The sequence below is a fragment of the Crotalus tigris genome, unplaced genomic scaffold (assembly GCF_016545835.1).
Source record: "Crotalus tigris isolate CLP2741 ecotype Arizona unplaced genomic scaffold, ASM1654583v1 scf7180000017639.5415321, whole genome shotgun sequence".
NCBI classification, from domain to species: domain Eukaryota; kingdom Metazoa; phylum Chordata; class Lepidosauria; order Squamata; family Viperidae; genus Crotalus; species Crotalus tigris.
This window is the reverse complement of record NW_024096532.1, coordinates 1-248,285: the sequence shown is the minus strand read 5'-3', so window position 1 is coordinate 248,285 and position 248,285 is coordinate 1. Positions and strand designations below refer to the sequence as shown.

The 248,285-nt window shown below is 42.1% G+C and overlaps 17 protein-coding genes across 33 annotated transcripts; 13 read left to right on the top strand and 4 right to left on the bottom strand.

Moving 5' to 3' along the window:
• Window positions 1-8,799: 8,799 nt before the first annotated feature.
• On the top strand, window positions 8,800-36,540 carry LOC120304422 (sacsin-like). Of its 4 annotated transcripts, none has more exons than XM_039334936.1 (8): window positions 8,800-8,919; window positions 9,720-9,750; window positions 11,248-11,335; window positions 12,852-12,963; window positions 17,333-17,479; window positions 18,402-19,857; window positions 20,655-20,743; window positions 25,390-36,540. In XM_039334936.1, the coding sequence occupies exons 2-8, from the start codon at window positions 9,728-9,730 to the stop codon at window positions 36,135-36,137; spliced, it is 12,663 nt and encodes a 4,220-aa protein (XP_039190870.1). In that variant the 5' UTR covers window positions 8,800-8,919; window positions 9,720-9,727; the 3' UTR covers window positions 36,138-36,540. The 4 variants fall into 4 exon arrangements, with proteins under 4 accessions (XP_039190870.1, XP_039190871.1, XP_039190872.1 ...); XM_039334937.1 differs by having other exon boundaries at window positions 8,805-8,923; XM_039334938.1 differs by having other exon boundaries at window positions 8,849-8,915.
• An 18,346-nt stretch (window positions 36,541-54,886) lies between these two features.
• FIZ1 (FLT3 interacting zinc finger 1) lies at window positions 54,887-61,326 on the top strand. Of its 3 annotated transcripts, none has more exons than XM_039334932.1 (2): window positions 54,887-55,023; window positions 57,446-61,326. In XM_039334932.1, exon 2 carries the CDS (start codon window positions 57,461-57,463, stop codon window positions 58,913-58,915), a length of 1,455 nt encoding a protein of 484 aa, XP_039190866.1. In that variant the 5' UTR covers window positions 54,887-55,023; window positions 57,446-57,460; the 3' UTR covers window positions 58,916-61,326. The 3 variants fall into 3 exon arrangements, with proteins under 3 accessions (XP_039190866.1, XP_039190869.1, XP_039190867.1); XM_039334935.1 differs by having other exon boundaries at window positions 54,895-55,006; XM_039334933.1 differs by having other exon boundaries at window positions 54,957-55,023; window positions 56,877-61,326.
• Window positions 61,327-68,612: 7,286 nt separating this feature from the next.
• Window positions 68,613-69,117, top strand: LOC120304419 (histone H4). Its single transcript, XM_039334930.1, has one exon. The coding sequence runs from the start codon at window positions 68,681-68,683 to the stop codon at window positions 68,990-68,992; it is 312 nt and encodes a 103-aa protein (XP_039190864.1). The 5' UTR covers window positions 68,613-68,680; the 3' UTR covers window positions 68,993-69,117.
• A 4,946-nt stretch (window positions 69,118-74,063) lies between these two features.
• On the top strand, window positions 74,064-75,915 carry LOC120304415 (histone H1.10-like). The gene has a single exon (XM_039334925.1). The coding sequence runs from the start codon at window positions 74,137-74,139 to the stop codon at window positions 74,788-74,790; it is 654 nt and encodes a 217-aa protein (XP_039190859.1). The 5' UTR covers window positions 74,064-74,136; the 3' UTR covers window positions 74,791-75,915.
• Window positions 75,916-76,162: 247 nt separating this feature from the next.
• Window positions 76,163-77,720, top strand: LOC120304420 (histone H4). The gene has a single exon (XM_039334931.1). The coding sequence runs from the start codon at window positions 76,282-76,284 to the stop codon at window positions 76,591-76,593; it is 312 nt and encodes a 103-aa protein (XP_039190865.1). The 5' UTR covers window positions 76,163-76,281; the 3' UTR covers window positions 76,594-77,720.
• Window positions 77,721-80,037: 2,317 nt separating this feature from the next.
• On the top strand, window positions 80,038-80,496 carry LOC120304418 (histone H4). The gene has a single exon (XM_039334929.1). The coding sequence runs from the start codon at window positions 80,062-80,064 to the stop codon at window positions 80,371-80,373; it is 312 nt and encodes a 103-aa protein (XP_039190863.1). The 5' UTR covers window positions 80,038-80,061; the 3' UTR covers window positions 80,374-80,496.
• Window positions 80,497-82,151: 1,655 nt separating this feature from the next.
• Window positions 82,152-83,476, top strand: LOC120304417 (histone H3). The gene has a single exon (XM_039334928.1). It carries the CDS (start codon window positions 83,037-83,039, stop codon window positions 83,445-83,447), a length of 411 nt encoding a protein of 136 aa, XP_039190862.1. The 5' UTR covers window positions 82,152-83,036; the 3' UTR covers window positions 83,448-83,476.
• Window positions 83,477-84,110: 634 nt separating this feature from the next.
• Window positions 84,111-84,862, bottom strand: LOC120304416 (histone H1-like). The gene has a single exon (XM_039334927.1). The coding sequence runs from the start codon at window positions 84,781-84,783 to the stop codon at window positions 84,139-84,141; it is 645 nt and encodes a 214-aa protein (XP_039190861.1). The 5' UTR covers window positions 84,784-84,862; the 3' UTR covers window positions 84,111-84,138.
• A 28,932-nt stretch (window positions 84,863-113,794) lies between these two features.
• On the top strand, window positions 113,795-114,805 carry LOC120304390 (urotensin-2 receptor-like). Its single transcript, XM_039334888.1, has one exon. The coding sequence runs from the start codon at window positions 113,795-113,797 to the stop codon at window positions 114,803-114,805; it is 1,011 nt and encodes a 336-aa protein (XP_039190822.1).
• A 13,248-nt stretch (window positions 114,806-128,053) lies between these two features.
• TBRG1 (transforming growth factor beta regulator 1) lies at window positions 128,054-133,004 on the top strand. 2 transcript variants are annotated; one of them, XM_039334924.1, is made up of 2 exons: window positions 128,054-128,238; window positions 129,845-133,004. In XM_039334924.1, the coding sequence occupies exon 2, from the start codon at window positions 129,888-129,890 to the stop codon at window positions 130,908-130,910; it is 1,023 nt and encodes a 340-aa protein (XP_039190858.1). In that variant the 5' UTR covers window positions 128,054-128,238; window positions 129,845-129,887; the 3' UTR covers window positions 130,911-133,004. The 2 variants fall into 2 exon arrangements, with proteins under 2 accessions (XP_039190858.1, XP_039190857.1); XM_039334923.1 differs by lacking the exon at window positions 128,054-128,238 and adding an exon at window positions 128,245-128,484.
• Window positions 133,005-134,137: 1,133 nt separating this feature from the next.
• LOC120304413 (translational activator of cytochrome c oxidase 1) lies at window positions 134,138-143,066 on the bottom strand. Of its 4 annotated transcripts, XM_039334922.1 has the most exons (7): window positions 142,911-143,066; window positions 140,523-140,760; window positions 139,517-139,623; window positions 138,090-138,220; window positions 137,114-137,291; window positions 135,187-135,233; window positions 134,138-135,071 (listed from the first exon to the last, which is right to left on the bottom strand). In XM_039334922.1, the coding sequence occupies exons 2-7, from the start codon at window positions 140,737-140,739 to the stop codon at window positions 134,945-134,947; spliced, it is 807 nt and encodes a 268-aa protein (XP_039190856.1). In that variant the 5' UTR covers window positions 140,740-140,760; window positions 142,911-143,066; the 3' UTR covers window positions 134,138-134,944. The 4 variants fall into 4 exon arrangements, with proteins under 4 accessions (XP_039190856.1, XP_039190853.1, XP_039190855.1 ...); XM_039334919.1 differs by lacking the exon at window positions 135,187-135,233; XM_039334921.1 differs by lacking the exons at window positions 135,187-135,233; window positions 142,911-143,066 and adding an exon at window positions 142,585-142,738.
• A 9,006-nt stretch (window positions 143,067-152,072) lies between these two features.
• LOC120304410 (zinc finger and SCAN domain-containing protein 21-like) lies at window positions 152,073-162,117 on the top strand. Of its 2 annotated transcripts, XR_005555715.1 has the most exons (5): window positions 152,073-152,988; window positions 157,020-157,146; window positions 158,619-158,720; window positions 159,483-161,020; window positions 161,458-162,117. XR_005555715.1 is itself a non-coding variant. In XM_039334910.1 (4 exons), the coding sequence occupies exons 1-4, from the start codon at window positions 152,101-152,103 to the stop codon at window positions 160,811-160,813; spliced, it is 2,448 nt and encodes an 815-aa protein (XP_039190844.1). In that variant the 5' UTR covers window positions 152,073-152,100; the 3' UTR covers window positions 160,814-161,975. The 2 variants fall into 2 exon arrangements, 1 of the variants encoding a protein (XP_039190844.1); XM_039334910.1 differs by having other exon boundaries at window positions 159,483-161,975.
• Window positions 162,118-165,126: 3,009 nt separating this feature from the next.
• LOC120304411 (zinc finger and SCAN domain-containing protein 31-like) lies at window positions 165,127-178,274 on the top strand. 5 transcript variants are annotated; one of them, XM_039334915.1, is made up of 7 exons: window positions 165,143-165,268; window positions 165,720-165,874; window positions 167,191-168,127; window positions 169,435-169,555; window positions 173,918-174,223; window positions 174,308-174,392; window positions 176,649-178,274. In XM_039334915.1, the coding sequence occupies exons 3-7, from the start codon at window positions 167,315-167,317 to the stop codon at window positions 176,662-176,664; spliced, it is 1,341 nt and encodes a 446-aa protein (XP_039190849.1). In that variant the 5' UTR covers window positions 165,143-165,268; window positions 165,720-165,874; window positions 167,191-167,314; the 3' UTR covers window positions 176,665-178,274. The 5 variants fall into 5 exon arrangements, with proteins under 5 accessions (XP_039190847.1, XP_039190845.1, XP_039190849.1 ...); XM_039334911.1 differs by having other exon boundaries at window positions 165,142-165,268; window positions 173,918-174,392; XM_039334913.1 differs by lacking the exon at window positions 165,720-165,874 and having other exon boundaries at window positions 165,127-165,268; window positions 173,918-174,392.
• Window positions 177,736-182,534, bottom strand: LOC120304412 (structure-specific endonuclease subunit slx1-like). Of its 2 annotated transcripts, none has more exons than XM_039334918.1 (7): window positions 182,449-182,534; window positions 181,653-181,859; window positions 181,030-181,081; window positions 180,042-180,371; window positions 179,483-179,616; window positions 179,135-179,222; window positions 177,736-178,858 (listed from the first exon to the last, which is right to left on the bottom strand). In XM_039334918.1, the coding sequence occupies exons 2-7, from the start codon at window positions 181,823-181,825 to the stop codon at window positions 178,829-178,831; spliced, it is 807 nt and encodes a 268-aa protein (XP_039190852.1). In that variant the 5' UTR covers window positions 181,826-181,859; window positions 182,449-182,534; the 3' UTR covers window positions 177,736-178,828. The 2 variants fall into 2 exon arrangements, with proteins under 2 accessions (XP_039190852.1, XP_039190851.1); XM_039334917.1 differs by lacking the exon at window positions 182,449-182,534 and adding an exon at window positions 182,216-182,414.
• A 976-nt stretch (window positions 182,535-183,510) lies between these two features.
• BOLA2B (bolA family member 2B) lies at window positions 183,511-188,567 on the top strand. Its single transcript, XM_039334909.1, has 3 exons — window positions 183,511-183,662; window positions 184,804-184,901; window positions 188,280-188,567. Exons 1-3 carry the CDS (start codon window positions 183,588-183,590, stop codon window positions 188,380-188,382), a joined length of 276 nt encoding a protein of 91 aa, XP_039190843.1. The 5' UTR covers window positions 183,511-183,587; the 3' UTR covers window positions 188,383-188,567.
• A 1,218-nt stretch (window positions 188,568-189,785) lies between these two features.
• Window positions 189,786-212,014, bottom strand: CORO1A (coronin 1A). Of its 2 annotated transcripts, none has more exons than XM_039334907.1 (11): window positions 211,942-212,014; window positions 208,956-209,158; window positions 205,764-205,886; window positions 204,785-204,914; window positions 204,406-204,590; window positions 202,486-202,605; window positions 200,979-201,083; window positions 200,701-200,846; window positions 200,337-200,394; window positions 192,970-193,185; window positions 189,786-192,386 (listed from the first exon to the last, which is right to left on the bottom strand). In XM_039334907.1, exons 2-11 carry the CDS (start codon window positions 209,151-209,153, stop codon window positions 192,282-192,284), a joined length of 1,386 nt encoding a protein of 461 aa, XP_039190841.1. In that variant the 5' UTR covers window positions 209,154-209,158; window positions 211,942-212,014; the 3' UTR covers window positions 189,786-192,281. The 2 variants fall into 2 exon arrangements, with proteins under 2 accessions (XP_039190841.1, XP_039190840.1); XM_039334906.1 differs by lacking the exon at window positions 211,942-212,014 and adding an exon at window positions 210,283-210,411.
• Window positions 212,015-218,213: 6,199 nt separating this feature from the next.
• Window positions 218,214-228,483, top strand: LOC120304407 (mitogen-activated protein kinase 1-like). Its single transcript, XM_039334905.1, has 9 exons — window positions 218,214-218,471; window positions 220,065-220,247; window positions 220,834-221,023; window positions 221,153-221,269; window positions 221,836-221,950; window positions 222,160-222,291; window positions 225,540-225,649; window positions 225,890-226,021; window positions 226,818-228,483. Exons 1-8 carry the CDS (start codon window positions 218,308-218,310, stop codon window positions 226,007-226,009), a joined length of 1,131 nt encoding a protein of 376 aa, XP_039190839.1. The 5' UTR covers window positions 218,214-218,307; the 3' UTR covers window positions 226,010-226,021; window positions 226,818-228,483.
• Window positions 228,484-248,285: the final 19,802 nt, after the last annotated feature.

The following is a 248,285-nucleotide window of genomic DNA, read 5'->3' as shown; positions in this document are numbered from 1 at the left end:
TCTCGTGACTAAATGAATATGTGCCATCAAGTTGGTGTTGATTCTTCATGTCAAAATAAATTTTCCCCATGATCTGTCCCTCATCTGGTACTTCAGGTTTTCCAGTGGCTTTTCAACCTTTTCATCCATAGTACCACTTTTAGAATATGGCCAACATTCAAGTACCACCAGTCACCCAGCAAGGTGTCAAAAGCTTGATGACAAAAAAAAATGAAAAAAATGATAAAGTACAGATAGTCCTCAACTTACAACAGTTTGCTTGGTGACTGTTCAAAGTTACAACAGCGCTGGAAAAAGTGACTTATGACCATTTTTCACACTTATGACAAATTGCAGCATCCCCAGAGTCATGTGATTTACATTTGGATGCTTGGCAACAGATTCGTATTTATGATGGTCACATTGTTCCAGGGTCATGTGATCACCTTTTGCAACCTTGTGACAAGCAAAGTTAGTGGGGAAAACAGATTCACTGAACAACCACGTTACTAATTTAATCTCTCTTTCTTTCTTTCTCTCCCTTTCTTTCCCTCTCTCCCTTTCTTTCTCCCACCCTATCTCTTTCTCTCTCCCTTTCTCTCCCGGTCTCCCTTTTTCTCTCTCCCTGTCTCCCTTTCTCTCTCCCTCTTTCTCTTTCTCTCTCCCTCTCCCTCCTTCTTTTTCTCTCTCTCTCCCTCTTTCTTCCTCTCCTCTTTCTCTCTCTCCCTCTCTCTAGTTCTCTTTCCCTCTTTCTCTCCCTCTCTCTATTTCTCTCTCCCTGTCAAATATCCTTAAAATCCTTAAAAGTTATGTTGGGTGGGCCCGACATTTGCGGGCAGGCAGGACCCTGCCCACTGAGCCGCCACCTTCCCATCACCCTCCACACCAGTCGGCTCCATCGCCAGACCTCCCAGCTGAGGGGTACAGGTCCGGGGGTCACCAGCTGATGGGTGCAGGAGTTCTGTGCTGAGGCAGTCTCCCCTTCGTCCTCCACACCGGCCAAAGCGTTGCCTGATGTTCCAGCTGACGGGCGCAGGTCCGGGGGTTGCCAGCTGACGGGCGCAGGAGTTCGGCGCTGTGGCGGCCTACCCTTCACCCTCCGCACCGACCAAAGCGTTGCCTGACATTCCAGCTGACGGGCACAGGTTTGGGGGTCGCCAGCTGATGTGCTGCTTCTTCAGCTGGAGCAGTTGCCAGGACTTGCATGGTTGCCGGCTGCGGGGAGCGTGTCAGCGGCCCTCGGCCATGCAAGCCCTGGCAACTGCTCCAGCCGAAGAAGCAGGCGGCTGGGAGGCCGCCGCAGCGCCAAACTCCTGCACCTATCAGCTGGTGACCCCTGGACCTGCACCCGTCAGCTGGAACGTCAGGCAATGCTTTGACTGGTGCAGAGGGCGAAAGGGAGGCCACAGCAGCTCAGAACTCCTGCGCCCGTCAGTTGGTGACCTCTGGACCTGCGCCCATCAGCTGGGATGTTTGGTGACGGAGCCGGCTGGCATGGAGGGCAATGGGGAGGCGGCGGCTCGGCAGGCGGGGTCCTGCCTGCCTGCAAATGTCAGGCCCACCCACCCCATCTGTAAAAGAAAAAATCTTCCGGCCAAGAATAACACCAGCAGTTCTGTGCCAGGGAGGCTTGAGACACGTAGGCACGGGACGCGGAGCAGCGTGGTGCCGTGGGAGGTGGCAGGACAGGAGGGAGGGGTTATCTACATCCTGCCAGCCGAATTCTGGAAGCCCGCCTGAATGAAGAATTTTAGGGGCTGTTGGAAGCGAGATAGAATGAGGACTGTATTAAGACCATAGAGATGGCTGCGTAAGGAGAGTGGAAGGGAGGCAAATTCGGGGTGGAGCAGAAAACACGGGGAGGGAAGGCATTAGGAAATAAGCACCAAGGTACATGGTGCCTTGAAAGGGATTCCCAAGTGTTCCGCAATTGTTTTTCCTCTCTCCTCTTCACGAGAAAAACTTTTGCGGCGTAAATCTGAAACCAGGTGTTCCTGTGAGGTGGTGCAGGAGGTTCTTGGGAGAGGTGTGGACAAGCTGGCATTTCCTCTCTCCCAATCCCCTTCCTCTTCTTCACTCCCTTCCCCAGCCTGCCTGCGATCTGAACTTGCGACTCTGTGGCTTTTCCTTGCCTAGCCTAGCCAAGTTTTCTTCCACCCACCCCATTCCTGGGAGCGCCTAGGAGGTAAGGCAGAAACACATGAATTGGGACTGTGGTGCCCTTGGGAAGCTGATCATGCTTTGAACCTTAGGAGAGGAGGAGGAGTCCCTTCCTCCTTCCCTCCCTCTCTTCCTATCAAGGTCCGGCAGGCTCATCATGAACGGGCCACACCCAGCCAATGGGCCACACCCACCCAACACCCGACGATGCATAAGTGGGTTTTGGGTTTCAGTTTGGGCACTCAGTCTCTAAAAGGTTTGCCATCACTGATCTATGTATAACACCTACCTGAGTCTTTTAAGTATACATCCTGTGTAGACATGACCACCAATGCTGAAGAGGAAAATATCTGCAGGCTCAGAAAAAACTCAAGGTTTGCAGATGTACCAAAAATTGATAAGGGAAAAGCAAACTCAACGAAGTGGGGCACTCAAAAGTAACCCATTGACCACTGAGAATTCTAAGTGGCTGCAATGCCTGTGGGCATGGTTATTTTTTTGCCGATGAAGGTGTTACCTAGTTGAATAATAATGAAACATCTGCAAGAAAACAACCAAGCTCAGAGAGCACCAAGGACCCCTCACAGTTCAACCCTGAGCTACAGACACTCTAATGAAAACAATACTATGAAACTTGGGTTGATGTCATTGAAAGGTTCTTCACACCTTCCCTGGTGTGTCCTAAGACACACCTAAGATTGCCGGGGCCATGGCCACTGAGTGGGAGTGGCTATGGTAGTCATGGCAGCATGGGTGGGTGTGGCAGGGTGGGCGTGGCCACCTCCATGTTGCTCCTGGGGAGGGATGCCTGTGGGTGCCGGACAGGATTGGAGGAGATCCAGGGTTCTCTGGCTGGTGGGGCAGTGAGTAAGAGGCTCGTCCTGCAGGGTGAGGTGAGGTAAGGGAGGGGGCAGGGCAAGGGTGCTATTGCCATGGGGCAAGGCTAGGCAAGGCAGGAGCTGGTTGCAGACAAAGGGGGGCTCCAGTGAGGAGGAGGTGGAAGAGGGTTTAAGCAAGCTTAAACTACAGCTGCAATCCAAAGATGACTGGGCCCGTAGTTCCGGGTCCAAACCAGAGCGCCCACTTGCAAGCACCTAGGTGCCCATGGCTGTCAGGCTGAAGACGCCACCCGATCAGGGTGCAATCTGTCAAGTTTAGTTATTAGTTTAGTTATTAGTCTGCAACCCCAGCAGAGTTCAGTTGGGCTCTTCCCAGTGGAAGTACATGGTGTCATGTGGTGTGCAAGAAGAAAGTCAGCTAATCTGTGATGCCAGTCACCGTAAGGCAGTTTCTTGAGGGCATCCTTGGTGATGTGCACCATACGTTCAGCCATACCGTTGGTGGAGGGGTGGAAAGGAGCCAAAGTCGCATGACGGATCATGTTAGCCTGAAGGAAAGCCTGGAACTCAGAAGAAGTGAATTGAGGACCATTATCTGAAACCAGAACATCTGGAAGGCCATGTGCTGCAAAAATGCCTCTCAGCACCCGGATTGTCCTGGCAGTAGTAGTGGAGGAAACAGGAACAACCTCTAGCCACCTTGAATGGCTATCAACAAGGACCAAGAAGAATTGCCCCTGAAAGGGCCCAGCGTAATCTATATGCACTCTGGACCAAGGTGATTGGGTTTCCTCCCACCTATGCACAGGGGCCTAAGGCATTTCTGGCTGTGAGTGCTGGCACAAGTGACACCCATGCACCTGAGCCTCTATAGCCTTGTTGAGCCCAGGCCACCACAGATGGCTATGCACAAGCACTTTCATCCTGACAATGTCAGGATGACCCTCATGTAGAGAGACCAAGATTCTCGGTCTCAAGGAGGCAGGGATAACTACCTTGCTGCCCCACAACAGGCAACCCTTAAAGATGTATAACTCATGCTTCTTAAGCCAGAAGCTCTGGAATTCAGTACCTGGACTTCTGTCAGGCCATCCAGACAAAAAGCATGACAGCACAAGTGTAAGTGTGAGATCTGTGGCAGTTTCAGCGGGTACATCCCTGGCATTGAGGGGAGATTCAGGGAACTCCTGAATGGAGAGAATATTGATGGCAGGAGCAGGGTCTGCTTCTACCAGCTTCAGAGGTAGTCTGCTTAGGCCATCAGTGTAGCCCATTTCCTTACCAGGTTTGTGAATTAATGAATAATCATATGATGACAAAAAATGGACCACCTCAGCATTCTAGGGGAAATAATATGAGAGGTTTGTTTGTTGGTTGTAAACAACCCCAGCAGAGGCTTATGGTCTGTGTAGACCGTGAAATGTTGGCCATATAAAAAATTATGGAATTTCTTAATTCCATCTACTAGCCAATGCTTCCCTGTCTATTTGAGCATAATTACGCTCAGCAGAAGATAGAGTCCTGGAGTAATATGCTACAGGAACTGGGTTCCATCAGCTCTCCCACCCCATAAGGGGATGCATCGCAGGCAATGCAGACAGGCAACTGCTCATTGAAATGTGCAAGCACAGCATTAGACGTGAGCAAAGCCTTGACCTCATTGAAGCTCTTTTTGTGCACCTTTGTCCACTGCCTGCTTGTCTAAAAGCCTATGTAAAGGTTCAGCTACTGCAGCTTTGTGGGGAAGAAATGCATTGTAAAAATTTAAGAGACCCAGAAAAGCCTGCAGCTCACTTTTAGACTTGGGGCTAGGAGCCTGCTGTATAGCCTTCAATTTAGATTCAGCAGGATGAATACCTTCAGCATCTATCCTGAATCCCAAGAAGTCAGTAGAAGTGACTCCTATCTTACATTTGTCTTTTTTTAGTTTTAGGCGTGCTCTTCAGAAACGAAGCAAAACAGCCCTTAACGTCTCTGCTAAATTCTGAGTAGATTCTCCAGTAATAAGGACATCATCAAAATAGGGACAAACTCCAGGGATACCCCTAAGTGTACTCTCCATGACACTTTGGAATATGCCAGGGGCTACATTTACCCCAAATTGCAGTCTCTTAACCTTGAATGCACCCCTATGCGTTACAATGGTCTGTGCTTCAGCAGCTGTTTCATCAACAGGTAACTGTTGATATGCCTGTGCCAGTTCGAGCTTTGCAAAAACTTGCCCCCCCCCCCCGAGAGAGGCCAAAATGTGGCTGCAACTGGCACTGGGTACGCGTGCTGTTGCAGCGCCTTGTTTAATGTGCATTTGTAGTCTGCACATATGCGTATGTCCCCATTAGCCTTGAGAGGTGTGACTATCGGGGTTTCCCATGGACTAGAATCCACAGGCTCTAAAATGCCTTGCTGGATCAATTTATCCAACTCAACATCGATTTTACCCTTTAGTGCAAAAGGTACTCTCCTAGCTTTAACCCTAATGGATGGGATGGTGGGGTCAAGCCTCAATGAAACTGAAGGCCCCTTGTAGAACCCAAGCCGTGGACTAAACACATCTGCAAACTCCTCGCAGACTTCTGCTAGGCCCAACGTTTGCAAATATTGCAGCCCAGTAACCTGGATTCCCAAGGCCTCAAACCAATTGAGTCCTATAAGACTCGTTCGTTCACCCCCAATAACCAACACATCCAATGGATCTTCAAAATCCTTGTGCTGCACTCTAAGGGTGGCCTCCCCCTTTACACACACCTTGATGTAAACTTGATGACCCCCCCAAAAGGAAAAAAGTGATAAAGTATAATAGTCCTCACCTTACAACAATTCACTTAATGACTATTTGACACACCCACCCCTCGCTGCTGCCACAAGGCTGGGCAGCCGGTGAGTATGAATGCTGCTGCTTCATTTGGGCTGCTGAGGCCAACAGTCAGCTGAGACAGCTTCAGACACCAGGCCGCCCCCCATCAACATTGCCACAGCCCCAAGAGGCTGGGCAGCCAGTGAGTGTGCGAATGCTGCCTCGTTGGGGCCTGCTGAGGCCAGTGGCCAGCTGAGGCAGCTTCAGACACCACCGCCGCCTTAAAGCAGCACGAGGCAAGGCACCCCCACCCCCATTAATGGCTGCCGCCTTCTTCTTAAAGCAGCACAAGCCAAGGCAAGGCAAGCCCCCACCGCCATTAATAGCTGCCACCTTAAAGCAGCATGAGGCAAGGCACTACCCCTCACCGCTGGCCGCCCTTACCGCTGCTTCTGCAATCACACACGAGGCCAAGATGATGTGCCTTGCCTGCACCCTCTGTGGCTATTACCGCTGCTTCTGCGATTGGACGAGGCCGAGGTGGTTTGCCCGCACCCTGCGCCCTCTGCAGCCATTGCCGCTGCTTCTGCGATCGTACGAGGCTGAGGCAGGCCGAGGCAAGATACCCCCCCCCCACTGCCAGCTGCCCTTAACACTCTGCTGCTGTTGCTCGCTCACTCACAGTCCACTCCGACTCATCCTCACTGGCTTGCTATTGGCAGCAAACGCTGCTCCCGCCAAAAGTTCCTCCTTTTATAGCCTTGCACTTATTCCCAGACTCCACATGTGCTAAGAGTGTGAGGAGAGGAGGAGGGAGCAGCTTGGCCCAGCAATGTCATGCGTGCCAACAGAGACGGCTCTGCATGTCACCTGTGGCAAGCGTGCCATAGGTTCGCCACCACAGTCCTAAGAGGTACACCTTACTGTTTAGAAAAACCCTGTTCTGAATATTCAGATATCAAACTTCAATACAAGGTCCACAACTTACAGTCAATTGGGTCCAGAATTTCTGTTGCTAAGTGTGGAGGTTAAACAAGTCATGCCAATTTTATAATATTTTTCATCATGATTATTAAATGAATCACTGCAGTTGTTAAGGGAATCATGCAGGCATTAAGAGAATCCAGCTTCCCCTTTGACTTTGTTTGTCAGAATCTGGCTGGGAAGGTCACATATGGTGATCACGTGGCCCCAGGATGCTGCAGCCATCATAAATACATGCTGGTTGCCAAGTGCCAAATTTTGATCATGTGACAATGGGGAAGCCGCAATAGTTGTAAATGTGAGGACTGGTTTTAAGTCACTTTTTTCAGTGCTGTTTTAACTTTGAACGATTGCTAGCTAAATGGATGCTTGTAGGTCAAGGACTATCTATCCTGTAGTTCCAAAGTGCATGGGAAGACATTACTTTAACTTAGGACAGACATGAAGAGCTCTGTCGAACCCTACCCTTGCTTCCTTCTAGGTGAGGATGTTATGCCCCCCCCAGATTTAATTCCCAGAATCCCCCTCCATTGGCCCAGCTGCTGGAGCTCCTAGGATCCAGAGCTCTGGAACCCTTCAACTTTTCTTTCCTGCAATCCAATCAGCCTTACCGAATCCTAGCAATAGCACTTAGACCAGGGGTGTCAAACTGCCAGCTGGCAAGCCGGATGCGTCATGCCAAAACCGCTTCCACCCCATTGCTGACAATGGAAAAAAAGTCATATGTCGCAACACGTAACGTTGATGTTGTGAATTTGACACCCGTGACTTAGACTTATGTACCACTTCACACAGTTTTACAGCCCTCTCTAAGCAGTTTACAGAATCGGCATATTGTCTCCATCCTCCCTTCACCAACCTCTGAAGGATGGAAGACTGAGTCAACCTTGAGCCAGTAAGGAATGAACTGCCTTTCAGAATAAATTATTTTATTTTTATTTATTAAATTTGTTTGCCACCCATCTTGCTGCAGTGCGATTCTTTCCATCTTTTCTAAAAGTTTTACTTTAGCATGTTGTTGTGTGAATGCAGCATGTAGTCTCTCCCAGGGCCATTCCCCATCTCATGCCCGCCAATCAAGATGTTTCAGCGATAGACAGATCTGGCTTTGGGGTCTGGTCAAGATAAAACTGAACACGCATGTGTTAGAAGTAAAGTCTTCATCCTGGTTCATCCAAGCCGGGAATAAATAAGCAAACATGGTGACTGCTTTGGGAAGAAGGTTACAGTTTATTGCAGAAAGATGGTTCTTCAGGAAAGTGCAGAGGAGAGAGAAGGGCAGAGAAGGAGAGATTGAGCACATGGGCAGTAGGTTTTATACCCCCCCTAGCCTTTTGTTTGGAATAGTTTCCTGTTCCTGTAGCATGAACCTTGAGGCTGTTTCTGAGTGTTTGTCTAGGTCTTGATATCTGTGGTTTAATTCTATTATCATATCCTGCTTCCCAGGTGATGGGGCTGACTCCTAGAGTTTGGGTGGGGTATGCAGATCTTCTCTTTTGTCTTCTTGATTGCTCTGGCTTCAACTTTCTGATGGTTTTACATTTGCATTTGTATGGGCCTAGCTCTTGCTTGGGGCAGAGAGATAGATTTGGGGCCAGGTTTGGTTTTAAAAAGTCCTTTTGAGGAAAAATATATTTTTCTGCCCTTTTTAATATTTCTTCTCTGGGCTAACTTTCATCAGGACGCTTTCATTAGGACGCTTCTGTATGGGCGAGGTTTCCCCAGCAGAAAGTCTTCTCCTAAATAGGACTGCACTTTGGGGCTTGTAATGCGTTAGGTATACTTACTTAGGAGTAACTCCCACTTAACTCCCTGAACTTTACACCTTGAGTAAAGAAGTCGTGGGCATTCCGCTCAAGCAGAAGTCCAGTCCTCCGCACTTTCCCCTGAATAAAACAAGACTTCGCTCCAGTTTTTACAGCTCTTGGCATCTGTGACCGCCTCGCTCTTGTTTCTGTTTCCATTCTCTTCCACCGCCAGAATCACTTTCGGTTTCCATTTCCTGGCAGGAACGCAGCAAGTTATTAAACAGCGTGCAGACGTCGCCGCTGACGGCACTCTGCTGATTGGGCGGAGGGGGCGTCGAGCAGCAGCTAGGATCTTTTCCTCTGGAGAAGCCACGGAGTATCGCTGAATTGACTGCCTAAAGACCGGGAGTGGTGTGTAGGTATTGATGGGGACCAGCGTGCCTGGTTTTTTTTGGGGGGGGGGGAGGTAAAGAGAAAAGGGGCTAGAACGGTTCAAGAAAGCAGGGCAGGATCTGAGCCAGCCGATAGGATCCCATCTCCCCATTAGTTCAATCCGAGAATACGATCCTAGCCCTGGATCGTGCGACCGGAATAGTTTGGGGAGTATCGCTTCGGGCAGAAACTGGGCACAGGTCTTTATGGGTTCTTTTAATTTCTATAAGGCAATCGCTTAAAAAAAAGCAAATTAAAAAAAACCCCAACAATAAATAGCCTTGCTACAGCGAAACGAAGAGGATCCGTATATCAGTAATTGCAGTGCCTCCGTTCGATGTTTCATTATTTGCCTGGATCTGAAAAATCCACTTTGAGAGAGGAGGGATGGGATTGTAACTGACGAGAATCTCCTGCGCTGGAGCAGAAATTGGCCGGCTGGATCACGTGCCTAATTGCGAATGAATTGATTCCAGATGGTGTGTCTTAAGTTTCGTTTTTGATGAATAAATGTTAGCGGGTTGATGGCCTTAAAACCTTAAAACAAATGTTAGCGGGTTGATGGCCTTGAAAGACAGTTTAGATTTCAGACAGTAATGGATTCCTCCTCTCAAATCGTTTCCAACTTTCCTAAAAATTGACATATTCCAGGTTTGCAGGGTGGCAATGGATCAAGTTCTCTTGGATTCATCCTAGAATTAATTTGCACTCAGTTCAAATCAATTGGTGTGATTATGTTACACCTGTATTTCATTTTTATATACTTTCTTCTTATTCCTGCAGGTTGAAGAATGTCTCAAAAGGAGAAAAAAAAGTAAGGATTTGTGTGTGTGTGTTTGTGTGCAGAGAGAAGGCAGAAGGATTATGGCTGGGGATTGTGAAAATGGCAATGCCACATACATGAGAGCAGGTGTAATGGTTGAAACATTGAACTACAATAGAGTGTGTTTACATCTATGCACAGGTTGTGCATGTGTAGGCGTGCATAGAGTTGCATATAACTTTCCAAGAGAAACATGAATGTGACATTATATTCCCATATAGGAGATTTTGGGTGATGTACATGCATACACACTTGGGGAGGAAGGCTTCAGATCCCAGCCTATCCTCAGCACAAGAACTAAGCTGGGATAGTGAAATAGTTGGATTAGGAGCAAGGAGAGAGAGGCAGGTTCTAATCTGCCTCAGTTTATTAGGTAAATCTGGGGCAGATATAATAATGTAATATTCAAAGCACTTTTTTTCAGAGTGTCTTCAGCTATAGTAGCTAATATTACCTTCCATCCAATTAAATATTATAATTTGGCAATATTTTTTGAGGGCCACTGGAGGCCAAGACTGAATTGTCCCACTGATCATAGCGCCATTTGATCAATTTATTTATTAAATTTAGAGATGCTCATCTCACTCTTAACCCCTTTGTTCTAGCCTTGGAATCGTCTTTTGAGGACAGGCTGAGAGAGAAATGGTGACGGGCTAAATGTGGCCAGAATACGATAATGGCTTAATGTGTTGTATGAATACAACCATATAAACCAGAGCTGACTAGTAAATGTATGTGGTAAACCTTGCCTGCTGTGCAATGAAGAAAACTGTTTATTAACAGAGTCAATAATTTAAAATTTAAATCTATGGGTAATTTCTGGGCAAAGTTTTAATCACGAATTATCTTGGCTGGCTCATATAATTTTATGGGGTATTATATTTGTACAGGTAGTCTTCAACCTAAGGACTACAATTGGGACCAGAATGTTTATTACTGTGGAAGGCAGTTGTTAAATGAGTCATACCCAATTTTATGACCTTTTTTTTGGCCAGAGTTGTTAAGCAAATCACTGCAGTTGTTAAGTGATCATGCCTCCACTGAGAAAATCCCGCTTCCCCTTTTGACTTTGCTTATTGGAGGCTGGATGGGAAAGCTGCAAATAGCAATATTATGACCCTGGGATGCTTTAACCACTGTAAATACATGTTTGTTGCAAGTGCCTGAATTATTATCATATGGCAGTAGAGATCCTGCAAGGCGTGTAAGTGCAAGGATGGGTCCTAAGTCACTTTTTACAATGATGTTGTAACTTTGAATGATTGCTAAATGAATGGCTGTAAATCAAGAACTGCGTGTATTATTCCCTTTTCTTTGGCCACGCCCCTGGCACCCGGTGATGTATAAGTGGTTGGGGGTCACCACAACATGGGGAACTGTATTACTGTGTTAGATGGATTAACTACACAATGTATCTGAATAGGCATTGCTGGAAGGTGGCTATTAGAAGGTCCTTATGCCCTGTACTGAAGTTTGTCTGTCTTTCAGGAAGGGCTTTCGGCAGAAACCGCCTCCCATCCTCAAGTATTTGCAGGGTATCCTTCGCAAATACCCAGATGGAGGGCAGATATTAAAGGTGGGTTAGTAAGAGCTTTAAACACTGGATTTTTTTGTCTTTGGAAATATTGACACAATAGTAGACTCTAGCTGCTTTGTTCGTTCATTCATTCATTGATTCATAATCACATTTATATAGCTGCTTATCACATTACATTTTGTTGCAAGGAACATGGTTCCTAATTTTAGAATATTCCACATTTTATCAGCAATATCTAAGGAGCGGTTTTGTTTTCTACTTGAAATAAAAGTAAGAAAAATATCCTACAGATATATACATGCATACACATGCTGTATGTATGTATGTATATATACGTCTATATATATGTGTGTGTGTATATATATACACACATACACACATATACATACATATATATATATATATATACACACACACACATACACATACTATAAAAAAATCACAGCACTTTTTATTTGTTTAAAGTTTAAAAAAAGGTATATGAACATAAGTAATTAGTCAGCTTGATGGTAATTTAGGTAATCTGGATAATTTGGAACCTACTGCTGAGTAAATATATAATTAATCTCTTTTAATCTATGTATTATTTCAACTTACCTTATAAAATTATTTGGAAACTATTGAGGGAATGATTAGAGTTAAAATATACATGAAAAAGGGGTGTGCGGACTCTTGAAAATTATATATTCAGTTTACACCAGGAATTCTGGGATTTTAGAACTGTTGTGCTATTCATGCTAAAGGAAATGTTGACAATTACAGTTCCCACCCTCATGTAGAACAACAGTTTAGGGAAATCAGGTGTTTTGGGGATGGAAACCATTTGTATTAGATATATTTTCATATACCTATTTCATTTAGTCATAAAATAATGTATAGGTAGACCCCACCTAATGCCTTCCTCATTCCTTAGAAGTGCTGAACAATAACTTTACAACTAATGACCACTTTTACAATCTTTGTAGCATTTTCATTCACATGATCGCTATTGTAGTCAGTATGCATTATGCTGTGCCTGACCTGTTTTTCTCCTTCCCCCATTGAGAATTGGAGAGGAAGGGATTATAAGAGAGTAAGCACACACACAAAGAATACATGGGGCTGTTTGTGTATCCCTGAGCACCATTGCTTTTAGTGCGTATTCACTATTCTGTCCCTGTTTACTCTCTTGCAATCCCTTCCTATCCAATGAATGTAAATATAAACATTAATTCTTTTGTTGTTACTCATCCCAGCAATAGATGAGCATTCCAAAGAATAAGGAAGTGAGGAAAAGGAAAGCACAGAACGGTCCTGCACATTTAGTCTCTTGTGTTTATCTCAGTGAGGAACTCTTGTGGATTGAAACTGAAGGAGATGGAGAGATGAGGACTAAAACCTTGGAAAGGAAGTCCCAGGAAATCCCAAGTCCTTTGGCAAAGAGTCAGGGAGGGGTATCTAGCACTTCCTCTCAGATGAGTTTTACAGGATGGTGTATTCATAAAGGCACAGCTTAATGTTTACTAGCTTCATTGTCTACCTGAATCTGCCTCTGATTTTCTGCCTCTTCTCAAAGGAGCTGATCCAAAATGCAGATGACGCAGTTGCTGAAGAGGTGATTTTACTCTACGATGAACGGAGTTTTGGAACACAAAGTCTTTTCTCCGATGGACTGGCAAGCACCCAAGGTATTGAGCAGAACATGTGGAGGACTAAAAGCTGTTCACCTTCACCCAGAAATAATTCCAGCTGTCAATTGAGGGGTCCTGATGGTGGAGATCTGTGTTGTGTGCCTTGGGGTGCAAAATCCTGACACACAGGCCTATGATCCATACTGAACTGATAGAAGGAAAATTGGATATATTATAGCACAAGAAGATTGCATTATTATGGGGTTTAAGGAATATTTTTCCATTTCTTTTACTTGTACATTGGACAACAGGGCCCCTGCACTTTCCAGGCAGCCAAGCCTGTTATCCCATTTAATTTGATGCTATCCTCCCTTCTTAGAAATAAAGAAATTACATTTTTAAAAGCCTCGTATTTTAGAGACAGTCCTCGACTAATTTGAGCCCAAAATGTCTATCGCTAAGTGAGAGAGTTGTTAAATGAATTTTGCCCCATTTTACAGCTTTTCTTGCCACAACTGAATCACTGCAGTTGTTAAGTTAGTAACAAGGTTGTGAATTGATTCTGGTCTCTCCGTTGACTTTGTTTGTCAAAAGGTCGCAAGAGATGATCACATGACCTGCACATCACATCATATGACACTGCAACCGTCATAAATATGAAACAGTTGCCAAACATCTGAATTTTGATCACGTGACCATGGGGATGCTGCAATGATTATAAGTCTGAAAAATGGTCATAGGTCACTTTTTTCAGTGCTGTCGTAACTTTGGAACAAAAGGTTGTAAGCCGAGGACTACCTGTATGAATTCTCACAAGAGAATGTGGAAAATGAAACTGGATTTTGGGGGTTATTTCTATCGGGTTCCTCGTGGTCATCCTAATTTAAGATGTCTATATGTACAGAAATCATCCCTCCGTCCCCACATCATCCTTTGAGTTCGTCTTTATTGGACAAGTCTCTCTTTTTTGTTTTTCCAGAAGTCATTTGCCATTGATTCCTTAACTACCTGGCTGTACCAGTGTTATGTTTAGCCTACATCCAAATAACGTGGGTGATGCTTAGATCAAACACACGTTCAGCTTGTAAAATCAATCTCATTTTATCAATCTTCGTTTACCAATGGCTGCTCTTCAGTTGGCTGAAAGGTAGTTTTTTGCTTTGGGCCTCTCCACCTGTGGCCTTGCGGCCAATCAAGATATTTCCATGTTGCTTTTGGCAGACAGGCATTTTTTTATTTCCCAAATGCTGAGACATTAGTTTTGTGATATGCATCACAGGGACAAGGGAATTTGGGGCATAGATTGTTTTTCCATTAGCAAGAACTCTTTCTCCACTCTGTCCTCTTGTGGCTGGCTTCCTAAGTGGCCTTGCCAGTAAATCTTTTTAGAACACAGCCACGTGGCATCAAGGAAAGAGTGTTTCCCCAGCGCAGGAGCTGGCAGAAAAGAACGATGATGTAAAGTGATGATGATATTTGCAACCCATATTCTGCCCATGCAGTGAATCCAAATAGGGGGTTCTGTCCTTAAATGCAGAAAGGGAAGGGTGGGGGGGGAATGCCTCATTTGGTATGCAGTTCCTGGCTACAGAAGACTGTTTCCAGGAAGCTGGTGAGATTAGAGGTCTGCCAGCAAGAATCATTCTTGGGTTACTTCTCATGCTGCTTTTGGTCAGTTTCCAATTCCCACGGTGTCATCACTTCCTGGGATCAGAAAAATGGCCACAAAAGAGCCATTCCCCCTTCTGGGGAGGAAAAAAAGGAGGAAGCAGGGGATCCTGGTGCCAGTTCTTCCAGCACCAAAAAGACCACCTCCCCACACCCAGTATAGAGATTGGTAAATTGAGGGGTGGGGAACGATGGCTCTTTTTACTTGTGGACTTCAATTCCCAGAATTCCTCAGCCAGCTATGCTATGCTGGCTCAGGAATTCTGGAAGTCAAAGTCCAAAAGTCATAAAGGGGCCATCATTCCCCACCTCTGCTGTAATGGAATGCATGGGTGACCCTGGGAGAAGAGGAGAGAGTCTGCCTAGGAAACAATCGGATAAGAGGGGCAGAAGCCTTCAGTTGCTTTAAGAGTTGCAGGAAGAAACTGAGGATGGACCTGACAGTTAAAATGGATCAAGCAGTTAAAAGTGGTGGGTGGGAAGATTGTACTTTTCAGACCTCTGTTAGTGTAGCCCTACAGTGAAGTAGTTCATCTAGTCCTGTTTCCTGTCTGGTTTTACCTGGGAGCGTTGGCAGTAGTTGAAGAGCTGCTGTTTCCTTTCCCAGGCAGATTGCAGGTCTGCAGTAGGTAGCCCCACAAAATAGCTGCCCATAGCTTCAGCAGCAGGACTCCAGAACTACTGGTATATGAGAATGACCTTGGGAGAGGGAAAGAAGAGATGTTGCCTAGGACATGATCAGATAAAAGAGGGTATAGTCCAGAGCTGCATAAGGAGCGGAGAAAGAGACTCAGAAGAGCCTCTCCCCTAAGGCTACAAAAGAGACAGCAGGAGACTTGTATTTTCAAAGTAGCAGGATTCTGTTAACGTACCTTTACAATAAACTAGGCTTAGCTCATCTGGTCATGTTTCCTGTCTAGCCCACTTGAGAATGTTGACAAGAAAGGGTTTTTGGAGGCTAATTGTATCTCTGAGTTAACTAGTTGGGTCCACAATTCAGGTTTTGATGCAAGTAGTCTTCATTTAACATCCACTCTTTCAGCAACTCTTCAAATTTACAGTGATGCTGAATGAGTGGTATTGAATGACCAGAAAAGATTGCAAACCTTGAGAAAAGGGGGAATGTGAGAAAGAAAGTCAAAATAACCATGCCTTGATGTTGTTTATTATAAGGTGGGACAGAGAGAAACTTGGATAAACTTTCAAGAGTCTGACTCTAGTCTATCTTACTATAATTATTTATTCCTAAAATCCCAACCTTGTCGTTTTTTTATTTGCCCTGCCTTGAAGGGCTAATAAGATACCACCAGGCTACAAAATTGGTTTTTTTCATTATTTCAGCTATGAGTGGGAATTTACAGACAGGAAGAATTATGTATGCATGCACACTTCTATGCTGTCCATCTTTCCTAGAAGCAACTCTAGGTGGCTTACAATCATAAAAATGATAAAACATAGAAACAATAAATATTAACACTCAAATTAATTTAAAATTGACAAGTTGGGAAGGAAGGGAGCAAGATGTGTATGGGGAGGAGATGGGGTTCTCTTTGTCCATTAACCATTTCCAGAATCAGCCCCCATCAGGGCCCAAGCCAGTTGGCAGAGCCAGGTCTTCAGGCCCTTCAGAAAGCCAAAAGCCCGGGATAGATCTCACCTTGGGAGGGGGCACAGTGTTCCATGGGACAGAAGCCATGGCAGAAAAGGCTTTTCCTCTGGACCCCACCAGCCAGAAATCCTTGACCAACAGGGTCTGTAGCATGCTGCTCCTGTTGGGGTGGGTGGCTGGGTCAACCCCATTGGGGTGAGAGAGTTCCTCAGATAGCCTGTACCCATTCCATGCAGGGCTTTCAAGGTAAGAATCAGCACCTTGAATTGGACCTGGAATTAACCTGGCAACTAGTGCAGCTTAAGGAACAGTGGTGCGACATGGGCCACTTTAGGGACTCCACATACTATCCGCGTGACTGCATTCAGTGCCAGCTGTAGCTTCCAAGTACTCTTCAAGGGTAGCCCCCCATAAAGCACATTGCAATAGTCAATGTTTTGTTGGCACTAGGAAGCATTCTCTTCAGAGATCAACCGCAACTTTTGCAAAATGGTCAAACAGCACAGCCGGAAAGCATGGGTGTGTGCAGCAGTAATTAGAGGGAGGTTTCTTACTCCAGAAGCTGCTGTTGTTCAGGGGTGGAGCCTTGACTGAATGACAGTTTTTGTTCTCCTGCGATTGGTTGGAGGTAATACTGACTGGCCTATTGGAATTCTCTGCAGACTCCCAATATTTAGAGGTTGGTGGAAATAAAGAAGAGGAGTGCATGGGGTAAAGAGACTGGAAAGTGGCAAAAGTGGACTGGGAGAGTGGAGTGGAATGGAATGGAATAGAATAGAATAGAATAGAATAGAATAGAATAGAATAGAATAGAATAGAATAGAATAGAATAGAATAGAATAGAATAGGACTTTATTGTCACTTATCAGCATACGTTAAAATAAAATTTTGTTGCATTCAGCTCTCAAAGGATAACTACTTCCAATATACACCGCATAAACATGACAAAAATTATGCTTATACCACATACACACACATATATGATACAGAGAAACAACACAGTCTAGTTCAGATGTATACATATACATGGCAAGAAAAAATAGATGTCCTTTGCAGGTGGAATACTACAAGGAATAAACTCTCTTTTACGACCCTGTAATCCCTTGTGTTAAAAAAGGAATATATGTAGTCCATCTTTTTCTTTCTTAGGACCTGCACTTCTGGCTTACAATAATGGCATTTTCTCTGAGGATGACTGGGAGGGGATCAAAAGTCCCGGCATCAGTCATAAGGAAGATGATCCATCTACTGTTGGTAGATTCGGCTTAGGCTTCAATTCTGTCTACCATATTACTGGTGAGTAGTTCTGCACATCTTGATTCAGGAGAGAGCAAATTTGAAACCGACATACATTTCTGAAAACATTTCTCGCGCATAATTTTTCCCTTTACCGCCACTAACAAAATTCTGAAGTGTTTCAAGAAAATGGAGTTCTGTGCTTTGTATATATGAAATCCAGCAAGACACATTCCTGGTATTTTAGATAAGAGAGGAGTTGCTTTTTTGTCAAAAGTATCCACATTGCCTTAAGTTAAAACCAAACAAATCACACTGTGCCGCCTGATTTATCAACCATGGCTTATCATTTATTGATTTGCACAAATCCAGCCAATTGTAGCATACTGTGAATGTAATAAGTGTGGTTTAGCACAATAAGGTTTGTATAGGTCACTAAGCCTTGATGTGATTTGCGAGGTTTGATTTAGCCCATAGGAATGGCTGCTAGAACCTAATGTGATATGTGAACATCCAATAAAGTGAAGACACTCTGGAACATTGTTGCTTAACCTCGACAATTTTAACGTGTGTATTTCAATTCACAGAATTATGGGAGTTGAAGTCCACATATCTTAAAATTGGAAAGGAAACGTTGTAGGGTGAAATTCAGCTCTGCTGAGTGCATTTGCTTTTTGCTTAGCAACAATCCAATGCTGGTTGCCCTTTGCCATTCCCTGCCATTTTCAACTTTGTTTTACACAATATTGTCCCTCTGCAATCACTTGGCTGTTCTGGGGATACATTGCCTGGTTATCTGGTCTACAACATTAATATTTCCTGGTGGTCCAAATATTAATCAGGTACAACACTGTTAAGATCCAAGATAAAATAAGGCAGTGGCTACTATTGGCTAATACGGGCTGAAATAAGAGGAGGAAAGTAATTGACATAGGAATGCTCATCGCATGTTTGTGAAACTAAATTTCTTCTCATCCTTCAGATTTTCCATCAATTCTCTCTGGTGAATTTTTGGGAGTGCTGGACACACAGCAAATAGCACTTGAGGAAGGAGGTCAGCTGTGGAATATAGAGGAATGGGAGGAGGCATCTGATCAATTCCAACCATTCTGGGCAACACTGGAATCCCTTGGTAAACCCTGCCCAGCAGTCAAGGGCCACTTCCCTGGCACCCTCTTTCGTTTTCCTATTCGGCAGAGCCCCTCCAAGATCTCAGACAACATCTACAGTGCACAACGGGTACAGGAACTGCTGCGCTCATTCTTAAATGATGCCCCCATTAGCTTGCTGTTTCTCAGGAACATCCAGAAAGTGACCCTGGGCATTGTTGGGTCCAGTGGTGCCATTTGTGAGCTGCTAAAAGCTGATGTCTCAGCTCGTCCATATTGTGAGTCAAATGCCATTCAGGACGTTCAAAAACCAATCAAAGCATCTCTGAACCAGGGTAGAAACAGAAGTATCTCAGAAATATTTGCTGATTACAGTCTTGGCGCCACACTGGAGACCAATGGCTGCATCAAAACACTTGCTTTACAAGGTAGTGGGGTTGCTAAAGCCACCAGCTGTGAGTGGCTCATATTGTCAGCAGAAGTAAAAAAAAATGCTCTCCCGAGATTGTGGGACCTGGCTGAAAAGGTGAGATCCACACCAGCATTATCCTTGGCCTACTGTTTGCAGGACAGATGCACCGGCCGCCTTAGCTGTGTCTTGCCTCTCCCAGCCACTGAGGAAAACGTCACTGGATTGCCACTGCACATCAGTGCTCCCTTTCAACTCACTGATGACAGGAGGCATGTGCAGTGGTCTGAGGAGGGGTCCCAGGCACAGGGGGCTGAGGGCCGTTGGAACCACTTACTTATGGAGGAGGTACTGCCTGTTGCTTATAGTCAAATGGTGGTGCTGGCCTCCTCCTGTCCTGGTGACCCATATGGGGCATGGCCAGACCCAACTCATAGCCAACAACTCCGGTACAAGCCTCTAGTAACTGAAATATGCCAGAGATTAAGGAACATGAAACTCTTGGTGAGGGTTGGAGAGGGGGACCCTCGCTTGCTCCATCCTTCTGAAGCCATCCTTTTGCCAAAGCCAGTCTTGGATAAGCCCATAGGCCCAGTGCTGGAGAAGGCCCTCCTTTTGGCAGGATCACCGCTGGTAGCAGCCCCTCCTCATGTGCGTCAAGCCTTGGTATTGGGTGCAAAAGATGGGACAGTAGTGCAGGAGGCCACAGCCAAGTTTGTGGGAGGGGCACTGCAACGTGCTGCCAACATCTGGAATTGGCTCACAGAGTCTGAGAAAAAGTTGTTATTGGAATATTTGGTTGAAGATGGGTGTTACCTGGAACTGAAGGATCTGCCCCTACTTCCAACAGCCAATGGGCACTATACCTGCTTTGGAGATGCTGGAGAGACCGTATTTATTGAGAATCCTGACTTTCCCAGGTGAGCAGCCTCCCCTCATTCCCTCCCCAAAATAGTCTAATTTTGTCTTCCCTTTCTTCCTCTTTCAGCATACTGTACCTCCTGATTTGATTATCTGAATTTAGTCAGGCTTGAACATTTGTTAAGGTAGAAATTCAAAATGCTTTAACTATAAAGGGAAGCAGAACTTTACTGATTTGTTCCAGAACCGCTGAAGGTCAGCGTCAAGAGATGCATTTAGAGATGTCACACTCTAAATCTTGGACTGAACATAACTTTATTTCCTAAGACATCTTATGTACTAGGCAAAGAAAATTAAATGGAAAGCTGCATCACTTTTTATGTATTTTGCCAGATAGACCTGGTACCATACTAAAAAAGTAAGAATGGTTGTTGACTTGTAGAAAATGTTTGTTTGTTTCGAAAAAGATGGAAGAAATTGTTCAGGGTAACAGACATCACCAAGCAGATGGCAGTGAGTGTGTGAAGGATTAAGCTTGCCAGTTTGCTAAATAAACCAGATTGACTTAATATTTGATGGGCCTGTGTAGTATTTACAACCTTAAAAGATACAGAGTAAGATCTTTTTTATTGACCTGGCATATAAGACAACTTTCTAAGGCATGCAAATCGGCTCCGAAGTCGGGGGTCGTCTTATACGCCGAGTCGTTTTATATGTCAGAAATTATGGTAGTTTCCCATGTATAAAATGACTTTCTGAGCATGCAAATCGGCTCCGAAGTCGGGGGTCATCTTATATGTCGAGTCGTCTAATACGCCGGAAAATACGGTATTAATCCTTTCTCTTGGTTTTGCAGAATTCTTTTGCCTGGTTTGGCCAACCAATTTCTTCCCAAAGATCTAACTCCTGTGTTGCTGAACCATTTGCAAGCAATTGCCAAAAAAAGTAAGCTGTTATCTTTCCCTTATGTGAGCCCCTCAGGCAAGGGAGGGTAATGGGCTGTGAGAATAACCTTGAGGAACAGAAAGAAGAGCCACAACTAAAATAACAGTAGTGTTGTCTTCGGTTGTGGCTCTCCTTCATGTGTATGTTCAAAGTAATTGTTCCATCCCATTAGAGTGGCTGGAAGCAGCCTTATCCAGTTGACTACAATTTCCACCACCTCTGTGGGATATTGGTTGCAGAGGATGGAGTTAATTGGATCTGCCTGAAGGACAATATGAGTGGGTCTTAGCATGTCCATGTAGACACGTAGCAGCCAGCTGCTTTCTGAGAACAAACCGCCCTAGAAGAAGGACAGTGAGCTTTTCCACACTGCAATTGCTACTCAGCATAGGATACACCTGATTTACTCGTGCAGTTAAACGCAGGAAGTCATTCTCCTCCTTTCTGGTTTTATTTTTTTATATATAAATATTTTATTAATTTTCTATTTTTACAATGGACAACATGTTGACTGGGTCCATTGGTAATTCAGTGGTACATTTTTAACTTCTTCAGACTAGATCTTCTTCCGGTAATAGACATTTTCCCACTAAGCAAATACAATTCTTGTTAATAAATATACAGTTGAATATCAGCATCTATTACATTTTTCTAATAATATCAATAATATCAGTTTAAAATATTTTTTCTAACCAAAACATATATTAATTGCATTTTCACTCAATATCCATTTATTCAGTCAGTATCCTATTTTCAATTTTTTTTCAGTTTTAATTTCCCATCCACGTTCAAAATATCTGAATGATTTATAATTTCAAAGCAAATTATATTTGGGTAACCAAAAGCTTCCCATATTCAAACTTCTTAGCATTTTCTTATTTCCCTTTTCATGCCTAGATATGATATTCTGATTACAAATCTTATCTATTTATAATGATACTTCTATTTCTAGCAATCTATTCTATTCAAACATCTAATTGATAATATGATATCCCCTCTAATAGGTCAAAGCTTCTGTTTTCTTCAGTCTTACTCTAGCTTTCTTCCTTTGCCAACTACCTTTCCAATTTAGTATATTTGAATCATCAAATAATTCTTCCTCTATTTTTGTGTATATAGTTTGGAATAAGAAAAACAATTTAATTAAAGTATTTTTGGAAGAACTTACTAGCCCATTGATATTTATTAAACAGCCTCCCTCTTCCAATTCCCCACCGTTCTGCTAATGGCTCTCCTTCCTTATCCTCAAGTATGCTCTGAAATCTTGGTTGGCAAAATGTATTTTCCATTTCCGATATTATCGTTATGTCTTCTAATTTTTCATTTGTCTGGGTCTGTCCATTACTTTCTTCCTTTAGAACTTCCATATTTGGGTCACCTTCCTCTACTTTTCCTTCTATTTTCTGGGTTGCTAGTTTCTTCTCTGTAGTTATTTTCTGAGTTTATAGATTTAAATTAAAAAATTGTTCTTTTATCTCTTTTGTGTTATTTTTAATCTCATCACGAGCTAAGGCAATTGTTTTTTGTATTGATTTCAACATGGAGAGAATTTCTATGATTCATCAATATTTTCTGGGTGGTATGTTAAACTGAGGCTTCTGGAGACAGATGTTAAGAGATCAAGCCCGACTGCTCTTTAGAAGGCCAGATCCTGAAGTTGAAACTCAAATACTTTGGCCATCTAATGAGAAGGAAAGATTCACTGGAGAAGGGCGTAATGCTGGGAAAGATTGAGGGCAATAGAAGAAAGGGATGATAGAGAATAAGGTGGTTGGATGGAATCACTGAAACAGTAGGCGTGAGCTTAAATGGGCTCCAGAAGATGGTAGAGGACAGGAAGGGCTGGAGGAACATTATCCATGGGGGTCGTGATGGGTCGGACACGACTTCGCAATCAACAACAACAACAAATAGAACATCCATTTTATTTTTTGTAAGTGGCTTTTATAGAGGTCTGTTTAAGGATTTAGAAAGTTTCAGTTAATTATCATTGGAGCTCCAGATTATCCAGCCAACTTGTCAGTTCATTCTTAAACCTCCCCTAAGCAAATATAAGTAAAATTCAAATTTTTCTGTCCAGTGAGAAATATATCTTTCTGTCCATGGAGAAGAAGGAACCATTAAAGGTTGTTTATGAATCAAGATTTATAATCCAAAATGTTCCATCATATCAGACAATAGTGTACATTTCTTCTACAGGTAAATAGTTCCACAATATAGTTATGAGAGTCAGTATTTGTATTCAAAGTTCAGACAGGCCAGTTTTAGAATAGTTTATCATCTCTGCCACACAGATAAGCAGCCCTAAAGTCTTTTTCCTTTTCTCAGGTGCAATCTTCAAAAGTGAAATCTTCCAAGGCCAGTCAGAGTCTTATCTAAGTCTGAGCTTCAAGCCAGGTTTCTTTTAGGTATAAAAAGTTGTAATGCCATAATTCACTACTAGATGTCATTGATGCCATATTGCAAACTTTTCAGGTCTCTCTCTCTCTCTCTCTCTCTCTCTATTTTTTTTAAGTTCTTAAAACCACTTTTAGTCCCCAAATTTCATCCCTAACTAATTAATTCACCGCTTTTGGGCAGTTTTTTTCAGGAAGAGGTCTTAAAATCATAAAGAGAGGATCAGGTCTCACCCAGTTTCATCCACGTTGCTGTAATGTTACTTGTTGTTGCTTGTTTCCTTTGGTTGTCAGCAGCTTCTGACTGGCTATGCGAATGTAGCCAGTCTTTCCCATACCGGTTTGGAGGGCTTCTTAGGATCAAACGGAAGGCTGCCACTCTCCTGCAATCAGTGAGGGTCCCCTCCTTGCTCATTGCCTCCTCAGGGCTACTTTTGACCCTTTTCAGAGTCCCCAACAGGGCAAAATCGAATGCGGAAGATGGAGCCCCATCTTCCTGCGGCCGTTCTGCTGCAATGTCAAACCAGAAGTCCCTTTCTGATTTTAATTTGTGGTTTTGTAAAGCAAAGGATAGGAGGAGGATTCGTCTACTCAGGATTTAGGATTTTCTTCCAATAGAAAACAAAGGGCAAATGCAACTTTCTCCAAAAGGAAGTCAAAGACTCTTTCTAGATACTTGTAGAGTGAGCTACACATTTTGATTTCTGGCCACAAAAGTGCCTTCAGATGACATTTGAGTATGTGGGACTGTCAGAACTGTTTTGGATCAGGCCTAGAGTGCATGTAATAGACCTACTTGCTGCAAAGTCTGAAAAGTAACCTTTCCAATCAGAAACGTGGCTTGAACCTAAATCTCCTTGCTTCTAGACTAACATTCCATTAGCCTTTAGCACAGACCAAAAATACTTCTGGAGTTAAGGATGGAGTTAATTGAATATATCTGAAGGACAATATGATTGGGTCTTAGCATGTCCATGTAGACACATAGCAGCTAGCTGCTCTCTGAGAACAGACTATACCTAGAACAGACATGTCAAACTCGTGACGTCACGCAACGTATCGGGATGGTTTTGGCAATGGGGTGGGCGCAGCTTCTGAATGACATGTCTGGCCCGCAGGCCGGCAGTTTGACACTCCTGCCCTAGAAGAAGGATAGTGAGCTTTTCCATATTGCAATTGCTAATCAGGTAGGATACACCTGACTTACTGGTGCAGTTAAAAGGGGAAAGTCGTTCTCCTTTTTGGTTTTAATTTATGGTTCTGTAAAGCAAAGGGTAGGAGGAGGATTCGTCTTCTCGAGATTCAGGATTTTCTTCCAATAGAAAACAAAGAGCAAATGCAATTTTCTCCCGAAGGAAGTCAAAAACTTTTTTTGTAAGTTATAGAGTAAACAAGACGTTTTGACTTCTGGCCACAAAAGTGCCTTCAGAGGTCATTTGAGTATGTAAGACTATCTGATCTGATTTGGATCAGGCACAGAGTGCATGTAATAGAGCTACTCACTGCAAAGTCTGAAAAGTAACCTTTCCAACCAGAATCGTGGCTTGAACCTAAGTCTCCTTGCTTCTAGACTAACATTCCAATAGTGCGTCAGCATTCTCTTGTTAGAATCATCAAATGCAATTAGCTGGAAAATTAGTATGGTACCTCTGGAAGAGAATATTTGTAGCTCAGGGTTGGGGGCCTTAGTGCTGAGGGGTTCTTGGTGCACTGATGAAGTTACCTAGTTGGGTAATGGAATGTCTGCAAGAAAACAATCATGTTCAGAGATCTCCAAGGACCCCACAACAGCATGATCTCAAACCATTCAGAGACGTTTGCGATATAGCCTTTAGCACAGATCAAAAATATTTCTGTAAATCTTTAGCTCCAACAGAGATGTCGCAAAGGTGCTTTTTCAAAAGGCAACTGAACTTTGTTTTCTCTTTGAGGAATATATTTTGCTACTCATCCAAGAAGCTTCATCAGTTCTGATTGGATGGTGGGGGGAATGGAAGGATTAGTTCTGAAGAGAGACTATCCAGTCAGAACTAACTCTTAAGGTCAGAACTGGTCTTTTTATCCCCCCACCCTCCAGTCAGAACCGATGAAGCTTCTTGGATGAGAAGCAAAACTTTTTCCTCAAAGAGAAAATGAAGTGTAGTTGCCTTTTGAAAAAGGACCTTATGACTGAGAATCTCCAAAGACATTCCTCCAACAGAGATGCACAAACATTGGTACTTGATCCTTGTGTCTTTCCTGTCTCTCTAGGGTTATTCAAAAATCTGGTCTCCTTGAATCAAGCCATCATTGAGAAGAATCTTCCCAGAGCTCTCCCGAGAGGTTGGGTCAGCAGCAAATCTGTTCCTGTTATTTGGAGCCCCAGTGCATATCCTGGCGAACCTCCCCTTGAGTGGATTTCTGCTTTCTGGACTTTCCTGGCACACCATGCCTCTTCCCTGGAACCCTTTGAGGGATGCCCGATAATACCACTGACGCCTCTGTATAATTCTCTCAATGGCATTCAGTTGGCTCGACTTTTGCCCCAACCCACCCTCATATTCCAAAGGCATAATGGGCACTGTTTGCCAGACGCAGTGGCTAAAATTTTGGAAGTGTTGGGCTGCACCGTGATCCAGAAGTGGGACTCCAGTTGGTCCCACCACCAACTAAAAGAATATGTTCTAGAACCCACACCTAGCAATGTCCTGCAAGTTTTTGTCCATCTGGGAGTAGCAAATGTAACAAACCACCTGACATTTTTGTCCACCTGCCAGATTGAAAGCTTGAGTGCTTTTCTCTCTACAGCTGTCTCATTCTCTCAAAAAGATATCGGAGTCCTCACTAAATTGCCACTCTTCTTCAAGATGCCTTCTCTTCTTCCACCTTCCAAGGCAGCCTTGGTATCAGCCCAGGATTATTTGGCTTTAGAAAAGACCTTGGTTCCACCAGTGCCTACAAATCTCTTGACTCCAGAGCCTGTGCTCTTGTGTCGCAATGAAGCTGAACGATGCTTGCTCTTCAAAATCCGCAGAAAGCTTCTGGGGACGCCGGATCTGTGCTTGCTGTGTGTCCGAGCAATGAAGAAGGGGTCCTATGCCAATCGGACTGAGGATGCCAAGCAATTCATGTTGTGGTTATTGCGCAATGGAGATACACTTTTTAGCCAGAGCCAAGAATTACAAGCTTTGTGCCATGATCTTCCATTTGTGGATTGCGGATCAACAGAATTGCTTCGTCCCTGTCATCTCTACGATCCAGAGAACAGCACATTGCTGGCTTTATTAAGACCGAGCCATTTTCCCAAAGGGCCCTTTCAGGAGCAAGCAATGTTGCGAATCCTTCGTACGCTGGGTCTGAAATCAGATCTTAGTGCTGTCTCTCCAGCAGATGCAATAACTGCTGCAAGGGAAGTGGCTGTAAGTGAAATGGCAACTGCCAAGGCCAAATCCCAGGCCCTTATCCGGGTTTGCAATGAGAGTCCCCTACTGTCACGTTTATCTCCTGAGATGCTGAAGCAGCTGAGGTCCTTGCCTTGGGTTCCTGCCATCAATTCCTCTAAGCTTGGGCCAGCTGGAGTCTTCCTAGCACCTGAATCAATTCGTTCAGAGAGGTATGCAGGTCTTGTAGGACAGGTCATGGGACTGACAAATGCTTTTTGGGCCCACGCTGCAGAAGAATTGGGCCTGGAACGCTTACCTCCTCCAGAAAAGGTGATGGAAAACTTAGCTGACCTGGTACAAGCCTATTGCCCTAAAGAGACACCCCTGTTAACTGCAAAGTTGCGTAGCATCTATCAACACATGCAACAGCATCTCTTCGATTTCCCGCATCCACCCACGTACACTTCAGTGTGGAATGGGAAGGGCTTCTCGTGGCCAAAAGACGTGGTACTGTCCTTTCCTAATGATTTGGACTTTGCACTCCTAATGCCACGAGTTCCTCCGGATTTCCAAGACTATAGGCAGCTTTTTGCAAAATGGGGTGTCCAGCAGTCACCCAGCGAGAAAGATGTAGACCAGGCTCTTCGTAAGCTGGCAGAACAAATCAATGCCAGACCAAAAGGGGGTACACAGGCTGAACTACTCCTCTTCATAGCTGTCTTGGACTGGCTTAGCAATCAAGGTCACCATGGGGAAGAGGAAATGCTTATACCGGTGCAGATCGTAGGTTTGGTTGGTTTTGCTCTTCGCCCTGCCAGTTCAGCACTGTATTGTGACATGGATCGTGCCCATCTTGCTGATTTGGGTGGAGACCTACCCATTTTGGTGCATGAAGCGGTTTCTTCTGCCACAGCTGCTTTCTTTGGGGTGGAGATGATGAGTACCAAGTTGTCAGGCTTAGAACTGTTTGAGGCTTGGGGGCCTTCAGAGCCTGTCACTCTCCGGATCCGTAACATCCTTCGGGAGTACAGCCAGGATGCTGATGTGTTTCAGGAACTGCTGCAGAATGCCGAGGATGCCGGTGCTCAGACTTGCCGCTTCTTAATAGACCTCCGGCAGCATGACACTACTAAAGGACTTCTGGATCCTGGCATGGCTACTTGCCAAGGCCCAGCCCTTTGGGCCCAGAATGATGCACTGTTTACTGAGGCAGATTTCTCCAACATTACCCAACTAGGTGCAGCCACCAAGGAGCACCAGGAGGACAAGATTGGTCGCTTTGGCCTAGGTTTCTGCACTGTCTACCATATGACTGATGTGCCTTTCCTTCTCAGTGGTCACACTGTCCTCATCTTTGATCCCAATATCACCCATCTCCAAAAACATATCCGTGGTTCAGTCCGACCGGGCATCCGTTTAAATTTGACCTCCACAGTTGCTGCTTCATTTCCAGAGCAATTTTGGCCTTTCAGAGGGATCTTTGGATGTCGAATTGGAGAGAAATACCAAGGCACTCTGATCCGTTTGCCTTTCCGCACTGAACAGGAGGCCAAAGAATCTCAGATATGCCCTGAGCCATTTGGACCCAGCCGGATCAAAGGACTAGAAACTGGTTTCCAGGAGATGTCCCAGTACCTGCTGATTTTCTTGCATAATGTGCAGGAGGTATCACTCTCCTGCCTTGCACAGGGTTTCAGTTCTCCAGAGGTTGTGCAGCCACTGGCAACAGTAAGCCGAGAAGTACTGAATGAGATGGGCTTTGCCCTTATACGATTAAGAACAACTTGGCAATCAGCTGTGAATATTCACCATTTTCTGCTTCATGCATGTTCAGCTGATGGAGAAGCTGAGGAACTATTCAGAAAGGGAAGAAAAAGGGGTATCCATTTCTTGCCTCCTTCTGCTAGGGTAGCCTTACCACTCCGCCCTAGTACCACCATTGGACGATGGCTCCCGGATATACGTGGTTTTAAAGGCCGTGTCTTCTGTTTCTTACCTCTTCCCATTGAATCGGGTCTCCCACTGCATCTCACAGCTCCCTTCGCCGTGCTTAGTAATCGCAAAGGACTCTGGGATACCACAGAAAAGGGCCAGTGGAATATAGCACTGCTACGAGATTCAGTGACAGCTGCATGGCTTGGGGCACTAACTCAGCTCCGAGACATGTACAAACAAGAACTGCTGGAGGACTACGAGTATTATGATTTTTGGCCTGATATATACAGTACCAAATATCCTTTCACTGAAGCAGCCAAAGCCTTCTATCAAGCGCTAATCAATGGAGTAAACGGGGAGCAGCCAGTTCTCTTCTCTGATGGACAAAAATGGCGCCCACTTAATCATGCTTGCATTTTGGATGATGATATCATTTGCGAGACGCAACTGAGTTCTATAGCAGTGAGAGCCTTCTCGTTACTCTTACCAGAACCACAGATTGCAGTTTCTCTTCCAGAGAAAGTTAAATTGAGCTTTAAAACCTGGACCCCAAGAAACAGCTCAGTGCTAAACACTTATAATTGGGCACGGTTCCTTCAGGAGCTTGCTTTACCCAATCTTGCTAAGCTTGTAGTGCCTGATCGTAATGCCCTGATTCTTCGTGCCCTAGATATGAATGATGCCGGGGTGAATGAGTGCCTGAAAGCCCTGCCTTGCATTCCTGCTACTCCAGATGAAACGCTGAAAACCATTAAAGAACTTGTACACCCAGAGGGCCATGTTGCACCTCTTTACTGTCCTAAAGATGGCTGCTTTCCTATGGGTGAAGAATTTCTGAAGCCAGAGAGGCTGTTGCGCTTGGAACATCTTGGCATGACCAAAGATTGGGTGGCAATGGAAGAACTGATAAATCGAGCCCGAACTGTGGAGGCTTTGTGGCATCAGAACCCCGACAAAGCATGCCAGAGAGTCTGCTGTATCTTGGACCTCCTTGATGGCCATCTCCAGGGAAGTTCCAGAAATACTACACAGGTTTTGTTTAGGGATATTCCCTTTTTACCGGCAGTGCTTCCTGGGAATATGCGTAAAATCTGCTGCCCCAGTGAGATTTACTACCACAAGCTGAATTCCTTAGTACATTTGATTGAACCAATCCTGGACAAGGAAGCCCTTGGGGGAAACTCCAAGCTCTCTAAGGAGATAATGGAATTCGTAGGAGTGAAATGCAAACCATCTGTAACTACAGTGCTAAAGCAACTGGAGACAGCATCCTTTTGTTCCAATGCCCTCTCCAAAAAAATGTTGGCTAAGATGGCCCAAGATTGCTATGCTTTTCTCAATGATGTAGTCCAGAACAATGAAAGTAGGGTAGAGGTAGCACAAAAGGCACAGACATTCCCTTTCATCCTGGTCAGTGTTGGCTTTGTGCCGGTATGTAAAGTGTCTCACAATCTGGCTTTCGACGCTATTCCATATCTCTTCAAATTGCCTGAGGAGTACTGGCAACAAAAGAATCTGTGGAAGTGTATCGGTCTACGTGATGTATTTACCTTGGATGATTATGCTTCTGTTCTGGAAACCTTGGCTGAGGATGCAGCTGGACAGCCACTTTCTGTAGAAAAACTGGAAATTGTACTTAGGTTGATCACTGCAGGACTTGCTGGAGTTTTGCCAGAAAATCAACAACTGGATTCTTATTTGTCCCAGAAAATGTTTTTCCCAGACCAGGACAAAGTCCTACGACAATTGCCTAAGCTGCTGTTTGATGATACTCCATGGCTCCCACGTGAGAGTGGAACACCGTTTTGCCATAGTATGATTCCACGGGAAATTGCTGTGCGCTGCGGCATATCGACCAAAAAGCACCGTATACTGTCCAAGCAACGGATTCAGAAATTTTCTCTCTGGGGCACAGATTTTGGAGCTAAGGAGGACTCGTGTACCCGCCTGTCTAACATCCTTCGGGAGTATTCCTCTTCACAGGATGTGCTGAAAGAGCTGCTGCAGAACGCTGACGATGCTGGTGCGAGTGTCATCCATTTCCTTTGGGATCGCCGCCAGCATCCAACAGAGCGTGTTTTCAGTGATGACTGGAAGTCTCTTCAAGGTCCAGCCCTCTGCATCTATAACAACCGGACCTTCCAATTGAGCGATATTGAGGGGATCCAGCGCTTAGGCCATGGTGGCAAAAGAGGAAGGCGGGATGCTACAGGAAAATATGGTCTGGGATTCAACACTGTTTACAATTTGACAGATTGCCCTGCATTTGTCACAGGGGATAGAACACTATGTGTCTTTGACCCCACGTTGCGTTATCTCCCAGAGTCTGATGAGGTTTCACCTGGCGCAAAGTACAATCTCACAAAAGGTTTCAGAGAGGCCTTTTTGAATGTTTATGACACCTTTTTGCCTGATGTGTTTGAGTTGGAACAGGGCACACTTTTCCGGTTACCCTTGCGTACTTCTGCAGGGGCGGCCTTCTCTCCTATTTGTCAGAAATCTGTGTCTGAGATAGATATGGAGAATATGTTGGAAGCTCTTAAAGAAGACGCAGAATGTCTCATGATGTTCCTCAATCACATTCGCACTGTAATTTTCTCTGTTATGGGTGAGGAAGACAGGAAACCCAAAGAGTTATTGCGGGTTGAAATTGAAGGAGGGGAGCCTGGAAGGCTCGAGTACCAGAAACATCTGCAGCAGAGAGCTGCAGCAGGAGGCCTGGAGATGAGCAAACCAGTAACCGTCTTCTACAAAATGAAGATCAGCACTAATCTCTTGCGTGATCCCAGCATCTGGTGGGTTGGAAGGCAAATTGGAATGGACAGCCCAGAGACCATAGAGGGCATGCTACTGCCATATGGTGGTGTAGCTGTTTGTCTTAATAGACAAGTGTGTGGAAGGGCTTTCTGCACATTGCCCCTGCCAGGAAGGACAGGCCTTCCAATCCATATCAATGGGAACTTTGATGTGGATTCAGCTCGGCGTGACTTGAGGAAAGATAGCAGTGAAGGGGATGTCAATTCAACCTGGAATAGGTTACTCATGCAATACCTGCTGGCCCCTTTATACGGCCAGTTACTTAAAAACCTGTGCCAGACACTGGGGAGTGAACCATTGAAATTCAACACACTGAAGGCATGTCATGATTACCTTGCTTGGAAGTATTTGCAATATTTCCCAATTGTGACGAAAGATGTATCTCCTGTTTGGCAGCAGTTAGTGATTCATCTGTATAAACTGATGCATGAAGACCAGGTTCCATTGTTGCCAGTTTATCAGAAAAATGTTAATTACAAAAATGCCCGTAGAATTGAAACAATAAGTGTGTGTTGGAGTGCACCCAAAGAAGAGGATTCCACCAGAGGCCCCTATTTCCTGAAGAATACAATAGAGGATAAAATTCTTGAGTGCACTCTTCAGGAGCTGGGTATGAGCTTGGTCCCTGCCTTTGAACAACTACAAGAGATACATGACCAATTTGTTATGGCGGAAATTGATGTACTGACTCTCGATTCTCCTTCCCTCTGTCATTTTTTGAAGAGTGTGCTCAACTTCTTACCATGCTCACTAAATCAAACTCCTGTAAAGAATAGTTCCAATTGCTTTGCTCTCCTAACCTTCTCTCTCAGTGGACTGTGCTCTGATGATGTGAATTGCATGAAAGGACTTCCATTACTGTTGACCAATGATAATGTGCTGAGATGTTTCAACCAACAAGAACCTGTTTATCAGAAGAGCAGTGCTTCTGAGCTTTTCCCACATCGTCAGCATTGTTTTTTTGCCTTTGCAGATTACAATCTAAATCAGCTTCTATTAGAAATGGAATTCCTGAAGAAGTTTACTTTAGATGAATCTGTGGCTTACATACAAGAGATGTTGACACTGGATAGCTGGGGTAACGATAGCAAACGCCAGAAGAGTTGGTTAGGGGAAGTGTGGAAGTTCTTTGAAAGTCAAATCTGTGTGACACAGAATAAGGAAAAAAGGAACGAGCTATTTGCAAAGCTCATTTCCCTCTTCAAAGGATGCACTCTGCTCCCTGTCTATGGTTCCAGTATGTTGATTCCTCTTGAATCCCTTGGTACGTTGATACCTAATAACTTAAGCCCAGTTTGTGAAATTCTTCATAAGCTGGGCTTTGCCAAATTAGATAAGTCCCTGTTGCCTCCAGAGTTGACTGTATACTGCATCAGTCCAGAGCTAGTGAAGATTGAAGACCCTATAGTAGTACTGGAGCAACTGTTTACCCACAGTAGCCTCTGCTGGAATAAACTCGATTCATTTGATTATGATTTACTCTTGAGATTTCTCTGTAAGGATCTGGAAAAGTTAAATAATCAAGCATTATTAGCAAAACTGAAAGCTTTGCCCATCTTTGAGACATATCAAGAAAAATATGTATCACTAGTTTCATATGATAAGGTCTATCGTCTGGTATCCAAAAATCCAAAGCTCTGTGAGAACTTTTTGGAACTTTATGAATTGGATGGAAGGACTGTTTTACTCAAGGACACCAGTTGGAATCAAAAGTTGAGCAAGTGCTTTGGTATTGGAGAAATGAATGATTTGCAACAGTTTATGCTACTTTTACCTCAGATACCCACTCTTCCTGAGGCCAAAGTACTGGAAGCCTTGAAGTTTCTCTTCATCATCATGTCACACTATGATGAAGAGTATGAGACCCAGAAAGCAGTTGTGGTGTCAACATTCAAGTCCTTTGCCTTCATTCGGGATGAGGAGAATGTGCTGCGTCTTGTATCATACTTCTATCAAGATGATACAGTTTTTCAAGAGTTGGGATTGAGCTCTCGATTTGTACCAGAGAAATTCTATGGTTCAATGCGTCCAATCAAAAAGTGGGAAGTGAACATGTTTTTATTGGATGTGGGTTTGCAGGAGGTGATTTCTGAGGAAGATTTTTTGAAATGTGCTATCCAGGTTGAACGAGAGGCATTCAGCAGCGGTTCCACGTCTGAAAATGTTCGAGGAAAAAGTAAAGCACTCTTGAAATATCTATTTTCCAGAGCAAAAGATGAACTGTCTAATTCCTTCCTGGCAAAATTGTCCAAGATCCATTTCCTTGTACCACGTCTCCTCCCTGATAAACTGTGTAGCCTTCATTTGCCATATGCCCCTTGCAGATCTCCAGTGGCACCCCAAGGTTCTTTGTACTGTTCAAAAAATGTTGCACTCTTTTGGACCTCAGCAGTTGCTTTCTCTTTTAATGACTATGTTGGAGAAGAAGGTAGGGATGTTTTCAAAAAACTTGGAGTGATATGCACAGTACCTACTGAAGTGGTCTTGAAAAATTTGAGCAATGTCTGTCAAGTAACCTGTAATACACTAGAAAATAAGGAAACTCGGGCAGAAGTTCTAAAATGCATGTACAAATTCCTGTCAGAACAGGAAGAAATAGATGTGAATTCCCTTAAAGGCCTTCCTGTGATACTGACAGATGATAATGAAGTAGCTACGGCAGAAAATGTGGTGGTCCATTTGCAGAACTCAAATGACTTTCGGCCATACCTGTACATGCTGCCATCCAAGTTAGGGGTATATATAGATGTCTTTGAAAAGTTCGGAGTGCAAACTGAGCCAACCATCTATCATTATGCCAGTGTTCTGGCCAGGATCCAAGAAGAGACTACAGAACGGACGAAACTGCAGGCCAATCTTACTAAAGCAGTGCTCAGGGCCACTCAGTTTCTCTTCCATCTGTTGGAAGAAGCAAAGGAGCCAGTGGATTTCTCAAAGCTGCAAGAACTTTATCTCCCTTGCATTGATGGGAAGCTATATCCATCAAACACTTTAGTATTTAGTTTCTACCAATCTGGCCAAGAACCCCTTGCTTTGAAAAACACACTTCGCTTTCTGGTTGATCTCTCTGAATGTTCCATATCAGCGGACAAGTATAGGCAGTGGAAACTTCTGCGCTTGCTACCTGAAAATCTGCGCCCCAAGTATTTCAATAACATTGTTGAAGAACAACTAGAAGAGACCTCTCTGAAACTGTGCATGTATCGGGAATACTGTGAGTTTCAGAACAGTCTCAAAGAACTTCTGGTTTCTCTTGATTTCCAGAATGCGCTGATTGCGCTACTGAAATGGCAGAGTAAAACGGAAGAGATAGAAGACATAAATGACGGACTCTTCTCTCCAGATCAGCTAGAAGTGGTGTGCTGTGAAAAGCTCTGCATTGTAATGGTCTACAACCTGCAACTTTTAGGGGAAACTGAACGTGTCAAGACAGTGCATGTTGCAACAACACCAGATGGCAAGACAAAGATTTACCTTACTCACCAGGAAAGCATGAGTCGGCAAGAGGGAATACATATTTTCTCAACTCTAGCCATTGAAATTAATAAGCTTTTGGGAGAAAGACTTCAGCCAGAAGCTATGGGGATCCTCATGGAAATTCTAGCTTGCGAAAGACCTAAAGATACTGCTAAAGTCCTAGAGAAACGCAGAGTGCCCCTATATCAGCAAGGAAACCTAAATGCTTATGACCTTCCTCCTCCAGGAGAAGATATCCCTGAGGAATGGTATGACAGTCTGGATATGAGCATTCTGCATACCTTTATGAAAGGAGATTATGTGGGCTATCTGGCTTCTTCCCAGCCCAAGGAGCATTACCTGTATGCTGTTGTCCTTGAAGTACTTGAGTCACAGAAGAATGGTGCTGGTCAAATACACAGATATCGTATTGACTTGGGAGGAGGTCGGCAAGAAGAAGTGACTGCTTATGACTTGTACCATTTCAAGAGAAATAAGCCAGTCTCCGATTCAAATAAAATGATAGTGCTGGCCGCAGTTTCTGCTTATGCTGCCCAAGTAGTAAGACCAGATATTAATGAGTATTGGCATCACCGGCCACTGAGCGAGGTGAAGAAAGAGATAGATGCGTGCCTAGATCAAGTTTGGAGACTTTCAGAAGAGGAGAAGAAGAAAGCCCTTAGAAGATTATATCTATGTTACCACCCAGATAAAAATCTTGGCCAGGAAGATTCTGCTAATGAACTCTTCAAATATCTTAAAGAAAAGATCAAGGAGATGGAGAAGGGAATGAGGTCAAATGGCTCCTGTGGAGGATCCAAAAGTAGCAATTCCTATCACAGAAACTTCTCAGACTGTTGGAGTGAATGGGATCAGCAAGCTCATCAGCATCAACAGAGGCACTATGAATTTACCAGAAGTGGTGGTGGTGGAGGAGGAAGAGGAGGAGGAGGAGGCAGTTATGATTTCTGGTCATACCATCGATGTGGACCAAACTCTTCAAAATCACAACCAAATCACTGTTTCCTGGAGGCAAAGCGTTGGCTCCGGCAAGCAGAATGTGATCTGCACGTAGCAGCCAGCATTGCTGGAAATGGCAGCACTGAATGGCTGCTATATATGACTTTCCGGGCTATGGAGAAGACTCTGACAGCAGTTGAGTACAACCAGGGAGGTGGCTTTGAGAGGAATCTCTCTCTTGCAAAGCTGGCTGATAAGGCAGCATCTTATGGATGTGAGCTGGCTAAACTTCCTGAGCAGATAGATGTGCTCAGGGAACATGGTGTGGATGACAAGATAACACAGTATCCCAAATATCATACTTTACCCACCATTCCTAATGAGGCCTTTTCTGCCTGCAAAGAGCAGGATGTGCTATTGTCAGCTTGGGAGATCTTAAACATGGTAAAGAGATGGCTTGGCCTCTAAACAACCTCCCATCCAATAAATATTAGAAGCTGGGAGAGACTATTGTATATATAATGCAGCAGTACCTGTAAAGACAATCTTGCAGATAGTTCTAAAATGAGAAATGTTGTTCTCTAGGAAAAAAAGTAGCCTCACAGAACCTGTATTCTTTATAGATGATAAAATAATAGGGTGCCTGTGAAAACAGTATGCATATTCTTTAATATGGACATTCCATTTTTTTTGTCTTTTGATAAGTTGCTTTAATAAACTTGGCTTTTTTAATAACCTGAATACCCAATAACTACTGTAAAAGTGTTTTTCCCAATGGAGGTGCTTACTAAAATTGTCGTGACTAAATGAGTATGTGCCATCAAGTTGGTGTTGATTCTTCATGTCAAAATAAATTTTTTCCCATAATCTGTCCCTTATCTGGTCCTTCAAGTTTTTCAGTGGCGCACCAGTGGCGCACCACTGCCACTGGTTGCTGCTGATTGTTCAATGGTTATAAGTTGAGGAGTCGCTATAGTGTAATGTCTTATATTTTGGTTCGCTATTTACAGGGAATGTGTGTACTGTACATATTTTTATATACATACAGAAAGGTCATCTGTAGTTTATTGCACATCTTGACTTAGCTACAGACACAGTGTAACATTTTTATTTCAGGATCGAATCTCATGCATGAGAGTGTCAACCATTTTGGATCAACTAACAGTGAAAAGGTGTTTGGACCAATTGGAGATTACTCTAATTTTGCAATTGGGATTTTGAGAGGTGAATAAAAATACAGAATTCAGGTTTCTGATTTCTAGTGAAGATAGCAATTAGTACTGTAATTTGTAGTTGTACAAATTATTTAGTATATAGTTAACTAGTGCAGTACAATGAAGATTGGTGTTAAGGAATCCTAGATTGGACTATAACCAATTCCACATCGTTAGAATAAAACAGGCTATTTAGTGAAAGTCACAATAAATAATTACAGCTGTCCAAAGTTACTTTTTTATTTATTTTTTCCCATCTATTATCTTACTTTAATCCTATTGTCTAATCTACTTACCCCTCAACCCCCCTCCCTCCCACTCCCCAGAACACCCATCCACCCCCCACTTCCCAGAGCTTGGCACAGGGTTTTCAAACATATTAAACAAAATCTACTTAACTTTAACTAATACAAACTGAATCTAACTAAACCTATCCAACTATACAAATAACAAAATCAATAACTTACTTTAACTCAGATACAAAATAAATTTAAACAACAAATTCAAACAAATTAAAAAATTTAAGCCAAAAATTATTCATAATCAACTATAAAAATCAAATACAAAGCAAATTAAACAATTCCAAATTTAAACCAAAAATTATTCATAATCAAAACGATACTTTTAATCATATCTACTCTAATCATAATTTATCCATTAAATCCCATATTCTTCATATAATTTATCCACCTTCTCCACACCGAGATGTATATTTCTTTTAAACAATATAAACTTGGCTCTTAACTCTTTCCCCCCAGACCCAAGTAAATTTATTAATCATAAATTTAACCTTTTCTCCTAAATCAAAACCTATCAACTTCTTATACACTTTTAATATATCATAATATATTGTAATTATCTTTATACGTTTATTAAAAATTATAATAAATACTCCAAATATTAAATCACTAAATTAAAACCTATCAAGTCTTCTCCCAAACAGAGATCATAATTTTAAACTTTTAAACTTTTTCCCCTAAATAACAAAGATTTAACAAAACTCTTTATAATTCCCCCCCCCCAAAAAAGCTAGCTAGCTGGCTGATATTCCAACTTCTATTGTCTAGCGCGTAGAAAATGGCGGAGAACCTGCTGTTCCTTTATTTTACTTCTGAAAGCTGCACGAGTCATACTCAATTTCTTTAATGAATCTTCTGTTAAGGAGGACTGCTGCAAAAGTTCAACCTGCATATCTTCTTCAATCGGTTGCTCTTCCAACTTTTCTTCTGATGTCTCAGCTGTGGGTAATGAAGAGCCGCCTTTATTTTGCTTCTGAAAGCTACACGAGTCATACTTAATTTCTTTAATGCAGTGGTTCTCAACCTGTGGGTCGGGACCCCATTTGGGGTCGAACGACCATTTCACGGGGGTCGCCAAACAAGGCTGTCCGCCATTTTTCCCTTTTCTTTGGCCACGCCCCTGGCACCCGGTGATAAGTGGTTGGGGGTCACCACAACATGGGGAACTGTATTATGGGGTTGCGGCATTAGAAAGGTTGAGAACCACTGCTTTAATGAATCTTCTGTCAAGAAAGATTGTTGCAGAGTTTTAACCTGCATATCTTCTTCAATCTGTTGCTCTTCCAACTTTTCTTCTAATATCTCAGCTGTGGGTAATGAAGAGCCCGCCTTCAAAACAAAAGTGTAAAAATCTTTCGCTTTTGAAACTGTATCAAGTCTATAATGTATCCCCGCATAATTCACCACTATTCCAACCGGCATTTCCCATCTGAACCGGACCTGTCGCCTCTTAAGCTCATCAGCCAGAAAAACAAAATGCTTTCTTACTTTAAGAATTCTTGAAGGTAATTCTTTCAAAAGTATAACATCCTGAGCTGCAATTTGAAATCTCTGCTTATAAAAGGCTTGTAAAATTTTATTACGAAGTGATCTACTATAAAAATAAATAACCACATTTCGTGGCAGATTCCTCTGCCTCGCAACTTTTGAATTAACCCTAAAAACTTTTTCCGTCTCTCTCAATATTTCTTCAGGCTCAGATTCCAAAATAAAAGCTATGTCCTTTACGACCACTTGTCTCAAATCCTCTTGAATGTTTTCCTGCATTCCCCTTATTCTTAAAGCAAACTCCATACTTCTGTATTGTAACATAGTAATTTCACCCTGAATTATTTCCACCTTATTTTCTGTTTTATCAATTCGATCTTCCAATTTTTCAGAACTTTCTACAGCAACATCAGTACGCTGGTCCAGACGATCTATATGATCAACAAACTTCTGAAACACAGATGCTATATTTTCTCTCAGTTTCCTAAATTTATTTTCAATAATTTCACCTATCTCTTTTTCAATCTGTCGTATGCTATCTTCCAAAGCGTCCTGTAAGTCTTTAGATAAAACTGCTGGTGAAGCTGAAAAAAGTGGTGGAAATTTAGACTTGAGTTGCTGGCTATCTGCATTACCGAAGAGGAGATCGAGGCTTTAGAAACAAAAGCTCCGAGATGCTTTGAAGCCATCTTGTCACTTATATAAAAAAGAAAAAACTCTTAAAATCTTATAAAACCTTCAACAATTAGCAGAGAGAGAGAGAGAGAGAGAGAGAGAGAGAGAGAGAGAGAGAGAAAAGGAGGGGAAAAAAGACAAAAGCCCCCTATATTAAAAAAAAAGAAAAGAAAATTCTTATATCTTGTAAAAGCTGTTACATTGTTTCAAATTAAAATTCCGGTCCTTTCACTCTTAAAATCAATATCTCAGTGCCATTTTTCACCCCTCTCAAATAAGAAGAGAGAGAAGATGAAATCTTTTCCAGAGTTGAAGTCTCAGAATAATCACCAATATAAGCTCCCTGGTCAGCTCTGTCTGCTTTAAATTTTACTCACAAGTTCATTTTGAAAGCAGATGTGAAAGTAGCATCTAGCTTTGCTCTAAAAAAAAATTAGAGCAAAGGCATCCTGGAATGTGGAGAACACCTCAGACTCCGTGGGAGCTCTCACCCTCCGACCTCCAAAGAAAAAAACTTTGGGGTCTCTCAGGGAGCTCTACCACTATCCGAGGGAAGCTCACCTCCTCCCCTTCGCCCGGGGAGAGAGATTCCAAGCCGCGAGATGGCTGTTGCTCGCTGTCTCAGCTGGCTTTGACACATTCCAGGGCGGACGGCTGAAAAAAGCTGCCATCGGCACCGCCGTCACCACAGGAAGCCGTCCAAAGTTACTTTGAGGTAAGATGGGTGGCCTATAAAATTCATAAATAAATAAAAAACAAATCTGCAGGGCTATATATTAGAGCTGTTATTCTGCACTGATAATAGAGGTTGCCTGAGTTTTAGCCTAGATCACAGGTCGGCAACTTATGGTTCTGGAGCTGCATGTGGCTCTTTGAGCCTTCCCATGCAGCTCCCAGCCTCTGCCATTTGCAGATAGAGACAGAGAGAGGCACTTGCGCTTCCTCTCTCCCTCTCTCTCTCTGTCTCTCTCTCTCTCTCTCTCTCTCTCTCTGTGTGTGTAAAAAAGTGGATTCATGGTGGATTCATGAAAAGCTTATTAGGCGGGGCTCCTCCCTTTGCTGCATCTAAGCAGGAAGCGGAGAGAGCTAGCTAGCCAGCTATGCTGACTCAGGAATTCTGGGAGTTGAAGTCCATCAGTCATAAAAGAGCCAAGGTTGCCTACCCCTGAGCTTGTTGGAGAACAGCTTGAAGCCAGCTTGTCAGGTGAGCAGAAGGGGGGAAAGAGGGAGAGGACAGAGAGAGACTCTTTTGACCTCTAAAATGAAGATAACACTGCATATATCCTTTTTTTATCTTTATATACATACATACGTCCTTGATAGCTGCAAAAATGCGAATCCCGGGCATATTTGTTCAATAACACAACCTTCGATCTCCGGAAGAGGTATAAACCAATTGTTTATTGCTAAAAAGATATTTAAAAACAAAAAAACTATTTACAACTAGCCACACGTTGACTGGTTCTGGTTCTGCCTCATTCGATTTCAAGGGAGCAGAAGCCATCGCCCAGGATACCTCCAGAGGAGGATGCCTGCTGAAGGAGGCCTGGCTCTCCAACATGGATTCAATCAATTGATGCATAGAATTGCCCCCGGCATACCAGACATTAAAAATACATGAGCAAGTCAGGATGCGGATGGCGCTTACCAGAGGCAGAACCAGAACCGGGGAAGGCAGCCATCGCATGGCTAGGCAAAGAAAGGATTTGGAGGGAATAGGGACAATGGGGATGGATGGTGAAATATTGGAACCACAGATGGATGGATGGGGTGAAAAGGAGGGAGGAAGTGAGCATGGGGAATGGTCGATGTTGCTGGACCCAGGCGCGTGGTCTAGGGTGACAACTGAGAGAGGGGGAGGGCAAGTGGGGGCACACCTCTGATGGCAACATCAGGAAGGATAGGGGCAACAAGGAGGAGAAGGGATGAATCTGGGGGTGGGTTAGCGAGCATACCAGCTGACCACGGACACACGGGGTGGGGTGGTAGGATGTGTCAAGAGGAATTGGAAGCAACAGGGTTGGTAAGGATGGAGCATGGAAAGCTGGAGGTGCATTCGGATCAGTGTCAGCAGGGGGGAAGTGACAATGAGGGGGCATTGGGAATGCTGGACCTGACGGTACGATCCAAAATGCGTAGGACAGGGATACCAAAAAAGATAGGATTAGCCAAGAGGGGGAAGGAGGGGGAAAGGGGTGAAAAAGGGGGTGAGGTTGAACTTAAAGAGGAGCCGGCGGATAGTCCAACTGATCGTAGGCAGACGGGGCAGAGAGACGGGATACGATCATGCACACGCACAGCCAGGTGTGAAAGGAAATTGGGGGAGATAAGGCTAACAAGGACGAGAGGGACTGAGCCCAGGAGCAAGCTGACAGGCATCCCCACCGGTTGTGGGCAGACAGAGCAGAAGGATGAAGCACAATGGAGCGTGCGCACACCCGGGGGTGGAGGGAAATCGGAGAAAAAAAGACTGACAGGAATGGATGATGGAAGGCACGAACAGCATGTAGACCAGCGGTTCTCAACCTTTGGGTCGCGACCCCATTTGGGGTCGAACGACCATTTTACGGGGGTCGCCAAACAACGCGATCCGCCATTTTTTCCCTCGGGGTGCCGCCGCGCATGCACACTGCGCATGGGGGTGCCACCGCACATGGGGCAGCCCTGCGCATGCGCGCTGCGCATGGGGTGCCCCACGTGCATGCGCGCTGCACATGGGGTGCCCCGCGTGCATGCGCGCTGCGCATGGGGGTGCCCCCCGCATGCGCACCACGCATGGGGGGGTGGCCCCCCGCATGCATGCCGTGCGTGGGGGTGCCCCCTGCGCATGCGCACCGCACATGGGGGTGGCCCCGCGCATGCGCGGCACGTCCTTATGACCAGGGTCGCCATATAAAAAGGTTGAGAACCACTGATGTAGAGCAACGGGCTAGAAAGGAAGGGAGCGCTGATGGCAAGCCTTTTGGAACACTGGATCTGAATGCACAGCCTGGAATGAGGAAGAGGGAGCGGTTAGAGAGCACACCGGCAGCAATGGTGCTGGGAAGGAGGAAATTGACAAGGATGAGAGAAGGGAAAGGTATGGAATTGGAGTGCAAAAAAGAGAAGACGGGACAACCAAGGCAATTAAGATTAGCCAGGAAGAATGGCCCTATCACACAGACAATGAGTAAGCAGTTAGGCCAGCAAGGTGTATAAAAAGAATCTCCCCACCCCCTAAGCTTTACTCTGAGGATGCTGGCAGGGGACCAGCGAAAGCTAAGTTGTTTCTTTTAACATTGTAATTAGTTGTTTTTATTGTTTTTAAATATCTTTTTAGCAATAAACAACTGGTTTATATCGTGTATGTGTGTGTGTGTGTGTGTGTGTGTGTGTGTCTGTGTGTGTGTGTATACATATATATTTGTTTTCTGAGGTTTTTGCGGGTGTTTGTATGTAGGTCTTTGGTTATTCGGGTTTTCTCCCACGTAAAATCAGAAGTGTCTTGGTGACGTTTCGACGAAGTCTCATTCGTCATCTTCAGGCATTGCTTCTAGGAGCACGAAGCTGAAAGCACCAGCCTGAAGATGACAAACAAGAGTTCGTCGAAACGTCGCCAAGACACTTCCAATTTTACGTGGAAGAAAACCCAAATAACCAAAGACATACATACATCTCCCACCTAAGATGTTAAGAAGGAAACCCGTTATTGATACAAATGAATGCATACAAGCCCTCCATCGGTTTCAACGCCAGACGGTTAAAGCCCTTATTAACGACCAGCACAGGCGTGTAGAAAATTTGAAAAAAATGGGCTCTTGAACTTCAAAGATGTTGTAACTCGACTTTATCAGAACACCACTTCCAAGCACTGAGTCATCACATCCAAATGATAGCTAGAAAAACGAACCAAGAAACAACAGCACACTTCCAATGTAAGATGGATGCTATACATAAATCCCAATATAGTAATTTTATCAACAGAGTGGTTTGTAACCTCTCTTCCAAACTTCTGACCAACCCACAACTCACCCTACTACAACGTGATACTAATCATAACCTTATGGATGTCTACCCTTTAGATTTTGTATCTGCACTGGAACCTGCTATGCATCATATGGGGACAGATGAAGACACCAGAAATTCCATTAGACAACAGATCACAGGGCTACTTACTCACCACAGGTACCATTACACCCTATCTAGAGAAGAAACTGAAGCTCTTACACAGCTTAAAAGAGATAATACTATTGTCATACTTCCCGCAGACAAAGGTAGGGTGACTGTCATTATGGATAGAACAATGTATACAGCTAAAGCACTTGAACTCTTGAATCATAAGTTGGCCTATAGAGTAATTAAAAAAGACCCCTCAATAACGCTCAAAAATAAAATCAACAAACTGCTAGACAACTTTAAGCATTGTAAGAAGATCGGAGATGACACCCTAAAGAGGATACGTCCCTGTGACACGGCCCTTGCCCGTTTTTACGGTCTATCAAAGATCCACAAGGAAGGTACCCCCCTTCACCCTATTATATCATTCAGGGGCACCCCCATCTCAGGACTAGCTAAATGGCTTAGTACCCGCATCAACCACCTCGTAGATGGCAATAACACCATGGTCAGATCTGCAGAAGAATTTTTAACTAGAATTAAGACCCTTAGGGTGGAGGATGATGAGATGATGGTGTCGTTCGACGTCACCTCTCTCTTCACCTCCATTCCCCAGGACTTAGCCATCTCTGTCCTGAAAGAATGTTTGACATCTATGGGATAAGGTCATCACCAAGATTCTCTTCAGACGGAAGACATCGTGAAATTGATAGAAATATGTCTCCAGACTTATTTCACATTCCAAGGTACCATCTATGAACAGATAAAAGGAACCCCGATGGGCTCCCCCATCTCCAGTATTATTGCTGAGGTAGTCCTTCAACAGCTTGAACATAAGGCTATGACTTTATACCAACCCAAATTTTGGGTTCGATACGTGGACGATACATTTGCTATTGTCAAAAGACAACATGTAATTACATTTATGGGAATATTAAATTCCATCTACTCTGACATAAAGTTTACTGTAGAGGAAGAAAGACATAATTCTCTTGCCTTCTTAGATGTTTCCATCCACCGTCAACCAGATGGATACCTACATACGAAGGTATTCCGTAAACCAACCCACACGGATAGAATCCTCCATTACCAGAGTAATCATCCATAAAATCAGCTGCATTAAAACGTTAAACGCGTTGACTCCCACTGCAGCACGGATGAATATAAGAAAGAAGAGAGGAGACACCTCTTCCGTATGTGCATATATAATGGTTATCCATTAAAATTTATCAAACGACATTGTATAACTTTCCAGCACCAGACCATCCAACGAAGAAGGGATTCCCCCCTACAAAAAACATGCATCTCCCTCCCATACATAAGTAACATCTCAGAGGCCACAGACAGACTATTAGCACCCCATGGTATAGAAGTGGCTCACAAACCTAACCAAATCCTAGGATCTAAAATTATGCGTCCAAAGGACCCCCTAGCTACCATGGAGAAATCTGCTATTGTTTATAAGATCAACTGCAAAAACTGTGGGAGAAACGGCCAAACGTTTGAAAACTCGCCTCCACGAACACAAACTGGCCATAAAATGAGGCGAATCACACTCACAACTTTGGATGCATATGGCACAACAAGGCCATCAGTTTGACTTCGATAACACCCTTATCGTAGCCAGTGATGCCATGAAGGGAGGTCGGCTGCTAAAAGAAGCCTGGTTCTCAAATAACAACTCAATCAATCGTCACATTGACTTGCACCCAGCGCAACAAGCGCTACGAAAATGGAATTCAAACCATCATCCTTTATATCACAAAACTTACAATCAACATCCACAACATTCTAAACCAGGAGCTACACCTCCTCCCTACCAGGAACGGTCTGATATAGACTACCCAGACACCTCTCAACAACATCAAGGGGAACCCACAACCCCTTTGATTGGAGAAAACAACAATAATGACATTGGAGTGCTTAAGAAATTTGAGGATAAAACCACTAAATTTAGCACTACCCATAATAATAAAGGTGAATATCTCATACAGAGAGGGGAGAAAAAACATGTGATGACGACCCATTCGCTTGATGAAAGGGAAAGTTACACGAGCGGGGAGTCTGCCCAAATACCATCAGACTTTTACTCACAGAAACGGGGGGGATTTAACTTGAATATTGACCTACGAGGGAAGATGAGCATGGAGGACACCATGACGGAGGAGGATGATTCAAACACTGAAAAATACCATATCCAGTTGATGCTTGTACATGTGAGCGAAGATAAATACGGGAGCACGCAGCAGAGAAAAGATGTTAAATTGCAGCCGATGAAGCCCCGCCTCCATGGTAGGATACACAATGACATCGAACTAAATCCCCCGCTGCAACGAGAGCCAGTGCTGCCAGGAGAGGGCGGAACATAGTGTTAACAATACCCCCTGAGATCGACGGTGGAGATGTGAACAAAAGTGCTCGAGAGAACGACGGAAGAAATCTTTACTCCGATTCCCCCTCCCTCCTATCAGCTGTTCAGCGGGGAACGCTAGCACGGTCTAGGAGCCACGCGCAGACGTCTATGGAACCCGTTTAAACCACCTTATTAGAAACGATCTCTCAGCCCTGAAGATGTTGGGGAGTTTTCCCAACGAAAGCTTGGCAACCTTTTAATATAGTAAAATACTTTAATTAAAGTATTTTAACTTTAAACTCTCCTGGTGAACGCGCTTTATTCATTCTATTTATATACATAAACATATACATATACATATACATATATATATACACATATACAAATACAAATACATACATACATACATACATATACATACACACATATACATGTGTGTATGTGTATGTATGTGTGTGTGTGTGTGTGTATATATATATATATATATATATATATATATATATATATATATATATATATACATATATATGTATGTTTTCTGAGGTTTTCACGGGTGTTTGTATGTAGGTCTTTGGTTGTTCGGGTTTTCTCCCACGTAAAATTGGAAGTGTCTTGGCGACGTTTCGACGAAGTCCCATTCGTCATCTTCAGGCTGGTGCTTTCAGCTTCGTGCTTTGAGCAGCAATGTGTGGTCTTAGCTGTTTATTCCTTTTAACTGCCAGTGGGGTATGAACTGATTGGGTGGGAGCTTGGCTGTGTTCTGATTGGGTGGAGGTGTGTTCTGAATGGTTAGGGGCTTGGCTGTGCTCTGATTGGCTGGGGGAGTGTTCTGGTTGGTTGTGCTCAGGTTAGTCTGAGTTGCAGAGGGGTTTAAGATTTTGGGCTGCCTTGCTATTTTCTGGCTTCGCGTTCGTGGTCGTGTCTCCTCTTCATTGAGGGTGTCAGTTTGCTTCATGTATGGATTGGAGGGGTTTAAAGTGGCTAATGATGCAGCTGTGGTCTGGCTTCTGGTTTGTGGTCGTGCCTCATAGTCAGTGTGGCTTTGGGTTTGTTTTTGGCGTGGATGTTTGGTGGTGACATCCTGTGTGGTTTTTGTGAGTGTGGGTCTGGTATCATTTTTTGTGTTAGGGAGTCGTTTGTCAATGAGGGCGGGTTTCCAAATGGCTGGTAGGCGGGAGGTATCATCTCGCTTGTTCATGCTGTGTGGGCGTTTTTCTATCTCGATGGCTTCTCTGATTATTCTGTTATTAAAATGTTCACTTTTGGCAATGGTTCTGGTATTTTTAAAGTCACTTTCATGTCCTGTGGCTTTAAGGTGTTGGACCAGGGAAGATGTTGGTTCCTCTTTTTTGACTGAGTTCTTATGTTCTTCAATGCGTGCACTTATTCTTCTGTGGGTTTGTCCAATGTATGTGGTGGGACAAGTGGTGCATGGGATTTCGTATACTCCTTGATTTTCTAATTCAATTTTATCTTTGGGGTTTCTAAGGATGGTGGATATTTTTCTGTTTGTGCAGAATGCTGTTTTGATGTTGTGTTTATGGAGGATCTTACTGATTCTGTCTGTGGTACCTTTTATGTATGGGAGGAGGGCTTTGCCGTTTTCTTGTTCTTTGTCTTGGATTTTAGTGGGGGTTTCTTTTTGGATTAGGTTTGTAATCTTATTTCTATGGAATCCATTGGATGTTAGTACATTGGTGATAGTGTGTAGTTCGGGTTTTAGGTGTTGTTCGTCAGCTAAGCGTTTTGTTCTGGAGATGAGTGTCTTGGCTACAGAGTTGATCTGTGCTGGGTGGTGGTGTGAGAGAGCGTGCAGATAGCGGTTTGTGTGTGTTTTCTTCTGGTAGATGGTGTGTCCTAGGGAGCCATTGGATTTCTTGTAGACTAAGACATCCAGGGAAGGGAAGTTGGTTGTTAGTTTCTGTTTCCATGGTAAACTGTATTTTGGGGTGTAGGCTGTTGAGGTGTGTGAGGAAGTTGTCCAGTTTTTCTTTCCCATGTGGCCAGATTATGAAGGTGTCGTCTACATATCTGAGCCAGAATTTGGGTTTTGGCAATGGTTCTGGTATTTTTAAAGTCAATTTCATGTCCTGTGGCTTTAAGGTGTTGGACCAGGGAAGATGTTGGTTCCTCTTTTTTGACTGAGTTCTTATGTTCTTCAATGCGTGCACTTATCCTTCTGTTGGTTTGTCCAATGTATGTGGTGGGGCAAGTGGTGCATAGGATTTCGTATACTCCTTGATTTTCAAATTCAATTTTATCTTTAGGGTTTCTTAGGATGGTGGATATTTTTCTGTTTGTGCAGAATGCTGTCTTAATGTTGTATTTGTGGAGGATCTTACTGATTCTGTCTGTGGTGCCTTTTATGTAAGGGAGGACGGCTTTGACAGCTATCCAAAACAAATATAATCCCCCCAAACACATCCTAGATCTGACCAACCACTGCCTATCCAACACATACTTCATCTATAACGGACACAAATACAAATAAACCAAAATAATGATGCAGACCACAGCTGCATCATTAGTCACTTTAAACCTTCCAATCCATACATGAAGCAAACTGACACCCACCATGAAGATGAGGCACGACCACAAACGTGAAGCCAAACAATAGCAATGCAGCTCACCATCTCACATCCCCATGCAACTCAGACTAACCTGAGCACAACAAAGCCCCCACCCAAGGAGAACACTCCCCCAACCAATCAGATCACAGCCAACCCCCCATCCAATCAAAGCACAGCCAACCCCCCATCCAATCAGAGCACAGTCAAGCTCCTAACCAATCACAACACACCTCCATCCAATCAGAACACAGTGAAGCTCTCATCCAATCAGCTCATACCCCCACTGACAGTTAAAAGGAAGAAACAGCTACGATCACACATTGCTCCTAGAAGCACGAAGCCGAAAACACCAGCCTGAAGATGACGAATGAGATTTCGTCGAAACATCGCCAAGACACTTCCAATTTGACGCGGGAGAAAACCCGAATAACCAAAGACCTACATACAAACACCCGCGAAAACTTCAGAAAATACACACACACACACACACAGACACACACACACATATACATATACCTATAATAAAGGCAAAAAAGGATATATGCAGTGTTATCTTCATTTTAGATATCAAAAGGGTTTTGCGGCTCCCAGTGTTTTGTTTTCAGTGAGAAATGGGTCCAAGTGGCTCTTTGAGTTTTTTGGATTGCCTACCTCTGGCCTAGATGCACACCTGGAACAAGTATTTTTGATATGCTTGTCCAGCTATCAGTACTTCACATTGCCAAGGGTGCAAATGGTTGTTAAGCAGCCTTCCCTCACCACAAGTGTTGTCTGCTAACTGGTGCAACAGAAACTTTTGGAATTGTTTTAGGGTACTGTGTTCATGCTATTGACACAACATCCTTTAATAGATGGCAGCAACAGGTTCAGAGTTGCATATTGCACTGCTTTGCATGCTTTAGGGAATTGTATTTTCTAGTCATGTTACTGTGAGGTCCCAAGGTTTCTACTTGCTCTGGGAAAGTATGTGTTCCGGAACTCAAATGTTCTAGATGTCCAACAAGGAAGGGATTCTGTAATCTTATCTTTGCCCACTAAATGAGCAAGTTGGAGTGCCAGAGGAAGGAAGGGGTTCTGAAGCAAGTTGTAAAACTAATCTAGTTCTGTGATAGTCACCCCTGGCAACTGTCTCAATTCACATCAACATAGAGCCATATGCACATATTTTCTTAAAAAAATAAAGGACAAATGTGTAAAGGGACAAATATGAAGGAGATTCATAAGGATTTAAAAGGTAATTGTTTATAACTTTGCTTTACAAAGGAAAATTCAAGAGCAAAGCAAAAAAAAAAACCCTTACAAAAATGCATATTTCAGCTTTATGAAATAAAGGACACATGGTCACTGTAACATGCTGAAATGCCCTGTCAGAAGGTGTATCTAATGATCATAAATTTTCACCATTCTCTTCAAATTTCAAGAATTCTGCCAGTGATCTGTCTCAAAGGTTGATTTAGCAGTCATTGAAAATAAATAGGAACTTTACTTTTATACCAGTAAAGCAATCAATTAAAAATCACTCCTACCTGATCATATATGTTTTTACACTGAGGGAAGTTAGCCCAGAGAAGGAAATATTAAAAAGGGCAGAAAAATATATTTTTCCTCGAAAGGACTTTTTAAAACCAAACCTGGCCCCAAATCTATCTCTCTGCCCCAAGCAAGAGCTAGGCCCATACAAATGCAAATGTAAAACCATCAGAAAGTTGAAGCCAGAGCAATCAAGAAGACAAAAGAAAAGATCTGCACACCCCACCCAAACTCTAGGAATCAGCCCTATCACCTGGGAAGCAGGATATGATAATAGAATTAAGCCACAGATATCAAGACCTAGACAAACACTCAGAAACAGCCTCAAGGTTCATGCCACAGGAACAGGAAACTTCCAAACAAAAGGCTAGGGGGGGGGGGTATAAAACCTACTGCCCATGTGCTCAATCTCTCTCTTCTTTTCTCCTCTGTACTTTCCTGAAGACCATCTTTCTGCAATAAACTGTAACCTTCTTCCCAAAGCAGTCACCATGTTTGCTTATTTATTCCCGGCTTGGATGAACCAGGATGAAGACTTTACTTCTATCAATTTGGCACCCCAGATGGGACTCCAAGCTAACCTCTCCAATGGACTGAGACTGGTAAGCCCCATCTTGCTGGCAGCAGACCCCCTTGTGTCTGTGGATGGGTTTCCCAGGCCTTGCCCATGTGGAACTAGGGTAGTAAAGGGAGTTTTGAGAGTTTGAGCTCAAGGGCTGCTTTGGAAAGAAGGTGAAGGTGAGTACCTCTAAATTTTAAGTTTAAAGTCCAGGGGAACAAAGAAAGTGTGTGTATTTCTGTTTGGGTGAGTCAGAAGACTTTTTTTTCCCCAATCAGTTGGATTTTGCTGCTTCTGGTCTTTCCTAGCCGCAGAAAGGATCTGTTTAATTGGCAGAACCTGGACAGCATGGGGGTTGGCCAGAGCACAGAACCTTTTGTTAGGGAAAAGGGAGAGACTGTGTGAAAATGAAATGGAATGAGTGAATGAAAGAATTGGATTTGGGCAACTAGCTGGTAAGGCCCTGTAAGCAAAGCAAAGTTAGGAAATTAAGCCTCAAGAAGGGAGCGGCCACTTACCTCCGAGAGCAAGTGGAGGTGCCCACGGACATTAGAGGCGTCCGTAAACAGTGGTGTGAAGCCGGCCGGTCGAAGAGTAGCCCGTACCTTCTAACGAGGAAACCGGAAGTGTCTCTGCAGACCCCTTTTTGGTCTGAAAACGTGGCAGGATCCCTCAGAGGAGCTGTCCCACGAACTCTGTGAGGGATCCAGAGTGCTCCATGAGTCCCATTTTTACCGGACTCACAAAGAATCGTGGTGGAAGAAAGAAGTCTCAAAAGGAGGCTTTGACTGTGTAGTGCTCTTTAGCGTCAAGGGGAAATCCCATCATATAAGAATGGGAGATTCCAATTCAAGGGCTGAGGTAGGTTTCCCAGTTGAAAGCTTGCTCATAGCCTGGGACAGGAATCAGCTTCCTGTCCAGGCCGGAATGGAAAAGAGGTAGGTAAAGAAACTATATGAAAAAAAAAATAGACTTTGCTTAGGGCCTTGCTGGGAAACCAATTTGGCTAAATAAAGGTACTTAAAAGGGAAAATAAGAAATAGTGATTCTCTCTCTCTCTCTCTCTCTCTCTCTCTCTCTCTCTCTCTCTTTCTCTATGCAACCACGTGGTATGTTTAAAATATGTGCCTTCCCTAACTTGAGTTATCTGAAATTTATGGTGGGAATGACTAGGATGTGTAAAACTAAGACTTCTGTTCTCTTGTCTTTGTGTATATATGTTTGTCAGTCTGTGCATGAGAGGTAAATGTGACTGTTAACTGTTTCAAATCCAAAGGAAAAAGAATTTTAAAGTCTGCTAGAAATTCTGCTTAAAATAAGCCACAAAAAGGAAATACCTCACTCTGTTTGTCTGGCCAACAAACAGAGTGAAGAAAAAAAAATGTGTTTGTTTGTTTGTTTTCCTCTTTCTCTCTGTGTACTCTCAAGAACAGCCTTAAGTTACCAGGAGGGATTGTTTTAAGTTTATCTGTTGGAAAAGTTTCACTTGCATTTACTGTATGTGTTTTATCTATCCTTTTCCTGAAAAATGTGTGTCTATCTACAAGAGCCTTTTGAAACTCAAGTCTGCTTGTGTGGGGAAATAATTTTTTAAAGTTACTTTTCTTATCCTATCACTTACTGGTGAAACTACTATGAAGCTTTCTGAAACATAAGCATTTTCCAATCTCGAAAATAATGTTATCTATTTTAGAATAAATGTTAAAGGCAGATTCTCCTGCCCTTGGCAAGTTGCACATATTAAAATATTAGGCTTTTAAAATTTGGAGTTTTCAGCATTCTCAAACTGTCTGCAAGCTACCCCCCTTCCAATTTTTTTTCCTGCCCTTTGTTCTCCATACCTTTTGTCTGCCTCTCCTGGGAGAGTCCACCCAGAAATGGGGGGGGGGGGGAGAGACCTTGTTCTTGTATCTTTCAGCCCTGAAACCCTCTCCCAAGCCTTTGGAAGCAGAACACACAGACCCAGATGCTGCCTCCATCCATTTGAGCCATGGAATTGAGTTTTGAATCCAGCCATCCACTAAAAAGCCACCATGCAATCTAAGTTGAACATCTTCCCAAGTCCTACCATTTCCCCAGATGCCTGTGAGAGCTGTAGAAGGAAGGATTCTTGCTGCCATATGAAGCCTCAGAAGAGAAAATTAAGACTGTGGGGGGAGGGTGGAAACTCATTGTAAACTTTTCTTTCTTGCCCCATTTGTATTGTAACAAGCCAGTTGAATGTATTAATGGAGAGATGGCATTTAGGAATAGGTGGCAGAACAAGTACTGAACACCTTGGACTTCTATCTGGTGGGAGGGAAAATTTATCCAGAATGTTTGTGTTGACTATTTTGTAAAAGTGCACACACACACACCATTCAGAATCATACTTGAGTCTATCCCCTCCACCTACCTTTAGTAAAGTTCCTCAGGCTGATTTTTGCTCTATTGCACCAAAGCTTGGGATCAACTTCCAACAGATAACAAGGGGGAGGGAACTAGGCCCCCTCAGGTGATTTGCAATTTATATGCCCTGACTAAGGAAGCAACAGGAAAAATCCCAAACTTCAGCCCTGAATATCTTGCACTGGTGAGCCCAGATTGGGATTTCTAGAGCTCAGTATGTGCAATTTAAAGACAATTTAATAGCCTGGCATACTGGCTAACCTCAATTGAGCATTACAAACCTGGATGCACTGAATTAAGAGCTAAGGCAGGAAACAACCCTTGAAATTGGGCAGCCAGTGGTCATGTATTAAGGAAAACCATGGCTGTGAAGAATTTTGGGAGGTATACAAACCTGACTGAAAGTTAAAGGTGATATCCAACATTTGAAAATGATTGGCACAGAATATTGGACACTATAAATTTCTTTTCCACCTAACAAAATTTTGCCCTGCCTTTTAGAACTTTATGGGTGCAAGCTCCCCTTTTGGGAGCCACTAAAGGGATCTTTTTCTGCTGCCTCCATTAATGTCTTATTATTATTATTATTTTGCTTAACAGTTTAAAAGCTTGCCTACCAAGTCTCCCTGACCAGATCAATTTTAATGTTGTGCCAATAAGTGTGTCATAAATTTACACACTTAAGGCACAAAGCGGGGATTGAGGGAAGTTAGCCCAGAGAAGGAAATAGTAAAAAGGGCAGAAAAATATATTTTTCCTCGAAAGGACTTTTTAAAACCAAACCTGGCCCCAAATCTATCTCTCTGCTCCAAGCAAGAGCTAGGCCCATACAAATGCAGATGTAAAACCATCAGAAAGTTGAAGCCAGAGCAATCAAGAAGACAAAAGAGAAGATCTGCATACCCCACCCAAACTCTAGGAATCAGCCCCATCACCTGGGAAGCAGGATATGATAATAGAATTAAGCCACAGATATCAAGACCGAGACAAACACTCAGAAACAGCCTCAAGGTTCATGCCACAGGAACAGGAAACTTCCAAACAAAAGGCTAGGGGGGGGTATAAAACCTACTGCCCATGTGCTCAATCTCTCTCTTCTTTTCTCCTCTGTACTTTCCTGAAGACCATCTTTATGCAATAAACTGTAACCTTCTTCCCAAAGCAGTCACCATGTTTGCTTATTTATTCCTGGCTTGGATGAACCAGGATGAAGACTTTACTTCTAACAACACCCACACCATTTCAGGCTCCCATTTAATTTTCACATAGCATGGCTCCTTTGTCCTTTACACCTGTGTCACAGAGTGCAATATCAGATAGCATAACATAAGCTGAGGATAAACATTTGAAAAAAAAAAAAGTCCATCACCTAATACTTCTATAGGCCTCTATATTCCATTCTCTCATTGGAATACAGGAGATTTCTACTTTTTTTGCTTGCAGAAAATATATTTTTCTAATTAACATACAGTAAGAGAAGCATCCCTTCTCTCACCTCCCCCTCTACATCAGTAAAAATTAGGGTTATGAAAAATTGGCGCCTCCTTAAATCCCACAATCGGCCCTGTAACCTTCTTTGCCCACACCAAACATGGCAGCTCAAGCATTCTTATTACTATAGGGGAGGAGCCTGTCCTAACAACGACAAAGAGGATGCCTCCCCGTGTTGCTTGTTGCCCAAAGAAGGCATAGTGGCTTTTCCGACTTTTTGAATGCCAGTACTAAACATGGAACCTCACATTCTTTTCCGGTCCTTGCCATCCAAATCACAACCGTTTTCTCGGAGTTATGGCCACTGCAGCTCTTTATTGCCTCCCCAAGCTAGGCCCACCTTTCCTCTGCCGTCGCATTAGTAACCAGGGTTTTGCGTCCTGAAGAAGTAGCCCGAATCAAAAATGGCGTCGCAACGAACCCTCCATTCACCTGCCCACAAGTAACATCCCGCTTCTGCACCTCCCTCTTCTTCTTGCCCACAGAAAAGATGGGGGCGGAGCGGGGGTGGAGCATCCTGTTAACTTCCATCGGGGTTGGATGGAGGGTGGGGGGAGCGACTGTCGCCAGAGGTCAACGCTTCCTCACGGCGACCCCTTGACTAGTTTCTCGGGGGGGGGGGAGACGTTCGCCTCCCTGTCGCCGTCCGTCGAAGGATCTGCCCTTCACTAAAATGTAGGCGCCGATAAGTTGTGAGTACTGTAGACGTTGGCAACGGGGGGGGGGGGGATTGAACGGACAGATCCCACGCCTCTAGTTAGCCTATCGGGCAGGGGGCGAATAGCAAGGGGAAGGGGAAGGCAGGCGCCTGGGTTGCTGGGGGGGGGGGAGGAGTTAGGGAGAGAGTTTACAGACTCATAACGCCTCGAGCCCGGATTCCGGGTTCCCCAAAAGTGCCTGTGCGAGAGACTACGATCCCTGCAAGCTACTTCTATTCCCAAAGCACTGTAGGGAACAGCAAGGAGATCCTGGTTTATAGAAACTGGGTTAAGATCCATCAATATCTCCTCCCCACCCCCAATTCTGTTCCGAGTCTAAACAAAAGTTGGACTTCAACCGGCTGGGAAATCCAGAGCTGGCCAGGTTAGCTGGAGGTTAGTCGAACGGCAGCCCAGGAGATCTGGAGGGCTTTTAATGGGGACAGGGATGGTCCAAAAACTCTTTTCGGCATTTTCAGCTTAGACGAAGGACTCGGAGGGTCCTTTTGTTTGGAGTCAATAAGAAAAGGGGATGAATTTCTTTGGATAGAGGTATGGGTGGTCACGATCCCGGAAGTTGGTTTGTATTTTTTAAAAAAGATTTTTATCTTGCCCATACAATTCAAGGTGAGGAATGTACCTAAACAGTCTTCCTCCACCTGTTTTCCTCATAACAACAACCTTGTGAGGTGGCTTGGGCTGAGAGACAGGAGGGAACTGGCCCAAAGTAACCCAGCTAGTTTTTCATGTTTCTCCTGGTTTCTAGGCCATCATTGGTTTAAAACTAGCTCAATCTCCCCCCCCCCCCCCGTTAATGACAAAAAAAGCATTCACCAGAGTTTCTCAGCCTTGGCAGCTTGAAGATGTGTGGACTTCAAATCCCAGACATGGGGATTTAGTGGAGTTGAAGTTCACACAGGCAAGAATTTCTGGGAGTTGAAGTCCACACATCTTACTAAGGTTGAGAGCCATTGGCATAAGCATAAGCAGCAACGGTGAAGTGCCAAAGTTCCAAAGGGAGACTGAGAATTTGAATTCTCAAAAAAAAAAAAGGCATAAATGGTCTGACTTTGTTCTTTTCTCAAATATTTTTTCTATTGCTTCAGCTTGGAAAAGGAGCAGATTGCCACCTCAACAGGCTGCTAAAGAAAGAATGTTTAGGCAAAATTAATACTTCGTGTGCATATTTATTTAGATGCTATTCAAAATTTTTGTCCCCTTTCAGTTATTTTTCCCCTCCTTCAATTTACATAACTGGAAGACAGCAAAGATTGCACTTCATACATTATTCTCTTTTTTCTTGTGCATCTGTTAGAGAAGATTGTGGTTGGTGTAAAGGTGAATATCCTGAATAGGAAATAGGACTTCAGGCTTCAACTTTTGAAAGAAAAAGAGCTGCTTGGTATAAGATGAGAAACAGTTAGCTGAATAGCATAAGAACCTCTGGGCACTTTCAGGGATTTGCTTCCTGCTTCAGTCTCGTAAGAACAAATCTGAACAATGTTGTGGGTGCCCAAAAGACTAGAACCCTTAATTCCATTCAAGAAAGTGAGGAATTGAAACCTGATAACCTTTTCTCCTATATCACATCTCTCTATTGTCCTGCTTCTGTAGAATATACCAAGAATTTCCTGAATCAACTCATCTACCATAGTCAGGAACAAATAAATCCTGGAGATTTCCTACATCTATGTTTAATACTATCTGCTAGTGCAGGAAATCTAATGGCATTGACAAGAATTGAGATGTTTCCAAAAACTGTTGATTTGTTTCCATTGTTTGAAAATAAAAGCATTAACTTCTGCCTTAACCTTAATTAAACCATCCTGAATTATTACACATTGCAGCATGAGAAGGAACTCTCGGATTAACCCAACAATTCCATATGCAGAGCTTTCTACAATATTTTCCTGGGCTTTTCAATGAATTCCCTGAAGTTGTTTTTTATGCAGATACTTTTAAAAAGTTGTTTAATGGTCCGGAAGACCAATTGTTTTAATTATGATGACTTTAGAAAGGATGCCTTACAGCCTGTAAAGCACCACTGGCCATCATAAAATCCTCCCCCCCCCCAGATCACATGGCAACATTTCCAATCTTGGCAACTGGTTCACATTTAAAATTGGCTGCAATGTCCTGAAGTCATGCAACTGTGATTTGCAGCAGTTTCTGGCAAAAAAAAATCACATTTGTGAGAATGGATTAACAACCACTACAAAATCAGTAAAAAAAGCTTCAGTCCCACAGATGTGTTGACTTATGACAGGAATGACTTACAACCAAAATTTTGTTCCCAATTGCGATAATAGGTCGAGGGCTACCTGTACACTGGGAAGAGGGGGCTGTCCTTATTGGGGATTTGAACTCAACAGCCTGAGAACCCTTCAGCTCTAATTCTCTTCTTACTGCTCTCTAGAAGTACATTGGGTAGATGGAGAGCCATGGTGAAGCATGGCCAGAGGGCCAACATTCCCAGGAAGCTCCAGGAGGTGTTCGGATGGCCCCTGGAACTGAGGAAGAATGCGCCGTTCTCTACTCAGATACTGAGGACGACCCCTCACTCTTGATGGTCAATGGCGCAGGCCCCCGAGCCCCCTTCCATTGCTCTGAATGTGACAAGAGCTTCCGCTATCGTTCGGACCTGCGCCGCCATTTTGCCCGACACACTGAACTGAAGCCTTTCCAGTGCCCTCACTGTGTCAAGAGCTTCAAGCATTCTTTCAACTTGGTGAACCACATCCGGAGCCACACGGGGGAGCGCCCCTACCGCTGCACCATGTGCCCCAAAGGCTTCCGGGACTCCACGGGACTTCTTCACCACCAGGTGGTCCACACTGGGGAGAAGCCATACTGCTGTCATATCTGTGAGCTCCGTTTCTCCTCCCGCAGCAGTTTGGGCCGCCACCTCAAGCGCCAGCACCGGGCATCACCTGCCACCACAGCCCCTCAAGCGCCTACCCCGCGCTGCCTGGCCTGTGGCAAAGAGCAGAGTCCCTTGGGACACCTATGTGCTGCCGGCCGAGGCCGGGCTGCCCCTTTCGGTTGTGGGGCCTGCGGGCGGCACTTCCAGTTAGCCTCTGAACTTCGCCGCCATTGGCTGGCTCATACTGACATCAAACCCTTTAAATGTCCGGACTGTGAGAGAGACTTCAATGCTGCATCCCTCTTGGAACGCCATAAACTCACTCATGCCAAGGACAGGCCCCTACCATGCCAGCTTTGCTCCAAGAAAGCTCAGAAGAGGGATGGGAGGATGCTGGAACTGAAGGGTGTGGAAGAGCAGCTGAAAGGAGGTGAGCAGCAGGAGGAGGAGACTCAGCGGCACAGCAGAGGCTGTCCATCCTGCCACTCTCCTGAAACTCGCCCCCCGGACACACTGTACCAGTGCGAGTGTGGAACATTTTTTGCCAACAGCAACACCCTCACCGCTCATCTGACTGCCCATGGAGGCGAGCCCTCTTTCACCTGTGGCATATGTGGCCAGCCCTTCGTGAACTTGCAGGCCTTGGAGGAGCACCAGCTGAGCCACGCTGTGTCCACAGCACCACTACAAGGCCCAGGCAGCGAGCTAGAACGCCACCTGTTGCCCCAGCTGGATCTCCGGACAGTCCCCACTCAGCCTGGCAAGAAACTCTACAAGTGCAGCGAATGTGAGAAATTCTTCCGCAGTCCCCGAGATCTGGACCGCCACGTCTTGGTACACACCGGTGAGAAACCCTATCAGTGCACTGAATGTGGCAAGTTCTTCCGGCATGAATGTTACCTGAAAAGGCACCGTCTGTTGCACAGCGGTGAGCGTCCTTTCAAGTGCACTGTCTGCCACAAGGGGTTCATCACCCTGAGCAACCTTTCCCGCCATCTCAAGCTGCACCGAGGGATTGACTAGGAGGGCTGTCCTGCTCTCCTAAGAATAATTTCCCCCAGCACTGCATTCTTCTACCTCCATCCCACAGTGGAAGCCACAGATGTTCCCGTTTTGGAGGTAGACTTCTGCCTGATGTTCCCGAACTCTGCCTGCCCTCACCCTCCTTCCTGGTTCAGTACTTTAGGGCAAGGACTTGAAAGGATTAAAATATATATTATTATTATTATTATTATTTACCAATGTTCCACTACTGTTAATAGAATACATTGCACATGCTTGGCAAATTATAAGGTTTCAGTGTGTCGGGTAGACAGGAATATCTCCCTGCCTATTGACCTGATCGGTTCCAGAAAGTTCTTGATTTCAGAACAGGAATATTCAGAGCCATGCAAAGAAGTTATGACAGGAAAAACCCCTTGGTTTAAGTGTCTTAACGTCTGAAGGTGCTTCTATGTGGGTGAGCTTAACCAGTGCTGAAAATACTTTGGCCAATAATCCTGGAGAGCTTCGGGGCAGAGCCATTTTCTCTCTCTCCAGAGAATGAGGAAACTTTGCTGGATATTTAAAGAGGCAGAGTACTACTTCACCCTTCAGTATTTCCCAATCACTTTAGTCTTGTACTAAAAGGCAGCACAACTGGCCAAAAAGATAAATATGCACAAATCTAACTTGCATCATTCTTTAGTTTGTGTAGTTTTCTTACTTTTTCCTTTTGCCATTCTGTTCTTGAATTGGTAGGACTACAGTTAGATGTACTTCCTGTCCCTCAAAGTAGAGAAATCTTATGTCCCTCATAATAACCATTATCCCCAAGGTTAAATAAGGGTAACATGTTTGTGACATAACTGTACACATTGTAATTTATTGGGAATCTCCAAAAAAGTTCAACTTGATTTAGAGGAGCCCGCTAATAGAAGATTTGAGAACCTTTACTTCACGGTATATATGCTACAAAAGGGATATTAAGTATTGAAAAATAATTCACACCACTGATTTAAAAAAAATCACAAAACTTAACAGCCTCTCTCTTCCACCCTCCCCTCCAAATGTTAACTTTTTATATTTATTTTATTTATCTCCTTTTTCCTACAGCTCCCACCAGCATTTCTAGCACATACTGCCCAAATTTTCTTCCCAACAATAGTTTTATGAGGGAATTTGGGGTTGCTTGAGGAGGGTGAATTGTGTTTCCTATTTTTAATCTTGCAATATAACTTGTTTTCTCCCATTTATCAGCCAGAAGAATGTTCATTTGGGTCACCTCTGCTATTCCTTTCTCAAAACTGTGTAAAGGCCAAACAGATGCTTTTGCTTTGGTGTGAAGTTTCAGGGCAGAGAAACTTGGTATTTAATAGAAGACAATGTTTAACAAAATAATTTAAAGAGTATTTGTCATTTTAATGGTAATATTGAGGAGCTGGTATATTTCTCCTTCATGGTTGGCTATAAGAAGGGTGAAATTTTGAGTTGGCCTAGGCTTATGTATAATTTCCAAATGATATTTAAAACTGCTAAAGTTTTAAGATCTCTTGGGAGCAAGGAAAGCTCACATTTACTTCTTAATACTTAAATAGGCAACAGAGAACAAACTAAAAAGCAAGGTGTATTATCTAAACCAGGGATGTATAGCCTGGGTAACTTTTAAAATATTTGGACTTCAATTCTGAGAATTCCCCAGCTAGCATGGCTGATTGGGAATTCTGGGAATTGAAGTCCACACATTTTAAAGTTGCCGAGGTTGGACACCCTGCTCTAAAACAAGAAATTAGAACATAGTGAAGAGTTGTATGTTCTTATACCCTACATGAAAACCTAACCCTGGGTTGGCTTTGCTCTAGTCTATACTCTTTTGCCTGTCTGCTGCCATTCATAAGACTTCCTGGCTGGGCAAACTAATTTCTCCATTCCCTACAAATTCTAGATTCTGATGGAGTATCCCTTACCCATCCCAATATGGAGTTGTTTTCTGACCAACAATTGAGTCTTCTGGGTTTTTTTTCCTCTTTTTAAAGTCCTTGTTAGGTCCTTGGACATCTAATAAACTTATGTACCTGACCAAATTCCAGTTCCTTATCTTCTGTGGACTGTAAGCCTTGTACCTGGGCATTTCTGTATTATGTTTTATTGAAAGAATAATTGCACATGTGGGTATTTGCTTATGTTTTGGAAACAAAGCCTGTCCAGTTTGTCTGGCCAAGGGGCCTACTTTACCTGTCCTCTGCTTGAAGGCTTATCTACTTCAACCTTGTTTTCAAGATAATTAACCATTTGTGTGCACGTGTGAGAGGAAAATATATATCCATCAGTAGTACCTGGGCAGTAGAAGAAGCCAGCACCTAGGTTAGTTGGTTGAAATATTTTCCAATATGGCAGGGAGTATTGTATTTCTGCTAATTTACCATTATATTAAACCTGCATCATATATCTATGGATTAACATTTGCAGTTTTTATGTAACTACCTTTTTTCTCTCTCTTGATGTTTAAATATCATTCTGGGCATAAGGCTCAAGTGACAGCATGTTTATACACAGCATTGAACTCACCTTGTGTTTGAATGATCTGCGAGATTACCTTAAACTCTAGCCATGGTCTAGAATACACCCTTGAACAGAGAGAGTGAGTCGCCCAAGATAACCTAGCAGGTTTTGTGCCCAAAGCAGGACTAGAACACATAATCACTTGTTTTCTAGCCTGATGCCTTAATCGCTACACCAAACTGGCTCTCCCAGTCCCGACGTACAGGGTGAGAAAATAGAGTTAAAACCATAACAGAAAAATATTTCAGAAACATTGCTAGTAAAAACAGGTTGGAGCACCAGTTTGGCACCAAGTTTGAAACCAGGACACTGTGAATCATAGTCCCACCTCAGGCACAATGTCATGGTTCCGATAGATGAGACCAGTTAAAAGAACTTCAAGGCAAGAAAGTTTCCTTAAAGAACATTTATTTGGTTACATAGTATCAGCAGGAACAAAGGTGAACCCAAGACAAATCCCTTCTCAGGTTACAATGTTGCAAAATTGAACTTCCCACGCCAGCAAGATGTCATAAATCACATTCTCCAATTAATAAGTTGCAAGGACTTTCTAATAGAAATCCCAGCCCGCCAAAATGCAATCAGCAATGACCTTGGTTCCCACAGAACAATGTATTGTTTTGACTAAGTTAAAAACACCCTCCTCCCAATTATGTGGCAACCAAAAATGAAGGGAAAATGGCTTCAGCCAAATTCGTTTGCAGTGTTGACACACAAAGCAAAGCAGGGCAACCTCGGGCCAAGTCACATGCTCATAGCCTGAATGAGAAGGAGGCAAGGGCAAGCCACTTCCAAAAATCTTGCCAAGAGTATGGTTGGGACTAGTGTAGTTCAGGCAGTTGCCAGGAATCAACAATGATGTGAAGACACCTAACAATCCAGTTTGACAGAGCGGCAGAGACTACTAACTCTCTCTAGGTCTGGACCAGTATTTCTCAGCCACAACCTTAAGAAATATGAATTTAATGCGGACTGGGGAATTTTAGGATTTGTAGTCCACATGTCTTAAAGGTTGAGAAACACTGGCCTGGACTCTTCTCTCTTATAAGGCTCCCATGATAATATGAAGCTACTGGATATGTTGTGACAAGGAAGAAGCAATAGAAGAGTCGCCTTTGGAGAGATGCATATGTCAACAGCTGCGTTTTTTTTGCTGGCTCAGGAATTCTGGGAGTTGAAGTCCATCGGTTGTAGAGTTAGATAAGATAACCTTTATTGTCATTTTTTTTTTTACTGTGGGCACAACAGCACACATCAAAAATGAAATTTAGTTGCCCGCTCTCAAAGTGAAACACATACATGACATACACCTAAACATACTATGTACAACATATGTACAGACCCACACCCCTACATATACATAACAAATACATATTAAATACTGCCCATCTTGAATATATAACGGAAGGAGGAAACTTGAGAGTTCACAAGATTAACACTGTATGGAATGAAACTATGGCTGAATCTGGATGTTCTGCTACAGATACCACAAAGCCTCCTCCCAGAAGGTAACAAGGAAAACTGGCTATAGTTTGCCACCTCTGGTCTAGAGGAGTAATACCTTCATCTCATTTATTACACAACTTTTGCATATAAAAGGGAGGGGAACAAGCCAAAGATTCACAAAATTCATTCAAGGTAGTCCTCAACACACAGCCATTCATTTAGTGAACATTTGAAGTACCACAGCACTGGAAAAAGTGACTTGTGACTGTTTTTCACACTTACAACCGTTGCAGCTTCCCTATGGTTGCATGATTACAAAATCAGGTACTTGGCCGTTGGTTGCAGTATCCCGGGGTCATGTGATCACCTTTTGTGACCTTCGGACAATCCCAGTCAATGAGGAAGCTAGATTGATTTAGCAATCATGTTACTGACATAATAACTACAGTGATTCACTTAACAACTATGGCAGGAAAGGTTGTAAAATAGGGAGAACTCACTTAACATCTTGCTTAGCAACCGAAATTTTGGGCTCAACTGTGGTCCTAAGTCCAGCCTTGTGTGATGTGTAGCTATGCACAGGCATAAATTGAATGCTTATCAATTAAAAGCAAATTAGCAACTGTTCAAAGTTACAATGGCTCTGAAAAACAGCTCACAACTGGTCCTCGCATTTAAAATCAACACAGCATCCCCCTGGACACATGATCAAAATTCAGGCACTTAGTAACTGGTGTATATTTACAACAATTGCAGTGTCATGTGATCACCGTTTGTAACTTTCCCAGCTGGCTTCCAACAAAAAATCAATGGGGGAAGCTGGATTCACTTACTGATGGCATAAGTAACCACTGCTATGATTTGCTTAACTGTGGCAAAAAAGGTCATAAAATTGGGCACAACTCACTTAAGAACCATCTTGCTTAGCAACAAAAATTCTGGTCCCAGAATGGTGCTCATAAGTCGAGGACTACCTGTATCAGGATTCCCAGCCTGAAAGTGCATTGGTGGGAATTTTAATTCCAACACACCACCAGGCTGGAAAAAGATTTACTAAACATCCCCAATTGATAGTAGCTGAAGTCTGATGCATTCATAGCATTAGGTCAACAATTTTGGAGGAAATGTCTCTTTGGAACATTTTCACCAGAAAATAGCAGCTTTCAGATCTGCTGCAGTGTTTATGATTTGTAAAAGTTGTTATCTTGCTGGTGCAGTCTCTTAAGAGGGGGGGGGGGAATTTGCCATCTCTGGTTTGACATCGACAATATCAAAAATTGAATGCAGCGCTATCTATGCCTAACAAATGTGTTGCTCCATTCCTCTGTTTCTTCTCTTTTCTAACTGGAATTGACAATGAACAAAAGTAAAGCAATAATGCAAAGTCTACTAAAAGGCCATTAATAATAATAATAATAATAATAATGTTGGAAGGGACCTTGGAGGTCATCTAGTCCAACCCCCTGCTCAGACAGGAAACCCTATACCATTTCAGACAAATAGCTATCCAGTCTCTTCTTAAAAACTTCCAGTGTTGGAGCATTCACCACTTCTGGAGGCAGGTTGTTCCACTGGTTAATTTAAAAAAACCAAGCTAGTGACTGTGACAACACAATTACAGCCTGTTCTTTTTTTTTACATGACATATATACATGGCATGGATAATAATGCAGTTGTGGCTGCCATCTTAATTTTTCACTTCCTGCGTTGACCCTACATGTTAGGATTGTTGGAAGGTTAGGAACGCTCCATCTTGGGCTAGAGATTAGATTTTGAAGGAGAAAGTAAACTTTTCAATCATTTTAGCTGCTTCCGGTAATATAGCTCTGCACACACAACAAAATACTATGGGTGCATTCATACAGTCCACAAGGCTAAAAACTTGTTTGTGACCTAATGAGTTGTGAAGACACAGCTGATGGCATATTTGATTAAGCTAACCTTGACTTGGTATGTTCTGAAGATTGTATTGATGTGGTTTGAAGCTTCCCCCCATAGCAACAGTAACTATGGCGCCCACAAATGCTGTGTGCCTGATCTCACAGCTGGACCAAACTTCACCTTGGTTACAAGCATAATCTCTCTGGAAGTTTACAGCATATACACATTAGAAAAACATAAGTAACTGAAAGAGGCAGAAAAAGAATCTCCTGCATTACACTCTTCTGTCTATCATGGTGCTCTTAGATACAAAGAGGTTCTTTTAGCATGCTAAGTCGTTGCACCTTTTGATCTGCACCATTTGCTGTGGGAACAGCTACTATAGTTTGTAAATTATGATTTTCGGCTTCATATGTATGAAGCTGAACCACTTATGGCTCAATCAGTAAACTGCAATTCGGTAAAACCAATCAATACTCAAAGTCATTCTGTAACACTTTTGACTCTCCCAAAAATAAATCTCAGTTTGATTTCTCTCTTTGTGTGTGCCTTCAAGACAATGTTTTGACTCCTGATGATTGCCTAGACAAGTCTCTACAGTTTTATTGGCCACATTTCAAAAGGGGGTTGTCCTTGCCTACTTCCTAGGGCTGAAAGAAAGTGACTGGCCCAAGGTCATCCTGCTGGCTTCATGGCTAAGGCAGGTCTAGAGCTCACGGATTCTTGGTGTCTAACCTGGTATTTGTAGTGTATTTATCATCTCGCCTTCTCTTCTGGGAGATAAGCTGTACAGGCCATTTTAGATAATCTCCTATCTTGATTTCAGCAAGATAGAGAAAGCCAGGTTGGCCCTGTGTTGTCCTAGAAACCAGGAGACCACGAGTTCTAGTCCCTCCTTAGGCATTTAAAATCAACACAGCATCCCCCTGGACACGTGATCAAAATTCAGGCACTTAGTAACTGGTGTATATTTACAATAATTGCAGTGTCCTGGAGTCATGTGATCACCATTTGTAATTTTCCCAACTCACTGCACAGGGTTGTTTTTGTTAGGAAGATAAGGAATATCTATGTTTGCTGCCTTTGCTGTATATATATAAAAAAAAATCTAAAAGGAAAAAGTGGGTCTTCACAAACGCTCTATGGTCATAAGATAATTTTCTTCTTTATTAAATATATTCATAGCTTTAGTCCCTTAATGAATTAAAATGCCAAAGATTTGCTACTATAGTCACTGCCTTGAGTCACTGCTCACCATGGTCATAACTTCTGGCGGTCGTAAAATGGATCAGTCATGTGACCTTTTTTGATGTAGTTAAGTGAATCACCCAATTGTTAAGCAAATCCACAGTTGTTGAGTGAACACTAAAGTCAATAAGCGAACCAATAGCTTGCTATGAGTGGGGTTTTGCCGAAAACTTGGAAATATATGCGGGCTTTCAGCAAAACCATCCTAAAACACAGTCATATGATGGCAGGATGGTGCAAATGGCTGTAAATCCAGTTGCTGAATGTACAAAGTGCAGTCATGTGATCACTGGGGGGGGGGAGGAACCATCAGAATTTCAAATCTGGGTTGTAAACATTTGTCCAGGCAGGTCCATTGGAACTTAGATAGTTGTCAAGAACAACCTGTATTCTGTTCCTAACCTGTCCCATGTGTTGAAAGGAACACTGATGTAGAAATTTTTGCTAGTTATGTCTACAGCAGAAAGCGAATTCTGAAATCGGGGGTGATTCTGGCTGTATTCTTGTGTAGAGACACAAACACTCCAGGCAGCAGATGCAGAAAGTGGTCAGTCTGCGCCCTCCCTTTCCCATCCATCTGTTCATACGTAACCCGGACTAGGATTTTGCACATACGCGCTGTGTTTTTGGACTCCTCATTTCTTCCTCTAAGCATCTTCTGTTGATATGCAGGAAGTGGGACATGCATTAAACCACCCAATTATTGAAATTGCCACCCAGGATTTGTCTTATATTGACCATCTGACCAAGTGTGGGTTGTAATAAGCAATTCCTGGTAAGGACTCAGCTGCAACATTTTCTGCCTGTTTCTGGAAATCTCAGGTCCTGAATTTGGAAACTTTACCAGCCGTTCATCTACATCCTCAGATCAGCCTGATAATTCCATTTGGGGTTGTCGTCTCCATTTAAAGTCCTGCAGGAGACACAAGGGCAAAATGGGGAATGACAGAAATCAGAGGGATGCGAGATTGGATGAGATAGCTTTTAATATGGAGCTGTCAGCTCCAAGGTGTGGTGTTTCTCAGAAGCTCTTAGCACCTTCACAGAGAAAAGTCAAGGACCTCTGATTCCATAATTAATTGTTTTGAATGACAATGTTCAAACAGCGTCTGAAACTGAGTGCATTAACCCTTCCCCCCCCCTTTTAAAATTTCCTATTAGTTTTCTTTTGGGACAATAATTCTATGTAATTCCCAAAGTGCTGCCATGCAATTAAAATCTAAAAATAAGGAGGATTTGGGGAGTTTTTAACCTCTAGGTCCTGAAGAAGATTCATCTGGACTACCAGATACAGCAAATCTCAATTTCAAAAGTTTTTGCTGATTTATCCTTGAAGAAAAAGGATTTTTGTTTTCTTCTGCATTAGAACTTTCCAATGTTTCTCTCCCCCCCCCCCCGGTTCTATCTGGTTATGAAGATTGTTTTTCCCCCAAGGCTGTTGCCTGATTTGTGATATGTTCACATTTCTCTCACAATTTGGCACAGCACTGGCTAATCTCTGATGAACCCGTTTTATTGATTGATTAGATTTGTATCCAGCCTTTATTACTTCATACAGTAGGTAACTCAAGAGGGTGAACATGCACAATACTCACAAATGAAGGTAAATATACGTGTCCCAGGATAATATTGCAGGATCTAACCTGGGTCAGTCCCCAGGACCAGAGGTTTAATTTTCTGGGCTTTCAGACTTGTGCTGGAGCAGGGAACCTCTCTTTGCCAGAATGTGTGCTTTGGGCTATTCTATTTTATTCTATTTTATACTGAACCTCTGGTCCTGGTGACCGATCTGGATTGGATCTTACATACGTAATGCTCCCTCCTATTATTCCCATAACAATAGACCTGTGAGAGGCGTTGGACTGAGAGTGAACGACTGGCCCAAAATCATCCAGCTGGCTGTCATGCCTACAGTGCGACTGCAACTCACTGGATATTACTGGGCATTGTTTGCGAGCAAGCTTTCAGGACAGAGATGAGCTGGAGACCCTTAAATGTTTCACAAATCAACAGTGCATTGGAGAAAGCAAAGCAATACCAATGTGGCATATGCCTCAAATGTTTTTCGGGGATTCCACCTAGTGGAAGTGACTCTGGTATCCAGTAAACCTTGTCAATTCTTGCATTAATGAGTTCTCATGTCGGAGCAGAGATAAAGATAGCAAAAGAATTAAATATTTCAAAGAGGTTTGATCTTAGTTCTAATGAAACCAGGATGTAAGGCACAAATATGTTTCATGCAAGACTGCCTGGACTTATAATAATCTCCATTAAGAAAAATCCTAAGTAATATTGTATGACACCTTAAAATGTCAACGCATCTATTCTGTTTAAACGCCTATATGTCAGTTGGATAAAATTCTATCCAATCTTCTATCCATTCCTATTTAGGAATCATTCTTTGGACTCGTGGAAAGTAGTAACCAGATGGGATAGACTAGAATATATTTAGGTTTCTCTGATTGGACACTTTCCAATGAGATGTGATTGGACAACTTTGACATCCTTTGGATCGATTGGTGAAGACGACCAGGCGATTTTACAGGTTGGCGGGGCGGAGTAGGAGCAGACTAGTCTCTTTCGGAGTTCTCACTCTGGTCCGACACTAGACTATATTAAGTTCCTGGCAGAGCGTCTCTTTGTTGTTACCGACGTGGTGGTTTCGTTGTTAGGATGTCTGGCCGTGGCAAAGGAGGAAAAGGCTTAGGGAAGGGAGGCGCTAAGAGGCACCGTAAGGTCCTTCGAGACAACATTCAGGGCATCACGAAGCCCGCCATTCGCCGCTTGGCTCGCCGTGGGGGAGTGAAGCGTATCTCCGGGCTCATCTATGAAGAGACTCGAGGCGTCTTGAAGGTCTTCTTGGAGAATGTTATCCGGGATGCTGTTACCTATACTGAACATGCCAAGAGAAAGACGGTGACGGCCATGGACGTAGTTTATGCTTTGAAACGCCAAGGCCGCACCTTGTATGGTTTTGGTGGTTAGAAAGCTACATTTCCACTGCTGACAAAGGAACCCAAAGGCCCTTTTCAGGGCCACCCACGCAGTCAATTTAAAGAGCTGTTTTCATTTGGCAAAAAAAGACCCCTAATTAATGTAACTACTATAAATTTATTCTGATCGACAACGTTAGTAAATAATAACTAACTGAGCAAATGAAACTGGTTTATTTCGTATTTAGTCCTTAACGTTTGTCAAAATAGGCTTATTAAGGTTTTATCATTTTTAAAAATATATTTTCAAGGCTTTTATTGCATGCTCTTCTGTCTTTCAGGAAAGACTGATTTAGTTATCTCAAGGCGTGAAATGGGGAAATGGGGAAACTTGCCATCTTTATCACGTTTATCGGGGGACAAAAGAAAGGGAAAATGTAAGTTAATTACGCGTCTACAAAGAGTCAGTACTGCAAATTCAAATCTTGTTAACTGAATCATAGATTATGTGAGAAATTTGCCACAAGATGGCAGCAGAGGACAAGGATTACCGATTTTTCTCCCCCCCCCCCCCAAAAGCCCTCATGAAAAGATCTGTGATCTTATGGAAAGCCCTCATAATAATATGAAAAGACTAAAATATACTCCACAACTGATCGAATGCTTGATAGTGAAGAAACTCTGATCTCTAGGTACATTTCCATCCTTCCGAGATCAGTAAAATGAGGACCCAGATTGTTGGGGGCATATGCTGTCTCTAACTTACTTGGAGATATATGAGTCTAAGTGCTATTGCTATCACTGTATTAGAATATCTTCAGGGAATAGTTATAGCTTGGAATAATAAGTATTCAGGTAAAAATGCTCTTTTATATCCTTAATTGCCATCAGTGATTGAGTTTTCCATTTGCTTATGGTATTCTGCCTTTTTGAAGCTAACCACCAGGATTTGGCACAAGGGAAAAAATAATAAATTTGCCTATTTCAAAGAACTTTTTCTCTTCGAGGGGAAAAAAGGTGAGAGCAGGAAAAATAAAGCAACAGACTGCTTATTTCTCTCAAAAGTAGTTTCAGAGGGGTAGTAGGGTTCTTCACACAAGCTGTTAATAGTGGAGTTTACTTATCTCATTAAAGCACTAAGATATCTTGTTGATTCAAAGGCTGCAGCATAACATCTATAGTCAAGATAAGATCCTTGATTCAGAAACATCAAATAAAAAGGCAGTAACTGAGGCAGGAGGGTCCCTTGTCCTCAAAATGGGTTCCATTGCTGAAATGGTCCTGCTTCTAGACATGAACATTTAAATGTAGGTGGTGTCTGTTATTGTTATCTTTTAGATAATAATGCAGATGATTTAAGCTTAAATGTTTAGAAAAGGCTTTGGAGAAGAAAAACTGCTATCAACAACACTTCTAGCTTAGCACATCCAATTGCACCACTGTTGGCTTTGAAACAACCCAAAAGTGGAGACGAGCTCTGTCCAAAGTTTTTTTTATTATTATTAACACAAATGTTCTCCAAATTGGCAAAATAATATAGGTAGTCTTCGACTTACAACCATTTGTTTAATGACCATTTGCAGTGATGGCACTGAAAAAAGTGACATGCCAAATTTTCACACTTGTGATACTTGGCAACTAGTATGTATGATAGTTGCAGTGTCCCAAGGTCATGTGATCACCTTTTGTGACCTAAGAAGCAAAATCAATGGGGAAGCCAGAATCACTTAACAACCATGTTACTAATTTACTTACAGTGTTACATTTAACAATTGTGGCATGAAAAGTTATAAAAATGGGGACAAAGTCACTTAACAACTGTCTTGCTTAGCAAGATAAATTTTAGGCTCAATTGTGGTTGTAAGTTGAGGGGTAACTGTAATTGATAACCAATACAGAAAAATATTTGTAGCTCGGGGTCGAAATGAAGGGTCCTTGGTGGATTTAAGCTTGGTTATTTATTTTCTTGCAGATGTTTCATTATCCAAACTAGGTAACATCCTCGTGACTAGCCATATGCATAAAGAGTGAAATTGGTGAATATGTGAATACATATATGTACACAAAGCATGAGGACACAATGAGAGACAAAGAGGGTTGGGAAACTGAGGACAAAATCATGTGCGGAACCCCAAAGAGAAATCAAACCGAAAGAAAAAGTCCCATCTGAACTGAGATCCATTGCTATTAAAATTTGTGCAGATCAATGCATTGATCATTTAGACCAGCACTGAAAAAGACAGAGTCCCCTTTCTACATGGGTCTATTTCCCCCCCCCCATGTTTCTTATAGTGATGTGGGCTTAAATCACATGTTTTATAATGTACAAGCAGTCAGAAATATGATTAGGTGCCCCCTTTTGAATGGCAAATATGAGCATTTGGCATTCACTCAACTGGAATCCTGTGATATTTCAATAGATTTATATTAGGATGATGTGACCTAATATCAGCTAAAGCTCCAGAAATAAAGGAAAGAAGAAAAGTTGTATAATGAGAATGTGCTTGGCTCAATTATTTAGAAATATTTCATGACACTCATGCATCCTTCATATTTGTTTTGGATTTTAGAATTGGACTTTGTTTGGGACAAACAAAACAGTTTGGAACACCAGTATGGAACAATTTGGAATGTGTTCAAACAAGGGCACCAGGAAAGATTAGGAGACAAGGAAGTAGATCCTTTAAGGAGAGGTCAATTGGATGGGGTTTATATACCATTTTAAAAGGACAATAATGATGAAGGATGGGATATAACATTTCCAAGCAATTAGAGAGTCACAGGCAGAATTTGTTCTTCATAATTTCAGAGGGTAGAATGAAGAATAAGCAAGGAGGTTCAATTCATGGCATAAATGATCAATTACTATCCTAATATTCTATTATTCTATTTTTAGTGACTGGATATCATATTACTGCTACTATACTTTTCTGGAAAAGTGACATACTGAAAGGACTGTGTTGTAGGCTGGAGATAGATGATGTCCTATCCTATTATAACTGATTTGGTAATTAAAAGTATGGATTGCTTCTTTGACTCTGATGTCCACAGATATTTAAGTTCCTCCTCCGTTTCTATAGTTTTATTAATATGTTTGACTGGATCTCTTCTCCATGTATCCAAGAGTTCATATTATCATATCTGATCTGGGGATCAGATAGCAGTAAGTTTGCCTCTGAAAGTCACCTGCTGACAGACTAGTGAGAGACTGAGAGACTTGTGTACAGGTAGTTCTCGACTTAAGATCATAACCGAGCCCAACATTTCTGTTGCTAAGCAAGACAGTTATTAAGTGAATTTCCCCCCAGTTTACAGCCTTTCTTGCCTCAGTTTCAGGTGAATTACTGCAGCTGTTCAGTTAGTAAAATGGTTGTTAAGCTTCCCCGTTGACTTTGCTTGTCCCCACATGACCCTGGGGCACTGCAGCCATCACAAATACGAGTCAGTGGCCAAGCATCTGAATTTTGGTCACGTGACCCTTTGGATGCTGCAAAGGTTGTATGTGTGAAAAACGGTCATAAGTCACTTTTTTCCATGAATAAATGTTGTAAGTCAAGGACTGCCTGCACTTGATTGGCCACTGTGAGAACAGACAGCAGGACCAGATGGGCCACTGCTTATGGATGTCCTTAGGGTAATTATTGGAGGTGATGGATACACATTCCAAAGATTTCCAGGGTAAGAACTCTGATAGACTTGGTTCCACTTTCAATTACTCCCAACTTCCATTGTTATCAAACCTACTCAACTGAAAGGCAATCTTGAATGCATATTACACATGCCATGCAGTTTCATTCCCCAGTAGCAATATAAAACGAAACCAGAACTGTTGTACAATGGAGGAATTTTAAAAGACAGGATTAAAATACACATCAGTGAAATACTTCCTATCTGTCAGAGTTAAACCAAATGGAACGGACATATCCTTGTATTGACAGGAAACAGAGAAATCATTTTAAAAATACTATCAGTGGTTAGAAAGCTAGCAGCTTGATTGCTGGAAATAACTTCTGGAAAGAATAAAAGTTCACTGTAAGTTGAAAGAGTTTTACAGAAAAGTACCATCGCTCCCAAGTGCAACTGCATTTCTATTATTCTTTTATTATTTTCTAGCATTAGGGACCGATATCTGCTACTATACTATGTTTCTGAAGAGTGATAGTCAATTACTTTGAATAGAATACATAGACGGCGTGTTTATTAAACACCAGTGATAGCTTTCTCCATTTTATGCCATTGGAATTTTATAGGAATCAATATACATTTATCCAGGGGCCATCCACAATATATTCTTCCTGTCATTGTTCATTCCACCGAATTTTGGATTTAAAGTGAGGATTTTTTCAGTAAACAACAGCAGGGAGAATGGGAAATGCAGGAAAGGGGCTCTTTAAAAACCTTAAACCTTTTGAAGCCACTCCTTGTCACAAACAATGCTTGATGGCGTCTGACAGACGAGCAAACTTCTGCGGCCGGCCCGAGGAACCGGACATTCAGGGCGATGGACCCTTCAAAGAAAGAAGGCAAAACCGCCCTTTTCCTTCCTTGAAAGAATAAAAGTAAAAGTCCCAAATCGGAGGAGTTTCCCCAGCGAAGGAGCCTCACTGCGACTCCAGAGTGAATGAATGAATGTGTTACTTGGGATCATTCAAGCGGCTTTTCCAGCCAAACGCCCGTCCGGGGAGAGGGACGTTCCTCCCCACGCCGGCCCGGAGTCCCCCGAGAGCGGCCTGGCCCCCTTCCCCAGCCCCGCACTCCAAAGACAAGGCTTGAATTTACACGAAAACACCAAACATTTCCTCGCCGGAGATGCGCGCAGCCGAGAGCCGCTCCGCTTCGGCCCGGTTTTCTCCCGCCCGCCGCCTCGCCTGGGCCGGCGCCGCCACCGCCCGAAAGGCCTGCTCCCCCCGCCCCGCTTCCACCGGCCCCGGGCGCTCCCCGCCACCCAGGCGCGACTCGGGGGACGCTTTTGGGGCACCCAAGAAACACAAAGTTGCAGCCGCCGCAGCCGCGTCTGGCTGGCGGAGAGCGGCGCCCGCGAACGCACCACTCGGGGCGCAGCTCCGCCCCTATAAATAGCAGGCAGCTCCTTTGCCTCACTTCAGACTCTACTTTTCGGCTCCCGGAGACTCTGTGCCCGCCCGCCAGCCCGCCAGCCCGCCAGACGCAAGGAAGCCGAGAGGCCCCGAGGAGACCATGTCCGAGACGGCGCCCGAAGCCCCCGCGGCCGCTGCGCCGGCAGCCAAGGCGCCAGCAGCCAAGAAGGCCAAGAAACCCGCGGTCGCCGCCAAGCCGCGCAAGGCTGCCGGGCCCAGCGTCACCGAGCTGCTGACCAAGGCGGTGGCCGCCTCGAAGGAGCGCAACGGGGTGTCCCTGGCGGCGCTCAAGAAGGCCCTGGCGGCGGCCGGCTACGACGTAGAGAAGAACAACAGCCGCATCAAGCTGGGGCTGAAGAGCCTGGTGGGCAAAGGCACGCTGGTGCAGACCAAGGGCACGGGCGCCTCGGGCTCCTTCAAGCTCAACAAGAAGCAGCAGGAAGGCAAGGACAAGGCGCCGGTCAAGAAGAAGCCGGCTGTCAAGAGCAAGAAACCCGCCGCCAAGAAGCCGGCCGCCGCCAAGAAGGCGCTCAAGAAGCCCGCCGCCAAGAAGAGCCCCAAGAAGGCCGTCAAGAAGCCGGCCGCGGGGGCCAAGAAGGCGGCCAAGAGCCCCAAGAAGGCCAAGCCCGCCAAACCCAAAAAGGCGCTTAAAAGCCCTGCCAAAACCAAGGCGGTGAAGGCCAAGGCCGCCAAACCCAAGACTCCCAAAGCGAAGGTGGCCAAGCCCAAGAAGGGGGCGGCCAAGAAGAAGTGAAGCAGCTTCTGTGACTCTTTCGATCCCAAAGGCTCTTTTAAGAGCCACCCACTTTCTTTTGAAAAGGGCTGACCTCATGTGAGTCCTGGCACTCGCTGTGCTTAAGCCAATCCCCGTTTCAATGGGGGAACACTTTGAAGTCTGAAGCGCCTGCTTGAAGCTTCCACAAAGACCTCCTGGGAAGGTCGTAGGGACTTCCCAAGTCACTTTCTGGGTGGGGTTTCTGGATATTGAAGCAAAAGTGAATGGGTGGGGAATCTTCCCTCTGGCTTCTTATCTTGCGATCAACAATAGCAGCTGACTTCCCTAAGTGTTATGTAGGAATTCACCAACGGCTCCTTGTTCGCTAAATGTTGGACAGGGAATGCGCAAATAAAATGCTTGGTGAATTTTAGGTAGCGCCATATTCTCCCGCAAAACCAGAGGGAAAGCGCTGCCTTTCGTTCTTATCGCGACTATTATTGCCCGGATATTCCTCCCTAATATATCTTGTTTTATATATTCCCTCACGATAGCGGAGGAAGGAGGAAAAAGAATGTCCAGAAAAGGACTAAAATGAATGAATGCAGATATGCAGAATTATTGCAACCTTTGCAATTCCTGAAAATTGCTGATTGGTTGAGAAAGCTATGGTTCATTTAAAAAAAAATAACCTGGGCTTCACAGAGATTAGGTGGTGACTTCATTTTTAACCAATCAGGGCTAACGCAGGCACTTCGCACAGTTATGATCTAATTGGATTTCTGCTTTCCTTGCTATTTAGTTACGATGTAACGAAGGCATGTGAAAGTGATCGGTGTTGCTGTTACGGTGTATCCCAATTTTCGGGAAACATGAGACAATGTTATCCAAAATGGCGCAATCATGTCTAAGAGAAACCATTTGAGGCTTCCTTAAGTCTAGGAAGAAAAACATGCATAGTAAACATTACCAAAGAACTGTTTCATAAGAAAAAAAAAAGTTAACCAAGGATGCTTGAGGCACCGTTGGCCATCATGCCGAAATCATATGTTGGAATCGAGTATTGAAAGCGAAAAGAAATATACTAAATAAATATTTCTGTGAACATACTTTTAGAAATTTCTTTGATAAACGGCTTTGTTACATTTCACAAATCACAATTCCCAATTTCCCGAGGTGCATTCAATTTCAAAACGTTTTTGTAACTTTTTTTAAAAAAAGTTCTACACCCGCTTGTCTATTAAGTTACAGTGTTTTGTAAGCATAAAAAGAAAAGTTGCGACTTTGTAGCATGTTTCTTTGTAAACGAAGAACCTGATTGGTCACATTCCATTTCTTGGTTGATTTATTGGTGGAAAAGCCCGCCTCTTAGAATTCTTATACTTAAGGGAGGAGGGGCCGAAAGTGGTGTACGCCTCTCTTACAAGTTCTCACTCAGGTCGGGTAAAGTGCTATATAAACGTTGCTCTTACAGTCGCTCATCACATTTTTCTCCGTTTCGCTCAGACGATTTTGCTGGTCGTTTTTGTCATGTCTGGTCGTGGAAAAGGCGGGAAGGGTCTCGGGAAAGGAGGCGCCAAGAGGCACCGGAAAGTGCTCCGCGATAACATCCAAGGCATCACCAAACCTGCTATACGCCGCCTGGCTCGCCGTGGAGGTGTGAAACGTATTTCGGGCTTGATTTACGAAGAGACTCGCGGTGTACTGAAGGTCTTCTTGGAGAACGTTATTCGAGATGCTGTGACCTACACCGAGCACGCGAAGCGAAAGACTGTAACTGCTATGGATGTTGTTTATGCCTTGAAACGCCAAGGTCGTACTCTGTACGGTTTTGGTGGATAAAGTTTATAGAATTCATCTTTATTTGTTGATCTAAAAGGCCCTTATCAGGGCCACCCACACATTCCTAAAAAGAGCTGTGTTCGCTTGTGAATACAAGTGTAAATGTTGAATGTGTTCGCGTGTGGGGTTTACATTGTATGTAAAAGTACTGGAAGGAAAACTAGGAGAAGAGAAGTCTGGTGTTGGGAAACTCCTTCATTGTAATCTTTAAAAAATTGATACAAGCTCTTTGAAAGAAAGTGGCACCATGTGAAACTGTTAAAATGTAAATGTTTGGTCCATTCATGTATCTCGTTTAAGAAAACAAAATAGCTCCTTTAAAAATTGACCCGTTTCCAGGAAACTGTAACAACAAAAAGCTTTATCAAAGCTCCCTGCTGGCCTACAACTCTGAAAAGAAACATGAATTGGGGGGTGGCTGTTTATGCTGGTTCTCATTTCACACCGTCTTTTCAATAGCCTCTTCCCCCCCCCCCCCTTATTTCTGACATTGAAAGTAATTGCTCTCATATTTTCTAACCGGTAGTATTATCTCTTGTCCTACTCACCCCCCCTCCCCTTTACACTGCTAATAGAGGAAAAGTGGAAGGATCTATTGAACACGTTGGGGTGTTCTGCCAATCACAATGCAGCCTGGGATGTTTCAATTCATGGCAAAATGGTGACACATGAAGGCTCACAATTTCTATTGTTCTTTCTCCCACTTCTTGATTATGAATCCCAAGGTTAAGCTTGATGGGAAACCTGTCTAAAGTGGCCAAAAGGTTTTATAAATGAGCATATTCACCTCACCTATCAACTCGGTTTGATTACGTATAATTTACCCAATCTATATAAATAAAAATGTAAATATTTGTTTGTTCAAAATCTTAAATCTCTGAAAGTTCTTCACCGATTGCTTTGAAATTTTGACACAATGTTGCATTCGAATATGCATGTGTTTTTATATACCTATATTATATAGATGTCACACCTGTGACAGGTAAAAACATGCTTTTTTGAAAAACAGCGCCATCTGTTCGATGTAAAAGCAATACACGCTACAATTTCAGACAATATATCTGCACAGACAATGGAACAACAAAAAATATTGTATACCCACAAGCATTGTGAAATTAAACATATTACAAACATGCACTTTCTCTTTTCTTTCTTTTCCATTTTATCAGACTGAGCCACAGCAATGCATGGCTGGGTACAGCTAGTAAATTATAATTTTATGAGCTGGTACAATATGCTTTTAGTTAACTGAGTTTTCATAATTAAAACATCTGTGATGCAGATCCTATGTGTAGGCTAATAATGGTAGTCAAATTTACAAAAAATACATTTTAGCCTAGCAACTCCAGAATCATGTGCAACTCATTTTTGGTTAATAAGGTAAATTAAACCTGGTTACTTTGTGCAAAAAGTTTTAAATAACTTGGTAATTAAGCAACTTAAACTGCTCCACATAGAATTCTAGTTTATGCTTTTATAGAATCCTGGAACGCCAGTAAAACTTTTCAGAAATTATACCCAAATGAAGCAAAGCATGACTGAGAAGGAAAGCTTATATGCATACTCAGTCCCATACTCAGGAGCTCAGCAGAACCAGGCTTTGTTAGAATTTGAATTGGATACCACCAGGTAATTCCAGAACTGTAGAGACCAAAGGCTAGATTGGGAAGTTGAAAACATGTCTCGGAAGATGGAAAACCATATTCATCCTGCAAAGAATTTTTTTTTTTAATTCTCCCTCTCCCTTTTTATTTTGGAAATACAGGTAGTCCTCGACTTACAACCATTCATTTAGTGACCATTTGAAGTTACAATGGCACTGAAAAAAGTGACCAGTTTTCACATTTATGACCGTTGGAGCATCCCCATGGTCACATGATCAGAACTTGGATGCTTGGCAACTGGTTCCTATTTATGATGGTTGCAGTGCCCCTGGGTCACATGATCCCCTTTTTTTTGACCTTCTGACAAGCAAAGTTAATGGGGAAGCCAGATTCACTTAACCTTTCTACAAACTTAACAACTGTGGCAAGAAAGCTCATAAAATGGTCACTTGACAACTGTCTCGCTTAGCAACAGAAATTCTGGATTCAACTGTAGTCATGTCAAGGACTATCTGTGACTCAAGGCGGTGAGTATGCATAACACTCCTTCCTCCTCCTGTTTTCTCCACAATAACAAACCTGTGAGGTGGGTTGCATTGAGAGGGTGTGAAAGGCCCAAAGTCACCCAGCTGGTTTTCATGTCTAAGGCAGGACTAGAAGTCACAGCCTCCTACACCAAACTATATTCATGATTTAAGTATATCTTTCTCTTTCTATTAAACAGAATTCACTTCTGTATTAGTATAGGTGTCAAACAAATTTCTCAAAGTAGTAAGCTTGAGTTTCTTAAGGAATAAGTGAAGAATTATGAGTCCAAGAGACAGTTGATTAGTACAGAAATAGATGCCTTTTAAATTAAAACTCTCCCAGGCAGGACCCTTGCTTTGGGTGTAGAACAGAGGTGTTTGCTGGGTGTGATCTGAACAGTCATGATATCAGTCAAAGCAAATGAAATTGAAGCTTAGCCTATTTTTGTATGTGTATTGCCATCTTGATTTCTTTTACTACATCCTTTTATTGTGATTGGAACTCATGGAGGATGAAATCCAAAGTATCTTAAGGAAAGCAAATAGCCCACCTCTTTGATCAATCCTGGGTCAATCTTGGAAGATTTTTAAAAGGAAAAAAAAAATCCATTCAATATTCTAAAAATGGATATCACTTTCAATGCATTTGTAGGATGAAAGTTGCAAAAGATGATTACCAGTAATATTATTTTTCTTGCTCCCTTTCAATCATATCTCCAGAGAAAATGAGGGGAAGCAAAGGAGAAAACCTCTTCTAAACTACATAAAAGGGAACTTAGTTGCAAGAATGAAGCAATGCATACAAGGCATTTGCTTTCTTTGCTTTCTTTTCACCCTTGCCTTACATTCTTGGAATTGTCTCACAAAAAAGCTGGAAAATAAATGCCTTTCTGAAACAGTCAGGAAAAAAATATTTCAATAGACATTTTAAAACGTTGTTTCCAGTAGATTTAAAAACAAACAAACAATTATCCCTTTATTCAGTTTTAAATTTTATAACTGAAATTTATGTTCAATAGATAAATTATGAGAGGCTTGAGACCATGTACATACCGCAGTTAAATTAGACTCGCCACATAATTATTTAAAAAAAATGAGCGCCAAAATCGTGCATAGCTTTGAATTATATTTACTGTATTCTGATTGGGCAGTTTAATTCCGGATTAGTCATTCATTGGACAAAGGAACAATAAAGTTCGGGTTTTTTTTTTTTTAAAAAAAAATCTTTCTCGCTGTTTTCATTCTGGTCGGACTCTACGCAATATAAGCTGAGAGATTCGCGCGCTGAACAGTATTTCTTTTCTTGTAAGGGAGGTCCTCGGTGCTCGGAGAAAAACATGTCTGGACGTGGAAAAGGCGGAAAAGGGCTCGGAAAAGGGGGCGCAAAGAGACATCGGAAGGTGCTCCGCGATAACATCCAAGGCATTACCAAGCCTGCTATTCGTCGTTTGGCTCGCCGTGGGGGAGTAAAGCGTATTTCTGGCTTGATTTATGAAGAAACTCGGGGCGTACTGAAGGTGTTTCTGGAAAACGTTATTCGTGATGCCGTGACCTACACCGAGCATGCAAAACGGAAGACCGTGACTGCGATGGACGTCGTTTATGCCCTGAAACGCCAAGGTCGCACTCTCTATGGCTTCGGAGGCTAAAAAGTTGAATTAACAGCACAAAACTCAAAGGCCCTTTTCAGGGCCACCAAATCTTTCAGAAAAAGAGTTTGAGTTGCTTGCTGATTTTGTAACCAGAATTTTGGTATAAACATTTAAATCTTATACAGTGGTGTGAGTGTGCTTGCTACCAATTTTCAGGAACTCTATGCCTGCAGGTATTTAAGCTTTCCGAAATAGGCTACTTTTTTTTCCCCTCAATATACTTGTGAGAAACTAATGCCCCAGGTCACTCTGCTGCTTGAGGGCAAGGTTCATGATTTCTACCTTTGTACCCTGGAGTTTCAATCCATATCAAATAGGCTCCTTACTATTGCTAACATGAAAATATTCATGGCATTGCAGCATTTTAATTCTAAGAACAAATTGTACATTGTACATTTGTGAAGTAACAAGACAAGCTATGATGTCAAGTGATATTTTGAAAAAGAATATTTCTAACTAGTATAACAGTCATATTCAAACATTCTGTTGAATTCAATGGCAATTAGTCTAGAATAAAACTGCAGCCTTAATTTAGTGAGTCTAATTTGGAAAATGTTTAAAAAGTCAATACTGTCTCTTAAAGCTGAACAGTAACAATTCAAAGGATTTCTTTGCATTTTGTTAATGTAAGTGGATTGAATAGTTTGGATTTTTCCTTCACTGGATAAATGATGAAAACAGGAAAAAAAAAGTAGTCCCAGTCTTTAAAATGTGTGTTGGTGGACTTACATTATAAATGGATGCCAGTTCTGCTCCAGAACCAAGTAAGGAATCCTCTTGAGAATTATAGAGTTTTTGTTATGGCTTTTTACTATCCCATTTTGATGAGTTTGGGAGAATATTAAAGCTTGTTTAAGCTTTTCTCTTACTGTAATTTGATTGGTATAGGGCTCATACTTCTCTCCAGGACTAGATTCACCTTTAATCTCTTATTTTTATCTGCTTGCTTTGGACTGTTTTTGCAGGAAGGATTTAATAGTTAATTCTTTTAGTGCATTGTTTAAACCCTCACTGCAAATAACCTCTTGCTTTCTAAAGAGTCATTCTGGTAATAACATTTAAATCTACTATATAAATTGCTAATCCTTCCTCCACATAGTAGAAAAGGCAAAAATCTAACCATCTTTCTCCAATCTCCATCAGCAAATCTACAAGAATTGGAAGTGAAATTGAAATCCAACATATCCAAAGGAACTAGACTGGGGAAATTGTGCATGTGCTTGTACATAAAATGTTTTCTAATTTATATTTGTAAACTGTTAAATATCCCTATTTTCAATCTGGGCCAAAATTAGCCATGGAGTATTCAGGAACAATGCATCTTTTGCTGACATTTGCTGAGTACAAAGAAAGGAAGATTCCTAAATAGTTTACCAATTCCGATTAGAAAATCAGTTGTGATTAGGAAATCAGACACGGCAATTTGGAGATGTGCTGCAATTAATAAACCTCTAATTCAGTGGTTCTCAACCTGTGGGTCGGGACCCCATTTGGGGTCGAACGACCATTTCACGGGGGTCGCCAAACAACGCAGTCCACCATTTTTTTCCCCCTTTTCCTTAGCTGTGCTACTCCCTTTTATTCTATTGGCTTTTGAAAGCCAATAGAATAGACTCTCTTGAATAGAGTCTAATTCTATTGGCTTTCAAAAGCCAATAGGAATTGTCCAGGCTGTCTCTGCCGTGCTGAGCCCACCAAAAGTCCCATTCTGCAAATGGTGCTGCACCAGTTGAGTAGTCCTCGACTTATGACCGGTTGAGTAGTCCTCGACTTACGATCGGTTGGGGGTCACAGCATTAAAAAGGTTGAGAATCACTCCTCTAATTTGACCCACTTCCCATATTTTTGAATACAATCTATATGGGGAAAAGAAATGTCACATTTTAAGAAAATGGCATTAGATTGCAGTCTTAGTAGAAAGAAATTTGAATAAAACTTTGTGTTACTGTGCTTAGGATTTCACAATAGAAAGCAGAGAATACAGAATAATAGGAGCCTTGGATTTCAATCCCCTGCTTGAGCAGGAGACTTTTCCAGACATATGACTGTCCAATCTCTTCTTAAAAACCTCCAGTGATGGAGCACTCACAATTTCTGAAAGTCATTCCTCTGATTAATTGTTCTCACTGCAGGAAATTTTTCCTTAGTTCTAGGCTGGATCTCTTTTTGATAAGTTCCCATCTGTTACTTATTCTGGATATAGTATTCCAAATATAGTCTTACCAAAGCTTTACTAATACTCAGTTTGTTCCATTACTGCTAATAAATTACTGAATGGAATAAATTCTAATGGCTGCAATTACATTTTTTTTTTTTTTTTTGTAAAATACTGGACAGACTACAAGATTTATTATCTCTAATATATTGCATGGATGGAGAATTCATCTCTTAGTATCGATAAACGCGGGCGAGGGGGAGACAGGATGCTTCGAATCAATTAAAATCACAGAATAGCGATTGGCTGCGGTAGGAGGAAAAGAGACCAATCAGAGTTGTGCTGTTATTGTCCAATCACGGCAGAGCCCGGGAAATTCAAACAGGGTTAACGACTTCACTCTCAGCCAATAAGACGAAGGGACGCTGCCTATAAATACCCACCAGCTCGGCCGCCAAATTCATTCACCTGAATTCTTAGCGAGTGAGTTTTCCTTGTTTGAAGGATGGCCAGAACCAAGCAGACGGCTCGGAAATCCACCGGTGGCAAAGCGCCAAGGAAGCAGCTTGCTACTAAAGCAGCTCGCAAAAGCGCTCCCGCCACCGGAGGCGTGAAAAAACCTCACCGTTACCGTCCTGGCACTGTGGCTCTCCGGGAGATCCGGCGCTACCAAAAGTCCACCGAGCTGTTGATTCGTAAACTCCCTTTTCAGCGCTTGGTGCGTGAAATTGCTCAGGACTTCAAGACCGACCTGCGTTTCCAGAGCTCGGCCGTGATGGCCCTTCAGGAGGCGAGCGAGGCTTATTTGGTGGGTCTATTTGAAGATACTAATCTCTGTGCCATCCACGCCAAGCGAGTCACCATCATGCCCAAAGACATCCAGTTGGCTCGCCGTATCCGCGGCGAGAGAGCTTAAATTGTTCGCCTGACTCGGAGGAGACTTCGCTTTATACCCCAAAGGCTCTTTTAAGAGCCACCTACGTTTTCACTTTAAAAGAGCCTGGTCATGTATACTATTTCGACTCCTGGCATCCATTTATATGTAAAGTCCCTGCAGCTATTACCGCCGTATCGGGAGCACCGAAGCACTTTAGGATAGAGTCAATTGACCGGTGACGTTATACCGGTAGCATGGCGGACGCCCATGTCCCAGTTATCCACTCGCGATCGCCCGCTTCCAATTGCTGTGTCGGCTGCACCGTCACGGGAGCTCACCGTCCCACGGGTCTAATATGAACGAGTGCCGATCGCCAGCCCAGTTTACCAACCTTGTGGGGCCACCATGTTTAGCGGTTTACTAATTGCTTCTTTCCTAAGTGACTGCCTTCTGAAGGTTGGGCAAACTCAACACGTCTACTTCGTCTTAAATTCACTACACTTGTGACGCTCTCTCATTGCCCCCGCCCTCAGGGAACTTTCTGGGGGACGCTTAGGAGAGGGAAAGCCTGAAAAGTAAAGCGCTGTATATACGGTTATGCGAGGGAGGTGCTTGTCTGAGATTTAGCATGTCACTTTTTCCGGGGTCTCAAATGAGGTCAGCCTTTTTCAAAAGAAAAAGTGGGTGGCTCTTAAAAGAGCCTTTGGAGTCGGAAGTCAAAGAAGCGCCTTTACTTCTTCTTGGCTGCCCCCTTCTTGGGCTTGGCCACCTTCGCTTTGGGAGTCTTGGGTTTGGCGGCCTTGGCCTTCACCGCCTTGGTTTTGGCAGGGCTTTTAAGCGCCTTTTTGGGTTTGGCGGGCTTGGCCTTCTTGGCCGCCTTCTTGGCCCCCGCGGCCGGCTTCTTGACGGCCTTCTTGGGGCTCTTCTTGGCGGCGGGCTTCTTGAGCGCCTTCTTGGCGGCGGCCGGCTTCTTGGCGGCGGGTTTCTTGCTCTTGACAGCCGGCTTCTTCTTGACCGGCGCCTTGTCCTTGCCTTCCTGCTGCTTCTTGTTGAGCTTGAAGGAGCCCGAGGCGCCCGTGCCCTTGGTCTGCACCAGCGTGCCTTTGCCCACCAGGCTCTTCAGCCCCAGCTTGATGCGGCTGTTGTTCTTCTCTACGTCGTAGCCGGCCGCCGCCAGGGCCTTCTTGAGCGCCGCCAGGGACACCCCGTTGCGCTCCTTCGAGGCGGCCACCGCCTTGGTCAGCAGCTCGGTGACGCTGGGCCCGGCAGCCTTGCGCGGCTTGGCGGCGACCGCGGGTTTCTTGGCCTTCTTGGCTGCTGGCGCCTTGGCTGCCGGCGCAGCGGCCGCGGGGGCTTCGGGCGCCGTCTCGGACATGGTCTCCTCGGGGCCTCTCGGCTTCCTTGCGTCTGGCGGGCTGGCGGGCTGGCGGGCGGGCACAGAGTCTCCGGGAGCCGAAAAGTAGAGTCTGAAGTGAGGCAAAGGAGCTGCCTGCTATTTATAGGGGCGGAGCTGCGCCCCGATTGGTGCGTTCGCGGGCGCCGCTCTCCGCCAGCCAGACGCGGCTGCGGCGGCTGCAACTTTGTGTTTCTTGGGTGCCCCAAAAGCGTCCCCCGAGTCGCGCCTGGGTGGCGGGGAGCGCCCGGGGCCGGTGGAAGCGGGGCGGGGGGAGCAGGCCTTTCGGGCGGTGGCGGCGCCGGCCCAGGCGAGGCGGCGGGCGGGAGAAAACCGGGCCGAAGCGGAGCGGCTCTCGGCTGCGCGCATCTCCGGCGAGGAAATGTTTGGTGTTTTCGTGTAAATTCAAGCCTTGTCTTTGGAGTGCGGGGCTGGGGAAGGGGGCCAGGCCGCTCTCGGGGGACTCCGGGCCGGCGTGGGGAGGAACGTCCCTCTCCCCGGACGGGCGTTTGGCTGGAAAAGCCGCTTGAATGATCCCAAGTAACACATTCATTCATTCACTCTGGAGTCGCAGTGAGGCTCCTTCGCTGGGGAAACTCCTCCGATTTGGGACTTTTACTTTTATTCTTTCAAAGAAGGAAAAAGGCGGTTTTGCCTTCTTTCTTTGACAGGGTCCATCGCTCTGAATGTCCGGTTCCTCGGGCCGGCCGCAGAAGTTTGCTCGTCTGTCAGACGCCATCAAGCATTGTTTGTGACAAGGAGTGGCTTCAAAAGGTTTAAGGTTTTTAAAGAGCCCCTTTCCTGCATTTCCCATTCTCCCTGCTGTTGTTTACTGAAAAAATCCTCACTTTAAATCCAAAATTCGGTGGAATGAACAATGACAGGAAGAATATATTGTGGATGGCCCCTGGATAAATGTATATTGATTCCTATAAAATTCCAATGGCATAAAATGGAGAAAGCTATCACTGGTGTTTAATAAACACGCCGTCTATGTATTCTATTCAAAGTAATTGACTATCACTCTTCAGAAACATAGTATAGTAGCAGATATCGGTCCCTAATGCTAGAAAATAATAAAAGAATAATAGAAATGCAGTTGCACTTGGGAGCGATGGTACTTTTCTGTAAAACTCTTTCAACTTACAGTGAACTTTTATTCTTTCCAGAAGTTATTTCCAGCAATCAAGCTGCTAGCTTTCTAACCACTGATAGTATTTTTAAAATGATTTCTCTGTTTCCTGTCAATACAAGGATATGTCCGTTCCATTTGGTTTAACTCTGACAGATAGGAAGTATTTCACTGATGTGTATTTTAATCCTGTCTTTTAAAATTCCTCCATTGTATAACAGTTCTGGTTTCGTTTTATATTGCTACTGGGGAATGAAACTGCATGGCATGTGTAATATGCATTCAAGATTGCCTTTCAGTTGAGTAGGTTTGATAACAATGGAAGTTGGGAGTAATTGAAAGTGGAACCAAGTCTATCAGAGTTCTTACCCTGGAAATCTTTGGAATGTGTATCCATCACCTCCAATAATTACCCTAAGGACATCCATAAGCAGTGGCCCATCTGGTCCTGCTGTCTGTTCTCACAGTGGCCAATCACGTGCAGGCAGTCCTTGACTTACAACATTTATTCATGGAAAAAAGTGACTTATGACCGTTTTTCACACATACAACCTTTGCAGCATCCAAAGGGTCACGTGACCAAAATTCAGATGCTTGGCCACTGACTCGTATTTGTGATGGCTGCAGTGCCCCAGGGTCATGTGGGGACAAGCAAAGTCAACGGGGAAGCTTAACAACCATTTTACTAACTGAACAGCTGCAGTAATTCACCTGAAACTGAGGCAAGAAAGGCTGTAAACTGGGGGGAAATTCACTTAATAACTGTCTTGCTTAGCAACAGAAATGTTGGGCTCGGTTATGATCTTAAGTCGAGAACTACCTGTACACAAGTCTCTCAGTCTCTCACTAGTCTGTCAGCAGGTGACTTTCAGAGGCAAACTTACTGCTATCTGATCCCCAGATCAGATATGATAATATGAACTCTTGGATACATGGAGAAGAGATCCAGTCAAACATATTAATAAAACTATAGAAACGGAGGAGGAACTTAAATATCTGTGGACATCAGAGTCAAAAAATCAATCCATACTTTTAATTATCAAATCAGTTATAATATCCCCCTCTCCCAACAGAGGGGGAAGGATAGGACATCATCTATTTCCAGCCTACAACACAGTCATTTCAGCAGTTCCAAGAAGGCTCCACACCCATTTGCACCACTCAGGTGACCCTTAGGACAGAGGTAAACCTCTAAGTGGCCTCAATGACTCTCTAAAAGAATACAAATGACCAGCTGTCTGCAAGGAGTATAAATCCTTCCATTCCCCACCATCCAGTCAGATTTGAAGAAGCTTCTAGGATGAGAAGTGGAACATCTTCAAAGAAAAAACAAAGTCCAGTTGCCTCTTGAAAAAGCACCTTTGGGATAGCCATGACCTGGATGACTGAAAATCTCCATAGGCAACATCCTGTCTAATACAGGTAGTCCTTGATGTACAACAATTTAGTAACCATTCAAAGTTACAAGACCACTGAAAAAAGTGGCTTATGACCATTTTTCACACCTATGACCCTTGCAGCATCCCCATGGTCATGTGATCAAAATTCAGATGCTTGGCAACTGACTCATCTTGGGGGTCCTGGGCTCATGGCATCTCCTTTTGTGACCTCAAGACAAGCAAAGTCAATGTGGAAGCCACATTTACTTAACAACCATATATTACTAAATTAACAACTGTAGTCATTCTCTTAATAATTGTGGCAAGAAAAGTCATAAAACAGGGCAAAGCTCACTTCACAAATGTCTCATTTAGCAACAGAAATTTTGGGTTTGCAAGTCAAGGACTACAGTTCACTTAGTGACCATACAAAGTTGCAGTGGCACTGAAAAAGTGACTTATGACCGTTTTCACACTTATGACCCTTGCAGCATCCCCATGGTCGTGTGATCAAAATTCAGAGGCTTGGCAACTGGTTCATACTTAGGACTGTTGCTGTGTCCCAGGATCATGTGATCTCCTTTTGTAACCTTTTGACAAGGAAAATCAAGGGGAAGCCAGGTTTCACTTAACAACCATATTAGTAACCTATCAATGGCAATGATTCACTTAACAATTGTGGTAAGAAAGGTTGTAAAATGGGGCAAAGCTCACTTAATTAACAACAGAAATTTTGGGCTCAATTGTGGTCGTAAGTCGAGGACTACCTGTACCTGTATTTCCTTTTGTTGCGCCAAGCAAAGCTACCTGCCTTCCTCTCTTCCAATTGTTGAAGGAAAACTCTTCATCAGGGTCCAGTCCAAGCTGAGAATAAACAACATGGCGACTGCTTTAGAAAGAAGGTTGCAGTTTATTGAAGAGGAGAGCCAGACAGAAAGATGGCTCTGGAAGAAAAGAGTGAGCACATGTATTAGAGAGTGGGTTTTATACCCTCTTGGGCTTTTGTTTAGAGTTGCTTCCAGTTCCTGTTTGAGGCTGTGTCATGTCATGTCACTTTGACCTGAGTCTGAGTGTGCCCCTTTGGCATCTGTGGGTTAATCCTATTATGTCCTGTCCTAGAATTTGGGTGTGGTATGTAGATTTTAGGTGTCTTTGTCTTCCTAAGCTTCTAGCTGGAGGGCTCCTACCTTCCTGAATGAATTATTACATCTGCATTTCTACAGAGCTGGTTTCTGCTTGGGGGAGAGAGACTTGGGGCTATTAAGAAAATTGGGCATGCTTTTCTGCCTCTTTAAGATCCTTTGAGAAAATATAATATTCTGCCCTTTTAATATTTCCTTTGGGGGGGCTGACTTCCCACATTATGTAGATCTTTGACTTTTAGCCTCGCATAATGGAGACTAATTCAGAAAGGATGCCATACAGGATGTGTCCCAAACCTTTGTCTACATTATTGTTGTTTAAATTCAGCCAATGCTGTTTGCATTTCAACTACAAAGATTTAAATTTGATTTCAACAAAACAGCTGTTCTTTAAAAATGCAACTTTGCACCTCATAAATACCAAGCTGCAAATGAGACTGTTCCGGTTAGTTAGGCAGAATGCAAACTATGATACCTAGATTAAACGTATTTCCCATTACAGTGGTATCTTGGCACTCATTGTCAATTGGTTTCAGGAGACGTGATGAATATCATAAAATTTTCCCCACAAGGAATAATGTAGTGAGTCACAAGGCAGCCAACACTGACAAGTTCTAGCTGGTGTGTTGAGTACCAAACAAACAATGAGTACCGGGACAAAATGTTCACCTCAAAATTCAATTAGTTTCAAAGCAGTGGAGTACCAAGGTACCACTGTATAACAATGGAGTACAGTACTGTACAAGTACCGGTAGTTCTTGACTTACAGCTGAGTGCCTAGTGACAGTTCAAAGTTACAACCTATCTACAAATGGAAAGTTATGAACTGGTTCTGAAGTTATGCTGGTCATTTCCCCACATTGTCACTTGGCTGCTCTTTGGAGACTCAGCAACATGGCCACATTTACTGCTATTTGCAGTATCCCACATTTTACAATGTTTTTGCGAAAAACTGGCACTTACTACCAGTTTTTAGCAGAAATGCACCCATAGCAAACCACGTTCACTTAATAAGTGTGGCATTCGCTTAACCTTGTGGTTTACTTGACTCTAATGTTTGTTTTTTGACCTCATTTGCTTAATAATCATTGCAAAAGGTCGTAAAATTTGGTCAGTTGTGTGATCAAACCTCTTTACAACCATCACATGACTGTAATAGGTAGGCTCCGTTATGCTCATCTCAAGGATTAACTCAAAATCACCTGGAGAAAATCCATCTTATCTCTCAACCCATCTTATTTTACAGGATTGTTGCAGAGACTATAAATAGAGACCTCCACCAAGAATACTTTTCTCTTAGTTAAGGAAAACCAAGAAAATATTGTTATTGGTTCTACTGCTGTAAATGAAGTTACGGGATTCAGTTAGAGATATCAACCCATAAGATACTTCAGTTTCTCTCCATGACAACTGCAGATATACCATTCCTTTATAACTGCCCATCCCTTCTGAAAGCAACTCAGAATGAAGGATCAAAAGAACTTTAATATCATTCCTGAAATGCACGCAATATCATAGGGAATGAGTTCACAGCTTAACTTTCAAACATGTTTATTTGTATGTTTGACAGGAAGAGAAACAGTTGGGGATGTCAGGCTGATTTATCTTCCTTTTCTTGCTTAGATGCAAAGGATAGATTTATTTGCTGACTTTTTGGTAGCTCTCTTCTTGGTGCAAACTATATATGTAGCATACCAGCTTGACTTGAGCTCCCAACAGCACTAGCCAGCATGGGAAAAGATAGTGAATTGTGAGAATTGTAGTTCAGTCCATTTAAATAGCTCTAGGATGCTTATCTGACATATTATATTATATACATTATATTAGTGTAGTGTGGTGTAGTGTAGTGTAGTATTAAAATTTTATGTATTATTAGAGTTGAGGGCCTGAGGAGGGACCACACTGAGACCGCAGTAACTGAATCATTTTAGGTCTAGAACTGCATCCTGGTACATTCATGGGTGCTATTTAATGAAAGCCAGAAACATTTTCTGGCAGCAAATAAAATCCCCCCTTGGAAAGTGTCTCCTGTCCATTTATCTATTTTACTTACGTATTTCTAAAGAAATGAAAAAAATAGTACATTTTTTTTCTCCTTAGTTTCTTAACTTTACAAAATGCGTTTCTTCCTCTTCTTCCTCTTCTCATATAAGGAATATAAAGTTTCAGGGAGTCAAGAAAAATACAAGTTGATGTCGTCCCCAGAAGCCTATGTGGATATGGAGTCACCCAGAAGTTTTCAGTGTGTTATGCTTAGCGAAGTAATGTTAATGTGGGCACAGCCAGAGAACCAGTCATTTAGTAACTATTCAAAGTTACAATGGATCCCCCAAAGGTACTTACTACCTAGTTCTGAAGTTCCAATAGCCATACAGCCCAGTCACATGATCACATTTTGGGTGCTTGGCAATCAACTCACATTTATGGCTGTTTGCATGGTCCTGCCATGTATGACCCGCGGCAGTTGTTTTATGACTGTGGTGTTCACTTAATGGCTGCTGCGTTCTCATAAGGACTGCAGAGTTTGCTTAATAATCATGGCATTTGCTTAACAACCACCACAAAAAAAGGCATAAAATTTGGTCAGTCATTTGGATTCACTTGATGAACTTCGCCACTTACAACTGTAAAAGGCAGGCTCTATTACAGTCATAAGTCAAGAACTACCTCCGTTAGTTTCTGAATGTGTCCTATATTTTGTATTACATTGTGTTACCTGTCTTGAATTTACCTGTCATAAATCAAGAAGGATGCATTCATGTTATGTAACCAAAAAATTGCACATCAGCCCCAACTTAGCAGGAAACTAGTCAATTTCCCATCCATTGCCAAGACTCAAGAGTAAGGAGGGAATAAAAAAGGAGAAAAATATAAAGAAGTAAGGAGACTGGTGTAGACTTGCCAAATGTTTTGTGGATTAGGGCAGAGGTCTCCAACCTTTTGGGCATCAGGGACTGGTTCTGTGGAGAGAGGTTTTTCCACGGACTGGAAGGTGCGTGGTTTTGTGTGCTGCCTGCATCTCGTGGATGGGGCTTTGCTTGTTTGTGCAGACTGGTTGCTGGCATGCTGTGGCCCAGTACTGGTCCACAGACCTGGGATTGGGGACCTCTGGATTAGGGGAAATGAGAAATTAGATTAGGGGGTAAATAATTCTTCAAGATCCATTTCAGTTACATACCTGTTGGCATTCACTGTGCCTACTTTTAATTGGTGTTTCTAATATTCTGCCACACTTGAGAATGGCAAAGAAGGAAAAAATAGCTACGACTGTACAGGGAGTTCTCTACTTACAACCATTCATTTAATGACTGTTCAAAGTTACAACAACAGTGAAAAAAGAGATTTATGACCATTTTTCACACTTATGACTATTGCAGCCTTCCCAAGGTCAGGTGATCAAAGTTTAGGTCAGGGTAGGCAACCTTGGCTCTTTTATGACTTGTGGACTTCAACTCCCAGAATTCCTGAGCCGGCATGGCTCAGCTTGGAAACCTCTCCCTTTTCCCTCAGCATGGCTGGCTCAGGAATTCTGGGAGTTGAAGTCCATGAGTCATAAAAGAGCCAAGGTTGCCTACCCCTGGTTTAGGTACTTGGCAACTGACATGTAGCTATGACAGTTGCAGTGTTCTGGGGTCATGTGATCCCCTTCAACCTTCTGACAAGCAAAGTCAATGGAGAAGCAAGATTCACTTAACAACCGTATTACTGCCTGAATAACTGCAATGATTCACTTAATAACAGTGACAAGAAAGGTCATAAAATGGGGCAAAACCTACTTAACAACTTAAGTGAGCAATTCTTGCTTAGCAACAAGATTTTGGGCTCAGCTGCAGTTGCAATTCGAGGACTACCTGTATAAGCAAGGACATGAGTTGACTTTAGTGCTCACATCATTTATGAGCTCATTTAATTTCTCCCATAAACGAATAGTTGTCATTCACCTCCATAAAGAACTAAAACCTTCTTGCAAATCACTAAGGAAAGACAGAAAATGGCTTTTACCTCTGATTTGATTCTATGTAATCCTTTCTTTAAAAGAGTTTGATGTGGGTGATGGTGGGATTTCACATAATATTGATCAAACCACTAGGTGGCAGAAAGAAACAAATATTTAATACTGACATCCACCATCTGATAAAGAATCTCTCTCTCTCTCTCTCTCTCTCTCTCTCTCTCTCTCTCTCTCTCTCTCTCTCTCTCTCTCTGGGCGGGGGTGTTTTTTCCTCCTCTTTCTCAAGGCGTTTCCTTCTATTCATTTACAGAAGACTAGCATGGCAGAGATTTAAAACCAAAGCATGTCCCAAAACTGTCCAGGAAAGAGGTTGCTGTTCTCTCTTCACCAAAGTGAGGATTGAAAATGTCTTTCTTTCTTTCTTTCTTTCTTTCTTTCTTTCTTTCTTTCTTTCTTTCTTTCTTTCTTTCTTTCTTTCTTTCTTTCTTTCTCTGTCTCTCTTTCTTTCTTCCTTTCTGCCTCTTCTTCTGCCTCCTCTTCCTCCTCCTCAACAGACACTGGTGTGTGTGGAAACCACCCTATTTCCACATCTCAGAAGGACACATGGATATCATAGGCAGAAGCTGGCGTTGCCTTTGGAGTGGCAGCAGAGATGAGACACTGGAGAGCAGACTGGAGTGGGCTCCAGAAGGTTTCCACAGACTGTTGAAAGTACACAGGACTGTGAATCGGGATATGTATCATATCCCAGCAGATTTGAACCAAATGCACCCAGGTCAAGTAAGTTCTCCTTGGCAATGGGTTCAAAAAATTCATCAGGCTCTGACATGAGAGACTCAAGGGAGAGACACCAACCAGGACTCGGGTCTGGGGCTGCAAAAGCTTCTGCTATGCCTGAAAAAGAGCCAGGAGGAGTCTGGACTGGCTGGGATGATGGGGGCTTCAGAGGGGTCTTTTCCTGGGATACCTTAGGCAATGCCAGAGCTTCTTGAGAAAGGATGGAGGAGGCCAAGCTGTGAGTAGCAGCCTCAATGTCAGAAAAGCTTCTGGAGTGGGATGGAAAGGAGAGGAAAAAAGCTGTGAATGGCAGTTACCTGTAGAACAAAGTGTTACATTTCGTTACAACTTAACAAACTTCTGAATTTTCCTATTAGTCTCTGCTTACCCTTCACAGTTGATAACACTGCTGTATTTCACCAAGACAAAAAAAAAAGTTGTAAAAATCAAGTGTAACTCACTTAACAACTGGCTTGCATAGCAACAGGAATTAAATTGTGGTCATAAGTTACCTCTATATGTGAAGTGCATCATCACTAAGTACTTGTAAAAGTAAGAGGAATCAAGTGCAGACCACATGATGCTCTGAAGCCTCATTTCATTGCTTCCACAACTCCAGGTTTATGCCATTCGCATCCACTCACCACCCCACCCACTCCCACTTTCATTGGTGCACTTCATGGCCACTTTTTCCATAACATAAGAACAAATACAGGACCATTCGTCCTCCTGTTTCTTTGTGCTGAAATCAGATTTCACCTTTCCTGCCTTAAAAAAAATGAATTCCCTGCAAAGCAAAAAAAAAAAAAAAAAAAGTCCTTGTGTGTCTCCCCTCCAAAACCTAATTAAAAACATAAAGCCTGATATAAAGAGGAATCCTGCTGCAGCTGCCTTCCCCATCCTGAAATCTTCCAGAGGTAATAATAATAATAAATAAATAAATAAATAAAGTAGGAAGGGACCTTGGAGGTCATCTAGTCCAACCCCCTGCTCAGGCAGGAAACCCTACACTATTTCGGACAAATGGCTGTCCAGTCTCTTCTTAAAAACTTCCAGTGTTGGAACATTCACTACTTCTGGAGGCAGGTTGTTCCACTGGTTAATTGTTCTAACTGTCAGAAAGTTTCTCCTTAGTTCTAGGTTGCTTCTCTCCTTGATTAGTTTCCATCTGTTGCTTCTTATCCTGCCTTCAGGTGCCTTGGAGAATAGTTTGACTCCCTCTTCTTTGTGGCAGCCCCTGAGATATTGGAACACTGCTATCATGTCCCCCCTCGTCCTTCTCTTCATTAACTAGACATACCCAATTCCAGCAACCATTCCTTATATCAGTGGTTCTCAACCTTTCTAATGCTGCGACCCCATAATACAGTTCCCCGTGTTGTGGTGACCCTAACCACTTATACATCATCGGGTGCCAGGGGCATGGCCAAAGAAAAGGGGGGGAAAATGGCGGACAGCCTTGTTTGGTGACCCCCGTGAAATGTTCGACCCCAAATTGGGTCCCGACCCACAGGTTGAGAACCACTGCCTTATATGCTTTAGCCTCCAGAGTCCCCTAATCATCTTTGTTGCTCTTCTCTGTACTCTTTCTAGAGTCTCAACGTCTTTTTTACATCACGGTGACCAATACTGGATGCAGCATTCCAAGTGTGGCCTTACCAAGGCATTGTAAAGTGGTATTAACACTTCACGTGATCTTGATTCTGTCCCTCTGTTAATGCAGCCTAGCACTGTGCTGAAGTTAAATGCATGGCTAGAACTTCCAGAAGTCTATGTGGGTTGGGAATTCTTGAAGCTAAGGACCCAACAAATCTGAAAGCATCAGTTGGGAGATGCTGTAATATTACATCCCTAAATCACCTGGGTGACAACCTTCTTCTACCAATAAGCTGGGATAAACATGGACCTAGAAGGTCCCAGTTCATTTTAGGATGGTGGCTTAGAACAGGTCTGGTTACTCCAGAGCAGGGGTCTTCAAATTTGGCCCTTTTATGACTTGTGGACTTCAGCTCCCAGAATTCCTCAGCCAAAGTGCACAAGTCATAAAAGGGCCAAGTTTGAAGACCCCTGCTGCAGAGGTAGGGAGGCTGAAAACATTCCAACAATACCTGCATATTTGGTTTTGGAGGAACCGCCGAAGATTCACTTTCCGCTTAGTAGGTCGGCTCTTATAAGGCTTCTGCAAAGCATGCATCATATGGGATGTTGCAGCGGACACAAAGTTGCATAGATCGCTCCCACCTTCAGCAGGAGCCAGGGGCTGTGGCGGAGGTGCCAAAATTGGGTAGTTGTGATGAAACATTCTCTGTCTCCGTATGAGTGAGGTTCAGTTCCAACTGCAGAGCAGAGATGTCATGGCCGATTAATTATACACCAAGATGACTGACCTGTGGTTTCCCTGATCACCCCTGGATCCCTTTTTAAAAACTGGTGTCATATCAATAATCCTTCTAATTTCCTGTACTAAGCCTGATTTGAATAACAGGTGAGAATCTCTTGTTAAATGTTGAACAGTTTTACATTCAGCTAAGAACTTTTTAAAAGTTCACTATCAGGAGCCAGTGACTTTGCACAAGGTGTCTCTTAAGAGCATTGAGACCCCCAGAAAAAGAATGGTGAACCAAGAAAAAGCAGAGCTGACAACCACAGAAAACAAAGAGTCAATGACTAGACTGGCCCTTTTGAACCTGTCTGGACAAAGGAGAGGGGTAGAGATCACCCACAAGTGCTCCACACATTTGCTCCTTGTGGGAACATTGCAAGACAGCAGTCTCCAGCAGGTTTTAAACAGGGTGAGAGAAGGGAATAGTTATCTTACTCAAAGGATGGTCCACACCTTTGAAAGGACACTAAGTCTGCATATTTCCGTTTCTAATCACTTTTAGAAATAGCTTGTTAGCTACCTTTTAGCCATTACAAACCTTTGGATTGACAAATTTGAAAGTACTGGGTCTTTTTGCATTCAATCCTGAATGAAATAAAATTTTAATTATAAGCTTAAGAATTAAGAACTACAACCTTTAAAAAATAATAATAAATAAACATCAAAAGATGGATTAAAACTTTAATTTTAGAATTCCAGATAAATTTGGAATATGATTGTGGAATTAATTAGAAAGAATCTTCCTTTGGGAAAATAGTTTTGTTTTAAATTTAAAAAAATAAGATTTTAAAAATTGGATTCTAGAGGGAACTAAATATTTCAATTAAAGGAGAAGAACACATAAACTTGACTGACAGTTACAGAGTGACACAAAATATTCTAACACTGGAATTATTGAAGGATGCTTTTGAGAAATGAAGTCAGAAGTTAATATTAACAATGTCAGTAGCAATATCTGCTTCTATGGAAAATTGTCTAAAATATGTTATGGAAGAGGAACAAGTTTTACTTGATAAAAGAGACTGAGTTGAAAGTGAATTTACATATGACAGGCTTCATGATTGACATGGAAAAGAATATTACACTAGACATACAAAAGAAACTGATGTTTAGATCAGATGGGTGATAGGATCAAATTCTATGGAAGAAGTGAGTCTTCCATTTTTTCCTGGTATGTTACATTTTAAAAAGGTTATATAGACAGAAAGGAAAACATGCTTTCAATCCCACCTACCTGTTCTTTGATGAGGTAAGAAGGCAGATTCACAGTAAAGGCACCAATATACGCTAATCTTCAGCCAGTCATTTCTGTGTCTGTTCATTTTTCCATTCCATTCATTTTTCTTTATCCCGTGCTGCTCCTATGAGTCCTTTTTCATAATGTCATCTACCCTTTTTGGAGGGCTGCCTGAAATTGGTACCCAGCACAGAATAAAAGATGATAATGAAGCTTAGAAATGCCACTCCTTTCTTCTCCTCCTCCCTCTGAAGAACACCAACACTGTTTAAAAAAACTAACAAAACAGCACCAGGAGGTTTGGTTGTTAGCTAAAGGGGGGATAATGGGGCCCATCTATTCCATAAATGGTGTTGGCTCTATTGCAGGAAAGGATAGTCCTAATTTAACTTCAAGAATCAACATTTCAACAAAGTGTCTTAAAAGCTTTTGTAACTCAATAGACTTTGCTAAGATATCTAGAAAGAGTAGCTTAGAACTTCTAGAAGGATCACAGGAATCCCACTCTCCATCTCAGCTTCTCTAGAAGCTGAGATATCTCTATATTAGCAATATCTCTATAGTCTTCTCTCCCTACAGACCTTATCTAAAACTGTAGATAAGCTTTTGTAGAGCTCTATCCACACAGACCTCATTCAACTTAATGGGCTTACTTTTACATAGACCCATGTAGAATGGTGGTATAAAATCATTTTTGACTCAGTTCCCTCACTTTATTCCTAATGATGTCCAGTTCTCTTCTTTTCCAGCAAAAATAAGTGGTGATACAAACGTATCCTTGTTAATTTCTTCCTGCAAGGTGATGATTAAAGGCAGTTTTCCAGGTATGGGGGGGGGGGGAATTAGCAGCTATAAGTCATGTCTGCCTGCTGTTTGTTCTACACCTTTATATCTATTTATTTCATGCATCGTCACCCCATTCGCTAACAGCATTTGCAGACTCTTTTTGGAGGCATAGGTTAAATCTATAAGTAATTATTTTCTGCAATACTGGCCAAATTACTGTTGCTTTCATTTCCTCTCCCCACTCTTTCACTTATTCTCTCCTGATGTTTTGTAGTCCCTCGATTGAAACCCTTAGCAGAAGCTTCCTCATTAGCACATATTTGTCACTGGGATGTGGCTGTTATTGCTACTTGCACCCATTTCCGATGTCCTTCCCTTCACAGGCTACTGAACATTCAAAACACCATGGAGATACCAGCCACAGGGGAGAATTTTGCTAGCACAAAAGGAAGCAACACCCTTGTTGGCCTTCTTCCTTCATCTAACATTTTGAACAAATGTCCTGCATTATAAAGGCAATTATAAAGTAATTGCTCATCACTATTGACATTAAACTCAGGCCCTCTGCTTCCAGAAAGAAAGATAGGAGGACAGAATGAGAAATAATTGATGAGTCAATGCAAAGGTTTAACCAATATTGCTATCTCTTTTCCAACTTCCTTTGTTCAACAATCCAGCTCATTATCAGCCAATATGAAGGGCTAAGTCACCTGCTTGCCTGTTAAGGACTACAATGCAGAATAATAAGTAAAGGGGGTACAGTTGATGTCAGGTCTGCTGTTTGAGGAGAAAACTCTCAGGGACAATGGTGTGTGTGGGGAGGAGGACTGAAACAAAGATGTCATAAAAGCAAAACAGAAACAAACTACTACAAAAATAATAATATTCTTATCTCAATGTTCCTCTTTCTGGTAGCTGATATCTTGGGAAAGAGAGTATTAATTGGGAAAACAGGATAAGTCTAGACCAGGAGTAGGCAATCTTGGCTCTTTTATGACTCGTGGACTTCAACTCCCAGAATTCCTGATCCAGCATAACTGGGAATTCTGGGAGTTGACGTCCACGAGTCATAAAAGAGCCAAGGTTGCCTACTCCTGATCTAGTCTAAATAATCGTCAGCCCTTTGAATTGCTTTTAACATAAAGTCTTTTTTTGGATAGAAATCACTGTACTTCCCATGTTATGTTATGATGTGTATGGTATTCACTGTTATTGTTGATATTTATATTTATTTGGATCTCAACACTGATCAGTAGTTTTTACAGTAGTATAGTATACATATGTATTCTTTGTACATTTAAATTTCCTTCCTTTCCTTTCCTTTCCTTTCTTCCTTCCTTCCATTTTTGAGTTAGAAAATTATATTGTATGCTCAACAATGGAAAAATAATGAAATTCCCACAATGGAGAAGTAGATTGTGAAAATGTCAGAATTTGCAGAAATGGTAAAACTGAACAAACAGCTTTTAAAAAAAGACTGGAACCCTAATATGGTCTTTTTGCAGAAAGAAGAAAAATGAATAAATGATTTGTGAATTTAAAGGTTATGAAAGGTATGGATTAAAGGATGGACTGAGGGGATTTGTAAAATATTTAAGAGAGAGGAAGGACAGTGACTATCTCTTGAAAAGAAGTTCAAAAATCATTTATATATTTCTTAACTTTAGTTTTCTTTTGCTTTTTTCTCCTTCCTTCCTTCAAAATTCTTAATAAATATAAATTTAAAAAATCTTTCTTTTTTTTTACATATGATGTCTGTCTGAAGAATATTGTAGGAAGAGAGCCACATTGGGCTATAGTAACAAAAAAAAATCATTCTGATGGTACCTTTTCTGAGAACATTAAAACATTAAAAATATAGCTTTCAGAGTTCTTTCGATGTTTGGCCATCAAATAGTTTCCCTGATAAGTTTGAGCTAGGCTGGACAGCTATAATTACAGCAATAATAATGTAACTGCTATAATTGAAGTCAAAATATTGTATGGCTCTTATTCCTCATGCTGGAGAACACTACAAACAAGGAAGTCACAAGATTGCAATTAAAAAGCTTTCTCACTTTGGAATTAACTATGCATAATTGTTCTGGAAATTGACTGTTAGAAGTAAGTCTGGATCCTGGGACAGGAAGAATCAGACATTCAGCCACTGTTTTGTCCTCCCCCCCCCCCAAAGTAGAATCAAAAGGCTTTTTCCAGACCTCCAGGCCTCACTTCAAACTTCTTCTCACACAAGGATGGCAAAACAAATTCTGTGTATGGACAAAGAACACTCTCATGTCCACAGGTGAATGTGAGAGGCCAAGCCTTGCATGGAGAAAGAGGCTGGCCAAGATATTTTTGCTCATAATTTCTTCACCAGCCATTCTGGCTTCCGTGTCAGCTTTCTACCGTGCAGAGGAAAGGAGTCACCTAGAGTGAGCATTGTTATGCCCAGAAAAAAATGTTCAGGGTTACAGGTAGTTCTCAACTTACATTCACAGTTGGGATTGGAACCTCTGTCACTAAGCAAGATGATTGTTAAATCAAATGAATTGTCACTGATTTTATGATTTTGTGACATTTAGGCAAGAAAAACCAAATGCACAGTTATAGTATAGGTCAGTGGTGGCGAACCTATGGCGTGGGTGCCAGAGAGCCCTCTCTGTGGGCACGCGCACTGTTGCCCCAGTCCTAGGCCTTCAGCTGGGTTTTATAAAACTTTTTTTAGGCCTCCACCACCGTGTGCAAAAAAAAAAAAAGGTTCAGTCAATTTCCTCGCGGGGAAAAAAAAGGTCTTGCAAAGTTGGAATTGATTGATTGAACTTTTTAGTCCCACCCAGTCTGCCGTTACCACTGTGGCCACACCCACCCAATGCACCACACCCATCCAATGCGCCACACCCACCCAATGCGCCACACCCACCCGGCACTCGACGATACATAAGTGGGTTTTGGGTTGCAGTTTGGGCACTTAGTCTCTAAAGGTTCGCCATCACTGGTATAGGTGGTAACTTGCTCAATAGTAGCAACTGTGAGAGGGATCTCGGAGTCCTAGTGGACAACCACTTAAATATGAGCCAGCAGTGTGCTGCAGCTGCCAAAAAGGCCAACACAGTGCTGGGCTGCATTAACAGAGGGATAGAGTCAAGATCACGTGAAGTATTAATACCACTCTACAATGCCTTGATAAGGCCACACTTGGAATACTGCATCCACTTTTGGTCACCACAATGTAAGAAAGATGTTGAGACTCTAGAAAGTGCAGAGAAGAGCAACAAAGATGATCAGGGGACTTGAGGCTAAAACATATAAAGAATGGTTGCTGGAATTGGATATGTCTACTTTAATGAAGAGAAGGACCAGGGGTGACATGATAGCAGTGCTCCAATATCTCAGGGATTGCCACAAAGAAGACGGGAGGGGGGGGAGGGTCAACCTATTCTCCAAAGCATCTGAAGGCAGGACAAGAAGGAATGGATGGAAACTAATCAAGGAGAGAAGCAACCCAGAACTAAGGAGAAATTTCCTGACAGTTAGAACAATTAATCAGTGGAACAACCTGCCTCCAGAAGTTGTGAATGCTCCAACTCTAGAAGTTTTTAAGAAGAGACTGGATAGCCATTTGTCTGAAATGGTATAGGCCCAGGGTTTTCTGCCTGAGCAGGGGGTTGGACTAGAAGACCACCAAGGTCCCTTCCAATTCTGTTATTGTTATTGTTAAGTAAATCATGTGGTCATTAAGTGCATCTAGCTTCTCCCATTGACTCCCTGTCAGAAGCTGACTGGAAGGTCATAAATGAGGATCAAATGACCCTGTGAAACCCTGCAAACAGCTATAAATACATCCTGCTTGCCAAGCACCTGAATTTTGGTTATGTGACCACAGGGATGCTGCGACAAGTCATAAGTGTGAGGACCAGTTAAAAGTTACTTTTTTCAGTACCTTTGAATGGTCATTAAACAAATGATTATAAATCAAGGACTACCTATATTTTATTTTGCATACATTCCTGTCCGTCCAGATTGAAATGTCTTGTGTTTTCAACCAGAAAGCCAGACTGGCATGAAAGTGCTCACATGCTCACTCAAGACATTTCATGGGATATGCTCAGAGGCTGGGCAGCCAATTCTCTGAGATAACGTGATATGGATTTTGAACTATGCAGGAGTTGGACTCTATGATCCCTTCCAACTCTGTGGTTGTATGGAGGCCTAGACCAAACTTCATATGCTGTTTTTAACTAACTGAGTCTCTTCATCCTCCAATTTTTTATTTATTTATGGATTTATGTGTTTGTTTATCAAATTTAGGTCCTTCCAATCTCACTTTCAGTGAAGGGTAAAACACAAATAGCTTATTCTGGATAGTATAGGAATGACACCAGGTATTTCATATTAAGCATGCTAATAAGAACTAATACAAATCGTAATTTATATTAAAGCTTCACTGAAACAGACAAGATATCATGAAAGAAGAAAAAAAAATCTCTTTGGGACAGGCTCGGCTCAAAACCGAGGTTCTTTTATTCTTCTTGAGAGAGCCAAATTCAGTATTTGTTAGTGGAACTGTGGGCTTTCTGACCCACATCTGCTGTAGTGCTGCTGCTGTTCCCTCTCCGTTTATTTTTCTGCAAGACATTGGCGCGGGTGTACAAATTAGGCACAGTGGGTGGGAGACCCTTGCTATCTTCAGGCTGGGATTTGGGATAACAGCCAAGGGAGACATGAGTGGTTTCCCCCAAATCATATTCTCTTGTCCTCCCATCTCCAGCTGGCGTCTGGCTACCAGGTGAAAGCCATTGGGGAGGAGGGAAACAGAGAAAGAAAGGAAAGAAAAAGAAAGAAAGAAAGAAAGAAAGAAAGAAAGAAAGAGGGAGGGAGGGAGGGAGGGAGGGAGGGAGGGAGGAAGGAAGGAAGGAAGGAAGGAAGGAAGGAAGGAAGGAAGGAAGGAAGGAAGGAAGGAAGGAAGGAAAAAGAGAGAAAGAGAGAGAACTGGTCACTGCCATATTTCCAATATCCCGCTTGCAAGCTGTGTGAGGTAGAAATAGAGGCCTGACATTTGATCTCAAGAAGCCACACCTTCATGGAACAGTTGGTAAACCTTAGATTTAGAGCATCCATGGTGTCTGAGTTCAAGAAGAATTTATTCTGGATTCTTTTGGTTTATGTGACTTGCTGGCCAGAAGAACTGGTGAAGAACCCTTTTCTGGCCTCCACATGGAACCAGAATGGAGCAAACTGCAGCTCAAATATGGCCTCCTTGGCATCATTCCTGAAACCTCTCGTGTTCATTCTGCTAGAATTTAGCGGCAAACTGTTGTTTTTCAGAATTGCAACTTTCGTTGCAATGAACATAGGGGGCAAATCAAAAGCCTTAAAATCCCTTCACGGGTAGTCCTCAACAAAATCATGATCACAGGGCTGCCATCTTGACTTTCAAACACATAAACATACAAACACACACACACATATCACTGTGGACACCCCTTGTAACTGGGAGCCTGTCCAGCATCCTCATGCAACTTATTTCCCACCTTTCAGTGTGATGAAAATATTCTCTGTTTGAGAAAGTTAAAGTAAAGGTTTTTAAAAAAAATCTGCATGCTAGCTTCTTCTCCACTTCAAGCGGTAACAGGTTTGGGCCAGTCTTGTTCCTTCTGATAGTGCAGGAGATCTCCCTTTGGCAACCTCTAAGGGACAATTTAAAGTTCTGGGGATCTCAAGAGAGCCACATAACAACACCACATAGTTGCCACACAAAGAGCAAGCTTTATTTCCAGGTCATCCACAACTAAGGATAAAAATGAAGGGTTGTTGTACAGTATTGAAGAGGACAACCAACACAGTTGAGAGAGTGTTTTGCCAAAAGTCAGTGCAATGAACAAGTGGCCAGACAATTAGTGTTATGTCCCGAGCCTTGCAAACGGCTCGGGCGTTTGCAGGCAGTCCCGGGCAGGTGCAAAGCTGCCCGGGACCAGACAGGCTGTCGCCAGCGCCGTGCGCATGCGCGGGTGCTGGCGCGGGAAAAGTAACCCATTTACCCGGGAGTTGCCTATATAAGAGGCTGCGAGGCGTTTGGGCGAGGCTGAAGCCATCTTCCTGTAAGCTGAACGCTGAATAAATGAAACTGAGAACTCCAGCTGCTTCTCGTGTCTGTTTTCCCGCCACGGACTCAACACTGGCGACGAGGATGGGATGCCTTGCACTACCTGGAAAGGAAGAAGTGTAAGCTTACCCAAGGAGTCCTGAGCGGCGAAAGAGGAACGGCGTCGACTCGGCAGCTGCCCGCCAATCCGGTGCGCATTCGGGGGTAGGCTGGCTGATAGACCCGTCTCCTGAAGATCCGAAGATGGCGAAAATCGGAAGGCTTTCGGAATTCGACGTCTCACATCCAGAGCGGTGGGAGTCCTACGTATCCAGAATGGAGAACTACTTCAAGGCAAACCAAGTGAGGGAAGATAGCTTGAAGGCGGCCACCCTGCTTTGCGTTTGCGGCCAAGACGCCTTCGAAATCGCAGAAAACCTTGCAGCACCTGTCCCAGTAGAGTCTGTAAGCTACGCAGACCTGAAGAAGCTGCTGAAGGAGCACTTCAACCCCAAGGTGTCCGTTATCTCATGGCGCCACATCTTCGAACAGAGGGATCAACGGTCCGGTGAGTCAGCCAAGGAATACATCGCCGCGTTACGGAAGGCCGCCAAGCCCTGCGAGTTCAAGGACCTCGAGGAACGACTGAGGGACCGATTCGTGTGCGGGTTAAGGCATCGCGAGCTACAACAGAGACTTTTCGCAAAGGAAGAATTATCCTTCCAAGACGCCTTAAGGGAAGTCACCGCAGAAGAAGCAGCAGGCGGCACCATCAAAAACATGCGGCCGATCAGAAACAGTGCAGAGGGTGCGTCCGTGCACCAGGAAGACGTCCGATGAAACTCCGAGGAGGATCCGGACGAGGAAGTCGACCGTCTACACCCCGCAAGGGAAGAGAACCAGAAGGGAAGCTCTTCGGCTCCGCTCAAGTGCATCGGCTGTGGAGGTCGCCACAGGAGAACCGACTGCAAGTTCCGCTCCGCTACCTGCCGGGCATGCGGTAAACAAGGGCACATTGCAGCTATGTGCCTGGGCCGACGAAAGGCACAACCCCAAGAAGAACGCCTGAAGGGTACCAGATTCCCCAGCCAGAATAGGGTAGGTTTTTGCGCTTCGCGAAGAAGCATCTGTAGAACAGGCACACACAAGCCCATGAAGAAAAAGCTGTCACTCAACGTGAAGCTACAAGGGGTTCCATTATCTATGGAACTAGACACAGGGTCTGCCCTGTCCATCATTTCATTGCATACATTTAGGAAGATTTGTTCCAGAAGTGGGTCTAAGGCCAAGTTAAGGCCTTCTGATATTGTATTAACAGATTTTCAGAACTCAAGAGTGTGTGTTAAGGGGGAGGCCACCCTTAACGTGCAATACAAGAGTTTTGAAGGTCCACTAGACTTATTAGTAGTAGGGGGTGAACAAACGAGTCTCATAGGACTCGATTGGTTTGAGGCCCTGGGGATACACGTCACAGGACTCAATAGCTTACAAAACTCGACCTACAGGAAGTCTGCAAAGAATTTGCAGATGTTTTCAGCCCCCAGCTGGGCACATTCAAAGGACCACCTGTGTCCTTAAAGCTAGACCCCACTGTCACTCCCATTAGGATTAAAGCAAGAAGGGTCCCTTTTGCTTTAAAAAGTAAGATTGACACTGAATTAGACAAACTAATCCAACAGGGAATCCTAGAACCTGTTGATTCCAGCCCGTGGGAGACCCCCATTGTCACGCCTCTAAAGGCAAATGGGGACATTCGCATTTGTGCTGATTACAAATGCACACTCAATAAGGCATTGCAGCAACATGCCTATCCTGTTCCTGTGGTCAGTCACATCCTGGCCTCTCTCAAGGGGGGGCGTGTTTTTGCAAAGCTTGACCTAGCTCAAGCATATCAACAGCTGCCTGTTGATGATGATGCTGCATAGCTCAGACCATTGTGACCCACAGGGGAGCCTTTAAGGTAAAAAGGCTACAGTTTGGAGTGAATGTCGCTCCTGGGATTTTCCAAAGCGTATGGAAAACACACTACGAGGTATACCAGGGGTCTGCCCCTACTTTGACGATGTCTTGATTGCAGGAGACTCCACACACATTCTAGCTGAAAGGCTTAGGGCTGTCCTGTTAAGATTCAGGAAATCAGGCCTCAAGCTCAGAAAAGACAAATGCAAGATTGGGGTGCCTTCTACTGAATTTCTGGGATTCAAAATTGATGCTGCTGGGATTCATCCTGCTGAATCCAAACTAACTGCTATTTTAGAAGCACCCAGGCCAAAGTCTAAGGCCGAACTTCAGGCCTTCCTAGGCCTCCTGAATTTCTACAATTCTTTTCTTCCACATAAAGCTAGTGTAGCTGAGCCTCTTCACAGGCTACTAGACAAACAGGCTGTGTGGCTGTGGTCACAAGCGCATGAGGCTTGCTTTAAAGAAGTCAAGGCCTTGCTCACTTCTAACAGTGTTCTTGCACATTTCAACGAGTCTCTCCCTGTGTGCATCGCTTGTGATGCGTCCCCCTACGGGGTTGGAGCTGTCCTGAGTCACCTCAGGTCTGATGGAACTCAGGTTCCTATTGCATACTACTCCAGAACACTGTCTTCTGCCGAGCGCAACTACGCTCAGTAGACAGGGAGGCTCTGGCTGTTGTTGCTGGAATTAAAAAATTCCACGATTTTCTATATGGCAGGCATTTCACGGTCTTCACTGACCATAAGCCTCTGCTGGGATTGTTTACCACACGTAAGCAGACTCCCACATCATTTCCCCTAGAATGCTTAGGTGGTCTATTTTCTTGTCTGCATATGATTTTTCATTACTCCACAAGCCTGGGAAAGAAATGGGCCATGCTGATGGCCTCAGTAGATTGCCTCTGCCAGTAGTAGAAGCTGACCCGCGCCAGCTGTCAACATTCTATCAATCCAAGCCTTGCCCGAGCTCCCTCTTAGTGCCAGGGATGTTACCGCTCCTGGTCCTTCCGGGTGGCCTGAGCACTGCCCTAGTCCTGAGTTTCAGAGTTTCTGGTCCAAAAGAAACGAACTGTCCCTTTCTCAGGGTTGTCTGCTTTGGGGAAACAGAGTTGTCATTCCCACCTCAATGAGGACTAGGGTCTTAGAATCCCTCCACGAGGGTCATCCTGGCATTGTTCGTATGAAGGCTCTTGCACGCAGCCACTTGTGGTGGCCTGCTTTAGATAAAGATATTGAGGCTAAGGTGCATGCATGCCACCTGTGCCAACGATCTCGCCCAGAGATGCCCCAAGCTCCCGTGCATAGATGGGAGGAAACACAGTCCCCATGGTCTAGGGTGCACATTGACTACGCTGGCCCTTTCAGGGCCAGTTCTTCTTGGTCCTTGTTGACAGCCATTCAAAATGGCTTGAGGTTGTGCCTGTCTCATCCACCACCACTGCAAAGACTATTCAGGTACTGAGGGGGATTTTTGCTGCACACGGGCTGCCAGATGTCATTGTGTCCGACAACGGCCCTCAATTCACCTCCTCCGAATTCCAGCTTTCTTACAGGCAAACCTGATTCGTCATGCCACGTCTGCGCCTTTTCACCCGTCCACCAACGGTATGGCTGAACGCATGGTGCGCATCGCAAAGGACGCCTTGAAGAGACTCACCTACGGGGACTGGCATCACAGGTTGGCTGACTTTCTCCTTTCTTATCGCACCACACCGTCCACTTCTACAGGGAGAAGTCCAGCTGAACTTCGTTGGGGCGCCAACTTACTACTAGACTTGACCGGTTGCATCCGGACAGACTGCCTTCATCTACCTCACATCCTAGGGCACCTAGACAACTACTTGTGGGTGCCCGGTTTGGGCTCGCAATTACGGGCCTGGTCATACATGGGTCCCCGCTTCTGTGTCCAGGATCACAGGTCCTCTCTCCTACGAGGTTGCCCTGGACAACGGTCGTGTCCTGCGTCGGCACATCGACCAACTTCGCTCTAGGCGAGACTTTTCTGCTGAGACTCCTGGGTCTTTTCCAGGGGGGGAGGGGGACCCTTTGGAGCAAAGGGAAGGGCAAGAGCTACTGCCCATCTCCACTGAGGGAGCCACAAACGGCTCGTCCCAAGGTTCTGCAATTGCTCCGAAAAGAAAGTCATGGAGCTTACCCACACAACAGGCACTCACGCCTACTCCAGCCAGGGAGTCACCCCGGGGGCATACTCACTTTCCACACACATCACACAGCACTCCAGCAACGGAGGATACCCGGGGGCATCCCAACAAATCATTCCCCGCAAGAGAGCTGGCACACAATTCCCAAGGTTGGCCTGACCTTACCCCAAATCCTACAGGGGGTCAAACATACACAGAGCTAGTCGAGGAACCAAGTCCCGACTACAACACCCCTAGCACAAATCAGGGGAAACCTGAGTTTTGGGAGAGTACAGAAACCCACACGAGCCCAAACACAGAATGGGGTTCAGGGAATAGACAGCCTCCTGACAGGTCTTGGACTGACCTAGGGGGTTCTACAGAGACGCCCAGCAGTGGCTATCACTTCAAGGGGCCTGAGGGTCTACAGCTAGGTCGGACAACCAGGTCACAAAGCAACAGAAGCCCTGGCCTGACGAGCCCGGTGGGCAAGCAAGCAGGCCAGGCATCGGGGCACAGTCCTTGGAAGACACCAGGGCACAATAGAGAGAACAGGCTCACGCCTCCCTCCAGTCAGGGGACTTATGCCAGTAACCCAGAGCTAAGAAGGTCACAGAGAGCAAAGAAATCTCCTAAGTATCTAGAAGATTACATAACATTGCTGGCAAGGCAAAAGCCAGTAATCAGTGGGAGCACTGGGGAGCAAAATGTCATATAAAATAAATGTTGTATGTTGGTAGTAGTTTTAGCCCGGGGGAAAGGGGTGTTATGTCCCGAGCCTTGCAAACGGCTCGGGCGTTTGCAGGCAGTCCCGGGCAGGTGCAAAGCTGCCCGGGACCAGACAGGCTGTCGCCAGCGCCGTGCGCATGCGCGGGTGCTGGCGCGGGAAAAGTAACCCATTTACCCGGGAGTTGCCTATATAAGAGGCTGCGAGGTGTTTGGGCGAGGCTGAAGCCATCTTCCTGTAAGCTGAACGCTGAATAAATGAAACTGAGAACTCCAGCTGCTTCTCGTGTCTGTTTTCCCGCCACGGACTCAACAATTAGGGTTTGTTTTTTTTTATCTAGAGACAATAAACACTCCAATAAATACGATTTACAACCACAACTGAGTCCAATTGTTGAGTTTTGCCCCATTTTGCAACCTTTCTTGCCACAGTTGTTTAAGTGAATTGCTGCAGTAGTTAAATTAGTAAAATGGTTGTTAACTGAATCTGGCTTTCCCATTGACTTTGCTTGCAGGAAGTCACAAAAGGTGATCACGTGACCCTGGGACACTGCAACCGTCACAAATACATGCCAGTTGCGTAAATTTTGATCATGTGACCATGGGGATGCTACAATGATCACAGGTGTGAAAAACAGTCACAAGTCACTTTTTTTCAGTGGTGTTGTAACTTTGAACAGTCAATAGATGAATGATTGTAAGTTGAGAACTATCTGTGAAGGGATTTTAAGCTTTATTATTATTTAATAAGGTCAGCAGAGGTACCCCAAAAGTGGCCAATTTCCACACTTTCTAGTAGTAGTAGTAGTAGTAACAATAACAACAAGTTGGAAAGGACCTTGGAGGTCTTCTAGTCCAACCCCAAGCTCAGGCTAGGAATCAGGGGTAGGCAACCTTGGCTCTTTTATGACTCGTGGACTTCAACTCCCAGAATTCCTAAGCCAGCATGGCTCAGCTTGGAAACCTCTCCCTTTCCCCTCAGCATGGCTGGCTCAGGAATTCTGGGAGTTGAAGTCCACGAGTCAAAAAAGAGCTAAGGTTACCTACCCCTGATCTAGATACCAAGCTTGCCACTCAGCCCCATGGCTTCTCACTAAGTGAAATCAACAAGGGAACAAAAAGACCAAAACATCTCCTGACCAGCAATTAAGACCCAGCTGAGCATAGATTAACACCAAGATTAACATCAGATCTACAATCAAGAAGTAAACGCCACCCCAATCAAGGGACTGCCAAATAAGCTAACAGTAAACAGCCCAACCAAAGACACCAAGACCATTCCCATCAACACTGACAGGGCAAGCCACCAGAATATAAATTAATAGCAAACCCCGTTTCCTATTGGCACCGATGGTGTTACTCAGTGTGAATAATGAAACGTTTGCCAGAAAACAATCAAGGTCAGAGAGCACCAAGGACCTCTCAAAGAGAAATCTGGTTTCTATGGAAACCTGGAAACTCGGAGCTCCTCATTTTCAGAAGCTGACTGAGGAAGAAAGCACTTTGCATGTGCTCAGATTCATTGTGCTCAGATTCATTGCTCCTTATTCAACCTTTGTAAGTTGAGACCCAGGACTTCTTGCCTGAAGCCCAATCATTGTTTTTGGGGTCTTGCTCTGTGCCTGGTCTCAATGTTTAGAGTCCTTTCCCTCTCCAAGAAAACCCTCTGCCTTGGAGGGTCACCACAAGGTTAAACAAACCCAGCAGCACCACACAAATTTGCTTTGGGCAAGCCCTGGCTTGCCGGCATAGATTTTTTTCTGCCTTCTGGCTCACTAGATCCACTCAGCTCGAATCAGCAAAACCCTCTTTCTAACCCAATCCAGGGATTAATGAAATGGTGGAAGAGATGGAGAAACTGGTTCTGGAGGTGAGAGAGAAGAATAGAGTTCTAAAAGCAAAAAGGACTGAGACCATCCCTGAAATGACCAAAAAAGCAAGCCTAGCAAAAACAGAGTTCACAAAACAGCAACACACAATGGGAGAGTGGCTTAATGCATTGGATGACAGATTCCAACTGCCATCCCCAGATCTTTCAGAAGGATCTGAAAATCTGCTTATTCAATAAACAGATGGCAGTGACTATGAACAGAAGGCTAAGAACAGTAATAGGTCTGTTTTGCTGTAAATCTTATTAGTAAAGCCAGGTGGGCGGCAGGTTTAGAATCTTTTAATTGTACAGCATTATGTTCACTCCAATTTTCAATATATTCCACTTGATTTTATTTTCTTTGTATAATTTTAACTGCTGTCAGATTCTTAATGGTTAATTTTGTAAAATTGTGATTGGAGCGTGCCCTCGTGGAGAGTGTGTTAAAAATACAAGTTTTATTTGTTGATTTGGCCGCTAGATGTCTGCTTCTGAATAGCAAGTTCACACACACCCACACCAACAAAACACACTAGTGGTAAAGCACATACGCATTCAAACACCCAACAGGAATAATATGTGCGTGAAATTCTGAGACACCTAGCTGAAAACATACTGCTGGCAAACATTTCACATCTGCACAGCATTTCACTCACAGCCAAGAAACTGCCCTCTCTCTTACAAGCACTGCTTTGTCAGATACATACAGGCATAAAGTAAATGCAGCTTGTGCCTTTCTTCTGCTCCTGTGTAGCTACACAAAATATTCTAGAAATGGAAGGACCGATTTAAGTGTAATCTTCTGCTCAGTGCAGGTAGCCCAATTAAAGTACAGGTAGCCCTCGATTTACAGTCACAATGGAGCCCAAAGTTTCAGTGGCTAAGAAAGGCAGTTTTGCTCCCCATTTTTATGAACTTTTTTGTCACAGTTGTTAAGGTAATTACTGGATTTGTAAAGTAAATCACATGATCATTAAGCAAATCTGGCTTCCCCCATTGCTTGTTGGAAACTGGCTGGGAAGATTACAAATGATGATCAGATGGCCCTGGGACAGTGCAACTGTCATAAATACATGCCACCTGCCAAGCACCCAAATTTTGATCATGTGACCATGGGGATGCTGAAATAGTCATTAAGTGTGAAAACCGATCATAAGTCACTTTTTTCAGTGCCATTGTAACTTCAAAAGGTCACTAAATGAATTGTTGTAAGTTGAGGACTACCTGTATCTCTTGCAGATGACTGCCCAACCTCTGGTTATGAACATCCTCAGTGAAAATTAACTTACCAACTAACTAGTAAATTGTACTGCTGATTAACAGCTATTCCTTTTAGGAGTCCCCACCACCAGCAACAACATCCAACCAGAATGTACCTTCCTGTAATTGGACATTTGTTCTCCATTTGATAATAACAGACCACTGTTTTTGATCTTCTACAAGGCATCCCTTTGGATGCTTGAAAGGTATTATGATAATCGTATCAGCCATAGCCTAAACCAATTTTTTTTGAAGCCTAAATAAATCCAGTTCTTTCAATATTTCCTTAGGACTTATTTTCCAACCTCCCTTCCCTTTTTTGCACCAGTTTTAGTTTCATTAAATCTTTTTTAAAACGAGATGCCCTGAACAAGACATAGAGCTTTTGATGCAAAATAAAGAATAATTATTACTTTCATTATTATCTTCCAAAATTTAGAAATGTATGTTATGCATGTATTAATTTATTTTGAATTGATATATTCTCCTTTCTTTTTATTGTTTTGAACTGATATATTCTCCTTTTTTTATGGAGCGTTCAAGGCAGCTTACAACTATAATTTGACTGATCCTGCCTAAAATCCATTTTCTTTTCTGGAACCCTATCACAGTTATATTTCACAATTCTTTTTATATATACTGTTCCCAAGTCATATGTCTCTTATGCTATCTCCCTGTGTTTGATTTCTTTTTGCTAATGAAGAACTTTCTTTGTAATTTCATTTTGCTATTTTCAGTCAAAATCCCCTTAAATATAGGTGCCCATCTTTGAGACTATTAACTGCACCACCTCATTTTGTATAATGTGTAAATATGATAAAAATATCTTCTACCAGCTTGATCCAAACCATTAATGAAAATGTTGTAGTAAAATTTTTTAACACATATACTTGTTGATAGTCATAAAAAGTAACATATAATATGCTTAATTCTGTGTACAAATCATCTGTTCATTATTTAACATTGAACAGTGAGTGTGGCACCCATATCACAAAAATTGTGTACTGTTGTAGATATTACCCAATGTGGCGGGGTTTACACAACATACTAAGCTTAGATATGGTGGACAGTTTGTAGTTAAATTTGGTTGACTTGACAGTTTGATTAAAACTAGGAAAGTTTGATGAATATTAAATCTGACATGTGCAAATGATTTAATGGCGGGACTATGATTAAAGGGAATAGACATGAAAACAAAATCCATAGCAAGGATATGGAAGGGCTGTTTGTTGCCATCACCTTATTCTAGTTTAGGAAACAGATGGATGAAAAGGCATGGGTCATTTTCATTTCACTCCTTTTCATCTAAGGTCTGTATTTCTGTGTCTGCATTTGTGAGTTTCTTTTGTCCATTGATCAATACAGTCCCCTTCTGTCTTTCTATCTCTTGGTTATTTTTTCTTTCTCGTGGTTGGCATCATTCCATGGAAAGTTGTATAATTATGCCAGCAGGGAGTTGGACCCTGTGTGTATGTCTGTTTGGGGTGGCGGAGGTGGGGAAAATTTTGTCTGTCTCCATCTCCAAACCAATCAGACCCCTAAATGTCATCCCAGCACCCGCCCCTTAGCCCCCGTTGCTGACCTGCTGTCAAAATCCCACCTCAGGGTTGAAATAAACAGGCTCCTCAAAATAGACAGGAGCTGCACCAAGGTTCGACCCCAACATACCAATATTAGCAGGGTGCGAAGAATGTGAGAGAAGAGAATTTGCAAACCCAGACAGATACACACAGCTCCTCTTCACACACAGGAGACCTTGCGCCATCACCAACACTGAGAGTATAGAGGAAGAGAAGAAGGGAAGGCAGATCGGAAGAAAAAGCTTCTTCATGTCTAGATTCAAAGCAGTGACCATTTGCCTCAGATACAAGAGAGATGGGGGGAAGTGACCCTCCCAAAAATATCCTTTACAACCTCAAACCAATTTTTTTTAATATAGCAGTAAGATGGAGCAAAAAGAGGAATGGGAAGAATCAAAAGGAAAACAGATAGACTTATAGATGGAGCAGTAGACCAAACAGTAGGGAGACAAAGAGGTGATATGATATAGACTTTGATATTCCACTTAACTGATAAGTAGAAATAGAGATTGATGGACATCTAGTACGCTTTCCTTGATTTATCTCCTGAGGACTAGAATGTTAAAAAATTCTTCCAAACAGCTTACCTTGGACCATTTCCTCATGATGACGTCATCAACAAACTTTTCTTCGTGGCTACTGCTAGGCAATGGCTCCTCATTGGAAGGACATGAATCAGCAGCAGTCCTGGGAGTTGTCTTGAGTCTGATGTGTGTTACTGGGGTGGCCGGCAACCTCTATGCCCTGGCAGTCGTGCGGGCCTCAGCCTCAGCCTCCTCTCTGCATGTCCACCTAATTAACTTAGCTTTGGCTGATCTTTTGTATCTCTTAACGGCCCCCTTCATTGTTCACAATGGGCTGGCGAAGGACTGGACTTTTGGGGAGGCTGGTTGCCGGATTCTGCTCAGCCTAGACCTCCTCACTATGCATGCCAGCATCTTCTTGCTGACTCTGATGAGCTGTGAGCGCTACACTGCTGTGGTGCACCCATTCCAGGCTGCCAGCCGTGCACGGCGATGCAGCCGACCACTGGCCATTGCTGTTTGGCTCCTGTCCTTTGCTCTGGCTCTCCCCATGATGGTCATGATCCACCAGGAGGAACGTACAATGGGGAATGGAGCTGGGGTGCGTCGCCTCTGCTCCCCCACCTGGAGTGAGGAGCAATACAAAGTCTACCTGAGCATCCTTTTTGGCACCAGCATAGTGGCACCTGGGATAGTAATTGGGTCACTCTACTGGCGCCTGGCAAGAAGCTATTGGCTGTCACAGACTCGTGGAGGTTTGGGACGCTCCCCTAAGAACCGTGTCTTCCTCCTCATCCTTGTGATTGTCTTGGCCTTTTGGGCCTGTTATTTGCCCTTTTGGATCTGGCAACTCCTTCCCCTTTATTGTCCATCGGCAGTCCACCTGCCCATCCACACGGAGATCTCTGTCAATCATCTGGTGACCTGCTTGACCTACGGCAACAGCTGCATCAACCCTTTCCTCTACACTCTGCTCACACGCAACTACCGTGAATACCTACGTAGACACCAACGAGGGGCTTCCTGGGGCTTTCTGCCATGCCTCCAGAGCAGAAATGGGTCTCAGAGGGAAGGGGCTACAGGCACCTGAGATACAGGTAAGCAAGGAGGGATACTGGAGGAAGGTCAAGATAGTCTTACTCGTAGCTGGTATGAGCTCAGAGAGTCAGGACTTATAACTACTAATGTAATTTTTCAGATGTTTGGGATCACAACCTGACCATCCTCACAACGCATCTGGAAGTGAAGAGAAGGGCCCAGCTAGCATGCCCATTAGGCTGATCAATAGAAATGCTAATTGTCAAGTGGATTAGAACAAGGCTGCAACCAATTCTTTATAATAGAAACCATATTAATTGCAACATTAACAATTGGCATTTATGCCAGGTTTTCCCCTTATTCCAGACACTTTCCAAATCAACTTAGTGATTTTTTCCCCTGGGGAAAATAATTCTTGCTATGTAAAAGGTAACTAGGAAGAGATCTTCTGGCCTCTCTTTATCCATGCTGCTTAGTAAATTTCTCCTCTGCCTCCACTCTAGAGATTTATCCCAACTGAACTACGGTAACTGTCCTGCCTCCATAGTCTCTGGATCAGAAAAGATCCACCACTATCAAAGTCAATGTTGAAAGGGAGTCATGGTTGTAAGACATCAGGTTATAGAAAATAGGAGTCAAATTCACAATAAAAAGAGGATGGATAATTAATTAGTATTCAGTTGTAGCATTTGCATCCCATCCATATGTTAAAACTGTCCAGTTCAATTGAAAACCATTTAATTCCTTAATTGCCGTAAGTTTCTTTTTTTTTCAAGCCCACAATTAGATCACAGATTGCAAAATAATGGGGATTTTTTTTAATTAAAAAAGGGATCATAACCAAACTTACAGTTTACCACACAAAGATGCTGCCAGTTTTATTTTAAAAATTCTTTCTGCAATAATAAAATAAAATAAGGTAATGTAAAGTGATTTCTAAAATGAATTCAGAGAATATGCCCTGGTTTATGGAAGTGATAGGAAATCTGTCAATATTACTACCTAGAAATACGTTTAGCAGTTTTCTAAGATGTATGTGCAATATATACATGATTTTTTAATCATTGTGAAATTGTGTAATTATGATTAGAAAATTTTAATAAGATTAGAAAATTTTAATAGTGTGTATTTGAATACACACAGAAAAATATTTTAACAATATTGTGCATCACAAAATTACAAATTCCATGTCTGATATTTTTCAAGGGTTTATATCACACATTCACTTCTGAGGACAATTTTTTTTCTTAGTTACAAATAGAAAAAGTTGATTGTCTACTAATTTTGAATTTCTCAAAATCAAAGTTTTTGGCTGCTCTAACAAATTCAAAATAATGAATATGTGTTGTAATGAATATATCTTTTTACAATAGTGCATTAATATAACATCAAATTCCTCTTATTATCATAATTAATTTCATTATGAGTGTCACACAATTGTCTTTTTCATTAGGAAGTCTTTAAAATGCTGAAAATATCAATTTGGAAAAGAAACTAAAATTGTGCATTTTATCTGAAATGCTTGCTAAGTTCTTGTTTTAAATATCCGAAGTCTGTACAATTTCAGCTTCCAACAAATTTGTTCATATAAATAAGCAATCCAAGTCCTAAATTGTTGCTGACAAGAAAATATGAGTTTTCTTTTGAACTTTCAAAGATTTATATTGAGATAGGTGCACCCCAGGAAAAAAAATCCCACTTTTAATTTGTTATTTTCAGTAATAATACATTAATGTCAGACTCTAATCCTACCCTCACTTACATGGAAAACAATCCTACTGAATTTATATAGGACTTACATCTGCGTTAGAATATAATGTGTTGTGATTTAAGATGAGAGTAAGCCTGTTGACATTATTGAGCAAATTTAAAAACATTTCTTTCCATTTTTTTCCACTGGTTAAATCATTTTCTAGATTAGTTAATATAATATGGTGCTAAGATATGCTAAGATCAAGCACTCATTGCCCAAGTTATATATTTACTCATTAAAAGCATTTGTTCACTTTAGTAATCTTTTTTTCTTAAAATTAGATAGATGGTAGATAGACGATAGCTAGATATTTAAAAGAAAGAAAGAAAGAAAGAAAGAAAGAAAGAAAGAAAGAAAGAAAGAAAGAAAGAAAGAAAGAAATAGGAGGGAAGGAGGGAGGGAGGGAGGGAGGGAAGGAGGGAAGGAAGGAAGGAAGGAAGGAAGGAAGGAAGGAAGGAAGGAAGGAAGGAAGGAAGGAAGGAAGGAAGGAGAGACAGAAATAGAGATAAGACAATTTGGAGTTGCAGACAAATAGGAACATATTTAATATTATTATTTTTACTTTTAAAATGTATTATAATGTGGTATGCCAATTAATAAATGACATAATTTGTACTTAAAATTCCTTTCCCCTGCAGCTAAATTGTTCCTATTTTGAGCTCAATATACTGTAGCAGCAGGATTGGATTCTGTATTCATGTTTGGTGCTGTTTAAATGAGCTAAAATGTGAACTTGAATCTATGCTAACGGTAATTACAATCCAGCAGAATTTAAAAACAGGATTTATTTTGTTCTGAATGTAAAATATACAGGGAATGCTGAAGACATTGTAATGCATAAAATGATGGAACAAGACAAGAAATTTCATGACTGAAGTAAAAGATGAGCATAAATTTATGAAAAGCGTAGTACGACTTTCATATCCGGGTTTCAAAGTGACTTAGCGTGATTTGGAACTAGCAGGGCAGAATTTCAAATTGGGAAAATGAATTCTATATTGTCTTCAGTCCCAATTCTTGTCTTTTATAACTAATGCTGCTGTTTTTCACCTTAATTTCACTTTAATGAGATTTCATGTCTTTTGTATCTTTAAGGATTGCTTCGTCTGAGCTTTCTCCTGTCCTATATCTTCTTAATCCATGCTCGATGAAAAAAAGACATACTTTTTAATGAAAATGTAGCACAAGGTTCTTTGTTAAATATTTCCTGGCTAAGGCAAAAGCTGAACATCTGTAGCCACTTATAGAGACTTATCACCTGATCTAAAATAGAATTTTCAGGTGTTTATGTACACCAGTTTTGTACGCATTGGAAGAACAAAAAATTGAAGGTTTTCCTCATCACTTTTGGTGCAAGCTGATGGACAATTTTAGACTTTTGTACAAGGTAAACAATACTTAACTTGGGTGCAGATCAACCCCCTATTTCAGTGAAGTCCATCCTGGGCTCTTAAATCTTCAACGGGAGACGTTTTCTTCAATGGCTGCTGGAAATATTTCTAATCTCAACATCAATTTCTGCTTTTTCTTGGGCACATCCTAAACTATGAAGCAACTTACACTAGAGTAGTGGCTGGGCTCCACTCTGCTGATGTTTAGGAGGGGGTGATTTTTTTTTTAAAGAAAAGCTGCTTTTTACCAGTTTGTTAGATTGTATTTTATTGTAATGAAATGTTTGTAAGCTGTCCGGAGCAACTAAATGGAATGTGTGACAAATCAATGTTGAAATAAATCGACTAAATACAGATAGTCCTTGACTTACACCAATTTGTTTAGTCACTGTCCAAAGTTACAAAGGCACTGAAAAATGGACTTACGGACGTTTTTCACAGTTACAACTTTTGCAGCATCCCCATGGCCATGTGATCAAAATTCAGTTGCTTGGCAACTGATTCCTATTTATGACCGTTGATGTGTCCCAAAGTCATGTAATCCCCTTTTGCGTCCTACTCACAAGCAAAGTCAAATGGGGAAGCTAGATTCACTTAACAACTTTGGCAAAAAAAAGGTCACAAAATGGGGGGAGAGAAATCACTTAACAAATGTCTCCCTTAACAACAGAAATTTTGGGCTCAATTGTGGTTGTATGTTGAGGACTACTTGTAATTTCTCAACTTAGAAGGATTGTTTCTTATTTCTCTCTCTCTCTCTTCTAAGCAGCCATTTAGTGCACACTTAATGCTGGTTTCAATTACTTTTTAATTTTTATTGTGGGGGTGGATAATAGATTTATTTCAGGCTGGACAATTCACAACTCTACCAAATGTCAGTACAGAATGCATCTCCTGGAATTTCCCAGCATCGCACTGCCAAGTAACATGGCATGATTTTCCTCTAGCTTCCCGTGAAAGAGCAGGTATAATGAGTTAAGCCCGTTAACAACAGGCCAATTAATGTTTAATGTTTATATGGTTCCTAAAAATAAAGTCTCCTTCACACTGAGTTTAGCTTCTGGAAACTTCATGGAATTGCCCATTTAATTTTCTTCTCTCTCATATAATAATCTTTCAGTATAGTAATACAGAAGTGGTTCACCGCTGCATTCCAGCAGGATGTTTTTTTGACTTCCCAACTTAGACGAAAATCTTAGTGGTTTTGGTGTTTTTCCATCCAGGTGTAACAAAGTCTGGAGAAAACCACAAGGGGGTTTAAAAAGTCAAGAAGACAGTTACATTCCCAAGATCAAAGCCAGTGGTTCTTTAGAAAAGGTTGCAAATGGGTGATCACTTGACCCTGGGAGACTGCAAGCGCCATAAATAACATGCTGGTTGCCAAGCCCCCAATTTTGATTCCATGACTGTGGGGGTTCTGTGATGGTCGCAAATCCAAGGACTGGTTATAACTCACTTTTAGCCATGCCACTTTAACTACAAACAGTCATTAAACAAATGGTTTTGAGTTGAGGTCTATCTATATCTGAAACTAATAATGCATATTTTTTTTAATCCTTGTAATGTAGCAGAGATATCACCCTGCCAACAAAAGTATATATAGTCAAGGCCATGGTTTTCCCAGTTGCAATGTATGGCTGTGAAAGTTGGATCATAAGTCCCCTGGACTGCAAGGCGATCAAACCGGTCAGTCCTAGAGGAGATCAACCCTGACTGCTCTTTAGAAGGCCAGATCCTGAAGTTGAAACTCAAGTACTTTGGCCACCTAATGAGAAGGAACGACTCATTGGAGAAGAGCCTAATGCTGGGAAAGATTGAGGGCAATAGAAGAAGGGGACAACAAAGAATGAGGTGGGTGGATAGAGTCACTGAAGTAGTAGGCGTGAGCTTAAATGGACTCCAGAAGATGGTAGAGGACAGGAAGGCCTGGAGGAACATTGTCCATGGGGTTGCGATGGGTCAGACACAACTTTGGAACTAACAACAACAACAAACTATCATATAGGTTTCCTTAAGAATCTGGCAAAATGGTCATTTAATGAAGGGTCTGAGACCCTGAGTTCAGCATTTTTTTAAATCTTCCATAACATTCTGGAAAGAAGAAATTCTTATTTAGGCCGTTTCTTCTCTACTAGCTTATAGCATCTCTCTGGCATCTAAAGCCTGCCCACTTGCTATTTTGGAGCAATAATAGATGACTCTAGAAGAGAGCAAACATTTCTATTTGAGAAATCATTTCATTAGCTTTGGGACTGCTGTAGTTCTCTGTTCTGGAAATAATTATTCTGAAGAATTGAAAATTGATTACGATTTTCGTATTTTAAAACCACCTTTATAAATACCCATTAAACTCCTAATTCCACTCCTCTGGCTTGCATTGATTCGTATTGCACTGTATTGATTTTCTTGTTACTGCATCTTTCTAATTCTTCCTTTGTCACAATTCTTTTTTTAAAGAATAAGAAAAAATGATACTTAGGCTTTCAGACATTTTGCTGAAGTGGATTTTGAATCACCCTTCAGGCCATCAGTGGAATAAATTTTTGCTGGTTTAAATTCGCACTGCTACAGCAAAGAGCCTAAGAACAGATTTTTTTGATTTTTTTTAATATTATTGTTGTGGTTCGTTTGAAATCTTTCTGGAATAAGATCTTGCATCCCTCTGCACATACCATTTTCCTGGAATTTGCAGCAATGCAAAGTGATGGATGGATGTTTCAACTTGAATTTCCCGTCAAAAAAAGTAAAAATACTTGGAAAGCAAGCAAATCTCTACCTAGAAACCACAACATTTTTTCCCCATACAGTCATTTTTAAGTTTCAGAACTCTGAAGCTGTAGAGTTCCATCTTTGTAGCAGTTGGCCAAGGAGCAAATTCTTATTTCTAGGAGAAAAAGGTCTGGTTAATACTATTGTATTTATATATATATATATATATATTAAAATACAAGTATGATTGTATTTTATCTATGGTATTTATTTTAAATTATCTATGGTTACCAAAAAAAGCCTATTTCTTCTATTATTTTCTATTTTAATATTTTCTAATGATCAAAATTACAAATCAAAAGTTTATTTTTTCCTGCTTCTATAAGTCTATAAAGAGTTTCCAGTCAGCCATAAATGTAAATGTTTTTTCTCCTAATCAAAGAAGTCAATTTAGTCATCTGTGTAAGTTCTAACATCTTCATCCACCCTTCCTCCATTGCGAGTAATGCCAGGTTTTTCACTTTTGAGCATATAATAATCTCACTGTAGTTACCATATATAAAAACAAAGTTCTCTGACTTTTTCCCAGCTGTTTTATCCATTAATCCCAAAAGAAAAATCTCTAGTTTCAAATGTAGATTAGTCTTTAACATCTTCTGAATTAGTGGTCTAGTTCATTACCTTACATTTTGTTATGTACAGTCCATCAACAAGATGCACTTTTTAACAATAATTAAAAGGTATTCCTAGATAGGCCTGGTCTGTTTATTTGACTAAGTACAAATTTATACTAAAACACTTTGGCTGAAAACAAAAATAATATATAAAAAATAATTAAAAGTTATTTTTCCCTTTATGCATTTTGAAAAAATTTTAAATCTTTTTTTATTAAGCTTTTTGCTGAACATTCTTGAATTTTTAAATCCTGAAGGTCCCTCTTTTTTTTTAACTTGAGAAGGTTCAAACCTTCAGCAGATAAGACCTGTTGCAATTCACTTGCCCCTCTCTTGAGTTATCCTGCATTGAATTTTCACATGGCGAATTGTCCATTGATGAGTTGGCTCAGGCAAATTGTCCTAGACTCTTCTAGACCCCTGACAGCTCAAATACCAAGACAGCTGCAAAAATTTTTCAGCTTCTGCAGTTTACTAACAAAGAGCTTCTGTCCAGACTGCATATGGGTTATCTTGTGATCTCCCTTTCATCCATGGAGATTATGCCAGCCTGCCAGCCAGTGTTCTTGACTGCAATGTCTCTCCACTCCTTTGGACAGCATCATCCTGCCATAATTCCACACCAAAGTTCCATTACTAGCTTTAAGGACCTTCTAAATGAGAGCTTTTATAACTGAACCTTCGAATAGATTATATCTCTAAAATATTCAAAATTTAAGAACACCGAGAAGGCTAACACTAAGATCATATGATCCTAATTGCTCTGGAGTTCATCTTAAGGATCATAAGATGATTCTGGAAAATTTGAAGAAGCAAAATGATATGAGTTGGCCAAGAAACTGCCAATGCACTCTTGCCTCTTTGTTGACATGTCTGAAAATGTCTCTTTAATCTCCACCCTACTAGCAGGAGTTTTGATGGTGAGAGTTCTGAAATTGGAGCTTTCCAGGAAAAATAAATCTGTTTCCACCTCAAAGACAAATGGCTTCTTTCACAGAGTCAGAGCACAGGAAAGGCCATCAAAGTTGTCCAACATCCTGCTAATTAGTCCTCTTTTTCAGCATCTCTGATAAGTGACAGTCCAGTCCCTACCAAAAGAGACAGTTCCTCTATGGAATAATTCTGCCCTAAGGGTGTTCTTCCTGATGTTTAATCTATACCCTTTCCTGTAATTTAAAATCATTAGCCTAGATTTGATCCTCTAGGGAAAAACAGGGCAAATTTTTGCCACCAACCATGTGACAATGAGGGGCATCCATGGCAAAAGGATAAAGAAAAAGTGAAATAAAAAGTGAAGCCCTGCCAGTTTTCAATGTGTCTCAATGCATATGAAAAGGATCTTGGCATCAGTTGTGGAGTTACAGATGCCATCTTGATTTTTTTGCCAATCTGTGGACCCTCAGACAACAGGTGGGAAGGTGGCAGCTGTATAACCTTTTATAGCAGGCATGTCAAACGCGCAATGTCACATGACGTCGTGCGACATATTGGGACTTTTCCCCCATTGCCAGCAATGGGGTGGGCGCAGTTTCGGTGTGACACATCTGGCCTGTGGGCCGACAGTTTGACGTGCCTGTTTTACAGCATCTTCAAAACAGAGATGAGCACTGCTCCCAAAGTTGGCTACGACTAGTGGACTAAAATCCGCAGGGACTCCTTTACCTCCATTACCTTCTCTAACTTTTAAATCTTTCCTTCTCAGCACCAGAAGCACCTGAAGGCAGGACAAGAAGCAACGGATGGAAACTAACCAAAGAGAGAAACAACCTAGAACTAAGGAGAAATTTCCTGACAGTGAGAACAATTAATCAGTGGAACAATCTGTCTCCAGAAACTGTAAATGCTCCAACATTGGAAATTTTTAAGAAGAGACTGGACAGCCATTTGTCTGAAATGGTATAGGGTTTCCTGCCTGAGCAGGGGATTGGACTAGATGACCTCCAAGGTCCCTTCCAACTTTCTTCTTCTTCTTCTTCTTCTTCTTCTTCTTCTTCTTCTTCTTCTTCTTCTTCTTCTTCTTCTTCTTCTTCTTCTTCTTCTTCTTCTTCTTCTTCTTCTTCTTCTTCTTCTTCTTCTTCTTCTTCTTCTTCTTCCTCCTCCTCCTTAATAATAATAAAGTTGGAAGGGACCTTGGAGATCATCTAGCCAACCCCCTGCTCAGGCAGGAAACCTTATACCATTTCAGACAAATGGCTGTCCATTCCCTTCTTAAAAACTTCCAGTGTTGGAGCATTCACCACTTCTGGAGGCAGGTTATTCCACTGGTTAATTGTTCTAACTGTCAGGAAGTTTCTCCTTAGTTCTAGGTTGCTTCTCTCCTTGATTAGTTTCCATCCGTTGCTTCTTGTCCTGCCTTTAGGTGCTTTGGAGAATAGCTTGACTCCATCTTCTTTGTGGCAGCCCCTGAAATATGTCCCCCTTCATCCTTCTCTTCATTAAACTAGACATATCCAATTCCAGCAGCCGTTCCTTATATGTTTTAGCCTCCAGTCCCCTAATCATCTTTGTTGCTCTTCTTTGTACTCTTTCTAGAGTCTCAACATCTTTTTTACATCATGGTGACCAAACCTGGATGCAGTATTTCAAGTGTGGCCTTACCAAGGCATTGTAGAGTGGTATTAATACTTCACGTGATCTTGACTCTATCCCTCTGTTAATGCAGCCCAGCAGTCTGTTGGCTTTTTTGGCAGCTGCAGCACACTGCTGGCTCATATTTAAGTAATTGTCCACTAGGACTCCGAGATCCCTCTCACAGTTGCTACTATTGAGCAAGGTACCCCCTATATTATACCTGTACATTTGGTTTTTCTTGCCTAAATGTAGAACCTTACTTTTTTCACCATTGAATTTCATTTTGTTAGATAGCACCCAGTGTTCAAGTCTGTCCAGATCTTCCTGTATCCTAAGTCTGTCTTCTGGAGTGTTGGCTATTCCAGCCAGCTTGGTGTCATCTGCAAATTTGATGAGTTCCCCATCTGTCCCCTTGTCCAAATCGTTGATGAAGATGTTGAAAAGCACTGAGCCCAGAACAGAGCCCTGGGGCACCCACTACACACTTCCCTCCATGTAGATGTGGTTCCATTGAGGGCCACATGTTGAGTACCGGCCGGTCAGCCAGCTACGGATCCATCTGATGGTGATGCTGTCCAACCCACATTTTTCTATCTTATCAAGTAGTAGGTTGTGATCTATTTTGTCAAATGCCTTACTGAAGTCCAAGTAAATTATATCCACAGTATGCCTGGTATGCTGTGACAGTCCACAGACCAGGGGTTGGGGATCCCTGATCTATTGCACACCTAGCTGCCAGGAGCAACATGGCTTACTTGATTTTGATCTCACATATATACGAATCTGATTTATAAATGAGGCATCCAACTGACTGCTCTCCTTACACACAAGATTGAACTCATTAGAGTATGTTGATTAATTAACCTATATTCAGGATCAGACGCATCTCGCACTCATCTATTCATGCAACAGATGATTTTTCTAGGACAGACACTCCCAATCATAGACAACCGAACAAGCTGAAATTCAGCAAGTACAGCCTACTTTCCTTCCAGGTTGTAAAGTCTATTTAAGCATTCTACTGAGGACTTAGTACTAGTAAACCACAGAAAGCGTACTTCCACTGCCCCCTTGAGGGAATTGCAAGTCAAGACAGCCCAGAACAGAACATGTAAGTCAGTGGTTCTCAACCTTTTTAATGCCGTGACCCCCAACCGGTCATAAGTCGAGGACTACTCAACCAGTTGTAAGTTGTGGACTACTCAACTGGTGCAGCACCATTTGCAGACTGGGACTTTTGGCGGGCTCAGCAGGGCAGAGACAGCCTGGACAATTCCTATTGGCTTTTGAAAACCAATAGAATTAGACTCTATTCAAGAGAGTCTATTCTATTGGCTTTCAAAAGCCAATAGAATAAAAGGGAGTAGCACAGCTAAGGAAAAGGGGGAAAAAATGGTGGACTGCGTTGTTTGGCGACCCCCATGAAATGGTCGTTCGACCCCAAATGGGGTCCTGACCCACAGGTTGAGAACCACTGATGTAAGTTTTCATCTTATGGGAGTATGGAGGGTGTCCTGGGCAGTACAGTTCTTTGAGATTTACCTCTGCATTCATAGAAAGTGCGACTACATTGGCGAATGATTTCCAACATCACAGATGCTTGAGTTGGTGTAATTTCTTTCTCTTTTATCAGCTTCCATTTTTGGGGGGGGGGGCACCAAACTACAGTGAGAAAGCCAGATCTTGTTTGCTATATGCAGAATATCTTCAGCATTTCTTTCTTTATCTTTTATTTGTTGATTAAATTTGTATGCTGCTCATCTTCTCTGTTAGGTTACTCTGGGCAGCGCACAGGCTATAAAATACACAAAAATTAAAATATATTAAAATATTAAAATGACAGATTAAAATTTTAAATACTATACAAAAACCCAAATTAAGAGATGGACAGCACATGGATGAGGTCTTTTTTAAATTAATTTTTAAGTATTAATTACTGGATAGCATTAATCCTGTAAACATATATTCAAGTTACAATATATATTGCAGAGTACTTCAGTTTTGTAAGGGGAGGTTTCATTTTAAAATTACTAAAATCAAAGCCTTTCCCACAACTTGAGCAAAACTCTTCATGATTACATGTATGTTTAATGCAGGGGTCTTCAAACTTGGCCCTTTTATGACTTGTGAACTTCAACTCCCAGAATTCCTCAGCCAGGCACGCTGGCTGAAGAATTCTGGGAGTTGAAGTCCACAAGTCATAAAAGGGCCAAGTTTGAAAACCCCTGGTTTAATGGGTTACCAGTTTTTTTCTGATATTTTTTTTTTTAACTTCCCTGGCTTGTCTGCGGCTCTGAGTTTTTTAAAACAGCCTATATTGGAATAAAGTTCAAACCACAAGAGCACAAAGCAAAACCTGCAGGCAGGACTTAGTGTCAACATTTTGTGTCAAGGGGTGATAGCTTTTGTTTGGATCAGTCTTCTGGTGAAAATAATGGTGTTTCACAAACAGGAATTTCTCTCTGGTCAGAAGTCAGACAAGCAGAAGAGTAATCTGGTTGAGTTGGGTTTTGAAATCAGAAATGCCATTGAGAAAGACACTAAAACCCAGATGTAAATAAACAGCTTCACATTTGAAGTACTCATGGTTGTCAAACGAAACATCAGATGGCTGCAATTTGTGAGCTGACATTAATCTACCATGTCAGAAGCCAGATGGGAAAGTCAGCAGTGGCAATCATGTTACTGCTGGATGCTGCAACTGTTATTAAGACTCTTTTTCATTTATATTGTATGAAGAACGTCTAAGATAGGCATCCTGCTTTAGAAGAAGGAACCATTGTTGCAAATGTTTACGCCACAGTAGAAATATCAGCCTTTCCGATGCCTCAAGACTAGTATATTTGGACCAGTGTTTTTCAGACCTGGTAATTTTAAGAATGATGGACTTCAACTCCCAGAATTCTCTAGCCAGTAAATACCAGAGGTGTCAAAGTGCCAGTCCATGGGCCTGTTGTATCACGCAGAGGCTGTGCCCACCCCAGCTCCAGCAATGCAAAAAAAGTCACGATACATCATGACACGTCACGTGACAGGTTTGACACCTGTGATTTAGACTAACCCTGTTCCAATATCTTCCTGCTTTGTTCAACCACAGGTAATCCTCAATTTATGACTGGCCACTTAATGAGCCTTTGAAGTTACAACAGACCTCCCCAGAGCTTCTTATGACCCATTTGTGGACTTATGACAGCCACCCATACGCCCAAGGTCATTTGATTGCATTTTGGGTGCTTAGCAAGCAGCTCACCTTTACATCCATTTGCAGTTGAAAATTAATTTATGAACACAGAGTGATTGGGCTCCGGCGCCAAGCTTCTTCTGAGCAAAATGCAGGGATTGCTCTATACAAGCAGTCTTCAGTTCTTTTCACACATTCTACACGCATACATGGGGGGGGGGCGGTGGCTGTGCCTTTTTAAGAATCCTTTGGGGGCCTGCTTGAAATCCTTCCGTTCCTTCTTGAGCATACTCGGCTCAAATCATTCCTTCCTGGATTACTTCTTCTGCCCTGACTTGGATCTGCCCATCAGAACTCTGGCCTCTCCATTTGCCACCCCTGCCCCCAAACCCAGCCAAGGTGTAGCTTCTCTAAGCAACTTGAGACACACCTTCTCTTCTCCTTGCTCCAAGGTGCTTCATTTCCATCTTTGGCTACCTTGGGACCTGAGTTCCCCATCTCAAGGTTGGCAGCGTTCGAATGGGTGGACTCCAATTTCCAAAATTCCATCAGCCTGCCAGCAGGGGAATTCTGGGAGTTGAAGTCCACATATCTTAAAAGTTGCCAAGATTGAGAAGCCCTGCACCTGTAGTGTTAAAACTCAGCTGCTAAATAATTATTCTGCGTAATGGTGAATCAGAACCAAGAGCGAGACTGTACAATATTTTCATCAGTCGTAATCTTGCAGATATACAGATCTGTTTAATTTACATGCCCCAATCACTCCATCTTCTCAACTTCTTTTCCAAAAAGAATTCTGGTTTGTACTTCACTCCTTCAGAAGAAAAAGTTGCCACATGATTCCTGTGCATTGATCAGGGCCAGACAGAAGCAACTGCTGAGGCTCCTCTGCCAGAGATGTCTTCAAACGTGGCCCTTTTAGGACTTGTGGACTTCAACTCCCAGAATTCCTCAGTCAGGCTGGCTGAGGAATTCTGGGAGTTGAAGTCCACAAGTCATAAAAGGGCCACGTTTGAAGACCGCTGCCTTAGGTTGAACTCCCGCCCTGCCCCTTCGAAGGCAGAGGAGCGCGGCCCGCCGCGAAAAGGCGCTAATCCTTCCTCAGCAAGTAAAGGGTTACGCCAGCAGCAGAGCAAGGCAGAGACAGCCTCCGCTCTTTCCGCTTCCTGCTCCGGGATCTGAGAAGGCGGGTTGCTGCGATCTCGGGTGAGAATCCGGTGGCGAGAGTTCTGCAATAATAATCTCGATTAGGAGAGGTGGAGGCGGGCAGATGATATGCTTTCCAAGTCATCGTATAACTGCAAATGCTTCTTTCGAATAATTCTGCGTTTCTAGCAAAAGAGCGGGGAATTCTGGCTAGAATGTGCGAAGGACCGCAGCTGAATTGCATCCAGTCTCGCTGCTATCCTGGTCACCCGCAGTGGCCAAAACAGTATAACTTTCCATTTCCAGGTAGTAGTTGATAAATCAGCATTTCTGAAACTTAGCGACTTTAGGACATGTGGACTTCATTTCCCAGAATTCCGTATGCTGGCTGGGGAATTTTGGGTGATGAAGTCCACGTGTCTTTAAAGTCGCCAAGTTTCAGAAATACTATGATATATTGTTTTTTAACTGGAGGGGGGGCTTTATTTGCCCGTTGTGATGGCAGTAAGTAATTGATCTAGTCTGCCCTCAGTTTGTCAGTGTTCACTTTGGAAGCCATGAAAGTGGATGCCTGTTGTATTACTTTTTTAAAAGCAAATTCCATTAAAGATAGTTTCCCAACTTGGGGTCCCTTTATGGTTCTGGGACTACAGATGCTTAGCCAGCTAGGTGACCAAGAGATAACAGTTATGGGCCCATTACCCACAAATGAAGCTGGCATGCTGTATTTTAGGCACCTCGGGGCAAAGCCAGTTCTCCCTTCTTGTGGGTTGCTGATTTTTCATTGCTGTGTCCTTACCTTTCTGTTTATTTTATTCTAGTTTCCTCTTTGCCATAATTTTCCCCTTTAGAACTTTGGATAGGTAAATGTGGAGGAAAACCTCTTGCCAGGATCATTGTTTTGCTGAACTTTTAAGGGAAAAGGTTACACCGGGAAGGTGAAAAGGGGTTCTGTTTAAATGGAATAGCTCTGAAACTGGAATGTGGCTGCTCCATATGAGAGATCTATGTTGAGTTAGGCAAAGGGTTTTTCCCACAATCTGGTTCAATAGCAGTCATCCAGGGGCTAAAACAGGTAGTCCTTGTCTAGTAACTGCATTGTATAGTTGAAGTCCTCATGCCTTAAAATTGTCAAGTTTGGGAAACACTGCTGTAAAGCAAAGGAAAGCTGGTGTAAGATTGTAAGCAGTTGCAGTTTCATTTAACTGCTTTGCTTAACAACTGAGTTGTCAATCTCAATTGTGATCACTAAATGAGGACCACCTGTACCAAGCTTCTTTTTTCTTCTTGGATAGCCAATAGATGCTTTGGGATCCATAAGTTTGTGGAATTATATTTTGTATTACTTTTTTAAAATATTAAAATCCCAAAATGTTGTAACTTTGGCTTTGGAATTGCTGCAGTTTTTAACTATTTGACTTGCCCTTTTCTGCATTTTTTCTGCTGGTTTGAAAACAAAGCTATGCACTTAAGTATGTTGAACCCCATTTTAGAAGGCCACAGTGGTACAGTTGTATGTTACAATATGCTTGTGTCTGATTAGAAGTAGCCAGCCTTGCCATATTCATAATTTATGCATGGTTGATTGATTGCTAGGACAAGACTGAGCTGGAAATATTTACCTATTTGCTGAAATTGCCTTTGGGACTTTTCTTCCCCCCCTCAGCCATCTACTGCCTACCCCCGTTTCTTCTCTTCTGCTGCCCACGATGAAGAAAAACCTACGGAAAAGCCAGGATGAACGTTATCGCTTGAAGTTCCAGCGTCTTTGCCGTGTGGCCAAGGTGCTGGTTTACGAGAACACAGCCTTGTGTGATGAGATTGCCCGGCTGGAGACCAAATACCTGCAGGTACGTGAAGAACGCCGCTTCCTGCTTACTCGCCTGTTGCAAGCACAAGCTCTGGCTGAAGAAGACTCACCCACACCAGCTGTGGCAGCCAGCCTGCAACCATCTCCAGATGAGCCAGCTACTCGCAAAATTCGCCGGGAGCGCAAAGGCAAAGAGAATGGCCGAGCATCCAAACGCAGGGCACCCCTGGAGCTGGGCATCCGCCGGCTGGTCCCCCCGCTTCCCTTGGATCCTGCCGGACGACCGATTTTTCCTATCGCTTTAGGTCCACTGACTGTCTACAGTCTGGGTGAGATCATCTCCGACCGTCCTGGTTTCCACACGGAAAATGCCATCTACCCGGTGGGGTACTGCAGTACCAGGGTTTTTGCCAGCACCCACAGGCCAACTCACCGCTGTCTCTACACCTGCCAGATCAAGGACGGGGGCACCGGGCCACACTTCGAAATTGCCCCTGAAGACGAACTGGGAGCTGTAATAACGGGGTCCACCCTGGATGTCTGCCATGCTCAGTTGTTGGAAGCAGTGGGTGCTGGCCAGCTTGAGCCAGCAGGGGCCGAATTCTTTGGGCTGTCACATCCCGCAATTCAACACCTCGTCCAGAGCTGCCCAGGCGCACACAAGTGTGCTGGGTACCGCTGGTGCCGCTTTGAGATCTGTCGCCCGAACGATGGACACCCTCCTGAGGGGCTGTCTCCAGGGAACCCGGGCATTGATTTTGAGGCATTCCAGAGTCAAGGTTTGGCCGGGTCTATGAATCTAGATTTCCCTGCAGCTTCTCCTTCTCCACCCTGCGGAAACGGCTACACTGAGCTTTTCCTGCCTTGTGCTACTTCGGCTGAGTCTCCCCTCCCTCCGAGTCCAGAAACTGACCCTGATTGAGAACAGCCAGAGGGCAGCTTTTAAGGTTGCATCATCCTTCCTTTCTAGCTCCTCTACAGGGAGAGCAGAGTTGCCTGATATCACTAGAATGGGCTTGATTAAAATTTTCAGAGTTTTTTTTCCCTTTACCTTTAGATTTATAGTGGCTCCAAGTACCCGCTTTATCTCTTAAGTTTTCCCCAGGATCAATAAGAATAGAAGTAATTTATAAACTATGTTAGGGGGATTAGGGCTTTTAAGGGGGGTTATGGAATTCTTCAAATCAGGGTTTATAAGTAAAGGGCTGAGATTACTTTTTGCAAAATTACCAATACTGTGGCTATATTTTGGAGGCAGCCACACTCATTTCCAGTTCACTTATTCTGGAGCAGTGTTTGTTCTGTAGAGGAATCTTGTCATTGGCTTGTCCCAAGTGGGAACCAGTCTGGCTTGTTGTACAGAAATCATGTGCTAAAGCCACACCTGCGCTCTGCCTGGACAAACAGGCTGTTGGCTTGTCCAGATGTAATCAGGAGCGAGGACTGCTACATAAGCGTAAGTTCCCTTCCAAATTGGCTACCCTCTATAGCAGGGGTGGGCAGCTATGGCCCCTTTATGACTGCAGCAAGCTCAGTAATTCTGGGAGTTGAAGTTCACAAAGTCATAAAAGGGCCATAGATGCCCACTCTTGTCCTACAAGTAATCCTCACTTAAAAACCCGAATCAGGACCGGAATTTCCATTGTTGAAAGATGTGGCTGTTAGGTGAAAGATTATATAACCACACCACTTAGCAATGGAATGTTCGATAGCCACAGTTGCACATCGTTAAGTGAGGACTGCACGCTTTTCCTGCCCTATTGTACTCGCCTCCATCTCATCTCCATCTACAATCTCATCCAAATCTTTGCCTTTTTGAGTATCCTGCGCTCTACTGCTGCCCCCAGCTTACCCCCATCTTCCTCCCACAGCTGATGATGTGTGCCTGACTTGGCCCTTTGCATTGCAACTGCTGGCGGAGCACAGGGGGAAGTGAAGCAGAGAACAGCCAAAAGGGCAAAGATGGGAGATAGGTGGATGGAATTAACTGAAGTGCACCCTGTGATCATATATGTAGGTGGCATGCCAAGTGCCCAAATTTTAATCATGTGACCACAGGGGTGCTGGAGTGGCCATAACTTCAAGGACCAGTCATAAGTATCATTCATTCAACATTATTGTAACTTTGAACTGTCATTGAAAAATGCTAAGTGAGGATCAGTAATATTTGTTTGTGACTTTCTAGCTAGTTAACGGTCTTGGGAATCCTATTTTAAGCCAATACATCCAGTGATATTGTAACATCTGAAGTTTGGGAAACCAAATAACTCTCCATGTTCTGATACTAGAAATTGAACCTTCATTTTGATCCCAATCAGCCAAAGGACTACTTGGGGACCGTATGAGATAACATGGAATGCATATAGCCTGTAGTTTACCAACCCTGGAATACAGCAGGACATGCCTGGGTAGAAAAAAACCCATCTCGCTATTAAATGAACACCTACTTTACTTGTTTAGTTTTCCTACAGCTGGGCTAGCAATTGGTTTCAAAATATTTCCATCATAGTCTCATTGAAAAGGTAATGTTAGATCACATCCTGTGTTTCATTTAGATATTAATACGTAGAATGTATAAGGAGTGTATTTCTGCTTTTACCCATAATCATCAAATGACTATTAAAGAAAAACAGTTTTTGTATATTGTGTTTATCCATGCTAATATTGTATTAAGATACCTTCTTGTTGTGATTGTGTAAATTCCCCTTCCTGTGCCATTTTGTAGTGCATGAATGTTAATAGATTAGCAATTAAATTGAAGTGTTGCTTTACTTTTTCTATTGTATACTAGAAAAAAGTATAATATTTCAGAGAAGAACAGGAGTATATCTATGCCAATATTGGAGAAACACTGTTGGTTATACAACTTCTAAATTCGCACACAACTGGCCTGTGTTATCTTGATCCCCCCCCCCCATTATTTTCTTAGTATATTAAAAAAAAAAGTGTCCATAAGCCTCAACTTTGCAACCTGTTTTATCCTAAGCCTTAAAATGTGCCTATGAAGAAAATTTGACAATGCATATGGAATTAGTAGAATATAAATACAAAAATAATGTCACTCATCTGATAATGAATTCTCCTTTTAAGGAAAGAATTTCTTTTCCCAATTTGTAATGCATAGGCCAGTGGTGGCGAACTTATGGCACGGCTGCCAGGGGCGGCACTCGGAGCCCTCCCTATGGGCACACGTGCCGTTGCCCCAGCCTCGCCTCCCCCCACAACCCCATCCTTACCAGCAGCCCCTCTGGAGGAGAATCGCCCCTGAGTGTGGCCCACATGGAGCAGCGCAGCCAAGGACATGGCAACCAGGCAGCATAGAGAAGACTCTGCCCTCACACCCCATCATGCAGTTGAGGCTGCAGAACGCAGAGGGCGTGGCCGCCATAGCGCTGCTGGGCTGCCTGAGCAATCTGCGGCGGGTCCTGGAGGCGGTAAGTGGTCCTGTGGGCAGGGGAGGCGGGGGGTGGAGCAGGGGCGGGGCCAGTTTTGAGCACTCAATCTCTAAAAGGTTCGCCATCACTGGCATAGGCTCATAATCCTATCTGTGCAAATCAATTGTGACATATGTAGATGTTTGTTTACAGACACCTTCATCAGCATTCATATATAGTCCTCAACGACCAGTTGCTTAGCAACTGTTTGAAGTTACAGTGGACACCCCAATTCTCAAAGGTACTTATGACATGGTTCTAAAGTTCTGGCAGCTGCTTCCCCCCCAAAAAAAACCCATCCCATGACTGCACATGGGGTGCTCAGTATATACAACTATTTGCAGTATCCCATTGTTATATGCCTACGTTTTACAACACTTTTGCCGAAAATCAGTACAATATTTTGGGCTTTCCTTAAAAATGGCCCACAGCAAACAATGTTAGTTTTACAACTGCTGCGTTCACCTGAGTGACACCAAAAAAAGTAAAACTGAGTCACTCACATGGGTGAACTGCTTTACAACCATCACGTCCTATGATTGTAATGGCAGGCTCTTATTATGGTCATAAGCCAAGGAGTACCTGTACACATCTGAGACAAGCCAGCTGCACAACTACAAAACACACTTTTTTCTCAAATTTGATAGAGCCATACACCAAATGACCTTTTAAAAAATATATGTGGATGCACAATTATCAATGTAAATAGACATTATTTGCATACCAACTTTCAGTTTCTGTATTAATATTTCTGAACAAATTGATCTAAGCCGGGGGAAAACAAAGTGATACTGATCCTAGCAACACAGATGTGAATTGCTGCTGAATGATTCTTCAGGACAAATGCTTTAATATGATTCAGAATGGCTATTTGGATGCATTTACTGTCCACCATGGAGGCATCCCAAAGGAGCAAAATATGTATCCAAACTGGTTCCATCACACATAAATTCAGGTGTGTACGGATGTGTGTGTGTAAAGATTTTTTACAAGCTTGCATGCTTGAAGAAGGCAGAATTATCTCCCAACAGCTCAGGAAAAATGGACTAAGAACGTATCCAGTTCTATCAAGATTACTGAACTTTCAGTTAACGTATCACTGTTGGCTTGGGAATTATCTGTTTGGATATGATTGGTTTGTTATATTGAGGTGCTAATGAGACAGCCACACTGTCCTCCAATGGAAGCTAGTAACCAATCCCAGATATTTCTGGGAGGAGTTGTCCAAGCTGTTTTGCTCCAGCACTTTTCTAGCATCCATATTTGGTACATGCCGTTGGGTTGTCTTCCGACAAGGAACTTGAAGAGCAGGGCAAAGAGGCACATGGACATGTCAGAAACATAGCAAACCTCATTTACCATTAATAGTCTTGGTTTGAATCAGGGAAAAATAATACCAGAATTTAGCTGGTAAGGCTTCAGTAGCTCCTGGAGGCATGCTGGTAAAACTATGCAATGTTGTTGTATACCCGAACAACATCTACGTGGTCTTCAAGGGCCTCTAGCAACCTTACGGCCATTTCTATCTCTGGGTCTGATAGCTGGGCATGGACAATTGGGATGAATTCAAGGCCAGCAGACAATGAACAAAGACCCAGCGACTCCAGTTTTTCACGTACTTGGTGCAAGGTGGACACAGAAGAAATAAACTAGAAGACAAAAGTGGAGAAGACAAAAGAAGGAAAAAATATAGTGTTAGAGCCAGTGCCTAGAAACCTAAAACGCCTGATCAAATCTAAAAGGTTCAAATAGTTATAACCATACCCTGGGATTCTCCAACAGTGGTGGGGTTGATTCTTTGGAAGACTAATCTGCAGGAGTCAAGGAATTTACATATTTAGATCACGGTTGTTGTTTACAACTTGTTCTTTGTCTAGACAAGGGGTAGGCAACCTTGGTTCTTTTATGACTTGTGGACTTCAACTCCCAGAATTCCTAAGCCAGCATGGCTCAGCTTGGAAACCTCTCCCTTTCCCCTCAGCATGGCTGGCTCAGGAATTCTGGGAGTTGAAGTCCATGAGTCATAAAAGAGCCAAGGTTGCCTACCCCTGGTCTAGACAGAGTCTAGTTCAGACTGAGCGCGAATGAATTCTGATAGAGCTTGGCAAGCACTTGGTGGAAATCAATGATCAGTTACCTGTTGGGTGGACATCCTGTCCAGGTGAGAGATTTCAGATTGCTACCTTGCAGGGATCCAGTCCTATATTCCTCTGGTATGCATCTCCATGGTGGGTTTGCTATCTTGGTGAGGTAAGGATGGGCAAGAGCCACAATGTATATAGGTAGTCCTTGACTTACAACTGATTGCTTAGTAACAGTCTGAAGTTATGATCTACTTGAAAAAGGGGACTTAGGACCTGTATCTGAAGTTCCAATGGTTGCTCCCCTGCCCTGTGGTCACATGAACTACATTTTATGACCATTTTGCTCCATTCAGCAAAAATAGTCTATAGCAGTGGTGGCGAACCTATGGCACATGTGCCAGAGGTGGCACTCAGAGCCCTCTCTGTGGGCACGCGCACCATGCCCCGGAGATGGCTACTGTCCCTCTGCCCGCTAACTCACCGAGGTCCCATGTTGCCGGATGCACCCAGCACCCATGCACTCACTAACCTGTGTGTGCAGTGGCTGATGGTGTCAGGCAGCAGCCACCCTGGCCCCTGCCTCACTTTGCCCTGTGACAATGGCACCCCCTGCCCTGCCTCACCTTGCCTCACCTCACAGAGTAGGACGAGCCTCCTACCCACCACCCCACCTGCCAGAGACCCCCTGGATCTCCCCCAACTCTGCCCGGCCCCCACAGGTGTCCTTCACCAGGAGCAACATCAAGGTGATCACACCCACCTTGGCCACACCCACCCAGTCTGCCATGACCACCACAGCCACGCCCACCCAATGGGCCACACCCACCTAGCACCCAGCAATAAATAAGTGGGTTTTGGGTTGCAGTTTGGGCACTCGGTCTCTAAAAGGTTTGCCATCACTGGTCTATAGCAAACAATGAGTTCATTTAACAACTGCAGTATTTGCTTAATGCAAAAAAAAAGTCATAAAATTTGGTGGGTCACATGACCAATCTGTTTTACAACCATTGATATTTACAACCTTAATGGGCAGGCTTCATTACAGTTGTAACTCAAGGACTACCTATAGTCTTACATATGGAACCATTTCTAAGCCATATGAAATTTTATCAATTGTACAAAAACACCCTTAACTCCAACTTATAATTCAGGGCAAGCAAGATTCTCTTGCCCCCCCCCCTACACACACACACACACACACACACACATTCATTTTTGTAATCCACAGTCCCCTCCCTGTACTGCCATTGAAACTCAGCGTCAAGCCAATGATTTTGTTATAAAGACTCCACAGCTTGAGCTCAACCCTAGCTACAATGGACATTATGGGCAATATTCTCAGAAATTACAGGGAATTTACCATTTTTTTCACTTAAGAGTCCCCCCCTCCTTTCCTCAGTCTACAGTCTTGGGATTTTTCTGGTGATCTCCCATTCAAGTATAAATTCAGCCCAAACCGTGTAAGCTTTGTGAATTTGTTAAACGTTTGTCTTCACCTTCTAGCTGGGTCAACCAATTGGGGTGCAACATTTTTTAATTTATTTTTTTTGAGAGTGGAAATGTGTGCTGCTTCCTTTGCTGAATTTAAACCCATCCTTTCAACTCACCCTGAACACCACCTTCTCATCCTCCTCTTCCTCTTCTTGGACATCTTCAGCTCCAGCTTCAATTGCCAAGTCAAGTGCCTGATCCAAGCTGACAGGACTGCCGGATTTGTCTTCCTTGCTGACAATCACAACCCCCTTTTTTTCAAAATGATTGTGAATCCCTTCAGCAATGCTCCCCCTGCAAGGAACCAAGTCGTTAGCCCAGTGATGGCGAAACTTTTAGAGACTGAGTGCCCCAAAACTGACCTGCGCCACCCCCCGCCCCACCCCCACCCTGCCTGCCCGCAGGGCCACTCACCGCTTCCAGGGCCTGCTGCAGATCGCCCAGCAGCACCATGGTGGCCATGCCCTCTGCCCGCACCCCACAGCATCAACTGTGCACGATGGGGCGTGAGGACAGAGTCTTGTCTATTCTGTCTGGCTGCCATGTCCTTGGCTGCACTGCTCTGCGTGGGCCACACTCGGGGGCGACTCTCCTCTGGGGGGCTGCAGGTGAGGAGGAGGTCATGGGGGAGGCAAGGCTGAGGCAACGACACGTCTGCCCACAGAGAGGGCTCCGAATGCCGCCTCTGGCACCCGTGCCATAGATTCACCACCACTGCTTTAGCTTATGACAGTGATGGCGAACCTTTTAGAGACCAAGTGCCCAAAACTAGCCCCGCTCCTGCCCCCTGCCCGCCCTACCCCCGCCCGCCCATAGGGCCACTCACTGCCTCCACAGGCGACTCTCCTCCCAGGGAGCTACTGGTGAGGGGGCTGGGGCGATGGCGCACGTGCCCACAGAGAGAGCTCTGAGTGCCACCACTGGCACGCATGCCATAGGTTCGCCAGCACTGGCCTAAGACTTATTAAGCAGTGGCTTGCTAGAACTTCTGCAGTCTCTGATGTGAAAGGACTACAAATCTCCATTAAACTTCCACACACCCCTCCTATCTCTTGCAAACTAGCCAGCCAACACTCCTTAGGTTCCACTAACCCATTTTTGTTTAAAAGATGTCGGATTTCATTGGAAGTCCTCTTTAAGTTGTCTGTCAGTATTTCGACATAGAATGATGAACCACCTGGACCTCGGATGCTGCAGAAGTGATAGATGGATTTCATCTTTTCCTGCCAAAGAAATTAATAATGGTAACCATCAGCAAACCACATAACCTTCCCCATCATTTCAAGTATCAAGCATATTGTCCTCAGCTGCCCCTTTAAAGCAATTTAACAAAAGCGGGAACCAAATGCATTTGTTTATTTATTTAAAAGATTTGTGTGGCCACCTATCTTAAACACAACTCTGGGCGACTCACAACAATGAAAGCAGTAACTACAAAATCATAGAACCATAAAAACAAGAATGCAGCGCTTAAGTCAGGGGTCTTCAAACTTGCCCCTTTTACGACTTGTGGACTTCAACTCCCAGAATTCCTCAGCCAGGCACACTGGCTGAGGAATTCTGGGAGTTGAAGTTCACAAGTCGTAAAAGGGCCAAGTTTGAAGACCCCTGACTTAAGTCATCTCCTTGAGATGCTCCACAACCAATCTAAATATCCTCCTTCTATCCTAGCATCTGGGTAACAAGCCAGCTCTTGGTAGCATACCAAAAAGCTAAAAAAGGGCTGCCAAATCACCAGAGGGAGAGTGTTCCATAAGGTAGTGTAGCCATGGAAAAGGTACCCTTCTGAAGTGCTACTAGATGACAAGATTTCAGGGAAGGACCGGGAACATGCCTACCTATCTGATATGGTAGGATAGGCAGGTATTCTAACGAGGAGGTAGTCCTGCAAGTATCGGGGTCTTATTCCATGAAGGGTTTTAAAAGTGATAATCAACACTTTGAATTGTACCTGGAAGGAAGCTGTGAGCCGGTACAGCTCAAACAACAGAGATGTAATATGGCCCAACCTAAGGAACACCTAATTCAGCACATGCTACTGTTGTAGCTTCCAAGTGGTCTTCAAGTGTTCAATGCATCCCTTAAAAATGTATTCCTTAAAGATATTTCTAAGTTGCTTTTCTGCTGTACAAACTCCACAAAGGAATTTAAAACCGAACAGCAATAAAAATCACAAAATAGAGACCAAAAGCTGGCTGGTCCTAATAACTGTTTTGCCCCAAATAGATGCAACGTTTCCCTTTTTTGCTACTATTATTGGCTCACCAAGGAGTCAGCAGGGACATTCAGAGGGAAGGGTGTGGAGGAAGGTACATTTGTTGTGATATCGTGGAGCAAATAACACAAATCATGCCTTGTATTCTGATCTAGGTATATAAGTCTTATCTTGTCAATGATGTCATGTGGCTTTATCAACAGGATGACACCACCATCATTTTGGCATTGTCATAGCTTGTACTGTACATCTTTGGCTATAGCCATCCCTTTATGTTGACCCTCCCAATGACTCAGAAACCTACCGCGCCAGAGATGGCTGTTTCAATAGAGTTTTTTGGCATATTCTTCCTTCGACACACCTCAATAATGTTGGCTAAATTAGTGTTAAGATGTGGGTTGGGTCCTCCTTCTGAAAAGGCAACGCAGAAAGAGATGGCCGATCATTATCATTAGCTTAAGAAGCACTACACTACATTTTAGGAAACTGGAAATAAAAGAGAATTTTGTTCAGTTAGTGTAGGAGTAGGCAACAGTCCACAAGTCATAAAAAAGCCAAGGTTGCCTACCCCTGAGTTAGTGCAAGAAAGCTGAGTTCAACTATACATAATTAAGGATGCGCACACCATGGTTTCTTCCAAATGTTGTAATTAAGGAAAGGAGAGAACATTCAGGATCCAGCCTAGTTTTAAATGCAAAATGTCTTCTATTAAATCTGAAGAGCTCATTTGCAAATAGGGAGCAACATGTTTCACGGCTCCAGTTTATTAATTTTACATCCCATTTTTATTATTTTTATAAATAAGTCAAGGCAGCAAACAGAAACAATACTCCTTTCTCCTCCTATTTTCCTCACAACAACCCTGATGAGATGGGTTGGGCTAAGAGAAAGTGACCAGCCCAAAGTCATCCAGCTGGTTTTCGTCCTAGTTTCTAGCCTGTGCCTTAATCACTAGATCAAACTGTTCGGTCACTGTCTCATCCTACCCATCTTGGCAGAAAGGACTGTTCTGCTCACCAGAAAACAGGGATATGTCACAATCTTGTCTTTTCTGCAAGTCCCTCACTTCAGACAAGTTAGCACAAGAACCACACCTAGCTAACAAAGGTTTGTCCAACCATTATTGCTTGGAATATGATTTTCCATATGGTAAATCACAAATCACAAATGGCTGGATTCACACAACACATTGAGCTAACATCAAAACCAACCACATTATGGCTTCATGTCATATTGTGGCTTAGCCACAGCTGTCCTTAGGAGTCTTCACTTTGATTGTAAAAAAAGCCAATGAAATATTGGATCCGTACCCCTCACAGCAAAACGGATCATCATGGTAAGTTTTTGGAAGACCAAGGAACGTGCAATATCTTTAGGACCCTTAATATGTCTGACTTTGGACCACTTGTTGTGTCCAGCAAGTGTGGCACTGGAGGCATGGATGGCACAACTGGGATGATGGAAAAGCATCAAACGGGGTGGTCGAAGTAGAAGGCTCAGCCGTGTGTAAATGCAGCCCACGGACATGACTTTGGATTGGTTACAGACCTTGGAACAAAAGAGAATATGAAAGAAAATTACCATGGAGACATTTTGAAGAACATATAATCTACATATAAACATGGTGGCAGTGTCCTATTAAGTCAATCCTAATTCTTGGTTACCATAGGAACAAATCCATACAGGTTTCTTAATGACATTTTCAGAAGGGGCATGCCATTTAGTTTTTTTTAAAATATGTTTTATTGATTTTTAACATAATCACCTTAATATCTGGTAAACGCCGTGTTGTTTGGGTTAGTATTTACAAAACAATCAATAACAATTAATTTCTATAATTCTATAGTCCATATAATGGCTTTGCTTGATTTTCTCTTCTTCCAATAATATTTTCTTTTGCCAATCTTAAATTAATACATTTCTTATTATTTGAATAAATGACAATTAAATATAGACATTTTTTTCATGTTTCTGCAAATAATAACCTCATCAATATAAAGCTTCTTTTCTAATTGATTATCTTGATTGTATGTCATAGATCCTGTTTACAAAATTCTTATTTAAATTTGTTTTCCCAATATCCAAAGCATTCTTATTAAGATTTTCTCCAAATTACACTTAAGTATTTAAGTCTTTTTTCTCATACAAGCCATCCTAACACTTTTACATTTCTCATATCTTAAAAAAAAGAAAAAAAAAGAAAACATTTCTTTTATATAAACCAGTGGTTCTCAACCTTTCTAATGCCGTGACCCCATAATACAGTTCCCCATGTTGTGGTGACCCCCAAGTGGGTGTGGCCACCAATAAGAGGGAGTAGGACAGCTGGGGAAAAGGGAAAAAAATGGCGGACAGCGTGGTTTGGCGACCCCCGTGAAATAGTTGTTCGACCCCAAATGGGGTCCCGACCCACAGGTTGAGAACCACTGATATAAACCATCCCAACATTTTTATATTTGTCATGTCAAAAAACAAAAGAAAAAAGAAAGAAAAAATACTGTATTACTTGAGAAGTTCATTCCTCTTAAACTAATCTTCATTTATATCCAAAATCTTTCTATTTCTTTAACCATATTCAAACAGATGTTTAATTTTTAAATATTCCCTCTGGTAAATCCCATCATCTAATTTCTTAATTCTCACTTTAGCCTTTTTTTTTTTAGTTTTTTTTTTTTTTTAGCTTTTCGTTTGGTTAACACAGTGTTTCTCAACCTTGACAATTTTAAGGCATGTGGACTTCAACTCCCAGAATTCCACAGCCAGCATTGCTGGCTGTGGAATTCTAGGAGTTGAAGTCCACATGCCTTAAAATTGTCAAGGTTGGGAAACACTGGTAACAACTGATCCAAGGTCACCCTGCTGACTTTCATAGCTAGGTCAGGACTAGAACTCAACTCTCCCAGCTTGGAATCCCGCCCCTTGAACTCCTTTACCAAAACGTTTTCCAAAAACAGATCCACACCACAAAAATGGTTCAGTTGGAGTGGGATAATTACAGCTAACCTCCCCAAAAGATATACCCACGTGTATAGTTTATCTGAACATTTCAGAAATGCTAGGGTAAATTCTGGAGTTCCCCCTCCCACGCCAAACAGTAAAACAGCAAAGTATAAAACAACCAAACCTAATGATCTATTTATTATGTCCAAAGTGTTAGGAATAGCATAGCTATCAAAATAGCACCAAAATAAGGTCCAAATCCTTATTTTAAAAAAAACGGATTATACTTCCAAGGACCCTTTTCTTGTTATATTGATTCGTTGTTTTGCTCTTTATTTCGCACGTACAGGATACTGTCTACAAAACAAGCCACGCTCCCCGTTTCGATATTTACCCTTCTTATGGTAATGGCATAAACCTGCCTGCCCTAACCTTGGTTTCAGAATGCCCGAGAGAGTCGGGGAAGACAGCTTACACGGCGATCCTAAATATATGCGGAAAGACTTAAGTGTCAGAGAACGTCGGGATGGGGCCTTCCATCATTTGCTGCAATTAACCCATTACTCCGCCCTCTCCATCCGCTCCCCCCTACCTACCCAGGGGTAACTTTGGAATAAAATCCCAGAATTCTGCAGAATCCTTCCACTAAAAGCTCCGCCCTGTTGGGGGGAAGAGCCTGAAATTAACTCTTTCTTCTCGGCAAATCAATTTTCCAATGCCAATTATTTTTCTCCTTTATTATTTCAATGGACACTTACTTCCCAGTCCTTCACTCAGAAAGATTCCTTGAGCCGCTTTGCAAAGACCAGCTTTCCTTGTATTGAAGCTTAAGGATACGAGACACAAGGAAAAAGATCGGAAGGGAAGAGGAAAACGAATAATTTCGTGGCTGAAGTCACTTCCGGACTTAAGCAGCACGAGCAAGTGAATGTCTGCGCATGTGCAGAATCCTCCACCGCTTAAGTATTTCACCACTAACTAGCAATGGAAATAGGCCCAGTAATAATAAGTGGCGTCTGCTCAGTTGCTCCAATGAATAAAAATCTTTCTTGGAAAAAGAAGGCTAGTCCTGCACGACAGTTTCCTCTAATTGCAACCTTGTGCATAGGAGTAGGCAATCGGCTGTCGTCAGAGGATTTGGATTGCAATTCCCATAGCATCTGACAAAAGGAAATGCCGGATGGGGATTATTGAAAATTACGGCTCCTCTGTGATATCTGTGCAGTGAATGATATGGCATTAATGAGCAAATTTCCAAATGGAGGTTGCTCAGGGCAACGCTGGACTGGATGATATGCAAAGTGCAAGAATTAAGTTTTTTTTTTTGCTCCGGAGATATTATTCTGCTTTCCCCCCCCCCTAATTTAATATTTCTTTAAATTGGCTTCCCAGTACATTTTTCGTACCTTTTCTGCCTCAAAATGTCATGAAATGCCACATTACTAATTTTGGGACACTTTTAAAGGGTGCAAAAAACACATTAAGAAGCCACAAAGGCTGTGCAAGAATAGTCTTTTAATGACAGGCTAAGCATCACTTTTCAGAATCACAAATGAAAACATTTGCTTATCCTTTGCTTAAAAATCTGTTTCTCAACCTTGACAGCTTTAAGCTCTGTGGATTTAAACTCCCATAATTCCCCAACCAGCATGCTGGGGTTATTGGCCTCCAAGTTGCACCTGTCATTCTATTTGAAGTCTTTGGTTTAATTGAAATATGGTAAATCAATAAGATTGCAAAGATTTTTTTCCCAGAATTGGAAGGGATCTTGGAGGTCTTCCGGTCTAATCTCCTGCTCAGGCAGAAAATCCTGGCCTATACCATTTTATACAAATGGCTGTCCAGTCTCTTTTTAAAAGCCTCCAGGGATAAAGCATCCACAACTTCTGAAGGCAAGCCATTCCACTGATTAATTGTTCTAACTGTCAGGAAATTTCTCCTTAGCCCTAGGTTGGTTCTCTCATTGATTAGTTTCCATCTATTGCTTCTTTTCTTGCTTTCTGGTGTTTTGGAAAATAGGTTGATCCCCTTTTCTTTGTGGCAGCCTCTCAAATATTGGAAGACTGCTATCACGTCACCCTGGTCGTTCTTTTCACTAGACTAGACATACCTAATTCCTGCAACAGTTCTTCATATGTTTTGGCCCCTAATACTCTTTTCTGCACTCTTTCCAGAGTCTCAACATCTTTTTTATAATTGATGACCAAAACTGGATACAGTATTCAGTTTCCACCAATGCATTTCATACAAACCTGTTACATAATTTTCACTCCTCATTTTTTAGAATAGAAGAATGGAGAAGGCTCTTAATTATTTCATGGATTATCTCTGATTACAGGCAATAGAAACTAATTTGGGATGTGTCTGATATTTGTGCTAGCAATCTTTTTCCATTAAATTAATTATTTTGCAATAAATTCTCAACTGGTACATGTATCTAGCCACTGATATAATATCTGTGCTTAATTTTGTTATGCTTCATCTCTAATTCTCAGGTCAGAAATGTTAGTAACTTAATATACTTTCTGAGTTCAGAGTTTGCTTTTTAATCTAAAAAGCAGGCTCATTACTTGTCCCAAACAACATAGCTACTGAGAATCATCTAGTCAGAACTATTAAGCCATACAGTTGTCGTCTAGGAATATTCTACTAAAGAACACATCATTGTAGAAATCACAGTAAGAATATGTTTCATGTTTTTCTTACAAGTTGCATTTTTTTTCTATGTGCAAAACAATGGGAGGGGGGATGAACCTTCAAGTATAATACACAGAAAAAAATATATTTACAAAAGCTACAGTGAACAAAATGAAAAAGTATAACTGAATTTTACTTATTGGATTTGCAGCATGAATTGCAATAGGCTAATCTATGACTAGTTGAACCATGTTTTACTGAGTTTTTTTCAGTTGCTTTGATTCACACATCACATTGCACTGTAAAGTACTGTATTGTACTAAAATACTGTAACTATTATAAGCTAAATATATTCAGCACATTGAGCCACAAAGTAGCCAAGCACATTTTAGAAAGTATATTTGAACTCCCAACCTCAATTAAAAGCAGCATTACATTTGCACCATCCTGAATTCTGGATGGTAAAGTAATTCTGTTCTCTAAATTTGGCTACTGGCTATTTTCTTGGATTTGGGGGTGGTAAACCTTGCTACTTTTTTTACCTGGATAAGATTCTACTTGACAGCCAGATGTCTTTCAGGAGTATAATATGCACATCACCTTTCTGAAATTCCCAATCTGAACCTGCAGCTCTAAATGTTGCTTGTAGAAATGAAATTTCAAAAGGTGGTGGAAAAACCTGCTTTGTATCTATATCTTTGTTTCTATAGAACACTATTTAAGGACCTGGCAAACTATCCATCTATGTACACAATGCACAAACACATTTATGTGAACACTGGCAGTTGCATAACTGAGTAAAACAGAAAGCATAAATTAATTATAAGGTTTATAAAACCAAAAATTATTAATAGATGGGTTACTGTGCAAAAAGCTTAATTTATCTATTAACAGACATGGAAAAGTGTGCATATATTCTATCTTAGTGTTTCTTAATGTTTGGATAAGACTGGAGTAATTGAATTATTGATGTGGTTCAAATGGAAAGTATTTGTGTGGTTACAGTACTTTGTCTGTTAAGCAACTACGTGTAGCTTCAGTTAGTAACTGTGGCAAGTAGCTATGCCATTTCCATTAGAAGTGAAAAATATTAACAGAAAAAAAACCCCATTGAAATCCCTCATATATCGAGCTCATTCATAACATATGATGTTGGTGGGGCAAACACACCTAACAGAAATTTAGTGTAGAAAGCAAGGAAGGTGATGCTGATAGAGATATGTAGGAACTGTTACGTAAATAAAAATGGGTGGAAGAATTTTTAAATCTGGAACAGTCAGATGACATTCAGAAGTGATTCAGGCAGACATTTCCCTAATTCACTGAACTATAAGGAAGAAGGGGAGAACCAGCACCATCAGACTTGCAAGACTATGTTATTGTAGCCAATCTCAATAAAAGCAGTTTTAGCCAGCCTGTGGAATTGATTACCTGGTCTGGTCCATCTCGGCCAACACATTTAATAATTAAAATGAATTTTAGAACAATGCTGGGGAGTCTGCAGACTGTGGTTAAAAAAAAAAACCTCAAAATAGTACCCAACATTGGAAAAATGAAAATTTACCAGCTGAAGAAGTACTAATTAAGACAATTTTAGAGTGTGCAGAAATGGATAGATTGACTTTAAAGATAAAAGAGAAAGAAGACTCAGTATATTTTAAAACATGGGATAATTTCTATCAATGGCTAGAAAAATGAGTTAGAAAGGAATGTGATATGTAACTTTGAATATATATTAGCAAGAAGAAGACTATTGAGCAATTAATTAACATATTTATGATAATTAACTATTATCTATTCTTGTTTGATAAACACATGAACCCAGACATTATGCTGTTTGCTAAATATTGATAATGTTATTTGGAAAAACCCCAACCCCAACCCCGACCCCACCTTATTCCTAACCCTATAAAAACAAATAAAATTTAAGCAGGAAAACTCAAAATAGCAGACATGAGGATGCAACTGAACCTCCATCTGTTTTTATGTATGTTGTGTAAAAACACAAGAGAAGTACATGTAACACACATTAAAAAATGAATGAAATTTCAATCACATCTTTGTGGCCACCATTCTGACTTTGGTATCAACCCTGTCAAATTATTTGCGATAAAACGATCCATTCATCTATTGTGATGTAAAAGAGATTAAAGGTGTACTTTCTGGAGAGCAGATTGTGGTACAGAAACAAAACAAGCTCAGGGCTATTGTATTTCTCTCTACATTTGATGAGAGGGATTTGCAAGTTAGAAGCAATATACAAAGAGTGATTACAACTCATTTACTAGGTTAAAAAAAACAAAAAATCTGTAAACATTGCTTTCTGAAAGAACTTAAGATAATATAGGTAGTCTTCAACTTATGACAGTTCAGTGACTGTTCTAAGTTATGACAACACTGAAAAAAGTGACTTAGAGCTGGTCTTTGCACCTACAATAGTCACAGCATCCCCACAGTTACTGGATCAAAATCTCAGCTCTTGGCAACCAGCATGTATTTATGATGGTTGCAGCATCCTGGGGCCACATGATTATCATTTGCGACCTTCTCAATTTATTTACAACAAGCAACATCAATGGGGGAAGCCAGATTTGCAGAATAACTGCATGATTTGTTTAACAGCTATAGTGATTTGCTTAACAATCCTGGCAAAATGATTGTAAAATCAGGCATGACTCATTTAACTGCCTTGCTTAGCAAAAAAAAAAAAAAAAAATTCTGGTCCCAACTGTGGGCATAAGTTGAGGGCTCTTCTGTCCTGCACAGCCAAAATTTGCTTTCCAAGCAGCAGGGCTAAGAAAGGCCTTCCCACAGGATCGGAAGAAAACTTACCCAGTAGTGTCTGCACCTATTCCAAAATCAATTCTTTTCAAAGGCACTGAAATGGGGAGTGTTTTTTTGCTTACAGGCAGACAGTACATTTACCGCGGAAATGAGCTTTCACGATTCAGGCTTCAAAAGCGATGATTGTGATAGATGTAACTGATTTTTTAAAATGTATGTTGTTTACTGCGGTACTCTACACCTAGGAAGATTTTTTATTTTATGTTACGCATACTTCCAGCCAAGTCACTAAACAATGGGTGGCAGCCTTAGGACCTTAGGAACAACATGGCACAAACTTCTGCAAATGTTGTCCCAGATTCTCCAATAAACTGCAATCTTTAAGCCCCTTTAAGGAAAAGGTGGAAGAGACAGGATCAGAAAAAGGAAAGAAGGCGAGGTTGTCGTGCATCGTTCGCTCCCTAGAGACTAAAATAGACTTTCTGAAACTTGAGCTGGCCACAAACAAGGAGTGTATATTGGAGGTGATGACCCTTGAGAGCTGTAGGCAACGAAATTTCATTTTGATGTATGCCAATTGGGGTATATTCAAAGTGACAATAAAATTATTATTATTATCTTTCTTTCATCAAAAAAGAAGGAGTTGAAAAAATGGCAGTGCATCTTAGTGTTGCTAGAATAAGGGTGAAAGCTGTAAGTTGTAAAAAAAATCAGCATCAAATGATGCTTGATGCTTGAGCAGGGTCCGCAGGATTGTCTGGGACGCTACACATCCTCTTCATGACTTGTTTTCCTTGTTACCTTCTGGAGGGGGGGGGGGGCTTTGTGGTATCCAAAGCAGAACATCCAAATTCGGTCACAATTTTGTTCCATATAACATCAACCTTGTGAACTCTCAAGTTTCCTTTTTCTGCTATATATTCCAAATGAACATGATTAATATTTATATGTATGTATGTATATTTTATCCCTTGCCTGCTTAACTTATATAAGCATGCAGGCTGTATGCCCCTTGGCTATCAACAAAAGATTTGTGGATTGGATTAAAGTTTGTGGATTTGATTGCACAAGGAAATGCAAAGAGAGAGGTTGGCTATGTCAGAAGGCAGAAGGGGGAAAAAAACTAATCGTGGTGAAGCGTCAGTCTTGCGTCTTCAGAGTGGCAGGCTTTCCTGCCTATCTCATGCTTAATTCAGAGGTTTAAAAATAGCCTCCAGATGTTTATGATTGGACAGCCGCAGAGCAGGAACTGCCTGTCTGAGCAAATAGGACTGTGAGAAAAGACACAGCCAGATAAAGGAGCAGATGCCAAAAGACAGCAGAAGAAGAAACCGGACAATTGGTGGGCAAAAGAAAATCTAGAGGGATTTGCGCAGGTTGAAGAAATAGCTCCGTGGAGTGACTAGAAGAATGTTGCACCCCATATAGGTGTGAGCTGAGAGGTGTGAAGAGTTGCCAGGGAAAGTGAAGAGAGAATATTTTGGATTGATGGGGTGCAGGAAGATGATTTCATAAAAGGAACAGGAAGAGAGGCACTGGCAAGAAAATCTGGGTGAGTCAAGGAATCCCTTCAGTGGAGTAGGAAGTGCAAGAAGGTATGTTGCTTGATTGTGCATCGTGAATATATTATGACATAGAACGCTTATTTGATGCAGATTGTAGGACAAAGTACATGTAGGATGTACTGGCCTGTTGACTCTAAGAAGCAGGGGGGCCTATGGGCTGAAAAAGGTGGGGAGGAGTAAAGCAATGGATTGGGTTTTGAGTTCAGTGAAAAGATGGACCTTGATCCAGAACACTGTGTGTGTGTGTGTGTGTGTGTGTGTACACACACACACACACACACACACACATATACATATACATACATGAACAACTAGAGGACAGGTCTCACTAAGCTTGACTCATACTGTTATATCTCAGAAGGGATGAAAGTTGCTGTGAGAAATGGAACTGAGCCGATCTTAAAGGTTCTGGATTTTGAGATGATGGGAAAGTCTTGGTTAGTTCTGCTGGGGATGAAGAGGCAATGCTGCATCATGACCAAACGGAAGCAGCTACCACAAAAAGAAGGAAAATGAAACAACTGTAAACCCCTTTTAGGTGTCTTATATCCAGTACATGAATGGAAAAGCCAGTTTACCTTAGTGGTTAAGGAACCAGGCTAGAAACCGGGAAATGGTGAGTTCTAGTCCCATCTTAAGCACGAAAAACTGGCTGGGTGACTTTGAGCAAGTAACTCACTCTGAGCCTATGACATTAGGCTTGGGTGACAGGCTGGTTGGTCAATTTCTGTTGCAACAAATAGGTCAACACAGTTAATACAAAAACAAAAAAAGCAGAACTTTTGTGGGAAAACAGTTGGAAGAAAAAGAACATACAGAACATGAATAATAAGGAACAATATAGGCCAGCATATTAAATGCAAATGATTCTCTGCCTCTGATTTCAGCTGGCTTGTGGCAAAGCTGCAAATCGGGGCTACGTGCAAAGCCTCCTATAATGCAGAAGGCACTGTTCCTAAAGAGGAAACAATATATGACCACTAATTATTATTTTTTCAACCTGGAATTTTGAATGTTTTAATTCTTAGCGGGATGGTAGCTATTGTATTTCTTCTTTTGCCTGCCTGATTGTAAGTCTGGTTATTTCCTCCCATGGATCAGCAACAGCCATCCAGGCTGGAGAATCTGGAACTCGGTGCTATTTAGGCTGAGGAAGGTTCCTTTGAAACAGGGATAGGAAACCTCTGACACCCCCAATACTGCTGAACTACAGGTAGTCTTCAAGTGTAATTGAGCCCCATAATTACAGTCGTAAATTGTGATGGCTGTAAAGTAAGTCACCACACTTCCAGGCCTGATTTTATGACGTTTGGTGACATTTATTAAGGGAACACATTGTAAATGCTGGGTTTCTGGCAGAAAAGGTCATAAATCATGGTCACAGGACCACAGGGAGCTGCAAATAGCCATTATGCAGACTTTGTCAAGTGCCCAAAATGCAGTCATGTGATTGTGGAGGGGTGGACGACATTAGAACTCCAAAACTGGGTCATAACTATCTTTTTGAAGGTCCATTGTAACTTTGAATGGTCACTAGACCAGTCAGGTCGTAAGTCGGGGACTATTTGTAAAACTCTTTTAGTATCCCTTGGCATTGGTTATACTTCCTGATGGGGCTGGGAACTGTACAGCAGACATCGCCTTGCTTTGTTCTGAGGCCAGTTATTCTGTTCATTCTGGTAGAAGATCTGGCTTCTGAGATTGGAACACAGCTGGCTTTATCAGGGCCAAATATTCTCAAACATTGCCAGAGGTGGAATTGGAGTGAACAGATACACTTGCAGGATTAAGATCAGTTTCATTGTCTCATTTTCCCCCCAGCTTGTAATCTATTTCAGCATCAGTATGCATTGTTGTTGTTGCTATTTGCAAATGCCAACATCCTTAACCCTTTACCATGATAATTGAAAAGTTGCTGAGAGTTATAATTTGGTAACATTGTTTCCTTGTGCCTAATTTATGCATTTGTTTGCATTTTTTAAATGTGCCACAAAATTTAGAGAATGAGTAAGACCACAAATTTTTATTCTGGTTCAGATATAGATTTTTTTTTTTTTTTTGCTTCCATTTAATTGTGTCCGAGTCTAAGAGACTGGACAACTCTCTGCAATTTTATTGGAAAGATTTCTCAGAAGTGGTTTGCATTGCCTCCTTCCTAGGGCTGAGAGAAAGTGACTGGCCCAAAATCACCCAGCTGGCATTGTGCCTAAGGCAGGACTGGAACTCATGTTTCCCTTTTTCTAGCTTGATGCCTTAACCATTACACCAAATGGCTCTCACATATAGAACAAATTTCTTCTAAATTTCTAGCATTAATTTTCCATCACAAAGGGCAAGTAGATGCCAGTTTGAGTTCTCCTGAAATAGCTTCCTCTGAAATACTTGACTTGAAATCTGAGTTGGGGGAACACATGCTCGATATTCAATTTTAAATTGTCTTTCTTCAATATGATATGATCCACAAACAATACTTGAAAATAATACTCCCCCTCAAATTTATATACCATCTTTTTTACCTAAAAAAAATGTGTTTAAGTGTTAGAAGAGCCTTAAAAGGGTTAGAATATATCAGGGTTTGATAATATAAAAACTCAAATAATTTAAATAAATAAAAATTGGCCAATTCACAACATCCTGTGTGTCCAAACTCTCTGGAAAGGAGATTCTGATTTGTTTTTGCTTTTTTCCCCCCTGGTCATTGTGGTGATAAACTTCATCCTGAAATTAGGAGATATCTTAATTATGTAAGCATAAGCCTTTGACTCCCCCCCCCTCTATGCTTAGAAGGATTCCTTGGAAGCACTGCAATTTCAGACTGGAAGGCTGCTGTATCTCTTGGTCCTTCTGTTGTCAAGAGTATTTCACAACCAACTTAAGTAGTATTAAATTATTTATTGGCTCTAAAAGACTGGATTGAGTGCCTCTCAACAGCTTCTTGGAAAGTAGTTTTGATCTTGTAAAGATGAAGACAATTGCTACTACAATGGAGACTGGGCTGAACATTGACATGGAGAGCCAATTGCAACCATCTTCTGAAGAGACTCATCATTCTACAAACATAACTGAGCTACCAGGTTTAGTGTATTGTGGGAACTCTGAAGAATTCCTCCATCAGATGACACCAGAGGAAGCATCTCAATACTGGAAAGATGCTGAAAATGGCTCATCACTTGTGGGCACTCAAGCATTGCAATCAACGAGCAACCAGTCATGGCCAGATGCCACAAACTGTGAAAAGCTGCAATCTAATGAAACAGATAGTCCTCTGAAGAGCTCAGAACCAGCAAGTTCATCTGAAGAGGTTGTGGCGGGTGTAGATACTGTTCCTGAGGTTGTATCACCCTTGTCTCTTCCACTGAAAAACACATGGATGCTTCAACTCCACCTAGAGGATGACATTGAAGATTACTTGGAGGGATTTGAGTCCGTGGCCTACACCAACCGCTGGCCCAGGGCAGAGTGGGTTACTAAACTGAAGCCATATCTGAGCCGCAAAGCTCTTTTGGCTTGCAGCATCTTGGAACCCAATCTTGCTAATGACTACGACATGGTCAAAGAGCGCATCCTGCACCAATACGGCATCACAAGAGAAATGCAACACCAGTGCTTCAGGCAGTTCCGATACCAGGAAGCCAAAGGCCCTCGAGAAACCTGCCAAATTCTCCAGGCCCTTGGACAGCGCTGGTTGAAGCCGGAAAGGCACACCAAAGAACAGATTTTGGAGTTAATAATACTGGAACAGTTTCTAACCATCCTGCCCCCAGAAATGAAAGACTGGGTCCAAGGATGCTGCCCAGAGACTTGTGCTCAGGCTGTGGATCTCATTGAAAGTTTCCAGCTGGGAAATGAGGTGAGAGGGACGTAAGTGCTGGAAAAGGAATTTGATATAGGAAACTGCTGAGTTTAGTTATACAGGTAGTCCTCAAGTTACAATAGTAATTGAGCCTGGGAATTAGGGTCTTAAGTTGTGATGGGGCATGACCAAATTTGATTTTAAGACCTTTTTTGTGGTGGTTGTTAAGTGAACCTGCTGTTCACTATGGATAAATGTGAAATGCTGGTTTCCAAGGAAGCTGCCAATAGCTCTAAAAGGGTCCTAGTTGCTGAGCGCCCAAAATGCAGTCACACGATTGTGGGAGGGGAGACATCAATATGTTGAAATTAGTTTATAAATAGCTTCATAATTTCAAATGGTTACTAAGCAACTGATTGTAAGTTAAGGACTACCTGTATCAATATGTGAAATGAATGGATGCAAAGCTGTGTTGGAAAACTTAAGTAAAGCTGGGTTGGAAAATTTAAGATTATCTGGCTGTTAGAACTATTTTAATTTCCACCAAACCACATTAGCTGGCTCTCTTGAATATAGTGGCAGCCGTGCTTTTTTTTATTTTCAGGCATACCCTATCTGGGCTGTAAAAATCGAGACAGCCATTAGATACCAGCAATGAGATCCACAAAAGTCTGGCTGCCATCTAATAGTTGTCTGGATTTTGCAGCCTGGATATGGTAAATTTCACCTATGTCAGGTTTCCCTAGTTAATTTGGTTCACTACATAAGTTAGGGGGATGAAGATCAGGTGGAGGTATCTGATATGGCTTTGCAAAGAAAAATAGGAACTATATGATGGTTTTGAACCACTAATGATATGCACTTTATTCTTTCATTAACCAATTATCAGCATTCTAACTTAAGTCTGCATCTGGGGCTTTTCCATACAAAAAAATGTGTAGCTTCTCTTTCTCTTTGCAAAACCACAGCAGTTGCCTCAATCTGATGTGCAGGCAATCAGGTTAAGATTCTTGCCTCTAAGACAGGTGTCTTCAAACATTTCCTGTAAAATTTTGAAATGGGTGAAGTGGTTATGGGAGCTGTAAGTACTTGTCAGGCCTAAGATGACACAATGAAATTCAATCGAATCCAGTTTTTTAGTTTGATATAAAGGATATTGTTTTACCTAATAGAAAGATATTGACAGTTACACCTGATAGACAGAATCTTGCCAGACTAAAGCTATAACTTTTTAGCCTAATAGACAGACTGTATCATTTCTTTTTTCATAGTTTATTCTATTGTTCCATTACTTTACTACAGTTATGTTTATGCTTCTTTTCATTTCTCTGTTTGTATTGTTGTAAGCTGCCTAGAGTAGCCCCACAGAGAAATAAGCAGCAAATAAATTTAAATGAATAAATATAGCCTGGGAGATTCTAGAGCAGGGGACTTCCTTGACAACTGTTGAGACTTGTGGACTTCCCACCATGGGGAATTCTAGGGTCTTTTTTATATAAATATTTTATTAATTTTCTAGTTTTACAATCAAATGTGTTGTCTGGGTCCATTAGTAGATAATGTGTTGTCTGGCTCCATTAGTAATTCAGTGGTATATATTAACCTTCAATCTAGATCCAATATTACACCAACAAATGTTTCCTCTCTTCTTATGGTAGTACCTGTTTTCCCACACTAGGCAAATACAATTCTTATTGTTATTAATAAATATACAATTGAATATCAACATCTTTGTTACATTTTTCTCATAATATCAATAATATCAGTTTTAGATTGCTTTTCTAACCAAAACATATCTTAATTGCATTTGCTCTTAATATCCATATGTTCAATCAGTATCCTGTTTTCGCTTTTTTAAATTTTAATTTCCCATCAGTTCAAAATGTCTCTATTGTTTATAATTTCAAAATAAGTTATATTTGGGTAACCAAAAGCTTCCCTTATTCAGACTTCTTAACGTTTTCTCTTAAACCAAAATCTAATATTCTAATCATACATCTTATCTTTCTAGTTATGATAGTACAGTACTTCTATTTCTAGCAATTATCTATTCTCCATCATATTCAAACATTTAATTAATAATATAATATCCCATCTAATGGATCAAAACCTCTATTTTCTCCAGTCTTATTCTAGCTTTCTTCCTTTGCCAACTAATTTTCCAAGTAAATGCATTTGAATCGTAATTTTTTCTCTTTTTTTGTATATGTTATTTGGAATAAGACCATTTGGTTAAAGCATTTTTGGAAGAACGAACTCATTGATATTAATTAAATAGCCTCCCTTCTTCTCCAATTCCCCACAGTTCTGCTAACAGTTCTATCTTCCATTCAATCTGTTCTTCTTCCTTTTCCTCAAATATGTCCTGAATTCTTGATTGGTAAGATGTCTTTTCCATTTCCAATATTATCGCTCCGTCTTCTAGTTCTTCAGTTGTCTGAATCTGTTGGTTGGTTCCTTCCTTTAGGTTCTCAACTTTTGGATCTGCTTCCTCTAGTTTTCCTTCTATTTTCTGGGTTGCTAATTCCTTCTTTGTAGTCATGTTCTGGGTTTGTAAATTTAGATTAGAAAATTATTCTTTTATCTCCTTTGTCTTATTTCTAGTCTCATCACAAGCTAAAGCAATAGTCTCTTGTATTGATTTTAACATGGAGAGAATTTCTTTCTGATCTTCATCCATATTTTCTTGGTAATATGTCAAACTAAAAACTTTGGGAACCAGTGTTAGAGATGGTTTTTTACTATTTAAAGTTGAGTATGGGACATCCATTTCATTTTTTGTAGGTGGTCTTTATAACACAAAATTGTTCATCAATCAAGGATTTATAATCCAAAATATTCCATCATCTCTAGCAATGAAGTGTATTTCTCCTGCAAGGAGATAGTTTCACAACACAGCTCTAAAAGTCAGGTTTGGAGGGCTTCCTCAGATCAAATGGAAGGGCTGCCGCCCTCCTGCAATCAATGAAGGTCCCCTCCTTCCTTGTTGGCTCTAGGGGGTGACTTTCAACCTTTTCCAGGGTCCCCAGTGGGGCGAAATCGAACATGAAATATGGAGCCCCATCTTCCTGCGTCCATTCCACTGTGATTTCAAAACCAGAATCCAGATCCAATAGGTCTTAAGGTTGCCAAGATAGGACACCCCTGTTCTAGGGTGTGGCTATCCTGATCTCCCCCCCCCCAATCCTCATCCAATTCAGCACTGTGCAATTTCTTGTCTTGGGCCCCTCTCTGGAATGAGAATAGGAAGTTGTGGTGCTACTGCTGACATCCCCCCACCCCATCTCTTCTTCAGTTTCATATCCCATCACAGTACTGGAGTTAGAGTCAAAGTAAAATAGGAACATCATATGAATTCCATAGTGTTGGAAGAAATTTAATTCAGAAATTTAATTTATTTCTGCGCTGCCTCTATCTTTTTTTTTAATCATTAGCACAACCCACAAGTAACGGGAACTAGAAAATGATGTGACAAACAAAGTCAACACAAAGTTGCAAATATCACTAAACCATTTCTTCCATCGATAATTAATGACTGGGCTAAGTCAATTAACCTGCATAAATAATAGCAGACAGGGAAAGTACTTTCTCAATACAATTTCCCTGGGTACACAGAGGTGGTACCCAAAGTCAGCATATAGAAACATATCAAAGAAAAGATCTGTAAACTTAATAAAAGTCCAATAAAATGTTTCACCTCCAGAGCTGCATGTCCATCAAATTAAACATTATAAAGAACACATTCACACATATCTCACAAAGGACCACCTTTCCTATAAACATTACCAACCCCTGTACCAAAACTGTAGTCTGCCTTTGAGTGCCGTCTTTTATACTCTCAAATAAAATCACCTCCTCTCCAAGTAGCCTGTCCAGCATCATTCTTGCAAAATCCCAGCTCAGAACGGAACCCCTCTTTCTTCTTACAGTTGTTACGCTGAGAGTGCTCACTGAAGGGATTTGAGTGTGCGTGAAAGCTTTCCAACCGATATATTTGGGGATTAATCTGTTGGGAGTTTTATTTAATTTTTTTCCTCATCTGATTTCTGAATGTGTCTCTTTCATCCCCTTTCTCCACAACCCAAAAGCCACCAGTGCCATTCAAAGACATTGATGTGAGGTTTTCCAGTGAAGAGCAGGCCTTGCTAACTGAAGAGCAACGAGCACTGTACGATGATGTCATGATGGAGAATTTTCAGAATGTGTCCACTCTGGGTGAGGATTGGCCAGTTTTCTTCAGCCCTGCTTGTTTCCATGGCAACTCAGGAACAATGCTTTTCAAATCCCATGATGAATCTAGCTTCTAATGCTTCTGATCAAGGACCCAAATGACCGGAGAAGGGATTAATGGCCCACGACATTTGGAGGACATCTGTCTTGGAATACTAAATTAGCCGAACCCTGGAAGTCTTGGGGAAATGATGGTTGTCTCCTCTACAGCATAGTGTGGTTGTCTGAACCTTCTAATGCTCTGTAAAGGTATTTATTTGGTTCAGATAGTGCCATCCATTCAGGAGCTCAAGGTGGTATATATAGATACTTAATTTATGGTGACTATTGGGACAGAACGTCCATTGCAAAACAAGGCAGTTGTTGTGTGAGTCATGCCCAGTTTTACAACCTGTTTTCTCACAGTTGTTAAGCAAATAACCGCAGTTAAATGAATCATTATGTCATTATGATGAATCTGACTTCCCATATTGACTACTTTACCTGTTGGAAGTGGCTGGGAAGTCGCAAACGGTCAGGATCATGCGATCCCAGAATGTTGCAACTGTCATAAATATATGGCAAGTGCCCAAATTTTTGTTCACATGACCTTGGGGATGCTGCGGCAGTCGTAATTGTGAGAACTGGTCGTAAATCACTTTTTTCAATACCGATGTAATTTCAAAGTCGCTAAACATATAGTTGTAAGTTGAGGATTACCTATATGTAGCAATCCCTCCTGCTATTTTTCCCCAAAGCAACCCTGGAAGTCATCCAGTGAGCTTCTGGGGCTGAAGCTGGACTTGAACTGTATCTGCCTGCCCCTATTTCATAATCTTCACAACTATGCTGTCTTTGTGGGTTGTACAGGTAATCCTCGACTTACGACCACAATTGAACCCAAAATTTCTATTGTTAAGTGAGACATTTGTTAAGTGAGTTTTGCCCCCACTTTATGATCTCTCTTGCCACAGCTGTTAAGGGAATCACTGCAGTTAATGTAATCCAGTTGTTAAGTCAATCCGGCTTCCCCATTGGCTTTGCCTGTCGGAAGGTTGCAAAAGGTGGTCACATGACCTTGGGACACAGGAATGACCATAAATACGAACCAGTTGCCAAGCATCTGAATTTTGATCACATGACCATGGAGATGCTACAAAGGTTGTAACTCTGAAAAACGGTCATAAGTCACATTTTTCAGTACTGTTGTAATTTTGAGTGAACTGTTATAAGTCGAGGATTCCTGTACAGGTTAATAAGAGACATTCAAGGGAAAGAAAATAGGACTGATCTTGGTGCCTCTTTATTAATCTCTTGCTCTGGTTCTGATCTAGATCAACTCTCCCTTCCCCAGCCTGCTCTTAATGCTTAAACCATTGTGGTGCCTCTTTGTGTTTGACCTGACTTTTAGGATTTTTCACTGAGAAATTGGGAAGGCATAAATCTTTGGTTATGCTCTGCTTCTTTCTCTTGGGCAGGAATTTCACTGGAGAAACCCGAGATAATCACCCGGATACAGCAAGGGGGAGAACTGTATTTTCAGAATAATACCATAAATTCTCCAAAAGATCGATTTATAGGTAAGGAGGAAGACTGAACGGGGAGTTTAGTTAAGATCCACTTAACCTGTTGCCTAATTCTTTATAGCCTAATTTTTATAATACACACATCTACGTATAGACATCCATACTAAATAAGTCCTGTTTCTTCTACTATTAGCAGCAGGAATTATGATTTAAATTAATTGGGGGGAGGGCTAAGTGTGTGCAAATTCTCCAGGGATGTCTGCAGGAGAGGGTCAGAAAAGAGGTGAGACTTCAATAGCACAGACAAGGATGCCATCTGAATGATTTTGACCTATGGTTACTAGGAAGCTATCTATGTATTTAGGGGTAAGCAACCCACTGGGTGGAGCCCCCAGAGCCAATTTTCAGCCCCAAGAACATATCCAGATTACACTCCCAAAATTTAACAACAAAACTTGCACCATTTTCTACTTTCTCATTCCTGAAGAGACAGAGTAGACATGGTAGGCTTCCCCAGAATCTAAGACATCTTTAACCTTTTAAAAAAGCCATTTTTTTCTTCCCCTTCTCCATCCACCAACCCAATGCCATCAGCTTTCAGAGAACATCTCTCAAAGAAAAAAGAGGAAAAGTATGCCCTACGTTATTTTTCTCTGAATCAGAGGAAAGCCTACCATAGCGATATCCAGATTGGGAATCAAGAGAAAGCTTTCCTTCCTTAAACCTATTTCCCAGTTAAATAATGGAGCTGGGGGGAGGGAGATAAACTCTTCAGTTTCCTTCAGAAGTGACTGCTTTTACTTCTTTCCGTTGCAGGAAACCAACTGTCACCAACTGTTATCCAAGGGGCCGAAAAACATTCTTTTTTAAAGAGAGCCACAAAGACAGTTAAAGTACAAGCCATCGCGATGGAAGTGCCTCAGGACAATGTGAGTCTGGGGGAAACACCTGTCAAAGAGTCATCTTCTAACTCTATCAAAGAGGCTGCCACATCAGTGCCCCCAACTAGTACCCTCCCCCTTAAAAAGCCATTGATTTCCCCAAAGAAGAAATCTTCCAAAAGAAAGAAGTATCAGTCGCTCACAACAGAAAAGTTGGCTTCCACAAAAGATAGGCCTCAACCATCATTGCTGCAGAAAACATCTAAAAAACAGGAATCAGGAAGCCAAATTTTGACTGCCAAGGCTGGCAAACAAAAGAAGACTCTGGCTCCTCAAGGTGCTAGGCCATCACAGCTAAAGAAGCCAACTGCATCAGTAGGGGAGCACCCCAAACAGAAGAAGAAATCTGAGGTTCTGAACAAACCTCCCATGCTGAACAAGGAAACCCAGTTGTGTGAAAAGATTGTCCAGGAGAAAGATCATCAGCAGGCATTTCTGGAAGTAAAAGTCCACGAAGCCCCTCTCCCAGTCACCACGTGGAATCCTCCTTTCAGTGCCACTGTGGTCTCCGATCTCACATGCCCGGATTGCGGACGGTCCTTCAAGCAGAGGTTTGACCTGCGCCAACACCGATATGTCCAGACCCGGGAGAAGCCATATGCCTGCACATTGTGTGAAAAGTGTTTCAGGCATCCGAGCAACTTACATATCCATTTGCGAACGCATAGCGGGGAACGACCTTATCAGTGTCCTGAATGCGGGAAAGCTTTTTCCCAAAGTTGCAATCTTCGGACTCATCTCAAGATCCATACGGGTAACAAGCCGTACAAGTGCTTTGTCTGTGGCAAGTCCTTCTGCCATAGCTCCAATCTCACCATCCATCAGCGAGTACACACTGGAGAACGGCCTTATCCTTGCTCGATCTGCTCCAAGCGTTTCAGTGACAGGTCCACCCTGGTGCAGCATGAAAGGACCCACACCGGTGAGAAGCCCTACGCTTGTGCAGTCTGTGGACAGAGGTTCAGCCAGATATCTCACCTTGTGAAGCATGGCCGCATGCATCCAGATACCACTGACCCAGCAGGGCCCACTGAAGACCCATCTTCCAACACTTCCGAGGGGGTCTTCATGCCACCTGATGGAAAAGCCTCTTTCCGAATGAAGGGTGAGAATCCACCCTCAACGGGTGAGAATCTTGCCTGGATTTCAAAAACATGGGCTTCTTCTTCCAAAGCTAATGGTCAGCAGAATTGCACCACTACATAGAGGTGGCTGGGCATCCTGGGAAGCCAAAAGAGAAACCAAGGCTTGCGATGGGCAAAAGAAATCGCTGGCAGAGAAATAGTAACAGAAAACATAGGAAGGGATGAAAGACTTGCTAAGGCTGCAGGCCTCCCTTGCAATTGATCTGCTGTAAATTGCTAGGCTTCATTATCACATTCAGAGGAACATCTGAAAAAAAAAATAGTCCAGGTATGGTATACAGTTTTTTAAAAAAACCCAAATATTTTCACAACGTTCTCTTTCGTTACCATTTTTTCCTTTAAAACAAATATTTCTCATTCCTAAATATTTGACTAGCCTTTTTTGCTGCCATTATCTCCAGGGATTAACACTGTATATGGAAACAGACAACAGGTGGAAAACTTAAGGCATTGTTGCTCCCTTAGTCATTATCACAAAAACGGCAAGAAAAAGCTTCTTGTAAGATGTAAGGAAAGTGCATTGTGTTTGCAACCAGTAATATTCAGTAGCTGTTCCTGAGTTTGAGCAAATGAGAAAAAGAAATGAGATAGGCTCATGGAGTCCAAGAAGAGCTACCTGAAGACAGAGCCAAGATACTTTTGATACCTGTTAAGGGTTTTGTAAAGCCAGCACATTTTTAATTTTTCCTACCTCTGGAATTGCAGGGCATCTTCTACAACAGGACTTCCCAACCTTGACAAGTTCAAGACACGTAGACGTCAACTTTCAGAATTTTCCAGCCAGCCAGCCAGAGACAATGTTATTTAAAATATATATATAGTCCAAATACTAATTAAATTTAAAGATTAAAACTAACAGCTTGGCTGTTTTTTTATGGTCAAATAAATATTTATTTTTTAAATGTGTCCTTGGGAGGATATCTTCCATTGCATGGTACACCATAGAAATTCCTCTCTTCTCTTGTGGACTCGAACCGGAGATGGGCAATCAAATCCCCCTCCATTGAACAGACTGTGGCTTTAATATGTCTTGTTCCTTGCAGAACTTATTAATTTATTTCACAGATATAAAATCCCTTATTTTAAGTTATGCTCAACCCATCATGAAATACACGGAGTCTGGAAAAGTAATGAATAAAATGAACTGTAATGCCCTAGGTGTCAAGAATAATGCTAAAATAAACTATTCGGTACATTAAATAGATTCTGTTATCCTTGTTTCATTTACAACTGTTATTGACAATTATTACGTTTAAACCTTGGCTGGAATATTAAACGTATTTCAAAAGGAAGTCTTAATAATGATTTATATAAAATGTATGCATAAAATTTCTCTGCATGTTTAGCAGAAGTCTGTCTTATCCAACTCTGACTATATAATTTAATCCTAAACTAAAACAATATACAGGTAGTTCTCAACAATTGAGCCCAAAATTCCTATTGCTAAGTGACACAGTTGTTAAGTGAATTTTGCCCCATTTAACAACCTTTCTTGTCACTGTTGTTAAGTGAATCATTACAGTTCTAAAGTTAGTAACACAGTTGTGAAGTGAATCTGGCTTCTCCATTGATTTTGCTTGTCAAAATGTTGTAAAATGATCCTGGGACACTGTAACTGTCATAAATATGAATTAGTTGCTGAGCACCTGAATTTTGATCACGACCCTGGGGATGCCACAATGGTTATTAAGTGTGAAAAACGGTCATAAGTCATTTTTAGTTGTACCTTCAAATGGTCACTAAATAAACTGTTGTAAGTTGAGGACTACATGTACTGAACAAATCACTACTGTATGATTCTATATGGGATATGAACTGACTGAGTTTACTCAACCTAGCTGTCTAGACCAGTGGGCACTCAGAGCCCTCTCTGTGGGCACACATGCCATCGCCCCAGTCCTAGGCCTTCAGCTGGGTTTTATAAAACCTTTTCACTTTAGGTCTCTGCCGCCATGTGCAAAAGAAAAAAAAAGGTTCAATCAGTCAATTTCAACTTCTCGCGGGAAAAAAAAAGGTCTTGCAAAGTTGGAATTGATTGACTGAACTTTTTAGTCCCACCCAGTCTGCCGTTACCACCGGAGCCATGCCCACCCAATGGGCCACGCCCACCCAACTGGCCACACCCAGCCAATGGGCCACACCCACCTAGCACTCGACGATCCATAAGAGGGTTTTGGGTTGCAGTTTGGGCACTCAATCTCTAAAAGGTTCGCCATCACTGGTCTAGACTAAGGACACACAAAATCTGGAACAGAATAACAGAATTGGAAGGGACCTTGGAGGTCTTCTAGTCCAATTCTCTGCTCAGGCAGGAAGCCCTATACCAGTGATGGCGAACCTTTTAGAGACTGAGTGCCCAAACTGCAACCCAAAACCCACTTATGCATCGTCGGATGCCGGGTGGGTGTGGCTCATTGGGTGGGTGTGGCCCATTGGGTGGGCGTGGCTACGGTGGTAATGGCAGACTGGGTGGGACTAAAAAGTTCAATCAATTCCAACTTTGCAAGATCTTTTTTTTTTGCCCACGAGAAGTTGAAATTGACTGATTGAACTTGCCTGGAACTTGTCCAAACACAATGAATGTTTCTTCATGTGATGAAAGAACATATGCCAAAGAGTGCATTCAGTATTTCATACAATTAGAAACTGCAAAGGGCCTCTTAAAGCCTCTTAAGCTACCAAGATCAAATCTCTGCTCAGTGCAAGAATTCACATAAAAAAAAAATCTAGAGGCTGTACTGCCTCTAGAACAGTGGTTCTCAACCTGTGGGTCGGGACCCCATTTGGGGTCGAACGACCATTTCACGGGGGTCGCCAAACAAGGCTGTCCGCCATTTTTTTCCCCTTTTCTTTGGCCACGACCCTGGCACCCGGTGATGTATAAGTGGTTGGGGTCACCACAACATGGGGAACTGTATTATGGGGTCGCGGCATTAGAAAGATTGAGAACCACTGCTCTAGAATATTAATTCCACTATCACAGTTTTTCCTTACAGTATGAACCAGTTGGGTCTATTCAAATGGAGGACAGAAACTAGCAATGAGGCAAGGCTTTAAACCAGATTCCTGCCCTGAGTGTGAATCTGGAATCAGTGATGTAAATAACATTTTCCAGCTAAACAGTGTTAACATTTGATTGGAATCTGCTTCTGATATTTTGATATCCACTATTCTATATTTTGCCTTCACAACTCTGGAACTGTTTTTTATAAGACTGATAAAACTCTCCCCAAACAGCCATATACAATGGTGGAGCCAAGTACATTTTGGGTCAGTGTTTTTTAACCGTGGCTACTTTAAGTTATGTGGATTTCAGTTCCCAAAATTCTCCAGTCAGCATGGGCAATGGACCCGTAAGTTTTTTTAAAAAATATTTCTGCTATTATAGATAGCCTATGTTTAAAAGATATTATAGAAGAGGCACATGTTTTATTGGACAACTCTGAAATAGATTTGAAAGGTGAACTACTGCATATATAATGAATACCAGCTGAGGTTTTAATATTAGAAATGATATATAAATAATAAATAAACCAAAAAGTGACCTGGATAACTTTCCTATACTGGATTTTTTAGAAAAAGTCTTGTTAAAAATTTGAAAGATTTTATGAGAGGGAGAAAGAAAAAATGAAAAGAAATCCAGTACCTGAAGGGATTAAAGATCAAGACTGTTAGAAGTAAAAGGAATATAAAGTTGGTTTATTTGATCAAGGTTAAATTAGAATGTTATCTCTGGTTACCTTTACTGGACTTTTACTAACTGGGATCAAATGGCCACCTTTACATTTGCTTACAAATGATATGGGAAGAAGTTATAATTTGTTGTATTTTAAGAGAAGGTGATAAGTTACTAAAATGCATATACTTGTTATGAAGGAAGAAATCATTTCTTTACTTATTTTTCTTTTATTATTTTTCTTTCTTTTCTATTTTTCTTTCCATTCTTTTTACTTTTTAGTTTGCATTCATTCCTAATATTCAATGGTAATATTTAATATGTATTTTTAAGAACTCTCCCCCACCATCCCCAAATAGCCATAGAACTCCTTCAGGTTGAGTGTTACAGTACAGCTGAATCCGAAGGCATCAGCCAGAGACCATTTCACTTGTGCTGTCCTAAGTTTCTTAAATCATTAAGTTACTGAGTCATGAACACCTTGGTTACTTTGGCCACACACTTCGTGAAGGTTCATATCAAGAGTTTTTCAAACTTGGCCGTATTAATACGTGTGAACTTCAACTCCCAGAATTCCCCAGCCAGCTGAAAGTAAGTTCACACATTTTTATGCGGTCAAGGTTGAAAAAAACAGCTTTATAGTGCAGTCTATCGCCATCACGAAAGGGTTAAAAAAAATAAACGCCACAGCCAAGCTCCTAGAGTGGCTCAGCGAGCGCCATCCAAAGGGAGGGGATATAAGATGCGACCACGCTTTCCCGTTCCGTCCAAAGATGGAAAGAAATGGAACGTGGCCTTCGATTTGATCCCCTTTATTTCCTCGAGAAGAGTCGCATAGCGGTGAGTCCCGGGCAAGGAGAAAGGGACGAAAGCCAGAGGTGAAGCGGGCTGGAGAAACTAGGAAGATGCCTCGCTTTGCCTCCCTCCACCAGCCACGTGGTTCTTGGGATCGGAAGGCTTTTTTGGATCGCGGGAGGGTCACCTTTTGGGGGGCCGAGCGGGCCCACCAGAAGTTGCTTTGTGGCTTGCCCTGATAAATGCACGCGTGTCTTTCCAACCCTTGAAAGGGCGTGCACGAAAGATTCGGGTCTTCCTAGGTTGATTTGCGCTAGTTTTAGGCGGGTTTGGGGAGGGGGGGGAAGAACCATGCTATACAGTGCAAGTCTGCAGGTGGAAGATGCTGGCTTGCTTTTGCTTTGAAAACCAACCCAAAAAAGTTCCCTGCAAGTCGAGCATCGCCACGGCCGGAAATCAAAGGTTTCCACCTCGCTTTCTCTCCTTGTTGGGTTAGTCTTCTGCTTGCAGGGAGACTGGCAAGCTGTTTTGGCAGCGCGAGCGTTGAAAAGTGTGCGCTTCCCCATTCGTGTCCTGAAGTGGTGCAGTCCGCTCTTCCGCTGCATTCGGAGGCGAGAGGGAAGCGCGAGGTAGACTGCATGAAAGCGAAAGGTGAGCCAGCAGGGTCTTTCCACTGACACTTTGGGAGGGGGGGTTTCCCTATTTAACCCCTCTCCTCCCAAAACTGTCTTGCTAAAAGGATCGTGTCTGTATCGGAGGAAGACTCGGGACGGTGATCTCGGCCCACTTCGTTAGCCAGCCCGGGGCTAATGGTAGCTGGCAATGGTCGTGATATAACCTTCACGAGCCTCCAGTTTATTTTGTTTTCTGCTTTCCTTGTGTATTTCGTGGCCCTAAAAATCATGTTGCATTTTTTTCTTTCATTTTTGCATGGAAAAGAGGGTGTGGCAGTTTATTATTATTATAATTATAATTAAATAGTGTAATCTTCGATTGTCAGTATTCCTTCCCTTTCTCTCAAGATGTGCCTGTCTTGTGTTATTTCAGATGTTTTCACCTTTTCTGCCTTGTGACAGGATCTGCATCCCAGAATACTTATCTTTCTTCTGCTCTTCCAAAAGCTTTGGGACAAGACCCTCCTCCCCTAACTCATATAGCTAAGATCATATATCTACATTTGAAATAACTTCTTATTGTTTTCTTGTACTGTTTCTTTTCCTAGTTCTTTCCCTCCTCATTTTTAGATTGTAAGAGCTTTGGGGCAGGGAACTGACCTCATTCTTTATGGATAACCTCATGGATTGTTGATTTTAAAAAAAGACAAAAAGAATAAATGGGAAGCAGAACAAAGCGACAGAAGAGACTGTATCCCTGCAAAGAGAAAGCCAGCAGCATTATCTTTGGTGCCCTAAATCCTTATTTGCATTTTTTAAAGTATGAGACCTATCTACAATATTACTATATGTTTTCTCTTTCATTTGCAGCTCATTCTTCACTAGGTTTAGTATTTTTGTGCTTGTGCTAAGAAGGTAATCAGATAAATTTCACCTAGCTGCAGTTTTATTTATGTGTGTAGTCAGAGCACCTAAGGGACTGTATCTGATAGCTTTGATGAATGGCTATTACATTGGGACTAATTAAAAGGCTGTATAAATTTGTTAGTGTTTATGGTTATTCCCCCCCCCCCAAGTCTTTTCTAACCAACACTGCCTTAATGGTAACGATGGCAGCTGCAAATTTTCACCTGAGAAGTGATTATGAATAAATCTTACCTAATACATTCAAGCGGCATTAAAAAAAAAGATATGGAGAGAATGTTGACGGCAAAGCATTACATCAAAGTTATAATGCAAACTTTAAACAAAACAGTAACCAAGAAAATTTGGTGGCATAAACTGAAAATAATGTTACTTTAAAAGACTTTTGAAAAAAAAAAAAACTATCAGTCTCCCATTTTTTTCTGACAGGAATATGCCCAGACTGCCTTGTTACAGATTTCACTAGCCCCTGCCGAAGTCTGGCCCCAGAGCGCTTTGAGAGAGGCTGCAGCAGAGACCCAGCTGGTCCGTTGGCAGCTCCTTGGGCCACAAAATGGCTGCACAGCAACACCCAAACAACATGGCTGCTCTTTCAAAAGAGATAGAGGACATGAAATGTCCCTTGCAGGTCCCAGTGAAAATGGAAATTCCCTGCCAAGCAGATGACAGTGCAAAAGAGGGAGAGGGAAAAGGCCTTGCCACCATTCCATCTGAAACCAGTGAAGATTTCACAAGAGCGGCATCCAGGGTGAAGCAGGAACTGGCAGAAGAGCCACCGCAAAGTTGGGAATGTCAGTGGCAAAGAGTGCTAGAGGTGGTGCCTGCTCCCTTCACCACTCCTGTCTGGGACAGCCTGCAGCTGCCTCCTTTGATTCAAGGGGGCAGCACTGAGGCCTACTTGGCCACTTTTGAGCGTGTGGCAGATGCTTCCCAATGGCCACGGGAAGAGTGGGTGACTCGTCTTGTGCCAGTCCTTAGCGGACAAGCTCAGCAGGTCTATTTCAGCCTGGATGCAAAAGACAAAGCTGACTATGGGAAGGTGAAGGTGGCCATTTTGAGGCTGGATGACTACCTCGCCATTGAGGCGCACCGCCAGCGTTTCAGGCATTTCTGCTACCTGGCTGCCGATGGGCCTCGGATGGCATATCAGCAACTGCAGGAGCTCTGTCACCGCTGGCTGAAGCCCGAAGGCCAGAGCAAGGAGCAAATCCTGGATCTGCTTATCTTGGAGCAGTTCCTTGTCATCCTTCCACAGGAAATGCAGGACTGGATTAGGGAGCGCAGCCCAGAGACGTGCGATCGAGCAGTCGCCTTGGCAGAGGAGTATCTGCAGGAGCAGCAGGAGACGGAGAAGTGGGCCCAACAGGTGAGGAAGGATGGAGGACACTCCAGGATAGGCAAAAGGGAAAATGTATTTTGCTGCCATGGGAGACCAAGAAAAGTCAGGGCTGTAAGTTGAAAACAACAGCCTAGAAAAAGGCAATAACAGACCACTCCTGATCTCTTGCTTGGAAAACTTCATGAAGTTCAGGAATAAAGTTCGGGTTATAGGAGATTTTTTAAAAAAATTATACATATGCATGCATAAAGTGTATACATACATACACGCACATGCTAATATGAAGAAATGGATATTGTTTTAGCCTTTGTAAGCTGCTAAAGAATTAGGCAATTAGTACACCCCGAAACCATCAACTTACAACAGGTTGCTTAACAACTGTTCCAAGTTCCGAAGGAACTACCTGGGGATACTTACAATGCAGATTTGATCCTCCCCCCTGTCATGTTGCACACTAAGCAACTGGGCCATATTTGCATTTTATGACAGTTTTGCCAAACACTGGCATTTACATACAGTTTTTGGCAAAACTGCTCATAGTGAAACTGTTGGTTCACTTAATGACTGCCACAAAAAAGGTTATAAGATCAGATTTAGAACCATCATAAGTGTATGACTGAAGGGCAGGCTCCATTACAGTCATAATTCGAGGACTAACCCTATTGCAAAAGGTGTATAATAAATTATGGTTTCTTATAAGACTCTTCTGAAAAAGAGTATACACACCCAAAGATACACACAGACTTATCTATATGCATACAAATTATGAAGAAAATTGCCTATCCAATTCAAAAAGCAGCATGTGTCAAACAAATGGGAAGGGCAAACCAAATCTTTGAAATTAACTCTGATTCTGTTTGTAATCAGTTATGATTGGTTGGAAGATACTAGACAAACCAGTATGTATTTCCATGCTGATGACTCTACTGTAAAGCTGTAGATATATATACCATTTCTATGTGTAAATGAGCCAAGTTGGGTAGGTTGTGGGAGGAATTGTTCAGCAAACTATCTGCATTGTTTGGTGTGATTGTAGTGCCTGTTACAGCAATCACTATTCATTTGTTTTGATTATTGAGGAATCACATACTATGCTGCAGATCCCATCTTCTCTGCCTAGTTTTAATTTTGTTATATATATGGGCAATGCTTTTCTTTGCGCATCAATAAAGACTAGAAACTTGACTTAGCATGTCAAATTAGTGTGAAAAGTTCTGCACTCAGCATCAGTTTCAAAACCCTATCCCTTGTATCCAGCACACATGCCCACAACTCTTAACATATCCTATCCTTGGATTAGCTACTCTAATCATGTCTCTTTATCTTTGTTTCAGGTAACTGTGCCAATTGAGATGGTGATAGTTAATTCTCCCACTGTAGATCAGGCCCAGTCAGAAGCAAAACATCTCCACAAAGAAAACAAACAGGTTGACACTGAAAATAGTATTTCTCAAGGTAACTGTTTTATTTTATTAAACTATATATCAAAAGAAAACTATATGTTCAACAGTGTTACTACATAATGCAATGCTCAATGATTATCATAAAAAAGAAGAAGCCTTGAAAAATTAAGTTTGAACAAAATAATTCCAAAAAGATTTGACCATATTGCTCAAAATTCTTCATTGCCTCTTTGTTGAAAAAAACAAAACAAAACAGAGACTTACTAACAGCACATTTCAGCAACCCACTGCTGCAAGCCAAGCCCTGTTCTGTTATTTCTCCATGCTTCCAAAATTATGATTCTTGATGTCTTTATAATTTCCAAATATTGTAGATATTACCCAAAAAATTCCTATGCAATTTCTAATATAACAGGAAATGAATTTCATGTTACTTAAAGCAGCCTTCCATTTATTTACAAAGACAGGACATTCAATCTGATTATTCAGAGACTTGAAATAATTGACATAAATATAATTAGCTTTCTTCTTCTTATAAAAAAGGGAGATTGCTTGCAAAGTAATCATAATGAAGGTTTTTCAGAAAGAAAATATTTGCTGCTGATTTTTTAATTATGTGCATTTTACACTACAGTATTACAGTCTGGTTTCTGTTAACCCTTAACTTGGATCCTCGATTAATTTCTTCTCTTAAACCTTCTGAGAAAAGGAATGGATTAAAAAATGTGACTCAGTACAGGTAGTCTTCGACGTAGAATCATTCGTTCAGCAGCCGTTCACAAGTTACGATGGCACTGAAAAAGTGTCTTATGACCGGTCCTCACTCTTATGACCATCACAGCATTCCTATAGTCATGTAATCAAAATTTGGAGGCTTGGCAACCAGTATGTGTTTACAACAATTGCAGCATTCTGGAGTCATGTGCATTTGCAGCCTTCCCAGTTGGCTCCTGACAAGCTCGGACCTCGGAGTCCTAGTAGACAATCACCTAAATATGAGCCAGCAGTGTGCTGCAGCTGCCAAAAAGGCCAACACAGTACTAGGCTGCATTAACAGAGGGATAGAATCAAGATCACGTGAAGTATTAATGCCACTCTACAATGCCTTGGTAAGGCCACACTTGGAATACTGCATCCAGTTTTGGTCACCACGATGTAAAAAAGATGTTGAGACTCTAGAAAGAGTACAGAGAAGAGCAACAAAGATGATTAGGGGACTGGAGGCTAAAACATATAAGGAACGGTTGCTAGAATTGGGTATGTCTAGTTTAACGAAGAGAATGACAAGGGGGGACATGATAGCAGTATTCCAATATCTCAGGGGCTGCCATAAAGAAGAGGGAATTAAGCTATTTTCCAAAGCACCTGAAGGCAGGACAAGAAGCAACGGGTGGAAACTAATCAAGGAGAGAAGCAACCTAGAACTAAGGAGAAACTTCCTGACATTGAGAACAATTAATCAGTGGAACAACCTGCCTCCAGAAGCAGTAAATGCTCCAACACTGGAAGTTTTTAAGAAGAGACTGGACAGCCATTTGTCCAAAATGGTGTAGGGTTTCCTGCCTGAGCAGGGGGTTGGACTAAATGACCTCCAAGGTCCCTTCCAACTTTACTATTATTATTAAGCCATCAGCGGGAGATGCCAGATTTGCTTAATAATTGTGTCATTCCTTTAACAATAATAGTGATTTGCTTAATAACCATGGCAAAACAGATAGTAAAATTGGCCACTCTTCACTTAATCACCTTGTTTTGCAGTGGAGATTCTGGTCCCAATTACGATCATTAGTCAAGGACTATTTATATGTATCTGACTCTATCCTACAAAAAAATTTAAAAGGTAACCTTGCTTTTAAGGAATAAAGCAGTTGACTGCTAGTACAGGTAGTCCTTGATTTACAACAGTTCATTTAGTGACTGTTCAAAATTACAATGGGACTGGAAAAAAGTGACTTAACGATCATTTTTCACACAACCATGCGCCATCCCTGAGATCACGTGATCAAAATTTGGATGCTTGGCAACTGGCTTATATTTATGATGGTTGCAGTGTTTTGCGACTCCTGACAAGCAAAGTCAATGGGGCAACAGGTTTACTTAACAACCGTGTCACTAACTTAACAACTGCAGTGATTCACTTAACAACTGTGGCAAGAAGGGTCTTAAAATGGGGCAAAACTCACTTAACAAATGTCTCAGCAACAAAAATGTTGGGCTTAAGTTGAGGACTACCTGTGTTAAGCAAGAGCGAAGAGCAATTAAAGGAAAAAATTACATGAGAATATCGAGGGAAAGTCTGGCCCTCATCTCTAATAAAATTCTCCCACCTGGTTTTTAATGCAAAACATCCAAAGGGCTCTGGATAGGTAAACTTTGTGATGACTTTAAGATTTCCAGAGAGGGTTTGGGATATACAACCCCAAAAAGGGGGGAAAAAATCAATCCATCTTGAAGCATAAAAGTGGGACTGCTTCTCTACCCATTCAGGCTGAATGGCAGTGAAATCATTGAAGGTAAGACAATGGAATGGAAGTGAAATGAACATTAAGGATAAAATTACACCAAAATGAAGAAAAAAAGCCTTGTTCTTGAAAAAGGACAAATTTGATATAAAGCATTGGATGAGGAATAGGGACCTCCTGACTGTTTTTAAGTTTGACATCCCAGTGTGGAATGTGAAACAACTTAAATTGTTCAATGCTGCCCTTATTTTTTAAAATGATTTTATGTATAAGCAATGTAAAGTTGAGCTTCCCAGTATGCTGAATTTAACACAAGGGCCACAACTTACTTATTTTAGGAATCGTATCATCTGCCAGAACAACGTATATCATTCTGATTAGCTGAAATGATATTCCACAGATATAATACTATTACAGGTATTATTTTATTTTTTATTTTTATTTTTAAAATTTATAAGCCGCCCCACTCCCGAAGGACTCTGGGCAGCTAACAATAAAAAACACATAAAACATAACAAAACAACAATACAAAAACAATCATCCAGGGGTAAGGTTTTATAAACCCCAGGCCTGCCGGAAAAGCCAGGTCTTAAGTAGCTTACGGAAGACCAACAGGGTGGGAGCGGTCCTAATCTCCGGGGGGAGCTGATTCCAAAGCGTGGGCGCCATCACAGAGAAGGCCCTCCTCCGCGGCCCCGCCAAATGGCACTGCTTGGCCGACGGGGCCTGAAGGAGGCCCAGCCTGTGGGATCTAACCGGACGTAGGGAACTATGAGGTAGTAGGCGGTCTCGCAATAGCCTGGCCCTGAGCCATATAGGGCTTTAAAGGTAATGACCAACACCTTGAATTGGACCCGGAGACCAATAGGCAACCAGTGCAGCTCACGGAGGATAGGTGTAACGTGGGTGTATCGAGGAGTACCCACTATCACTCGCGCAGCTGCATTCTGGACCAACTGCAGTCTCCGAATACTTTTCAAGGGTAGCCCCATGTAGAGCGCGTTGCAGTAGTCCAAACATGAGGTGACAAGGGCGTGAGTGACTGTAAGGAGAGCCTCCCGGTCCAGGTAGGGTCGCAATTGGTGCAACAGGCGAACTTGTGCAAAGGTCCTCCCAGCCACAGCCGTCAATTGATGTTCCAAATTCAGCTGTGGATCAAGGAGGACACCCGAGTTGCGAACCCGCTCCGAAGGGGGTATTTTCCCCCGCAAGAGTCAACACTGGACAGTCGACATGATCCTTGGGAGGCAACATCCAAAGCCACTTGGTCTTGTCAGGATTGAGCCTGAGTCTGTTAACCCCCATCCAGACCGTCACGGCTTCAAGGCAATGGCCCATCACATCGGCCGCTTCACTGAGAGAGCTTGGGGAGGAGATATATAACTGGGTATCATCAGCATACTGATGAAACCTCACCCCGTGCTATCTGATGATCTCACCCAGCGGCTTCATATAAATGTTAAATAGGGGAGAGAGGACCGACCCCTGTGGCACGCCGCATTCAAGGGGCCTTGACTTACAATCACAATTGAGTCCCATTTCTTTTACAAAGCGAGACAGCTTCTAAGTGAGTTTTGGCCCATTGTACGACTTTCTTGCCACAGTTTTTAAGTGAATCACTGCAATTGTTAAACTAGTAACACGGTTGTCAAGTGAATCTGGCTTCCCCATTAACTTTGTTAGAAGGTCACAAAAGCTGATCACATGACCCCAGGACACTGCAACCATCATAAATACATGCTAGTTGCCAAGCATCTGAATTCTGATTACATGACCATGGGGATGCTGCATTGCTTGTAAGCATGAAAAATAGTCACAAGTCACTTTTTTCCGTGCTGTTGTAACTTTGAACAATTGTAAGTCAATAATTACCTGTACTACATACCTTGGTAAACCGAACATAGCAACTGTAAAATTTTGGTCTTTCCTATCGCTTGTCTTTCTTCAATCAGAAGACAATTTTGCCAGAATGGGGGCAAAGGATATGCACCAAGGAGAGTTGGAGGCAGAGGAACGAGGATGGAGGTCTCCAGAATTTGGAGAGGTCCTTTTCCCAAAAGGCAGCCCCAGAAGATCTCACGTAAGCAAGTGTGATTCAGAAAGATCACAGAAAGGCAGCCTTTCCACAAGGATGATGAAGGATGAAGTGTTTGGGGGAGTCCCGGCTGACCTCGAAATGAAACGACATCTGTGTAAGGAGTGTGGGAAAAGGTTTCGGAAAAAGTGGGATCTCATCAGGCACGAAAGGATCCACACGGGTGAGAAACCGTATCAATGTCCAGAATGTGGGAATAGCTTCAACCGGAACACAACCCTCACAAAACATCTCCTCATTCATTCAGGAGAGAAGCCTCACCAGTGCACGTACTGCGGAAAGAGGTTCACACGCCGTTCACATGTTGTGAATCACCAGAGACGCCACTCGTGGTAGGTACTGTGTGATTGGGAGACTCGCAATTCACTAAATCCCCTGTGTAGGCCATCTTGGGTTCTTGGGAGTAAAAGCAACAGCTAAAATTAAGAAAGAAATAATAGATATGCGGGTTGAAAGGAAATGTGGGCAGGAGGAGCACGGTGGTGGTAGTTTGTTCTCCGGACTTGTTTAGTTTCCGAATGTTTCGTCACTAGGCTAGGTAACGTCATATTACTTAGAACAGGGATCCCCAGAACCTGGGCCATGGACCGGTATCGGGCTTTGGCATGCCAGAAATGGGGCTGTGGAGACAAGCAAAGCCCCATCCGTGGGATGCAAGCAGCACGTGAAACCCTGCCCCCTCCGGTCCACGGTAAAACCTCTCTCCATGGAACCAGTCACTGGTGCCAAAAAGGTTGGGGGCCACTGACCTAGGAGCATAGCCTGGTAAATCTTTATTGACATTTCCTTCTTAAGGGATCATTATAAATCAGTGTTTCTCAACCTTGGCAACTTTCACATATGTGAACTTCAACTCCTAGAATTCCCTAGGCAGTTGAGGTCCATTTGTATTAAGGTTGAGAAATAACTGTAATAATGAATGTTCAGATTGCAGAGAAAGGAGGTAGGCTGTACTAATTAGGATGGAGAAAAAACATTTTCATTGGCGCTACAAAGGTCCCATCAGGTGGAGATTGAAACAAACGCCCAATGAAAAACAAGTGTGGAATACGGGAATGTCAAGAATTTCCCAAACTACAGTCCTAGGATAACCTAGGTGAGGGATGCTGGCAGTAGAAATCAGCAATACCTAGAGGGCTACAGGATTCCTGCTCCTTTTTAAGGAGACAAAAGAGAGACAGGGACTGTTGTCTGATTAAAGAGGAAGGTAAATTCCTCTATAATCAGTCAGTCTTACTCTTGAGTGTCTTTTTGTGTACTTACCCAGAAATCAGCCTCATTGGACACAGGAGCTGTGACTGATTAACACACTTATTTGGCTTATTTGTATGTACAACATATTAAACCAGTTAATCTTGCAAGGAAACAATATGTGACGAACAGAACTGGAAATATAAGACAAAATATTACAAAATTTGCTGCTATGGTCTGTCAATCAAAGTAGTTGCCCCCCCCCCCAAGAGAGATTAGCTGCTGTGGCCAAACCTCCATATTTGCCTGCTGTCTGGTTAGCTAATGGAGAAGGACCCCTTGATCAAAAGGAACCTTACAAGTGCTTTCTATGTACAAGGATCATGGATGCTGAGCAAAACCAAAAAGAAGAGGTTAGGAAATCCATATTTCCCCAAATGGTGGCATTAGACCTAGTTAGCATGATTACATGCTGCCAGATCTATCTATAAACCTGGGTTAATAGCAGTCTGTGTTAAAAATATGGTGAAGGAGAAAAAAAAACGGCTTTTCTTTTTTCTTCAAAAATGAGTTCTGCATCCTAGTTTCACCCTCTGGCATCTTTAGAATCAGAACAGATGAGCTTTTAGAGCAGGGGTGTCAAACTGCCGGCCCGTGGACCGGATGCGTCATGTGGGAGTCGCGCCCACCCCATTGCTGGCAATGGCAAAACAGTCACGATATGTCGTGCGACGTCATGTGATGTCGCGAGTTTGACAGGACATGTCTGTTTCAGAGCATCTGGTTAAAGACCTAATAGGAAAAGGTAGTCACAAATTACAACCATGATTGAACCTGGTGATTATGGTTGTAAGTTATCGTGGTAAAGCAAGTCACCATGTGTCAAGACTCAATTTTACTATCTTTTTTTATATGGTTGTGAAACAAACACCATAGTCTTTAAGCATACCCATTTGCTATGGGGCAGGTTTTGTCAAAAAACAGAAATGGCAGTTTCCAGCAAAAACATCGTAAATTACAGTCATGTGACCATGGGTGCTATAAACAGCCATAAATCCAGTCATGTGATCACAGGAGGGGGAACCCGATGTCAGAACTTCAAAACTGGGTTGAAGTATCTTTTGGAGGGTTCATCACAACTTTGAAGAGTCACTATAAATCAAGGACTATCTGTACTAGATAATACTTTGGAATGTATATGAGTGAATGACATGCAAGCTGATTTTTCACTTTTGTTTTAAGGGGCTGGATCTTTTTTTTTTTTTTGAATGTCCTCTTCAATCCTTTTCTAAATGTTAAAGACTGTCCAATTTCATCTTAAATTATGGCTCATTTGAAAGAGGACCGGTCTTGATTTTCTTATTATTCTGATAATCTGTGTTCCACTTCGTTTGCAGCCAAGGAAGATCTTGACAAAAGGATCTACTGCTTCCAATTTGTGCAACAGATTGAGAAGTCCTGTACAACGGGGGAATAAAGGTAGTTTGGTTTGTGTCCTGCAGGGCTTGGAATCCAGACCAGGTGTGGGAGTGGTGTGGAATAATGTCTATTTGCTCTTTGTCCACATCTTGAATATGAACAAAATGTGTCTAAGGACACACACAGCTCTCAGGGGAATCGAATCAACTCTGTTGAGAGTGCAAAGGAAAATCTGTACATATTTATGCCATTCAGTGAAGATAGACTTCATCCAAGTCAAAACTATTCATCCACATTTTATTTGATCCAGAATGGGAGTGAGGAGACTGAGTTCTTGTTTATTTATTTCGAATTTTTGGACCGCTTGCTGGCTAGAAGTGAGTATTTCCATCACGTCACTGATTCAACCCTTAGTATAGATGAGTGAATACTCCTGGGAAAATAGCTAATTTTGATCAGTATTTTTGTATCAGCTAAAGCCTTGTGAAATCAGAAAAATCCTTTTCCCTGCTTTGCTGTACCGATGCCCAAAACAAATGAGGCTCATTCAGGAAGTAAGATTTAAAGGCAAAACATCTTCTAGTAATGGAGCAGGCTGGCAAAATGATACTTGCCAACTATTTTGGGAGGCAGTCCACAGATTTAACCCATGAAGAGATGGGTTAACTCAGAATAAAAGAAATTCCATGTTTTAAAGCTAGAGGCAAGACTGATTGATTGATCAAGAAGCACTGGCCTGGTATGCTCTTAAACGCAAATTTATATCCAGAATGTGTTCCCATCATGGAGACTTCAGTCCTTTTGCGCCTCAGACTGCTTAGATGTAGGTATACGTTTGGCAGTGCAATTTGGGGAGGGAAGGCCAGATAGGAAAACACAAAACAAAGTGGTCTCATTGTATGTTGTGCTTGCTGTGATGGATTTTTATATTGCTCTCTGGTAAGTTCTTAGCGGAAATCACACTTTTACTGCAAGGTCAGAAAACTGGCCTTCCAGTGGCTGCTGAAGACAGCTCTCAGCCTTCCTCACAACTGGCCATGCTGGAATAATGTAAAGTGAAACTGATTTGGCTATTTAACGATTCATTTTTTATTCTGTACAGTAGAAAACCAGTGCAACATTTGTTTACATAATAAGTTGTTTTCCCTTTTTACAAACAGTCTGAAAACTGCTTAAAGACACTTGATTACAGAATTCATAAATTAATTTTCACAAAGACAAACATCTGTTCTAATATATTGTCAAATCATTTTGGCTTTTCAGGCTCTTAAAATCATATTCTAATTAAAAATCTCCCAATTTTTTCAGAGGAAAAAAATTGACTTTTCTCCAAAGCTGGATCCTTTTTAAAAACAGTACACCACAGATAAAATCTGGAATAACTCCAAATCTTATGGTTTGATCATGTGGCCATTATGCGGGGAATATTTATTTTCTAGGAATGATCTTTTATATATTCTTCAGTTTCTATGGCTGCCTTTTTAGCATATATGAGATAACTGCTATCTTTATGATACAAATTTTCAAGTTTATTTTGTACACTATCATAATCAACAAAGACTCATGTCAGTTAACTTCATTAAAAACATTCTACCTTGATGGTTCAACTGATGGATTTTTAATTCATTAATTTAGAGGTTTTAGGCAAGCTACTATTCAGTCCTCTCATCTGCAATATTTGGTTAATGCCAAAAAGAAAGTTGTAAGAATTACTGAAAGTGTTTGTTAAATGCTTTGCATAAATGAGAAAAAGACCATATACAATCAGAAATGTGTTTTCTCAAGAATCTCTCTCTGCATTCCAAAGAGTGTCTTTTTTTACAATCCACTGAAGCATTCAATGCACTATATATACAATATAAAACAATAGCTATATTATTTACATGCTCATTTTAAGTTTATTGAGCGTGATTCCTGTCTCTCAATCCATAAACATCCAGGTCCTTCAATTTAATTATTCCACTTAATAACATTAAACATTATTTTGTTACATGATTCTGGAGTGGGAAACATGAGCAGAAAACCCAGCCTTACTTAGCTGTTTTCTAGACTTTTGGACATCAGACTAAGAGAAACTGAACTGTGCACCATGCTGAGATCCGCTGATCCACTCTCAGCGAGGAAATAGATCCTGGTCACTTTTTAAAGGTCTCCTCCCTCACGGTTGCAGTTCATCAGCCCAGTGCTTCTGCAGCATAAAAGTAATTATATTGGGTGAAGACATAAGTGAAGCAGGTACAATATATATAGGAAAAATAAAGAAGATAAAGTATCAGTTTGCTAAGCTATAGCCAAAATTATTATCAACAGTGAAGAGAGGAAAAATATTGATCCAAAGAAGAAAAGATTAACTCAGAATTCAAAGCTTCAATTAAATCAGGATATAAAACTGCTGAACTTAATTCAGGAAATAAACATTTCAAGATAAACCACACAAGTCTAGGAATAACAGAAAGAGTTTTACCTGAGAGGAGGAGGGATCACCCTCTAAGTTACCATAGCAACCTTTATGGTGACGAATCAGATCTCCCCAAAGGATAAGATTCTTGCAGCTGAGGAAAAGGGGGAAACCAGGATATTGTGAGTTTTAGTCTCACATCAGGCATAAAAGACTCTTGTGGGGATAATAGGAGAAGGAAGGCATATTAGGTATGTTCACCACATTGAGCTAGTTAAAAAGTAATAAAGGTGGGATAAAAGCCAATAAATAAATAAATGGAGCTAATAATTGGGAAACAGGTGCAAGGACAGAATACCAACATCTACACCTCCACATCCCCCCCCCCCCCAATGCACAGAAGAAATTGCTCACCCTGGGCACTGCCCTTCAATGGGCAGGATATGATTAGGCTCCTTTTCCAGGAAAAGACGAGACAGGCAAAACATATGAGCAGCCATGGTACAAGCTGAATGAAAACAGTGCAAGGGAATGTCCTCGTCCCCATCCTGCAGAGAGGAATTTGAGAAGGAGTGTACTTCAGTCCAGAGGAATCTGCTGCTCCCCAAACAAATATAGGGTTAGCTGCTGCCACTTTTGATCTCAAGTCCAGTTCTTCCCCGCCCTTCCTTGGTTAAAATTATTTCTTCCAGTTCAAATCCAATTCTGCCTTAGAGGAGGCATCTTATAGAAGCTCAGCTCCCATTTTGTCAGAGCAAACTTGCCTCTTAGGATCCACTTAACCTCTAGCCCAGGGGTCTTCAAACTTGGCCCTTTTATGACTTATGGACTTCAACTCCCCGAATTCCTCAGCCAGCGTACCTGGCTGAGGAATTCTGGGAGTTGAAATCCACAAGTCATAAAAGGACCCAAGTTTGAAGACCCCTGCTCTAGCCTTTCTGTTTGTGGAAAGAACAGCACCCCTGACGGTTACCTGGAAGGTCTTCAGACAGACACTACAATGTTTTGTGATCGCCACTTGTTCCTCGGGAGATAATGGTTCATCATGCTTACTGTCTTTGACAGCTCGAACTGGCCCAAAGGCTATGGGCATGTGTAAGGGGGGTTCCAAGCCTGGAGGGAACTCTCGGCAGTACTCCTGCTTGAGCCATCGGACGGTGAGGGGCAGACGGCACCAGGGAGCAGTTTGCAGCATGTGGGCCAAGACACGCAAGCGGAAGTCAAACTGACGCTCCCGTGTTTTGCGGCGGGCGACATGGTTGAGACGGCGAGAGGAGTGAGGATGCTGCCAGGCCCACTCAAACTGGAAATTAAGAAGAGACAAGAGAGATTAAATCAAATGGGATTGCTGGAATTTAGGAATGAACGGAAGGGGAAGATATGCCCACCTACTCTTATGGTTTAAGTATGGCTTTTTCAATCATAAGTAATCTTCGACTTACAGCCAGAATTGGGACTGTTGCTAAACAAGGCAGTTGTTAAGTGAGTCACATAAATTTTATCACTTTTTTTGCCATGGTTAAGCAAATCACTGCAGTTGTTAAGTGAATCATGGAGTCATTAAGTGGAGTCCAGCTTCTCACATTGACCTTGCTTGTTGGAAGCCAGTTGGGAAAATTGCAAATGGTGATCACATGACTATGGGATACTGCAACCATCATAAATACATGCTGGTTGCCAAGTGCCCAGTTTTGATCACATGACCATGTGACTCCTGCAACAGCAGTGTGAGGATTAGCTTTAAGTTATTTTTTTCAGTATTGTTGTAATTTTGAATAGTCACTAAATGAATGGTTGTAAGTCAAAGACTACCTATATTCAACTGGCTGGGTTCTCACAACATACTGAATCCCAAACTAGGTTTGGTGAACACACAGAACCTCAAGCTAGTTAACCACATTTTAGGTTGCCATATTCTGTGAATCCTGAAGAAACAAAATAATTACTGAAAAGTGCCTTACGCGTAAAGCAGCCACATCAGAGGGGAAACCATGAACAATCAACACCATGTCCCTGCAAGAAGAGAGAAATGCATGAAGCCCAAAAGGACAGCAACACATTTTGTCCCAGAAAGTTCCTGTTCCAGCCTTCTGAACTTTTGGCCTCACTGAGATCTCATCACAAAAGAGAAAAACCAGATAGTGAAAAAAACAGTTTCCTATAAAGCAGGGGTCCCCAACCCCCGGTCTGTGGACTGGTACCGGGCCATAGCATGCCAGCAACCGGTCCACAGAAAAAGCAAAGCCCCAAGCAACAGGCAACATACAAAACTGCACTCTCCAGTCCGTGGAAAAACCTCCAGGAAACCAGTCGCTGGTGCCCAAAAGGTTGGGGACCTCTGCTATAGAGCAGTGTTTCCCAACCTTACCCAATGTAAGATATGGACTTCAAACTCCCAGAATATCTGCTGGTATTTAAGGCCACATTTTAAAATGGCTAAAATTGGGAAACACTCCTCTGGAATTTCCCAAGGTTTTCCCCCTACATCTGGTTGGGGCTGAGAAGAAGCTGTAGTTTCACTTCACAAATGTGGAACCCATGGTAGATTTGCGAACACAGTATCTTTTACACACTCTTGAATTACCATGGCCCACGTCCACTTGTCTTCCAGGCCCCACCACGCCGCTTTCCACCATTGTGTTGGTCTATGCGTCGTTCGGGATTGACAGTGAAGCCAATGTAGATCCGTCCCTGGTAATGGGGGTTGGTGCAGTATAGTAGATATACCCCAAAGAAGCCACATATTTCCACCACCATTTCTTCCACAAAGAGAGGAACAGGCTGGAGAAACCTACATGAAAGAAGAAATCAAGTGTTAGAAAAGCTGAACACCCATAACTGTATCCACCCATCAACAGAATCCAACAGGGCTGATAACTCGGGATCAGTATAGCTTACAAATGTTTTCGAACTACAATTCCCAGCATCCCTTGCTAACAGTCGTCTGGCTGCTGCTGCTGGAATTTTAGTTAAGCCCTCCCTTGTGTTATTTTCCCTAATTCTCCGAGATAGTGAATCGCAAATCGGACTCCTTTGTATCTTCATAGCAGAAAGAAGGCATGTGCATTTTGCCAACCAACAGGGAATTCTTCACCAAAATATCCGAAACTGAAATTTCTGCATTGCCAAGTGGAGAAAAAACAGTACCTGTTGAATTTCTGCCTGCTGTTCAACCCAGACCCTGAAATGCAAACCTAATCCTGCATATAGCTTAAGTAGTGGTAGTGGCTTCTACTACTTAGTAGAGTCCCCTTCCCCTTCGGATGCGGCGGCTGAGAGCGACCCCGCCCAATAAGCAGACATTTCCCATTACGCCCTGCACTTTTCCAGTCCCAGCCTTCCTCCGCTCTCGTCGCCACGCCCCTTTCGAACCTGCCTACCCTCGCGACCACAGCAGCCGGTAGACCGTTGCCTAGCAATATTCCTCTCCGCTCTACTGACCGTTTCTTCAAATGATACTTTGCTTACATTCTATTGGCGAAGGCAGAGAGATGTCCCGCCCACAGAGGGAAAAAACCTATGCAGTGCCACAACTGGATTAAAGTAAGAGGAGCTAATTGCAGGAATGAGCTCTAGAGATGCGAATAGAGGTGGCATTAAAAAAAAAGTGTGGTCTGAGTCACAGTATAAACTTAGATTTTTTTTAAAAAAATATTAACTTTTAACAAATTACATGTATGTGTCCTGTATACTGTTTGTAGTCGAAGTCTATATATTTACATAGACTTGCAAAGAAAGTTTAATCCATTCTGGACCTTGGCACTCTGACAAATCAGCCCTCAATAGACCACATGGACATTAACATCTATAGACTGTGCAAAAGAGGCTATCACCCAGCCCAAAAAGGAACAAAAAGCCCCAAGCCGCTCTCCATCAGCAATCAGCACCCAGATTAGCATAGATTAATTCCAAGGTTAACTTCAGGCCAGCAATCAAATAAGCAATACTCCAATCTAGAAACTGCCAAAGAGCCAACAGTAAACAGCACAACCAAAGAATCTCTAAGATCGCCCCCACAAACATTGACATAGCAAGTCGCGCTAGAATATAAACTGATAGCAAAAAATATGTTCCTTACTAGCACTGATGATGTTACCTAGTTTGGGTAATGAAACGTCTGCAAGAACGCAACCAAGCTCAGAGAGCACCAAGGGCTCCTCAAAGAAAGTTTAGGGCAGGGCTCTTCAAACTTGGCCCTTTTATGACTTGTGGACTTCAACTCCCAGAATTCCTCAGCCAGCATGCCTGGCTGAGGAATTCTGGGAGTTGAAGTCCACAAATCATAAAAGGGCCAAGTTTGAAGACCCCTTTTTTAGTGTAACTTTTAGAACCGGCTGAGCTGCTGTGCCACTCTTCATTTGGTTGCTCTAGGGATGAAACCACCGGTGTGATGTATTGCACGTTGATTGGTTACATAAGATACAGGCCGAAATGGGGAGGATGTGACGTCACCCAGAGGCGGAAATGAAAGAACTAGTTACTGGGTTCTCTTTCATTCAGGGTGGCTTTTTCGGGCGCGATGGAGCCGTCTGGAGTTCTCAGCGCGGAGGCCCTGCGGGAGCGGCTGCTTCAAGGACTTGAGGCCGAGCATGTGGTAAATGGGAGCGCTTCCCATTCACAGCCCGAAAGCAGGCAGTCCAAAGGGCTAGATTTAAGTTGGCACCCTTTCTCCTCTAAAATTTGATTTAAAAACCCCTCTTAAGCATTAAAAAACCTTTGCTGTTCTTTTGCAATGCTATTTTACGTTGCTTTTTCAAATACACGCCTTAATCATTTTTCAGATAGTTTTAGTCTCAGTTATCCATAGTGGGCCATTGTTGTTTAAAGTTTTGTGCTGCTTAAAACTCTATTCTATTGAAAAATGCCAATATTCCCCTCCTTTGTAAAAATAATTCTTCCACTGAATAGCTACAAGATACTCCTCCTCGAACAGGATAAACCAGTTTTCATGACTTGATGTTTGCACGATGTGCTTCCCAGCGAGCATAGGCTTTAGAATGCACCAGGTTGAGGAAAGATGACTTTAAAATTTGCCTACTTTTTCAGAAGTAAATAGCATTTTGTTTTATTCGCTGTACGGGGTTGGTGTTATTAAGTTTAAGCTCTAAATCTTGCACTTTGCTGGGGTATGAGTGGGTTTGCTGTTTTTTAATATGTTGCCATCTTATCAACTAACTTAAAAATGTCTTCCCAAAGTGATAGAATAACACTACAATTTCAACTCAAGAATGCAGGTAAAGGAAAAAGAAAAAATAGATGATGAGCAGCCTGTAAAATTGGGCCAGACCAAAATGACTGGAACTTATTTGCAGACCTAACCATGTTTACACAGAAATAACTTTTATTAAATTCAGTGGGATTTGCTTCTTAGGATACCTTTAAGGTGTTCAGTAAGCTTCATTTTTTAAAAAATAGACATATTTAGGATTATGATGTTATGGATATTTTTATCCTAAATTTTGATTTCTTTTGAAACTTTCCTTTTTATTAAACTTATTTGGTGCACATTTCATTTTCTAATAGTATTCTGCTGATCTAATGCACTCTTTTCTGAGATCCCTTGCATTTTTATTTCCTGTAAATCGGCTTTTCATGTGCTTTTTAACATTTCCTTTCAAAGTTTTCTTTTTCATTATCTGTGTGAGTATAAATAAAATGTATTCAGGTTATTAAATTTATTGTTATGTTTTAAATAGTATATACATGTACTGTCTTTTTGTTTTACACATAATAAGGAGGTAGAAGATACTACCCCTGGGCGCTGTGCTACAAGCTTCAAAGTTTTGGTAGTTTCTCCATGTTTCCGAGGAAAAGCACTATTACAACGACACCGGTAAGTAACTATAGGAAGAACTAGCTTAGTCAGTGGATGATGGATTGAACAGTCTTTTATTTTCTTAATAGTTGGAATTATCCTAACAGTTTTTCAAAATTTTAGAATATGAGGAAATGAGGACTACAAAATCAGGCATTCTTTACACTTATTTTCCATGCTTTCCTGCTCCCTCAGTCACCTTTCTTTTTGTCTTTTGTTCCTCTATTGGTTTAATCTACCCTTGATTTTTAATCCCATCCTTCCCCTGAATTGCTCAGAACAGTGTAAATAATGTTCCTCCATTTTATTCTACAACAGCAGTGGTCTTGTGAGGTAATAACTGATTTAGGCTGTCCAGCAAAATAAATGCACTCATACACACAGATATGTTCTTTCTTCTGGAGTTTATTTATTAAATACCTTTCTCATACTTTCATTATCCTGATTTAAATGTACAGATCCAGTTTAGAAATAGAAATGTATCTGATAAATCGCTATCAAAAGAAAAGTGTGCATTTCAAAATTGTGATTCCCCCTCCCCAGCATAATTCATACAATAGCTGCCTGTTGATTAAATATGCTGTGCTAATTTTAAATGCTGCCTAAATCTCACGTGATTATGGGAGATCAACATTGCATTTTAGAACCTCAAAATTATATTCAGGCTACTTCACAGCTTCTCTGTGACATTCTTTTTTATTTGGACCCTTCCAAATATTTTAATAACGAATGATTTATCTGCATCATTTTTTATTACATTATTTAAAATGCAAGGAAAAAATAGTTGAATATCCAAAATGAGGAAAGTGAATTATGTATTTGAAACTACAAGTGGTCCCTGCTTAACCTTTGGCCTGTTTAACTACCATTTGAAGTTACAATATGATTGAAAAATTAACTTTATGGTGGTCCTCATACTATGGCTGTTGCAGTGTCTCCATGATCATGTGATCAAGATTTGAGTGCTTTACAATCAGTGGGCATTTACACAATGTCCTATAGTCACATGATCTCCATTTTACGCACTTCATAGCTGGATTCTGACAATCAAGATAAAATTGCAACTCACAGTCTTGTGATATCTCATTTAACAACTGCAGCAGAAGCGAGGTGATGTTGTGATCATGTAGTATCTTGCTTAATGACTGCATCACTTAACAACAGAATTGTCCATCGCAATTGGGTTCGTTAAGAAAGAACTACGGGCAAGTCTTAATCATCCTAATTGGGACCCGAATTTCTGTCATTGAAAAAATTGTTTGTTAGTGTGACTGCAACACTTACCAACAACAGTTCCAGTATAACTGGTTGTAGTTAGGCCAGGACTGTCATCATTAGGTAAGGCTTTCACTCTTTTCCTGCCCTGCCATGCTTGCCTCCACTCGCGCGCCCCCTCATCACTGTCCCTTTTGGTTGTCCTGCTCCCTGCCACTCATGCTACCCTGTTCTCTGCCTTGCAGAATAGAGTCCAGGGCAGAGAAGGGGTACAGGATAAGCAGGTAGGAGGAGCTGAAGCCCACTCTGCAGTTGTAAATGCTGGCAGGCTGTCAAGTGCCTGGGTTTTGATCAAATGACTGCAGGGGCACTGCAGCAGCCATAACTATGAGGACGGGTCATAAATACCATTTGTTTAGCACCATGCTTACTTCGAAAGGTCACTAAATTAATGATTGTTAAGCAAGGACTATCTATTCCTATAACCAGAATAGTATCAATTCTATTTGTTACTAATGCCAAAAGGAAACATGTATGATTTAGTTAATTTATGTCTGCTACAATCTAGAGCAGCAGTCCACAACCTTTCTGGTACCAGGGACCGGTTTCATGGAAGCCAATTTTTCCATGGACTGGGGGGGGGGAGAGGGGGATGGTTTCATGCACAACCTAGATCCCATGCATATGCAGATGAAGTTTTGCTTGCTCACCCATCGCTTATGCGACCCAGTTCCTAACAGGCTACAGACCAGTACAAGTCCACTGCCCAGGCGTTGGGTACTCTTGATCTAGAGGATTCTCAGGAGTGGTTCAGTGGGAGAAGGGTACGACTCTACCAGCCTGGACAAAGCATTATTTTAGCCAATATTGTTTCTTTTTAAAATATTACCTCTGTTGAAACAAATGGAAGTACTTATCACAGTGTGTAGGGGAAGAGCAGGCAGAGTTGGGGGGTGGAGTTAAGCATGTCATCAGTTTAGAGTCCTTGCTTTCCCACAAGAGCTTTAAGTCCAACCCCTCTAGAATTCCTTTGATTTTTATCTGGCACCAGTTTAGTGTTGAACTTTAGTTGACCAGATCCGTGTGTAGAGGCTTGAATACATCTTCTATGCTGCAATCTTATGAATGGTCCTGATTTTTTTGGCCTGGCATGCAGCTTTACTCTTGGTTAATTGAGAATTCCTGTTTCTTCTTTCTTGCGGGAACATTTTATAAAACAGTTTTTTTCTGTAAAAGGAACTCTGGCTGAACTTGCCAAGCAGTCAGCTGAGGGGTGGCACTTCCATCCCTTCTCCTTTTCAGGCTTCAGAGGCTGTTAGGATTGCTTTTAAATTGATCAATAGATTCATTTATAGAAATTTTTCTGGAAATGGGGTTCTCAGTTAGTCCTCAACTTACAACCATAATTGGGGCCAGAATTTCCATTGCTAACCAAGGTGCTTGCTAAGTGAGTTGCACTCAATTTTATGATCTTTTTTGCCACAGTTACTAAGCAACTTGCTGCAGTTTTTAAGTGACTAACACGGTTGTTAAGTGAATCCAGCTTCCCCCCTTGACTTTGCTTGTTGAAAGCTATTTAGGAAGGTCATAAATGTTGATCATATGAATCCAGGATGCTGCAACCCTCACGGATACATGCCAGTTGTCAAGCACCCAAATTTTGGTCATGTAATTGTGGGGATGCTGCACTTTTCAGTGCCATTGTTATTTCCTATGGTTGCTAAACAAATGGTTATAAGTTAAGAATTACTTGCAAAATCATAATGGAGTTTATTTTGGAGGGAAGGGCAAATGAATTCAAGGAATCGTGATGACTAATCAAACTATTATGGCTTAGCCAAATATGCAAAGTTGTTTTTTAACATCCATCTGTTTTATTATGAGTATTAGAGATTGAATTTAAATTTGAAACAAATAAGCTTGGAACTTGGAGAAATGCATTATTGGCCAAGGGGCTTCTCCAACAGACAGAAGTTAAGACTGGGATAACACAACATCTTAGGCCAAAATGAGCTTTGCCTATTTGGCTTGGTATCTTGTATGAACCAAGCTAATTGCAATTTATTCTTGAAACAATTAGCGATTCAGGTCTAAAGATGTTATGGGGGTGGAATGTATTTGCAATCTCTCGATTTCCATTTGTTGTTTCCCGATTTTATTCTTTGTCTTGCCTTCCTTAAGACTGGTCAATGAACTCTTATCTGAAGAGCTGAAGCTTATTCATGCCTTTGAGCAGAGAACACTGACTCCTGAACAGTGGGCAAAGGAACAAGAAGCTAAATGAAACAAGGTTCCCCCTTTTCTTCAGTGACAAAAGCAGCAAATAATACAAAGACCAAAAACTCCAAGATGATAAAGAGAGAGCAGTGAACTGAACTTAGCAATGCTGGAATTGCTTTAGGGGAAGCACTGTGAGAGTTTGAAAAAGCATGAAGCAGAAAATAAAACCTGAGAAAGATTATGAGTTAACTATCGTTGTCATCTGTTTATTCCCACATCAAAGAGACCCATTTTAATAGTGAGATTTGCATGGGGTAGGGAAAAAGTAGCCTTGTCCTACTAACAGTGTGCACTTTGTCTTCAATGTTTAAATCTTGAAAATGAACATGTTTTGAGTTCTTGATAGTCTGGTTGGTTGTTTGCTTGCAGGCATTTTATTAGTCAACTAGGTAACATCAGTGAGTGTGAGGTTTGTTCTTTATTTGCAGTAGCTTCCCTGCTAGTTTTGATACGTGTATAGTTCCCATCTTGGCGATTCTTTGATTAAAGTATAGGTAGTTCTCACTTAAGTCATTCAGTGATCATTCAAGGTCAGGTTGATGTTGAAAAAAATAACTTTACAGACAATAACTTTCACAGTGTCCTTCAGTCGTGTGATCAACATTACAGTCAGTAGGTGTTGTGCCTACCTTTATTTCTCCCCCCCCTCCTGCAGAGCAAATTATTAGATAAGAGATTGCAAGAAAGTAAGCTGTTTGTTGTTCTACACATCAAAAGCAATGCAATTGTACGAATAACTTCTTTGTCTGAAATTTTTCCACTGTTGATGTAATCACAGTATTCTTGATGTGTAGAAGAACAGCTTGCTTTCTTGAAATCCCTTTCCAATCTCGCTCTCTGCTGGAGGTGGGAAGATCAGGCAAAGGGGAGATTGCCTACAAAAAATTGCTTGCTTTCCCAACCCACCCCTAACCCTGGCAGAATGGAAAATTGGAGAGGAAGAGATTTCAAGAGAGTAATGTAAGCTGTTTGTGTAATGTGTCCATTGGGCTCCCAGTGTAGTCACATTGTTTTCAGTGCATGCAAAAGAATAAGCAGGCATTTCAAAAAGGCAGGGATGGTTAGAAGGCAAATAAAAGTGGAATGTGTGAAGCTGATTTTCTAGTGAAAAAGCAATGGCATTTCACTTAGTGGCGGAATTGCTTGTCATCCTAAGTAAGGTTGTTATGTGAGGACTATCTATATTTTATCTCTGATTGTTTGGTGTTGAGCCTTGCTTATCTAAGTGTTGGCTGCTGGTGGGGATCAAATGATGCATCAAAAAATGTATCACTTATGCAGATACAAAAAAGCAGCATGACCAATTTTGGGTGAGAACTCTCTGTCTCTGCTTTCCATTTCTTAAAAAGTTCTTTGTAGGAGGAGAGCTAGATTAGTCTGTGGTGGCAAAAACCAGAAGTCTGGTAATAGCTTTTCCAACCAATAAATTTTATTAAAAGACAAAAGCTTAATAGGCATTGATATCAGATCTCAAAACAAGGACAAAATAATACCAAGGATTCGATCTGCCAGGATATCGTGAGAGGTCTCAACTTTTTTTTTTTTTTTTGAAAAACAGGATTTTTATCATTTAATGAGAAATTCTTGTGCTTGCATAAATCTAAAGCAGACAATCTCAGGTCTCAACAATAGATTTTTAACATATTGGAATTGTTAATTGATAGGGTACTTGTAACCTTTCATGTATCATCTGTATCGGCATAACCACCTTAATTTTTCTACCCTTTTTCCTCTATCTCCCTCCAATTTAAATTAATTTAACACTCTATACATCTTACGAAGTGAGCTGCAGCTCACCAAAACTTACGTCTTATAATAAAACATGATTACCTGGAAAAGGTCCTTCCAGGCTCCTCCCAATGTTAAAAGTCCTGTAGGGGGGGATGAGAACTCCTGCTCCTTACTCTTATTTCATTTTGGAGGGGGGAAAAGCCACTACTGGCAGTTTGTCAACTCTTCAAATTGGCCCCCATGCTTAATCAAGAGAAGGGCAATCTAGATTAATAGGATTGTGGGTTAAGTAATTTAAATTAATTCTATTACATTTAAAGGATTGGTTGCAAATCATTGGTGAATACATGAGAGGAAAAAAAGATCTCTGAAAATGGGCTAGACACTTCCATAGAATATAAAGTGATCATGTGGCTCGTGGTTTTAATAGTTCTGTTGGGTGTATGCAGCCTTTCAATATCAGACATAGGGGGAGAATTGCTCCCTTCCTTTCCCTTTGGCATCAACAAAATGCTGGATTGGATTGTCTTAAATTCTTTCTGGAAGTCAACTTGCTACATAGGTAGTTCTTGACTTATAGCCATTTGTTCAGTGACTGTTCAAAGTTACAACGGCACTGAAAAAAGTGACTTATGACCATTTTTCACACTTCTGCTCTTTGCAGCATCCCCATCATCACAGCCACTTGGCAACTGGCATCTATTTAGGACGGTCGCAATGCCCCAGGGTCACGGAATCACTTTTTGCGACCTTCTAACAAGCAAAGTCAGTGGGGAAGCCAGATTCACTTTACAACCATGTTACTAACTTAACAACTACATTGATTCACGTAACAACTGTGGCAAGAAACATTGTAAAATGAAGCAAAATTCATTTAACATCTGCCTTGTTTTTCAACAGAAATTTTGGGCTCCATTGTGGTCATAAGTAGAGGACTAGTATAAGTGGGACCAGAATTTCCACTGCTTAGCAAGGAGGTGTTTGTTTAAGTGAGTTGCAGCCAATTTTATGACCTTTTTGCCGTTGTTAAGCGAATCATTGTAATTGTTAAATGAATCATAACGGTTGTTAAATGAACCCAACTTCCTCCGTTGACTTTGCTTATCAGAAGCTGGCTGGGAAGGTGAAAAATGGTGATCATGTAACCCTGGGATGATGCCACCATTGTAAATACATGCTAATTGCCAAGCACCTGGATTCTGAGATAGTGGGGATGCTGTAACAGTTGTAAGTGCAAGGTGTGGTCCTAAGTCACTTTTTTTCAGTGCTGTTGTACCTTTGAACGGTCACTAAATGAATGGTTTATTTAGCAAGGATTACCTGTAGAAGTAAACTATTGCTGATGGTTTTAGGCTTGTGTGGTTACTTAATGCCGTTTGATTGTGTTTTGGAGAGCAGGGGCAAAAAATTGGTCCCAAGAATAACCACTATTTAAAACTTGAATAAAAAAAGGTCTGCTATGTAACTTTCAAGAATTTGAATGAATGAAAGGGTTTGAATGAAATACGTAGATGCAAAACTGTTCCAAAGAAACAAGCATATTTTATTGAGCAGATTTCCCCTCCTCTCTCACACAAAGGTGGGAATCTGCCTTCCACCGGGTTTACTCCCTGCAATTCTCAGGTTGAGTTACTGACCAAATAACTAAAATGCATACCAATCAATCCAAATGCTTAATCGATGATCAGTTAAATATTGTAGCCCTTTTAAAACAAAAGAACCCCCCCACACACACAACCATGCCCTTAAAAGCAAAATCTAAGAAACGGGATATGCAGCATTTTTTAAAAAAAAAGTCCAAAGGAAGACAATTTGTTTTCTAAGGGAAAAAGCAGAGCAGGAACCAGAAAGCAGAGACCAGAACTGGAGGCCTGGGAGAAACGAACCTCCAGAGTTGTAAATAGATGGGCTATCATCCTGAATGCCTTCACCGAGGCTAAGCAAAGAAGTATATTTCGTATCTTTTCAAGGTGGAATCTGTTAACTCAGAAAAAGGGCTCTGTCTGGAATAGATAAACTTGAGTTTCTGCCCTGAGTTTAGGGTGGATGAATCTTAATAACGCCCTGAGGATCCACCCATTTAAAAAAAATCAAAGGGGCTTTAAAAGGCCAGTGAAACAAAGTCCATTGTGACTCATGAAGAACCGGACTGGCTAGGAAAACAGAGAGAAACTATTTCTTCACAATCCTCTCCAGCTCTGAGATGCGTCGCTCCTGTTCCGACACAGTAGCTTGCAGTCGTTTCAGATCCTCCGAGAACTGATCTAAAGCTGGACCCTAAATGACACATTACTTAGTTAACATTATTGTGTTTACTGACAGAACTGAAGAGCAGATTTTATTCAGAAAAAAGTTTGTGCTATCACTCCTTTAAAGTAACTTACAATTTTGACTCAAAGCATTTATTTGTCATTGGTCTAAGATTTCCCCACCAACCCTATGCTAAATCTTCCTTCTGGCGTAATGTCCTTTTTAAAAAATTGATTGCAGGGTGCACGACTAGAACATCACGATGTCCCTACCCTTAGTGGAGAGTAGGGATCTTTTCAAAATCCTTAAAATTAAGCCAAATTCTCCCATTTATAAGACTTTAAGGGACAAAGGTTAAACAGCTGGGCTTCATCTCTTCCAGTAATGTCAAGTCATCAGGTATACCTCCCCAAAGCCTTGAAGGACTACAAAAGGCAGATATTTCTCACAGGGTTAAAGACAAGCCCTCCCCACCATCCACAAAGATGCATATAGAATGTTGGGTGATCCTCCGAGAGAAGTTGAGGACCATGAAGGTCAATGGATTGTTTAGGCCCATCCTAAACCAAACAGTCCAGAAGACCTAATCTAGACCTTTGGGTTTTCTTACCCTTTGCTGTGTCCCTTCGTGTGGAAGTTGACTTCTCTTGGGCCCCTGCAGGAGAGTCTGGTTGATTTTGAACTCTCGGCTCTTCTGGGGAGTATAGCCATCCTTGAGGGAAATGAGGATGGGGCTTGCGTCCTTGCCTGCTAGCCACTGCTCTGAAGTCAAGGCGGGATCTGGACCAGCTGTGTCAGGATACAGGTCCTCTTGGAACAGGTCTGACTGCAGAAACCATACAAAAACAGAGGCTCAGTATTACAATGAGGAAGAGCCTCTTCCATCCAGATTTAAAAACAGAAATTCAGCCTCTCACTACACACCTCAAATCTTATTTATTTTTTTTATTAAAAAAGTTTTTATTTTCCATTTATTCATACAAAATACAATTAAATTCCTAACTATTGGTACCGCCTGCCCATTCGCCCCAGGCTGCGTCCATCCTCTCTAATCCTTCCCCACTTCCTTCCTCTTTCTCTCCTCCCCTCCTACTCTCTTCCCCTCCCCTTCTCCTCTAACCATCCTACTTCCTCCCTACTCCTTCCTCCCCTCTCATCCCTCTCACACACATGAACGCAGCATAGGGGAAATGCCCAAGCGTTTACCATGTCTATATTATCATTACCCCCTCACCCACCCACCCACCCTCAACCCTCCCCCCCTCACTTCCCAGAGCAGAATACAGGGTTATTATTAAGAAAGTTAACAATAATGAAAAAGAAAAAAAAAATAAAAGAGAAAAAAAACATCATACTTAACCTTTAACTCCCCTTAAATTAAGTCATATAAACAAATCTCTACAACAGTTACTATAAAATTTACTCATAAAATAAATGAAACTTTATAGTCCCATATTTTTTCTGAATATAATCTATCCATCTTCTCCATACAATAATATATCTTTCTTGTGTATGATCCTTCAAATAAGCAGAAATTTTTGCCATTTCTGCAAAGTTAGAAACTTTAAGTATCTATTCTTCTAAAGTAGGCAATGAGACCTTCTTCCAATACGAGCCTACTAATAACCTTGTTGCAATTAATAAATTCAACATTAAAGTAGTTTCTTTGTCATTTAAATCCACAAAGATACTCAATAAGAATAATTGAGGGGTGAACTTCATCTTCCTTTTAAAAATCTTTTGAATGTTCCACCAAATCATAATCCAAAAAGCCTTTACCTTTTTACAATTCCACCAAACATGAAAATATGTCGCATCCGTATTACCATATCTCCAACATTTGGGTTGTAAATTTGGATACGTACAAGATAATTTTTTAGGATCTAAATGCCATCTGTAAAACATTTTATAAAAATTTTCCCTCAAATTTTGAGCTTGTGTAAATCTAACATTTCTAATCCAAATTGTCTCCCATAAGTCCAATGGGATTGGATCCTGGATATTTTGAGCCCATTTAATCATACAGTCTTTAACCAATTCTGTTTCAGAGTCTAATTCTATTAAAGCATTGTAAATTCTTTTTATATGGGCCTGACTCTGGTCTTTAATCTGAATAACCAGATTTCCATCTTCTAGTGTTATTCCTTCTTTTTTATGTATAGTCCACCTGTCCACTATTTGTAAATATTGAAACCATGATTGTAGAATATTTTCTTGCCTTAATACATCTAAAGATTTTAAATGCCAATCCAAACCTGACCAAGTTAATAATTCTTTATACGAAATTTTATCAAAATTCATCCCCTTAGAAATCCCCTCAATTGCATGTCTAGGAATCCCCCAGATAGGTATTTTATAGTTTAACCTATAATAATACTTTTTCCAAACTCGAAGTAAGGCACTCCTCAAAATATGTGATTTGAAAGCCCGGTCCACTTTCTTATTAAAAATTAAATATGCATGCCAACCATACATTAAATCCCACCCTTCAAGAACAAGAATATCCTTATTTGTTAAATTAAGCCAATCACTTATCCAAGTTAAGGTGGCTGCATCATAGTATAATTTCAAGTTAGATGCTTTAAGTCCTCCTCTTTCTCGGGCATCTTGCAAAATCTTAAACTTAACCCTTGGTTTTTTTCCCAGCCCAAATGAATTTATTGATACCCTTCTGCCATTCCTCCAAATTTACATCTTTTTTTTAAATAGGTATCATCTGAAACAAGAAAAGAAACTTTGGTAGAACATTCATTTTTACAGCTGAAATTCTCCCCAACAATGACAACTGCAGTTTTTTCCAGTCATTTAAATCCTTTTGCACTTTTGCCCATAATAATTCATAATTATTTTATACAATTTTCCATTTGAGGCAGTTAAATATACTCCCAGATATTTAACCTTTTTCACCATCTGAAAACCTGTGGCCTTAACGAAACTTTCCTTGTCATTGGCTAACATATTCTTAGATAATATCTTAGTCTTATGGTTATTGACTTTAAAACCAGAAACTTTTCCATACTGTATTATAAGTTCTAACAGACAATCAACCACTCTAATCGGTTGTTCCAAAATCAAAACCAAATCATCCGCAAAAGCCCGTAACTTATACTCATTTTTTCTTATCTTTATGCCCTTGATTACCATTGATTCTCGAATCTGGATCAACAAAATCTCCAATGTCAAAACAAATAACAATGGAGATAATGGGCATCCTTGTCTTGTCCCTTTTTCAATATTAAAAGTCTCAGTCAATCCCCCATTAACAACAATTTGAGCAGATTGTTGCTGATATATAGCTTTAAGTGCATGTAAAAAATTATCCCCAAAATTCATTTTCTCTACCAGTGAGAATAAGAATTGCCAATCTAATTGATCAAAGGCTTTTTCAGCATCCAAAAATACAAAAGCCACAGGAATCTTGATTGTTCTTATCCAAATACTCAATTAAGTTAATAATTTGTCTAACATTATATTTCATGTATCGCCCTGTTATGAATCCTAATTGATCACTGTGAATCAAATCCTTCATAACCTGCATTAATCTATTTGCCAAATTTTTTGTAAAAATCTTATAATCTACATTACATAATCTACATGATATCGACCTATAATTCTTAGGCTCTGTAAGATCTTGATCCTCCTTCAGAATCAGTGATATAAACGCTCTTTTCCAAGAAGGAGGAACTTGTGCTCCCAGCAAAATACTATTAAAAAGCTCCTTTAATGGCTCCAACATTTCTTCATATAAATTTTTATAATACGTCAACGTCAATCCATCTGTTCCTGGAGACTTTCCCACCTTTAACTGCTTGATAGCTAAGCCAATTTCCTCCACAGTAATTAAACAATTCATCCCATTTTGCTGTTCCTCAGAAAGTTTAGGAAAATGTACTGATTGTAAATATTTATCTATATCCATTCCCTTTATATTATCACTTGAGTATAGTTTTGTGTAAAAATCTAAAAAACTCTTTTTAATCAAATTTTGCTGAAAAACTTCAGTACCTTTATATTTTACTTTCTCTATAATCCTAGCCTTCTGTTTCTTTCGTAACTGATAAGCTAACCACCTCCCAGGCTTATTAGCATTACAAAAAGTATTATGTCTCATATAACGCAAATTGGTAGCCACCTGATCTGCCATCAACATATTAAATTGTTCCCTAAGCATCTTTATAGAAACCTTTAAGTTATTATCAGTTGGATTAAGAGCAAGCGCTTCTTCTTTTATTTTAATTTCATCTTCTATTTCTCTACGTCTTTGTATCCTTTTATCCCTAGAAACTTCATTTAAATGAATTAAAATTCCCCTCATATACGCCTTACTGGCGTCCCAGACCATGGGCATCGATGTACCCTTATTCATATTTAAAGCAAAAAACTCCTTTAAATACTCTTTACATTTTTGTACAAACTCTCCCCGGATAAACAAATTCTCATTCAGTCTCCAAGGCCTTCTGTTCCCATCTTCCAAGTATAGCTCCATCCACACAGGACTATAGTCTGAAAGGGTCCTGGGAAAGATTTTTACCTTTCTCACCCTAGAAAGAAAATCACTAGTAATCAAAAAGAAGTCAATCCTTGAAAATGACTGATGTCTATCCGAATAGAAGGTAAAATCTCTATCACTTGTGTTCCTTTCTCGCCAAATGTCAATAAGTTCCAACTCTTCTTTCAAATCAAAAAAAGCTTTGGGTAATTTAGTTTGAGTAAAAATTTTTGAAGAGCTCTTTTTATCTATAGTTATATCCAAAACTCCATTCCAGTCACCCATCAAAATTATGGATTTATAATCCAACTGGGATATCTTCCCATGCAAAAGCTTATAAAATTGCTTCTGTTGTTGATTAGGAGCATATAATCCAACAATAAGAACTTTCTTGCCTTGTAACAGTAGTTCCACAAAGACATATCTTCCTTCAAGATCAGCCTCAATTAATTTAGCCGATAAATTTTTCTTCACATAAATTACAACACCCCCTTTTTTCCCTGGAGCTGGAGCTATAAAATGTGATCCCAAACGAGAATTTGTCAAATATTTTGAGTCCTTTGAAGTTATATGAGTCTCTTGCAAACATATCAAGTCATTATTATGTTGTTTCAAATAGTAGAAGACCTTTCTCCGTTTCTGAGGTGAATTTAAGCCATTAACATTCCAGGTCAGGAACTTGGCCATCTACACCGGCCTGAAGCCTTTGAAGCATAGCCTGAAGATCAACTGTCGAAGATCTTTTAGGTCTTGCCCCTCCCACAGGCTCTGTAATAACCATTCCTTCTACTTTATCGCCACTCTTCTGCTGCTGCTCTTTTTCTTTACGTTTATGGACAGCTCGTGTCATCCTTTGATCTTTTATCTCAAGATTCTGTACAGGCAACACCGCTTGTTCCATGACCATCAATGAGGAAGCTCCTGCCATAACGGGCTCTTCAATTATCCTTGTTTGTGGAGGTGAAGGATAATTGAAGAGCCCGTTATGGCAGGAGCTTCCTCATTGATGGTCATGGAACAAGCAGTGTTGCCTGCACACCTCAAATCTTAATATTCTATTCAGGCAAGCTTTTTGTCCACAAAAAGCTTATGACCACAATGGAGCCCAACATTTCCATTGCTAAGCAAAAGAGTTAAGTGAGATTTTGCCCATTTTACAACCTTTCTTGTTACAGATGTTAAGTGAATCACTTCAGTTGTTAAGTTAATTACATGGTTGTTAAGTGAATCTGGCCTCCCCCATTGATTTTGCTTGCCAGAAGGTTGCAAAAGGTGAAGTTGAGGACCACCTGCATAGCCTCCAGGAGCCAAATCCAACCTGACAGCTAATTAAATATTTGCCCAAATGATTGAAGATACAGAAGAGAAAGCTTCTTGTTCGATGGGCAAATGGCTACCACTGTCTCAAGAAATTGGGAAGATGTCTTTGCAACTTTTATTCAGGGATAAAAGTTATATGTGTTAAAGTTAAACTAAGACTCTGATAATTTTGGAATAGATGAGCTCTCTCAGTGAATCAGTGCATTTACCATATTTCTGTAAGGACTACAGATTTAACAGAACCACAAGCTATTTAAAATGATTTATGTCACTGGGAATTTTCTTCTCTGGCCTTTACGACTGGATCAAAAATGGGAAAAGCACACTAGATCAAACCAAAAGATCCAGTGGTACATTAGATGCTAGGAGAGGCTCCCAAGCACTATATTGTCCCAGAAACAAGAGCCCCCATTTACCAACTATCACTAATTAACAGGCTGCCTAGAACAGAGGTAGGCAACCTTGGTTCTTTTATGACTCGTGGACTTCAACTCCCAAGTCCACGAGTCATAAAAGAGCCAAGGTTGCCTACCCTAGGCCTAGAAGGTTATGGGACTTAAAAATTCAACATTTCTGGAGGATATCAGCTTGGGAAAAATTGATGTAATGGTCATCTACCTATTTATGACTACAAAATTCCTAAATCGAGAATACATAGGCTTCCTAAATCAAGGCTCCCTTTTACCATGATTGGATTCACACAAAGCCATATCCAGCGACCGGGAGCTTCCCCTCCCCGTTTTGGTTTTGGTGGGCCGGGATGGGAGTGGGGGAGAAAAAGGGGAGCAGGATGAATGACCCCCTTTTGTTGGAGAGCCCTCTCCCCGCTTTTACTTCACAGCCCAAGAGAAAGATAAAGCAGCCTTCCACCACCTTAACCTCCCCACAAAGGTGGGGGGAGGAGGAACCTCTCGTGTCCATCTGAGAAGTTTCTCTAATTCAAAATAAAGAGTGCCCATGGCAGCAGGTCTTCCTTTCAGGGAAACGGTGTCAGTGGTGTAGACCTCATTCTTAGAGGACTGCCTATGCAAGTGCTCCAGCGCCCTAGCAGTGCCTCCCCAGGCAAACACATATACAATATGTTCTATGTTTGCTGGGTTGAGGTTTAGTACATTGTATGAACTAGCAATTCTGTTTCGTGATAGTTTCACATTTAAGTGTGCACCCAGCCATTCTCATTTGCTCAACCAACCCTCATTAACAAAGCCATGACTTGACATGACATGTGAACCCATTATTTTGCACTCTTCCAAGTAAATCAGAGGATTCTGACTCCCAGTTGACAACCTTGCTGCTTCTCATTAAGTTTCCTGGCTTGTGTTTGCTGGAACTGCCGAGAAAGGACTGGGTTGTAGACTGGAGATAGATGATGTCATATTCCTTCCACTCTTCAGAGAGAGCTGTTCAGTTTTGACACAGATGGCCTCTTTGACCCCTCTTTCAAACCAGGGGTCCTCTCTTTTGAAGACAACAACATCCACATTTTGGACAGAGAGGACCGCAATTCCAGGGAGGTGCCACACCCATTTGCATCACTCAGGTGACCTTGAGGACACAGATAAACCTCCAAGTGGCCTCAACAGAATGCAAATGACCAGCTGTCTGCAAGGAATATAAATCCTTCCATTCCCCACCATCCAGTCAAGCTGAAGAAACTTCTTGGATAAGAAGCGAAATGTCTTCAAAGAAGTCCAGTTGCCTCCTGAAAAAGCACCTTTGGGATATCCCTGCCTGCCTGCAATCCCCCAGAAATTATCCACAAGAAACACAGCCTTGACAACTCTGATGCAGATGACGCCCACCTAAATGGATGAATGGTGCCTACGCAGCTTCCTAGAGAGATGGTCCCTTAGGCTCAGAGAGACTCTAGTCCAGTGGTTCTCAACCTGTGGGTCGGGACCCCATTTGGGGTCTAACGACCATTTCACGAGGGTCGCCAAACAAGGCTGTCCGCCATTTTTTCCCCTTTGGCCACGCCCCTGGCACCCGGTGATGTATAAGTGGTTGGGGGTCACCACAACATGGGGAACTGTATTATGGGGTCGCGGCATTAGAAAGGTTGAGAATCACTGCTCTAGTCTCAGCCCTTTCCTTCCTGATATGAACTGTTTTCAGTTGTTCTCCCAATGCTTTTTCCTACCAATCCTAAATGGTCGTTCCACGCTTACCTTCCGGGGCACCGTCATAGCAATGGGCTCACATTTCCTCTCATGTAGTTTGTAAAATCTAGAAGGAATAAAAACTGATTCAAGGAAGGAGAAAGAAAATCTTTGGAAGGGTCTCCTTAAAACAAAAACGTCCCAGGCTTTATTTTTGCTTGGCCAAAGGAATCTGAGTGGTGGATTGCAACAGAATACAAGAAAGTTGTTAGGTTTCTATTCAGGGATAAAGCTTGCAGAAGTTTTGTACCATTGCTATTTGTCATCCTCACTTGATTACTAGTGTTTGGGGGGGGGGAAATAGGGTGGGAGACCAGTTACATCACTGTGAACCTCCTGGAGGAAGCAGGTGAGAAAAACACACATTCTCTACCTGGCAATCTCGCACTTGCTCACATCCAGCCCTCGTTTGGGCATCCATCCACCTCCTCGCTGCGACTCCTTGGAAGTAAACATGGATAAATAGTGCACGTAGGGAGCTTCGCCGGTCAGCTCGAAGTACCGGATGCTGCTGTCACCCTGCAGTGGATGTTGAGGTTTTTGAATTTCTCCTTATTAAAGGACTTCTCACTTGAACCCCCAAGTTAGCTCATCCAAAAGGCTGCTTCTAGATTTGGCATTGCCAGTCTCTTCCCTCCACCCAGGACTCACCTTGCCAGTCAGGTAAACCACGTTGGTATCTGGGTCATAGTAAGGCAAGAGTACACCACTGCTTGTATCCAACTCCTGAAGAGTCAATGGTTCCTCAGGATTCCTCTATAGAGGGAGGGAGGGAGGGAGGGAGGGGGAGAGGAGAGGAGAGGGGGAAGGAAGGAAGGAAAAGAAAGAAAAAAGAAAGAAAAGAAAGAAAGGAAGGAAAGAAGGAAGGAAAAGAAAAAGAGAAAGAAAGACAAAGAAAAAGGAAGGAAAGAAAGAAAAGGAAAGGAGAAAGGAAAAGAAAAGGAGAGAGAGAGAGAAGAGGAAGGGTTTCAGAAAGACATTTGTAGTGTTAGTCTGGGATAAAACTTAAAAACTAAGAGTAAATTCCTAGCCAGAGTTACACTGTTAATTAAGACAAAATCCCTTCGAAATGTTTGCTTGCTTGCTTCCTATATCCTGGCTATGTTGCCTTTTCTCATCCAAACTGTACTCCTTCCCCAGTTCCTCACAGACGCTTCCAGTTTAGCCATAGTTCTACTTGCAGAAAAAGCATACACTTCTTACAAAACATACTCATGGGTTTCTGTGGTCTAAGAACAATGCAAAGAGCTGGTGTGTAGTTTTAAAGCGTCAAGCTAGAAACTGAGAGGCCATGAGTTCTAGTCCTGCCTTGGGCATTAAGCCAGTGGGTTGACGAGTCAGTCATTCACTCTCAGCCCTAGGAAAAAGGCAAGAGCAAACTACTTTGAAAAAATCTTGCCAAGGAAACTGAGGGGTTTGTCTAGGCCAGGGGCAGGCAACCTTGGCTCTTTTATGACTCATGGACTTCAACTCCCAGAATTCCTGAGCCAGCATGGCTCAGCATGAAAACCTCTCTCTTTCCCCTCAGCATGGCTGGCTCAGGAATTCTGGGAACTGAAGTCCATGAGTCATAAAAGAGCCAAGGTTGCCTACACCTGTTCTAGGCAATCACCAGGAATCAACACTGACTTGAAGGTAGACACCCCCTCCAAAAACAAGAACAATTATCCAGATTTCAGAGCAAGAAACTCTTGCTCTCTGGACAGAATTTCAGCCTGTCCTTCCATCAATAACAGGGTGTCATAACTGATCTGCTTTACAGGGTTGTTGTAAAAGACTTTGATAGTAAATGAAGTGTGTTAAGCATTCAAAATCCTATACAAACTACAGAAGGCCCCTGCAACACCAGTGTGAATTTCCTCTTGCAATGTCCTTGTGTCTTACTTTGTATACTTTTAAGAAATTGTTTGTCGTAAAAAAATTACAATATACATAAGGGAGAGGATTTTGATGTTTAAATTTGCTTTCCAGCAATCTCTTCAACACAAGGCTTTGGCAATATCCATGCCTTCATTTTTCCACACTGCCCTTATTTGAACAGTAGGGGCTGCCCACTTTTCAAATCTCTTGAACACCCATGCAGCCTCTACTGCTCAGATCTTTGGAAGACGTTACCCAAATGCCACCTATAAAGGTGTCCCCCACTCTCTCTGCTCACCAGGTCCCACAGGGCCACCTGTCGCTCACTCATGCGACTGAACCCTGTCGTAAAAAGTTTTCCATCCTTCACAGTCGTGGCCCGAACTGGACGAGAGCCTTCATGGGCCCGTGGCAATTCCTGAGAGTGAGACAGTGAGACAAATGAGACTTTCTTGAGCAGAAGAAAAGTTAAATCACATCTGAATAACCAAATCTCACCCACTTCTTGACAGTGAGAAGTCATCCCATTTTGTTGGGTCATCTTCCAGCCTTCTATCCCAGCACAAAATATCTCATTTGCCCAAATTAATATTGAGGGGGGAGGGGAATATTGTCTGAGCAAAAGGAAACATTTCTCCATGATAAATCATTCTGGAAGACGTGAGGATGGCCACTGGTGGCCTTTAAAAGCAGGCATTAAAGTAACAAGAAATACAGGTAATCCTCAACTTACAACCAGTGATGGGATTCAAATATGTGAACAACCGGTTCTCTTTGTGGATGCCGCTCTGGAAGTCCATTCTGGGCCTGGGCAACAAAAAATTAGCTACCGGTTCTGCCAAACTGGTGCGAACTGGCTGAATCCCACCACTGCTTACAACCATTCTGTTAGTGACCGTTCAATGTTACAACGGCACTGAAAACAATGACTGTTTTTCACATTTACAACTGTGTGGCATTCCTATGGTCACGTGATCAAAATTTGGATACTTGGCTACTGGTTCACATTTATGATGGTCGCGGTGTCCTGGAGGTCATGTGATTGTCTTTTTTTGACCTTCTGATAAGCAAAGTCAATGGAGAAGCCAGGTTCACTTAACAACTGTAGTGATTCACGTAACAACTGTGGCAAGGAAATGGAGCAAAACTCACTTAACAACTGTCTTGCTTAGCAACAGAAATGTTGGGCTCAGTTGTGGTCATAAGTCGAGGACTGCCTGTATTTTCATTAGGGATAATTTACCAAGGCCTGTAGGAAAATACAACAACCTATTGTGGTACAGGTTGCTCTCAACAACTTAATGACAATTTGAAATTGCATTGCACTCCATCCTAGGCGATCATATGATTGCAATTTAAGACTTTGCAACCAGCTTGCATTTACAATGGTTTCAGTGTCTTGCCGTCATATGATTGCAATTTGCAGTCTTCCCAGTCAGCTTTTGGAAAGTAAAGTCAACTGGGGAATCAGGATTCACTTAAAGACCACATGGCTGGCTTAACAATCATGATAAAAATAGTAGAAAAAAAATGGATCCAGTCATATGATGACTTGCTTAATGGCAGCACTGCTTAGCAAATGCAATTTGCAAATGTCGTTAAGTCAGGGTCTATCTCTGCAGACTGCTTCTATTAAGGCTTTCACATAAACCATTCCAAAGTCAATCTCTATCCCATCAAGTTTTCAGATTTTGCATCAGTCAATTAGCATTCTGTGATGATTCAGCCTATTCTATCCTCCCTAGCTTGTTATGAGGCTACCTCTCTCTTTTTCTCTACAGATGTTCTGAGATTTTTCTCATGAATTCTTTGGTTAAATGAAAAACACCAAACGACTGAGATCACACTGGGGATAAATGCTAACCAGGAAGTCTCCAGATTCAACAGAAGCATGTTTTGAATTTACAGGTACAAAAATCAAGGAATAAGTGATGGCAATATTTCTGCAACCTTGTGGCTATATACTTTAAAACATAAATCACTGAATTAGTTCATGGCTGGCTGGAAACTTGGCTCTCCCCAATGCTGGTCTTCAATATCTATTAGCCAACACAGGCGAAAGTAAACAGCATTAGAAGAACAGCAGGGACTCCATTTTGGGGACCAGACAGATCTGCTATCTCAGGCAATTATTGATCTAATTTGTATCCTGATCAAAAATCAACCCCTTCTGGACCTGCCAGTTTTAGACTTTTCAAAGTGTGGAAGTTTTTCCTACATTTGCAGTGGTGCCCCCGGCCCGAGGGTCGAAAAGCCGCACGTGCTTATCCCGGCAGGCTGTGCAGAGCAAAGAGCCGTCCTGGTTCCAAGCTGCGCTATAGATGACATCTGGATGCAACTCATCCAAGGAAATGGCCGCTTGACCAACACTCACCTCCCAGACTTTTATGACATTGTCGCAGCCTGTAGCAGATGGGAAGAAGACAAGACTCACGAATAGGAAGGTGGCAGGTGGCAGTTGTTGCCCTGGGCCAGGGGTACGCAACCTGGGCTCTTTTATGACTCGTGGACTTCAACTCCCAGAATTCCTGAGCCATAAAAGAGCCAAGGTTGCCTACCCCTGGCGTGGGCCCATGTTTGGGCCTGATTTTCCTTACCTGCACTCAGCAGGAGATTCTGGGCTGTTGGGTGCCAGGTCACAATCCCCACCCTTTTAGAGTGGCCTTCAAGAGTCACCAGGGGTTCATTCAAAGATCTTGTAAGACCCTCTTCAGGCACCGACCAGACCTAAAAACATGCAAGACAAGAAGTAAAGAAGATTGTCAGAGAACTGGAAAGAAAAGGCGCCCCCTACTTTGCCTGCCTGGTTGGTCAAATTCTAAAAGTGACCTAAATGAGAGTGGGACTATCTTTAATATTTTGGAGATGATCTAGTTCAGTGCCTTGCATTGTTGCAGAGAACAGATTGCATGTAAGTCATTCTGGAGCACAGGAGGCAAACTGTGAGACATATTGCTTGGAGATGGTAAAAGATCCTTAGATAACCTTGGTTGTCTGCCATCCAAATTCCCCATTCGGATTACGTTTTCCTTCATTTGACACTTCTTTAAGTGCCCTCATCTATAAGACATTCGTTTTTCCCACAATTCCCTGTTCTTTGCCCGCTTGGACTCCTCTATCTCCCAGAATGGGATATTCAGCTTGTCACTTCCCTTTTTCTGCTCACTCCTGATTTTTCTGAGGGAAAACAATTCCAGCAAGAATTGTTATCTAACAGTTGTAAGCCTCAGAGGGGATGGGTTTATTATGGGGAGCTACGACTGAAAGAAATTAAGACAGCAGGTTGGATGAGGGCTAACAAACTCAATGTTCTCCAAATGCATTGGAGCACAACTCTAATAAGCCCAAGTCAAAAAGGTGGTGGCACAGGATGACAAGAGTTTAGTCCCAATCCCTAGTAGCCTACTGCTACTTTTAAAAAATCTGTGCACAAAAAAATGTTCTTGTAAGCAACAAGGCAAGGTTGTGACTAGTGATGTCCTCAAGAACATCAAATGCCTCTGGTTTTGTAGTGTCCAGGCAAACTGCTCACTGGTGCCCTGAAGCCACTCCCTTCCCTCTCCTTTGACCACTCACCATAACACTGCAGTCCTCAGATGAGCTGGCAATAACATGGTCATTGTGGGGGCACCACTCTACGTCTAACACAGGAGCTGTGTGCCCTGAGACCACAGGGTGGGCCTTATCCAGGCGACCAGTCTGCAAAAATAAGAGGAGAGGGAGAAAATGAAGGTTGTTCTTATGCATCAGAGATTTATTTCAAGTGGCAACTCTTACTTTCCAGTGTTTGTGCTCCGTTTTTCTGTATTCCATGAAATTGACATTCTGCTTCAGGAACATGGCCCATGGGAAGCCATATGATGAGAACCAGCAGACCCAATTATTCCTGGGCTCATTATATCAGCATAGGTAATCAAGGAGAGCAAGCAACAAACTGACCACATTCATTTCCCCCAACCTTCTTTTGACAAACATCCAGAACTGAAAGAATGCCTTCAAAGGCCTATCGCAAGTACAAGTTGACCAGCGTCATCCTGCCTCAATCTCCTTAATCTCCATTGCCTTTATCAACAGATGAGAGATAAAAAGGGTAGCTTCACACTACACACACCAAACTCTGGTTTATAAAATAAAACACAGAGAAGCATTAATCAGATCAATCATTCTGAAGTAGATCTAACTTCAGAATTAGAGGGTGCTAAGGTCAGCAAAGGTACGTGGTGGTCTAGTGGTTAAGACTCTGGACTTGTTGACTGGAAGGTTGGCGGTTTGGGACCCAAGCACCACATGACAGGGTGAGCCCCCATTACTTGCCCCTGCTCTTGCCAAGCTAGCAGTTCGAAAGCATGCAAGTGCAAGTAGATAAACAGGTACCACCAGTGGGAAGGTAACAGCATTCCATGAGCCTCGACATATAATGCCAGCCACACAACCATGGAAGCATCTTTGGAAAATGGTGACTCCCTCAGCTAGGAAACAGAGATGAGCACCATCTCCCAAGAATCACCACTGGAGGGAAATCTTTACCTTAGCTTTATCTAAGGTCAGCACTGAGATATCCCACTTGCATTTGGAGAGGGTGGGTGAATGAGAGAGAAACAAAGGGGCCCAGGGGGCAGGGGCAGGCAACCTTGGCTCTTTTATGACTCGTGGACTTCAATTCCCAGAATTCCTGGGCCAGCATGGCTCAGCTTGGAAACTCTCCCTTTCCCCTCAGCATGACTGGCTCAGGAATTCTGGGAGCTGAAGTCCACGAGTCATAAAAGAGCCAAGGTTGCCTACCCCTGGGCTAGAGGAAGATCCTTAGCAAGTAGGGAACAAGGTAGAGGCCTAACCATGTTGCTGCCCAACAACTTCTTAACAGGAAGAGAAATTCTCATAAAATGTTAAAAGCAGCAAACTAATTGCCAGACCAAACTTATAGCATCCATAGCTACTAGGCATCTGGATTTTTGCATCCTCCTCCTTTACTTCCAGTTATAACTGCCAAGATCCTTCCAATTCTTTCTTAATTTCTGTCCCACCCACCCACTTTCCTTCTTTAATTAGCTCTTTTGCAGGCACGTCTTTATAGATCCTTCTTTCCACAGTGCCATCTAGCCCAACCCCTTCTCAGAATCCCACATCTTTCTGCATTCAGGAAAAATAACAATAGGGTTGGCCAATTTTTTTTTTTTAACCAAGGCACCACTTCTGTGCCTTTAACTGTAGCTGGATCTATAGACATTACTGCTGTCTCTATTTTTATCTATTTAGTTTATACGACACTGAATCATTTTCATAGCAAATCACAACTTTTCACTTGTGAAAATGTTGTTAACATCACTTTCTATTAAGAGAGTTGGAAGCAGGCAGGCCTCACTGCTGGGAGGGGAAGTTTTGGTTTGTTTGTTTTTTTAAAAAAGTTTGCTTTTACCCTTTTTTTAAATGGTTGGCAAAACCCTTAAGCACCTAGTGTAGACATGTCAAACTCGCAACATCATGTGACATCTCGCAACGTATTGAGATGGTTTTGCCATTGTCGGCAATGGGGTGGGCGCGGCTTCCAGATGATGCATCCGGCCCGCGGGCCAGCAGTTTGACACCCCTGACCTAGAGCAACAAGACTTGAGGATCTTGCAACCAATTGCTATCCCTTCAGCAATTCCCACAATTTGAATTTTAAGATTTCCATTCCCCATTCCCTCTTTTTCTGTGATTTTCCCATCCATTGCCTCTAAGAAGCAAGAGTTGATCAGGCTGGAATTCACAATCTGGAATCCAGGAAAAACATTAGGCCAGTGGGTTGAATCTACTGCTACTTATCCAAATGGGAAAAGAGTGGAGATCTTATGGCTACCAGCCTGGTTTACATGCTGTCTGTCTTCTACATTCTCCTCCTCTCCTTTCCCACACTATTTATTGCTTGCCGTCTCTGAAACCTCTCCATGTCATGCTGAAGTCATGAGATACATCCTAGGGGCAAGCATAAGATCCTTGCCAAGGAAGACTGGAAAAGCAATCCACTGTCTTCATCTACATCTAAACTTTGATTTTGAAAGGGGGAAAATGTAACGGCTAGAGTAATTCATAACAACGATAGTCATCAAATTTGGAGGAAGTTTCACGTAGCTATTGTGGCCTCCCAAGGAGATGCTTAAAGCATACAATCAGACTGTGAGAAAGAGAAGTTACACATTACAGAAAGCAGGAGAGGAAGCCAATCCCTGCTACCAAATATAAAGCTCAGCTTGTCAGAGAGCATGGGGAGCTCTTGAGGAACCAACTTACAAGCTTCCATTTTTTGAATGGATTAGACCACAGGGCTGAGAATCAGGACTGCTGCGTTTTGGGTTCAATTACTGAAGCAATGGAGTTTAGTGTGAAACTAGAATCGTCAGGAGAAAGCACAGAGGAGAACTTTAATTATTGCCAACCGATGTCGGTTCTTTTTCCTCCTGCTGCCCCCAAAGCCACTTCCTCTTCTTCATTTTTTTCTTTTTTTTCATTTTATTTCCGTAACAGGTCCTAACCATTTAAGGTAAAAAGAAATCAGCAGTTCCACCAATCCCTGGCCCTTTCTTGCACCCTGTGCAAGTCCCCAGAAAACCACAAAAAAAGCAGAGGACGGGTAAGAAGCCAGAAGTTAGATTTGTAGTTTTCTATAGAATTTCTCGGCCAGAGACTGGATTGAGCGCAGCTGGGAAGAAGACCTGGGATAAACCAAAAAAGCTTTGAAAGAGGTCTCAAAGTGAGGGGAGGGGGTGTTACGAAGGTGGGGGAGGGCACCTTAGACAATGGCAGGACCAGGAAGGCTCCTCCACCACTAGCCTCCACGACGATGGCTAAGAATTGTGGGTTGACAGAGCAAAAGTTCCCATCCCATGTCATCTGAGAAACACGAATGTCATCATAGCATTGGTCAGCCTTCACCGGTTGTCCGTAGACATGACGGAACTTGCTGGACCTCACAACTTTGCGGCTCATGGTTCCTGCAAAACAGCACATTGTTAACCCCACACAGTCATCACTGGGAGCATGCAATGACCACCACCAGCACCTTTCCCTTCTTGAAACCTTGAGCCCAGGTGAGTCAGTGATGGCCTTGAACCCCATTTCACCACCTGCCCACCACGCGACGGCCTCTGCATCTCGGCCCAGCACCAACCCCACACAAAAGATCCATCTGGGATCAAGAAGATCTAATTAAAGTTGCAGCTTCTAAGGTTGTGCAGCTGCAGAAGATCATTGTGTGAACTACACCTCCTGCCCTAGTAGACCCTCCAAGACCCAAACCTCCAAGGCCCAACAGAACAGGAGAGCTCTTCAGAATACAGTAAATCTGAGGAATTGCTGTGTTCAAGTCCTATGCAGGACAACTACCCCAAAGGTTCCAAAAGAGGAGTACGGTATACAACCCAGCTGTTAATTCACAAATTAGCTCCACCAGATCTCAGAATTATAAATAAATAACACGGATGAAACCCTTAAATCCACACATTTCCTTCAATGGAGCTCAGGATATTGCATATGGGATAATTTATATTATTCTCACAACCATCCCAAGAAGCAAACTAACTTGAGGAATCAACGTTTCCAAAAGACTAGTTAGTTGGCTTCACCATTGGGGAAAATGACTGCAGATCTCTCTGGCCAAACCCCAAGCTTTATTTCACCCCTCTCTGAGGTCTTCCACGTGCTGTACTATAATTCCCCCCCCCCATCATTTCCAGCAAGGACAGCTGGTCATCAGGAGGGAGAAAACTCCTGTCTTGAGTATGACATCTAAATGAAATGTTGAAAGGGCATCCACTTCCAAGGCTGCTGGCTGATGTGGGTGGAAAGAAAATGCCTTCCCAATTCTAAATGAGTTAAAGTGCCAATTAAATCACACAGGAAGGGCTTCTGCTGTCTGAACTCTAATGCAGAAGTGTGGTCCCCTGTGACCTACCTCACAGGGCTCTGCACCTTGCCCATCGGAGTTCTATAGCCAAGACAAAAATCAACAGCGCAAGAGTCTCCTTGCAACCCATAGCTCTGTCAGGCAGAGCCCCATCCACACTCCAATCCATTTGGTTACACACACAACACACACACATGTATCCTGAGCACTCACTTGCACCTTCCGTAGCTGATGTATCACACAATGCATTAGGACTAGAGCGCTCAGGCTTTTTAAAAGCCATCGCCCAGGAACAGCGCTGGGAGGGCTATCTCTTAAAGGGCCAGCACACAAAAAGCTCACCACCTCTGCTTGTCATACTTTTTCTCACTTCCTCTCTTCCTTCCCTCCCCCCCCCCTCCTTTCTTTAGCATCCTTCAACCTGATGATGGCACAGAATTGCTGCTTTATTTACACAAAATCCTGTACAGGCATGAGAGATCCCAAATGAGAGAAGAAATGATTGCTTGTTAAAAGAATTGTGTGCTGGTTTTCATTTGGACAGTTCCAGACTGCAACGGCCTTTTCTTTCCTGCTTGAAGAAGAGCCTTGCAGAGCCCAGAGACTTTCTAACTAGCTACAGAAAAATCTTATAGTGTTCTATTTTACCTCAGTAACTACTGTAGTGTGAGGCACTGTTTCAAATATTTGCCTCTCTTCCTCCCTGACAAGTAGGGCAACAATCCTTCCAGAAAATAGTACCAGCTACAAAACTGAGCACCCCCAAAAGCATTAAACAGCACCTATTTTTAGCCTTTTTGTGTGTTGCTGTCTCATTCAGGTGAATAGGATTGCCCTACAATGCCACCCAGTCACAAAAGACTAATATTTATGGGCACACCAATACCCATCACTGTTTGCACCACTGCATTGTGGACCAGTTTAAAACTTCAAGGGCAGCCCCATACAGAACGTGTTGTAGTGATCAAGCCACAAGAGGACTTGGGTATGAGTGTCTGTTTGTAGAGGAAACCCACCATCTTAAAAAGAGGCTATGCTAATTACGGTACTAAGGACCTGAGAGATTACTATAGTAGCCCTTGACTTAACAACTATTTATTTAGCAACCATTCAAATTTACAACACTAAAAAAAGTGACTCATGACCGGCCTGTACTTATAACTGTCACAGCAGTCCACATTCCTGTAGTCAAAAGTCAGGAACTTGAAAAACAGGCATATATTTTTGATGGCTACAGCAACCTGGGGTCCTACAATCATAATTTGCAACTTTCCCAGCCAGCTTCCAACAAACAAAGTCAATGGGGGGAGCTGGATTTGTTTAACAACTGCATGATTCCCTCAATAACTACAATCATTAACAACTGTGGCAAAAAAGCCATAAAATTTGGTGTGACTCACTTAACAACTACCATGCTTAGCACCGAAATTCTGGCACCAAATGTGCTCCTAAGTTGAGGACTACCTGTACTACTTTCCTGACATTAAGAAAACACAAAAGCTGCCTCTCCCCCCTCCCCAAAAATTCATATTCTGAATTAACCTATTTATTGAATCTGCAGAATATGCTGAATCATAAACAAGCAGGTTGTATGTCACAACCTCTCCTCAAACTTAACATACATATAGCCTCTAGATCAGGGGTGTCAAACTCGCCACGTCACATGATGTGCCACAACGTATTGCAACTTTTTTCTCATTGCCGGAGCTGGGGTGGGCCTGGTTTCAGCATGACGCATCCGGCCCACAGGCCGGCAGTTTGACACCCTTGCTCTAGGTGTTTAACGGATTTAAGCACTCATGTGTTGCCCAAATATGATTCTAGTAGGCTTCAATGAAGAACACATTTACAATACAAGCAGCCACATCTAACCTGCATTTTCTTGTCCTTAATGTTCTAGCCATCTTCTCCATCTCAGATTGTGAAAGGAATTGGAAAAAAAAGACCCTGTGGAGATTTCAAAGTAGAGGTTATGGCAGGCGGGATATCGGCTTTTACTGTGTTTTTAAAAATTTTTATTTTATTTATTTATTTAAATGTGTGGGGTGTATGGTCAGTGACATCATCAGAGTGGGTAGGGATTATCTTTTCAACCTGCTTTTATATGGTTGTGGGGAAAACTTAAAGGCTAAATAGGGATGGCTTACTGCCTGCATTTTGACACTTTCTCTTCAAAAAACTGAGATTGCAATATTGAAAGGATTTGCTGTCATATTTTGGGATGCACAAATGGGGCAGGCAGGGGAAGGCTGCAGCCCATGGGTTGATCATCCTGACCTACAAGAAGAGGCAGGACTGAGCTATTCAACCAGAAAGAGCTTTGCATGTCATAAACAGCACCCAGAATCATTGGGAACCATTGAAGACATTGAATTAGAGTAACAAGAAAATTGTTTTACAGCAGTGGTTCTCAACCTTTTTAATGCCGCGACCCCCAACCAGTCGTAAGTCGAGGACTACCCAACCGGTTGTAAATCGAGGACTTTCCCTGCCTGGGAGCACCGCACATGCATGGTGCCGCCCCCTGTGCTGGCCGAGGCATAGCTGGCAAGGGGCAGCGACGGCACAGGGCGACCACCAGCTGGGCCACCAACTGGCCCAGCCCAAGGGAGGTAAGGCACCCACCAGGCCCCACGCGCACCAGCAACCGTCCCTGCGCCTGCCGGCCTCCCACCTCCCACCCTGGCCCTCTTTTACTTACATTTTTAGTAGTTACTCAGCAGGGAGGGGTGGAAACTTCCAGACAGCTCGCCTTCGCTGCAGACAACTTACAGCACTGTTTGCAGAATGGGACTTTTGGCGGGCTCAGCAGGGCAGAGACAGCCTGGACAATTCCTATTGGCTTTTGAAAGCCAATAGAATTAGACTCTATTCAAGAGAGTCTATTCTATTGGCTTTCAAAAGCCAATAGAATAAAAGGGAGTAGCATAGCTAAGGAAAAGGGGGAAAAAATGGCAGACTGCGTTGTTTGGCGACCCCCGTGAAATGGTCATTCGACTCCAAATGGGGTCGCGACTCACAGGTTGAGAATCGCTGTTTTACAGTGAAAGCGAATAAACACAGTTACCTGCAAAGGAAATTTAAACAGCACAATCGCTGATGCTATTGGTGGGAGAAGTGACAACTTGGGAACCTCAGACAGAACTAAGATTTTAAGATTGAAGTCAAAACAATTTTTCTGGGTCTGGAAATACAATTCCAGGACTCAACAATATCTGAATCATCTCCATCTTTCCTGGCATTGGATTCAGATTGCCAAGGGGAATATCTTCCTTGCTTTCTTTAAGTTCAGCCTTGAGAAACAGGAACACAGTTAGGCAATCATTCCAGATGAATCACCTTCTTCAGTGCTTGGCAGCACAAACCACAGACCAACTTTACACTGTTTGAAAACTGCAAGTATAATCATTGCAATCCAGTTCACATTTGCTGGGAAGTCTTAGGAGAAGAAAGACAGAAAGCTGCATGTTTAGTATGGAGATCACTTTCAACCACAGACATCACATCAAGACAATTAGTACCTTCTATGTGACATCTGGCTTGCATTTTTCTGCTATCATGTGAGTGATGAGTAGAGAGAGAAAGAAAAAAACATTTTAAATTCAACTACAGTTGAATTTACGGTATTATTTTTTCCCCCGCTTAATAGCGGCCCAATTCTTGGAGACTGCCTGGACAATTCATGTAGAATAGGTTTGCCAGAAGCGGTTTGCCATTGCTTTCTTCCTTGAGCTGAGAGAAAGTGACTGGCTCAAAATCACCCAGTTGGCTTTGTGCCCAAGGCAGAACTAGAACTCAGTCTCATGTTTCTAGCCTGATGCCTTAGCCACTACATACCAAACTGCCTCTCATGTGCTGTATGGGATTCTATCTCAAATCATGCTGTCAAAGTGAAAAATATTTGTCATTGGAATCAGTTTGAATGAAGAACACTCCTAATACTAAATATTAAAATTCATTTAATACATTAAACATAGAAGAATTTCATTATCACCACTTTGTATAAAATTAAGCATTTTTATGTTTATCATGTTTAACGTTATCTTTAAAAAAATTCCAGTTTATTGCATTTGACAGGCTTTCTATCCACTGTTCACAATAGTTCATATCAATGGAGCCTATAACTTTTTTTTTTAATCATCCTGTATTTCTGTATTTCAAGGACCTCAAGGTAGGATACAAGCTGCATACACCCATTTCCCCCTTGATTCTTACAGCAATCCTTGAAAAAGATGTGGTGTTTCACATTACATTAAGCCAAAAATATACAATATGTTTTAGGCCAAGTATGGTTCTTTCAATGGTGGAGCAGAACCTACACTCCTAAATAGAAGACCAGGTCCATTATTACATTCGATTAAGTTTCACATAAATATAACTACAAGAAACTACAGCTCAGCTTATGCACTATTATGTTAAGCCATTGTGGTTTAATCAAGGTTTATTGGGTAAATCACAATTAGTTGGTGTTAACCCATGCAAAGATATTAAGCGACATCTACAGTAAGCTAAACCACAATCTGTGAACCAGCCAGTGACTAGATCTAGATTACCCAATAGATTTGTATGGCTAAGTATAGATGTTAAGCCAAATCCCTCCCTTAGATTGTAAATTAAACTAGTCTTTACAGAGGAAATTTGGCCTGGTTGAGCCTCATGGACAATTTTCACTCAGCCTGGAAAAGGCACAAAGCTAAATCTCAAGAAATTTGACCTTTCAGTCTATTATCTAATTTTCTGAGGGCCTGAGGCAGGCAATGCAGAACTGAGACAGTATGGTTTTGATATTGGCCTTGGTGTTCACCAGAGCACTCTCATCACTTCTCATGGGAATGGTTTGGGTGGAAAACCACTTATCCCAGCTAATTATTTAATGAACATCTTGAGGGTGCCCCATCGAAGAGCTTTTTCTCTGACAAGATTTAACCCGTACCACCTCTGCTAACAGAAAGAAGATACAATAAAACCACAGCATAAAGCTAATCAACTGGGAGATACCTGTTGTATTTTCCTGCATTGACAGGCAGCCTTAGGACCATAGTAACACATGTAAAACTGATCTATTAAGCAAGCTCCCCTTTTTCTGACTGATGTTGCTTTTAGTATCTAGGAAGGTAACCAATCTCTCTGCAATTGCTATTACTATGAGGAAATCAATAGTTTAACCTTCTCACCTGCTGATAGTGATTGTCCTATGTTTTATTTCTCCTCTCGCTCCCCCCCCCCATATCACGTTGGGAAAGATGGAAGAGAAGAGAATCAAATACAGTGGTAATTGGTCCACTATTGGAAGGACCATGTTTGGGAAAGATAACCTGGAAAAAAATATTACTAAAAGTCAAAACTGACTAGATGGCACATAATCAATGATCAATAGTTAAGATCAATTAGTTTTTGATTTTTTAACTTTAAATATCTCTTCTTATACATTATATACTAGCTGTACCCAGCCACACATTGCTGTGGCTCAAGAAAGAAAAGAGAAAGTGCACGTTTGTAATATGTTTAATTTTACAGTGCTTGTGGGTATACAATATTTTTTGTTGTTCCATTGTGTGTACAGATATAGATTATGTCCAACAGATGGCGCTGTTTTTCAAAAAAAGCATTACCTGTTTTTCAAAAAAGCATGTTTTTACCTGTCACAGGTGTGACATCTATATAATATAGGTATATAAAAACACGCACGTATTCGAATGCAACGTTGTGTCAAAATTTCAAACCAATCGGTGAAGACCTTTCGGAGATTTAAGATTTTGAACAAATGAACATTTACATTTTTATTGATATATAGATTAGGTGCACATCTGTATCTTATTTTATTGTTGCTTTGTTTTACTTCACTTTTACTTTCTTGTATTACCTTATTTTTGGAGTTGGATTTTTTTCCTAATATCTGACCTACATAGGGTCATCCAAAATTCAGGCATGATCCTTCTCCAGAATTACTATGCCTCTCCTATCTGAGGCAGTCTGAGTCTCAGGGCTGTGTCCAATTGGATTAAATCAATAAAACATTATAATAAATATATCAGCAGTAAATCCATAAAGTTAAACAGATGGAAACTGCCTGGAAAAATTAAGATCCTGAGATAGATGCCTCCCAATCTTCCTTGAGTGAAGGAATATCATAACTAGAATAACTTCACTGAAAAAGCTTTCTTTCCTGCAATAAACATCCTCTGAAATAGGTGCCCCCTGCTCAAATCCTCATGTACAAGATAGGTTGTTTGGCTTACTGCATTATTTTCCATTACAATGTTCTCTTAAAGATGATTCATAATTTTTCATTTGGGTAGAATATGGTGGCTAGTTTTTTGAGCATATCTTGATTCGTATATGTTGTGATGTTCATCAAGGTATTGAATTAGCTGTTGTCTGGATTTGACCTCAACCCCAAATACTAGTGCTTCCTTTTAAACAACTTGAGTCTAAGAACCCGAAGGAGAATAAATCCTTAAAACCTAAAGTTTTAGATCATGCACTCCAATCACTATTTAGAATCAGATTAGCAATGGTTGTTACATTAACTAAGGACTGAAAAAAAAGTAACTACAACCAGTTGTGAGGGTGCAAATGCTTATAGAATACATTGGATTGTAATGCATATATTTTAGACTGACAAAAACCATACTGTAATTTTAAATTGCAGAGATATAAACAGTGTATTTGCTGTTTTCAGGAGAGCTACATTTGGAAAATATTTTTTTTTCCAAAGTAATCCATTAAGGCCTACCAGCAATCAAGTTCAGATTATTACTTGGACAACCATTTGTCTGAAATGATATAGGGTTTTCTGTCTGAGCAGGGGATTGGACTGGAAGACCTCCAAGGTCACTTCCAATGTTGTTATTCTGTTATTTAATCTATTATGTTATTACTGACCCAACTGCCAGTCTGTTTTTTCTCTCCTGTGGGTGGAATGAAATCTTACCTTTCACTGTGCCTTCAGCAAAAAGATTAAACATGTGGTTTTTGCTATTACAGGGGTTATTCTGAATGCTTTTTCAGTTGGTGGAATTTCAAATGTGCTTGTTGATTTCCAGCCAGATGTATATTAGAAAATGGACTGGGTATATTTTTATTGTAAAGCACTTCAAAGGGCTGGCTTTGAAAGGAAAGCAGAAGGTTAATAAATATAGCAAATAAAGGCAGCCTGGGGAGGATTCTTGCCACTGTATAATTGAAACTCAAGTATTTCTTTATTCACATTTAGAACAGGATAGAAATTAGATTGGTTGTTCAAAAATAAAGGCCGTATTCCCCACAATACACTAAGCCACAAACTAGACCACTACTCTAATTTGGGGTGGAAAATCTGCTTCCATCTTTTCATTGCAGATTGCTGACATCTACAACGCCATTCCTACCTTTCGAGGGGAAAACCTCTGAAGACCGCAGTGCTGCAATCGGTAAAATTACCCTATATCCTCCCCCAAAGGAAAACATCCTATAGCACCCAGCATTGCCTCTTCGCTTTTCTTCGCTTTTCCTTGATGGAACCTAAAAAAAATCTTACAAACCCAGGCAACATATTTAGCAGGACTTTGCAGCGATCCGGATTCAAGACGCAGAAAGGCGAACCTGCTGCAACTTCTTCCATCACACATTTGATGGAAGGAGCAGTCAACAGGTGCGACAGGCATCACTCCCGAATTGTCGTTCTGTTTTCCAAGTTGGATCGCTGCATAGTTCTAGCACTTAGCGCCCGGTTCAGTGGGTCTTGCGTAATCAGAAACCTGGCTTAAGTGGATCGTGGCTAAGTTAACCAGGGAACTCGTGCCGTGCACCACTTTCCATTCCCATTTCGGGATTCGAACCCAGGATTTGGACGGAGGGAAAGCATCTCTTAAAAGCTCTTAAAATGCAGATGCGCAGCATCAAGAAGAGGATTGGAGGCGCGCTGAGCCAAAAGGCGGGGCCCAATGGGAGTCAAGCGCGCGCGAGCCCGAGGGTGGGACCTCATCGTGGTGTGGAATGTTTTGGGCGCGGCGCTTCCGGGTTGGGCTCCTGACATTTCTATCCAATCCAGACGCGCCGCGGCCCGCACAGCTCCAGTAGGCAACGCGGACGCATGCGCTGTTTGAAGCAGCTCCAGCCGCAGCTCCCGAAGAGCGCATGGGCAGTGCTTTTCTTACTGTTTCTTCAACGAACGCATGCGCGGTGTTGTCGGGCGGTGTCGGTTCCGGGTAAAGCGGGGATAGGAGCGGCTGCGGGAGCTTCTTGATTAGATCAGCCATGGCTGCAGCAGCGGCGACAGCGGCCCCGGGCGGGGCGGGAGCCGTGCCGGTGCCTGGAGTGCCAAGGCTGGGAGTGGAGACAGTAAAAGGGCAGGCATTTGACGTGGGACCACGTTATACGGACCTGCAGTACATCGGCGAGGGGGCGTACGGCATGGTCTGGTAAGCGAGCGCGAGCCCTGCAGATTGGCCCTGAACGGGAGCCATACCTAGGCGAAACGTCCGAGATTGGTCTGGCGTGCCTCTTCCTACAAACTGGCTTCGCGCGGCCACCGTACCCTCTTTTAAAAGCTTCCGCCATGTTGTTTCTTAGTTACCGAAAAGTCCTGCAAGGGTGCATGTTACTTTGCTTGATCTGGAACTTGCTTTCTTTCCCCTCCCCCTGTGCCCCAACTCCCTTAAGGGTCCCTGCCCGCCGGGCCTTTTCCTTCCGCACCCGGCCTCTTGCTCCGTTCCGTTGCAGGGCGCGTTGCAGAGGCTTGCTGTCAAATCTGGCTTCTAAAACCCAAACAGTCAACGCAGCCAGCCCTGCCAAGTCATTGTTGTATTCCGAGCGCCTGCCCGAAATCAGCCTTCGCAGGCTGTTATCTTCCTGTGCCAATATTTGCAGATTTCCTGTGAAAGGCTTAGGGGTGCCTTGCAGCCTGGAGTTGGTTTATTACCAATAACTGGTATACTTTTTGTACTTGTCAGTGTCGAGAGGCAAAAAAAAACAAAACCGCCAACACTTTTCTTTTCTCTCTGGGTGCAGCAGGTTCAGTAAAACAGCCTGATGAACTTTATTTAGTTCCATAAATCACAGAGCCCCACCCCCACCATTTCTTTAAAGTGTTGGCAAGCCTGTTATCTCTCCAATAAATCTTTATGCATTATGGTTACTAAGCTGCACAGCAGCCCCCACCAGGTGTCAACCTCAACCAGTGTCTGGCCTGTTTAGATCACTATCTGTTCAGGGCAGATCTATTTTCACCAATTATGCTAAGTGTCATATAGATACTAATTGATCTAATTATAATACCTGCTGGCTTCTATGTTCTGTTCAGCATTTGGTTTACATTAAAGCTAGGCTATAGTAGGCAGCACTGTCTTGAGTGCTGCACTGTTGCTACGATGATTCTCAACATGTTTGCTGAAATATTCCAAACAGCCATTTGTTTAACATCAGTAACTTGAGTCTCGTATCAGACTTTCCATATTCTGTAATAGTCCATTTTTTATTGCTCATAATATGATCTGTGTAGGTTTGGAACTAATGTACTTTGTATTAATCAGAGCAACACACATACATCCCCAAGTGTTTCTGTGGTAGAATGTGTATTTGATGGTGATAATTGTATTTGCATGATATACTTATCAAATAACCCAGTTTTCTAGATTTACAAAACCTATCTGCTGTTGAGATCTCAGAGGTTTCACTTCTGTTCCGTAACCTTGGCAACAGCCAGCTCTTTCTCAGATCATAATAGTTGTTGTCCCACATTGGTATAATGTGTTATTAGTGTTTTCTCATTCCTTCCTTTGCTCTTTTGTCCAAAAATAAAAAATATTCAAGCATTCTAATGGATTATCTTGTGTATAGAATGTTTCTTCTTGTTGTGAATTTCTAGAGGGATCCTCCTCTATTGGAGAGTGAAATGATTTATCAGTTTTTATAGTAAAAGATTATAGAGTCACTTGTCTGAGATGGGCAGCTGTAGCAATTAAGTAAAAATATATTGAGGACTCTGGTATGCATTTGCCTTTGTTTCTGAACAGCTCGGCATATGATCACGTCAACAAGATCCGAGCTGCGATCAAAAAGATCAGTCCTTTTGAGCACCAGACATACTGCCAACGCACACTGCGAGAGATCAAGATACTTCTGCGCTTCAAGCATGAAAATGTCATTGGCATTAATGACATTCTTCGTGCACCTACCATTGATCAGATGCGTGATGTGTATCCTTGCAAACCATCTTGTGTCTTTTCATGTGTGGAAGGAGGTCTGTTTGGAGAAAGGTGTATGCACAGAGAAAATGTTCTATAATAATCTATTCAATCTTATTCTGGTCCATTTTTAATGAAATGCACTGCTTAGAAGCTTTAGCTCCTTCTGAATACAATGATGTAAAATAGGGTATGATTATGCCAGCATCTGGCTGGCTTCCATTTGCCTCCTGGCATGGCACCAGGTATTGCTTTCTTAATAATTGGACTTATGAAACGATTATCTCTTATTCTCTTATGTCCTCTAAAATTAAGAATGCTGTTTTAGTCACATCCCTTTATTTTTATACAGCAGCTAGTAAAGCGATGATGATCTACTTTATACAGGAGATGAATTGAACATGGTGTGAATCTGGCTTCAGTTATTTTTTTCTGGTTTTAATTGAGCTATTAAAAGCAAATTCAATTTGTGGCCACTGTTATCATTTATCTGACCATTTGTAGAGATGCTGCCTTCTTTGCAGGAAGTTACTTTCCTTGACAGCTTCCCTTCCTTCCCCTTTCCTGGTGGAGAGGGGTATTATTTGTCTTTTTTCAGATATATAGTTCAGGATTTGATGGAGACAGATCTCTATAAGCTTCTGAAGACCCAGCAGCTCAGCAACGACCATATCTGCTACTTTCTCTATCAGATTCTTCGAGGGCTGAAATACATTCACTCTGCCAATGTGCTTCATAGGGATTTGAAGCCCAGCAATCTTCTCATCAACACCACATGTGACCTGAAGGTGGCATTCTAAATCTTTTGCTAGGCCTTCTGTACTTGCCAACAATCTCTTCCCTGCTTCATTCTGCAGTGCAATTAATTCTCCATTTATTTGGGGGTTGCCACTCCATGGTTCTCTCTCTTCTTACAGATCTGTGATTTTGGCTTAGCCCGAATTGCTGATCCAGACCACGATCACACAGGATTCTTAACAGAGTATGTTGCCACTCGCTGGTATCGAGCTCCTGAAATCATGCTTAATTCCAAGGTAAGTTAAGCAAAATGAATAGAACATGTTAGCCAGAACACCTAAAAAGCGCATTTGTTATGTCTCCAGTTTAGTTGAGCGTGAAGTTTCCCAGCATCTCAAAAAAAGAAAAGGTAACCCCTTGCGTAGCCATAAAGGCAACATGATTAACTTGTAGCACAATTCCAAAACCAGATCATCCTGGTAAATGGATATTTATAAAGTTTCAATGTTCAGTGGAACCACAATATCACATGTCTTATATTTTCTTTCACTTGTACAAATTACCACAGCAATTCTAGCATACCTATCCCACACAGAGGCCTAACTGAAGGATGCTAGTATGAGGAAGACTGATGCATAGACTAGGCTGCAGAAGCTTAATGTTTTCCTGAAAAGGTTTCCTTTGCTGGGTCCGCAGTTTAAGCTGCCTCTCTTACATTAAACTGAAAAGTTTATTTATTAGGAAGGAAACACATCCATGTCAATAAAAAGATGACTATGCATGGCCTGGTAGCAGCTGAGAGCAGAGTGGGATCAGTCAGAAATCCTCAGCTTCTATTTCTGTGTCTTCTCCCCCTTCCCAGGGCTACACTAAGTCCATTGATATATGGTCAGTGGGTTGCATCTTGGCTGAGATGCTGTCAAATCGACCTATCTTTCCTGGCAAGCACTATCTGGACCAGCTGAACCACATCCTGGGTAAGAGGGAAGGCGACTCAGCAAAGCCTTTGACGGGGTAGCCTAGGAAAAAGACTTGTTCTGAGCAACCTCTTGAATCAGCTGTGTAACAGATTTTACCTTTCTCCTGTTGCATAAGGCCTCCCCATTATAACTTTAATGCCCATTTCTCCTCTAGGGCTTGCAATATCCTAGATATGCAATGGCTCTCTCTCCACTCATCTCTACAGGTATTTTGGGTTCCCCATCTCAGGATGACCTGAACTGCATCATCAACACGAAGGCGCGCAATTATCTCCAGTCATTGCCTCAAAAGCCCAAAGTCCCTTGGGCTAAACTGTTCCCAAAGGCTGATCCCACAGGTAAGGGAGAAAGAAGGCTGAAAATGCACAGCTTCGTCCTTTGGCATGTTTGGCTCTTTGTTGATAAATCAATCATCAGCCACTGGCTGACAGGCCAGAATTCTTCAGCCATTTGTAGCTTGGTAGGCACTGTTAATGTTCCATCGAAACCAATGTTCTGACATCAGTTTTTTTTTTAATTGCACACTTTAGATATGGAGGAGCCCATCTGTATGATCTGTTAATAAACTTCCCACTGTTACTTTATTTAAAAGTTAAATTTCTATATCCTCAACTGTAAAATTTTCACCTAGCCACCCATCCATAGTAGGGCCCAGTTTGGGCAAAGACATTTGTACACTTCGTCATTTAGAAACTGGCTGTCCTTTTTAATGTAGTTAGAGATCTTTATGCAAAAACTGAATGGTGTGAAAATTTAGTTGCCTAAAACAGCACACATGGTACAGTATAGGCAGAATGGCTCCATGTCTTCTTTCATTTAGGCCAGAGGTGGGGAACTATGGCCTAAATGGCTGGCTCAGGAATTCTGGGAGTTGAAGTCCACAAGTCATAAAAGGGCCATTGTTCCCCACCCCAGATGTAGGCTGTTACGTTCCAATAAGGATTAGCAAGAAAATGAACTCTTATCATTTAAGCAGCCTGTGCTGAAATGTGCATTCTCTATAACTCAGGGCAGGAAGACTGACTTCCTTTCTCTTTTAAGTTGTACCTCACCATTCGCAAAAACACATTCTAGATCAGCCTTCTTCAATACATAATGTTTAAATGTATATACTACAGTCAGCATCATTCCCAGCTTTCAGTGGAAGATACATGCTGAAGGGGTAAGAGAAAAATATGCAAAGTACCTTAAACTAATTCTAAAAGCTTTTAGAAGTTCTCTTATGTGACATTGATGTATAGTTTTTCAAATACAGCTGGTTCGCAGAGCAGCTTAATCTGTAACAGAAGCAGGCAATTTTTTTGTGGTTGAAGGATACAGGGTATGTGGTGGTGGTGAAGTAATGTTACTGGAAGAGGGCCAAAAGTTTGGTTCCTTTTTTTGGACAAAATGTTGCGTTAAACCTCAGAGATCAAATGATTTTGCTTTGGCGATAGAAGGGGATTCTAAGTAGACTAGGAGTGCCCTGACATTCAACCTTATTTACATTATACTATTATATGATACATAGTAACATTATTACATATTAGACAGTATGTTGTATTTATTTATTAAACTTATTTGTTGCTTATCTTGCCTAGAAGTGATTCAAGGAAGCTTAGAATCATAAAAAATAAGATTAAACTTTAAAATGTTAAAACTCTAAATATTAACATTACAATTGATTTAAAATTCACCAGATGGCAAGGAAAGGAGCAAGATGCACAAGGGGAGGAGGTGGGGTCTTAGTTTGTTTATTTATTTATTTATGTGACTTATATACCGCTTTAAGTGCAAGCACTCTCTAAGCGGTATACACCAGTAAGCAATGTATATATATATATATTTACATTGCCCTCAACAATCTGGGTCCTCATTTTACCTACCTCGGAAGGATGGAAGGCTGAGTCAACCTTGAGCCGGTGAGATTTGAACTGCTGACCTGCTGAACACAGTCAGCTAAAGTGGCCTGCAGTACTGCACTCTAACTCGGCTCATAGTTCATTAACCATCTCCAGAATCACACACACACACACACAAAAAAAAAAAAAAAAAAGCTTCAGTACAAGGTCTCCTGTTTATGTTATCCTTTCAGAGGACAAAAATACAAGAAATTATAGGTGGTAAATAACACTGGTGTATAGAAACTTACTTTCATGTGATTCACCCTGTTTCTGTTGCCCAATTCCGTATGTCTTCCCTGAAATCATTTCTTTCCAGCAGACATCAGTTTTCAAAACCTCTTTATCTTTTATTGTCTGTTCTGGCCATCATTTGTTAATCCAGCTTTTATGTAAATGTCTTTCCCAGTCAGACATGAGGCAGCACCGTCAGTACAAAGTGGAAAATATTGGTGTAAAGATCCTGCTAGACTTATTTATTTCCTAAATAAGAGTTAAGATAAATAGACTTAGGGATCTGAATAGACTGTGAATAACCAGGAAAGTTAACTTTAACTTCTATTAGAGATGTAATCATTGTACATATGAATTCAGGATGCTATAGTAAAATGAAAAACTTCAAATTATAAAAAAAAAGATTAAAGAGAAAAGTATCAGTATTTGCCACATGTAAGAATATTTCTAGCTAGGCTTGCACTACCTTTTAGTTCTGGATTGTCTCATTTCAAAAATTGAATTAACAGCTGGAGAAGACAACAAAATTGGTTAAGGGTGGGGGGCTAGGAAAAGATTGGAGTTCTTGAGGAAGAAAAGTGAGTTGAGGAAGATGATCTTTGAATTGAGGTGAATTGATTTTTTTGATACAGTGCTCTGATTTGCAGATAGTAGATTAAATTAGCAACAAAGATTTTGAACAAAGAAGTGGAAGATCTGTTTCACATAAAATTATAATTTATATGTGATTTATGGCCACATAAGAAGAGATGAGAAGTATTGGTCAGTAACTTCAATCATTTTGAAAGCAAGTAAAACATAATTTATAGTAACTGTGATAACTATGTTTCTACTCATAGGGGTGGCCACTGTTTAAATCAGGGGTAATCAACCTTGGCTCTTTTATGATTCGTGGACTTCAACTCCCAGAATTCCTGAGCCAGCCATGCTGAGGGGAAAAGGAGAGGTTTCCAAGCTGAGCCATGGTGGCTCAGGAATTCTGGGAGTTGAAGTCCACGAGTCATAAAAGAGCCAAGGTTGACTACTCCTGGTTTAAATCAATGTTTTTCAGTCTTGGCATCTTTAAGATGCCTGGACCAACTCCCAGCATGTTGGCTAGGGAATTCTGGGAGTTGAAGTCCACACATTTTAAGTTGCCAAGTTTGAAAAACACAGGCTGTCATCCACTTCGGAGGCACTCTGCTTTTGTTTTGTGGGAGAGTTGTGTGCTTTACAGAGGGTGCTGGCTCAGATTCCTGGTCTGAATCAGCAGGGCTTTTCTTTTGGGGAGGACAAGCCCTCCCACTCAGTCTCCAGACCATCTGCTTGCTGAGACAGATGATCTCAGAAACCAAATGTTTCCTGCATTGCTCTCTGCTACCACTGGGGGGTATATTGCAACCGTCCCTTTCCTAAACAAAATGGAATCTTCTTGTTGGCATGTGTTGTCCAGCAGCTGATCCTGCATCCTTTCACTTTTTTATCTCTTTCAGCTCTGGACCTGCTGGATAAAATGTTGACCTTTAACCCCAATAAGCGTATTACAGTGGAGGAGTCTTTGGCGCACCCTTACCTCGAGCAGTACTACGACCCCTCAGATGAGGTGCGGGTTTTCTTGGAAGAGAGTCGTTCTTTTAAAACAGGAGTCTTCAAACTTGGCCCTTTTATGACTTGCCTGCCTGAGGAATTCTGGGAGTTGGTCCACAAGTCATAAAAGGGCCAAGTTTGAAGACCTCTGTTTTAAAAGGATGACTGGGGAAGGGGGCAGAAAGTCATGGCCTTAATGTGACTGGGAAGCAGAATTTCTACATTGTTTTTTTTCTCTCTCTTTACCCCACACTAGCCAGTTGCTGAGGAACCGTTCAGGTTCGATATGGAGCTGGATGACTTGCCCAAAGAAAAGCTGAAAGAACTGATATTTGAAGAAACTGCACGATTCCAGCCTGCCTATCAAGGGCCCTGAGAGCCTGTTCAGGTCAGTGGCAGGTATAGCTGTTCATCTTCAAGGGTGGTTAATTTAGCCCCCTCCCTCAGAAAATCCTTCAACCTGGGAGGTAACCTATGAGTCCTATCCCGATCATGACATTGTAAATCTGAGGAGGGTTTTTTTCAAGCAAGGCACCATTCCCAGAGCCCTTTGCCTCGGAAGAATCAATTTGCCGATTTTACTCTTGAAACAAGTGGGATAAACAGCAGCCCTGTTCAAAAAGATCAGCAGATGCCCTGGTATCCCCATGGGCTTATTTATTTATTAAATTTATATGCTGTCCATCTTGCCCTCTGGTGACTCTTTGGGGGCTTACAACAAATAAAAATAGTATAAAACATAAGAAAAATATTAAAATGATAGATATTAATATTAAAATTAAGAAAGGTAGCTAAGGAAGGAGGCAAAATACAAACAGGGTGGAGCTGGAATCTTCTCTCTGTCCACTACCCGCCTTGAGTCTGGAATGCCCCCATCTGCCTCACATCAATCCGCAGGGCCAGGTTTTAAGGCCCTTCTGGAAGGCTAAGTTGGGGACTGATCTTATCTCAGAGAGTTTGATGTTCCAGAGGGTGTTAAGCCACAGCTCTTCTCCTGGGCCGATAATCCTTTATGGCAAGAGAAAAGAGCTGTTTATGATACATCTGTGTTTTATAACATATTGATATTCAGTGATGAAATGTGGCTATAACTTAATGTACAAGAAACCATAGATAACTGAGCTGTGGTCAAGGCCTCCCAGGCACCAGCAGGTGAATCTTCATGCGATCCCTTCCTCTTTCAGGTCGCTGCTTCACCGGGAGATGATTCGGGACTGTACCCAGCTCCCCCTTTGGAATGTTGAGGGGAGCACAAGATTCAGGGGTACCAACTCCAGGGTGCCCCTGTAGACTTGCTGTACAACTGCGCTTTGCTACGTGGCTGTGAACCCTGGTAACCCATCTCTGGACCTCCTTAATGTGATGTGTTGGAGTGAGACCCTGGTGCCCAGGTTGGGGAAGGGGGGGCTGCTCCCTCCGTACTGGAGGGAAAAGAAAACAGTCTCCCATCCCTTTATCCCTTTTCAAAGTAACGAAAAGGGTGTCATCTCCTTTTTTGGCATTTTACTGTCTTTGTTAATGAGTTAATAAACTAATCCTATTTTAGCAGGGCCATTTTCTGATCCCTTGGGCATTATTAGCAAGGGCAACTGAAATCAAATCCTGGTTCCTGGACAAACCCTTTGTATCTTCTGTAATCCTCTGAACCCCACTACATTTTGAAAACTGGGAGCAAAATCTTAAACTCTCTGACTACCCAGCTTTTCTGCCACACACCTTAAGAATCCAGGAGCCTTGATTCCTTCCTGCAGAAATAGAGGGCATGTCTGTGCTGGTGTTTTATCAACTGATTTATGCCACTTTTGAAACACCTGAAATGCACATCCGACCTTGGTGGGTCATTTTAAGGAACTTCTGAAATGCAAAGCAAGGAAAGATCCTGTGATGAGGGGGAAAAAGTGTCTGGTCTGAGAGTGACAAAATATCTTTCCCTCCGTTTCTAATTGTTGTGTAAGAAACCGTGAAGATGAAAAGGAAGTCCTTACATTTCTTCTGCTTCCTCAACCTAGAGACTTAAGATTTTTCATTGTCTGCCTTCCTTCTCCGCCCTTGCATTTAATAAATTGGGTGAGTGTGCGTATGTGTGTAAACCGCTGCATACCTTGAGAAATCAGCCGGCCTCTGCAATGGCACAGCACTTTGTCTTCTTGCTGCTACGAACTAACATGGCTGCCCGCTCCATTCCTTTCTCAATATTTTTAAATGCCGATTTTTGACTCCCTCTTCATGAAAAGCAAAGACCCTTAAGGAGTGGAACTTAACAGTTTGGGACAAGTGTGAATGGAAAAGTCACTGATCACAGCTCTGTTTTCTAAAGGGATAGTCCTGCTGCCCCAAAACCACCAGACTGTACCAGGTAGAAAGTTTTGTGGGTTTTTTTGAGAAATTCAGGGCGTTGTGTGGGTGTTCACTGTCATGAGTGGAAATGAACCACTACCCCCTTGAAAGTTAGCTTTTGCAGGAAAACTGCTGCTCAGATGGCCCCATCTGTCCCCTCCCATGTGTGCCATTTTTCAGTAACAATTTGGACGGTTGTTTTTCCTGAAAATTCCAGTTCTCAAAGATGAGAAATGCTCTAAGCAGAACAATGGGATTTGGGATGTGGTTTTTTGTTTGTTTGTTTGTTTGTTTTGTTTTGTTTCCCTTAACTTTCCACTTGAATGAAGGAGAAGCTTCTGTGTTCAGACAGCATTGCCTGCTTGTCCTAGCTGTGATGATATGCAGTGAGCTTTCTTCCTAGGGTGTGTTGCCATTTGAAGGAACTTGCATTAAAGGGAATTAATGCTTCTCCATCCTTCTCTGCTTTGGATTGTATAAAGACCTAAAATAAATCATTCCTTTATTCCTTCAGTGGCTGTTACGTCTTAATTTGGGGGTTGGGAGGAACAGATTGTTAAATTAGAGCCCCTTTTTAAAAAGCAGTTACAATGTCAATAACCTGAGTAGGCATCATATTTCAGAGATCAGGGTGAATACAGGTAGTCCTTGACTTATGAGCACAATTGAGCCCAAAATTTCCATTACTAAGCAAGATGGTTGTTAAATGAGTTTTTTCCCATTTTACAACCTTTCCTGTCACAGTTGTCATATGAACCACTACAGTTATTAAGTTAGTAACACGGTTGTAAATGAATCTGGCTTCCCCATTGACTTTGCTTGTCAGAAGATCCCAAAAGATGATCACATGACTCTGGGACACTGCCACCATCGTAAATATATGCCAGTTGCCAGGCGTCCAAATTTTGATCACGTGATCGTGGGGATGCTGCTACAATCGGAAGAGTGAAAAATGATCATATATCACTTTTTTTCAGTGCTGTGTAACTTTGACTGGTTACTGAACAAAAAGCTGTAAGCCGGTTGCCTATACAAAGAAGGTGCTACAGATAATCTCGTGGCAATTGTGAGCACACCTCAGAGGAATGTTGTCAACCTAGCTGTGTATTTTTAAAATCAACTTCACATTTTTCTCAGAGACAAAATGGCCATGTTAATAACAAAGTGCTTTTATCGGGGATGTAATATGATCTCATACATCATACCTAACCAGGATGTTGCCAGAGTAAGAGAACAAGCATCACACTGGAAATGCCATCCTTTGCATCACAAAGTTGTCCCCCTTCTATGAATAACCTAGTTATTTCAGAGCCAACCTGAATGAGGTTTCCAGATAAAATACACTGTAAGTACATTAAACAGATACCTAGAGTTGGGCTATAAGAAAGAATTAAGAACTGGTTTGTCAGCTCAATGTGGTTCATATGCTAATTAGGGATATCTGCACATCTAATGGCTATAGTAATTGCTTAGGAAATGTACAGTGCCTTTGGTGATTAACTGGGATTGTTATTTATTACTGTTAAAAGGAAGGAAACTGCTTGTGATGTAAGGATTTCAAGACAGGATATACTGGCAAAAATGGATAGTCAACAATAAAGATCTTGTCTCCACTGTTTCTCAACTTGGATTCTGCAGAAGGTTGATAAACTTGTATTCCACATATGACTGAGAACTAGAAAACTTGTACAAATTAAATACTTCCTGCAATACAAAAGCCATAAATTGGTGTTAATTGGTTTTGAAATTAAAACCAGATCCATCCAGAGGACCACTAGATGGGAGCAAAAAGGTACGGGAAACTCAGATTTTTTTTTAGCCTAAATCTAGTTGCCCTTCTCTACCATCACTCCTGGAGTAGTTTTGATTCCAAATATTACCTTTACTCCAAATATTATCTTACTACAGGTATTATACTCACTTCCTTGTATTCTGGTGAAGTTATCTTTACTATTTGGCTATCACAGCATACTTGATTAAATGAAAGGTGATTGAATTCCAAGCCACAAAGAAATATAATACATTACCAAAACATTGCACGCTACCATATCCTTTGTTTGCTGCTCAGCTATCTCTGTATGGTTCCTCCAGCCCTATCTAAAGATAGAAGCAGCAAAATATGAGACATTTTTCATGACATACAAGCATCATGTTCCAAAGCCATGGCTTAAACAAAAGTTTTAGAAAATGTTTGAAATATCACCATAGTTGAGGGTCTCTTAAAGATAGATATACAATAGGACATTAGCATATTCTTGCAGAAACCAGTCAGACTCAGTGATCTAAATAGTTTGCTTCAAGAGCTGAAGAATAACAGCCCATTCTTGTAAGTCAGGGTTTCCCAACCATATGCTTACTTTAAGATGTGTGGACTTCAACTCTCAGAATTCCTCAGTCAGCCATGCTAATAGACCCACCTATACTGCAATTTTTTGAGAAATGGACTTTAAATCGTGAGAAGCCTTTTAGCCATAAGGAGACAATCATTAAGGTAGGAAAAACCCAGCCACTGGAAGGTGGTTTCATTACTTGCAGATCTCAATCTTGTCTGCTAGCTAATTATTATGTTTATGGGATTATGGTTGTGGCTTTTACTTTGCAGGTTATTATCCATAATTTACTCATTAATACTTAATGACATTCCATGCTTGTGCTGGCTGCTTCAAAACATACCTGGTCTTTGTACGGTGATCATTCCACTTCCTAATGTTGACACCAATGATAACAAACTAAATTGTATCTTTGCTTTCATTTTGTTAATAAACTTTCCTTATTACTATCCAGCTTGAGGTGTTTTCTTTATATATGCTTAAAAAAACCAATCTCTGATGCCATAGGGTTAAGCTACAAAATGCAACTACTGGCAGCTTTCACAGTTCTCTGAAAGATTAGATCAGAAACAGGTGTAGGTGACAGAAAACCTCTTAGGCTGCTTCACTGAAATTAAACTTGTATGTTGCCAGACTCAACAAATCTGGGCAGCACACAAGGTACCCACACAAATATACATATAAGCTTTTTTAAAAAAAAACCTTATACCATTAGAAAGTTAGAATATCATGGTATATAAGACAATTGGCCAGATATATATTCCTTATAAAAGAAGCAATGAATATCGCATATCGCCACCAACATAATAAATAATGCAGTCCTTTCTATTTTCTGTGTGCAAGTGTGTGTTTGCCTTGGAGTCAGCCAGAGACTAGTGCCTGCTGTTTTCCTGGCAGCTTTTTCCAGAAATTTTCTGCTCCAATATGCTACAAGTAATATAGACCATCAGTTCTTGGTGCTTTTCCTAGAAACTTCTCTCCATTTTAGCTGGATAAACTTATTATAAGAGAGACTATAATTTATTTCCAACAATCTGGGAGCTTCAAAACTAGTTTTCCCAGCCAGGAAAAGAGTCATTTGTTTCTATTAATATTAAAAATGCATTGTTTGAAATGAAGCTTAAAGGGCAGCCACCTTGCCAGGCTGAGTGAAGCAGGCCTGTAAACAGATTCTATTATGAGGCACAATAGATGCAGCGTTTATTATTGTTTTCTTCTAATCTAAACAATTGGAGGAAATCATGGCAGAATGTTTGTTGTTGAACAGCTTGAAGTTGTGTGACTCACTTGAGCTTCAACAAGAAGCATGCATATATATAAATCCAGAGAGAAAGAAAGATTGAGATGAAATGAGATTCAGTAGTAGTCCAGAAGCAAGAATTTTCCAGGGGTGTGGAATTATAGCTCCCATAACCCCAACAGGTAGGAGAAAAAGCTGAAACGGGCAAATCAAACAGACCTTCAAAACCAGTGTTCCTCAATCTTGGCAACTTGAAAATATGTGGACTTCAACTCTCAGAATTCTGGGAGTTGAAAGTCCGCACATTTTCAAGTTGCCAAGATGAAGGAACACTGTTCTAAATGCTGTTGCTTTTCAAGAAATTCTTTAAAAAGCTTGGTCAATGCAAAATATTTTTACTAAATGCAGAAGGTTGGCAGAAAGAAAAGGAGAGAGTTTTAGCCCCTCTTTATCAGCCAGTGCAGGGTGTTTTTAGAACAGGTTTCTATTTCTCTGCAGTCCACCTGTTGCAGAGGCAGGACAGAATATATGTTTCTCCTTCACAAGCCTATCTGGTTGGTTGTCTTTTATTAGCACACCAATGCTGAAATGCATTGCTCATTTGTAGAGCTATTGTTTCTTAAGAAAACTGAGGACAGTTAAGCGCTGATGTAGGATACATTATTTGAGCTGCAATGTCACATGTTCAAACTGCATCTTAGTCGTGATCATTAGGGAGCTTTGGGTGAATCACTCTCCTCTTTTGGCTGGGTTGGGCTGTGAAAAGGAGACTGCAGGTGTGAAGTGCTCCAGCTTAGTGGCAAAGCACATGTTAAGTGTGCAGAAGGCACTAGATTGGATTTCCAAACACTTCTAGAGAAAGCTTTTTAAAAAGTCCTATTTAACAACCCTTTAAGTATGTACCAACAGTGTGCTGCAGCTGCCAAAAAGGCTAGTACAGTCCTAGGCTGCATCAACAGAAGGATATTATCAAAATTACATGAAGTGATGGTATTGCTTTATATTGTGCAGATGAGACCACATTTGGAATACTACATCCAGTTCTGGTCTTCACAGTACAAAAAAGATGTTGAGACTCTAGAAAGAATGCAAAGAAGAGCAACAAAAATGATTAGGTGGCAGGAGACTAAAACATATGAAGAACAGTTGCATGAACTGTTGGATGTGTAGTCTAGCAAAGAGAAGGACTAGGAATGACAGGATAGTAATCTTCCAATATTTGAGGGGCTGCACAAAGAGACGGGGGGGAGGGTCAACCTATTGTCCAAAGCACTTGAGGGCAAAACAAGAAGTAATGGATGGAAGACTATCAAAGAGAGGCCCAACCTAAAATTGTTCAGAATGTATAGGGTCTCTTACTTAAGCAGGGAGTTGGACTAAAAGATCACCAAAATCCCTTCCAACTCCTTTATTCTAAGTTCTGAGTTCTAAAACCGTGAGTAATTATGGCTATTCAGTTCTTGTTTTAGTTTTTTAAAGGATTTTTTTTACTAAGCTTCAAAAATAAGTGAAAGTACAATATCACAACAAAAAGGGGACCACAGGAAAAATGTAAAAACTGACATTAAAATGTACACCCAAAATAACATTAAAAAAAGTTACTTCCAGCTCTTTTCAATACGGACTGAAGTTGTAGGATAAAATACACTTGTTTTAGTTTAACAAAAAGAAGATACAAAGCTAAAAATATAAAAGATATACAGTACATACCAAACAATCAAATAATAACAATATACAATATCATACTCTCCATCTAAATAAAATATTACCCATTAACACCAATCCATAAATAACACTAGTAAATATTTCTATTATCAAATGTATACTTTAAATTTAAACAAACACATAAAAACCTACACAAACTCATCTCCAATAGCATGCAACATTCCTATAATCCAAACATCTAAATCATCCAATCCCAAAGCCAAAAATATCATTTTTATCAAGCAAAAAGTCCAAAAATGGTTTCCATATAGAAAGAAAAGCAGTCAAATTATTATCTTTCATCAAAGCGGTCCATTTTGCCCTCTCAGCCAGATCCGTTAACTTCACAAACCACTTTTTCCTTGTGGAAATTCGTATATCCTTCCACCTCTTTGAATATAAAAACCTTGCAGCAGTTATTTAAATATATATAAGAACATTCTGTTCTAACAATATTGAGCCTCTTAGCCACAATGTTTCTTTGGACAACTTCAGGGCGCAAAAAAATATGGCTTGGGAGGGAAGCGTTTCTTGCCAGGATCTCCAGAGCATTTGGCCCTCTTTTAAGCTTCTAGCGTTTGTTTATTTGTTGTTTTTGTTTTGGGAAGGTGTTAAGAAGCAAAGCAGAAAGCCATTCATTTCACCTTTAAAGAGCCCACCCTCCTCCTCCTCCTCCGTCAAAAGGGAAATTATCTTGCCTCTTTCAGGAGTGTTAACTCTCAACACTGAGGTAGCTGTTGAGCTGACAAAACTGGCCTACTTTTCAGACTGAATTAAGGCAGAGATGATGAGGAAGTCCTTAAAAATCTTCCTACCTGGTTAGAGATTTGCATCTCTATTATATAGACATCCTCAGCTTACAACCACCACCATGCCCAAAATTTCCATTGCTAAGCAAGACATTTGTTAAGCAAATTCTGCCCCATTTTACCACCTTTCTTGCCACATTTGTTAAGTGAATCACTGCAGTTGTTATGTTAGTAACACAGTTGTTAAGTGAATCTGATTTCCTCACGGACTTTGCTGGTCAGAAGGTCACAAATTGTGATCACATGACCCCGGGACACTGTGACCGTCATAAACATGAGACAGTTGCAAGTATTTGAATTTTAATCACGTGACCATGGGGATGGTACGATGGTTATAAGTGTGAAAAATGGTCATAAGTCAATTTTTGCAGTGCCATTGTAAATTCGAACGGTCACTAAACGTACTGTTGTAAGTCAAGGAGTACAAGCTTGACTTTTAGAAGGTAACATCAACAGGGTAAGTTAGAATCATCTCTAAGACTGACCACCTTGATATTCTTGATCTTATCCAAAATATTCAAAGGCACCAGTGAATGGGGGGGTGGAAGAATTGAAATTTTGATATTTAAAAGAGTGAACGAACATCAAACAAACATGCAGGAAATCCTTTTTATGTCTGAGATGTTCAACTTCATTCAGAGATCTTGGTTTGACAACAGTGCTTATGAAAGCAAAGTAGCTATTACAGAAAACCCACGGTCAGATGGGGGAAAAGGTCTTTATCAAAAATCTCAAAAATATTCATTAATCATTTCTGGAAGAAGAATGTCCCTTTCACCCTTAAATGTATGTCAGCTTTCATCAATCTATCTTCCTCTGGATGCATTGGGTGGGTGCAGATGTTCTGTATGTACATTGCTGATTTTCCTATAATGGGGAAAATCCATGCAAAATCTTTGCAACTGGTTGGCCCTGCCTTTTTCCTGGGGCTAAGAGAAAGTGACTGGCCCAAGATCACCTAATTGGCTTCCATGCTTAAGATAGGACTAGAACTCAAGTCTTCTTAATCCTCCTCCTAATCAAACTACCTCTTGCATATGGATATAGTAATAACACCTATTATTCTCAGGGAGTGCAGATTAGCTGAGAATTATGGGGTATAAATAAATGGCTAATATCATTGGGTAAGTATTAGTGTGTTCTATCTCCACTGCTGTTACAGTTCTTAAAACATTCATTAGACTGTATAGCTATCAAAGAACCAAATCAAAATTGCATTACAACCAATCTGCATTACAAAGGCGATTGTGGGCTGACAATTTCTCTTGTTCTAAACTAGCTGTGATAGGAGCATCTTGCCCAAGCATTTATGTATCCAGAGAGTTGCTTCCTCTGATCAGCAAACATTATTTAAAAGGATCAGGGTATCTGTGAAGATTTCTAAGTGAAGTATTCATAATTTTTATCTAGTAGAACTCAGGATAACACATAAAGAATCCCAAAGAGTTGCTTCCCATTCTAAATTGCATTGCTTTTGCTCCCTAGAAATAATAGAGATAAAGGTTTCCCTTGCCCAATTGTGTCCGACTCTAGGGAGTAGTACAAGCCTTTGTTGTCCGAAGATGCTTCTGTGGTCTAGTGGCCAGCATGACTATCCACCGAGGCTCACGGAAGACTGTTCCCTTCTTACCGAAGTGGTACCTATGTATCTACTCGCATTTGTCTGCTTTTTGAACTCTAGGTTGGCAGGAGATGGGCAGAGTAATGGGAGGTCACCCCATTGCGTAGCTCTTGACTCTGGGCTGTTGACTTTCAAGCTGACAAGCCCAGAGTCTTTAAACGCTGAGCCATGATGCACCCTAGGAATAATAAAATTAACCAAGTCAGAAATGGTGGCTCCATATCCATATTCTTTTGGTAAAAGCAAAATTGTTAAGTGGGGCAGTTTGAAGTTCTCCACTAAGGCAGATTATACAACCACTAATTTGGGGAGATGTGATGCTGGCTTGGACGACAAGGAAGAACCAGCTCTGGGGACTTTGGATTGGGGTCAGGAAAGAGCGTCAGGAAGACTAGGAGACCAGGAGTGGATGGCAAGAAGAAAAGGCCAGGAACCTCGGAAGGGCTGTTGGAGGAACTACTGGATGAATGCCTGGCTAAAGAGGAGAGAAAAGAGAAGCAGCTGCAGCCAGGAGGCTCAGATGACCAGCCAATCCTAAAAGAAAAGTCTCTGGTTTCAATTTTAGATTCATTAAAAAAAATATTCTGAATTAAAATATCAATCTGGCTCCAATAATTTTTTGTTTTGTCACAAGTCCACCAAAGATGATAAAAAAATATTCTTTTCCATTAGGTTCCCAACATACTCTGGCAACATTTTTATACATCTTTGACAAATTAAATACCAACAACACATCATTTTATAGAAATATTCTTTTAAATTATAATTATAAAATTATCAATAATAATTATAAAATGTTAAACCTTTCATCCACATGTTTTCCCATTACTCAAGTGTTAGTTCCTTGACCATTGAATCATACTACGTTACACATATTGATTTTCCAAATTAAATGTTAACATTTTATAAACCTTTGCAATAGCATGTTCATCACTGGAATACAGCACAATTTCAAATTAATTTTTTACTGGTTTAACTTTAAATCTAAATTAAATCCTTCATTGTAAGTATGTAAGCCAGTGACAAACACGCCCTTCTGTTTCCAAGTCTTCTTTAAACATATGGCTGAGTTCACCTTGACTGAAAGATATTATCTGATCATAATGCATAAGAGTTTGGGCAGGCTATCAATTTCTTCAGTACTCTAGGATCTTCATCGAATTTTGAAAGTTTAAACTAATTTAAACCAAAAAAAAAAAAAAAAAAAAGATACCCCCAGGTCATGTTTCTAGCAATCGTAAGTTTCATTTCATCTTTCACAATTTCCAAGAGAATAATACATTATGGTTATTCTAGAACAGTGAATTAGGGGTAATCATAGGCCACAAAGTTGCTAGGCAACTGCATTTATGCATTCAAAAGTTTTTTTTATTATCCTCCTCCCCCTCCCCCATTTACTAATCCAGGTAAGAAACATGATCAAACAAGGACAACAGCGAGGGCAGATGAAAATCAGAAAGGGGGTGGAGAAAAATTAGTGCAGATGGAAGGGGACAGATGTGCAGGTGTAAAAATAGGAAATGCTTAGAAGAAGTGTAGTAATGCCTCTTGGGAATGAAAGAAGGCTGTAGACGTACAGAGCAACAGTAGCAGCAGAAAAGATGACAATGAACATCTATTCGGGGCTGTTTATCAGAGAAGGAGAACAAAGAAGAGGGAGTCAAGCTATTCTCCAAAGCCCCTGAGGGCAGGACAAGAAGCAACGGATGGAAACTAATCAAGGAGAGAAGCAACCTAGAACTAAGGAGAAACTTCCTGACAGTTAGAACTATTAATCAGTGGAACAGCTTGCCTCCAGAAGCGGTGAATGCTCCAACACTGGAAGTTAATAAGAAGAGACTGGACAGCCATTTGTCCGAAATGGTATAGGGTTTCCTGCCTGAGCAGGGGGTTGGACTAGATGACTTCCAAGGTCCCTTCCAACTTTATTATTACTATGGTTCATCGCACAGTCAGCCAGATGTTCAGACTGGATTTGGCATTTTGTCTACCTATCGAGTCCTTATCCAGGACCTGGGATAGGCAGATGTAGATGTTTGATGGTATTACAGATATCGTCACAGGATGGCAGCAGTTCCTAGTAAGGCTGCCTTTTGCAATTGACTAATAGTGAATTTGTCAATGCCAATGGGATTCAAGTGGTGCTCCAGTTGTTTTGGGATTGCACCCAAGGCGCCTATGACTATTGGTACTACCCTTGCTTGCTTTTGCCACAGTCTTTCTATTTCTATTTGTAGGTCTTTGTATTTTATTATTTTCTCCAGTTCTTTCTCTTCTATTCTGCTGTCTCCAGGCACTGCCACATCCACTATCCAGACTTTTTTGTCTTTCTTATCGACAATTGTTAACTCTGGGATGTTATGTTGCAGGTGCTTGTCTGTTTGAATTCTGAAGTCCCAAGAGCAGTTTAATTTTATCATTTTCTATGACTTTCTCTATTTTATGATCCCACCAGTTTTTGCTTACAGGCAAATGATATTTTTTGCAGATCTTCCAATGCACCATTGTTGCTACTTTGTCATGTCGCTGCTTGTAATCAGTTTGGGCAATCTTCTTGCAACAGCTTACCAAGTGGTCCACTGTTTCTTCAGCTTCTTTGCATAGGCGGCACTTACTATCTGTTGCTGTCTTCTCAATTTTGACTTTATATGCATTTGTTCTTAAGGCTTGGTCTTGTGCAGCCAGAATTAGTCCCTCGGTCTCTTTATTCAATTTTCCTGCTCTTAGCCATTGCCAGGTCTTGTTATTATCTGCTTCCCCAGCTATTTTTTTTATGTATTGGCCATGTAGTGCTTTCTCTTCCCATGCCTCTATTCTGTTCTTCATTTGGTCTTTCTTGTAGGCCAGTTTGGTCTCTCCAGTAGTCAGTAAGCCTTCCTGATATACTAATTTCAGTGCATCTTCATCATTGTTCTTCAGATATTCTTCCAAAGCCATTATTACTATAATTATAATTATAATTATTATTATCATCATCATCATCAGACTGTCCCAAAGATGCATTTTCAAAAGGCAACTGGACTTTGTTTTTTCTTGAAGATGTTTCGCTTCTCATACAAGAAGCTTCTTCAGTTCTGAGCTTCTTGGATGAGAAGTGAAACATCTTCAAGGAAGAAACAAAGAAAATCCAGTTGCCTTTTGAAAAAGCACCTTTTGGGACAACCGTGACCTGGATGGCTGAGAATCTCCATAGACACATCTTTAAGGCTCATCCAGGTGTCTTGTTTGCCATGCCATAAGCATGCCTCGTTGTTTGCAGAGGACATGTCCAAACAATGTTTCTTCATCTCTGAGGCAACCTGAAGTCAACCTAAGGTCTTCCCATGTGAAAGTGGTGTTTTCACTCTCATCCTGGCAGAAAACATCTGCACTGGACCACTTAGGTTGCATGGAGAGGGAGGAGTTTTGATATGATGCAGTCAAGGTCAGCAATCTGCTTGGTTCCAATTGGTTCATCAGATCTGCTATGGCAGGGGTAGGCAACCTTGGCTCTTTTATGACTCATGGACTTTAACTCCCAGAATTCCTGAGCCAGCATGGCTTAGCTTGGAAACCTCTCCCTTTTCCCTCAGCATGGCTGGCTCAGGAATTCTGGGAGTTGAAGTCCACGAGTCATAAAAGAGCCAAGGTTGCCTACCCTTGTGCTATGGGATTGCTCCCTCCAGTCACTAGCTAATAAGCCTCTAAGAACATCTGATTTTAGTTACAAGAGAGACAGAACACCTCCCTTGCACAGCCTCCTCCTTTTTGGGAAGAGTTAGGCATAGCAATACCTCATGGATGACCAAATGTAGGCCTTTAAGGAGATCAATGTTCCCATTAGTGAAAAAAAAAACCACCCTACAAAATCAGTAATTCCAATAATATCTTCAGATCTTACATTTTACATAGGTATAGCACTTGATCTCTGGCATATCCAGAGTGGGATGAAAAATGTATCTATCCAACATATTTACAACGAGATATATTCCTCCAGGACTTTGAGTGGGGTATAAATTTCATACATAAATTAAAAAATAAGCCTCTTTCCCAAAGCTCTATTGGAAAGCACAGTTAATTTTAATTTAGAGGAAGGACTGACTATGACTCAATATAAGATAATATCATATGTGTATTAAAATGAAATTAAATATTAAAATAATAATAATAATAATAATAATAATACGATACCTGTAATACCATCAAACATCCACATCTGCCTATCCCAGGTCCTGGGTAAGGACTCGATAGGTAGACAAAATGCCAAATCCAGGCTGAACATCTGGCTGACTGTGCGATGAATGATAATAATAATAATAATAATAATAATAATAATAATAATAATAAGCACTACCTCCCCAGTGAGGCACTACCTCCCCCAGTGAGGCACTACCTTGACGTGGTTGTGGGGCTTGTGTACTCTGAGGAAGATGAGAGCTATGCCAGAGGTTCAACCATACTGGACAGGTCTCATCAGAGGAGTCAGACAAAGAGTGTCTCTCCCATAAAAAATATGGTGAGACGTAAATTTCAGAATGCCATACCGGCTCGGACGTCGCCCGGGTTAACAAGGTCCGCACTAGATATTGGAGTTCCTGGATATCTGGTGAAAAATGGGTTACAGGACTCAGGACTGTTGGCTGAGCAACCAGGGCCAGCAGCTGCAGAACTACTGGAAGAAAAGGTGTTTACCCGTCGCAGATACACAGTGATGGAAAACAAAGAAATAATGATCTGTTACTACAGATCAAGTCCAACAAGAAGAGGATATCTAAAATGAATGCACCAGTTCTGGAAAGAACAACATCCAGAATCAGAAATAACAGAACAGAGACTAGCAGATCAACGCCGATTTATAACACGAAATAAAGTATTCACAGAAACAGAATTGGACGAACTGCAAAGGTTTACCCAGGGCAAAGAAATCAAAGCCTTACCAGAAGTAATTCAGAATGTAGAGGCAAACCAGGGGGAGTTGGCAGTGAAGGAATCCAGCAGAGATATACAACTGTTCTCATTTGGAAACCAGGCACCTCTTCCTCAGGAAGAACAAAACCCTCTAACTAAAGAAATAAAAGAATTGAAACAAAGAATAACTGAGCATCTAGAACAGCACAAAAACAACAGACTAAGGCTACCTGCATTGAAGCTTGTTCCAAAGAAACAGCTAGCACAAGCATTAAAAGATGCAAATACTGCAATAGCAAGTATAAGCACCAATTCACTGCAAGAAACAAACCAACTAATGTACAGCACCGCTGCAGTTATAACAGAATACCTGGGATGCAAAATCAACAAAAAGAAAAACAAACAAACAGTGCACCACAAAAATGGAAGGTTAGACTAGAAAATAAGATCAGCAAGTTAAGATCACATGCAAGCAAGCTAGAACAGATGAAAGAAAAGAAGCTGAAGAACAAGAAGACCAAAGAATACCTAATCAAGAAATACCACTTAGAAACAAGGAAGATCAAGGAAGCACTGGAAATAATAAAGCAACAAATAACAGCTATAGCCAGAAAATCAGTAGATATGAAGCTCGAATTGCAAACTATAGGCAGAACCTCCAATTTCAATCCAATCAGAAACATTTCTAACCAATCCATCAATGGAAAACTGCAAAGAAATCAGTCAGTACCTGACAAGGAAAGAAACAGTGTCATTTCTGGAAGCAGATATGGAAACCAAAGAAAGTACACAAGGATGCCGCTTTGTTAAAGAGGTGGATGCAAATAAAACATAAGTTGAAATGAAATAACTAGTAATAACAACAAAAATGGTAGAAAAAAGAGCAAAGAAAATCAAAAATTGGTCAGCACCAGGTGAAGATGAACTGCATGGGTTTTGGTTGAAACATCTAACTGTTATACACCCACTCATTGCCAAACAGTTCAACATTATACTACAAGGAGGAGAAATTGAAAAGTGGCTAACAACTGGGAAAACCTACCTAATACTGAAAAAATCCAGCCAAAGTGGCAACACCAGGTAACTACATGCCAATACCTGCTTACCCACAACTTTCAATTTCTACTGGGTAGTACTTGACGTCCAACAGCATCTAGTTTAAAACAATCTCTTTCCAACTGAGAAGAAAGGAAACGGCCCCAATAGCAGAGGAACAAAAGATCAACTCCTAATAGACAAAATGATCTTGGAAAACTGCAAGAGAAGGAAGACCAACCTGAATGTGGCATGGATTGACTACAAAAAAGGCATTTGACTCTCTGCCACATGATTGGATAATAAAGTGCCTAGAAATAACAGGAGTCAGCAGAAACATCAGAAAATTTGTGCAAAGATCGATGGCACAATGGAAGACACAGTTGCAGAGCAATGGTGAGAGGCTGGGAGAGGTTAATATCAAGAGAGGAATATTTCAAGGAGATTCATTATCACCATTACTATTTGTTATTGCACTGTTTCCTCTGTCCACAATACTGAATAACTCAGGACATGGCTATCAAACATGAAAAAACATCTGCCAGACTATCCCATCTCCTTTACATGGATGATCTGATCTGTATGGAACACTCATCTGAAATAGAGCGCTGCTCAACACTGCCGTATATATGCAAGATATTGTAATGGAGTTTGGCTGGACAAATGTTCCACACTTTACTATCAACAAGGACAATAATGAACTGAAAAGGAATCCAAAATGCCCACGAAAATAACATTAAGAGTCTGGATGAGGAAGAATACTACAAATACTTGGGTATCCTTCAAGCTGACAATATCAAGCACACTGAAGTCAAGACAAAGATTAGAGGTGAATACATCAAGAGAGTGAAGAAGATCTTAAAATCCAAACTCAATGGAGGAAATACCATAAAGGCAATCAACACCTGGGCAATCCCAGTCATTAGGTACACAGCTGGAATAGTGAACTGGACTCAAGCAGAACTAAAAGCAATGGATAGGCAGACCAGAAAAATAATGACAATGAATCATGCCCGTCATTCACGCAGTGACATTGATAGACTTTATCTACCAAGGCAAATAGGTGGGCGTGGAATGCTACAAGTACATCAGATGGTTGAAGAAGAAAAAATGGCTTTGGAAGAATATCTGAAGAACAATGATGAAGATGCACTGAAATTAGTATATCAGGAAGGCTTACTAACTACTGGAGAGACCAAACTGGCCTACAAGAAAGACCAAATGAAGAAAAGAATAGAGGCATGGGAAGACAAAGCACTACATGGCCAATACATTAAAAAAATAGCTGGGAAAGCAGATAATAATAAAACCTGGCAATGGCTAAGAGCAAGAAAATTGAAGAAAGAGACCGAGGGACTAATTCTGGCTGCACAAGACCAAGCCTTAAGGACAAATGCATACAAAGTCAAAATTGAGAAGACAGCAACAGACAGTAAGTGCCGCCTATGCAAAGAAGCTGAAGAAACAGTGTACCACTTGGTAAGCTGTTGCAAGAAGATTGCACAGACTGATTACAAGCAGCGGCATGACAAAGTAGCAACAATGGTCCATTGGAAGATCTGCAAAAAATATCATTTGCCTGTAAGCAAAAACTGGTGGGATCATAAAATAGAGAAAGTCATAGAAAATGATAAAATTAAACTGCTCTGGGATTTCAGAATTCAAACAGACAAGCATCTGCAACATAACACCCGAGACTTAACAATTGTCGATAAGAAAGACAAAAAAGTCTGGATAGTGGACATGGCAGTGCCTGGAAACAACAGGATAGACAAGAAAGAACTGGAGAAGATAACAAAATACAAAGACATAGAAATAGAAAGACTGTGGCAAAAGCAAGCAAGGGTAGTACCAATAGTCATAGGTGCCTTGGGTGCAATCCCAAAACAACTGGAGCACCACTTGAACCCATTGGCGTTGACAATTTGCTATTAGTCAATTGCAAAAGGCAGCCTTATTAGACTGCTTCCATCCTGCGACATATCTGTAATACCATCAAACATCCACATCTGCCTATCCCAGGTCCTGGGTAAGGACTCGATAGGTAGACAAAATGCCAAATCCAGTCTGAACATCTGGCTGACTGTGCGATGATCGATAATAATAATAAAGTTGGAAGGGACCTTGGAGGTCATCTATCCAACCCCCTGCTCAGGCAGGAAACCCTATACCATTTCTGTCCAGTCTCTTCTGAAAAGCTTCCAGTGTTGGAGCATTCACCACTTCTGGAGGCAGGTTGTTCCACTGGTTAATTGTTCTAACAATTAACCAGGGAGTTTCTCCTTAGTTCTAGGTTGCTAGATCAGTACAGGTATATCTAGATCGGTACAGGTAGTCCTCAACTTATAATCATTTATTTACCATTTGAAGTTACAACAGCAGTGAAAAAAGTGACTTTTCCACACCTCATTTAAAAATGTTTTTCACACTTACAAACATTGCAGTATCCCTGTGATCACATAATCAAAATTTGGATGCTTGTCAAGTAATTCATATTTATGATGGTCACAGTGTCCCAGGGTCACGTGATCACCTTTTGTGACCTTCTGACAAACAAAGTCAGTAGGAAAGCCAGATTCCCTTAACAACCGCGTTTCTATCTTAACTGCAGTGATTCATTTAACAACTGTGGCAAGAAAGCTCGTAAAATGGGACAAAAACTCACTTAACAACTGGGTCACTTAGCAACATAAACTTTGGGCTCAGTTGTGGTCATAAGTCGAGGACTACCTGTACTGTGATGAAATATTTTGTAGATGCCACCAAGTTGGCAGTTGTCTGAATTACTGGAAGCTGGAATTTTGTTTTGATTCCAACCTAAGCAATTTGATGACGTCTAGGTGGAAACATCCATGGAAGTATTTTTCAGAATTATTATTCTTTGGGATGATAATATTGTTTCAAAGAAATAATATTAATCCGGGGTTGAATCACCAACCACATCTTGATACAAATTCAGGAAAAGAGTTGATGGCAGATGCTCTTGTCAGCAAGTGAGAGGGGAAAATGGAATAGAGAAAAGCACCAGGAACACTGACACTTTTCAAGAGAGGTGTCAGTATCGCGTACATATTTTTTACACCCACAGATTATCACTCCTGAATGATCTCATCCAAGAGTTTCAGGTGGATGACAAAATTGTCATCCTTGGTGTTGAGTCCGTGGCGGGAAACAGACACGAGAAGCAGCTGGAGTTCTCAGTTTCTTTTATTCAGCGTTCAGCTTACAGGAAGATGGCTTCAGCCTCGCCCAAACGCCTCGCAGCCTCTTATATAGGCAACTCCCGGGTAAATGGGTTACTTTTCCTGCGCCAGCACCCGTGCACGCGCACGGCGCTGGCGACAGCCTGTCTGGTCCCGGGCAGCTTTTCACCTGCCCGGGACTGCCTGCAAACCCCCGAGCCGTTTGCAAGGCTCGGGACATAACACCCCTTTCCCCCGGGCTAAAACTACTACCAACATACAACATTTATTTTATACGACAATTTGCTCCCCAGTGCTCCCACTGTTTACTGGCTTTTGCCTTGCCATCAATGTTATGTAATCTTCTAGGTACTTAGGAGATTTCTTTGCTCTCTGTGACCTTCTTAGCTCTGGGTTACTGGCATAAGTCCCCTGACTGGAGGGAGGCGTGAGCCTGTTCTCTCTATTGTGCCCTGGTTGTCTTCCAAGGACTGTGCCCCGATGCCTGGCCTGCTTGCTTGCCCACCGGGCTCGTCAGGCCAGGGCTTCTGTTGCTTTGTGACCTGGTTGTCCTACCTAGCTGTAGACCCTCAGGCCCCTTGAAGTGATAGCCACTGCTGGGCGTCTCTGTAGAACCTCCTAGGTCAGTCCAAGACCTGTCAGGAGGCTGTCCATTCCCTGAACCCCATTCTGTGCTCGGGCTCGTGTGGGTTTCTGTACTTTCCCCAAACTCAGGTGTTCCCTGATTTGTGCTAGGGGTGTTGTAGTCGGGACTTGGCTCCTCGACTAGCTCTGTGTATGTTTGACCCCCTGTAGGATTTGGGGTAAGGTCAGGCCAACCTTGGGGAATTTTGTGCCAGCTCTCTTGCGGGGAATGATTTGTTGGGATGCCCCCGGGTATCCTCCGTTACTGGAGTGCTGTGTGATGTGTGTGGAAAGTGAGTATGCCCCCGGGGTGACTCCCTGGCTGGAGTAGGCGTGAGTGCCTGTTGTGTGGGTGAGCTCCATGACTTCCTTTTCGGAGCAATTGCGGAATCTTGGGATGGGCCGTTTGTGGCTCCCTCAGTGGAGATGGGCAGTAGCTCTTGCCCTTCCCTTTGCTACAAAGGGTCCCCCTCCCCCCCTGGAAAAGACCCAGGAGTCTCATCAGAAAAGTCCCGCCTAGAGCGGAGTTGGTCGATGTGCCGACGCAGGACACGACCGTTGTCCAGGGCTACCTCGTAGGAGAGAGGACCTGTGACCCTGGAAACAGAAGCGGGGACCCATGTATGAACAGGCCCGTAATTGCGAGCCCAAACCGGGGCACCCACAAGTATTGTCTAGTGCCCTAGGATGTGAGGTAGATGAAGGCAGTCTGTCGGATGCAACCGTTCAAGTTATGTAGTAAGTTGGCGCCCCCAGCGAAGTTCAGCTGGACTTCTCCCTGTCAGAAAGTGTACGTGTGGTGCGATAAGAAAGGAAAGTCATCAACGCTGTGATGCCAGTCCCCGTAGTGAGTCTCTCAAAGCTTCCTTTGCGATGCGTCACCATGCTTCAGCCATACCTGTTGGTGACGGTGAAAAGGGCCAGACGTGGCGACGAATCAGGTTTGCCATCTGTAAGAAAGCTTGGAATTTGGAGGAAGTGAAGTGAGGGCCGTTGTCAGACACGATGACATCTGGAAGCCCGTGTGCAGCAAAAAATCCCCTCAGTACCTGAATAGTCTTCGCAGTGGTGGTGGATGAGACAGGTACAACCTCAAGCCATTTTGAATGGCTGTCAACAAGGACCAAGAAGAACTGGCCCTGAAAGGGCCCAGCGTAGTCAATGTGCCCCCTAGACCATGGGGACTGTGTTTCCTCCCATCTATGCACAGGAGCTTGGGGCATCTCTGGGCGAGATCGTTGGCACAGGTGGCATGCGTGTACCGTAGCCTCAATACCTTTATCTAAACCAGGCCACCACAAGTGGCTTCGTGCAAGAGCCTTCCTACGAACAATGCCAGGATGACCCTCGTGGAGGGATTCTAAGACCCTAGTCCTCATTGAGGTGGGAATGACAACTCTGTTTCCCCAAAGCAGACAACCCTGAGAAAGGGACAGTTCGTTCCTTTTGGACCAGAAACTCTGCAACTCAGGACTAGGGCAGTGCTCAGGCCACCCGGACAGGACCCAGGAGCGGACACGTGAAAGTGTGTGATCTGTACCTGTTTCAGCGGTAACCTCCCTGGCACTAAGAGGGAGCTCGGGCAAGGCTTGGATTGATAGAATGTTGACAGCTGGCGCAGGGTCAGCTTCTACTACTGGCAGGGGCAACCTACTGAGGCCATCAGCATGGCCCATTTCTTTCCCAGGCTTGTGGAGTAATGAAAAATCATATGCAGACAAAAAATAGACCACCTAAGCATTCTAGGGGAAATGATGTGGGGAGTCTGCTTACGTGTGGTAAACAGTCCCAGCAGAGGCTTATGGTCAGTGAAGACCGTGAAATGCCTGCCATATAGAAAATCGTGGAATTTTTTAATTCCAGCAACAACAGCCAGAGCCTCCCTGTCTATCTGATCGTAGTTGCGCTCGGCAGAAGACAGTGTTCTGGAGTAGTATGCAATAGGAACCTGAGTTCCATCAGACCTGAGGTGACTCAGGACAGCTCCAACCCCGTAGGGGGATGCATCACAAGCGATGCACACAGGAAGAGACTCGTTGAAATGTGCAAGAACACTGTTAGAAGTGAGCAAGGCCTGAGTTTTTTTGGAGAGAGAGAACTTTCCTTTAAAGCAAGCCTCATGTGCTTGTGAACCACATCCACACAGCTTGTTTTTGTACTAGTAGCCTGTGAAGAGGCTCGCGACACTAGCTTTATGTGGAAGAAAAGAATTGTAGAAAGTCAGGAGGCCTAAGAAGGCCTGAAGTTCGGCCTTGGACTTTGGCCTGGGTGCTTCTAAAATAGCAGTTAGTTTGGATTCAGCAGGATGAATCCCAGCAGCATCAATTTTGAATCCCAAAAATTCAGTAGAAGGCCCCCCAATCTTGCATTTGTCTTTTCTGAGCTTGAGGCCTGATTTCCTGAATCTTAACACGACAGCCCTAAGCCTTTCAGCTAGAATGTGTGTGGAGTCTCCTGCAATCAAGACATCGTCAAAGTAGGGGCAGACCCCTGGTATACCTCGTAGTGTGTTTTCCATTACGCTTTGGAAAATCCCAGGAGCGACATTCACTCCAAACTGTAGCCTTTTTACCTTAAAGGCTCCCCTGTGGGTCACAATAGTCTGAGCTATAGCATCATCATCATCAACAGGCAGCTGTTGATACGCTTGAGCTAGGTCAAGCTTTGCAAAAACATGCCCCCCCTTGAGGGAGGCCAGAATATGACTGACCACAGGAACAGGATAGGCATGTTGCTGCAATGCCTTATTAAGAGTGCATTTGTAATCAGCACAAATGCGAATGTCTCCATTTGCCTTTAGAGCGTGACAATGGGGGTCTCCTAAGGACTGGACTCAACAGGTTCTAGAATTCCCTGTTGGAT

Excerpts from the sequence above, each read along its gene's own strand:
- LOC120304422 (XM_039334936.1), top strand. The coding sequence starts at position 9,728 with ATGTCTCAAAAGGAGAAAAAAAA. Across the intron at positions 12,964-17,332 it reads TGGACTGGCAAGCACCCAAG|GACCTGCACTTCTGGCTTAC; the intron begins GTATTGAGCAGA and ends TTTCTTTCTTAG. Across the intron at positions 19,858-20,654 it reads GAGAATCCTGACTTTCCCAG|AATTCTTTTGCCTGGTTTGG; the intron begins GTGAGCAGCCTC and ends TTGGTTTTGCAG.
- FIZ1 (XM_039334932.1), top strand. The coding sequence starts at position 57,461 with ATGGAGAGCCATGGTGAAGCATGGCCAGAGGGCCAACATTCCCAGGAA.
- LOC120304419 (XM_039334930.1), top strand. The coding sequence starts at position 68,681 with ATGTCTGGCCGTGGCAAAGGAGGAAAAGGCTTAGGGAAGGGAGGCGCT.
- LOC120304415 (XM_039334925.1), top strand. The coding sequence starts at position 74,137 with ATGTCCGAGACGGCGCCCGAAGCCCCCGCGGCCGCTGCGCCGGCAGCC.
- LOC120304420 (XM_039334931.1), top strand. The coding sequence starts at position 76,282 with ATGTCTGGTCGTGGAAAAGGCGGGAAGGGTCTCGGGAAAGGAGGCGCC.
- LOC120304418 (XM_039334929.1), top strand. The coding sequence starts at position 80,062 with ATGTCTGGACGTGGAAAAGGCGGAAAAGGGCTCGGAAAAGGGGGCGCA.
- LOC120304417 (XM_039334928.1), top strand. The coding sequence starts at position 83,037 with ATGGCCAGAACCAAGCAGACGGCTCGGAAATCCACCGGTGGCAAAGCG.
- LOC120304416 (XM_039334927.1), bottom strand. The coding sequence starts at position 84,783 with ATGTCCGAGACGGCGCCCGAAGCCCCCGCGGCCGCTGCGCCGGCAGCC.
- LOC120304390 (XM_039334888.1), top strand. The coding sequence starts at position 113,795 with ATGATGACGTCATCAACAAACTTTTCTTCGTGGCTACTGCTAGGCAAT.
- TBRG1 (XM_039334924.1), top strand. The coding sequence starts at position 129,888 with ATGAAGAAAAACCTACGGAAAAGCCAGGATGAACGTTATCGCTTGAAG.
- LOC120304413 (XM_039334919.1), bottom strand. The coding sequence starts at position 140,739 with ATGTCCGTGGGCTGCATTTACACACGGCTGAGCCTTCTACTTCGACCA. Across the intron at positions 139,624-140,522 it reads GATCCGTTTTGCTGTGAGGG|AAGGAGGACCCAACCCACAT; the intron begins GTACGGATCCAA and ends TTGCCTTTTCAG. Across the intron at positions 138,221-139,516 it reads AAACAGCCATCTCTGGCGCG|GAAAAGATGAAATCCATCTA; the intron begins GTAGGTTTCTGA and ends TTTCTTTGGCAG.
- LOC120304410 (XM_039334910.1), top strand. The coding sequence starts at position 152,101 with ATGAAGACAATTGCTACTACAATGGAGACTGGGCTGAACATTGACATG. Across the intron at positions 152,989-157,019 it reads GTTTCCAGCTGGGAAATGAG|CCACCAGTGCCATTCAAAGA; the intron begins GTGAGAGGGACG and ends ACAACCCAAAAG. Across the intron at positions 158,721-159,482 it reads TCCAAAAGATCGATTTATAG|GAAACCAACTGTCACCAACT; the intron begins GTAAGGAGGAAG and ends TTTCCGTTGCAG.
- LOC120304411 (XM_039334913.1), top strand. The coding sequence starts at position 167,315 with ATGGCTGCACAGCAACACCCAAACAACATGGCTGCTCTTTCAAAAGAG. Across the intron at positions 168,128-169,434 it reads CGGAGAAGTGGGCCCAACAG|GTAACTGTGCCAATTGAGAT; the intron begins GTGAGGAAGGAT and ends TCTTTGTTTCAG. Across the intron at positions 169,556-173,917 it reads TGAAAATAGTATTTCTCAAG|AAGACAATTTTGCCAGAATG; the intron begins GTAACTGTTTTA and ends TTCTTCAATCAG.
- LOC120304412 (XM_039334918.1), bottom strand. The coding sequence starts at position 181,825 with ATGGTGGTGGAAATATGTGGCTTCTTTGGGGTATATCTACTATACTGC. Across the intron at positions 180,372-181,029 it reads CTGATGTGGCTGCTTTACGC|TTTGAGTGGGCCTGGCAGCA; the intron begins GTAAGGCACTTT and ends CTTAATTTCCAG. Across the intron at positions 179,223-179,482 it reads ATTGAAGGGCAGTGCCCAGG|CTGCAAGAATCTTATCCTTT; the intron begins GTGAGCAATTTC and ends CCTTTTCCTCAG.
- BOLA2B (XM_039334909.1), top strand. The coding sequence starts at position 183,588 with ATGGAGCCGTCTGGAGTTCTCAGCGCGGAGGCCCTGCGGGAGCGGCTG. Across the intron at positions 183,663-184,803 it reads GACTTGAGGCCGAGCATGTG|GAGGTAGAAGATACTACCCC; the intron begins GTAAATGGGAGC and ends ACACATAATAAG. Across the intron at positions 184,902-188,279 it reads GCACTATTACAACGACACCG|ACTGGTCAATGAACTCTTAT; the intron begins GTAAGTAACTAT and ends GCCTTCCTTAAG.
- CORO1A (XM_039334906.1), bottom strand. The coding sequence starts at position 210,352 with ATGGCTTTTAAAAAGCCTGAGCGCTCTAGTCCTAATGCATTGTGTGAT. Across the intron at positions 200,847-200,978 it reads TGGTTTACCTGACTGGCAAG|GGTGACAGCAGCATCCGGTA; the intron begins GTGAGTCCTGGG and ends CATCCACTGCAG. Across the intron at positions 193,186-200,336 it reads CTATGACGGTGCCCCGGAAG|TCAGACCTGTTCCAAGAGGA; the intron begins GTAAGCGTGGAA and ends TGGTTTCTGCAG.
- LOC120304407 (XM_039334905.1), top strand. The coding sequence starts at position 218,308 with ATGGCTGCAGCAGCGGCGACAGCGGCCCCGGGCGGGGCGGGAGCCGTG. Across the intron at positions 218,472-220,064 it reads GGGGCGTACGGCATGGTCTG|CTCGGCATATGATCACGTCA; the intron begins GTAAGCGAGCGC and ends GTTTCTGAACAG. Across the intron at positions 221,270-221,835 it reads AAATCATGCTTAATTCCAAG|GGCTACACTAAGTCCATTGA; the intron begins GTAAGTTAAGCA and ends CCCCCTTCCCAG.